The sequence below is a fragment of the Bacillus rossius genome, chromosome 6 (genome assembly GCF_032445375.1).
Source record: "Bacillus rossius redtenbacheri isolate Brsri chromosome 6, Brsri_v3, whole genome shotgun sequence".
NCBI lineage: Eukaryota > Metazoa > Arthropoda > Insecta > Phasmatodea > Bacillidae > Bacillus > Bacillus rossius.
In genome coordinates, this window is record NC_086334.1 from 15,081,115 (window position 1) to 15,369,472 (window position 288,358).

Genomic DNA, 288,358 nt, shown 5'->3' on the forward strand with positions numbered 1-288,358 from the left:
TAATAACCGTGACATTTGCAGGCAATCGGTTTTATTAATACGCACTATTTAGGTCCCTCAATGCTCCGCTAAACTATATGGTCCTATTTTCAAAACGCCTTAAATACTTAATTCATCCTAAACTTTAAAAATCGCGTTTTTAGTGGCATTACTAAATCTGGTTCATTTGTAAACGGTGAAAGTTTACGACGTCATTCCATATTTGTCTACAAACTAGCATATAATTACTTTTAACGTGAATTAGTCTCATTGTAAAAATGCACCTTAAGTGGTGACGTCAGAATTGTCTCCATTCAAAAACTAAATTAGATTACATGCACCCCATATCATGAGTTCCTAAGCAGATGGTGTGATATATCATTTTCTCTATTACTTGGACGTTGATTTACAATAAACTTTGAAATGATTCAATCTGTCTGCGTTTTGGCTACTTCACATTTTAATGTAGTGACAGAACAGCCACAATATAGTTAGTATCTCAAAAGTTACCGCACATTGGGTGTTCAATGAGAAGTGAACAAGATAAAGTACAGAAAAGTAAATTTTCGCACACTCTAGAACACTTATGAGCGTTCCTAAGATGTATATAAATATGCATACTAGTATCTATATAGTGACAAAAAAAAAACAGAAACGAGGGGTAGTGTATAATGTGTGTCTAGCGCCAGGGTGCAGGGTGAGGATTGGGATTTCGGGCGCCATCTTTGATTGTGGCGTCACGACGGCCATCTTGAATTACGACGTCACCGTTGCACTATTCATTGCGATCGCAATTTTAACTTTTACCTTGACCCCGGCCGCCATACCTGTATTACATCCGGGCCATAATTTTGAATTCCACCATATTGGATTCTTGAACTTTCCGCCATCTTGGAATCGAATGCACAACTCCCAAAACTAGAACTTTTCATTTGGATGATATTATCAATCTCCACACTCTCAAACTTTACATTTTTCGTTACGGTTATATAATCTACCTCTCCACTCCCTAAAGTTGTACTTTTCGTTACGATCATATCATCGAGCATCCCACTGTCAATTGTTGCACTTTTTGTTACTGTAGAACATTCCGCCATTTTAATTTATGACATCATGTCCGCCATTTTGAATGGTTATGTTTCCATTGCAATTAATTTTTGCTGCTAACTTGAAAATCAGTTTATTGGGTTACAAAATAGGGGGGAAAAAAAATAAATAAATAAAAATGAACTTATGTCATGGAGTCCTCAGCTCAAACCCGTCAATGTCAAAATAAAAAAAAAAATGGCGATGGATCCTCTCCATGTGGTGGTAAAACCCCCACCATTAATTCCAAGGAATACATTACTTCAATCAGTATTATGTGACGGCCGCCATTTTTGGTTCACTATCTTGTATTACTCTGGTAGAATGCACTGCCCCCATATTAGATTAATGTTTTGCTGCTAGAGTGCAGAAGTTGTATTTATTAAGTCAGCTGTTGCGATATCCACCATCTTGTAGGCCATCATGGTCAACATATTAATAATCCGTAAATATTGAGCTATAAATTTTAAAAAAAATCTCAAATTCATATAAAAAAATAAAAATTAATTTACCTACAGATTCAATCGATTCCTGTCCTTGGTTCGATCCTTGCGCCATACAAAAAAAAAATTGTCAATTTAGATTGAAAATATGCATTTAATCAAATATCAATTCAACTCACCAATAAAGTGACAAGTACCATAAATAAAACAACAAAATTACAAATTAAAAAATTGATAATTTAAATTATACATGTACAAACAAGGAAATTACTAGTGTTTATAGACTTCTGTATCTGCTACCCACGAATTAAAGTGACATGGGAAGCCCCAACACTTAACGTACGATCGTCCACCTATCTCTACATTTTGAGAATATTCTCCACCAAATATGTATGTGTCAGGATGCATCGTAGGCTGAATCTCTTCAGCACAGAAGCCGCCGCGAATATGCTTGTGGTCCAAATCTTCGAGGTGGTTGGTCCTAGGCTCCGATTCGTGAAAAGTGGAATTATTCGAGTGTGTCTGATTCGGGTTCAAGGAATGAAAAAAAAAAAAAAAAAACTTTGACGCCAGTCCCTTTAGAACCGCGGAAGAGCTGCCTGGCGTTGCGCTGGGCTGTCTGTGCACTCCCGAGAGGGCCCTGGATGGACTTTAGGGCCCAAGAGGGCCCTCCCTGGTACGCCGCGCGGACCGAGCACCAGGGCTATTTCCGATGCGGCGAGTACCGAGACCTGCTCAGCTGATAACTCGAGGAGACCAGCTGACTGCAGCCCTCCAGAACAAGTGATTCCACTATTGTCCGCACCACGTGCACCAGCAACAATGTCTGAGTTTGAGGGTTCACGTCGGCTGGCTTCAATCCCCCAGAAGATGCATTTCGACTTTTGGCCACGTCACACGAAACAGCAACAATGTTTGAGTTTGAGGGTTTACTTCAGCTGGCTTCAATCCTCCAAAAGATGCATTTCAACTATTGGCCACGTCACACGAAACAGCAACAATGTTTGAGTTTGAGGGTTTACTTCAGCTGGCTTCAATCCTCCAAAAGATGCATTTCAACTATTGGCCAAATCACACGAAACAGCAACAATGTTTGAGTTTGAGGGTTTACTTCAGCTGGCTTCAATACTCCAAAATATGCATTTCAACTACTGGCCAAATCACACGAAACATCAACAATGTTTGAGTTTGAGGGTTTACTTCAGCTGGCTTCAATCCCCCAGAAGATTCATTTAGACTATTGGCCAAATCACACGAAACAAAAACAATGTTTGAGTTTGAGGGTTTACTTCGGCTGGCTTCAATCCCCCAGAATATGCATTTCGACTATTGGCCTCATCACACGAAACAGCAACAAGATTTGAGTTTGAGGTTTTACATCAGCTGCCTTCAGGTCTCAAAACGGAGTTTTTTCCACTATGGCCCACATAACAAACAATGTTTTGAAATTGAGGTTTTTACGTCGCCGAACTTCAGCAATCCAGAAGAAGCTTTCCGACAATTATTACCAAAATCACTTGAACCAGCAAAAAGTTTTGTATTTGAGGTATTATGTCATCTGACTTAAGCACTCCAGACGAATTATTTCGACCATTTCCACAAAGAAATGTTGTGAAATTGTCAATGTATCAGTAATACAACATTTCATGTGTGCATGGCTAAAAATGTCGTAATATATTATCAGTATATTCTTAAACCTTCCGAAATAGTTTAAAATTATTTAATTTAATTTGCAAAATACTGATCATATTATTTAAATAATATAGATATACCCGATTCCAAATTTCACAGACAATAAAAATCGCTCAAATTTACGGATTACGTACTTATTTGTTTTTTAATGAATGTTTTATGGTTTATCTGGAAAATTTTGCATTCTCGTGAAACGGCGTTCTGGAGATTTTGTAACTTTAATTGTCTACTAAAAATAAGTATTTTATTTGACAAAATGTAGCCTTCATAATTATAGAGGAATTTTGTGTCTAAAGCATAATATCGTAATTGAGGACATTTTCAATAATTATGAAACAGTTAAAACTACATTCAATCAGTGAAAGTTATATGAATGATTCTTGTAATGGAGAGAGTTGATTAAATTTTTTGGAGATGTGCTATTGCTGGTATGGCCAAAAATAGCGTAAGTTAAAAAATATTTGTTTAGTAAATCATGGAAATTATACAACAAAACTATTAAATATATACAATAATTAAACTGATTAAAGAGATCAGTTGTTTCAATTATTTGCTGTAATGTTTTAAAATAAGAGAAGTGTACGTAACTGTATTAGTTTAATGTGTTGACCAATGTGACATATCTGAACTCTTTAAGATATAACCTTTGACACAAAATAAATTTAGGGAGTCATTCACATCGAGCGGTTCGTTAACTCTGCGTATTATTAAATGTCCTGACAACTCCGTTCCCTTTTCTGCAGGTAGATGGCCACTTCGTGTTAGTTGATTGATGTTTAGTGATGCCAATAAAACAATCCTCCCATATGACTCAGCTTTTCTAAGAATCCCCATAATTTGGCATAAGTCACGTGCGGACTCCAAGCGTTGCTAATTAAGATCGCTAATCAATGACGACTCTAAGTTAAGTTATTTTCACACTAAAAAGTTTTTGTAATAGGGAAAAAAATCGAACGAATCTTTAAGTAATCGCCAGATATGTGTAAACATCCAATCTCAGTAACGAGCAAATTCATGTGTTCTCGTGTTTTGCAAATACACTTAAAATACGAAACTCGGACGCGAAATTTAACGCAGAATTCTTAAAAAATAATGCCGAGCGTGATAAATGTAGAAACATTGTGTTTTCAACTACATTTCTTGACACGAATCACACGTAGTTTCCGCACCCGCCGACAGAATTCGTTGCCGGAGCAGCTACGTCAACTATAGAATCATTCGATTTGCAGAGCGAAAGGTTGAACGGCTCCGATAAAAGGGCAAAATACTTTTAAAAAATACTGAAACCCCGGCTTTGTATCTGATTTTCGACATGATAATTTATTAAAGTACGACCTATCTTGTTAAAATTCACTAAACAGTTAATACTATAAACTTTCCCTTTGGCTTTGTGAACTTTGGTTCGCGCCATTCGCCATCCGCCGTTCCGTGTGACTTACCTAAGTCCGATCCACGAAATTACTCCTACTAAACGCCGTGTACCGAGAGCTAAGATGTTACACATAAAAACATATTACAGACGTCCTGTAAAGCACATTCGCAGGGGTGAGAAGAGAGCTGTGGTGAATGAAGATTGATTCAAATCTCTTGGCTGCCTACTTGGTGCCAAAATTATGACCATTGCGACAGCGCTGCAGGGACGGACGTCAGAACACACTGCGTGTCACGAGCTATACGGTGTACCCGGCCACCTGGCGGTAAAGAAAGAAAAAAATGAAAACTTCCCTTTTGGAGCTTGCCCAAAGCTCTGAACCCCGCACCGCGCACTTGGCCGGGACTCGTTCAGACCCGCGTCCTCGATCCTCCTGCCGCTCGTCCTTCGATCCTTGGACGATCCTGACCTGCAAAGTGCTCGTGCTACCGTTGACAGCCTCCCCGCGACGCGACACGGTGCAACGATGTTGGAATTCCCGCGCTTCCACGCCCTCTGGACTCGACCAAAATCCGCCCGCCTGAGTCTGCGCCTTGACAACTTGTCTTGAGATGGAAGTGACACCCTAGCCAGGTTTGGGACCAGGGGGCTTCCAAAAGAACTCGCGGAGAAATCCACTGATCTCCTGGTGCAGGCGTTCTCGTGACCAGTCGTCAGTCGACCGAACAATGGAATTCCAGCCGATCACCAACCGGGCCGAGCTGCAAACAGACAGGCAGCGCACTCAAATGTCCCCTAATATGGGAACTGCCTGGCACATCACCCTGTGGCACCACGTGTCCATCATCCGTCACAGTGTATCCGCTTCAAAAAAAAAAACAAATCTTACGTCTCGTATAGATACACAGTTTATCACTAGCCACGAACGCAGATTAATTTGCAGAGGCCGCCCTTCAATTTTATAAACCCTCCCCCCCCCCCCCAACTCACAAAAAGAAAGAAGAGAAAGTCACCTCGTTGGTGGATGTCGAAAGAGATCAAAAGTATAGGGAGATGAACGGAGGTTCGAGTTTTTCTTCTTCTTCTGATTTGAAGTGTCAGGCAGTGAGTGGACTCTGTACAACAACTTTACAAGAATGCATCCGACGGAATTTGAATATATTTTTTTCCTGTGTCGAGAACTGATGAAGAATGACACGCCGCCCGACCACGCTGCTGGTTATTTCGTCGAGCAGTGACTTCCTTTGGTGATGACGGCGGAATACCGACGAATGACGGATCGAGCAGCCCGTTGCGTAACCGTGCAGTGGCGTTTACGTCCAAGAAATACACTGCAATGTTGCATTTGAAGCGGTAACGAGCGCAAACCCTTGACAGTGACGCAGTTCGACGCGATATTTCACCAGCTCTCCTCGGTGGCCCGAGGTGCTCTGACGCGCGGCGCGGCCCAAGGATCGTGTTTACGGTCGGAATAAATAGCGCTCGGGACGGCCGCTTTGGAAAACAAGTGTATTTTCGGCAGCTTTTAATGTCTCCTCTCTTGCGCGTTCGGACACGGCCTGTTGTTGCGCCAGCGAGTTCGTGCGGTATGTTGCCTTCTCGTCTGTCGGAGACTGTCTCTTGTTTGCTGAACATTATGGCAAACTTTAAAAAAAATATTTTCTAAGTTAATACTTCATTAGGCGCTTTATGAAAAAAAACACGAAGATGAAGTCATGGGGGACTGTCGACAGAAGTGAAAACTTAAACATTATTGTTTTTTTTAAAATGTAAAATGTACGTAAAAAGTCAGCATGATATCATTTATTCTTGTATCGGTTTTTAGTCTCAACAGATGTCAGTGGGATTTCAAAAATTTCGTAAAAATTCATTACCTAGCTATGACTTGCCAGTGATGTCAGACCTAGGTCATGAGTTTCACTGTGAAATGCACAGTACACACAAATTAAACTTTTTACGTGGTCAATTTAATTCCACTTACTGCTACTGCGGCATGTCGGTGACGCGAACTCACAAGATTTTTACCCATCCAAAAAGAGTTCAACACGCACATGACAGTCGAGTGTATATATAATGTATTAGTGTATATATGCGTATACATGCACACAGGCCGCTGCGCGTCGCCAGTCTGGCGCAACACGTCACTAGCATGTCGGTGACGCGAACCCATAAGTTTTGCTCCTACCAAAAATATCTCAACGCCACTAAAGAAGTTTTCACTTCAAAAAAAATGTCGAGAGAGAATTTTTACAATGCGCGCGCACCATGCAACGAAATTTTCTTAGAATAAAGGGGGGAAAAGCTACATAAAAATAAAAATTTAAAAAATTATAAATCTTATACTTTGGAAAGTGATATTTATTAGTTGTGAACGTTAGTGATGTAAATTGTGCTTATAAACGTTTTAATTTGCATTTTCAAGTGTATTTATGTAAGTGAGATTATGTTCCCGAATGTATAATATTAGAATTATATATTTTTTTATTATTACAGTATAATTTAATAAATAAATATAATAATTGAATGTTATAATAATTAAAAATTTATGTCAATTATTTATTAAATTAAATAATTAATTTAATACACATATTTATATTAATATGGAATACTGAGTAGCTATTTATTTAAAAATAATAATAATTTTATTGAATTTATATTTTATCAACCGTATATAAATATCAATACAGTCATTTTATAATTTTATTTCTATTAATTATTTGCATGCAAAACTAAAGTTAGATTTTTATTAGGCCAAATAAATATCACTTTTAACGCACGTACGTAAGTACAGCACCCATTATTATTATTTTTTAGTGCAACATCTTTACAGCCGGTAGTATAAGTGAAAGCTACGAGTATGACGTCATCACGCCATCACAAGTTAACGGTAGGAACGGGAAAAATTCGCGATTTCAGTGACCTCTAGGATAGGCTCCAAGATATTCTATGTACACGGGCAAATTACACATTCTCATTGGCCATTGACTCGGGAGACCTGTTAACTGGGATGCTTGTAAAGCTATTCAGGGAACGATTTACAATGAACTTTAACTATTGGAGCTACTGGGGCAACACAAAGCATAGATTCCCGGGTAAGAATCCTGTTATAAATTTGTTATAAATTTGTTATTTATATATATAATGTCAATTTGTAATTTTTTTAATGTGAAAATTAATCATTTGTTGTAAATAAATTATAAAATAATTGTATAGACATGTCCAATACGGCGATGTGCAAAACATATATACTGTGGATCGATAATTCTCTTTTCGAGTGCTTTCCATTGGCTCAGATCCCTTCAGGTAAACTGAAGTCCAATCACTGAAGCAGTGTGAAAGTGAACAAGTTTGTATTCTAGCCTATCACGAAACGAATACGAGAAATTTTTTTCGGTCTAATTATTAGTAGAGACCGGAAAAATTCGCGAATTCATTTCGCGATATGCTAAAATACAAATAGTTATACCTCAGTGCTGCCTCTGCTATGGCTCACAACTCACCTAGATGACGCTGGGCCAATGAGAAACACCCGACCAAAGTTTTATCGAATCATAGGCTGCTACGTTGGGACGTCTCACAAGACATCAGCCAATGAGTGGGTGACATTTGACCGAGTGTACGTAGAACTGTGGAGTTCATCCTGCAGGTCATTGAACCCGCGAATTTTTCCGGTCCCAAATTATTAGGTAACGAATATTGCTCTATTACATGGTGTATTAAAGTAATTACCCGGTGGGGAAACAGGGGAACAATGAATAAAGTCGAGCGTAAGACAATTGTAAAACACTTTGCAGGTTTTGCCTGAAGAATTATGTGCCAACGTGTTGTAGCCTTCTGAGATTTAATATATTTGCAAACAAATGCTAGCAAGAGGGTACACATTTTCAAAATACCTGAGGGGTCTTTGCAAAAATAAACTCAGCTGAAGAGTCAAACTGACCTGAAAATTTAATCGATGGTTTAGTTATCATGTTTTAGCTATCGTGGACCCATTATTTCATTCATAGATTCCCCCGAAGAAATGGACATCAGTGTATAAATATATTTTTTCAACGTTTCATTGAATGTGTATTGTTGATATAATATTAAAATGTTTTTAAATATTTACAAAATATTACTTATTTTTTTCCATAAAGGAGGTGGTTTTACAGTGTAGTTAAAAGCACAAGGTTTTAAAGGATTGGTTCGGCAGCAAAGTATACTTGATACATGTCAATTATTGGGTCACAGTTCTCTCGACACGTCATGGATAGGGACAAGGAAAAATTCGCGGATTCAATTACCTCTAGGATAGTCTCCATTATCCTCTGCATTTCTCAAGTAAACACCCGTGTTCATTGGGTACTAAATTGTGAGGCGTCTCCACTGGATAGCTTGTGATTCGACGCTTCTTTGGTCGATAGTCTCTCATTGGCCCAGAGAGCTCCAGTTAAACTGCGAGCCAATAGCAGAACCAGCAGAATTGTACACATGTTTGAATTTCAGCCTATCATTAATGAATCCGCGAATTTTTCCGGTCTCTAGTCATGGAACATGCTGAGCCAGTAATAAACAGGGAGAAACCGTGTGATCGAATCATGTGCCGCTCAATCCAAAAGACCCCCAGAGTCGGGTAACGAGCATTATGCATGTGGCTCTAATAGGTGTACACCTGTTGAGTCTAGTTTAAACTAAAGGAAAATCATCTGCAAACTAAAATAGTTCCTTTAAGTATAGTTAGTGAGAATGAGGGCTTTTTGATGAGTAGATACCTTCAAATTTCGCAGAGTTTTAGTTTTCTCACAACAGGATGAACTTCACACAAGTGTGTACACGAATAAGTCGGAGTCTACAGTCTATTGGCTGCTGCCGCATTTTACCTCTCGGTCGGATTTAATGTGATTGGTAGAGACCGGAAAAATTCGCGGGTTCAATGACCTCCAGGATAGACTCCACTATTCTCTACAAACTCGGGCAAATGCCAATTGTTCATTGGCTGTTGACTTGTGAGTCGTCTCGAATGGGTAGCCTGTGATTCGACACTTCTATGAGGGAGGGTCTCTATTGGCCCTCATAAATCCAGATTAACAAAGAATCAATGACAGAAGCAGCACTAAGGTATAATTATTTCAATTGTAGCATTTCACGAAATGAATCCGCGAATTTTTCAGGTCTCTAGTGATTGGAATATTTGGAATTTTGTTAATTTTTTTTGGTCAAATGAAAATGCATTCCAAGTGCATAATAGTATGCATTCAGAGCGCATAAGGGAGTGCATTCCCGGCCCTCCCCCAAAATAATAACTAGGGCCAATCGTTTTTCGCGAAAGTATTTCCAGACCAGCCTGTATGTTGATACTTTGTACCATTGTCTGGTTTCGTGGCCATCCAGGGCGGAAGCGAACGCGTCCCGAATGGCTTGGTCAATAAGGGCGATGGCTTGGTCAAATAGGGTAATGGTTTGGTCAAATAGGGCAGTGGATTCGTAAAAAAAAAGGCAACGGCTTGGTAAAATTGGGCAATGGCTTGGAAAATAGGGTAAAAGCTTGGTCAAACAGGGCAATGGCGTCTCTTGCAGACAGCCCGCTAAGTTACAAGGGAACCATCGCTTGCGCAGGAATACTTTATTGCGGTCTTATGAGCGATTGCATTTTTTCGCGATAAATACATGCACTTAATAAAAAAAAGTGTTTCTCTGTAAAGTCGGTTTATGGACGATAGTTTAACGTGACAACTTCATAAGAACAAACATTTATGAAATGATTGCATAATTGTATGAATAAAATTTAATCATTTTTATTGAATTATCACTATTTTGTATGGATACAAAGAAGGAGTGAAATGAAATCTACAATTTAATTGATAAATTTAGTTTTATTTGCACTCATTAATTCAAATATGTTTATTACTTTAACGAACAGACTATTTTAACTATAACGTTTATACATGTTTGCTATTTAACTTCTTCCAATCTGTGTTATTCTGTTAAGGATAGGACGATGATAGGAAAAGTAGGAAACGAATGGGAGTGTTTCAAGTTTAATGTGCCTCGAAAAAGTCAAATATATGGTTGTTCCAATCGAGTGGAAGATAGATAGATGCGGCGCAAGCGTACAATGAGCGTAACGGGACACTTTTTTTCGTGCGTGCAGCCGACGTTCGTCGATTTATTAGACGTTGTCACGTCAAAAACGCGAATTTCGAAAGTAAACGGGATCAGTATTTTTTTTTTTTGTCGTCAAGAAAAACGCACAAAGTCGGAATACCAAAGTGATCGTGTCTTTGCGGTAGTTACCTCGGCTCACCGCGGCCAGCAGTAGCGCGGCTGGACGGTGGAGTTGCCGGTGTAGGCGCGGCGGTTTACATCCGCGCGCGGGTGCGGTGTTTACCCGCGCGGCGGGTTGTTTACGGGCCCCCCCCCCCCTCCCGTTACCACCGCGCGACCTCCCTCCCCTGCCCCGTGGGGACTGAGATACTGGTATTTGCACAAGCGACGCGCGTGTTTACCGACGGCGCGGCAGTACACGCCCAGCGGACGCAGCCTGCCCGGCGCTGCGACTAGATGTAGTCCTCTTCCTCCGACCCGACCCACCGAGGAACTAACTCACTTCTTCTTCCTCCAGACAAGCCGCGACTGCTCTCGCTTGACGGGGCTCTTGCGCGAGTAGCGACTGCGGCAAGTGAACTCTCCTGACTACTCCACTGCCGCCTCGTCCACACAGAGCGGCTTCCGACGCACAACGCCCAATCGTCAGAGATCGGAAAAATTCGCGAATTCATTTCGCGAGAGGCCTAAAATACAAATAGTTATACCTCAGTGCTGCCTCTTGCTGTTGGCTCCCAACTCACCTGGGTGACTCTGGGCCAATGAGAAACGCCCGACCAAAGCTTTATCGAATCACAGGGCTGCTACGTTGGGACGTCTCACAAGACAGCAGCCAATGAGTGGGTGACATTCGACCGAGTGTAGGTAGAACTATGGAGTTCATCCTGCAGGTCATTGAACCCGCGAATTTATCCGGTCCCTACCGATCGTCGTCATGCTCTGAAAAAGTGTTTAGAAAAAAATTGGGGCAGAAGCGTTGTTGCAGCAGCTACGGGAATCTTTAAAAGACTGTGTAAGGACAAAACATAACAACCTCGTATATATATATATGCTACCCGTTCCATATCCCTGCTTTCTGTCGCGCGCACTGTTAACGCTACACACACTTTAATTTTCGCGGTAGAACTACACAAAATTTGAGTGAAATGGGCAACGGCTGTCGTGCTCGTGAATTATACACACCTCGTCAGTTTCCATCTCCTAGGACCCACCGGCTTACACGAGTGAAGCATGTAAGCTGTTGAGCCGTGTCACAGAACAAGTAAGAGACAGAAGCTTCGTCTGGCAGATCGTATCGATTTGGTTTCTTGCCTTGATGTTGGCCATTTTGCTAGCAGGGGGGGGGGGGGGAGGATATTTCCATATCCAATCAGAGGGTGATTTCGCTGAATTCAAGGAGACCGACATTCCCCGTCGCTTTTGTCTTCACTTATTTTGTCGCATGCAGTGGTGGGGGAAGGAATGTGGGTGTGCTACCATCCACATGTATTCTTCCAACTACTTGCTGTTTAGAACTCTCCCAAGTACTTCCTCATCTGTCCACACGAGGATAGTAGCACGACTTTTCTTATTTGCTACACATTTGTGAGTACTTACTAAATGTGTACTGTAACGTTGTGACTGTAAATTTTTTGGATAGGTTAATAATATTTTTTTCTTCGGATAGCATTAAATATTTTTTTTTAAATATTTATCTGCAATATAAGAATGAATTAAGCGTATCCGCCATCTTTTCGATGTTTCTGAGACTTCTGCGCAGGCGCACCGTTCTTACGCATTTCCATAACATTCACGGAATTACTCCTACAAAATGTCATATACCGAGAGCTAATATGTTTGCACATCAATAACGTGCGTTTTTTGTACCATGAAATTTTATCAGTAATGGCGTGACTTCGCAAGGAAGTATTATGCCAAACATAAAAATAATGCTATGTGTTATGCAAAATACGTTAATAAAGGTTATGCATATGAAGTTAAACTGATAATCTTCTTCATACTGATCTTATCGATTTTAGATACATAACGCATGATATTTGCAATAAAAGCTATCTCACGAACACAACTTAAAGTTCGTGGAGAAATTTCTTATCTACAATTTCGCAATTCCTAACACTCTTTTATCAGTGGGAAAGCCCACTTACAGCGCAAAACGATAATAGTTTCCCTGGTATTGATAACTCGGAGTGCCCTTGGTTGGATCGTAATGGCTGCAGAAACAATTACGACACGCGACCTTTAAGAGTAATACATTCCGTGGTTGCCTAGTTTCAAAGACTTCGGAATGGTTTTTCTTGATGATGTAATCCAGCAGTTGTTTGTCGTGCCCGCAGAGGTTATGCCTTTTGACTCATCTCGCATTTTACATCGGCATTGAGAAAAAAAACTGAAATGTAGATATCAGAAACTGCAAAGCTGATGTTTAAGTTACATTTTTAATTTAAGGAAACCCGATCATTTAATTCAGAAAACATCAACTATCTGGCTCATCATGGATAGCAGCGGCATTTTCCCTTTGTGACCCAACTGAAAAACATTTTAGAGCATCACCAAGTATTATATATATATATGTATATATATTCCAAAATTTCTGGACAATTGGTAAAACATGGATACAACACACCAAACATGGGGAAAATATTCAGATACCGAAGTACCAGAGCACCTTCTTTAAAACATAATTTAGTTAGCAAGCAGAGAGGAAACTAGATTGGGGGGGGGGGCAGACGGGGCTCTTGGCTAAACTGTGTATGAACACAAAAAAAAATAGAGGGCAGATGAACTGATGCCTTGAATATGTAACGCGCTATCGTTTGGTGCGTCCGTCACGTCTTGCCTAGGGGTTACCTGCCTTCCCACAAAATGAAGCTGAAGACTGGCGTCCCGGTTTTTCTGATGCGTAGCCTTGGTGCGCCGAGACTGTGCAATCAATGGGTCTTTAAAATCAAAATTTCCTGATTTTTGAAACTCGGTAGTTTTGATTTCTTATATTATGATGTGTCTAGCCCGGGCAATGCCAGATAATTCAGCTAGTAAATAACAATGTAAGAAATAATGGCCCGGTATTCGAACCCAAGTCCCTCCAAATGCGAGTCCAAACGATTTGCCTTTCCACGTCTCACCATCTCGTTAAATCGCCGCTGAGTGCAAAGCACCAGTTAATCGAGTGTTTTTGACTGTGTTTGTTCCGAAGTCTTCGAATGGAATTACAAAAAAAAAAAAAAAACTATTGCAAAATGGTTTTAAAAAAATAACACTAAATAAAAATAAGACATACCATAAAAATAACACATACAGTAATCCAGCCGATTAGAGGATGATACTTTCAAAAATTTACGAAAATCAGCACCGATGTTAATTTTAACCAAAAAAAAATACACCCAAAAGTAGGCTGTGACTGCTCTGAACTTCGCTGTAGATATTGAATTGAACATATAGAACGTTAGGATTGTCACTGAGGCTGGTATTCCAAAACACTAAAATAAGGGTTTAGGAGTTTAATATGGTACCCTAACCGTATTCCTAGTGAACGATAGGACACGGCCAGTCCGTTATTTTTAGGAAATGGTTTTGGTGTCCTATCCGTTGCCGATATGTTGCCCGAATTCCGCGCGTGCGCAGAGTTCACTTTTTTGTTAATTTAGTTCAGTTGGCGGACCCGCGTCTGGCGCCATTAATTCGTTTATAGTGTAGTGTATAGTATAAGTGATCATCGGGGGAAGTACAAAGCTTGTTGGTGTGCCCAATTATACTCTATGATAGCTAAACTATCCTGGATTACATTTTGCGCACTTTAATGGTCAAAACAAGAAACAATCGCCACTTTAAAATCACTTGAGAAAATGAGAAAGGAGGTTCTATTTTTCGTGTGATGATGGTGCTGCTATCTCTAGTATTTTTGCCGTAACAATCATGCCAATGGTTGCGAAACGTCCGCTAGAATGCATTTAAACCAGTTCCTAGGTTCGTGCAGGGCACCGTTTATTAAAACTGTTACCGATTTGTGTCCCAACTGGGATTCGGTTTGGACACGTTCTGCAATACGACCCACGAGTTAGGTTACTGTTTCATCCCAAAAAGACAGTGCTTTTCGCTACCTTGCTCGAACGTCTTGGAATACCGTCCTGAGGGCCCCATATAGTTTTACGCTGCGTGATGAAGACGGCTCGCCAGTTAATAGCGTTGCTCTAAGGCCCGTGTCACTACCTATATATGTTTTTTGTCGCTTCGTCTTAAACTTCCACGACGTTTTTTTTTCTTTCTTAATATTCTTTGGCTTCTTTTCTTAGAGTGCACATTCCACGTCTCTCAAAATCTAATATGTAAACAACTGATCTAGAAAAAAAATCGTTGAGTATAAACTGGTAACCGCTCTCGTTAAACCGCGTAGCGAGACATCGGTCTTTAAAGGCGTTGGAGCTATCATAGTAGGTACCCACGCGTTCAACTTCAGCCGGAACTAGTTCATATGCAGGGCCATTTGTTGATGGATCGCGGAGGTATAATAAACGTTAATTTAAAAAGAAGAAAAAACATGGTTGTTTACGGTTGACTAATGTGTATTTTCGGCGGAGTATCAACGCGAATAGTAAGTTATCAAAGCCGACACGCGGTGCGAACCAGCACGGTGGACACCCCCTCCCCCCCCCTCCTTCCCGTCATCTAGCGCGCGCGGATCTAGTGACTGATGGTTTGTTTGCTGCTAGCAACCCTCGTTCCATGGAGTAATAATCTCGAGGCGCGAGGCTGTCCAGACACTAGGGGCTGCGGGAATTAATGGTTGCGCGTTCCGCCCCGCTGATTTACGGCAGGGGGCACTCGCTAGCGGTAGGCTGCAGCAGTGCCGGATCATAAATCACCCGCATGTTTTCAGGACGGCTGCGTCGTTTAGGTCCACTCGCAAGCCGACGTAGACGACGTCGCGAAAACATCAACCCCGTTTCTGCACGCTAAACGGTAAATATACTTCCTCCTGAAGACCGTCCTAAACCCACATATGCATTTGTGCAACATGTTACGGGTGCAATCATCAGCGAGTTTTGCCCGAAGGCGTTCTCGGCAACTATGAGCTGGACCGCTTGATGTTAGCGTCAGGCTATAGCCGCTCTTATAAATGTAGCAAAATTATCGTGTTTGACTGCCTGGCCGTCTGTTTCACGAGAAATTATGCGAGGAGCCAATGAGCTTTGAAGTCGATGAAGTGTGTGTTTCATCATCGTTGAAGGCGTTACGAGATGGGGAAATGAGGTACTGGCTGTGGGCCATGTGGTAAGACCAGTTCCGTGTTCAGCCGCTGAATGAACGGGTCCATTGCATTACAGCGTACAAGCACACACACACACACACCTACACATACAAACACACACACACGAGCACGCTTGAACACGCACACACATGCACATGTATATACATATATAAGTTATGGTTCACATCCCAATTATCTTAAAACCGAATCTTGAATTCGGATCCCAAAGAGAAATTCGAATATACCCCTCGAATCTGATTCTAGCTCTCAATGGTCAAAAATAAAATAATGCACAACTTTAAAAACGTTAACTATGGTGATGACACATTCAATCTTTTAAATGAATGTATCACGAACTAAGTATCCATAATCAATAAATATTGTAATTTTATTTATACAATTACGTGTTAAATTACCACAGCAGTGTAGAAATGTTTCTCCGAGAACAAACTTTAGGCTAAGTTGCCAAGGTGTCGGCCGCCATATTTGATTGCGACATCACTGCAGCCTTCTTATTTGACCTTGACTACGGTCTCTGTCTTGTATAATGTTAAGTCCGCCATTTTGGATTCTGCCATTTTGATTTAACCCGTACCATCCACCATTTTCTTTTCTAGAACAATCCGCCATTTTTTCCCAACATTTTTAATTTCGACGTCATCGTTTAGTTTCATTACGTCCGCCATCATTAAAATCCGTTATTTTACCCAATAATTTCGGAAAGAATTTTAAAAATTAAAAAAAGGTATATTAAATATAATTTTAGTAAAATTTAAATTAAAAACGTACCAACATCATGGAATCCTTGCTACAGACCCGGTGAGGTAATAAAAATAACAATGCCACCTTCCTCCACAGAGGCTACCATATTTTCGTCTGCTAGAGGTCGTCATCTTGAATAACGACATGGCAGCCATCTTGTTTCTGCCTGCTGGAAGCCCCCCATCTTGAATGATGTCACATTCACTTTTCGAATCTGACATCACGTCCGCCATCTTGGGCTAGTTTCTACTAAATGTGCTTTCTTTCTGTCGAATTGTGTTTCCGAATGTGCTTCCTTTATGTCGAATATTCTTCCTAATGTGCTTCCTCTTTGACGAATGTGCTTCCAAATGTGATTCCTTTTGGTTGATTGTGGATCGTTAAGTCTGTATAGTCAGGACATGAATGGCTTCGTGGATCGGAAGCGCTTGGACTCTGCTCATGACTTTGTGCATGATTATAAGTGTCGAAAAATTAGACCTCTTGGCTACTGAATGGATGTGCCTGACAACTTACTGGAGGTTTATAGCCAACAACTGGACGAGCCTGGCCACCAACTGAATGTGTTAGCGTGAACCAACTGACTGTGCATTCGTGCCTGGCCAACCGACGGATGTACATGGTTCTTGACATGAATAGCTTACATCAAGATGTGCTTGGCCACATACCGGCTGTACCTAACGACCAACTGGGCGTGTACAACCAACAAATCAGTGCATCTGGCCAAAAACTGGTCATGTTAGCCTGACCACAAACTGTAAATGCCTAACCAATAGAGAACCTGAAAAATTCGCGGATTCATTTCGTGAAATGCTACAATTGTAATATTATACCTTAGTGCTGCTTCTGCCATTGGTTCTTTGTTAATCTGGAGTTATGAGGGCCAATTAGAGACCCTCCCTCATAGAAGTTTCGAATCACAGGCTACCCATTCGAGACGACTCACAAGTCAACAGCCAATTAACAATTGGCATTTGCCCGAGTTTGTAGAGGATAGTGGAGTCTATCCTGGAGGTCATTGAACCCGCGAATTTTTCCGGTCTCTACCAAACACCAACTGTCACAATTAAATAGTAACTCACTCAGTTTTGTATAAGCGCATGCGCTGGTAAGTATAACTTCTAAGGCGCGTAAATAAGTAACACGAACCCATATTTCTTTTTTTTTCGTTCTTTTGAAAATAAACCACATGCTACGTTGTGTACTATCTGGACGAAACGCGCATGCACGTATTACACCGCTCAATTTCAATTCCCGTTGCATGGTGTGCGCGCATTCGGTATCACACAAACAAACAAAAAAATTCACCCTCAAACGCTCCTTGGGGGAAAAAAAAATTTCATAAGATGGGTGGATGCAGATTATTCGGGCGTCTGCCCCTGGGTCAGTGAAGAGCAGTAGGCCCCCGTCATCTGGAAGCCACCTGAAGACGCTGTGTTCTCAGTCTGGCCGCCTGCCACGCCCCGCTGACGTCACAACGGTGCTGCTTCGAGCACCTCCGGCGCCCGGAATGCTCCGTGTTGCCTTTAGCGCTAAACATAGCGATCAGGGTAACGTCTCCGCCGTGAATGCCTTGCCCCCTCCTCTTCCCCCACGGACCAAACATTTAAAAGAACGAACTAGTGACAGGTGCACGCCATTCGCGGGAAGGTCACAGAAAAAAAAATTTACACTTTAACAAAAGATTACCAGTTGCCAAGAAATAGTTTGCAGTACATACCACAAGAAAGCTAACTGTAACTTTGTTCAAAACATGGCTGTGGTTATTAGTAGTGTGTATTAATAGTTCTTCCGACACCTGGCGTCTGGCTGTGGATTGTGTCCCCGCCATCTTGGATTGTGACGTCACGGAGTCCATATTGGATGACGACCATTAACCTAGATATTGGCCCTTGATATTGACCTTTGACATCAGTCGCCATCTTGGATTCCGCCATCTTGTCATCGAACGTGGCCACCAACTGGACGTGATAGTCTGGTCGTGCGTGTCTGGCCAACTGAATGATGTGCATGGACGTAGCTGGTTAATCGACTTGCATGTGGAAATGCTCTGAAAACAAACATAGACCCGAACAATACACTTTCGTCCAATTTGTTTGTTTTTTTCCTGTTGAAAAAGAAAAAAAAAGTTCTGTTAGGTTTGTCACATAAATTTATTTCACAAAAAATACTCGTTATTTATTTTTTTCATGATGTCAGGGACAGTTAAAATATTTTAAAAATCAGGGGGAGGGAAGAAATTTTTCTCACATTATTGTGTTTTATTTATATTTCGACTACGAAGTTTCTCGAGCGAGCGGCGTACTTCAGATGTGATCGAAACTGATCCGGCGTCTGACTCCACTTAATTGAATCTTCACTTGCACGCCAGGTTACGAAAATCCAGACCCGGATTAAAATATGGAAGCGGACCTCGAGTCTAAGTGCTTCCAATCCCCGCATGGCATACATACTCTTTTCTACTCTGCCCAACTCTTCATCCATGCAATCCTCTGTATCCGATATGATCCTGCGCAATTAATGCATGCCCTTGCATCCCGCACGTCTGTGCCCAGTGATTTCCGTGTGTTTATGCAGGTTTTACCTGGGCACAACTTAACACAGTTTTCATGTATATTTAATTTAACTAGCTGCCCGACCCGGCTTCGCACGGTTGTATTAATGGGGGGGGCAAATGAGACCAAATCTTTTATTTACAGTTATAATAAATGAAATAAAATGAAAATTAATTAATTTTGACAAAAACTTAATACAATTCTTTGTAATGTACCGAAGAAAAAACGAACAGCACCGATGGTTTCCCGACTCTCAAACACGCAACGTTGTCATGGAGACGAAGCACCCACTGTTTCCCGGGCTTAAACACCAATCAACGTTGATAATCAGTTTTTTATGAATTATAAATTATTAAGTCCATTAATCGAAATAAAAACCATCCTATCTCTCAAGTTGTAAAAAATTACACATATAATGCCAATTTTCATCGAAATCGGTTGACTTGGTGAAGAGTTCAGTGGAAACAAACATCAGGACACTGAATTTATATATATTAAGATAAGATATAGGGGAGTTAGTCATGGCATCAATCGCTGCCGCCGTGGTTTGCCAATCCCCGAGCAAAGCACACGATGCATGCGACCCTCTCCCTGCATGGCTAATCCCAGCACGACCAGGCGTATAGGCTTCTGCCTGAGACGCACCTAAGTCAATCTTCAGCTTTCCCTGGGATAAGCATTAATATGAAGAATGTCCCATAACACAACGTTAGTCCGAGAACAGTTAATAGGGCAATTAATCATGGTTTTCAATCAAAGTGGTGTAGTTTTCGAGCTAATAACTTTTTTTTTAGTTTTTAATCACCAATAATTTAATACTGTCACAAAATATTTTGCCAAGAAATCATAAATAACTCTACTATTGATAACAATTCAAAATAAAATCACACATGCTACACTTAAAAACGGGAGGGGGGAATATTCGTAAGAATTTGCTGAAAACAATTTTAATCTAGTAAATTTTACTATTCATAATGTAAAAAATTTATAACTTACCAAGTTTTTTCAAAATATATCTAATTTAATCAGATAACTTGCTAAGTTAGCAAAATAACTTAATTGTACAGTGTGAACAGTCAAAGTTAACCGATTAAAAATTGCTGCCGCATAAATCGCGCAAAAAAAAATTTTCCCCGTAAAATATATCATAGTAGTATAGGAATGGGCATACGGGCGCAGGCTTCAGGCTGAGGATTGAGGAGTGGGATTGTCGGTCCGCCATATTGGATTGTGACGTCACGGCGGCCATCTTGGATGGATGTGACCTTGACATTTGACCTTCAAAATGTGTCAAAATCGTCCAAAATTGGGCAAAATTTGCCCAAAATTCCTCAAAAATCGCCAAAATTTCCATTTTTGTGGAAAAAAGTTCCACCAAAAAATCTCAAAAAATTCCTCAATTCGAAAATCAGGATTTCGAAAATCCTCAAAAGTCGTTTTGCCCTAGAAAGAACCCTAATTCCTAAAACTGGCTTAAAACTCCTAAGAGATAGCCGCTTATAAGCCATTTCTAGGAATAAGGATACCATGACCGCCATCTTGGATTATGTCGTCACCGATGCATTTTTCGTTACGTCCGCCATCTTTAACTTTTTTATTTATTATCCGATTTAAACGATTTTTTTTAAAATTTATAAAAAAATTCAAATAATAAAATTTTAATAAAATATTTATAAAAATCATACATTAACGACACGGAGTTCGGAGTCCTCGGTTCGAACCCGGTGAGGGCAAAAAAATTAAAAATGGCGACAGGCTCCTTCCTTAATGGTGGCTGCAGGCAGACTGACTCCCACCACTTTTCTTAAAGCAGATATATCGTCACCTAGTATGACGTCATGTCCACCATCTTGTCTTCGTTGCTGGAGACCACCATCTTGTTTTCGTCGGCGAGAGTGCGCAGACGCCATGTTAGTTTAGTTCTTATCCACTAGAGTGCAGTAATCATTTATTACTAAGGTGCCCGCCATCTTGAAATTTGGACGCCATATTGAAAATCCGTAATTATTTAGCTAGAAATTCGGGAAAAATTTCTAAATTCGTTAAATAAATCACTCATTAATTTACATATTGATTCGATCCACTCCTGTCCTTGGTTCGATACTTGATCGATGCAATAATGTTTAATTTTATGTAAAAAATAATAATTTCAATAAACCATGTTCAACATTCGTAAAGAGACTCTAAATCCTCTACGACCACCATCCTATCAGACATCAAGACCACCATATTGGAAATGCGTAATTTTAATGCTAGAGATCCGGGAAAAAGTTCAGAAATCATTAAATAAATTTCCGATCAATAAACTGATTAATTAGATCGACTAAGGTCCTTGGTACGATCCCAAGCCGATACAAAACAACTTTAATATTTTAAAAAAGCACCACTAAAGTGTAAGGTTCGAGGAATTAAACACCGCAAGTTCTTTTACAAACATAATATTTATTACATAATTTCTATTCTACTACAGGATCACTTACGAAAGCCAGCAATCTTATAATCATTTAGTTCCGCAGCGGTGTGAAATGACTAATTCTTAGCTCCAATCGGTTTATACTAGACAGAGTCCAGCCAGAACCTTTACAGACATAGTCCACCTCTTCTTGACAGAGTTTCTGGATACCGTTTTTAACAGTTTGCTTCACATCGTTAGAACTGTAAATTACTGCAGCCGATGTCTTGAATGCACACTTCTTCACTTTGTCATCGAACGGATATGGCTTTCCATATATACAGTCCAACCACAAGTTATATTTCAAAGGTCCGTTTGTTGCTACATCATCAGTAAGCTGATTGATTATCTTCTGTCTGATATCGTCAAGAAAATTACAAATGTCCTTCGACTCACCGAACGTATTTAGATAATAGTAGTCTTTCAAAGTTCCACGAAATGCAGACTGCGCCAAGTAGAAGCCATTATCGTTCACTTGTAATGCTCCGAACACAGTCTTAGGTTTAGTTCCATGTTCAGACGTCATAACAATCGGTTGCTGGGCATCTGTTTTTTTGGTTGTACGCTTTCGTGTCTCCAATCTAAAGCGAGGAGCCAAAATGTCGGCAGGTAGTTCAGCAGTAGGAGCACATACTCCACCTTTACATTTTTTCGCATGATGTGGCAAACTGTCAATTCGAGTAAACCATTTAAGGCACTCATCACATCGAAACTTCATGCGAGAAGGATTCTTCGTGCATTTGCTCCGCTCATGTCTTCGTGCATCATGGGAAAATGCGAACGACGTATCACAGTAGCTGCAAGGATACCGTGGTGATGAAGACGATCCTTTCAGACCCGATCCAGATACAGACATTGCAACAGTAGTACCATTTCCAGGCATTCTCTTATGCACATCGATGCATCGTTGTTGCGCCGAAACCTTTACTTTCTGCCGCACAGCAGGACCTTTGCATGCCTTCATGTGCGTTTTCATATTATCTTTTCTGGCAAACTGCTTATGACATTTCTCACAAACAAACATTTTACGATATAGGTTCTTGGCACATTCGCTCCTCTCGTGTCGCCGGGCATTGCTGTTGTTTGAGAAAATCTTGTCGCAGTAACAGCACCGATGTTCGCTAGTTGTCAAATCAGCATCCATTGAAGTCTCCATCGAGGTCGTATCGTCGATCGTCGTGGTTTCCTGCACATCCAGCTCAGTAGTCATTAAGTTATCTTCTGCTGGTGGTATCACATCTGTTGAAATCTCCTCCAATGTCGACGTCGTCGTCGTTGCCAACGGGATCTGCTCCACCATTGTCGTCGCTGACGTCAAGGTTCCCGTAGACGATGGTACAACGTCCATCGAGTTCGGCGTTAAAGTCGGTAAAGATGCCATCGAGTTCTCAAGAACAGGTAATTACACGACTTATGCACCAGATGAAATAATCTAGGTGATCCTTACACCGTCGACGACAGTAACAAACTGAGCGACCTGCTGTCTATGACTCGCTTATATACATGCACCGGATGGAATAATACGCAAGTCAAATCAAGAACCATTTACTATAATACTAGAGTCAAAACAACATTAAAAATAGAAGGACCATCAACGAAAAGGCAGCACATTTGGAAGCACCGACAACGAAAAGGCAGCACATTTGGAAGCACCGACAACGAAAAGGCAGCACATTTGGAAGCACCGACAACGAAAAGGCAGCACATTTGGAAGCACCGACTACGAAAAGGCAGCACATTTGGAAGCACCGACTACGAAAAGGCAGCACATTTGGAAGCACCGACTACGAAAAGGCAGCACATTTGGAAGCACCGACAACGAAAAGGCAGCACATTTGGAAGCACCGACAACGAAAAGGCAGCACATTTGGAAGCACCGACAACGAAAAGGCAGCACATTTGGAAGCACCGACAACGAAAAGGCAGCACATTTGGAAGCACCGACAACGAAAAGGCAGCACATTTGGAAGCTCCATCAACAAAAAAAAAAAGGCAAAAAGGAAGCACAAGTTACGAGATCTATGTCTTAGTTAGAAATCAGAATACAAGAAATAAAAACATTAAATTCTTATAATTTAAATTATTTATTTTATTGCTTTACACTATACAAATGCAAGTAAAACAAGCCATTATTGTATGTAGCCAGCATTCCTCAGTTCCTTGAGTATGAAGGATATTTCTTTGATGCACGAATAGTTTCCTGCACAAAGCGAACCATGTAGAAGTCTTAGCCGGTCAACCAATATGTTTGGATCTTTCCATGATGTGTAATCATTCTCTTCTACCACCATCTTCCTTGCACCTTTATAATTATTATGATCTCTGGTGTCTTCCGTTTTACCACCAACCGCAGGGTAACTTTCATGTTTGAGACGGTGATCATCACAAGCTTGATCAGATTTATTTAATATATCACGTCGTTTCCATCGTTTCGGTCTCAGGACACCGCCACATTCTTCAATCTTGGCAGCTTTAGGTGCTTCATCATAGTCTATGTCTTTGTAAACAGCCTCAGAGTCACTGTAACAATCACCGTAGAAGGAATCGTCTTCACCCAATTTACCGTAATAATTCGATGTTGATGATGTTGAAGTGTCTTCATCGTCTTCATGCTTCCTTTTTAGGAGTCCATCATTTTTACAAAGTAGGAAAGATCTACTTGAATTCGGCTGGAATATATTCTCACTTTTCACGTTAAGGATTCTTCCATTGTCTTCATTCTTCCGTAAATCATCAACCTTCTTCAATTTAAGTTCTTTGTCGAGATCGGAAGAGCCAAGAAAATTATTGTCGTAATGCAGATCACTCTTCCTTAGGCTAGTAGATTCATCGTTGTCCTCTAGCTTGTACGCAGGCTTGGCGCTACAAGTTCTGCCATGTCTTTTTAGGCTCTCTCTCCGCGTAAACGACTTGCTACATCGAACACAACTTATCATATTGCGCAGTGGATTTTTAACACAGTCATTCTTCTCGTGTTGTATTTTATTCTTTCTCAAGATAAACTCTTTACTGCAAAACTTACACCTATGTTCTTTCGATACAGCGTCAGATCCCAAATCGGAATTCATATTAGTTACTGAGACTAATGCCAGATACCAATTGAGTGTTTTAAATTAGATTCAATACTTAAATAGAAATTTTTTCATATTTCATCAGCGAGAATTAATATATCTCATGCAAAAGTACTTTATGCATGTAGTTCTGCTTTTCAACAACAGATGTCGCCACATGTTGCTTGCAGGTAAATAATATTTAGTTCTTTTATGCGGGATGCGGGATGCTCACTAACGATCGCAAAAGAAGGATGGCTTCGCTAGACTCCAAGGAAAAGGAAGTTCGTCTTGCATGTTGGTGCTCCACAGATGTCTCATGGCGTAATATTAATTTGACTGAGTAATGATATTTTTTAATTCCACCTGATAAAAATATTGCAAGTTTTGATTTAGTAGCAGAAATTATCGAATTAAATGTAACTCCAAATAAAATGACATGTCTCATTAGTCAAAAAAAAAAAAATCCATGCAGACAGCGGTTTCTCAGAATAGTCAGAAACACTTGAAGAAACCACAGGAATGATTGCAAGAACACGGGAAAAACCATCAAAATATTGACAAGAATAATCAGGAGCACACGGAGAAAACCATCATAATATTGACAAGAATAATCAGGAGCACAAGGAGAAAACCATCATAATATTGACATGGATAATCAGATGCACTCGGAGAAAACAACCACACGTTTTCTTTGATATCATAAAATTACAGGGGAAAAAAAAAATATTTAATAAAAATAAATAAAAAAAATTTAAAATGAAAAAAATTACAAAAATACATAAAATACTGGCTTGTACTGGAACTCTATCTTTGTTACACAATGAGAAGTTCACAAGCTAGCAGAATCTATTTATGTATTTTTGTAATTTTTTTCATTTTAAATTTTTTTTATTTATTTTTATTAAATATTTTTTTTTCCCTGTAATTTTATGATATCAAAGAAAACGTGTGGTTGTTTTCTCCGAGTGCATCTGATTATCCATGTCAATATTATGATGGTTTTCTCCGTGTGCTCCTGATTATTCTTGTCAATATTATGATGGTTTTCTCCGTGTGCTCCTGATTATTCTTGTCAATATTTTGATGGTTTTTCCCGTGTTCTTGCAATCATTCCTGTGGTTTCTTCAAGTGTTTCTGACTATTCTGAGAAACCGCTGTCTGCATGGATTTTTTTTTTGACTAATGAGACATGTCATTTTATTTGGAGTTACATTTAATTCGATAATTTCTGCTACTAAATCAAAACTTGCAATATTTTTATCAGGTGGAATTAAAAAATATCATTACTCAGTCAAATTAATATTACGCCATGAGACATCTGTGGAGCACGAACATGCAAGACGAACTTCCTTTTCCTTGGAGTCTAGCGAAGCCATCCTTCTTTTGCGATCGTTAGTGAGCATCCCGCATCCCGCATAAAAGAACTAAATATTATTTACCTGCAAGCAACATGTGGCGACATCTGTTGTTGAAAAGCAGAACTACATGCATAAAGTACTTTTGCATGAGATATATTAATTCTCGCTGATGAAATATGAAAAAATTTCTATTTAAGTATTGAATCTAATTTAAAACACTCAATTGGTATCTGGCATTAGTCTCAGTAACTAATATGAATTCCGATTTGGGATCTGACGCTGTATCGAAAGAACATAGGTGTAAGTTTTGCAGTAAAGAGTTTATCTTGAGAAAGAATAAAATACAACACGAGAAGAATGACTGTGTTAAAAATCCACTGCGCAATATGATAAGTTGTGTTCGATGTAGCAAGTCGTTTACGCGGAGAGAGAGCCTAAAAAGACATGGCAGAACTTGTAGCGCCAAGCCTGCGTACAAGCTAGAGGACAACGATGAATCTACTAGCCTAAGGAAGAGTGATCTGCATTACGACAATAATTTTCTTGGCTCTTCCGATCTCGACAAAGAACTTAAATTGAAGAAGGTTGATGATTTACGGAAGAATGAAGACAATGGAAGAATCCTTAACGTGAAAAGTGAGAATATATTCCAGCCGAATTCAAGTAGATCTTTCCTACTTTGTAAAAATGATGGACTCCTAAAAAGGAAGCATGAAGACGATGAAGACACTTCAACATCATCAACATCGAATTATTACGGTAAATTGGGTGAAGACGATTCCTTCTACGGTGATTGTTACAGTGACTCTGAGGCTGTTTACAAAGACATAGACTATGATGAAGCACCTAAAGCTGCCAAGATTGAAGAATGTGGCGGTGTCCTGAGACCGAAACGATGGAAACGACGTGATATATTAAATAAATCTGATCAAGCTTGTGATGATCACCGTCTCAAACATGAAAGTTACCCTGCGGTTGGTGGTAAAACGGAAGACACCAGAGATCATAATAATTATAAAGGTGCAAGGAAGATGGTGGTAGAAGAGAATGATTACACATCATGGAAAGATCCAAACATATTGGTTGACCGGCTAAGACTTCTACATGGTTCGCTTTGTGCAGGAAACTATTCGTGCATCAAAGAAATATCCTTCATACTCAAGGAACTGAGGAATGCTGGCTACATACAATAATGGCTTGTTTTACTTGCATTTGTATAGTGTAAAGCAATAAAATAAATAATTTAAATTATAAGAATTTAATGTTTTTATTTCTTGTATTCTGATTTCTAACTAAGACATAGATCTCGTAACTTGTGCTTCCTTTTTGCCTTTTTTTTTTTTTTGTTGATGGAGCTTCCAAATGTGCTGCCTTTTCGTTGTCGGTGCTTCCAAATGTGCTGCCTTTTCGTTGTCGGTGCTTCCAAATGTGCTGCCTTTTCGTTGTCGGTGCTTCCAAATGTGCTGCCTTTTCGTTGTCGGTGCTTCCAAATGTGCTGCCTTTTCGTTGTCGGTGCTTCCAAATGTGCTGCCTTTTCGTAGTCGGTGCTTCCAAATGTGCTGCCTTTTCGTAGTCGGTGCTTCCAAATGTGCTGCCTTTTCGTAGTCGGTGCTTCCAAATGTGCTGCCTTTTCGTAGTCGGTGCTTCCAAATGTGCTGCTTTTTCGTTGTCGGTGCTTCCAAATGTGCTGCCTTTTCGTTGTCGGTGCTTCCAAATGTGCTGCCTTTTCGTAGTCGGTGCTTCCAAATGTGCTGCCTTTTCGTAGTCGGTGCTTCCAAATGTGCTGCCTTTTCGTAGTCGGTGCTTCCAAATGTGCTGCCTTTTCGTTGTCGGTGCTTCCAAATGTGCTGCCTTTTCGTTGATGGTCCTTCTATTTTTAATGTTGTTTTGACTCTAGTATTATAGTAAATGGTTCTTGATTTGACTTGCGTATTATTCCATCCGGTGCATGTATATAAGCGAGTCCTAGACAGCAGGTCGCTCAGTTTGTTACTGTCGTCGACGGTGTAAGGATCACCTAGATTATTTCATCTGGTGCATAAGTCGTGTAATTACCTGTTCTTGAGAACTCGATGGCATCTTTACCGACTTTAACGCCGAACTCGATGGACGTTGTACCATCGTCTACGGGAACCTTGACGTCAGCGACGACAATGGTGGAGCAGATCCCGTTGGCAACGACGACGACGTCGACATTGGAGGAGATTTCAACAGATGTGATACCACCAGCAGAAGATAGCTTAATGACTACTGAGCTGGATGTGCAGGAAACCACGACGATCGACGATACGACCTCGATGGAGACTTCAATGGATGCTGATTTGACAACTAGCGAACATCGGTGCTGTTACTGCGACAAGATTTTCTCAAACAACAGCAATGCCCGGCGACACGAGAGGAGCGAATGTGCCAAGAACCTATATCGTAAAATGTTTGTTTGTGAGGAATGTCATAAGCAGTTTGCCAGAAAAGATAATATGAAAACGCACATGAAGGCATGCAAAGGTCCTGCTGTGCGGCAGAAAGTAAAGGTTTCGGCGCAACAACGATGCATCGATGTGCATAAGAGAATGCCTGGAAATGGTACTACTGTTGCAATGTCTGTATCTGGATCGGGTCTGAAAGGATCGTCTTCATCACCACGGTATCCTTGCAGCTACTGTGATACGTCGTTCGCATTTTCCCATGATGCACGAAGACATGAGCGGAGCAAATGCACGAAGAATCCTTCTCGCATGAAGTTTCGATGTGATGAGTGCCTTAAATGGTTTACTCGAATTGACAGTTTGCGACATCATGCGAAAAAATGTAAAGGTGGAGTCTGTGCTCCTACTGCTGAACTACCTGCCGACATTTCGGCTCCTCGCTTTAGATTGGAGACACGAAAGCGTACAACCAAAAAAACAGATGCCCAGCAACCGATTGTTATGACGTCTGAACATGGAACTAAACCTAAGACTGTGTTCGGAGCATTACAAGTGAACGATAATGGCTTCTACTTGGCGCAGTCTGCATTTCGTGGAACTTTGAAAGACTACTATTATCTAAATACGTTCGGTGAGTCGAAGAACATTTGTAATTTTCTTGACGATATCAGACAGAAGATAATCAATCAGCTTACTAATGATGTAGCAACAAACGGACCTTTGAAATATAACTTGTGGTTGGACTGTATATATGGAAAGCCATATCCGTTCGATGACAAAGTGAAGAAGTGTGCATTCAAGACATCGGCTGCAGTAATTTACAGTTCTAACGATGTGAAGCAAACTGTTAAAAACGGTATCCAGAAACTCTGTCAAGAAGAGGTGGACTATGTCTGTAAAGGTTCTGGCTGGACTCTGTTTAGTATAAACCGATTGGAGCTAAGAATTAGTCATTTCACACCGCTGCGGAACTAAATGATTATAAGATTGCTGGCTTTCGTAAGTGATCCTGTAGTAGAATAGAAATTATGTAATAAATATTATGTTTGTAAAAGAACTTGCGGTGTTTAATTCCTCGAACCTTACACTTTAGTGGTGCTTTTTTAAAATATTAAAGTTGTTTTGTATCGGCCTGGGATCGTACCAAGGACCTTAGTCGATCTAATTAATCAGTTTATTGATCGGAAATTTATTTAATGATTTCTGAACTTTTTCCCGGATCTCTAGCATTAAAATTACGCATTTCCAATATGGTGGTCTTGATGTCTGATAGGATGGTGGTCGTAGAGGATTTAGAGTCTCTTTACGAATGTTGAACATGGTTTATTGAAATTATTATTTTTTACATAAAATTAAACATTATTGCATCGATCAAGTATCGAACCAAGGACAGGAGTGGATCGAATCAATATGTAAATTAATGAGTGATTTATTTAACGAATTTAGAAATTTTTCCCGAATTTCTAGCTAAATAATTACGGATTTTCAATATGGCGTCCAAATTTCAAGATGGCGGGCACCTTAGTAATAAATGATTACTGCACTCTAGCGGATAAGAACTAAACTAACATGGCGTCTGCGCACTCTCGCCGACGAAAACAAGATGGTGGTCTCCAGCAACGAAGACAAGATGGTGGACATGACGTCATACTAGGTGACGATATATCTGCTTTAAGAAAAGTGGTGGGAGTCAGTCTGCCTGCAGCCACCATTAAGGAAGGAGCCTGTCGCCATTTTTAATTTTTTTGCCCTCACCGGGTTCGAACCGAGGACTCCGAACTCCGTGTCGTTAATGTATGATTTTTATAAATATTTTATTAAAATTTTATTATTTGAATTTTTTTATAAATTTTTTAAAAAAATCGTTTAAATCGGATAATAAATAAAAAAGTTAAAGATGGCGGCCGTAACGAAAAATGCATCGGTGACGACATAATCCAAGATGGCGGTCATGGTATCCTTATTCCTAGAAATGGCTTATAAGCGGCTATCTCTTAGGAGTTTTAAGCCAGTTTTAGGAATTAGGGTTCTTTCTAGGGCAAAACGACTTTTGAGGTTTTTCGAAATCCTGATTTTCGAATTGAGGAATTTTTCGAGATTTTTTGGTGGAACTTTTTTCCACAGAAATGGAAATTTTGGCGATTTTTGAGGAATTTTGGGCAAATTTTGCCCAATTTTGGACGATTTTGACACATTTTGAAGGTCAAATGTCAAGGTCACATCCATCCAAGATGGCCGCCGTGACGTCACAATCCAATATGGCGGACCGACAATCCCACTCCTCAATCCTCAGCCTGAAGCCTGCGCCCGTATGCCCATTCCTATACTACTTATCATGGTTCATTTTATTTTGAATTTTTTATCAACAGTAAGTTTATTTATGATTGCGTAGCAAAAACAAAAAAAAATAGTGACAACGTCTAATAATTTGGTGTGTGGGGATTAAAAAAACTTTGAAAAAAATGCCTATAACACGAAAACTATGACACTTTTTTATTTTTTTCATAGGTATATACGCATGCTCCATTAGTCCAGTTGTATTCAAATACAAGATACACAACTTAACATGTGGTTTATTTTCAAAAGAATGGATAAAAACAAAGAAACAAGTTCATGTAACAAACAAATAGAAAAACAAATGCTTATATGTATATTTATAAATATCTTTATATATATATGTTCAGAACCGTGATAAAGTGGTGTGTGGACTGTTCTCGGCTTGACGTGGTGTTGCGGTACACGCTGTATGCTTCACTCGGTGCGTGGAGAGAGACGTCGAGGCCAGTCCGCCGGCAGAGGTGATTGGAGCGCGCGCCAGCAGAGCGGAGAGAGAGAGAGAGAGAGAGAGAGAGAGAGAGAGAGAGAGAGAGAGACGCAAGGCGTCGCGGCGCCGATGCCCTCGACGACCGGATGAGTCACGCGGTCGCAGACACACGCCTCGCCTCGCGTGGCTGTCCTGGTGGGGTGGCATCAAGGCCTCTCCAATCTCGCAATTTCCAAATATTTTGCTACAACCGCTTGCAACGAAGCTTCCCGTGCTAAATGTTTCGGTGTGACACGGCTTATGAACTCAGCTTCGGCTACTTGTCAAAGTCAGCACTCGTGAACTGGCGTGGTTTATCACGGCAGTTGTAAGTAGTATATAAAAGGGCATACTGGCACAGGCGCCAGGCGGTGGATTGAAGATTGTCGACGCCATCTTGGATTGTGATGTCACGGTGGCCATTTTGGATGACCATGACCTTGATCTTTGACATAACCTTCATAATTTGATATTATCTTTGAAAGATTTGTGCAATGGGAGTGCATGACTTGATGTAGGCTTTTGGACATACGCCATTGCTTAGCCATTGCTAAGCAATGGCGTATGTCCAAAAGCCTACATCAAGTGACTTCATAATTTGCCACAGTTTGCCCAAAATTCGCCTGTGCCAGTATGCCCTTTTATATACTACTGTTGTAATCGCCCCGCGTGAAGTAATAAGTTATTTCTTCGCGGCGCTTACAGACTGGAGCCTGTGAGCAACAGCCTGTGGTTGCAACAAGGTAAAGAAGGTCTGGGAGAGATGATTTATGCCTTGACATTCCAAAAAATTGAAATAATTTATTCAAAATTATAATTATAGCACAAAGATCGAAAAATTCAATATGACGGGGTCTAATACCACTTAAGGTAAGGTTACTTGTTTTCGAATCGTCTTTGATGTTTGTTATGGATCCCCGAAAAATCTATAGACTAAGTAAACAATGGGATCACAAATATGTGACTGAAACTACATTACGAAAGTAGAAAGAGTCTTGACATTTATTTTGGCACTATTAACGAATACTGAAAATCCGCAGAATTTACATGGAAAACCGTTAAAACCGCTCCAAATAACGGAGCAGCTTTGACCGTATCTCGAATAAATTTTACAAATGGGACAGTAATTTAAGTTTGATATTTGTAAGTCAGAAACCATTCACTTCAACAATTCGCAGTGTCCAGGCATGTCTCACACTTCGAATTTTTATTTATTACCATTATATAATAGTGCAATAAACGTATTTCTTCCTAAATCTGAACTGTAACAGTTTACGGGCTTTCTAAGTTTTAAAAAAATCAGCATTAAAAATTCCGGACTTAAAAAAGGCGTCAGTATCTAAGTTTTTCTACGCATTTTTACTTCAAATGAAGTAATTTCCGCACATTTCCAGACATTTCAATTCCCGAGTATTGCAAATTCCAGTTTCAAATAAGGTTTTACTACTTACGGTGAATTAAAACTGAAAAATAAAGTATGGTTGTAGTAAACACGTGTCAATAGCCCGCCCATTCAGAGTGTTAGTACAGTGACAGCTATTGGTACCGCAACACACACAACTGTGATAACTATGGTTTACAATGTTCTGTGCACAGATCATTGGTTTAGTCGGTAATGCAGTTTGGTTAGTGGTACACAACTGGTATGGTGTCATTACTCTGCTTAATGCCTCAATCAATTTTAATTAATTTGTTTGAAGTAGCTACACATACACAAATGCATCTCTCTATTGTTCTATCTCCCGATATATGTCTTATGTGTGTGTATGTATATATATATATATATATATATGTGTGTATATATATATATATATATGTATATATATATATATATTTATTTATTTATTTATTTATTTATTGGTGGCGAAATTAAAGTAATACGCTTTTTTTAACACTTAACCACAGTAAACATTTACATTTCTCTACATTAACAATGCATATTAAAAATAAAATAATAAAGCATAGCCAAATAACACTTATAAAACAAACTTGAAAGTAAACTAAATAAACAAAAATAAAACATAAATAGAAAATTTATTTGTATTTAACTCGAAATTGGCATTTACACCTGCTGAAATGTAATCAATGCAATATGAGACAGTATTACATCCAAGCACACCTTCTCACAGTACTTAACTCTATCTTTTTACCTGTCACAGGTGTGACATAGGCAAATAAAAACACGCAGGTTTTCGAATGAACGTCATGTCAAAATTCCAAAGCAACCGGTGAAGAACTTTCTGAGATTTAAGATTTTGAACGAACGTACATTTACATTTTTTTATTTATATAGATCATACCAACCTAACCTAACCTAACCTAAACTTTTACTTCGGTAAACTTGGGAACCGTTCAGGTTGTGATTGTGGCTCTCATCCGTGTGGACTGGGGGCTATCCGGCAGCCGCGGCCAGGACGCACGATGGACGTCTCTGAGGACAGGCCGGATCCTGCCAGGAATAGCGCCGTCGGACCCCGCGTATCTTCGCCTTGGCGAGGGAGGGGAGGGGTGCTGCAGGCGTGAGGTGGGATGACTCACGCACCTGGCCGACGCCTGGACGACCTCCCCTTACCCCCCTTCCACCAAAAAACCAACCATCCTGCTTCACTCGGCTCCCGGGACGCGAGCCATTTGGGATTCTCGCGGCAATAACAATTCCCACGCGTCTCTCTCTCTCCTGCGAACACCCCGCGCTCCTGTGGCCCTTTTCCGAACTACCGCCACGGGCCGCGTCTTCAACCGTCGCTTCCAGCGCCGCGTCGCTGAATTAAAAAAAAAAAAACTCCCGGTCTTCCTCAGTGGGGAGAGACGGGAACAAGAAGACGCCATCTTGGTTTCAGTAATTTTCGTTTGCCATGAAAATTGTTTCATCGTTTGATATTGAAAATTTGCCTTCGTTAAGGCTATAAAATTTGTGTGTAATGACAGAATTTTATCAGTTCTAGTAGTTTTCAAAAGTGATTTAAATTCTAAACACCAATAAAATCACAGGGAAAACTTTTCGTAGCAACCAGTCACAGCTGACTTCAGGCACTCCATTAAGTATGCTTAAATGAGGTCAGATGTCCAATTTTTTTTAGTCATAGTCTAAAAAAATTTGAAACCAATATGTTTTACTCTACCCCTTTACTTTTTTTTTTTGCATCCTACATGTTGGCCTAGTAAATAAAAACCAGATTATCACAGGTCAATAAGCATTCAGCAACAAACGTTGTTAATAATAAATTATTTAAAATTACAAAACCATATTAAAAATAATGGTCACGTATTTGGTTCTAACCCGACATTTGTCAAAATAAGATAATTTCTTGAAAACAATAGTATTAATTGATTTCCTTGAAAAGTTAAAAATGTATCATTATGTCTTTCTTGGAATACATTAGTATGTTCAATAAATATGTTCAAAATAAATAGCTAGAAGAAGTCAATTCTTTCACTAAAAATATAAAAGTGACTAAGTACCAAAAGTAATTAAAAATGGTTGGGTAGAATGGTTTAGTTCCATATAAATAATCACAGTGGAGGTTTCAAGACATTAAGTGAACTCTATTTAATATATATAATGATTAATTTAAAAAAATTTAATTTTTTTAATTTGATATTTTAAAAATGTTCATCAACCAATTCTTGTGACCAGGAGTAGCTGCTCGTATCCCGTACGAACCCACTTTATTATCTGTTTTATTGTAAGATTATATTGAATTGAATAATTTCGTAAATTTCAGTTATAAAAGGTAGTTTGCAGTGATTCGTGTGAGACGAGCACACACGCAGACAGATGGATGATACGCAGTGGATGTTTGTGCAAAACCTTACTCAACCGTGTGCTGACGTGGCGACGTCAAGGAACCACGCATCAGCGGCCGTGTAAACAAACATGTGTGCTTGTTCGATGCCCTGTGCAGAAGGAGAGGTGAAATCTGCGTTGTTCACCAGTGGAGCCGTGGGAGCTTCGAGAACAATGTCGGCCTCGTGATTGACGGCGACCCGGTGGGACTTTGTTCTGCGAGTGGTCGTCGAAGGCTGGCCGGGGAGGGGGGGGGGGGAACTTGGTATCTGGGTCTTCAGTGAGGCAGGCAGACGCGCCGTTTAGCTATCTGAGGTAACCGTCGTGCAGTTAATGCGATTAAAGTGATGAACAAACGATAGACTTCAGGTTGATGACGGCATTCAACTTCTCCGGGGTACCGATCCCTTGAACTTCGCAACGAAAACATCCGTTCGGGTACCACAACGTTCGTAGTTCCGCCGGAAACCACAACGTTTTTACTTGTAACACATTTCAAAATTATAAAATACAATATTTTATTAGAAATATGTATAAACCAGTTTTTGACGTGACAACGTCTAATAAATCGATGGACACCGGTTGCACGCACGAAAACGTGTCCCGTTACGCACATTGTACCGTTACGCTGTGCCCCGTTACGCTCAATGTACGCTTGCGCAGCATCTATCTCTCTTCCACTCGATTGGAACAACCATCGATTTGACTTTTTCGAGGCACATTAAACTTGAAACACTCCCATTCGTTTCCTACTTTTCCTATCATCGTCCTATCCTTAACAGAATAAAACAGATTGGAAGAAGTTAAATAGCAAACATGTATAATAGTTATAGTTAAAATAATCTCTTTGTTAAAGTAATAAACATATTTGAATTAATGAGTGCAAATGAAAGTAAATTTATCAATTAAATTGTAGATTTCATTTCACTCCTTCTTTGTATCCATTCAAAATAGTGATAATTCAATAAAAATGATTCAATTTCATTCATAAAAGTATGCAATCATTTAATCAATGTTTTGTTATGACGTTGTCACGTTAAACTATCGTCCGTAAACCGACTTTACAGACAACCAATTTTTTTAATGATAGTTTCTTTAAATCCTTAATATAGATATTATGATATAGAATTAATATATGATTTTCCATATAAATTTTAAGCCACTATAATTTTATTACAGGTAACTATATGAATAACAAATCAGAAAATTTTTTAGGTGGAATTGAATGATGGAAATCATTATCAAAGTTTAATATTTAGATGTATTTATATATTTACAAACTCAGGATATCTTTAACAGTGGTGTTTTTGAAAGGTTGTCTGAATTGTTGCCTCTTGGATGGGCAGCCCTTCAGGATTGCGAGTGTGGCATTCCTGCAGAAAATAGTCAGCGATGGAACTTATTGCAGGCGGTGATTTACGCTTCCAGGGCGCAACTTCGCCATCGAGATGAGTGCGCAGCATCCGCTGGATGTCCGAGTCCAAAATATAAATATCAGAACGAGTTCCTCGAAGGAACGTTATTCCAGTGAGGGAGAAGTGGGGCGCACGTGCCAGAAACGGTTAGTGAAGTTGGGAAAGTCAGTTACCATGAAGGCATTGCTACTCCATGCAGTGGGACTCCGTTTGCTATGATGTTGAAGTCACTCACGTTGGCAATTGGTTCGCAAAAAAAAATATATATCATGGCTCTATGAAGGCTAATGTTAGACGTCTGTTTGATGGTTTGAGAGGAACTCGCTAGGAAGACTTGATGTAAGCTTTTGTACATACGCCATTGCTAAGCCTCAGAGAAGAATGCATAACGGGTCCATACCGGGCATTGATATTATCTTTGAAATATTTTTGCAATGGGAGTGCATGACTTTATGTAAGCTTTTGGACATACGCCATTGCTAAGCAATGTCATGCACTCCCATTGCACAAATTTTTCAAAGATAATACCGCTAGAAAGAATCGTAAAAAAATACCATCACGGAGTGATTATTGTCAAACAACACATCGGCAAGGAATTGATGTTAAAACTCATTATGAACATCTAAAAAAAAAATGTTTTGCTATCTAGATGACACATATGGTACGGGGCCATTCTCAGTTAGATAGCCTACAGTTGCGGGGATAAAAGCCACAACCTGAACCCGAACAGTTCCGAATATTACTGAAGTAAAAGAAAAGGTTAAATTAGGTTCGATCAGTGTAATAAAAAAACAATAGTTCTTTATTTTTTTCCGGAAGGGTAGGTTAGCTTAGGTTATCGTAACTGAGATGAAAGGTTGGTTAGGATAAGTTAGCGATATTTAAAATACCATATGACCGTAAAATATATAAATCCTTGTAATGTGGTGGCTCAGATCGGTTGCTTAAGTGGTGTTTTTTTTTCACGAACTATATGCAAACTTCGGAAAATTTCGGATCTGTTCGGGCAAAGCTCCCATCCCTGTACACTGTAGGCTCCCCTTCTCAATTTGACTTCAATTATATACATCGAAAATATTGCACACACCAACTCCCTAAATTCTTACCTTCAGTCTTTTATTACTTTTTAATGTGTGACCACTGTGCTGCCATCTGTGGCGGATTGCGCGAACCAACAAAGACACAGATAAACTTTGTTGTATTAACTGTTTAATGAATTTTAATAAAATAGGAAGTATTTGAAAAAAAAAATCATTGTCGAAAATCAGGTTCAAACCTGAAGTTCAGTTTTTTTTTTTCAATTAGTTTTCGCTATTTACTGGAGCCGTTTCAATATATAGTTTAAGATTATTATCTGCAAATGGAATGATTCGATAGTCGACGTAGCTGCTCCGGGAGTGAATTCAAGCGGAGGGTGCGGAAACTACGTGTGTTTCGCGTTCAGAAATGTAGTTTAAACACCCAATTAGCGTTTATTTATCACGCTCGGCATTATTTGAAAGAATTCTACGTTGCATTTAATGTCCGAGTTTCGTATTGTAAGCGTATTTGAAACATGAGAAAACATGAATTTGCTCGTAACCGTGGTTGGGTGTTACACATTACTCATACACACACACACATACATACATACATATATTTTTTTCCGGACGTGACGCCATTTTGTGAAAGGGAGAGGCAGGAAAAGGAAAAGTGAGCAGTCGTGGCTGGCCCACAGTTGCAGCTACCCCGCAGCACAGGAAGACGGTCACACCGCACAGCTTCCTGTGGCGTGGTGTCACGCGGTATTGCTACCGGAAGTTGCTTGCATCTCTGCACCGTCGCAAAGTCTTGCATCTCCACCCCACCCCCACCACCCCTCCTTGTCCGCGAGCGTGGCACTCAAAAACATTTTCAACGGCCGCACTCGCCCCCCGACGGTAAACATCCTGCGCCGCTCGCCACATCAAACAAATCTCCGAGATCGTCCTTCAGCGCTTGTTTTGACTGATGCCTTCCCTTAAATCTTCCAAAACACCCTCGTCCGTCAGCGGACCGAGTTGTTTACAAGCTTTTTGACCACGCGCCAAGGAAACCAAAGCTGAATGCCGGGAGCATTATCAGAACTCCTTACGTAGGGACACCTGTATTTCGCGAATACATTTCATGTCGAGGTATTTCACAAAATACTGTAGCTTTTCTCCTGTGGTTATTGGCTGAGGTCGGTGAGAGGTGTCGTCCCGCTCTTGACGGGGCCAATGAGAATGTGGTCACCGTACTGCTGCACCCTCACTATTTGCCTTGACTCTTAGAAAAAGCTAGAGTGTTTTGTGAAATACCTTGACATGAAATGAAATCGCGAAATACAGGTGTCCCTATCCATACGTGCTCGATAATAAACGTAAACTTGCCCATTCTTGTCGCACAACATGTAATATAATTTCCTAATCATTATATTCCAAAGACATACACCATTCTTGGTTTAACTTTATGAAATTTAGAAACCTCATCAACGGATAAAAAATTTAAATATGCTAACACACATAAAAATAGCCTAAATCAGCCTATGACAAAAGTTGTTAATACAGACAGCACAGAAAATTCCGTGAAAATAATTACTCAGAAAGAAGGTAGAATATCATATATGAACACAGTGGATTGACAGCGACGACACATTTGCAACAAGAGTAGTAAATAATAACAAACAACCTTAGACAACACAGCAAAACACACATAGACCTACCGATGATATTAAACAGATAATCTGGACAAAACGACAACACGGTGGATTGTATTTATTGTTCTTGTTGCTGAAGTCTCTTCGTTGTTAGCCCACTGTGTTCGTCTGTGCTGTGATATTTGTTTCTGATTTATTCCCTTTGTGGAATTCTCTGTGCTGTCTATGTGTTTAACTTTAGACACCGGCTGAGTTTGGGCTTGTTTCCAGCGTGTTTGCGAATTCACATTTTTCGTCGGTTTTGAGGTTTCTCTATGAAATAAAGTTTAACCAGCAATAGCCAAAATCAATCTTCCCCTTTGCAAGAAAGATATAAAGAAGATTTAATAGTTTGTAAGACCATATCCGGTTCCATAAAAAAATTTAAGATGTAAACTTCTAATGAGTCATCAAGCAGTTTTATGTTAATTTATACAAACAGGTTATAACTAAATCATGGGGCAAACAACTCCTCAAATCTTCACATACCACCACCTGACGGCATATAGATCACGTGAACAATCAAATGCCATATCCACATTTGCAAACATTAGACAGATCAGACAGCCGTAACTACGCGATTGTGGTAAAGCCCTTTAGTCGTGTGATCAGTGATCCTGACTGGAGAGCCAAAAATATATATTCCCGACAGGTTGGGGATTTTTTAATTTGTGGAAAATTTCCTTCTCAAGGTCCAGGGTCCTATTTAATAAAACCACATGTCTACAAGTCACAAGTAAATTCCTTTTTAAGTTAAGGGAAAAAAACCAAGGAAGTTGTTTCATAGAACACAAGTAAACACAATTAAAGCTGCTGATTTACAAGTCACATCAATTTATTTAATTTACAAACAATATCACCTTTGTGTTTCATAAAGATTGTTGTTTTCTACGTGGAATTTTTTAATGTGTAGCAATTTCTATACGTCTTAAAACCAAAGTAACATATTTTACAAGAACAATTCGTATGTTTCATGTACAAGTTAAATGTATTTGATATTCAGTGACACTGATGAAGATGATATTGATGTCATTGAGGTTAGGAAATCAGACCCTGGACTGATATGTAAATTTTTTTTTAATGTAACGAGATGTTATAAATAAAATTAATTGCATTTGAAATACCTTGTATAGATACAGGACATCAACACTATCTGTTATATTTATAACTTAATGAGCGTTTCATACAAGCAAAGACCTAGCCAATAAAGCTATGTTACTCATCATATCTAGGTAAATCTACATAATCAAGAATAGGATATGTTATTCATTACAGTATTTTTTACACCCTTGCCAAAGTACATTTTTCAAAGAAAAGTTCCAGGACAGTGCAAAATTGCAGATTTCATTAGCATAAATTCATTTTGTCCTCTTTCATAAATTGTTATGCTATTTAATTTTCTGGAAAAAAAAACTGGCAGTTTGTTATGCACTTTCGAGTTAATCAGGCTCAAACTTAAATTTTTACATAGACTTTGTTTTCTCAATATCTAATTCCATCCTAATATAATCATAGCTAATTTGTAGACTTGTAAATCATATTTGTGTATAACATTTACATGTCCAAATTTTTTTTACTAAACAGTTCAATTTTAAAATTTTCTAATTATTTCTTGCAACTTATAGCTTGTAGGGTTGTAGTTTTATTAAATAGGGCCCTTTTTGGGTTTTGAGTTTTCCTTTTGCATCCCATAAGGGAAGGCAGTGACCAGCGTTTAGGCTAGTCAACCTATCATGGTGAGTGAGCGGTGAAGAATTAATTTAAAGGGCGTTAACTACTTTAACGGCGATGAAGTCGAATATTTCTTTTTTAAGCCAGAAAATAGAGTTTCACTTAAGTTTAACCAACTATTTGATTTCTAGGTTGCACATTTGCTACTTTTAACATTATGAAAATATTCAAAACCCTGCTTATCGCATAGCTTACAAAATAAAAATATACTTCCTCAAATATGTTATAGTATGTTGAAAATAATGTCACACGCTTATTTCAAGGCAAAATAATAATTAGTCAGTGAAAGAGTTTCAACCTTATATTTTCCACCATATATTTCGCTCGCGTGAATTTCGAGATAGTAAAAATATTATTTAAAAATTGAGATATTTATTGCGGCATATAGTTTAATATAGTAAACACGAACAATTTTAATATAAATTACGTTAAGTATTTGTACTGTAAAAATCATTAAAAAAACATAATTCCAAATATTACTAGGATTATTCAAAGTGATAAAAACTAAGGCTTCCTTTGAAAATAGCAAATTACTTAAATTGATTTTTTTAAGCTATTCAACTATTATCATTTAAAAGCCAAAAAACGTAAATTTAAAAAAAATTGTAATCGTTAATTCGTACTGACAAAGTACTAAACATAAGTAAATAACAAAATTTTACCGTATATGGTTTGTTGTAGAAACACCTATTTTATTAAACTAGGTTTAATGGTTGGCAATTATTGTTGAAGATTTATTTTTTAACATCTTAAGTGATGATTAAAAATTAAATTCATTTTTGTGGTTTGCATGCGCTATATTTTCTCAGGGAATATATTATTTAGGTGGTGCTAAAAATAATATCGTAATGAACAGTTCTACCAATATACGAATTCATAATCGCAGATCTCACTTGTTTTGTGTCTCAGAAACAGCTGCAGAAACACCTCAGCCTATTGCCCATATGTACACCATGACCAAGAAGTGACTCGACCATAGGTATTGCAGCTGCGTGCTTTGACAGGTGTCCATAAAACTCTTCCGAAAGCTCGTCCGCTATCTTCTTTGCTTATTTGCACGTGGAAGTGTAAATCTCTGGTTTGCTGGCTGTGCCAGTGTGGTTAGGGCGATAGCGCGGTGTCGAAACAAGGAAAAGTTTCAATCCTGGCTTCGTGTTTCTAGGAACTTGAATGCAAAGAAACTGTTTGGGTGACAAATAAGGAAACAGTTTGCTTTCGTTCTCCGGGAATTAGGTATCTCGTAGTCGTTAACAGCCGCTGTTGTTGGAGACCTGCGCGGGAGCCTACAGCAAACAAAAGCTGTTTTCAACACGTAAAACTTTCCTTGTGTCGATCTAATTACCTCACTACAATCTCTACAGTTAGGAACAAAAAAAAAATACCTGTAACACTACTTCACGGTAGAAGGAAAAGAAAGACAATATTGCGTTTTACTTCTTCTGGTCTACGGCAGGGGTTATCAACACTTTAGACCCACTGGCTCCCTTAATTTCCATATCATTTACGGCGGTGCTTCCCACGCAAAGAACATAACTTTACATTTTTTTCTTAAATAATGGATTCGAAAAATATTTTAAGAAAGCAATTTAAAATTGGAACGTACGGAATATTCGACTTCATTTCAGTATAAAAATATAGGTAATTACAGAGTTTTGTTCTCCATCATTCAGCAATCCCAAGTGAATTAACACCCTTTCTTCCTTTAATATATAATTAAGTACGCTTGAAAGCTTGTAACAAAATATTCTCATAAAAATGAACATTAAAACCACATACGTTGTCCAACGCATACAAAATTTTATAACATACCTATATATATTTTTATCTTTTCCGTTTTATTTCTTTATTATTTTTACTTCGTCTCAAGCCTCTCAATTTGTGTACACCAAAGGTATTCGCTCTCAATGTTCTTACTCTTACAAAATATTGTTCATTTCCTGCTTGATTATAGCCATAACGAAATGCACTTGCTGTAACATTGTATTCTTCGTTTTGTGATATTACAGTCATAAAGATTCTCTAACCCATTTATAAGTTTTCTATAACACATCACACAGGAAAATTTTGAAATTATATCCAAAAGTTTAATCAAAAATGCTCGAAAAATATTTTTGGTTTCGCTAACGAAAAAAAAAAAAAAAGACAGCTATAGAGGATAAAGTATGTTTTTTTTTTCGTTTAAGAAAAAATAACTAAACTTCAATGTTAGCTTGTAAACACGACTAGTGTAAATGCTACTTGTTCAGCCTTTTTTTTTTTCCTTCTGAAGATCACCTTACTTTCTGTGTATTCTGAGTGCGTGTGTAGTTGTGTGTATGTACATATGTGCGTACCCCTTGTTAACTCCACATAGTTAAATGAAATTTCATATCCCCATTAAACGTCTAGATTTGACTTACTTATGTTTGATAAACAAAAAGAAAATGTTATCGTCAAAAATTACGGCTTTGCTTAAGCGCTGAATGACTGGCAAAGAGACGCTAGTTTCGAAGAGAACGTGCAACCGGTATGGAGCACGATGATGAAGGGGGGAATAACCCGGTTACCCAGGGTCAGCTGCAGTGAAGGTCAGGGAAGGGGGAATACCCGCGGGCCACGCAGCGAGCATACCGGCTGCGAGCACAGCGGGCAGGGAAGAGGAAGGGGTCGCCGCAGACAGCTGTTGGTAAACACGTAGCGCGCGGTGCGTGCTGCTTATAAGACGAGCCGGCACGTCCGGAACCCACAGTCTCCGACGAGCCATCCGAAATGAAGTACTACATCGTTGCGAGGTGAGCGCCTTCCTTGATCTCCGTCAACAACTACGCTCCAGGGCGAGAGTTACGAACCGAGAGGCGCCATTTTGTTTCAGTTTTTTTCTTCTTTTTTTTTTTTTTTGGACAACTATTTTTCATATTTTGTCTTCGTTAAATGCATAGACTATAATTGAATGCAATGTTTGCTACAGTTAATTTTCCTCAGTGAAGTCATTGGCTGCCGTCTTTAGGGTGACTGCAAGTGAAATAATTCTGTCAATGGTCACCATGCCATGGCTTTTTTAATTCTCGTAGTGAGGGATATTTTCCTTGGCGAAGGCAAATTTTCAATATTAAACAACACGAAATGATTATGGCGCTAAAACCTGTAGAAACCAATATGGCGTCTTTATTTCCCTATCTCTCCCCCTTACGATATCATGTCTCAAGTCACCGCGACGCGCGGCTCTATAGCTGCTACGTACCTACAAATACGATAGTAAATATTTATAAAAGATTACACGAAGATAATATTAAAAACTTTAACTCAAATATAATGTTGAGTAATAATATTAAAAACTCAGTTTTTCAATGTATGCCCATATATTTTTGTCTATTTCCTAAAAAAGCACTAGATAATAATATAAAATTTATAAAAAAAAATGTTAACGAAATTTCAGTGCTTTTTAGTGATATGTGAACATCTAACCTCGGTAGTGAGCAAATTCAAATGTTCTCATGTTGTTCACGTTTGCAAATAAACTTAAAAATACGAAGCTCAGACACAAAATTAAACGTAAACTTATAACAAAGGCTGAGATTCAATAGGATTGAATTTACAATCTATGGTAGTACTTTATTTACTCTAAACAGAAAAAAATTCTTAACTTTTACAAAAGATTCCTTTGGAAAGCAATTTCCAAAAAATAGTTTATAATACTACAAGAAAAATACTGGAACTTTGTACAATAAATGGCTACGGTTATTTTTGTATATGTGTAAGTATTTGAGATAATGAGTATTTCGTATTGAAATTGGCGCATACTTTCATATATTTATTGATGTTTCATTCAAGTATATTTTTCAACCATGGAAAAGATAATCTGACATTTTTTTTAATTATGCTTAGTTATGTGCATAGTTAACACTAGAAAGTTAGTTTGGCAATCACTTCAACTATTGGAGGTACTGGAACAGCACAAAGCATAAATGTCTGGACAAAAATCGTAACCCAGTATAACTACGAACACTATTTGGTAGTGGTACAGTATTGTTTCATGTAAAAATAGAAAACTACAAACATATGTGATTTTACATGAATATTACTGTCCCATTTACAAAAAAAAAACTAATTCAGTATATAGTGTGTCCCGCAGAAGAAGGGAAGCTATTCTAAGTGTATAAGATCCATCGCTTACTATTCTCTGCAGGAATGCCACACTCGCAATCGTGACCTAACGGTTTTTATCCTAATTTTCACGTACTTCAATTATTCCTTCGTAGTTATATTTTGTACAAAGCTTCTCCTATCTCGGAAAAGTGCATTTTGAAATTGTTATCCCCATCAACAAAGGCTTCCATACATTAAAACATTTAAATTATAAACTTTGATACTGATTTCCATCATTCAATTCGACCTAAAAAAAAAATTTCGAAATTTTCTAATTTGTAATTCATATAGTTACCTGTAATAAAATTATAGTGGCTTAAAATGTATAATGCTCTATGGTGTGTCCAGCAGAAGAAGAGAGGTAAATCTAGTTTGTGGGGTGTCCCGCAGCAGAAGGGAAGCACGTCTACGTGTACGATGCTCTATGGTGTGTCCCGTAGAAGAAGGGAAGCAAGTCTACGTGTACGATGCTCTATGGTGTGTCCCGCAGCAGAAGGGAAGCACGTCTACGTGTACGATGCTCTATGGTGTGTCCCGCAGCAGAAGGGAAGCACGTCTACGTGTACGATGCTCTATGGTGTGTCCCGCAGCAGAAGGGAAGCACGTCTTAGTGTACGATGCTCTGTGGTGTGTCCCGCAGCAGAAGGGAAGCACGTCTACGTGTACGATGCTCTATGGCGTGTCCCGCAGAAGAAGGGAAGCAAGTCTACGTGTATAATGCTCTATGGTGTGTCCTGCAGAAGGAGAGAAGCGAGTCTAAGTACACAGTGCTCTGTGGTGTGTCCCGCAGCGTGCTGCTGGCCGCCCTGTGCGCGGGGATGCCCGCCGACCCGGAGCCCGACTTCTGGTTCTCGACGTCGGTGCACCCGTCCGGGCCGCCGGCCCTCAGGCTGCGCCGAGCCAGCGGCGGGCAGGCGCCCGTCGACCCCGACCACGTGCCGTCCTCCGTGTGCCGCAACATGACGCCCTCGCACGGCGGCAGCGAGCCGCAGGCCGAGCCCTGGCCCTACACGGTGTCCGTGGACAAGAGGCGCGTGGCCCCGGGGGACATCGTCACCGGTGAGACACTGCCCACTGCCCACTGCCCACTGGCCACTGCCCACTGCCCACTGCCCACTGCCCACTGTCCACTGTCCACTGTCCACTGCCCACTGGCCGGGCCAAACACACCACAGTACAAGTAGGGACACCTGCATTCCGCGATTTCATTTCACGTCAAGGTATTCCACAAAACACTGTAGCCTTTTCTAAGAGTCATGGGCTAGAGACCCGGAAAAATTCGCGGATTAATTCTGAGTCAGTGATTGGACCACCGTTTACCTGAAGGACTCTTAAGCCAGTGAAAAAAAAATTCAACGAAAGAAGTATCAAATCACAAGCATCCCAGGTAACGCGTGTCACGAGTCATTATCCAATGATCAGGTGTAATTTGTCCTAGTACGTAGAGTATCGTGGAGTCTATCCTAGAGGTCATTGAAACCGCGAATTTTTCCAGTCTCTAGTCATGGCTAGAGACCCGGATAATTCGCGGGTTCAATAACCTCCAGGATAGACTCCAATATCCTGTACGCACTCGGACAAATGCCAACTGTTCATTGGCTGCTGACTTGTGAGTCGTCTCGACTAGGTGGCCTGTGATTTGACACTTCTATGAGTGAGGGTCTATAATTGGCCCTCAGTCCTCCAGATTAACAGAGAAACAATGACAGAAGCAGCACTAAGGTATAATTATTTGAAATTCAGCATAACACGAAATGAACCCGCGAATTTTCCGGGTCTCTTAGTCATGGCAAATTGTGAGGGTGCAGCAGTACGGTGACCACATTCTCATTGACTCCGTCAAGAGCTGGATGACACCTCTCGCCGACCTCAGCCAATAACCACAGGAGAAAAGCTACAGTATTTTGTGAAATACCTTGACACGAAATGTATTCGCGAAATACAGGCGTCACCTAAGTATAAGGAACCGTCACGTGTGTGGGATATTCACTTGGAAAAACGAGGAGATTTTGATTTTTAAAGTCCCATTGATTGCACAGTCAGTGCATCAGCAAAACCGGGACGCCAATCTTCAGCTTCATTTCGTGGGAAGTCAGGTAACCCCATAGGCAAGACGTGACGGACGCACCAAACGATAGCGCGTTACAAATTCAAGGCAACGTCATCTATTGACAAAGTTCTAAACTAAACTGTTATAGTATAGTTTAGTTTAGTATAGTTTTTGTTCTTAATTTTCTACCGTAAGAGGAAAACCCTTTTTTTCTGTTCATGAGTTCCGCACATCTTTCTCCTTATTTATCCACCTGACCTTTACACACGTAAAATCCGCCACTGATAATTTCAGGGACGTTTGAACAGTTTTCAAAGGAAATTCCTCCGATTTGCAGTAGTTTCAACAGGTTAAAATTGTGTTATTAATTGGAGGGGGAAACGTTTTGTTGACAGCAAGGCCATTACAAAAGTAAAACTAATACCACGCTAATATGGGACATTCAGAAGAAACCTTTTCTTGCATTGAATTTTTTTTGTGTAAATATAATAGATATATTCTTGTAAACTTAGAGATATTTGTAAATTTGTACATCGACATAAAACAACTATCACTAAACAAAAATATTTTTCGCAGTAATGCTGGGTTCGGATGTGTTGACACAATACCATCGATAGTTAAAGTTATTTGTAAACCCCGAATAGAGTTTCAGCATAAAAAAATATAATTAAACAAATTAAAGTACAATATTATTGAGTATTTAATCAACTTTTCCGTGGTTTTCAAAAATAATATGGTTTGAAGGGAACATCAATGGAAATATAAAATTTTGCACCAATTTTCGTACTCAATACTCAGCGTTATCTCGAAAAAAACATATTTTAATATACAAAAATAACCATAGCCATGTGTTGTACAGAGGTGAAATATATTTATTGTAACATTACAAACTATTTAGTTTAGTTCGTAAGCAATTCTTGTAAAAGCGCAGAAATTTTTTTTTCTGTGTGCTTTTGACGTGGAAACGTCTAATAAATCGATGAACGCCGGCTGCACGCACGAAAAAGTGTCCCGTTACGCACATAGTTCCGTTACGCTGTGTCCTTTTACGCTCATTGTTCCGTTACGCTATGTTCCGTTACGCTGTCGGCGAGTGCAGTAATAATAGGCTATGTTACAATTGAATAAAAAAGTATGGTGATTCATATAATTGATATAGATATTTGATTACACTTTATTTATATGAAAACTTGTTCATAATTAGGCCTATATATAAACTTTATAGCTAAACGCCAGTTTTTAAAATTAATTGCAAGTCATCTACACGTGAACTGTTTCGTCGACTGTTTATAAAGTGAAGTGAAAAGTTAATGTGGTATCCATTCCTTATTACAACAACAATTTCGGCAATAAAGGTAAATTATTCTTGCATTTTAAAAATCTGTTTACTAGTATAATTTCAAGTATTTATTCTTTTATTATTAAAATAAAAAAAATTCAATTTTATTCATAAAAGTGTGCAATCATTTCATCGATGTTTTGTTATGACGTTGTCACGTTAAACTATCGTCCGTAAACCGACTTTACAGACAACCAATATTTTTTTTTGTGGCAGTGACCGTGTCGGGCACGGACTCCTTCAAGGGCATCTACATCCAGGGCAGGATCGGAGACACCCCTGTCGGCACCTTCCAGCCGCACGAGAACGAGGCCGTGGTCATCTCCGACTGCGACCCGGGCACAGACGTGAGTTCTTCCAATGGTTCACGCGATGGGGTGTCTCGATCTAATGCAGTTTTATTTTTTTGGACATACTGTTACGTCGAGTTCTCTCCTAAGGAAAGCCTTATTACCTTCTCTCTTAAAATGGGGCTTGAAGGGGATAAGGGGTTATAAAATAAGGTCTCGACATTAACTTCAGTTCCGCTTCTATTTACCGCTAACTGTTGCAATTGTCAACGCCGTCACCCGTTCAGTTAAATCTATAAAATATACTTAAGAGGCCACTCCTGTGTTTCGGGGGCACTACGCAACCCACGTTAACCTCATAAGATACAATGCTATTTTCATTTTGCTTATAACTTATAAACTAATATAGATTTAGAAATGATGCTTGCTTGATATGTAAGACAGCGATGCTCTTATCAAAGCCCCTTTCTTCAAAAACGTGCATAAATTATGGTTCAAACCTAGACAATACACTTATGCATATTAGTAGAGATTAGTATGAAACCATAATTTGGGCACATTTTTTGAAGAAAGCGGCTTTGATAAGAGCATCGTTGTCTTTCATATCAAGCAAGCATCATTTCGAAATCTATATTAGTTAATGAGTTATAAGCAAAATGAAAATAGCATTGTATCTTATGATGTTAACGTGGGTTGCGTAGTGCCCCTGAAACACTGGAGTGGCCTCTTAAGTCAATCCACGTGCCTCGCTATCACGCCTGTGAGTGTCTCACCTCCGCTCTCTTGTCTCGCGCTCGCGGCAGACGTCTCGGCGAGGCGGGTAGCGGCGGCGAGAGTCACGTGGGCTCCGTATGGGCGTGGCTGCCGTGTTTGAGACCTCGGCAGTCCTCGTTCACACCCCCTGTCGACCCCGTTCGCTTCCCGCAGCGGTAGCCGGCCTCGTGCCGAAGCGCTGTCCCGGTGTTTCGCGCGGACTCCGCTGTTGCGCTGACGCCGCTGTTGGCGCAACGAGGCCGGCCCGCACCTCGTAACAATGCGCCATTGCAGTTCTGCACTGTTCGCCGTGGAAAATTTCCGAAAATCAAAATAAAAAAATAAAAAAATATGAAGATGATTTTCGGGATTTTTTTTCACCACAAGACAATGCAAAATTGCAATGGCGTATGTCCAAAAAAAAAAAAAAGCATTGAAACAGACTTGATTGCCCATGTGCTCCCCCTCCTCTGCCCAAGGTCCGCGGTGTGATCCTGTTCGCCTGGCGAACAGGCTTCAGGATCCTCTATCATTTCCCACTTCAGGTGTACACTGTCAAACATTTTCCAATTTAAATAATTTGCTGAAGAAGGCTGGTTACTAGTGATCTTCGTATACCTGATGCAAATTTGCAGGTACTAAGTTAATTTACTTTGAACACGAATCCATAAGAATAATATCGGTGCAGTATCAAATCAATTAAAAACCCGTTAAGACTCCTGCAGGGACTCTTATTCATTACTTGGAAGTAGAAATACGGTATCATTCTACGGAGATTCAGCTACCTGAAATGACGGAGAACTCTTGGTTTATTTCAGGTGAATTCTTCGTATTTTTGTCTTTAATTTCAAACAGTGTCTATGTAACTAGGAGTCCAGTTTCATTTCGACTTTCGGAGCTAATCACTTCGACAATTCGGTAGAATCCCCCTAATCCGGACTAAATGGGATCAACGAAAGTTCGGATCAAAAGGAATGTGCCTTTAAATTCACGTTACACAAGTTTTAGATGAGTAGAAATTTATAAAAATTTTTTTTCATAAAAACAACCTTTCCTTCAGCTTAATTTTACTTTTAATACTACTGTATACTGAGACCTGAGTTTTTAACGCATGAAATTTTGTAGGATTAACCAAACAAACATCTCTGAAATTAAAATTCAGAATTAATATATTATTAAACCCTGAATTTTTAAATACCGTTCGGACTAACTGAAAGTCCTTATTTGGCCAGAACATTTGCTTCCGCACAGAATTGCTGGGATTAGTGTGCTGAATGGCAGTGGGCCGTGAACATGAAAGAAACTCAACCGATCACGAAACATAGGCGAAGCCACGGTGTTTTCATACACAGCTTGCCTCAAAATCTTTTCGCACTGGCCATGTGCATGCAGTATTTTTAACTTTACTACAATATTTAATTCCCTGTTTCAGAATGCGCTGAGCTACGTAAGCAGGACTGCTCTGGATAATATCGAGTTGAAGTGGAAGGCCCCTAATACTCCAGGGAATGTTATATTCAGGTGAGTTCAAAGTACATTAAAAATTTTGATATCATTTCACAGCTAAGCTCCGGAATGTATAATTATATATAAAATATCTTACTCATTTGCCGTTCCACCTCATATGCATAACTGAGAGAATCGCTGTTGAAATTAAAAAGAAACTACTAGAAACATTACAACATTTTGTGTAAGGGATGGAAATGATAAGTGTCTTAGATATTCATAGTTTATTAATCGTTAGTCGATAGTTTGTTCAAATTTCAGACCAAATTCTAGCGTAAAAGATCGTTAACTTAAATCCAACATACAAGTCTCAAAAAAAATTTAAACGGTTTTACTGAAAAGTTTTATAATCTTTTTTAATACTTCTTGTAACAGATCATTACGAAAGCATAAAGAGGGCTAGCATTGTTAAAAATCAGGAAGTATTTTATCTAAGTGACTTTGAAATAGAGGAAGAAAACAACCTCCGTTTTAAAGGCTGAGATAACATTTATTTTTAAAAATTTTTGTGACAATTGACCATTTTTGTACTACGTGACGTTACATAACTTCATTCATGACTCCAGCTGTAAACAAGTCAAGGCGAGTTTGAAAGGTAACATGATATACTTTCAGGACATACACTGTAAAAAACATATGTACTATTTACAAGAAAAATTCTTGGAAACTTATTTGCAAATGATATCACATGTGAAACTGCAAGACAGAGCTTTGTAAAATTGTAAATGATACTAAGCTCTGCCTTGCAATTTTACAAGAGATAACGTTGGAAACTGAGAGTTTCCAAGAACTATCCTCGTAAAAGTTCAATTTTTTTTACCATTGTAAGCAAGGACGCTTAAGTTCAGTTGAAGATCTATCTCTACTCTTTTACAAACCACCTCTCACCTTCAAAAGTTGAGTAGCGAATGTTCTTGTGTATTATAGTTTGTCTTCCGTTAAATCAATACGTAAATACACTATCTTGGATAAAATGATTTTGACACCATTGTATTGTTCATTTCTCTAAATTTGTACTTCGCTTAAGCTATGCAATAGCACTCAGGTCAATGGATTGCCTGAACTTTATATTAATATGCTAAAAACAAACATTTATTGTTTGAATTCATCTTCAAGAATGGTTACAACTGTAATACCATTGGCAATAGTAACTCTTATATAGTCTCACAAATTATTTAAACGTGGTCTGTATTTTTTTAAAAAAAGTAGATTTTCGGTTATAGACAACTATCTTTAATGACAAAACGTCATGGAATTTATCCAAGATCTGTCGGTATATATCCGTGCGTACAGTTTCCTTCATAATAGGCCGTGAATTTCTTTCAGAAATATTTACTTTTCTGTCAAACTTGTTGAACCGTTTACATAATTTAGTCACAAATTCCGCCATGCGAAAGTCTTGTCCTTTTATGTTTCAGGTGTACTGTTGTGAAGAGCTTCAGGGAATTCTGGGTGGGAATCAAATCGCCTGAAATCCAAATAGTGGTAAGTGAAGATACATGTGTTTTTTTCTAACATATATTGTTAAGATATTTACAAAACTTCGATAAAATACTGATTATTTCAGATTGGCATTACAATTTTTGGCACATACAATTGTAGTTCAAAGCTCAAGGTATTAGTTTATATTTTCATAAATAGTGCCATCTCTATTTTTACATAAGAGGAAATATAATAGCAGATCCCTTTTATTTACGGTTTGAAGTAACATTATATCTGTTAGATATGGTTCTGTTACCTCTAACTCAATTGCAAATAGGTACTTGGTGTAAAAATCTCAGCCTATGGGTACTAAATAATCCTATGGTAGTGGTCATTGCACCTTTTCACTTTGAGAGTTACTGTAATGAGAGAATTAATAACATATCTAGGTTATCGGCTTGTCATTCAGTGGTGTCAGCTTGTCATTCAGTGATCATTGCTAATATTGTGGCTTACATTTATGGACGAGTGGTGCGGTAGTATTGAGAACTAGGACTTAAAAATTTCGTCAACAGTGGGTTCATTGAAGATTACGAAGGGCAATGCAATGTTGACGGTATGTGTCTCGCCTTTGGAAGTAATCACCTCTTCCATAGCCGCTATGCTTAATGAGTTACTTGAAAGAATATATATATAAAATAAAAATTGTAACCATTTATTTTTCTTTTTGTTTCAGCGCAATTAATAGACTCCCTGCGTGAGCCGCACCAGCATACGCTGAAGCTACAGAAATCTCAAAAATCTCTCTTAGGATGATTGAATGTTTATGCTTATTGTGTGTTATGTGTTAGCCAAAGAAAGTATAGACTATAAAAAAAATAGGAATATGAAGAAAATTAATTTTTGTAAGTGAACATTTATATATTCATAAAAGTATCAATATAACTATGTTTCTTCAATAACAGCTGTCATTGAGAAATTGCTTGGAAATAATAGCGATAATACAATATGTTTTACAAATAAAATCTAGTGAAATACATGTTTTGTTAATTGAAACCTTACATTGTTTATGTGATAATAAACATTTTGTAACTAATGTGTATTTTTGTTCATTTTAGTTATTTTAAAATTTAAACCTACATATTTTGATGTCCTTCATTTTGCCATATTGAAAAATTTGGCATGTTACACAATGGAAACTTTAGTTTTGGATGTATGAATCCAAAACACGAGTATACAATAATTCTGACACATTACCTTTTTTTAATATTATCGATGTTTACATTGAGTGCACGAATATTGGTGAAAATATTTATTTGAACTAACAATATAGTTTTTAATACGCTATAAAAGATCATTTACAAAACAGCATGATCTATTTATCAAACGTTGGCTCAAAGTAACACAAATCCTGAGAACTCTATAAAGGACTCGTAAACTACATGCTTAAGTAATCAACAAATTCCACTACGCAAATTTAATCTTACGTGTAGGGGTTTGATATTATCATGACTGATGAAGTTTTGACTCACCAGCTAATTTATTTCCCCCCTCCCCCCTCAGATATTTAATTCCAAAATGCTAGCCATCGCGTGTGTGTCTGCGTTAGTCAGAAATACGAACAGTCTTAGTTCACCAGATAGATGCCCAATTACTCAAAAACTCACGGACCGCGGATGATTCGGGAAGAAATTGTCTGCCACCGCGCGGTGGAAGATCAGCAATTAATAAAAGTGTCGTGACATAATTTGTTTTAAAAAAAAATGGTTCTGTCTCACGCTGGACGGCTGGCGGTAGGCCATTTGGCATGTAGCGAGGAGGATGTGAGGCCATTTCACTTATAGCTAGCTGCTGGCGGCTGTTGTATCGACAAAAAAGTGAAGGAAAAGCACTGACGCTGACGACTCCAAAGGAAGAATTCCCTTTTCTCTGAAAATAGGTGCCCTTTACTTGTTTGAAGAAAAAAAAAATTTATTCAGAAATACTGGACATCAAGGCAGTCTCTAGGAACGGCCAAGCAAACCTAAGGCATTTTTTTTTTCCAAAGTGACTCGTCTCCAATTTGACAGCGATCGAAAGTAGTACCTGTAGCACCCATCTCACCACTGTCACCAGACACATCAGAGACAGATACCGGACAGCTCTTTACTAACAACGCAGGCGAGGAAGTGGAAAATAACCTAGCGGCAAGAGGTGTGACTATGAATTTATTTTAAAGATAATTTGCTAAATTGCATATATTTTTAATGTTCTGGTGCCAAACATGACCAACTTACTTATTTAAGACATTTTAGCACTGGTGGTTTATTTGTTACATAAACTGTACAAAAAGATTTTTACGACAAAAAAAGGTTTTTACGTTGTCATAGCGTTGGTACCGCATATATTAAACAGATACCGTTGTTCATACTGGGCATACAGTTTGTCTTCCATCGTAGTGACGTGTGACAAAAACGCCAGGTTTTCACACCAAATATCTTGGAGCTGTCCGGTATCAGTCGGTAGTGTATTTGATGGCACTTGCAAATCATCGCACGATGCTTGTTTGCTGACGCTGGCAATCGCATGAAATTTCTCGCAGACACTGTCGGCAGAGAAACGGTAGCAGAAGGATGAATATATATTTGGCAAAACGTTTTATAACTGACAAATCTGAGAGAAGTTTCATGAAACAGACTATACGTGTAAACATCAGAAGATCTTGAAAGAACTGATTTTTGAAGTGAAACCTCTTTGCTGAGGGGGCTACAATACTGGAGCGTTACGAAAATTCCGATCGCATGAGGGGAATAGTTAGGGACGTGGTGGGGGGAACCGGAGAGGAGTAGACAACAGGGGAGAGGTACAAATGACGCAACACTCTCGCATACTTACACACTTGCACTATTGAATTCTTGCATTCTTGCACTCCTGCATACTTGCACGTTTTGCATACTTTCATATGTTACACTTGCACACTTGTATACTAGCATATTTACATATATAACACACTCGCATAGTTGCGCAATAGCATAATTTAGCGTTCGCATACTTGCACATATAGTTGTTTTTAATCTGCGATCTCAGCCAAAGAGAATTATGTTTCCTATACATCAGCAATAAATTTCACTTCTGTCTTGCAAGGACTCCACTCACACACCATACAAGACAGGAGAACCAGGTAGATATCCGCTGCGGCCTGTAGTAAGCTGTCGACCAAACATTTCGCCCAGATTGTTTTCAGAAAGCTAACAAAACCAGAATCAGGATGTTTGTCTCGATATACGAATCCGGGCCATCCCTAAAGTGAGTTCAACGTTAAACCGTTGCGTCCCTTTTTATTAAATTATTAACTAGTTTTATATACGTATATATAACATCTTGGCTATCGGGATTACGGCATTTAGTACGTGAAATTTCGTGAATGGAACGGAATTCGCATGGAACGGAAATGTGTTACCACGGTGCTGCCATCTGTGGTGTATGGCGCAAGTAAATGTTCTCAAAGCCAATGGGAAACTTTATACATAGAATTACCTGTTTAATTATTTTAACAATTGGGCAGTATTTTAATAAAATTTCTTGTCAATAATAAGGTCCATGTCTGGTTTTTTTTTTCAAGTCTGTTTCGCTTTTATCGGAGCCGTTTCGTTATATAGTTTTAAATTTTTGTCTGCCAATAAAATGATTCAATAGTTGACGCAAATGTTCCGGCAGCGGAATTTAGCGGTGGATGCGGAAACTACGTGTGATTCGCGCCCAGAAATGTAGTTGAAAACACTATTGGCGTATATTAATCACGTTCGGCATTATTCTGAAGAATTCCACATTAAATTTCGTGTCCGAGTTTCGTATTAAAAGTTTATTTTCCGCATGAGAACCTCGTTACCGGGGTTAGATGTACACATCACTGGCGGGTACTGAAAGATTCGTTCAATTATTTTATACGAACGAGTTAACCATCCCCCATTTAATGTCTAATATTTAACATTTTTATTTTTAGTTTGATAGTGTCAGTGACGGTGAAAGTTTGTGTGAGACTGAACAAGACTGTTAAAACTCCACACCCCACGCTTCAGCCAGGACTCGAACCCAGAACCCGGAAGCCCTCGCATTGAAAGCCATCGTGCATCCGACTGCGCGTTTTAAAACTAATAAAAAAACGTGAATTGCAGTATCGTGTATCAACATTTACAGCAGTATTTGAGTACTCAAGTTATAAAAAATAAGAGTAACTTTTAAGTTCGAAGCAAAACATTACAACATGAAAAAAGTGATAAATAGTTGTTTAATGCACTTGAGATTTAAAGTATGGTACCGAGAAGTGCGGGAATTTTATAAATTAAAATTCTGCTAAAGATGTTCCTAAACATTTACTGTCATGTGATAACAAAGCGCATTTCACCTCTGATAATAGTGACACATAATATACTTGGAGCATAATTATAAAAATTATTTTTTTGTATTCTTAAGGTTAAACTATTAATATCAGTGATAACTTTGTAATAATGTGTTTCGGAATTAATGGCAGTCAATCTGCAAGGCATTTATTATATTCTTCAAAGCTTCAATACAAACCATATCTGAAACTGATTTCATGTTAGTTTTAGAGAGCAATAATTTCATCAGAACCGAGGGTAAGTCTCTATCGGTTGCAATCGCTATCCCTTCAACGTAGGCTACACGGTCGAGTCAATCAGAGATACTGGCTGCATAAGTAGAAGGCGCCAGATAACATTGCCTTATTTACACAACTTCGGCCTAGCGAAACACGTAAATTTATTTTGTGAGTGCAAATAACACAGTAATTTAAGGGGCGAAGCAAGGTTTGAATAAAGATTTCAGTGAAACTAAACAATGTTTCGAACAAACAAAGCTTAACATACCTAATTTTTTTATTATAAAATACCACATAATTTTCAATAAAGTTAATTAGTTATTGATACATTTTCTGCTAGTTTGCATTTAATTGCGTATATATCATTGCATTTTCTGGGAAGATAAAAATAACTTAATTAATACACCATTTAAGATTTCATTGATTGTTTCATGTAACAAAATAATATTAATGAAAATTAATTTAAAAATACCAAATAGTATATATAAGTTGATCTCACACACTAAAGTGCTATCCTCATCTAACATACATTCGTTTTTAAACTGCAAACTATGTCGTAAAACTATATTGAGTCTAGTGTTCCTAGCATAAACTGTACGTATAGCGAACAAAGCACGGACTAAACCAGTAATAAAAATCTCTCACGTTGTTAAATTTTACTTAAGAACAACAATTATTGTCAATCCTCCTTCTATATATGCGTACAGCTTCGTTAAATAAAATTATACCAAATTGCGTTCGTGACTTTAGATTTCTGGTCAAAGCTGTGCACCTTCTGTAAAACTTTTGGCTTAATGTCGTATACCGTTCATGAGCTAGAGCTTGTGGCAAACGGGGAAAAAAAGTATGAACGCATCTTTCAGTACGCACCAGTAATGTGCAACTTCTAACCTCGGTAACGAGCGAATTCATGTGTTCTCATGTTGCAAATACTCATAAGTAGGGACACCTGTATTTCGCGAATAAATTTCGTGTCAAGGTATTTCACAAAATATTGTAGCTTTTCTAAGAGTCATGGCAAATTATAAGGGTGCAGCAGTACGGTAACCACATTCTCATTGGCCCCGTCAAGAGCCGGACGACACCTCTCACCGACCTCAGCCAATAACCACAGGATAAAAGCTACAGTAATTGTGAAATACCTTGACGCGAAATGTATTCGCGAAATACATGTGTCCCTACTCATGAGTACACTTACAATAAGAAACTCTGACACTAAATTTAACGTAGAATTCTTTAATCCAATACCGAGCATGATAAATATACACAAAATGGTCTTTTTAACTACATTTCTGTGCGCGAATCACACGTTGTTTCTGCGCCCGCCGCTAGAATTCGGTGCCGGAGAATCTACGTCGACTATTGAAACATTTTGTTAGCAGACCGAAGTTTAAGCTATATAATTAAACGGCTCCGATAAAAACGAAAAGACTTGAAATAAAAGCATATATTTAAAAACTGAAAAACAGGTTTTTACTTTTTTTATGAACGAAAAAGAAAAAAAATTAATATGTTTAACAGCGATCGAATGAACTGCAACTCTGTATAACATATTTAGTTTGATAAGCTTCAAATAAGAAAAAAGTAAAAAAAAAAACAATACAATTATTTTTAATGATAAAAAGCGTGTGTTGCTCTCTTGTTCCATTTTTATAATGACTCTATCCCAACGGACAATTATTAGTGATTGAAAATTTATGACAACAGATATCAAGCTCCCCAAAGCTTCTTCAGTTCATTGTCATAAAACTATTGTAAAGTCATCCGGATTACGTATATTTGCAAAGTTTCAAATCGATACGACACATAGAAGTAAGTTAAAATCGATTCCCAAAATTTGATTACATAGATAGTTATAAGTGAAGCTATCAAAAACGTGTTTAAAAAATACTACACCCTGGCTATCGAACATGATTTTCGACAAGGAATTATATTAAAATTCATCAAACAGTTGATACCACAGAGTGTCGGTTTGTCTTTGTGAACTTTGGTTAGCGCCGTCCACTACAGATGGCAGCACCGTGGTTGTTACGCATTTCCGTTCCTCGACTTCCGTCGCACTCACGAAATTATTCCCACCGAATGCCGTATTCCGAAAGCTAAGATGTTAATAATCGAATGCCAGGAAGATTGGCATCCCAACGAACGCAGTGCAGTGCCGTGCAGATTAATAAACGGCGGCAACTGATCGGCGCTGCCCCGCGACGCGCAAAGTGCAAAGTGTTGTGCGGTGGGTAAGGCTGACCGCCGCGAGCCTCGCGCTAGAGGACAAGAGAGGGGGGCGAAGTCCCTGGACAGCGGGGGTGGAGGGGCGCCGCCAGGGTTCCTGTCCCCGAGCGACGTACCACGGGGCCCCCCAGCGCTAGGGGGAGCCGAGGAATGTATTTTGGTCCCCCTGCAGCCTGCCTGCGCCCCCTTCCCCGCGCCCGGGACCCCTTTCCGCCCCCCTCGGACCCCTCAGCCGCTCACCTCCGCCTAAAAAGGCAGGCGGGGGTCGCTCCGTGTCGCGCCCTCCCATTGGCCGGCGAGCGCGGCCAATCGCCGCGCGGCTAACGCCCCGGGATCACGTTGCAGATGCTTATATCGCCTTGTGAACTACTTCCCGCTGACAGAACGGCTTTCGAACGTAAGTGCGCAAGTTGGGTCTCGAGCCCTCCGCGTTATCTCTATTTTTTTTTTTTCCTTTATACATATTCACATAATCTCCTGCGTTACTTCTGTGTGTGACGTTGGTTTTTCTTTTTTTTTTCTTTATCAGTTTGTTTGAATATTAATCGATTTGGCTTTCGTTATTTTTTATTTTTAACTGCAGTCTGTTTGTGTGTGTGTGTGTTCAGCGTTTAATTCGGTTCGATTTCATTCACTTACACCTCTTTTTTTTTTCGTTAAAGATATTTAAGATGTTTGTGAATGGATTCGCGGGCTGCTGAAGCTATATCTGGCAACGTCGGAAGTGTGTGTCGATTGGTCGATAGTAAGATATTGATCTTCGTCCTGAAAGTGCATCCAAGAGAAGATATATCTCCGTACGATATTTTTCAACATTCTGCTGTTTGTGAGGGAAGAGTGATTGACAGTGCGCTCAACAATGTGGAAGCTTTGGAATACTTCGCGTGTCATTTTAATATTCTTTTTCTAGTCAGGGCATGTGTAGATTACATTCATGTACTTGGTATAACGTAATGTAGGCTTGTAATGGAATATTTTAAGTTAAGTGTAACTTGCGTCATTTAAACTTGTCTAACTCTCGATTAGGTCCGACTACCTGAGTTTTCAACCATTAGTCCGGAATCAAATAATGCATTTATATTTAATTTAGGGATATTATTTTTTTTAAAAAAAACAATCATTTCACGGAAGCGATGTATCCCAGATTATACGAAACAAAAATTTTTAAAAAGTTTAATCTGAATTTACTTAGTTTTTTTCTTCTGAATTACTTTGCGTCTCGAAATATCGGAACAGCTTCTTTCACAAAAAGCAGAAAGTTGGAAAATATTTGTAGTGAGAGTGTCACATAAAATTTTTCTGTATTGCCATCTACGTCAGAAAAAATTAAACTAAGAAACGCAAATGACTTTCGTGTTCATGTGCAATTATGTAATACTTAATATTTTAAAACACCGTATTTAATTAGAGAAGCTCTCTAGATGGCAATACAGACCTAAGTATTATGTGGTTTTAATGGTAATCAATCGTACGTGTCATAAATCTATAACATTAACATAAATTAGTGCTAATGTTAACTTGTCATTTACATAACATTTTATATCTGAGTGTTTTTCATAATAACCAAAAGTTAATGTGTTAATGTGGTCATTTGCATGCAAAGTCTATGTAAACGTTAATAATATGGGAAGGCAAATCAGTTACTTGTAATATGTTTGGCTTTTAATTTTTGTGGAATAACTAATCATGCATGGATTTGATTGTAGTTATTTTCTGTTGTTGCTGTGACTGTTGAGGGAAATGTATAATGTGCTGATGCTTAGAATATTTCGAGATATGAAGAAAAAAAAATCCAGACCATCATTTTAAGCCAAATAATGTTTACGTCATTAGAAAAATTAAGTACTGAATTTTAAAATGTTTACAATTTGACAGAGTGTTGCTATAAGAAATCATGTCATTTAATTCGGGAAATTAGATATAAAAAATAAATACTTGTCAATAACTTTGAAAAGAAAACGCAATGGTAATTATATATGCACAATATGTGGTATTGATATAAAAATAAAATTTAATTCGTAAACTTCGTGGAAATGGATGTTGCTTAAAACTAATTTTTATTTATTTGTTTCCTAGTCGTATTTCTGCGTCCAAATAATAATGCGAGAAAATATTTGTAGGTAGTTACAGTTTGGTTGATAGTTGAAACCGTGAATATGTGCAAGTAGTTATTTTACCATCTGAAAGTATGTTCTCAGAAATGCAGATTATTTGAGTCAGTTAGTTTGGTATTTCGGGGAAATTGGCTTTGTGACAACTTAATTATGGGCTCATTCATCATAAAGAAAAAGAGAAGAATATTTGAGCACAATTTAAATTCTCAGAAGAAGATCGTGAAACACACTGAAACCGTGTGAACTTACAGTCCCAGATTATATAAATAAACTATTTGTGGAAGAATAATTGTTCTTTAGAATATAGTCTCGTAACTCTTCAGAACAGGTTGAAAGTTATGTAACAATTTTAAGGCCATGACTCATACACGCCGCTAGTCTTCTGTTTCACCGGTGACGTCATCAAGCGGACTCTTTCGCACGCTAGTAGTTGGCGTGGGCGCCGCCGGATGGCGGGCGAACCGTCCAAGATGGCGTTGGGCGCAAGCGCACGCGCGGCGGCTATTTTTGGAGGCTTTTAAGTTTAGTCGAGCCAGCGTCATTGGACACCGGCACAATACATATATAGCTCACAATAGGACCCAGGGGCCAGTGAAAGAATTCCTTGGACGAGAAACCCGACTTGGCCATTCGATTTTGGCACACTCGAAGGTCGCAGGAGGGCGCCACATAACCTCAAAATCGAACCACTTGTGACACACGACATACTTAATACTAATTAAACGCGTCTTCCTATATCACCCACGCAGAAAGAAACTTGCCAACAGAGAGAACAGTTTCCTACCAACAACCTCGAAGCCAAACATAATTTTAAATTAAATATTTACCCTTTACATTAAACTTACTTTAGGCTACATTTACACAATTATAGTTTTGGGTGGCAACGTATTGTCTTGAAGGAAAAAACCATGTGTTGACCTAGGGTGTGAAATCACCCATAACGATACTAAATAATTATTATTAATTTTTGTTGAACCTTCTATTCCCCAATTTTATTAGAACAACTACACTCACTGGCAGTTTTAATTTTTTTCATAGGGCATGTACTTTTTTGATCATTTTTGATAGACATGCAACGTAACGTGTAAATCGTTTCGGCACTCAAGCCAAACTGACGAACATTGAATCGAAAAATAATACGGGTAAATTTTAAATCATTTTGTTGTAGTTACGCATGAACAACTTTGTTTGTATATTCGGTGCAAGCATTACTCGCATATAAATTTTTGGAGGAATTAAAAATTTTGATTATCAGAATTAATTCCTATATAGTAATACGTTATGTAGAAACCCATGACATTAATATACCCAGACTGCCCACATCTCGGTCATAACATAGGTCCTTCCCTACAGAATATCATTGTATAACGATTCCTGATAGGTTCGAATGTACGTTAAGTAAATAAATATGTCAATGGATATGAGAACTATAATGTGTGCTACAATTGTGGTGTTATTTTATATCCAAACAAAAAATATTATTCTTAATTCTTTGCAGTTGCTAAACTGATATTCAATCATATGGAATTTTCTCCGTGTGGTCAAGATTATAGCTCAAGAATTAATTTATTGCCATTTAGTCTTGCCTTCAGCGATGTTTACGACCAGAGACGTTTCTAATCAATATTGTCACTGGTTTCAGCATTAAAATAGCTGATTTCATGTATAGCCGGAAACTTTTATGGAATCGGTTGGCGGATATCTGATTGAGTGTCATAGCATTAATTTTCTCGTCACGTGTTTACGCGTCCTTAATGTTGGTAAACCACTTGTATCTCTCAGAACAAGTGGTACTAAGGGTAATAATAATTTTTTTGTGACAAATTTTCAAATATACCATCTGTAGCCAGTTATGCTTTTCACTCCAGTTTGAAGTACATCAACTATTTTCCAAACCTGTAACCACTAAGATTGTCACTGCAGAACCAGCGAGGATTAGTTCAGTTGTTTCTAATGCGAAGCTGACTTTCGTGTATACTCACGTACGTAGGTACACATTTCAAAGTGTGCTAGCTTTAAAAAGTTCTCGACCGATCTCCCGGCAGTCATAAGTTTATTTGCTGTATCTTTTTTATATTCTTATTCATTACTATCTAACATGTTACAATTAATAGTAGGTTGAGCTTCCACACATTTGAAGAGTTAAATTATTCTGATCCTTTGATTATAAGCTACAAATAATAGCTGATATTTCTCACTTGAAGCCGACCACTTCAAGCTATTTAATGCTTAAAGTTGACATATATTTAAAAATAATTTAATTTTAAGTCTTTCATTGAAAATAACTTGCGTACACAAAACAGACGTCGTCTTATAATGTCTTGGTAATAGTATTCTGAATGAAGAAATCGATTCTTCACTTTGTGCTTGCTCTCTTATATTGTCTTCAAAATAAATTTATAAACATATTTTTTATTAGAATCGTTATAGTTAGTACGAGTATTCAAGCAGTATATATTAAATCCAACTACTATGCTACCTTTCAGTTTAAAGTAGAGGTTTTTCGCTGTGTTATGTATAGTTACTGATTAAACTAAATAGTTCAAAAGATGTACATATTATTGGAATATGCCAACAGAAAATATCCATTTACACATCAAGTTTCTCTGATACATACCAAGTAATTTTTTAAGTTTAGCATAAACTGTAAAAATGCTGACTAATTACAATAAAAACAATTAAAATCACCTAGTTTGGTATAGTAGTATTATGCATAATCAGAATATTAAATTTTATGTGACCTTTATCTAGAGCGACTACTACATTTCCTCTACAATTAATTATCTAATTGGTAAATTATTCGATTCAACTACTCATAAAACATAGAAGACCATTCCAAAATGAGATTAGGTTCACCAAATTGAGGCGTTTCAAACTTTGATCTGTTTTGGGCTTAGAATTGAAGATCTACAGCAATGAAACATTCTAATCCCAGGATTATACAGCCTTATGATCTTCTAATCGAGCTAGCTCTCCTCCAGACTTAATTCACGTTTAGCATAATTGAAAGCTTAACTTAACCTAATATACATATGCACAACTCAGTTTTTTTTTAATTTAACCCACAAACCATAAGTAAAGTTTGATTTCTCCAGCTATGCTACATGTTTCTGTTTCTCTAGAGAATAATTATTGAGTAACTAAAAACGTGTTTATTCGCTGAGAGTATTTAATCTTTATAGCGTGCTGAGTTAGCTCGTAAATATATATATATATATATATATATAAGAATATTATTGTTATGGCATAAAAGAAATACGACGAATTTTTTAAAATAAGCGTTGTAAATTTTTTGAAATTAAACTTATTTGGTGAGGGGGCTACAGTTTTCGAGCGTTACGAAAATTCCGACCGCACGAGGGGAAAGTTAGGTACGTGGTGGGGGAACCGTTAGAGGAGGAGAGTGCGTCAGCGGCTACGCCACTCCAACGCATGCGCTAGCGGTCGAATGGGAAGACAGCAAGGGGGAGGGGAATAGGTACGTAGCATAGCATATGCTAGTTGTAACGGCCGGAAGGGGAGACGGCAGGGGTGAGGTATAAATGACGCAGCAGTGATGATACGGAATCCTCGTAACGCTGCTTTTTTTTGTCTACTCCTCAGTTTTCGTAACAGCTAACGATTGACGCTACCGTATTTTCTTTATTTAATTTAAAGTATATACAATTTATTTATACATGTTGAAAATTTTTATTGATTTTTTCAATTAACTTCATAAATATCATAAATTTTTATGTGAATAGTGTGATTGAAAATGTAAAAAAAGACGTATATAGACTTAAAAGGTTAGCTTCACAAGTGTAATTTATTTTTGGTATATGAACACTGTGATTTGAAATGTCAAAAGGACTTATAGATTTGTGAGATAGACTTTATAAGTGTAATTTATGTTCGATTGGAGTGTTTTTTCGTACTTTTATTTTATTCAGCTGGAGATCGTGATTTAACATCATGCCTAGAAATAATATTTTAAAAAAATCAGAAACAGATAATAGGTATTATCAAAGGCAACGTGGGGAAAAAAGGCGTAAAATTGCCAGTGAACAAATTCGAGAGTACAGTATATCATATCCCCATCCTTACTATTCTCAATTATTATCTCTTTTTGGATAAAAAATACCTATTAATAATATATCTTTATTATATTTCTAATAAACAAAAATTTTCAATTTTTTCGCGCGCAGACTCGACACACACATGTTTTGTGGTATCTCGTTTCTCAACATTCATTTCCTCTACAAAATCTTTAGTTTTGTTGGTTTAAAACCTTTATAAGCTAGTCAACATTATCAATGCTAGAAATTTATTTTGAATATGCCCACATATTATTTGACTGTCGAAATGAAAAATTACCAGCAAATGTCTTCCTCGTATTACGCTATCGTGAACATTATAAACAAATAGTCTCTCCACTCCCAAACCTATCATGCTAATTCCCAAGTGCTGCCAAAGTTATAGAAATTTAATTAATGCATACATATGCTACTACTAAAAAAATTACCAAAATAGCATTATCGTAATGTATAATATTGACTATGTAAATGAATAATTGTCAAATAATTCGTACACATTCCAAACACCTAAATCTATACCACTTGAATTTCCATTTGATAAAATACTTCTTAATTTTTAAACAATTAAATTGGATAAATGTTTGAAGCGATACGGGAAGGATCCCTAGCACAGCTTATAAAGCGTAACAAATAAATAAACCAATGCAAACATTCTTTACAATATATTAAAACAAATATCATTTAGGCTTTTAAAAATGTCATTAACAAAAATATCTACGAGCCATTCTTACAACAATTACGGTGTAATCTCAATTACGTAACCTAACCTACTATGTCGTGCGACTCTGTTATTGTATTTCCGTCTCAACATAATATATCTGCATCCGGATGTGTTAGTGCGTAAATTTAATTCGCATAATTCGTGTCCCTGAGTTTAATCTCGTAGTCCTGAAGTATGTGACGTGTACACTTCAGACTGTGTCTCCTTCCATGTGTACCTCAGAGAAGCAATTTATTTTCCAATTGGTCTCGACTTATTTATTTTTAATATATATCCTGAAACAAAAATAATAAAGGTGATAAATGTAAACCAGCACTTTGATCTTTGTAATAGTCACTGAACATGTTACATTTCTATGGACACTTTTATGACTGAAAACGTATGTCACTGAATATTAATGTAAGGGTGAAATTAGAACCTATTCTCATTTAGTCGCAAGTTTTTTTTTAAGTCGTGACTTTACACACGTAATATCTACCGATATTTTCATTTTAATTAACCTTACAAATATAATATGTTATGTTTCAATGATACTATTCTATCTTTATTATTTTCACATTTATATTTTTTCAGTGAAAGTGGTTCAACTCACAAAACCCCCTCCTAGTGCTGAAGTTTGAGAGGCTTCAATAATGTTTTTGAAAGTTTTGCAATGATTTTCCTCGTCCCGTTACATAAACTTGGCACGTTAAGAAAACTCATTAACATCAACTTGACATTAAAAGCTTCAATTACTAAAAAAAATTCAATTTTAGCTTAAATATATTTTGCTGTGATCATCTTTTTTTTAAAAAAAAAATATAAGTGTTGATTTATACTGAAAAAATGTTTCATTAGTAATTAATTTTCTGCCCACCATTTCGATTCTACGTGTAATTTTTTTTACCTTCTCGCATAAGCATGCTGTGTTATATTATAAGTTTTGAATATGAACTATCAGTTAAGATTTCTGAACCTAAAACATACAACAATCGTCTATAAAATTCAATTTTGTATGGAATCTGTACCCCAGCTGCATTTCGCCTTGTTTTGTTTCTGGATCTTTCATAACATGGGCTTTCATTGCACTCTGATAAATGCTGCGGTTTTTTGCGTAGTCGGTTTTCATGAGAATTAAATAAATCTGAACATAAAAAACAAACACTTTAACTTACCAGAAACTTAGTAAAATTAAAAACGAAACACTTAATTTTTCTTATATGTATGTACAAAGTCTGGTCCATAGCCCTCTAAACCAAACAATAAAAAAGGATTGCAACAAACATCAATTTCAGTTGAAAACACAATTTGCGATATTTATCACGGTCGCTATTATTTTCAAGGATTCTACGTTAAATTTCATGTCCAAGTGTCATGTTATACGCGTATTTGCAACACAAGAACACATTAATTTGATCGTAACTGAAGTTAGATGTTACACATCTCTGGCGAGAACTGAAAGTCTCACAATATTTTGTAGAGTAATTTAATTTATTAATTTTTTGATGCACAGCTTTAATAATTGTAAAACTATATAGTAAACTTTTGGGAGGCTCTAAAATATTATTTTATTCATTGGGAACAATATTAATTTATTTTCAATGATATTTTCATTTTATTCGCATACATCAAATAACTCTAACCGAATAATAATTCAATCTTGGCTTCGGTTTTTCAGAGTGATACTGTTAACAATTTTCCTAACATGCAAATATTTTCACATCTTTACTTTCATATTTTAATAACACACATTTATGTCGAATATTTTTTATATTTCTAATTTTATTACTAAAATTTAAGTACCTATTTAATTTTCTATAGCTTCATAAGATGTACCAAGTTCATTTCTATACTTCTGTTTTAATAAAATGTTATTGTTTTGTTAGTAACATAAAAAAATTAATATTCCTGTTTTAATAAGTTATTATTATTTTATGAATTTAACTTTTTCTCGCTTGCTTCTTGACAACGTTTGAATAAAGACACATAGAAATTTCGTGGTACCTCTGATGTTACAACAACATGTCAAATCCTATCCGCTTCCATAGCTCACTTTACCACTCAACAAAGTATTACACTAACCAGAAATAAATTTGCAATACGGATTTTATGACCAAAATAATTTTACATTTGATTATATTCAAATTCAGTAATAATTTAGCTAAAGACTTAAATTGAGGGTATGGGGTAGTTTTAAATCTAAATTTTAAATGAGTAACATTTTTTGCCAAGCCTCGCCTACCTTAACACGGGTATTCTACACCATATGATTTCCCATTAAAATTCTACGACGTAGCTATGGGTCGTAGTCGCTGAAGCATCATGCTAGTGTATTGTGTTTGTGGTCAGCAGTTAGGCCCCAACTCCCGGCTACACACATTTATGAACGTCGAGTCGATACCACTTCAGATTCATCTACAGTGTTAGAGTGCACGTGGCCTTGTAGCGCTTTTGTGCATTTCAGTATGAACTGAAACGCTACATCTAACTTAAAAGTTTTTTTGTTACATACGCCATTGCTATTTACACTGAATGTCGTTGAAAAACCTCTAGCACGTACAAAGAGATGCACATGAAATCACGCCGAAAACCAGCCAAAATAAGCTTATTTCATAAGTTAAATGCATATATACCACAGAGAACTCTGTGGAATAAATTAGAAAAAATCACAGTTCACTGTGTTCGTCTGTGCTGTGAAATTTTTTGACTAATTCCTTCCACAGAATTCTCTGTGCTGTCTATGCATTTAAATCTTGACATTGGTTGGTTTTTACATGTTTTCTGTGTATATGGGTATTCATCTCTTTCTCAATTGTTCAGGTTTCTCTATGACATACAGTGAAAAGCAGCAATGATATACCTATAACAAAAATAAATGTTATAAAGAAATCTTCCCCAAAGCAAAACTTATTAAAAGAACTTATCTCTGACGTTACATTATACGAACTCTCCATCCTGTTGATTTATTAGTAAGAACGCCTTACCAATGATCCAAAGGACATGGGTTAGTTCGTCGGCTGAGTCGTGGATGTTTCACTTGTGGAATAATTCCCTTCCCAGTTTCACAACTGAAAGTTGTTTTGTCCCTGCAAGACTTCGGCCGAAGGCAACGACAGACCGCAGTGTGATAGCCATGTCGAAGTTCATCTTGTTCAACCGCAGAAGAACATCTCCAGCAGACTAGATATTCCAAAATTTTCCAAATAATACCTTGGCTGCAATCAGTCCTCAGCTTGGACAAACACTAGTTTATTTCTCTGATTAGTGTATTTTAATTATCATCTACTGTCCAGTGACCGTATTCAGAATAAAAGAGACCTATAATATGACTTATCATCATGAAGAAATAAAAAAATACGGAAGAGATAAACGCAAGAAGACCAGCGCCCAAGAAAGCGAAAGCAATATGCTCATGTTGAAATGCAGTAAAATGAAATGTCCACATGAAAATCCAAGGAGCTGCATTTGCAGTAGTCGTTAGAGTTCTCGGACAGGAGATAACAAAATTTTCTTACTCTCTCCCCCCCCCCTCCTCATATAGTTACAACTTTATATTTATTTTTCGACATACTACCTGCCAGTTGAAGTTTCTTAAATAATTTCTCTTGATCTAAGGGGACAGTTGCATGATCTCGAGATGGCTAGAAGAAAAAATAAAACTACTTTTAAAATAAGGAACCTCATTTGGTACATCAATTAGAATTCAAGCACGGTTTCGCTACTGGGACGGAAAACATGCCCAGATCTTGTGAGTCAAATAAGTACACTTGGATAACCTCTTCACAGACTACTGTAATGGCAAACATACACACACCCATTTCCCTTTACATCCCATGACACGTGAGATTATTCCTGACGAGCGTTGGGCTATTCCACCACTGTACTAAATTGGTAGATGTTAAGCCGAGTTAGGTGACCAAAGGCCATTTCTTCCACCCAATATGTTTTGTTCACTATGCTTCGCCACCCACATGGGAACATCTTTAAACTTTAGTTTATCGTCTCAGGCCTCTACGGCGTGATCAGTTATGGTTTACATACAGAGATTACGTTGGTTCCTAGCAAGTCTGAGCAATGCTTTGTGTATTTCCTCATAGTACCAACCCCATAGAATACTTTTAGGAACAGTGTTGGTTTCCTTTCCAGCCATCTCGAGGTCAGCCCCGTAGAGCAGTCAGTTATGTAACGTCAGCCGACAAGCAGTTACTCGTGAGGAGAAAAAAACTATCGTAACCATTTGGGGGGGGGGAATGAGTTGTCTTATCTCCACCCCCCCACCCCCCCGAGGATTACTGTTACTACTGTAATTGCAGCTTCCTTTCCACTTGAACGTTACATTTTACTGTAAGTGAGCATATTGGCTTTCGCCTTCCTCGGTGTTGGTCTTCATGTGTTGAATTCATTGGTGTTTCCTTCTTCCTTCATGATTATGTAATACTATGTGACTCTGTTTTATTTATTTTAAATTCCATTGTCAAAGAATGATAAATAAAATAGTGTTACTTTGAACGATGTAGAATATCGACAATTTGAGTTACTGTTATTTAGTTTTTCATTAAATTCCTAGATACAGTGTACAGTGACAGCAGAATTTCATTGAGGGAACTGGGTAATGGATCCACTTTGCCCAATTTTCGCTTTTAAATTCTAGGAATTATAGGATTTCTAGGATTTTGGTGAGGGGGATACATCCTTCTACCCCTCTCACTACGTACGTCCTAGTGGTCCGATGCCCGCTTTAACCTTTGGAGATCTCATAACCTGAAGCCTCTGTGTAACATTAAATCGTAGTTTAGCCATTTTAAAACGTCCACCTGGGTTCAGAGGGGGGTCGCAGGAGTCGACGTCACAGGAACTGGAGGTACTGCAGGTGCTGGAGGTACTGGAGGTGCTGGAGATGAGCTGGAGGCTCGCTGTTGCCGCCGTCCTCGTGCGGCGAGCTGGGTGGGCGGGCTGTGCCGGCCCCAGGCAGTGGGAGAGAGAGGGGGGAGCTGTGTAGGACGACTGCAGGAAGACGTGAAGGGCCGGGCGCGGGGTGTCTATTTCGGCCGCTCGGCCGCGCGCTCTTATTTCGGTTCGCAGCCCCGGATGTTCGTCGTCCGGCGCGTTCCTGGCACGACTTGCGGAGCACGAGGAGTCTCTCTCTCACTCTCTCTCGCTCTCTCTCTCTCTTTGGCGCTGCCGAGCCCGTCCGTGGCTGCAGTGCATCCTCCGCTGATCTGGGCGCTTCTGGAAACGTAACCACAGTCCATCCATTCTTTGCGATATAGATCTTGGGGAAAACATCTCTGCCCGTTTCCGTAGTGGAATAGTGGAACACTCAATGGGGAAGTGGAGAATTTGAGGGTCTGAAAGACCCCACTCCTCCTCTTCCTGACAGCAACTTTTACAGTACAAAATGACTCTTCTGGGGGAAGGGAATTGAGGAGAAAAAACACTCGTTTCTGAAAGCAAGCGCTTTCCCCTTCTTCATCCTAAAATTACGAGACTCCAGAGTCACTACTGCTGGCTGGCGTACGCCTAGTTTAGTTGCCAGTGAGCTACGTAAAGAAGTCACGCGTGCTGATTTCTGATATAAAATTGCGACTTTTTGGTTTTAAGTCCACTGGAACTGGCTGTACCTAAAATATTTTTTAGTTGCACGTGATCGAATCATGTACCTATGTATGTAAATCCCTCGCTATAAGGCTTACTGCTTTGCTGGAAACAGATTTAAGACTGAGCTTCCCAAAAGGTCAATTTAAATGCACATCAAAAATGTCTACACATTTTAAACTCAGTATTTATAGCTGATTTTTGAACTCAAATATTCCAACAAAGAAAATAAAATAAAAGTTTCTAAGACACCTTATAGAGTTATCAATATCTAACTAGTGATTTAAAAACACTACTTAATAATATCAGAGTGTTAAATGCCAACTGCTTTTGCGGGGTTCAACTGATACTCAAAGCTATGATTATTGTTTTCGTTAGTGGTAATTTTTATTGAAACGTGATGCACAGACATAGCTGATGTTTACGTAAAAATTTTGCCCGGTTGTTTTGTGTCGTTAAAGATAGAATTATAGGCTGGTTTGACATTCTGGTTTAAATCACTGTCGTATACATTGAGTTGGCTTCTACTTCTCTTCTTTAGCACCGTGAGATTCGTACATCAAAATAAGCAGTGGTGAGGATGGGAAATTCTTTACCTTTTTTCTTAAATGAATCTTTCATAATCTATGAACTAAACTAAACAAATTTACATGCGCATTAGAAGTATAACTTCATAGACTGACTGTAGTTCTGTGTCAGCTTACTTACGGTCCCGCAGACTTTTTTGGCAAGTAGATTAGTAGCTAAATTTTAATACATGAGTTTATGTTTCCAGAAGCTTAATGGTTAATGCCAGCACATTGCAAATACAGGTTATGCGTAAGGTATGTGTTTTCAAATTCATATAAACACGAAATTTCATAGTCTAGTAGTGTTGAGAGGCTTCATAATAATTTGTGTAACGTGCAATTGACGTATCTGCAGCCACAAAGCCTCACACCCCTCGCTTGATCGTTGTCGCCATAGAAGTGCAAGTGGAACAAGCATGGCGAATAAAACAGAAATGCAAGTTACGCCTCTCTCTCTTCATGGTCGTTACACTTTCCGCAACACTCTGACCGTTAAACTTTTATTTTCGTTATGCTCTGATGACGGCATTGCCTCGACCTACCCTAACCTACCGGCTGTAAATAAGTCTTAGAGAGATTTTAACAAACGTACCAACTATTATTAAAACCGGCACAACTTCATACGTCATGTATCCAGACACTGAATCCGGGCGTATAGAAATCTTCGGCTCTTATGATCTGTAGCCAGAGGTGGATCCATAAGGGAATGGTGCCCAGAGACACGTTTCCCCCAACCCCCTTTTTTTCCAATTCTAGAAAGGGTATAAGATGCAAAGGACAAAAAGACTTCTAAAGTAAATGTTTGGCTATTTTCATATCAAATACTAATCACAGACGGATGCATAGCTATCAATAACGTAGTCTGCATACAATATCTGGACTAAGTTATCAGTGTCTATATATTAAGTGCCGTTACTCCCATAAGTCCCTTACAGAAGTCAATCCTGTGTGCGCCACTGTACGCAGCTAACGATAAATAACACAGATTCGAATCTTGGGGAGTGCAAGTGACCGAACTTTTTTTTGGGGGGGTTGTAGGAAACATGTGCCTACTAGTTGAATGGTAGTCCGCAAATTTTTTAAAAATAACACCCTCTCACGTATTTGGAAGTCATTATTATCAAAGCTACGGTTTTGTGTGGAATATTTTTTTTTCTTAAGATAGTTAAAGTTTCGAAACTTTACACGCAGTACAGTAGCGCTTAAAATAAATAAATTTTAGAACTGACTTTCACATGGTAGAGTCGGACTGGGGTGGATGACACTTTGTTATCCTTTCAGATGTTTAAGTCCTAAGGGTTTTAGGTTGAGGAGTGTTTAGGGGGGGGGGGGGGGATCGCCCCTGCCGTAGGACCGGCTCTGGGCGGAGGTCTTCAGGGACGTTCGGTGTCTTCCCGGACGTCGGGACGCCGGCAGATCGGGTCCACGGCTGCGTCGCGGCGCCGCACTGCGTGGTGTTAGCGGGGAAGGGGGGGGGGGCGAGAGGCGTGACGCATCGCGCCACCCGCGCGCGTCCCAAACAGTCGCGGGGTGTATTAATACGCGCCGACTAACTAGTTCCCTCCCCACCACGCACTTTCCCCGCAACGCGGTCTCCTAGAAGTGGGAAACAAGTGAGAAGGGGGGGGGGGATAAAACGAACTCTTCTGCACTGCAGTTTCCCCCCACCCCCTCCTCCCAACCCATCCTTCGATTTAATGTAGAATTCCGTTTCTCCCCTTATACGAATGGGTGTCGGCTTACGTTTCCCCCTTCTACCCCTCCCTTGTCTCTTCCGCTCATTCTCTGGCGACACGCGAAAGAGTCTCTCGTATCACCCTTTGAACTCGTACGGCGTTTCGTTTCGCAACATACTTTCAGCGCTTCAATATAAACATTTTTCGCGTGATGAAATTATATTGGTTTGTAGAACGACCAACTGTAATGGCTTTCTGCCAAGAAGCACGTTCTCTGACGCAGTAAGGAATTTTTTATTTTTGACGCATCGTTAAATTCTATTTTTTTTCACGATCATTTCCACAAAGCCCACAAACTTAAAAAAAGATATATATTAAAATTAGGAAAACCTGCTACTTCCTCATTCGTAGTTAACGTGGACAAAACCAGACGACGGGTTACATCCAACGACTGCGCAAAATGTTGTTTAGGCCTAATATGGTGACAATAAGCCTATTTTTTTTGGAAACGCTGCCAAAGAACGAAATAACTGTAAAATATTAAGTTATTCCTCAGTTTTAACAGTTTGCTAATTAGTGTGGCCGTGTGAATTTTAAGAACGGCACCCAGGTCTGTGTTTTTTTTTCTTTTGAAGACTTCAGCATTCCGATTGCGGTGAAGAGAAGTGGGGGGGGGGGGGGGAAATCCGCTTCGAAGTTTTTTTAATGTTTTGTTTCGCTCTGATATGGCAAAAATTACAAGTCTGTAGTTATTATAATACACAGGAAACCTTAGAATAAATGCGACATTGCCAGATCACGTTTACAGTTATAACCACAGTAACGTTACCATATTTTAGATTTTTTTTCGAGTTGTTGATTTTGAAATTTTTACATTATTTATTGCGAGGGGGCCCGACAAAATTATATGACTCCGGGACCTTAGTTTCTGTCGCTGACCGAGGCCTTCAGATAGGGTGTGCGTTAGCAACGTTAACTTTTTTTTGTGCAAAATATACTGCATGTGCATGTTCGTTTCTAATATATTTTAATTTATTGCAGACACAACGAGGTCATAAGGATGGAAAATATCATAAATAATTATACAATGAATTTTTAATATACGCGTTTTTAAAACGGCCTAAAGAGTATAAAATAATTTATCCTAGCCCCACACAGATTAATTATCCCATACAGATTTTCCTGAAAATTTGTGATTGTTAATTTTTAATATGCATGAAAGTACTTGTAAAATTTAAAGCTAAAAACTTGGAGAGTTTGTGATAGATAATCAATGCATGAATAGTTCACCGAAGTCACTAACAATTTTATTACACTGTTATGTTTTCTCAGCGAAAGCTATTCCCTACACAACTTACTATTATATATTGCATGCACACCACATTTCGTTTTAAAGCTATTAAAAATTCTCAGTTACCAATTTTAGGAATCTCTGTAATATGGATAGGAATCTGTAGGGGTTATAAATCCGTATGGGGCGAGGAATAATAATTTGTACTTTTTAATCCGGCATAATATCGTGTATTTAAGAAAAAAGTATTTAATTATTATTTTCTGCTTTTTATTCTCGTGTGTGTGAAATTTCGCAATCGATTTTAAACAACTTGAATGGAGCAGTCGGTGATGTAGGCACCGCCTGCGGAGTGCTGCGTTATGCATCCCGCAACACTGTACTGTTCCACTCGTAGCCTAACGCCCCGGATCCGGGGGCATCGCTAAACAAAACCAAGCAAACAAACCAAATCAACAGACTGAGAAGAAACTGAGTTAATATTTCGTTGTCATCCAGTTCTAAGCTATTTCCAAAAGTTTAACGTCTCTAGCTCATCGGGAAGTTCGTTTAAAATCGATTGCAAAATTTTGTACCTGGACAGACAGGCAGACAGGAGAACGAGTCAATAAAAAACGTCAATCAGGGATATAGGGGAAGTAACTGAGAATTTTTAATAGCTTTAAAACAAAATTTGGGGTGCATGCAATATATAATAGTAAGTAGTGTACGGAATAACTATCGTTGAGAAAACTTAACACAATTTAATCGCAGTGTAATAAAATTGTTAGTGACTTCGGTGAACTATCCATGCATTAGGCTAATCATCTATCACATACTCTCCAAGTTTTTGTGAGGAACGATCCAATCATTAGCGTGGGATGACTTCGGCATCCCCGGCAGTTTGAAGCCGGGGTGGACCCGGGTAGAGTCTGCAATGATTGTGTGGCCCAGCGGGCGAGACGTCTAACGCGCCGCGCGACCTCTGCCTGTTTCAGGAAGGCTACAGGGCTGTTCCCGTGTCTCTCTCTCTCTCTCATTCGACGACCAACCGTCTCAGTCCGCACACGTGAAGCAAGATGCCGAAGCCACAGGTGCAGGAGGGCGATGACCCCGACCCAACCCCCTACCTGTTCGTGTCGCTGGAGCAGAAGCGCATAGACCAGACCAAGCCGTACGACGCCAAGAAGTCATGCTGGGTGCCGGACGAGAAGGAGGGCTTCGTGCTGGGCGAGATCAAGGCCACCAAGGGAGACCTGGTCACCGTAAACCTGCCGGGAGGAGAGGTAGGTGTGCCGACGTGCGCCGACCCGCCACCTCGCCTCACCCACCGACACATTATATTTTTCGGGTCGTTACCACAACGCCGAAATACCACAACGCCGAACGTGCAATAACGCCGAATACCATAACGCCGAATGTCAAATTGACCGCAACGCCGACAGCTAGAAAACTGCTGTGTACCACAACGCCGAAATACAGTAACGCCGAAAAATTTTGCTGTGGGGAGGGGGGGGGACAGGAGCAAAATGAAAAGCAACTGAATGAATTTGTGTGCTAACCTTACCTAACCTAACCTTTGTGGCAGTTCTGCAATGACATTTTGGGGGTTAATGTATTTCGGCGTTGTGGTACACAGCAGTTTTCTAGCTGTCGGCGTTGTGGTAAAATTGGCATTTCGGCGGTATGGTTTTCGGCGTTATTGTACGTTCGGCGTTGTGGTATTTTGGCGTTGTGGGCGTCCCCATATTTTTCCATCGCACATTATTTTAAAATTAGTTATATAACTCGTTCTGTGAGTTCTCAATAAAAATAATAGTACAATACAAGCACTCACGCAAAAGCTAACTTTATTTATTTCCTGTAGGATGAAGTGCATTTGTGAAAATTATGTTTTGAAATAACGGAAACTATTAACTATTACTAAATTTAAATGCACTCATCACTGATTCACTGACTTACTCTGTAACGCTGTGGTGTACCTCCGCGTACGATAATTCTTCTACTTACTCCACTTCGAGTACCATAAACTGAATACTTACTTACTTTGAAAAAATTAATTAATCAAATCGTTGAAAACCATTTAAAATATGATGTTTCAGACTTAAAAATAATTCAGTAACACCAAATAAAAAAGCGATTTTCATTGCTACGTGGTACAAGAAATCAATAAAGTTACGTGAGATAAATTTCAATTCAAATCTTAATTTTTTTATCATGCATATGTGTTATATATAATTTTCATTTGCACAATATTAACAGAAAATGAATTTTTAGAAAATATTTCGTGTGTATTAAATTTTTAAATCGTTTGTTATACTTATTCATCATTTTTCAACAGGCACCTTAGAACTAACTAGTAATTAATAGTAATAGAATGGTTGCTTTAAAATCATTGACTAGTCTCTTAAAGGCTGTTTCCAGCAGACTGTGATACACTCGATATTTCTATCGTGAGGTCACTGGGAGAAGATATCTAAGGCTATATCTGTGAAATTGTTTCGTCCATATATTCAGAGGCGATTTACGACTGAAAGTATGCTGCTCTATCACATTATTTCTAAAGCTGTGATAGGTGACCATCTATTATTGGAGGACTCGTTCTTGTTAGCCAGACACTGCCTGCACTAGAGTTGATTTAAGTTGTATTTTTTGTACATACGCCATTTCAGGTTGCACTGTACGTCAAAAGAAACCTTAGTAATGGACAAAAAAAATATGAATATGCAAACACACAGAAAATAACCCAAAATCATCAGATGTCAAAAAGTTTAAAACATAGCAAAAAAAAATACCGTGGAAGGAATTAGAAATATATTACAGCACAAGTGGACACAATAAACTTCCTAAGACAACAGTTACGGCGTTTCAGGAACAGATATCAGTTCCTTAAGGGCGTATGTCCCGTTCCAGGTCATGATTTTAGATTTATATTAATCACTGATCAACTTTTAGACATTTTCAATCGTTTAACTTTCATGAAATGAAAAATATATATAGTTGCATACTTTTTGCATAATTAGCTGCCAAAGTTACATTTTTAACCTTTTTGGGTTGTACAAATAAGGAGAATTTAATTTATTGCAGAACTGAAACTTTTTAGGATTAACTGCTATGCCACTGGCTACTTCAAGAAATGGTTTGCATTTCTTTCAGAAAATATTAATTAATTTTACCTGACATTTCAAAATCCTCAAAATTTGTATGATCTTGACAGCCAAGAAACATGAAATGAGTTTTTGTGATAGAAATGCAAACCATTTCTTGAAGTAGCCAGTGGCATTGCAGTTAATCCTAAAAAGTTTCAGTTCTGCAATAAATTAAATTCTCCTTATTTGTACAACCCAAAAAGGTTAAAAATGTAACTTTGGCAGCTAATTATGCAAAAAGTATGCAACTATATATATTTTTCATTTCGTGAAAGTTAAACGATTGAAAATGTCTAAAAGTTGATCAGTGATTAATATAAATCTAAAATCATGACCTGGAACGGGTCATACACCCTAAGACGCATTTGTTGTCTTAGGAAGTCTACATAATCGCCTGTGCTGTCGTGACTGTGATATGTCCAGAATACCACTTTAGTCGCATCGCTGGTTTCGCCTGGGCGTCTCTGTGCTGTCGTTGTTTTGTCCACATTATCTGTTTAACACTATCGTTGGGTTCGTCTGTTTGTGCGTTGTCCAGGGCCGTTTCATTGGTCTTTATTTACAATTCTTTTTGAAACTGTCTCGTCGTTGTTAGCCCATTGCTGTCCGTCTGTGCTGCAATATTTTCTTTTCCGACCAATTCCTTCCACATAATTTTTTCTATGCTGTTTATGTTTCCAACTTTTTTTTACATTGGCTGATTTTGGCTTATTTTTTGTGCGTTTGCATATTTATATTTTTGTCAGCTATTTAGGTTTTTATTTGACATACAGTATAATCATAAAGGGCGTGTGTCCAAAAAATCATCTTAAAACAATATTCCCCAGTGCAGGGACTATTAAAATAACGGCACTACAGTGAAAATCACATCTCACAGTTAATTGCTCTTTGATAATAATTAATACTATGCCAGAACACCGGTCCTTAAGTTATGAATCTCCCGTGAAGATATGCTGAAACGTTGGGCACAAAAAAATGATCACAGATAATTTCCATTATTTTTGAATACCTAAGATAAATATAAATATTTCTGAGTCTTAAAGAAGCCAGGAAGTAAAAGTACATATTTCATATGGATGTTTTGAACATTAACCATTTTTGAAGTAATTTTTTTTCTCGTTGTTGGCAGCAAATTACTTGAACCCATATCAGTTATTAACAAAAAAAATTCTAGTAATTTCGCGTTGTATTTGTGTTGGGAGTGAAGAGCAAATTTCATCTACTGATCATTCCAGCTAATTCTATCATTTTGGGATTGAATTCTGGCAGTCATTCCTGCCAACACTAACATGTGACAACATTTTAAAAGTGTTCGATTAGCTGGAATGCGCCACGTACATTAAAACATAAAATGTTTAAAATTTGGTTTTGATATATTTTGGTAGTGTATAATATTATTTCATAGTTATTTGTACAAAAATAAGTTTAAATAATTTTAAAAATTTATAAAAGCTCTTATTTTTTACATGAAAGTTGTAAAGGCGTCCGTCTAGTAAGCGACTTTCTGGACACGAGTAACAAAGACAATACTAAGCAAATAGCTGAAAATAAATTTTTACATAATGTTTGGGACTAATATACTGCAAAATTAAGTATATATACTAAATCACAGATACTTAGTGATTGTCAGTTTTTATTTAATAAATATCCCATGAACAATATTACTTTCATCGTAACATATTTAGCTTGTTGTAATTGGGAAATTTATATTTCCTAATGATTGTGTATTTTGTGTGTGTATTTCTCGTTGAATTCGTAACATTGTACTGTTCTTGTTGTTAATGAATGCATTTTTTATCGTACAACCCTATGAGTTCCAAAATTATCCTTTTGTTTCCTAGTTTCCTATACACTCTGCGGGTACATCTACTGATCGTGTCACCTATCATTGTCTGACATAATAAAGATGATTTTTTTTAGATATATCTTGAAGCCAAAAAGACTAATTATAGTAAACTTTTGTAAAATTTCACACCTCCTTTTCTTTTAAAATTTTTATACCGACTAAACGAATCGGATTAACTCTATGAAACTTGTTCCCAATGTAAGATACTTACTCGTACATTAAGATTTTAGCCGTAATTGTTAATTGGTAATTTGGCAAAAAAAAACGATGATTAATGTATAATAAAATTAAACTATAACGTACTCTAAATTTAATAATCGCTGAAGCGAAATTGATTTTATTTACAGAGATGAATTCTCATACCCGAATATTTAGTTATATTATTTTTTTAATTTAAATGATTGTGGTGTTTTGACAGAAACCACTTAGTAGAAAGATTTTTAACATTAGTTTTCAGAAGTTCTTCTGTTATATCTTGCAGTCAAACATTTGAAACAGTCCAACAATAAAAAAAAGTTTGCGTATTTTGTTTAATTATTTACTAAGATATTAAACCAAAACCAGAAGGAAATAAATATGAAGATATTTTAATCTATACGTCTTGCATCTCGCAATAATTTTCTACTGTTACCGCGAGGTTCATTTCAAAATCAAAACACATTTTGCGTACGTGTTAGTTTAACGATGTCCAAAGATCAGCCAATCTGTGTCCTTTAAGGGGGATTGGGCCTCACCATCTTGCAACAACGCTTCCGCGCTGAATCTTTTTGGGTCGTCGGCACGGCATAGGACTTAGCTTTTGCTACTTTTTGAAGTCAATACTTGTGGACTGGTGTGATTATCATTATAGTTTTAGTCGCCCGCTTACAGACTTGAGTTTTGTTTTTTTTTTTAGTAACGTGTGGGTTTCAAAAAAGGTTTAGAAGGTCTGGGAGATATGACATGCGTAAAAATTGTGATAAATAGTTTGAAATCAGGTTTATAGGTAAGAGACGGGAAAATCCGTGATAATGGAAAATGGGGGACCCTTAGAGGTCCATCAGAGTTGACGCGGACTGTGCAGAGAGCCCCCCGCTGTCCCACTCCCCCGCCCCCAGTCCAGGAGTGTAGGGTCTCCGAGCAGGGCCCGGGACTGTACTCGCTGCTGTGGTTGAGCAGGAGAAGACGCTAAAGAAGGAGCAGATCTCGCAAGTGAACCCGCCCAAGTACGAGAAGGTGGAGGACATGGCCGACCTCACGTACCTGAACGAGGCTGCCGTGCTGCACAACCTGCGGCAGCGCTACTACTGCAAGCTCATCTACGTAAGTGCCCGGTGCCGGGCCGTATGGGAGCCACTGCCGGACGTGTCTAATCGAGCTGTTGTGTCTGTCTCTCTCCCCCGACCAGGAGAAGAACTTCAAGAAAGAGCAGGTCACCCAGGTGAACCCTCCCAAGTATGAGAAATGCGAGGACATGTCCAACTTGACCTACCTTAATGACGCTTCTGTATTGCATAACCTGAAGCAACGATACTACCATAAGCTCATCTACGTAAGTTGTAAAAAAAAATAAGGTGCTTGTTCTCTGCAGCCCAACGTCTTGCTTGTTTCTGACTGTTTTGCAATCTCCATTCCTGTCCCGGCATGTGTATCATTGGAAAAAACCCAAATCCACCCTCACGTTTCCATTCTTCCCTCTCTGTTGTGAAGTGCGCCAAGCATCAGTACCTGCATGAAACTACGCGACTCTTGTCTGCCGAAAGATTGAATTACTCCGTCTACTTCACCAGACAGGACCGACGCACGAGAATGTTCCCGCGTTTGTGAGTGTTCTTCGAGTGAGGAAGCGGAACGCGCCGTTTCGCGTACCTACTTCAGAAATTTCCAGTTATGTGTTGCAAACGCTAACCTCTGCTTGTTTTCGAGACTTCCCATCTTCCACTAACCCCGCTAACTGGCTTATGAGACGCCAATAGGAGGGAACGACCCTGCTCCTGTGCTTCCCCCGACGAGGACAAGCCGTGACTACTGGCCCCTCTGCGACCCGCCCCCGGCTGCGGGGGAAACGGCGCCAGGATTCGCCCCGCCCCCCCGCGGACAACCCGACCAAGCATCGCGGTAGGACCATACGGGAAACTCTGGCCAAGCATTGCTTTCAAGCTATTCTACACTCCGCACTACTGTAAACTACCTTCGCGCACTTGAAAAAAAAAATAAACATAGGTGCACTCCACGCCTGTCTCTTGTTATTTCTCGCCAGTTTCTCCCGTATTGTCGCTACCACAGCACTCGGTTGAAGTGGCTAGGAGGACGGCCATTACCAACCTCCGGGAATGCGGCCGAAGGAGGGGGGCGTGACGTGTGTCCCCCCCCCCTCGTGCCTGGTCGTTGTGCGTAGCTTAGTGACGTACTGTAGGGACAGCACCGTCTACATCGTCGGCCAGAGCGCAGCTTCAAGCAGGGGGAGGGGAGCGCGCGACAGCCCGTTTGGAGCGAGAATTTTCACTTCGGGTTTTTTTTTCAGTATATATTTAATGTTTACTTAAATTTTTGCGTTAACCCTCCCTTTCGTTAAAAATTTGTATGAAACAATTATAGTTAAGTATTTCAGGCCACCGATTCGAAAATATTCCAATCTCACTTATCTCCGACTTATTTAAAGTCATGATTTGCAACTGCATCTGAACGAAAAGTCTTCCTGCTGCCCCACTGATCGGCGTCCCCCTCATCGACCTATTGTTTGACCCGGGTATTTTCAACTTCTGAAACCTTTGGCCTCGATTAGAAGGCTTAGAAACCCCTACCGTCAATTAATTATTCTTGTAAATGTTTCTTACACACAGAAGCTTCAAATGAACTGTACTTCAAACGCTGATTTTAGAAACACTTTTTTTCAGTTTTCTGGTCCCTTTTCTGAGATTGGAACATTTAAAAAATATTACCTGAAGAGTTTCGAGCACATCGCGCTCGCAGTAATCGCAAAAAGAAAGTCGAAAAGATCGCCTGGCCTTGCTCCGCGCGACCTCCGATGGGACGGTGCAGTTCCAGAACATGCTCGAATGTTTGGGACCACGTCGAGCAGTTCAAACTCCACTGACTGTTTTTATTTTGTTATGATTGGTACGTGCAGTTGTTTTTTTTTTTTTTTGTTCGAGAAGGTTGCATATATCGCCAGTCTTCCACTTGAAAGTGATCAAACATATGTGGAAATTCATACAATTACAATTATTGAATATACTTTCTGTGTTTGCTTGCGTCAGTTTACAGTTTTACGTGGGCGTCAAAATTAAACGTAATGTTGTGGCGTGAATGGCGATATATGGACTTACGTGTATTTATATAGATCAAACTTTGAGTAAACTTTTAATCAGTTACTATGTATAAGTGTTGACATGTGATAATGTGACGTAATAGTTAGTAAGTAAATACATTGGGTAGCTCAGAGTATGCTAGGTTTAATTTCATTTTTAACTTAGGTATATTTGTTTAATTTTTGCTGCTTTCGTGTCCAAGGATCTGTGAGAAATAAGTGAGTAGCCTTAATATCAAACTCAATTTCAGAGCCATTCTCACAAAAAAAAGAGATATCCAGTTGATAAATGTTTACTGTAACTGAAGTGGGAACCCGTGTGGTGGTGACAGCTCTTTCAAGTGCGCTGACAGCAGGCTGTGACATCTCTTTGTATTTAAGCTTCGGGACGGTAGTCCAGTGGTTCGAACCCCACTACTTTCTGAAGACGCTATATATTCTTAATAAAGTGACGAATAATTCACTAAAAATGAAATACGTCAGGAAATAAAACTTATGTCTGACTTTAAATTACAGGCTCACGTTGTTCTTAGGAAACGGCATCAATGTTCATTAAAAAAATTTTGTTTGAACGTATTCGTGAATAAATCTGCATGTAAGGCCCGGGAATAATAAAAATTATCAGAAAAAAAAATATTTACTGATGACTTAAGGTTCGGTCGCACGCACCATGATAGTAACTTCGTTTTCTTGTAATTGCTATTATTTAAGAGAGTTTCCTGAAAGTGTATTCTGATAACACTCTTGAATTTGTTGTTTTGTTACAAATTTTATTACTAGATATTAAGTTACCGTTAATTTATGTCTGAAAATAGAGACAATAAACCGATACAAGATTATGTTTAGTAAATATATGTTGCGAAAATTCGAAACAAAACATGGAATCCAAGATAGCTATCGTGGTAAGCTTACAGGTAAAAGCCCTAAAATAATTGTATTGATAAGAAAAATAATTACCAACATGGTCTTGAAACATGTGTCCATATTGTTCACGACAATTTTGATCACGTAAGTTACAATGTATACTAAACTTCATTAAACGTTTGTTTTACGCTTCGAATTTTAATTTCTTATTGAGTCAGATAAAATGCGCAGACATTTCTACAGTTACGTATCAGCTGAATAAAAGAGATAAAAAATGTTTAGCCTTAAAGACGCACAACACAAAGTAAAAAATTACTACAGTTTACATACGATTTACTCTTTGAAACATACAGAGAGAGTCGGAAAAAAAAGCAATTAAATTTTGGTAGCCCTCCTTTTTTTACGTTATAAATTCTGTTTTGTATGTCTTTCTTTGAACTTTTAAACAGCGCGAATCCGCATTATCGAGAAATAATTCAAAAGATGTGTTACTGAAAATTATTAATTTTAGGATACTTTCCCCCATCGTTCATAAAAATCAAATAAAAAACATTATTAAGTATTTTAAAAGCAATAACTATTGAACTGTCTTTATTTCAGTTAAAGCCCACACCGTGAAGTTGTCTATAAATGTTCATTTGTGTCCTAAGTTGGTGAAAAATTAAAAAAAATATATTCACGTCTGAATTTAGTACTTAATGGTGGAGTTATTGTTGAGTGCGAGCGAGATTGCGAGGTGACGATGTCCGCTGGCCCGCGCGAGACGCGTGGCTTGACAGTGTTGTTGTGTGGCGGTCCCTCGCAGACCTACTCCGGCCTGTTCTGCGTGGCCATCAACCCTTACAAGAGGTACCCCGTGTACACCCTGCGGTGCGCCAAGCTGTACCGAGGCAAGAGGAGGAACGAGGTGCCGCCCCACATCTTCGCCATCTCCGACGGAGCCTACGTCAACATGTTGACCAGTGAGTACCGCCTCTCTTCGCACTCCACGCAGATATTCCTGCACATCTGCACGTAGCCTTAAGGGGCCCGCCTACCTGGGCACACACACGGTGTGCAGAGCTTCAGGAAAAACAACGCGATTTCAAAACTACTCAAGATATCCGAGTGGGGCCTATTTACGAATAGCATTTAAGAGTTCGCTGAGGACCGAAAAGTACTTTTAATTTCGGATTAAGTTTTTAAACTGTATTTTTAGAAGCGTTAAAATGCCTAAAACGCGTGTTTTCAGAGTAATTTTTAGGCATAAAACAATCAGTACAGATTCTTGAAAGCACTTAAGGGGCTTGCATAACACCTTTATCTTCATTTCTCCGCCATAAAATGTTACGGTCACCGCTTAAATTTCACAGTTATCCTGTGACGACGAGACGAATGCGCGCCAGTTCAGAGACTTGCGCTTAGAGGCTATACCGCGCTAGAAGCACCAGCGAGCGTCGCGCTTATCATCCCGCCTCACTAACACACATTCACCCCTGACGAGGCGGGCCCCTTAAGGCCCCGCGTGGTGTCTCCAATAACACGCTGAAGGCGTATGAGTAGGGACCGGAAAAATTCGCGAATTCATTTCGCGACAGGCTAAAATACAAATAGTTATACCTCAGTGATGCCTCTGCTATTGGCTCACAACTCACCTGGATGACTCTTGGGCCAATGAGAAAACGCCCGACCAAAGCTTTATCGAATCACAGGCTGCTACGTTGGGACGCCTCACAAGACAGCAGCCAATGAGTGGGTGGAATTTGACCGAGTGTACATACGTAGAACTATGGAGTTCATCCTACAGGTCATTGAACCCGCGAATTTTTCCAGTCTCTACATATGAGTAGTTGTGTTTCGTATTCCGTTATTTAACAATTTTTTATTTTTAGAAAAAGCGTGCGCTCAGAATCCTTTTTTAGGCATGAAACACCCATTACAGAGATTCCTGAAACCACTCAAGTGACATGCATTACACCTTTATCTTCATTTCTATGCCATATAATGTTACGGTTCACGCTCAATTCTCATTGTTGCTCTATGCACGTCGAGAAGACTCCGTGCCAGTCCACAGTCTTGCGCTTAGAGGCGATACCGCGTTTGAAGCACCAGCGAGCGTCGCACTTAATCATCCCGCCGCGCTAACACAGATACAAACCTGACTAGGTGTGCCCTATAAAACTACGTAAAGATGGTCGCTTGTGGGAAAGAGAGGAAATAACTTCACTGCCCGCAATGGCAAATGAAGCAGTGGCTTTTTGCTGTTGGATACAATTTCATGATAGATTCCTTAAGCTTATTATTCCAATGCTCTCATAGATAAGTGCCACTAAGCAGTGTCATAATATCAATGTAAGAGTAGTTTCAGGAAATTTAGGCTAATTTTTTTTAAATGTTGCAGCGTAAATTATTAATTACCTCAAATTAAAGTGATCTAAAATTAAAGTTTCCTGATTTTATGTATCAAGTAAGCACTTTCTCAGAAAGAAAATGAATAGACAAATCACTAGGCAGTAGAATGAGTGTTTTCAATCTTAAAAGAAAATATAATAATTTTGCTGCAAGATTTAAATGAATACCCAAAATAAACTAACTATAAATATTTAGAAAACCAGTGACTACGTTCAAATGTTTGGGTTTTTTTTCAAGTCATTCTGCATGTTTTGCATTTACATTAATAAAAGAGTATCCTACATTTACGTTTAAGTCAATATTGATGCTAAATATTTAGCATCCTGTTTCTTCTACAAATATAAATTCTTTGGTTTTTCTTCTTTTCAGACCGTGAGAACCAGTCCATGTTGATCACGTAAGTTACTATTTACACTGCTCTTCATGAAAATAAAATGTTCAATTTACGCTTTGAATTTAATTTACTATTTAATCATCATAATACATAGACATTTCTAAAGTTACATATTAGCTGAATAAAAAGGATAAAAACTGTTCAGCCTTAATGGCTACTACAGTTTACGTTCAATTTACTGTTTGAAACACACAGGGCAATATCAATGGAATTCAGTTTGATTTTTGTAGTCCTTTTTTTACGTTATGATGTCTGTTTTTAAATCTTTTTTTCAACTTTTAAACAGCGCGAATCTGTATCATCGTTAAATAATTCAAAAGTTGTGTTACTGGAAATTAATAATTTTAAGATTTTTCTTTGCTATCGTTCATAAGAATATAAAATATATTTTGTGAATTAAGTACTTATATAGCAAGAACTCTTGAACTGCCTTTATTTCAGTTTGAGCTTACGCTGTGAAGTTGTCTAGCAATGTTCATTTGTGTCCTAGGTTGGCAAAAATTAAGAATAATTACATATGAATGTTGCCCTTTCCTTTTTTTGTTTTGTTTTAAAAGTGGTCCAGTAATTCACGAACACTGTTCTCTTGTCCACAGAGGAGAGTCCGGTGCAGGGAAAACTGAGAACACGAAGAAAGTAATTGCGTACTTCGCCACTGTAGGTGCCAGCAGCAAGAAAGAAGAATCAGCAAGTGACAAAAAGAAGGTAAAGAACTTTTGGAACTACAATAAACCCTCAAATGAATAGCGATAGTCTTCTTTTTTTTCTGTCATTACGCTCAGGACCCAGCTTTTGGGATATAAATCAAGATTTTTAGCGGTCTTCTCTCGATTAAAAATAATCTTTAATGATTTTAAATTTGTGAATCATTTGGAAAATACCAAGTCATCTGTAAACCTTCTAACGAATCAGTCAACATTTCTAGCATGCAATAATTTAACACTATTAATAAAATCACAAAGGATTGATTTTTACTTGACAAAAATGTGAAAACGGTGCTTGTAACGACAAAAATGTTTGATTAAATTTAATGACTGTAATTTAAAACCACATTTATCAATTACAGATAAGTTGTGATAGATATGTTGAAAACTGGTTGAATGATGTAAAATGATATCCCATGAATAATAATTACGGGATGGTTTTTTTTAGTCATACTACCCCTTAATATTGATGTTTTCAGAGTATCGCCTGCTCTATGGTTCCTCTACAAAATCACACAATAATGCTCATTATATTTGGGTAGATTTTCTTACAGCTGAGCAATACTTAGTAAAAAAAAAATTAAGTTTGTAAGCACAAGTATCCTCAATATGTCCCGATGAAATTGTTGTTTAATCTTTAACAGCGTATGCCGCGATCAGTACTCAGCTGTACATATTTTAATGGAGATATTTTCTCAGAGAAACCCTTTCCCGCCCTTGAGTAAACTCAAGTGACGTGCAAATTCTGTTTGTGTTTCAGGGGAGCTTGGAAGACCAGGTCGTCCAGACTAACCCTGTGCTTGAAGCCTTCGGTAACGCCAAGACAGTGCGAAACGACAACTCCTCTCGCTTCGTAAGTATCCTGCAATGACGCCTCTAGCCTACGAGTGTTTCTGACCAATCAAAACTTTTTCTTATTGTTGAAATCCACATATACGTGTAGTCTCATGTTTACTGAAACGAGAAACAAATTTATTGTATTATTTTTTTCACGTAACGTGGGTTATTTTCCCTCACACCAACAAGAGTGGGTAGTGAGGTATTATTTCACTGGTTTTGTGTATATGCTCGTGTAAATGATAATTCAACTTATTTCTGTGCCAAGAATAACACTGCCATAGCAATTAAACTTAAAAACAAATTTCTTCAAGCATTTAAATTAATGTTTCTGTATGTCTTTAAGTGTATATGTGTGCTGGAGAAAATTTTTGCTTCCAAAATGTTCCCCTCAATCGAAAAAAAATTATGTTACACACTAAGGCGATGCATTTTTTTTTCTTTGAACTTAATACCCAAGTGACATAATGTTCTCTTACGTGCTTCAGGGTAAATTCATCAGGATCCACTTTGGTCCTGCTGGAAAGCTGGCAGGAGCTGACATTGAGACATGTGAGTACTCAACACGAATGCTCATGAAAGTGCCGTAGTAAAGCGAAATAGTTTAACTATCACCATTAACAATAGAACTGATAAAACGCAAATTTTTCCAATCTTTACTTGCAAAGCTTCGCTAAATTCATCCACTCTAAAGTAATAATTTGACTTGATATTTAAAAAATTTCCGTTATTTAGAAACTAAATTTACATAGCAATATTTCTGAAACCATTCAGAAAATATAAGTTGGTAGAGTAATTCGTTAAGAGAAAATTAAATTGATTTTAATAATGAAAGTGCATGGGTGTACAGAGCCAATTTTACAAGTGTTTGTTTTGAATTTTGTCAAAATTCTTTCAGTTCTTCCGGCAGCCATTTTTTTTTCGTTAGCGAAAAATTGCTAGTATTGGGCTTTCTAAAATAAAAATAAAACATCACGAAAGTAAATATAACGAACCTGACACGAGTGTTTGGTTGGCAGACCTGCTTGAGAAAGCTCGTGTGATCTCACAACAGTCTCTGGAGAGATCCTACCACATCTTCTACCAGATGATGTCGGGAGCTGTGCCTGGCCTGAAACGTGAGTATATCGTGGCCTTTTCAGTACTCATGTTCCTGCTTGTTTCCTTGTGACTTGAGAACCATATATAAGTACTACGTAATATTAATTTAACCCTTTCAGCTACTCTTTGTCAATTCCTAAGATCTCATTTTCTTTTTTTTATCAAACTATTATTTTATATATTTTATGTTGTAATAATCTTAAGATTCAAATAAAATATCTTTGTAAAATTAATATCTACATTATATTAAATTATAATGAAATTAATTTATTTCGCAGACATAGATTATGATGTGAACTATGATGTACCCCTTGAACACCCCCACCACACCACAAAATTTCATTTTGATAATCCACATGTATTGTTCATTTCATTGAACTAATGGACTGAATGGGTCCATTCATTTCTATAGTACTCAAACTTTAATGTTATTTTGTTTATAATACGTTTATTTATCAAATTTAAGTTATAGTATCACTACAAGACATAAATGAGGTGTGTGACCTTCATAATATTAATGCAGCACTGTTATTGGGCTTGTCCAAAATAAAAATTCAATCTGTGCTGGTATTTTTTTTATATAACCTTTCGATGACAACCACAACAAATTTGAAGATTTTATGTTGTAACATTTTGCAGCATATGATCACCATGTCTCTTCTGGTGGCCTGGTTCCGCCAGTTCCACGGAATTTATAATCAATTTCTGTTTTCAGGTTATGGCTTGGCGTCACGAACTTGTAACTAGATATTACTGTGTTAGGTTATGTAGCGTCAACATTTAGAGTTGCTGAGCAGCTGAATTAAGTATATTAGATATAATGACTTTGATAATTTGTGTTCTTTGCATTAAAAAAAAGCATTCTTTTGTTCATTTATTTGACAGCTAATTGTGCATAACTGCCATATGTTTCTAAAGATAATTTTGTGCTGATGGTAATGTGATTCAAATGTCTCACCCGATGTAATTTCTTGTCGCCCCAGAGATGTGTTTGCTCACCGATGACCCCCATGATTACTACTTCATCTCCCAAGGGAAGACCACTATTCCCAACGTCGATGACGGCGAGGAGTGTACACTGACGGACGTAAGTCGCGGGTCCTTGCCTGCGGGGTGTCCGAGAACTCAGATCCGGGCCGCTAGGCCCTTGTCTTCACGCTCTGTCTTGACTTGTCGAGTTACACAGCTCAGGAGTTCCACTTCTTGACTCCGGTTTTTATTTCCCCCCCCCCCCCCCTTGCAACCTCGAGCACGACTTCAGCCTCATAAACCCTTCATTCAGGACTTGGCATCCTACCCTGATTCCCCTAGCCTCGGTCCCAGGGATTTGAGACTCCCGAGTAGACAGTGAGTGCATGATGCTTTCTTTCGGTTGTCGAGTCGGGATTTTTTTTCGCTTCCTTCCTTTAAGCGGTTCTTCCGCGTATTTTGGAGCAACTATAGTGTGTACGACGACATTTTTAAGTACATTTTCTATGCGGGAACTCCAACAGTGGACCAAACACACTACTAGTGTTGTTGCTTTTCTATTAATAATAGTTTCAAAATATATGTATATTTCTTGTTTAGCTTCATAATGCGCTTTAGCATCTTGCTCCATCTAGATAACTTGAAAACAGCTTATACTTGAAAACTATGTTACATCATTATTCACCCACAACGATACTGAAAGACATTCAAAAGAAAGCAGTTAATGAGAAACTTAACTAATAGCTCCACGCTGGAACATTCCGAGCTTTTAAGTAAGTTTCTGCACCTCACCTTGGCCACATGGACACCAAAAAAAAAACACCTTAAACAGGAGTGTTTTTAGCACCTTCGGAACTCTGCGCAAAGCAGACCCCCAGCAACAATCATGGACTGTTGCTGTGGAAGTCGCAGACTGTTGAAGTTGGCTGGTTGGCACTCGGTTGCTGCAGCAGTTGTGTCGCATGTGGTGTGTTGTTTGCCCCCCGCAGCGATGTGTCTGCTATCCAACAACGTCCACGACTACTACTTCGTGTCGCAGGGAAAGACCACCATTCCCAGTGTAGATGATTCCGAAGAAATGCTCATTACTGATGTAAGTGACTGAGGAAACATCACTACTGCTTCTTCCGCCTTTCTCTTCTTCCAGCTGATTGTGGAGCTGCCTTGCGAATAATGCTTGACCTTGACAAGTGATTCATAGCTAAGGCTTAATAATACATGGTAATAACCTTACGTTACTCATGATTATTATATACACATTTAAATATACATCATAGTGATGTAATATTGTTAATTTCGAGTATTAGAAATTTTCAGTAAAAATGGAACATAATAAATGACTTAATGGAGTGGTAAGAGATCAAAATATATAACAATACTATCTTATTGTGACGTATTACTTAACAACTGAAAACTTTGGAGAAAAATTTTCCTTTTTTAAATGTTAAATTCATAAATAGTATTTAAATACAAATGTACTATTATCTGTATCTTCTTACCACAGTAACTGCTCATTTCTTTGGACATAAAAATTTTAACCTCGCTTAAAGTCCTGTCTTCCTTTGCACATAACTTAAATGCAAGTCTTTAAAACCATCTTCTTTTGTTATATTTATTTTACCCTTTTATAAACAAGTAAATTTTCCTGTTCCTGTGAGTCATGATATTTTTTTTTTATTTGGTGCGATGTGCAGTAACATGTAAGCAGTCCATTATAGTAAGTGTATTTGAAAGTTACTTCACACTCCAGGACATAAGTGACATTCGTTCAGTGACTAACGCTCTGTCCCCTTCTGGACCCTTTTCTTGTAGTTGGAATGACAGTTCGCTGACCACACGTGTCAGTCTCGAGACTGTTCGCGTCCCTGGCCATTCACAGCGCGGGAATCCCATTACTATAGTCGACGGTCTCTCTGCTTTATCCGACTGCGGCTTGACGAACACCAACTACTTTCAACAGCAGATAACTCTGTATCGCAGGATTGGACGAAAACGAAAAAAAAAAATATATTTGAATAAATAACTTGGTTGATATAAATGATTTTTAAATCCATCATAAACGTTCGGTATTATTCAGCACAATGACTATTATTAAATTAAATAGTAGCTCCTTAGTTTATGTCATTGTCGTAAACGTGGGCAAGCCTGCTTACTTGACACCTTTTATGATTTCAAAAAAAAATTTTTAAAAAAAATTCAAATTCTGGGTAGCTAATTCCTAATATTTGACTTTATTTCAAGATGTACTTCCTGCCAATGGCAAATTTTTTATGTGTGCGCTTCTTTATGCATTTACAGACTGAGGAAATCGCCATACCCAAACTTGCGTTTTGTGGAGAACCTGAGTTTCATGTGGTGTGGTGTTTTGACCATAAATCTGGTTTTTTTTTTTTTTTGCTTGCACACTGCACAGTGTGTTGCTTGTCACTGTCGCAAGCTGAGTGTTTTTTTTTTTTTTTTTTTTGCTTTCGTGTCGCTTCCAGTGCTGTCTGTGTTCTTGTGGGAAGGAGTGGCTTGTGTCTGAGAGTTTCCCCAATATCTCACGAATGAACAGATGTATTTATTGTGATACTTTGGCGGTAACTGTCACGAGCCGCTTCTTCTTCTTCCTTCGTAGCTTTAGCGTCCTGCATTGCTTCGCGTCTATGCACTGCGCATACAGAACATGTCTCACTCAACGTACCAAAATAGTAAAAAAAATTGCGACTGCCTTACAGTTGAAACCAATTTTGGTTTGTTTTGTTTTTTTCCACAGGAGAAAATTATAACAAATATTATTTTAAAGAAGCAATCAAATAAATTTATATTTAGTTCACTTCAATTAAACCTGCGATACTTTTTCAAACAGTAAGTAACACCATACTTTCCGTTAGTTATTTGACTTATAATTCAACTGATTTTATATTTGATTTCATAAACTTGACAGATTACATCAAGCTTCTCAACCACACAAACCTTTCATGTGAGATGTTCACTCAGCTCAGTTGTGTAAAGTTCTTCGTTAATTAGTTCGCGAATACATTCCGGACTTTATGTTGCGCTAGAATATTTCACACGTGGTTAAAACTGGTACTGTGAGACATGTCCGCTCATTTCTTCATGTGCTTTTGCTTTTTTCCCTTCCAGAGCATTGTCCCATGTGATGTGAAATACTTGTGCAAATAAGTATCTAAATGTGTTGCTTTGTAAATTTCATTATTTTAATTTATAAATAGTATATTTTCGGGTAAGTGGATGCTTAAAGTACAAATGGGTATTTACGAAGGTGTTCAAAATTGTGGCAGTTAAATTTAACTTGATTTTGATCTTTGAGTTATTTGTCTTAATTCGACAACCAATTGGACAACACATTCTTGGGACTTTGCCAAAGCAAAGATCAGATGAAGCAGAGGGAGATTCTTCACGTAATTAATCTCGTGTATAAGGAAAGCTAACCAAAGAGTTTCGCGTTTTCTCTCAGAGATGTGCATGTTGTCCGACAACTTCTACGACTACATGACCATTGCGCAAGGCAAACTTACAGTTCCTTCTATGGACGATGGTGAGGAAATGGAGCTCACTGACGTAAGTACTGATCTCCGGAAAATAAAACCACCGGATTAGTTATGCTTTCGCTAATTTCCTCGTATATTCCGTTGTAATACCTTCATTTTTAGTGAATTATTCCATTTAGACTTACACTGATTGTAAAATAGCTAACAAAAATCATTCCACCTACGTCTTCCTCAAAATGCATTGATATATATAGAAATTTATATTTTAGTATGTAAATTATTTTTGAATTTATTTTTGATCCTAATATTCCCTTAGTTACAGAAGAGAATATTCTCTAACAAATTTGCGTAGGTATTAAGTTTCTTTCGATTGAAGTACATGCTAGTGAATGGAGTCACTTTATATATATTTTTTGTTTCCCATAATTTAACTTTGAAAAAACCCCAATTTTACATTAATTAGAAGAAAGCATTTGCCTCGTATTTTTACAGTAAATATTTTATATCCTACACTAGTAGACGAAAACCTCTTTAAAAAGTTGCTATGAAATGTATAATTTAATTTAAAATACCTAATATTCGGGAGTTTAAAATGTGTTCGTAAGTCATCCTCAGCAACATTTATCTGTTTTTTCTCCTAATAATATTTTTTTCTAATTGCATCTTAATTTTAATGTTTTTATGATGTATTTGTGAATTTGTGAGTATTTATAGATCAAAGTTAGTTAAAAATACTAACATATAAACTTTGCTGAACATTGTCTAGTCATTGAACAAAATATTTACATAAACTCTGAATCGAATGCTAATATATTGATGGTTGTAATTTACACCATACGTGGTAAATGATGTTCTTAATAACCTCTTGCGTGCAAAAACCGTCAATTTAAATGCAAGTATTTCATTCGTACCGAAAACACAATTTGTTACTGAACGACAGTTTACTCGCTTATTGGTATTGATCTTGTTATAGACCGTCTCACCATTAGATGGTAGTACACGGCTTATGGCGCGCACTGTTGCCATATCTCCACCACGTTACGAAGAAGTTCAGATGGATGTACTTCTTTGGAATTCTGAGTGCACGGAAATCATTTTAAGTAACAATTTCAGCGATTTATAATGTTTTAGGCCTATGCCTACCATCACGCTAATAATCTGTAATAAATCTCCTCATTTTAACTTTAAAAAATAAATAATCACACACACAGTCATTGTTGCGAATTCATAAAAAATTTAAAAAAACCTTACCCAATAATTTAAATTTCAAATACCTATTACAATTAGCAACAGCGCGCGCATAAACAAGGACAGCGCTTACGGCAGTCGGCTTGTGTTAGGAAGATAGAGAAATCACCCATTTACTTGCACACTGCACTCTAAGAGTGGGACGCTCTATATTTCTTGTACATGGAAAAAATTTCAGTGTCTATTTTTAAAATATTGTTGTTTCGCTGAAAAAATATATTAACATATACTGAACACAAAACTCAAGAATTTACGAAAAATTCATTATTCCAGTTACGCTTCCGTCACGAAATAATGCAAACATTATCAAAATTATTTTATTAAACAATCGATGTTGCAAATTAGTGTCTCAAAATCGACCCTAATAAATATTTTTTTGTGGTGACGTAAAATTTCTTAGTGGTCTCGAAAAAAAAAAAAAGAATTCTCAGTGACGCCAAACCTTTGCTGACGTTGAATAAGGAATTTCATGAACTCCGCAGAATTATTTTTGCTGTCGACACGAAATATTCTGTCGGGGTCCACACACTATTAGAAATCACAGTAAATTTACGGTTTTTTCAACGAAAAATCAACATGGAATAAACGTCGTGTAAGATAGCTGGGTCTTCGTATAAAAAACCGCAGTATTTTGATTTTATAGTAAGAACACATGTAGACGAAATAAAATAGTGTTTTTTTGCAAGAGTCTTAATAATATATTTTTGTACTGTTTTGATAGTATGCAAATCTTAGTTTCACGGATTCATTCCGAAAGCCGATACACTTAGTACCTACCCGTGAATGTACGAAAAATCTTAGTTTCACGGATTAATGCTGAAAGCCGATACACTTAGTACCCGTGAATGTACGAAGAATCTTAGTTTCACGGATTAATGCTGAAAGCCGGGACACTTAGTACCCGTGAACGTACGAAGAATCTTAGTTTCACGGATTCATGCCGAAAGCCGATACGCTTAGTACGCGTGAATGTACGAAGAATCTCAGTTTCACGGATCCGTGCTGAAAGGCGATACACTTAGTACCCGTGAATGTACTAAGGATCTTAGTTTCACGGATTCGTGCTGAAAGCCGAGACACTTAGTACCCGTAAAATGTACGAAGGTTCCCGGATGATTTGTAGGCGTAGTTGCCAAGAGCGTCGTCAGGATGGGGGGGTGAAGGGGGGCAGTTGCCCCCCCTCCCCCCTAGAGCCCTAGAGATTCAACAAATGTAGCCAAATGCAAAAAAAATACATACTCTTCCCACAACTTGCCCCCCCCCCCCCCTTCCCAGGCCATCGGCTGGTCACGTCCTTAGTTCTTCGTAAATTTACGGAGGGAAAATGGTTTTTAAGGGTGTAAGGGAATAGTTCCTGACCGAGCCGTGTGCGCGTGTGTTGCGAGCAGCAAGCCTTCGACGTGCTGGGCTTCACGCAGCAGGAGAAGGACGACATCTACAAGATCACGGCGGCCGTCATGCACATGGGCGGCATGAAGTTCAAGCAGAGGGGTCGCGAGGAGCAGGCCGAGGCGGACGGCATGGCGGTGAGTTACTGCACTGCTCCCGTCACTACTTCTCCGTCAAAATGTAAAACAAATGTTTGTTTGGTCTGCTTCGCGAAATTCTTCACACCGACAACAGCATAAACCAGTGTGTCCAGAAGCATGAGAATTTGGCACAAGAGCTCTAAGAATAAAATTTTTTTTTTACAATTTACCCACCAAAAGGGCTTAAATAGGGGATGAAATTGTGTATGGAAATTTGTCGTTCAAGTTAAAATATATATATATATATATATATATATATATATATATATATATATATACAAAATCTGTTTCATTTGCAGCAGCGTTTTTGGTGAAAAAATAAATAAATTTTTAATTTGTGTTTAAAATATTTTGTATCCCGTTAAATACCACGTGCAAGAATTATTTGTGGGAATATGAAGTTTTTAAGAAAAAATATATTATAATAAATGTTTTCTATTTTTTCTCTTAAGTTTATATTCGAATTCGAGGACATTTTGATGTTTGTTTTCTGATTCGAATCCAACTTTAAAAATAAAAAAAAACTTTCCGATTGTCCTCGGGTTGTTCCTTAGAACCATCCATACCAGCTGCCACGGAAGACCTTCCGAGGACAATTCCATCGCGCGATAGTTTTCTTGGAATGTCTTCCGTGGCAACAGCTGGTTGAAGTTGTGAACATTCAGGTTTTTTTTGCTGCCGGTGGGTGTGGTGGGCTTTTTAAACCCAAGTCCTGTCCTGGTTGATTTCCAGTGTTACGCATACTTTAGCAGGAAACCTTGTTCCGTTGGTATTTCTCGGACCTCGTGTGTGTTCCTCTGCCCGGGCGAGAGCCTCACTTGGACGTGTTCTGCCCCCGCCGCAGGAAGGTGAGCGCGTGGCCAAGCTGCTGGGAACGTCCCACGAGGACCTCTACAAGAACCTGCTCAAGCCCAGGATCAAGGTCGGCAACGAGTTCGTGACGCAGGGCAGGAACAAGGACCAGGTGGGTCGGCGCGCGCGTCTCGTCTGCCGCGGAGCTCTACTATCTTTTTTTTGACGTGACAAAGTCTAATAAATAGATGAACGCCGGCTGCACGCACGAAAAAGTATCCCATTACGCACATGGTCCCGTTACGCTGTGTCCCGTTACGCTCATTGTACGCTTGCGCCGCATCTATCTCTCTTCCACTCGATTGGCCTATGCGTCCGAGGAGAAGAAAGACAGCGGCAGCACACAACTTGCATCTACACGTGAACTGTTTCGTCGACTGTTTATAAAGTGAAGTGAAAAGTTAATGTGGTTTTCATTGCTTATTACAACAACAATTTCGGCAGTAAAGGTTAATTATTCTTGCATTTTAAAAATCTGATTACTAGTATAATTTCAAGTATTTATTCTTGTATTATTAAAATAAAAATGATTCAATTTTATTCATAAAAGTATGCAATCATTTCATCAATGTTTTGTTATGACGTTGTCACGTTAAACTATCGTCCGTAAACCGACTTTACAGACAACCAATTTATATATATATATATATATATATATATGGGTTCATGGGATGGAGTTTCTTTGCTCGTGATATTTAATTTACTTTAGCCGGCCAGTTAGTTGCGCTGCAGTTTGTGTACGCTCGGTCGTATGTGGTTCCGCAGGTGTCGTACTCCGTGGGCGCCATGGCCAAGGGCATGTTCGACAGGCTGTTCAAGTGGCTGGTGAAGAAGTGTAACGAGACCCTGGACACGAAGCAGAAGAGGCAGCACTTCATCGGTGTGCTGGACATCGCAGGCTTCGAGATCTTCGACGTGAGTCCTTCTCCCCGGTCCCCTCCTTGCAGCTGCTGGAGGCTCCGCCCCCCCCCCTCCCCCTGAGTGGTGTTCCAGAACTCCCAGCTGCGAGCCGCAGTTCCTTGTCTCTCTTTTCACCGCGGAACGCGCCGATCATCGCCCTGTCCAAGGCGAAGTTAGACGCGGGAAATTTAAAAAAATATATATTATAATAATAAAAATTTGATTGGTATGACCGGGCTAAAAAAAAAGCGTGTTAACAAGAATCCAATGTTTCATTGTTTTATTTATAAGTATGTATTTTTCCACATATATCTGGAAAAAAATTAATCATGCGCAATTTAAGCTGCTTCTTCTTAATTAAATTTGATTATCAGCGTATATATGTATGTATATTTAAATAGTTTCAGAACTTTATCATCTCTGAAAATTAATTTTCTTTCCGAATGGATCTCGACGATTCTCTCTGGCTTGCTGCTAACTTGGAAATGTATGAGAAATCTTGCAGTATTACATCTCCAAAACATTAAGAATGTATCTATACATAAAAATATAAAATATATTCCGACAAGTGAATTTCGTTTATAAGAAACTTTATATGTCTGATTCATTAAATTTGAGGCGGATGGAAGTCTGTATTTCGTAAGCCACCCATTGACTTGAATTTTCACGTTCTGGAATACAGTTGAGATTTCATACAACTTGATATGAACCAAGCACATTATTGGGTCTATCTGGAACACCACTCTAAGAATGCTTGCTCCAATAGTACGTTGTGAGATTGTCAAAATCTAGAGTAAATCACTCTGTTTCAATTTAATTTCACTTACAATAAAATTGAATAATTACTATGCCTTTCAATGTGAAACTAAGTAAATCATATTGCTTAGAAAGCTTCATTTTTATTAAAGTTTAAATATCATGCTTTGAAAAACAGTTTTTTTTAGCAATAACAGGTTCAAAGATTCTCAGTTATATTTTTGTAGATTATACAAATACGTTATTTGCTAATTCATTTACTTTCTACCCCAGGTTGGAGTCATTGTAATGTGCAATAATATAAGAATTAATCTAAAGCCAAAACTTTACTGTGTTGTTTGTTTCTGTGTTTTGTTTTCATGTTGCTGAGGAGAGTCTGGGACAGACCTTAAACCAGACATGCATCACATATTTAAATCAAGGATTCCAGACAAATGAGATTTTTTTCAGAGATGTAATAAAATGAACGAGTTCTTCTTCCTGAGAAGTTTAACGAGATACAAAGATGTATTTTGATGCTAACCAGTATAATTATACATCAATTAGTGTATGATTTTACGTACTTAACCCAATTTGTAATAGACTTTCGTAAAATTTGCTTTTTAACCAACACATAAAATTCTGCACGCTTATCTTAATTGATAAAAAGTAATAATTAGACTGAAGCTATATTTCTGGAATATATCGTGGGGTTTTTAGTTGGTAACTAAGAGCATTTTTTCTTGCACTATGTTTATTCAATTATCAAATATATAGTGGTGTAGTTATAGTGGTGCTTTATTATTTTTCGATAGGGAATACATAAATGTTCGTTTCGGTTTTACAATTCTATTCACATACAGAAGATAATTTTGCTACTTATAATTTAAAAGTAAAACAAACTTCTTAGAAATATATCACAGTTGTTTCAATGTCATAATGTATCATTTTAAAAAAATAGTCAATGCGTGTTTAGAATTTTATGTAACTATTTAATTTTAGATTTCCATTTTACAGCTAGTGTTCTAATAGTTTCAGATAAACTAGTGCCTAAGCATTTCTTTCAAAATTGAACTAATTCAAAGTATAACATGTAATTATTTACTAATGGTAATTCATTGTACTTAACCTCGAAGTTTACAGTATGTATAACCATTTTGGGCGCATGTTAATGTTTGTAGTACAATGGCTTTGAACAACTCTGTATTAACTTCACCAATGAGAAACTGCAGCAGTTCTTCAACCACCACATGTTTGTGTTGGAACAAGAAGAGTACAAGAAGGAAGGCATTGTCTGGGCCTTCATTGACTTCGGCATGGACTTGCTTGCTTGCATTGAACTTATCGAGAAGGTAGAACTTGAATCCCTTAGAAAGTCATTCGGTACTAAAAGGAACACTAGAACCCATCTCTAGCGGAATTTCACAGTCAACTTGTCGTCATAGCATTGCATTGGATCAGGAATTTATCTTTATTCGGAAAACTATTTTGGGATGAATATAAAAAGGTGTTTATCTCCAACTAACCCAATGAGTAAGAACTGAAGCAAGCTCTACAGCATGAGGCATGCAATTTCCTTCATTACTAATATTATCATCTCACACATAACGCAGAGGATGCTGTGATGTTGAGAGTGGATATCTAGAGATCAAAATGTAAATTGTGACATACCAGTGCTCTCATATTGTTTTCTTTCCAGTTCACCCGCAAGTGTAGATCCTGAAAATGTTTACAGTAAGTTAACTGTACCAAATATGGCCCAGTTATCTGTATAGCCCACAAGCTGTCATTTTGTTGTAAACACTTTTATCCGCATTGGATCACAATAGACTAGTGCCACGTGATCGTCCTTTTTTTATCTATATGTGTTAGCCGCCTGAGAGGCATTAAATCTTGAACCTTAAGTGGGCTGTATTAGGCACAGGTACCTTACATAAATTTGTACTGTACTTCTCTACAGTGAATTGTTTATTTCCGTTTCACCTTTCCCGACGAACATAAATGTTGCCCTCTCCTTTAATGTTCTTTTTTACAGCCAAATTATATTCTGCCATTAACTTTAGCTCTTCCTTTTATGTCAGAACTTTGTATTTCAAAGTTCGGCCTTCCTTGGTTTAAGAAAGCAATGAAGCTACCTCACAAGACATGAGGATCCATGCACTAAGTCTCCATGTTCTGTAGATCGTGAATGCATTTCCTTACCATTTATTTCGTTGATATTATTACCGTTGGGATAGACCTTTACCTTCATCTAAACCCGTAGAAAGTTCAGCGGGTCTGGCCCAGTCATTGATAACATCAATGGAAAACTAAAAAGTTTCTCAACCACCACATGTATGTGTTGGAACAAAAAAACACAATAGTACCTGTATTACCTTCAGCATGATTTGCTCCCTTTGATTTATATCGTACAAACGTATAATCGTTATTCCTTAGACTCTATTTTGTTTTACAACTTAACTTTGAAACCCTTTGCTAGTGTAATTTTATAGTTTTGAAATGGTTATTCGACAATAAATGTTAAAATAGTCCCAAAAAAATTTCAGTCGAGATTATTATCGCAAAATTATTTTGTAGACAGTTGTGAATTCTGCTAGATTTCTTTAGTACCATAAATTATACCAGTAATTAGAAACGCTCCACACATGTAAACTAGCACTTATATTGATGTATTTTGTAATATATAAGAAAAGTAAGTATTTCAGCATGAAGCATGGAGCCTTCCTGTATGACTATTAAACATTTATTTCTCACGCATATCGCAGGAGTTGCCGCGACAGTGAGAGTGATTCCTTCAAGACAAACTATAATTGTGACATAATTGAAAGTGTATTACTTTTTTTTTCAGGCAACCTGTTTGTGATGATCCCGAATGATTTTATCGTAGTTAGTTTTGTCTTTGTATTACTCTTTCTTTACAGTGAAGCATTTATATCCATTTTATTTGTATCAGTCCTTGTAACTTCTCCTCTCGCAAATTACTTTGCAGCCAAACGAGTTATCGTACTAACTGTCCTTCTGTAAAGGCATTGGATCGCCTTCGTACAAAGTTCCACGATATCTGTAATGTGGTAATATTTACAGTTGATTGTTCTCCCTACTTTTATTCCATGTTAGCTGCCTCACAAGACAAGAGTATCTACGTAATTTTTTTTTAACCTTTGAATGCATTCCCTTTGTCGTTTGGTGAAATGTTGTTGTTTGACCTTTCCTTTGCCTTTCTAAACCCGCAAACAGTTCAACGGGTTTGAGCAACTCTGTATTAACTTCACCAATGAGAAACTGCAGCAGTTCTTCAACCACCACATGTTTGTGTTGGAACAAGAAGAGTACAAGAGGGAAGGCATTGAATGGTCCTTCATTGACTTTGGCATGGACTTGGCAGCTTGCATTGAACTTATCGAGAAGGTAGAACCCCGTTTTGACCATGAAACCCTTTTTATACATGCTAAGCAGATACATAATTCCAGCCACTGGTTGGAACATACAAGGCCCCAAGTCACTTCGAGCACATTATGTAAAATGTGAAGAAGCTTGGTTTTCGACTTGGGCCGTATGTTCCGCACAGTATAGCATGAGAAATATCCTTTAAGTTTCGGTACAGTACGTGTCTTTGTTAGGATACTATGTATATACATAAGATACAGTATATACATATGCATCATTTATAAAATTTTATAAGTTTTCCTGAAGTATGTAAGTACAATATACCTGCATGAATTGTATTCAAATTTATTACGAGCATGACATCCAAGTTTATTAATTCAAAACCTGTGTACCAACATACTCTAAACAAATTTGAACATTCTTAAATCACATAGTAACTCCACAAAGTAAAAATAATTTTGGAGTAGAAGTATTTATCTGGGAATAGAATATTAGTTTCCACACTTCCTGTTACTTACCATGTTGCTTAGCACCAATTTAACGATAAATTCCTCAGTCATTAAAAAAAATAGCTTTTCAGGGAGATTGCCAAAATCTTGCATTGTTCACAAATGCATCCTACCATTATCAAAAGATTATCTTATTTTAATTTTTTTTAATCTGGCTCGTCTGAAATTATTTCTGGCCCAAAAACTCCAGACCTCATTTTAATTGTTTTGAAGGCATGCATATTTACTTCATTTCACACACACAATTTTGGGCACAGAAAAATGGCTTCGAGCAACTTTGTATTAACTTCATCAATGAGAAACTGCAGCACTTCTTCAACCACCACATGTTTGTGCTTGAACAACAACTTTACGAGGAAGAGGGAATCGTCTGGGAGAACATTGATTTTGGGGCAAATCTGAAAGCTTGCATTGACATGGTCGAGAAGGTAAACTGATTTTTATGAAAACATGTACCATTAATAACAGTAATTTGCAGTACATACACCTGAACTGATCAAAATCCAAGAGTGTCTGTGTTTTTTTCCCTGTGTTTTGCCTGAATTTGCACTGATTTTTACTTTCTTTTTTAATCTTTTCCAGAGTTTGAAATGACTTTACTGAAGTGATGCTTGCCTCCTGTGGTTTGAGACATATGGGAGAGCTATTCTATCTTGATTTGCAATGCCATAAGATAATAACAGTCAATAAATGCTTCATACACAAGCTGAAAATTCTGTTGCATCAATACAATACAGCATACAAATTTTTTTTTTTTTGTAAATTTATGTCAATATGACGTAAATTTCTTATATATTACATTTTAAAAAAATATTACATTAGAATTGTTGACTGTAATTATCATATCGGCATACCAACATGAGAGCTACATTTCTGTGTGATCTTGAATCCTTTTTTTTCTAGCACCTTTACACCTGCATCTTGTAACTCTATGTTTAAACACTTGTTTGTTCATGTTATTTGATATGTGTTCCTGCCTCGAATCCGAATGGAATGCCCGCACCAACAAGTGACTTACAAATCCTAAAATTTCCTTACTAACGGTCTGTGACCTCCCCTTATCGTAGTTCAACGGTTTCGAGCAATTGTGCATCAACTTCACCAATGAGAAGCTCCAACAGTTCTTCAACCATCACATGTTTGTGCTGGAGCAAGAGGAGTACCAAAGAGAAGGAATAGAGTGGACCTTCATTGATTTTGGCATGGACCTTCAGGCTTGCATTGATCTTATCGAAAAGGTAGACAGGGACAAAAAAACAACCTACCTTTAAAACCTTAAACATCTTTCCATATCAGCTGTCCTCACTTTTGATGCAGTTAAATTGAAACCACGCAATTTTTTATCAATCCAAAATATATATTGTAAAATTATACAGTTTAAAAACAAGTCCTTTGTTTTTTTCTCGTTTAACCTCGTATTTTTCCGATTTAAATATTCATATAGTGAGGATATCCTGCCTATGGAAGAAGTTTCCGATATCGTGTTCCTGTGTTACCTGTGAGAGTTTAGATTTTTTTAATAAAATGGACTCAAGGAAATGGGACACTTTTGAGACACCGAAGGTAAAAGTTACGACTGCAGCATAGACGTCTGTATTTAAAAATAAATACAGTACCTGAGTAGATCCTCAGGATGAAGTTGTAACTTTCGGTGCAGGTGTATTTTGTACTATTTTTGCATCCATTGTGTGTAACTAACCCATGTTTATGATTTTGTTTCACCTTCGGAATTTACTAAACTTTGACTTCTTCCTTCCACGCTCCAGTGTTCGTAAGAATTTATTCTGTGATGTCAAATTTTGCATGAAGAATTCAACGATGTATTACAATGTAGAACTTTTCACTAGAAACAAATATTTAATATTTTTTAGGACTTGATTTCCTGCTAATAACGCAACAATTCTCTTTTTTCCTACGTTGCAGATTGAAGAGCGGATCAGTGTCTTGCATGCAGTATTTTGTGAGTTGCCTAGATATTCCTACATGTGTGCCATTTCATTTTATTCATGCGATTATCCTTCGGTGGAAACAGGTGAATGGGTTTAACCAGCTTTGTGTCAATTTCACGAACGAGAAACTTCAACAGTATTTCAATCACCACATGTTTATTCTCGAGCAAGAAGAATACGAGAGAGAAGGAATTCCCTGGACTTTCATAGATTTCGGGATGGACCTTCAAGCAACCATTAACCTGATAGAAAAGGTAGACGTCTCAGTGACTCTGCAGTAATGCTTAACGCGCAAACGCTCAGCCCACACTCAATAACGCTGTATGCTGAAGGCACCTTAAAGTATTCAGAGTGTACTCTGACAAGTGCTGTAGACTTAACAGCTTGCAAACATGGAAAATGTGTAAAACGACGTATTGCGAAAGTGCTGACAATTTACGCGCATGTTACGTAAGATTGTAAACCACGTTGTAGTACTATAAAAATTAATACGTAAAACATATATGGTCGATATTAACAAGATCGTTGAATATATTACAGTGCAATAAACGTTGTGGGAAAAGAACTTAAAAACCGTTTTGTACTCTACATACGTATCTCTCTTAGAAGTACTATTATTATTTTCACAAAAAAGTGAAAATTGTTTATTTATATTTGTCAATATTTATTTTAGTTTCAATCGGATGAAATGTTAGCTTTACCCACAATGGTGTACCTGTTTAACATTGTAACTTTGGAAATTATGTGTAGACAATTGTAACAGTAACTCAAAATACCGAGTAGTATTTAAGTTAATTCACAGATTAACTGAGTATTGGCAGCGAATAAAATCTTTGCTATTTGTTCAAAGCTGAGTTGGACTAAAGGTAAAGCAATTCACCTATGCAGAAACTGATATCCGCTGTGTAAGCTATGGGTTACGCAAAAGTAAAATATTGCTTCTTTAAGTCTTTGCTTGCGTAGTATCTCAAATAATATGCTACTAATTAATGCCCACGTGTTTAACTTTTTTGGATCAATCAAATTATGAAACAATTCAATAAAACAGTAATAGATTAATAACTATCATTGATTTATACATCTTTTAAATTCACTTTTGACAGTTTTAAAAATATTTGCCAGAATTATAATGCCTTTTTTGAAATATTTTCTTTTATAAAAACTAATCATTCTATAAGCTGATATGTTCAATTATCATTACATAAATACGCTTAGTTTTCACTCTGCAAGAAACACAATTATTTTTAAGTGCGTTTCTGTTTTTCATCTTATTAATTCGACTAAAAACAGTTAATAATTAGGTTAGTTATTTAGATTCCCTGATGATGAAAATATTTTTTTCTGTGTTAAGTAATATTTTGCAAGATATTTATGATAATATAAGTCAAAACATAAGGAATTAGTGAAAAATAATTAATTCTGAAATAAAATCGAATAATGGTCAACGCATAGTATTCATTCGAAATTCCTATTAGTTAGTTTTTTTTTTTTTTGTACGTTTCATTCTAGAAATTTTGTCGCATTTTGAAACTCTACAGCACAATTTTTTCTTCAAAAGTATATTGATAGAGAATTGGAAAGATACTTTATTTTACTTATTTTACTTGAGCAACCTTTTTTTTTTTGCTCAAAAATAAAAATTGTGACCTTGAATTAATGCTTACGAATCCTTTTTGGTATCCGTTTCCATTTCTTTCGAGATAAGTTCCTCAAGCCAACTTTGCCTGCTGCCTGCGTACTGTATGTCTGCGCCTGTCTTTGTGTTTAGTAACATTTTTTGTTGCTGCCTGCGTCATACGTGTTTTTCTTCACGACACCGATGCATATCCATCGTCCATGGTTCATGGTAAGTAATGCCGGGTCATTTGTACATCTGATTAAAAAAAATCAAGAACATTTTCCTTGTGAATTCAAAACGGTAAGTTATATATTAGGTAAATATTTTTAATTTCCTGGTCATCCAAGTAAGTATACCTACTCAGGCATAGTGCTGTAGTTAGCGTAATCCAGTATAAAGTAGCATTAAGGTGTATCTGTAGTTAAATATAATTTTGCCCTTTTAGTAGTTTGAAAAACTGAATTTTAAAACTATATTTGCTGTAAATTAATATTTTTTTTAATTTATCAAAAAAATGGTTTAATATAGTTATTCAAAATTATAGTTGGTGGCTCTTAAATATATTAGCCTACTAATTTTTGCTTTATTTCGATGTATAATCTCTTTCTAGGAAAGAAAAATTCAATTAAAATAGTAAGTACTTTTATACTAATATTTTGAAAAAAATTAAATTTATAGCTGTCAATGGACTTCAAGTTTATAAATACTAAAACTTGTTTCCTCACAATGTTCGAATTTATTTCATTGAAATATATACATTCAAGCAGGTTATTTTAAAATTTGTTAAATTCACTTTAAAAAAAAAATATTTTTTATTGTGTATAACATTTAAATTATTTGTATTCCATTATTAGTTTCTAGTGTATACTGTTATCAAGATACTAGTCCACACAATGTTTTTTTAACTTGTATGTCTACAGTCAATTCCTTCATAGTCTACATTCAAAATTCAAAACATCTTACTTACCTCGGTATTAAACAATGCCCTTTTTTTTTTAGTAAGTATCGTTTTGAAATTATGCAACTGCAGTGCTGCGATCGGCATTCTACGCGTACGGGCTATGTACCTATGTCTGTTGACCAGCCACAGATGCCGTTACAGAAATATTCGACTGTTTTTTTTTTTCCTTTTTTGTGAGTTTTTAAAATGCCTCCGCTGGTTGAGATTCACGCGCTGTGATTAGTTTTCTTGGCGCTGAAGACGTGAGAGCGGCTGAAATTCATCGTCATATCAGTGAAGTGTATGTAGAAAACGTTATGACCGATGGAATTGTACGGAAATGGGTTAAAGCTTTTAAAGATGGCCACACGAATTATTTTCATTATGAGGAACAAAGTGGATGACCTCCTGTCATTTCTGAAGGTTTGTCGCAGAAAGTTGACCATAAAATAAGTGAAAGATAACAGGCGCTTTACGTTTTCGTCGTTATATGAATGTTTTCTCGACACACTTCATTGATCTGACGATGAATTCTAAGCCGTTGTCACGTCTTTAGCGCTTAGAAAACGAACCCCAGTGCGTATTTCACTATCGGTGAGGTTCTCAATCGGCAGAGGGATTTAAAGTACCCACAAACAAACGTAAAAATGGTCGAATGTTTCCGTAGTGGCGTCTGTTTGCTGGCTAGCAGATGTAGGTACGCAGATCTCACGCACGGAATGCCGACAACATCACTGCTTTAAAAAAAATAACTACGTCTCGTTATTTATACAACGAAGACTTGCGTGGCGAGAATCACAATCTCTCCCTTTGGCTTCTAAGTTGAGGCCACGTCCAAGAAAATTATGTTCCCGACGTTTCGGCATACGTTGTTGCAGTTATCCTCAAGCGCGAATTACAGTTGTTACGAGCCCTGAAGGATCGCTGGAACAAGGACTGCTTAAACGTCGACGTATCTATTTCATGGACGTGACCGCAATTCAGAAGCCTAGAAAAAAAAGAGTCGATTTCGTACCGTCTTGCGTGTCGCAAATTCTGTCAGGTCAGTTCTTCTCACTGTGTGTGGTTGTGTGTCGGCGCGACCCCCGCCGGCGGAGTGTGTAATCGGGCGTGGTCCGTCAATTCCGCAGCCCATGGGCATCCTGTCGATCCTGGAGGAAGAGTCTATGTTCCCCAAGGCCACGGACAAGACCTTCGAGGACAAGCTGATGTCGAACCACCTGGGCAAGTCGCCCAACTTCCAGAAGCCCAAGCCGCCCAAGCCCGGCAACCCGGCGGCGCACTTCGCCATCGCCCATTACGCCGGCACGGTGAGTTCGACTCACGTGTAGACGCTGAGTCGTACCCTACATTTCAATGCCTTTAAAATTTTGGCTCCTTTTCTCACGAATTATATTCATCCGTAATACAACACTTGGGCCTATTCAGACGTGGGTTGTTGCCTCTCCAAATGCTCCTCACAATATTCCCGATTCTTTTCAGACACGTGACAATACTTGTTGTTTTGAAATATTACAATGCTGTCGCAACACTACAAAATTTATACACACATAAATTAAATATTTTGTCCACGCCAACAAGAAAATCATAAATCAACTGCTAAATAAATTAAAATTAAAAAAAAACACGTTCTAAAAATAATATTCTAGTTGGGCGTGTTAATTTCCCAAATTGAGCGTTGCGATAAATAAAAAGTGTTTTATCAATTAAATAAGTGTTCATTTAATTGTTTTTAAAAACCTTAAAGGCCAAGTAATACTTCAATATCAGCCTAAACAAAGTGAATTTAATGTGTATTATACAGTTTTTTTTTAATAAAACGTTTGTATGAGGCCTTTATTTTTTATATTATTCGTAAATCGATAAAAAAATTGGGTTTCCAAAAAGCCTATTAAACCTGAGATTTTCAGGGTTTTGTGTTAAATATAAATATATTTTTGTGTGTTTATTATAGCTTCTGTTTGAAAGTTAAATCGTTCAAGGTGATATCAATAGAATATTAACAATTCCTGTGTCACAAATGTTCCTTAAGTGATAATCATTCAGAGAACTCCATAGTCGGTGGCACGTACATGCACTCCTCAAACACACATGTGGAGAGGTTGAATATATAAAATTAACTCAAATATATTGTTCATCAAATTTTTTATCTTTATCATAAAATCTTTCAAACACGTATTTGAGAATTTTATGGGCACATTTATATTATATTAAAAAAAAAACAAGTATGTGAGTGGGGCACACGCGTGACAGAAGTAAAACTTCTTGCTTATTAGGTATATATATAGAGAGAGATAAAGTATTAGAATTTTTTTTATTCAATAAGAGATAATAAATGAGAATATTAACGATGCAGGTATTATCTGAAATGAAGAAATGCCTTTTCCTGCACCCTGTACACGCATCAGTTACTGGCACATTTTGGCACCTCTTTTGGCGGTTTATTCTCTCGTACTTTCTCTTATCTTTTTCTGATTTTTTTTTATCATTATTAGGAATGATGTTAAATCATGATCTCCAGCTGGAAAAAAAATGAAATTTAAAACAAACACTGCAAATCGAACATGAATTATACTTATAAAATCCATCTCAAAGTCTGTAAGTCCTTTTAGATTTAAAACCACAGTGTTCGCATACCAAAAATTGAGTGTTTTTGAACCCACAGTCCGAATTGACGGAAAGCCATAAGTTCCGTCCAGGGCCGCAACTATAGTCTCTGGCACCCGGGGCATGAATGGATTCATGCCCGCCCGTCCCCCCTCTTTTTTTGCACATACCACACCAATAAAGCGGGTGGTCCGGGGGTTCTCCCACGGAAAAATGGTGCTATGTTGAAACGTTATATTGTAAATCAGATTAGACATTCCTGGCATGCAAGTTAAAAAAAAAAAACTTTTTACCGGTTACCAGTTGTAGTAGGAAGGAATTACAATGCAAGCGATTTCGGCGCCCCCCACAGCTTTGCGCCCGGGACGTATGCCCCGCTGGACCTCCTCCCCCCCCCCCCCCCTAGTCGCGGCCCTGGTTCCGTCAGTTCCAACTGATCGGTCCGTCGTCCTCGCACAACCACGGCGGCAGTCCCGACTGTCGGATCGTGTAGTCCCCGGGTTCCCCCACCCTCGGCGAAGAAGAGGTTTGTCTCGCTGACGCGCCCGGCGCCCTGCCCGCAGGTGTCCTACAACATCACCGGCTGGCTGGAGAAGAACAAGGACCCGCTCAACGACACGGTCGTCGACCAGTTCAAGAAGTCGAGCAACGCGCTGCTGTGCGAGATCTTCGCCGACCACCCGGGCCAGTCGGCCGCCGTCGACCCCGCCGCCAAAGGTACGCCGGGCCCTCAGAGGCCGTCCGAACACCGCAGAACGCGGCAGCACGCGTGAAACTCTCTGGCCAGCTGGCGTCGGCGAAGAAGCGCGAGACAATTCACCGCCGGTAGCCTACAACTCACGTTGTTTCGGTTCCCTACCACGTTCGTGCAACTTCGGATTACTCTCAAAAATTGAAATTAAAAAAATCGAAAGGTTAGGTTAGGTTAGGTCAGTCACAACATGCTTGTTTTCATTGGAAACTTCTGATTTAGCGGCTGAAGTGGCGTTAATACCAAAACGCAAAACTTCGGAAATCTTCGGAAATTCTTGCAGGGAACCGAAACTACGTGAGTTGTAGGCTTCCCAATTCACCGCATTGCTTTCCGGGAAGCCTACGATTCAACTCGTCCTTCTGGACATACCCGAATACTCACGTTGGCGAGCCTTTTTTTTTCACAGACGAGAGAGCCAACCCCGAAGTTCGTGCTCGCTTTTTTTTCTTCCGTACCACAACAGGTGTATATATTTGGGGGAAACCGTTTACATGATTTCACAGTATCTTTAATGTAGCTATCCTAACCAAATCAACCGTCCACAATGTTTTAAAGTATTTATAATGTAGCTAACCTAACCTAATTGACCATTAGTTATCATGAGTTGTATATTTATTTACAATGAACCAAAAAAAACCGAAGATGCACGATCGGGTGTTTGGCTCTCTCGTCTGTTGAAAGAAGGCTTGCCAACGTGAGTATTCGGGTATGTCCAGAAGGACGAGTGAATCGTAGGCTTCCCTTGCTTTCCAGATATTTTACACTCCACGCCGCTAGACGCCACCACATACACTAGAGACCAACAACAAAGGCGAGAGTGTGAAAAAAAACCTGGCGGCAAGAGGTGTAATTACAAATTTATTTTACAGATGAATTGTCAAATTTATACACCTATAATATTACCAGGTTTCAAACATTACTAACTTCTAAAAATTAAAAAAAATTTCCATAATTGTCATAAAGTTGGTACCTCGTGTATTAAACAGATACGTGGTTCATACTGGGCACGCCGTTTGCCATCTGTCGGACTGACGTGAAAAACAATGTCAGGTTTTTACACAAAATTCTGGGAGCTGTCCGGTATTAGCCACCAATGCATTTGAGGCCACTACTGCAAACTACATAGTTTCACGCACTTAAAAAAAAAGTATGTATGTACACTCCACGCGCCGCCAGGTTTGCCGGCATCACTTGTCTCGCGCATTTCTTACCAGTTTCCCGTATCGCCCCTATTGCAGTATTTGGCTGCATGCATTCAGACGTTTGCGTTCGCGAACGCCATTAGCAGCTGCGGTTTTGGCGTCCCGGTTTACAAAACGCAGCGTTTTCAGATACTCTCCGCCGTGAATAAAAAGTCTCATATTACTCAATGTAGTTTTGGTAACGCGGCGTAAGCGTGGATAAATGGGAAGGACAAGCAAGAGGAATAATGTGGAAACTAAATAACGTTTTCAACAATATTTATTTAAAGTCCTGCATAGAACATTTTAATGTCCTTTTAAACAGATTGACCCAGTCGACCCATTGATTCATTAATAATAGTAGTTGTCCCGCAGTTAAAATACACTTAAATTAACTAAATGTCAAGATAATACCTCCGGTGTTTGATAATCTCCAATAGTAGTAAATTGTTAAATCATTTCACTATTAACATAAATTAAGTATATAATTTACTATGTACAAATTTTATAAAAAAATGTATGTAATAAATGTAAGTGCGTTATCTATGATTACAAACTTATATCATTTTTGTTTTCTATATTTTAACTGATAAACATTTTTTAAATATTTTTAAGTTGACTTACTGATACTCTCAAAATTATTTGATGTTTAGTCCTTTTCCTTAAATCCTTACATGGCTGAATTTTTTTCAATTTTTTATACATGATGCACGACTAACGTTAAGTAAAGTTTACCAAGAAGTTGTAAATTATGTACATAAAAATTTAAGCTTGTGTTGGAAAATGTTAATGTAGCCATAATCCGTAAATAAACAGAAGTTTAGGCTTATATTACAATAATTTGCTAATAATATTCTAAAATTTAAATACACGTATACAATTGTATTTTTAAATTATATTATCCCGATCTAATAATTTATCATTGAAAGGAGACTTTGGTGGCTAGAGCACTAAGTAAATTATTCAATTTTTTATATATATTTTCCACGATCATATATTCTAACTTTATTCTCAGTAAACATAATCATTAGGTCAAATTCATGGAAGAGTTAGCCTGTGTTTTAAAACCAAAAATCTATCTGTGTGATAATCAAACGCCTCTAAATTTCTACAGAAATGTGTTGCTTTATAAGTGGACTGGTATACGCATGTGCACATATTTGATATAATAATGTACACTGCTAAAGTACTGAATAACGCGTGTGATAAAACAAATATGAAGCTTTACCTTAATTACAGCTGAGGTCTGAGCTCGTATGCACAAAGGCCAGTCCACTCCTAAAGCCGTGTGATCTGCAGTGCTACCCTGAGTAATTGTACTGGGTTCTGACGTCATTTGCAGCTTCTACCAAGAGACACAAGGGTTCAGGATTCATGACCGTGTCAACCATTCATCGGGTAAATAGCTGAGCAGAACAGGACACTGCTTAACCCGAACATGCCTTAACCAAAGTCCTTCCTCGCCATCACGTCTCACCTTAACCAACAATCCAGTTGTTATTTCTGCTGTTAGCCTGGGGAGATTGTAGTTATTGGTTACCAGAACTAGAATCGTTTGTAAAAAAAAAAGGAGTTCCATTGTGAGGTGATTTTTAGCGAATCTTGTCCATTCGACATTCCAAAAAAAACACTAGGAAAATCAAAAGAATAAAAATATTTAAATTAAAAATACTTAAAGTTACAACTTTTCTTTGGTCATCAAAACTTCCGTAGACAATTAAGTTAAAAAATAACATTGTATAAAGAATTTCCGTAAGCGAACTTGAGTTTAAGGAAGGTTTTCGGGCGAAATCAAAAATGTTTCCTTATTTCCTAGCTCTGAAGGAAATATTTTATATTTCTAGCAGCAATTCAAATATGTGTCTGATAACAGACGAAGGCATGAGGAATTTAAGAAACTACGCTCAGGTTTGGTTTGTCATAAAAGATGTTACGGCTTGTCAACAGCTAACGGGTTCATTCGCTAGATGTGCGAGCTGTGAGGTACTCCACGCACTTACCGCTGATGGCCTCTGTTGGGCGGGCATTCTGGGAGGCATTGCTGCGGGGCATTGCGAGTAGGCGTGTCGCGGCTGAACGAGCGAGAACCAGGTCTCCTCGCCGGGACCAAGGCACTCTCCCCAGGCGGACCCGCGTCGCTGCAGCAAGCTAAGCTTTCCTTCTCTGCATCTGCGATGTGGTTGTCGCGCTCTTGTACGCCGTCTCTCCCCTCGCCCCGACTCGCTGTTGTCATGTTGTTTGTGTTGCTCCAGGTGGCCGAGGAAAGAAGGGTGGTGGTTTCGCCACCGTGTCGTCGTCCTACAAGGTTAGCACCCTCGCGGCACCCCGACCCTCCTCGGACGAGACGCCCAGCCTTCGCTGAAATGTCGAACTCGCTCGCGCCGACACGAACAGACACATCTTTGACCCGCGCGCAGTCCTCCCGCGCTCCGCCAACCAGAACCACCGGGGACTTGGGGCGGAGAACGCTAGTTCCTCGCCGACCTGGGTCGGGCTTTAAAATTCTTCTGCGCGCGCATATGACGAGGCGGTTCGCCCCACGCGACGTGCTCCATGACAAGTTCGACACAGATGTGGACTCTGCTCGGCGCAAGGTTGGGACGTGTGGCGTCATTCCTGAACGAAATGCGGGCTTTTAATTATTTCCCCCCTCCACCCCAAAATTAGAAAAAAAAATTTACAATTGGCTCGGAAGATTACGAAACACTCGTGTCGACAAGGTGTTGGACGGCAGTTTCGCTCCACGCGATCGGTTTTCAACTTGAACAGTGACGTCGGTGCATGTTGCTTGGAAGCACGGGAGATCGATCCCGTGCGGGTGTGGTTTTGGCGCGGCCGGTAAGGGGGGATGAAAAGTCACACTTTGCCGACACGACGAGGGAAGGCCGAGTGCAAGGTGCCTAGATGACGGCACACACCAGCCGGTTGTGTTTGTAGTTGCCGGGCCGTCCGTGGAAGACTGGACTGGACTGTGCGACGGACGCCGCCGCTGACAAACCAATTCCTACCACATCCTGCGGACGGATCGAGGGTTGGAGTAGACGCTCTGTTGGCCTGCTGCTGGGGTGCCGCGTTGCTACTGTCCGGTCCCGGACCCAGCCGCTCAGATCACCGTGCAAAAACTTTCACAAAACAGTTTTTATTATCCCTCGTTCCCTGAACTTGAATTTTGACTTCCGTCAACTGCAACAAATGTCGTCTGAAGACAGAATTCAAGCAGGATTTACAATTTAAAAATACAAAACCAAATCTTTTTTTCCGGAAAATTTATTTTAATCTTTAACGATAAAAAAATCTCAATCTTTGAATAACGTTTATAAAAATAAACTGTTACAAACCCCGCCACTCTAGAAGCAGACCATCTTCTGTTTGAAAATGCAAATATTCGCCTCAGCAATTCAAATCATTAACCTGTTAACCTTTCTCTTCTGGCATTTACTAACGTCAGATATACGCATCGTAAGTAGCCAAAATATATCGTTCTGATGGCGCTTTTACCGCTGTTTTATTGCCGTTGGGTGAGCTAAATAAGAAGTTGCCCTATTTGAATACAATTCATAACTGAAAAATTGTTTTACTACTTATTGCGTTTATCTGAAATAGCTTCGCACTAACAGAATCGCTTGTTTGCGAACAGTTTTGTGTGTTCCGTATATCATTTATAAGGCACTACTAATATTTTACTTAACATTTCGCTTTAAAAAAATGTCATCTAAACAAATCATTAAAAGCATAACTAGTCAAATCGTTGTTTGAAGTTTTTTTAAAAAAAACTTGTGCCAGTGTGTTTATGTAGTTAACAAAGTAGCTAATTTTTTTTTGTATAAATAGTTCTTGTCGAAATGGGTGGCATACGTTAAAAATACGATTTGTCTGTAAGATGAAAAAAAAAACTGAAGCATTTCACCTGTTCTGCTGTAAGCGACCCGGCTTCAAGAGAACAGGTTATTGTTGATGAGTGTGACGACAACACTCACGCCTTCGTGAACTGTCGCCCCACAGGAGCAGCTGAACAACTTGATGACGACGCTGAGGAGCACCCAGCCTCACTTCGTGCGGTGCATCATCCCCAACGAGTTGAAGCAGGCAGGTGGGTGTCACCTCCTCCTGCGAGCTCCCAGACATTCCCCAAACCTCCCGCGGCTACTGGTGTCCTCTACAGTCCTCGTATCCTCTGAACTGAACCAGTGGTGCACCTGCTTGATTTTGGTTCGATGAATTATATCTAACACTGCAGATGCTCCTCAGTTCGATCGTCTGCATCAGGCAGCGAGGTCAATTTATATAAATTCAGACTGCAAAAGAGTCAGGTGCTTGAAGTGAATATTGATCAAGCCAGCACCATCCACCTGCAAGGAGTAAATTAATAATTCGACAAAGACAACGTGGTTTAATATATATATATAACTCAATAAATTGTTTCTTGTTTCATTTTTCTTTGGAGAAATAACTAAGAGCTGCACGCATGATGCTCGATTGTTTCAACAGGTCATTGCCAAAATCAAAAATTAACGTATAATTCAATTTACTAATTTTTTTAACCTAAGCTGTATTTTTTTTTGTAAATTGAAAGGAAATATTATATAAAATTACATATATTTGTAAATTTGTACATTTACATGTAAAAAAACTGTACCACAACAAGAAAGTGTTTGCAGTAATACTGGTTTGCTGTGGTTGCAATACTTCCAATATTTAAAGTTATTTGTAAACCATTTCCTGAATAGCCTTCCAGTATTAATTGCGCACATTGCAAGCAGGATAAAACAAAATAAAGTCAATTGTTGAGTATTCGATTATATTTTCCATCATTTAAAAATATAATGCTTAAATGAAACATCAGTTAAAATAGAAAATTTATGTGCCAATGTCATGTGTTGTACAAAGTTACAATATATTTATTGTTATATTATAAAACTATTTCTTGGCTTTCCAAATGAATCTTTTGCAAAAGTAAAAAAAAAATCTATATACAAACTTTTTCAGAACACTCCTTAGATTTTTTTCCCCCACCATCACACATTACTACCTTCATATTCCATAATCATTTGTAAATTTGTTTGTGCATGCAAACAATGTCGCATCACCTAAATGCATTGGTGTTTTATTTTTGGTTCGCAGGTCTGATTGACTCGCACTTGGTGATGCACCAGCTGACATGTAACGGCGTGCTTGAGGGCATCCGTATCTGCCGAAAGGGCTTCCCCAACAGGATGGTGTACCCCGACTTCAAGCTCCGGTAAGTTTGGGCCACAAATTCCTCGTTCATTCCGCCATGTCAGTGCGTATCTATAAAGCTGGAAGGACGTATACGTGACAGGGACAGTGCTAGTTATAATTTTATGCATTCTATCTGATAATTGAGAACTATATACCTACACTCAGACATATATCAGGAAAAAAAACAGCGGAGTCTTTCATTAAAATACAAAATAAGCAATATCAATTATTGATTACGATATATAAAAAACTGTTAAACATTTGTTTGTTTAGTTGAGTTCTAAATCAAATATAGAAGGTTCAAGAGCATACATTCTTTAAACATTTATTATACACTTAAATAGTGTTTAATTAGATTAAATACATTTTGAACAATCTTATTCCCGATTACTTTATACTAAATTATTTCTGAGTGTTGATCCATCAAAATAAATAAATATTTATTGTTTATGAAACATTTGGTAAACGCAGTAATTTTTCAAAAAAAAATATTATTTTAACTATTGTTGCCAATTTTTAGGAACGGGATGTGAAAAGTAAAGAAATTATTTTTTTTTTGCGCCAGATAAAATATAATGTTACCGATAATATTCATCCGCGTTATTAAAGTATACAAACTAGGGGGAGGGGAAACAAATATCTGTGACCATAGGTACATCAAAAGTCATAATGTTTTGTTGGAACTTGTTACAATTAAATCTTATTTCAATATTTTAAGATATGTTCTTGCGTTTTTTGATGCAAGTTTATTATTTTGAACTAAACTTATTATGTTCTTACAATTCAAGTTAGCTTATTGCTGATATTTTTATTTATCTAATATTTTTTATTTAACCAAATAACCGAGGCGTATTTTACAAAAATCAATATAAAATTAAATTATAAACCTTTTAATTTTTTATATTAATAAAAAGTTTGTAGCGTTGAATTTGACAAGTTTTGATCAATCTCTTTGAACAGCTGACTTGCCGGCGTAAGTATTGTGGAGTGCGTCGAACCCAAGAACGCCGGTGCTTCCGAGACGTGCAGCTACATCGTGTTTTCTCTTTGTTCTCTTCCCTTAAAGCTACATGATCTTAGCCCCGGCCACCATGCAGAAGGAAAGCGACCCCAAGAACGCGGCGGCCAAGTGCCTGGAGGAAGTGGGGCTGGACCCCGATAGCTACCGTATCGGCCACACCAAGGCAAGGCAGTCTCGACCGCCCCTGATGTGCTCCCCTTCGAACGAGCGCAGGGACCGCTCGTGCCCTCTTTCTTTACCTTCGATGACAAAACGTTCACAGGAAACATTTCTTTAGAGCTCACGCAAGCACGAGTATTTGTTCAAAAAAAACTGCGTCACATTTGACGTTCCTTGACGAGTTGACGTGTCCACAGTGAACCATGGAAATATTTTCTGTGAACCCTAATCTTAATCCCTCAAGTTTTAGACAAACAGCTATAACGGTTTTATTTTTTTTTTTTCACACCCCGACCCTCATGACTGGCAGAAACGCCCCGCGCAAAAGATGATGAGACATCGCCAACTCCTGCATCACTGTGTTCAACCCCCCCCCCTCCCTCTTAATCGCGCAGAAGCTCCACTGGAATGGAGCCATCTGCAATCCTGCACCGGTCCAAGACTGCACGGAAACAACGAATCTGCCTTCGTCACTGGAACTTGTTGTGCAGTCTTCGGATAGCGCATGGGGAAAGGTCAAATATGTTCCGACCGGAGGTGGCTGAGTGAAACCACCAACGCTGGCATGTTCCAATAACTGTGTGTTTCTTCTTGTCCCCTCCTCCTCCTCTTCCCCCTCCGACGAAAACCAGGTACAAGATCCTGGACCCGAAAGGCGCCGACAAGGCTGGGGACGACCTTAAGAAGGCTTGCGAGAACATCTTGGACACTGTGGGCCTGGATCAAGACAGTTTCCGACTGGGCCACACCAAGGCATGTACCCTGTCCTGTCGCCCAGGAGCGACTGCTTCGACCCCCCACTCCCGCACATCCCTGGTCCAGTGTGTGCAGGGTCGGCGGTGCTGGTTCTCACTTAGCTTCCCGCGCACAGCTTCTCGTGTCCCGTAGTCGTTCCAGAAGTGAATTAGCACAGCCACGAAGTTAGACTTATTTGTTCATTTTGGTTTTTTCAATGGGAAAGATTGATGGAAAACATTTTTTTGGGCTTACGATATTGCTGTTTTACTTTCCATGACTAAGGAAACCAGCAACGGCGTGAGTCCAAAAATTAGTTTTAAATTATTTGGTCATATTATAAGGGGTGCATTGATGAGATTCGGGAATAGTAAAAGCTTTCACTATCCTCGTCTGGTATTAAAGACCCAGCCCAGTTGACCTTTCGTTTAAGGCTGCGAGGATGCTCGCTGGAGTTAAGTGCTGTGTTTAAGTTTGAGCTAGCATCCGCGTATCCGTCGTCTTTTGTGTAACACCTCATCTCTCACTTCTTCTTTTTTTTCTCTGTGTCTCCTTCCTTTTGTCTTCGCTATCTCCTTCCCATAATTTCCCCACCACCACTTTGATATCTGCAAGTCTAAAAAAAAAAAGACATAGGCCCCGATGAACAGAAGCCTACCAACAAAAAAAACCCACAACTGAGACTCGTGGGCTGCAATCCGTTGTTTTGATCTGTGTGTGCTGAGTTTTGTTTTATTCTATTCCAGATATCTTCCATTCAACTTTGCTTGTCTACACGCTTTGGACGGAAACAAACATGCAGCTGACCTGCAGTTTCCTGTTCACGTGTGTCCATACAATGACCACGTTGCTGCGTTTCAGTTTTCCAGGACTCACACGCTATTTGCAATTGCAATTCATGAACACCCTTACATTCAAATAAATTTACCACTATACATTATGGATGAGATTCAAACCGTATTAAGTATTCGGTTTTATTCGTGGAAATATATTTTGGTAAAATCAAAAATGTATGCATATCAGAAACTGGAATATCTTGCAATAGCAAACTCTTTTGATGTTAATGTTGATGAATTTTCCCATTTGCAAAAGTGTGTGAAGCTTCGGCATGTGTGTGCGGTGGTAAGAGGAAGAAACAACAAGAAAAAAAACAATCAAAATAATTGTCTCTGTTGTTTTCTTTCACCTGTTGTGTTGCGACTCTTGTGTTCACCCATCCTGTTGACGGCGAGTGTGTGTGTGTGTGTGCGCCAGCTATAAAATCCTGTGCGCCCACCTGGTGAAAGACAGCCTCACGCCTCAGGAGGCGACCAGCGTGATCCTAGATCACGTCAACATCGACCCGGAACAGTTCCGCATGGGGCACACCAAGGTACACCCCGCGTCACCCCACTTCTCGCGTGGTACGGAGTCCCTTGCGTCGGCGTCCCGGCGCTTGGGGCGTCGGTTCCTCCGGTTCCTGACGCGGCGTTCACTGTCGATGACTGCAAAGGAAACATTATGTTTTTTCAGTAGGAACAGACAGGAAAGCGGGCAGGAGATTTGAAATCGCGTGGGAAGTAAATAGAGGAGCGAACACAGCACCTCCAAACTACACGGAATGCTCGTTATAAACGTGATCACACCAGAATCTTACAGTAGCCCATAACAGGCCGACACGCCTGCTTGTGTTGGAGCTGCGGCTGAACGTAAGCACGTGTTTGTTTTAAGACATGAATTGTAAAAAAAAAAAAAAATTCTTTTACAAGGATAGTCCTCGGAAACTCAGTTTCCAACGATTATCACTTGTCAAATTTTCGATACAGAGTTTTGCACCATTTGCAATTTTACAGCCTTGCAGTTTTACAAGTGATATCGTTTTGGCAACCGAGTTTCCAAGGATTTTCCTCATAAACAGCACAATATTTTTTTTTACTGTGTATGGTGTCGCGTAACCCGGCTTTCGTATAAAAATACGATAACGTATTTTGTAAATTCGTTGATCGTATTTTGTAACTGACGAAACTTACAGATTACAAAAAAAATACGCATTTGCAAATTTTTGGTTTTGCTTATGAAACAAATGCGTTTTTGTGTTAATTACTAATGTTGAACTTACACTGAAGAGTGTAAATTAAAATAAATATTATCAATTGCAGTTAGCCGTGGTACTCAGTTTAAAAAATGTTCAACTATTATTCCAATGTAAAATAAGGTATGAAAAGTTGTTATGATAGTTGTTCTGTGGCATTTGAGATATTTATTTCATAAATCGGCAGGATATCCTAAATATGAAACTAATTAAATCCTCATTTAAAAAGTTCTGTATTAACAGAGGTATCTAAGAGAGTGCAAAACCAGTGAATTATGAATGCACCGTACCAAATAAGAAATTACAAAATTAGGAACTGACCAGTTCGAACACTGTTTAAGTCTGGTATGCTATTGGACATCCCTAAAAACCGTCGGGCTCCGAGCGCTTCTGCTACTATTACCTGATAAATAGTCTCGTTTGGCTAAGTGCTGTAACCAAGGATGGTTTTTCCAATCGTGAAGTGCTCGAAATTCCGTGATATTCCGAAAATAATATCATCGTGATAACAAAGAATATATCTTTCGAATCCCTATTTTCATGTATTTCAGTGAAAATACATAGTTTCTTACGCGTAAAAGGGTATTTTTCCTATAGGCTGATAAATTATTGTGTGTAATTAAGGTTTGAATATAGTGCGACAGCTATCATTTATTTTCTTCTCGAGTTTTATAAACGTAATAAAAAAATAATTTGAAGTTAATACAATACAGTACCGTTTTCATTATCGTTTTGTATACTAAATGCTTAAATACCTTTATTGTCACAACACGTCCTAGAAGATTTCCACCAATCCTACTACTATAACTCTGCTAGCAATGAGAAAGCAATGATTCTTTTTTTAGATGCCACTTTACATTTCAGAGTTGAGCAGTACTTATTTTGGATCAATTCAGTCACTAGTCATTTTTACTTCCACTCAATGAAATTGTGTAAATATAAAGCGTTCCATTAATCTTTTCAATTAACTGCGGTCGTTTGTATGGAATTTTTTCCAAAATAATTTAGCGTGTGCGATGGCAGTCTAGACATATTACAAAAAGTTTCATTCGAAAGCTAGGTACCATCAAATTTTCCCTTTTTTTCGTCCAGACGGTATTTATCTAGTCAGGCGTGTTCATTATTTGAATGAATGGTGATTTTAATACTTTCAGTTGAACGCGTATTTCACTATGGTTACTTTTATTTAAGGTAAACTTTAAACCTAAGAGTGATTGTTGACCATGAGATAAGCCGTTGTGATGCAAGGGACTGCGAACCACCGAGCCGCTGATAACTGCAAGCAATGCCGCCAGTCGCCCTGGTAATAAGCGCATAACACTTGCCTGCGTATGTTATAAGCTACGTTTAACTCACCGGTGAACACTACTCAGCGTACATAGCTTATTTTAGAAGTAATTAAAAATTGCGCGTGATCTACACCAGTTTCTTTTAGCGAAATTAAATTCATTCATCCAGGACATTAAAAGTTTATATAAACATTTTCACAAAAAAATACATGCTTGAACATTTATAGACATCTGGTACATTACTTTAGTGATGTCACAGGCCCAAAATGACGCCTAAAATCAATAGTTTCGTAAACTACTACTTTTTTTACGGTGCGAAAATTAAAAAAAAACCTAACCCTGATAATATCAGCAGAATTCATTCCACGAAATATGTGTCCAACGGTATGTAGTTGTAACTGTCGCCTTTAGATACAACCGTGGAACTATTTACCGAATTTTAATTTTTACAAACACATTCAAATTTGAGATTTTATACTTACATATCCCTTCCAGAAAGTTTCAAAAAAATTCACAAATACTACTAAGTTGCTCTAAACAGGTATGAGCTAATGTCATGGTTATACAAAACGCTTATGTCTCAGTTTTCAGCAATTATTTTGCATGGCTTTTTATGGCCTTGTTTATGATGTTCAACTGCTGAAAGCCAAAGGCGTGATGCTTCTTAACCCCATGTGACAATTTTGCATGCTCCCGACCACAAGTTTACTGTTTAACCATTCCCCCATCTCCGTTCATAACCAAGACCATGTGTCTTGAACAATTGCTAACAAGTGTTTGGATTAAAACTAATTCATTCTACTGTTTTCATTGTTTAATTGCGTGTTTTTAAACACATGGTGTATAGATAATTTGTGTAATTTAAAATATATTAACTTTTATTTTCAATAACAGGTGTATAAAATTTGTAGCTTGTAAAATTCAATTACTTCGTATCTCATCACAGGTTTTCAGTAGGAATTACATTGGAGCACAAAAATATTTTCTGACGCTCTTACAGTATCTGGAGAGTCAAAAATAACTAATTATGTAAATAACCAATTTAAGTATAATATTACAGCATGCAGTGCTCAAATTTTGGAAACAGTGCATTTACGTAGGTCGCATATGAGCTAGAAACATTATGTAAGGGACGATGTGTAGTTTTTTCTACAAGAAATATACCTAAGCGTCCCAAATACATTTAATTTCAATTTATAAATCATTTTGGGGTAAAATATATAAGTAAAAAATTCAAATCTGAAAATTTGAGGAATTATTTAAACATTAAAATAATTTTAAAAATACTTAATACGAAGGGGAAACGAACGAAACACCAAAACTTGTGATGCATTTCAGAAATTTAACATAAACTTACTAGGGCATTGCAATGATTCTGTGAAGAAGTATTCCTTGAACTTTATTAACGTATGGATGGGTAAAAATGGAAGGTTCTTTGGTAACCGGGTTAATTTAAAGAAATGAAAGTAAGTAAACTATAGCATTGTTCCCCTTTAAATTATTCGCGATCAACTGTATTATATGACTTGACTCAGATTTGATAGTTCTCAGATATAGTGCCCGCGGTACTCATTTACTGACTGCCACTAGCAAAGTATCACATGATATTGTTCGTTCTTTGGATGATTTTTGCAACTGGGAAGAATTATTCAAAACATAATGTTGGACATACGCCGTTGCTGGTTAAAACCATGTGTCGCAGAGGAAACGTGAAGAACAGACAACAAAATATGACTATATGAACACACACACAGGAAACCAAGCCAAAATCAGCCGATGTTAAATGCATAGTTAACGCATAGAATTCCGTGAAAGGGAGTATCACAGCACAGACGAACAACTACAAGACAGTTGTCTGTATTTAGTGTTCTTGTCGCAACCGTCTCGTCATTGCCAGAAAATTGTTACCGTCCGTGATGTTATGTGGCTCTAATTACTTCCACTGAATTCTCTGTATGGTGTATACAGTTAACATTTCGGCAGATTTTGGCTTGGTTTTTTGTGCGTGAGTTTGAGTATTTTTTGTTTTGTTTGTCCATTCTTCGGGTTTTCTCTATAACAAATGGTGTAAACTAGCAATGGCGTGTGTCCAACATCATGTTTTAATTCGTTCTTTAATTCATGCAGTTGGGAATTTTTATTTAATACAATTTTTTGGACTTACGTTCGTTGCCGCTTTGCACTGTTTGTCATGGGAAAAATTCATAAATGCAAAATAATAAATCAAAAATTAGAAATGTAAACCGACAGGAAACAAGCCTCAATCAGGTGATGTCAAACAGATGAACACAACGACGACAGCACAGACTAATACATTCAAACTTAAAAATCAGACAGCACAAGAATTCCGTGGAAGTAATTTAGTCATGGAAAAAATAATAATAGCTCAGACGAACACAGTGGGCTAGCAACGACGAGACACACAACGAAACAAAACCTGGACAATGCAGCAAAAATACGAACACAACTATGCAGATAAACAGATATGATGGACAACAAAACGAAAACACCGACAAACACAGTAGGTTTCCTATAACAAAACAACTGCATCGTTTCGGGAACTGACATCTGTTCCCGTCATCAGGCACAAACAGGATGATATCAAACACTGGAAAAACAGGGGGTTTTATACTTCAGTACGCGTGTGTTCGTCTGTGCTGTCGTCGCTGTTTAATTTCATCTTTGGGCTTGTCTGTTTGACATCAGCTGATTTGGGATTGTTTCCTGTGGAGTTATGTTTTTTCATTTTTTTTAATTTCCTATTTTGTATTTAGAAAAAAATTTTCTCCGATGACAAACAGTGTAAAACTGCAATTGTGTATTGTATGAAGTCGTGATGTTTGTCAATGAATAATGACGATCACATGAAGTCGTTACGAACGTTGTTGTCGAAAGGACGATGGCAGGAGGAAAAGAAGACCGTCTGGCACTATTTCCTAAAAGAGTCAAGTCTGAGGCGGGATCCATGGCCGGGGGTGGGTACACGGCGGCGCGAGGAGAGGCAGTAGGTCCGGCGAGTGTGTGAGTTGTGCCCCTCTGCGCGCCGCGACGCAGGTGTTCTTCCGCGCCGGAGTGCTGGGTCAGATGGAGGAACTGCGAGACGAGCGCCTCAGCAAGATCATCACCTGGCTGCAGTCCTGGATCCGGGGCTACCTCGGCCGCAAGGAGTACAAGAAGCTACAGGACCAGAGGTGGGTGTCTCCGCGGGCCGGGTTCCGGTCGCGACCGGGGGAAACTTTTATACCTGTGACCTTCACTTCGACCGTCGTCACACGACGTAGACCAGGACGCGGAGACCGTCTGTTGGACAAACAGCGGCCTCACGCGGTGGCAATGTGGTGATGCACGCGCGTGAAGTCACACGTCTAAAGGTTTCAATTGTGTTAACGCGTTAAGACTCAACCCCTTATTGTTTCCCCAAAATTGTAATTATTTATTTTATTGTTTGCTGATCCCAAACCTTTATGGAAAAAAAAAAATTTCAAAAGTGGGATGATAGAAGTAAAGTTGTGTGTATTGCCCACTTAAGGAAATACAGAAAATTAATTCCTGGTGAGTAACATTGGTCACTCAATCAAGATTTGCTTGATTTTGTACAAACAGCAGATAAAATGTTCATATTCATAGCAAAATTCATTTGTTGCAATGCTTCCATAGGTACTTTAAATTTTTTAATAAAACGAAACCAATGAAGCGAAATTTCAATTACTCTTAATGTGTCATGTAAGGACAAGCCGAGACTTTTAAATGCAATCAGGGAGCCGCAAAAAGGGTATTCTCGTAATTGTTTTCTTTAATTTGCTGTGTTTCATTTACTTGTTTTATTTTTGTTGAAAGTTTTCTTTGATCCCATAATCAAATTTTGGATGATTATGTCTTCTTTCCCTTGCCATTTCATTGACAAGGAGTTATCATCTTAATGTATGTTTATTGTGAATGTTCCTTGCTTTTGTGTTCGTTTCTCGGGCTTATCGATGGATGTTTGAGTACCAAGATCTCTGTTCATTCCAAGATCTGTGTCGTTTTGATTATGTCTCGTGTGTGTTTTGATTCGTTTGTGATGTCAAGTCATTAGTTATATTTGTTGGCTTGTTTTAGGAAAACTAAAACGTCCACTTAAATGTGCATGGCCCTCTGATGTTTCGCTGACGTCAAATCATGACCTAAATCTCTATTAATTTGGTTCTTTTTTTTTAGCGTGTGTAATGGGCAGTTAGTTTCGGCACCCGATGAACATTTGCGACGAGAAAAAGGAACATAAATCTTTCCAGGAAACAGATAACTTTGGCACAGAGAACCAACAGGCCTTCTGGCTAGCTTGCAGTCTTCTCTTTGAGCTCTTCCAAGTGTATATTTATCAAGCTAAAAGAAAAAAAAATAACACTGGTGTAAAGCGCGCAACGCTTGCGTTTCTGCTTCTTTTGACGCGTTGTGTGCTACTTACGTTCCCTTTTCAACTGTGAGGTATTTCAATGGGTGTCAAAATCACAAGTCTCCTAGTAAAATGCATAAATAAAATTGCAGGGACGTTCACTTACAGCTAAGGTGCCAACTTTTAGCATAGATTCCGGAAATGTTTAACACTCTTACCTTTAATATAAAAATAAGTAGCTTGAGTGCTCTCTTTGCCGTGACTCGCGTCAAATGTTGAAATACTGTTCTATTTCTATCTCTTTTAAGATACATGTATGGTCCACCTCAATTTTGCTTCTTGCGTCGACTTTTTTCAATGCCTTCATCCAGCAACTTACAATCATATTTAGGGTTCTACCGTTTCTGGTAAACGCCGTCATTCACTTTCCATCAATTTTACTCATGGTGTGACATAAATTGTTACTTAGTTTTATCGTTTCATGATTCCTAAACCACAAAACCAACAATTATTTTTATCGACACGATAAGTGCCGTAATTTTGCATGAATTACTTCCATACTGAAAACATAATGTAGGGATAGAAATTTCAGTCAAGTTCGTTAATGAACCAAATCGGGCCAAAAAGAGAGTAGAAATAGTGAAGTTTTTTTGTTAAGAAAGAGAAACACTGTAACACTACTAATACGAAAAATATTGAACACGTTCGAAGTTCCTCTCTTGGCGTTCGTCTCCATGTGGACTCGTGACGATGCTCTGGAGTTATATCGGGCTGCGCGCGGGGGAAAGCGTGGCCGACGACGGTTTGAACTAATCCCTGTTTAGTTCTCCCGCGGTTGACGACGGCTGTCGTCGAGCACGGAATGGCGAAGTGGGAAAAGAGGGCGGTATTTTCGGGTCAGGGAGAAGGAAATCCGTCCTCCGCCCCCTTCGGTGTCACTCGCCGGTGGACACTCCTCGCGTTACAGGACCGAAACAACTCCCGCCAGGTGAGGCGCCTCCCGGTTGCGTGCATTTGGCAGCGACCCCTGACGGGAACCTGAGGCTTTCGACGCCAGAGTTTACGACGCGCCGCGCATTTATACACCTCTCCCCCCCCCCACACACACACACACACACCCTCCACCCTGCCCGCGCGCGCGCAACGCGGGGTTCGACACTGAGTGCCCGCTCAATCACCGTCCCGAGTTTACACCAAGGTTTCCAGAAATAGGGACGCGCGACCGCCGTGTTTACGTCGTCGGAGGCTTGAGAGACCGTTGGAGGTCAGCGGTGGGTGCGAGGGGATGGGGATGAGGGGGGTCTCCCACGAGCGTAAATTATAAGAGGCCGGCCGCCTGACACCCGCAGGATAAATAAATAGCGCCTGGCGATCTCCCTGCACGGGACCTGCTGCTCTTTCTTCCCCCTCTCGACGGACTGGGTCGTCTCTCCCCGCGGCGCCTCCTCGCGACGTGGTCCTGACCTTCCAGCCCTTTGGGTCGAATTCAACATGCCCGCCGCCTTGGAATATCACCCTTCAAAGCTTTCCATTTTTTTCCCCTTACACCCAGTCCAACCTCGGTCTAAGCACATGCAAGACGAGTCTCATTCCAAACATCTCAGATGTGCTCAAATATCAACTCTTTCTTGAGAAGAGAGCAAAGACAGCCCATGCTGCGTGAATGTATTCCATGAACAAATAAAGTTTTGCAGTTCTCTCTCTCTCTCTCTCTCTCTCTCTCTCTCTCTCTCTCTCTCTAAAATTTCAATATCGGGTTGTTTGAAATAGTCTCTCTGTATTTTTATGCCCTTCTCTTGCCTGCCTTATCATATTGGTTAAAATACATTCATTTCCAAAAGCCATTTCTCATTTTTCTATTTACGACAAAATATTAGTCATATATTGTTGCAATACTTCAGCAAGTGTATCTCATATTTATCTTCTCCCGCCACTTAAATGACATGAAATCATCTGGGATTGTCTAGTCTGTTGTTATTATATATAGCTCTTGTTGAAATACAACAAGAAACTGTATTTACACAAATCTAATTCCAAATTATACTCTTAAAATTAAAAAAAAATTAATGCATTGAAAAACTTTTTTGTTAATTGTAAAGTGGTGCCCAAAACTTTTGTGTTATATGCATATGTCTGTCAACAGAACAAACCGGACCAAGAACAGCGCTAATATTATATATTATGCATTAGTAACAGAGAGTAAATGCCCTTTAAGAGTGCGCCTACCTGGACACACATACGATGTGCAGAGCCTTCAGGAACGATTTGAAAACTACTCAAGATATTCGAGTGGGTTCTATTTACGAAAAAACATCCAAGTTGTCGCTGAGAGCCAAAAAGTAGTTTTATTTCCCAATAAAGTTTTTAAACTGTATTTTTAGACTAGTTAAAATTGCTAAAATGCGTGTTTTCATACTAATTTGTTAAACATAAAACAACCGGTATAGGTTCTGAAAGGAATTAAGGGCCTGGCATTACACCTTTATCTTCATTTCTCCACCATAAATTGTTAGCGGTCACAGCTGAAATTTCATAGACGAGAAGACTGCGCTCAAGTTCACAGCCTGGCGCTCAGAGGCGATACAGCGCTAGAAATGCCGGCGAGCATCGCCCTTACCATCTCGCCTCACAAACACGGGAAGCCTAAGTTGCACATAAAGTTCTGCAATTCCCGATTACACCCGAACAATTCACCTTCGGCCAACCTCGGGTTTATTTAAATATATTTATATTTCTCTGTTTATTTTAATGTAGCTATACTAATCTAACCGTCCATGGTGTTTTAAAGTGTTTTAATGTAGCTAATCTAACCGACCACTTTTAATATTTGAATTCATTTTTTTCTGCGCAAAAGTAAAACAAATCCCGAAGATGGCCGAAGGTGAATTGTTCCGGTGTACTCGGGAATGGCAGAACTTTATGTGCATCTCAGGTCTCCCCGCAAACACAGGTCTCGTAAAATGCACCCTGCATCCAAGGATGGGACGCGCCATTGCTAAGCCCGAGAATGACTCAGGGTGAGTCACCATGACGCTCGGTCGCTGAGGGAGGGGCGAGGCGGGAAGACGGAGTTGTCCATAAATACACGCATGACTTGGTGTCTCGGCTGCGGCGCATGGAGGGGCACTAATTTTGGAAACTTTGGGGAGGGGGGGGATTCCTTCCAGCGCTCGCGCAGGTTGGGGCTTGTCGTAGCTGCAGAGATTCGTGTAACCTTCTCCGAGGTATGGGGCCTACGTAGGGGGGCGATGTGAGGGAGAGGGTTTATCCCCCCCCCCCCTAGCCCAAAAATTTTTATCTGTCGCACCAAAAAAATGGAAAGAACTTGAAAGCAAAGAACGGGAAAAATCGTTCTACCCCATCCCCCCCCCCTCCCTTTTTTTTTGTGCTCTCTTCCGAAATGAAATTCTGCGTAAACTCTGCTGCAAGGAAATAAACCCCTTTCATCACAGCTTCGTTAAAATATCATTGAGATTTATTTGAACTTTTTGTCAAAATTAAGAGGCTCTTCAAAAATATTTCGTAACTAAGTCCACCTAACAATCGTGAGTTGACTGCTATATGGTAAATATTTCAAGATCGATACCACGTAATGTACGTTATATGTTCTGAATTTTACTTGTTGTTGCTTTGTCCTCTATATATTTCTGGCACTTGGAAAAATTTTCGAGAAATATTTCGTTTGCAGAGTTATTTTCAAGTTTCCTTTATTCGCCTTTGCGGAAAAAAGGTTCCATCGCTACATTGTGTCAAATTATCTGTGGCTGAGTTCGAAATAAGTTTCGGTCAACGTCAAAACACTTGGGTCAGTATTCCCTGACAAAAAAAAAATAAGGTGTGCTGATATCTCTGGAATTTTTGGTCGTAAAATTTGTATAGGTGGTTGGGAACCAGTTTTCTAGCCTCGCGCAGGTAACCGTTTGTTAAAGCAGTTGCCGATTTGTTTCCTTGCTGGGATTCGTTCTGGAATACGGCCCGGGAGTTATGTTCCGGCCATGCCCCAACAAGGCGCCTCGAAGGTGGATTCCGACGGATTGCCATCTAGCGGCGGGTGTTTGGCAACTGGGGCTCCCCGGGGTGTGTTGCAGGATCGCCCTGCAGGTGGTGCAGCGCAACCTGCGCAAGTACCTGCAGCTGCGCACCTGGCCGTGGTGGAAGCTGTGGCAGAGGGTCAAGCCCCTGCTCAACGTGTCGCGCATCGAGGACGAGATCAAGGTGACTGCGCGCGGCGTGACTCCTCCTTAGCCTCCTTAGCCACGTCGATGTATCGATACCGATACACTATCCGCCTCAGAGTATCGATATGTCTGACATCTCGTTCTATTATAATATACCCGTGCTTTACTTATTATGAAATTATTAAAGTGCATGGTATATGGAGTTGTTAATATATCTATGCTTTACATGTTTAGCTCTTTTATCAAAACTAAATACAATTATTTTTTTCCTTTTTTTTATTCTCTATATGTTCCTCCGGCCTTTTTTTTATGTATTGTTATTGTTATAGACTTCAGAAGATGTTAAGCGAAAAAGAACCAACAAAAAAGTTTTAAAAAAAGGAGAAAAATTAACATGTTTTACTAGAATAATACTATTTTATTCAAATTCCATACTATCGGAATAAAATCTCGGTACTAAAATATTGATACCAAATGAAAGGTATTTTGGACTTGAAATAGTGATATTTCCAATATCTTGATACATCGTTGCCATTCCTATTCTGTGTCTCGATTTACTGTATTAATGTGGACCGTGGCAACCTTAGATAAGCATAATCTTGAATAACACGGATATAATTTTTAAAAAAGTCGCCTTGTTTTCAGAAAGCTCTGCTATTCTTCAGTGTAGATTCTTTTACGTCACTCCGTGGTTTGACCAAAGAGTAAATTCCATATTTGAGATTGACTTTTTTTTATGCTTTCGTACACAGATAACTTTCTAGGTACTCAAGAAAATGTTTGATCAGTCTTTGCCGGTAATTGCGCTGTAGGTTGGTTCGGATAACACAGAAACTCAGCTCAGTTAATCGAGACTCGACCACTGTAGGAACCAGATTTCGGTACCCAAAACCCATGTAGAACTGTTGGTATGGGGACGGTCTATCTCATGGGTTGTTGGTACCATACAACTTTTCCTGCAACACGCTGAACTCTTAGGTGGGCCGCACACTGAATAAACTGATGTCATGAAAAAAATTTAATGATCATAGTTGCATAAAATTTTTATTTTGTTTATGATATGCCAATTAAACTAATAAAAAACAATTTCAACATTTCATCCTACAAATAAGAGTAAGTGCTAATGCTGTATTGGTGGCTGCGAAATTAAAAACATGGGGAACGAATTTGGTTGTTGTGTAGTTGTGTAGTTGAAAAAGATCAAGTGTCGATGAGGAGAAATTAAACGGTTTTTACAGAATGTCTCAAATCTAAATTCTTGATCTCGTTTCTATATCATCGTCAAATAAAGAAAGAACTAAAATCATGCTAATCATATTTATATTTATTAAGAGAATGTCAATATTTCCAACTGGTTCTTGAAATATCCTTACAAAACTGTAAAAATTTCTTAAAACCTTGCGCAAAAATGTAAAATTTTTATTTCATGAAACTCAGTTCGCATGGATTTTGGTTTTTGTGCTGAATAATATCCTTAAATAAAAAATTCCTATTTCATTTAAAAATATAGTTTAAAAAAGTTCTTCAGTGTGTGTCCCGCCTTCTGGGCACAGACTGCTCTGTTTTTGGTATTGAATTTTGATGACCGCTGTCTAGTGATGATGTTACAAAAATGTTTATTCTGCTCGTTCTTCTCGGTGTTGTCTCTTACGTGATGTCCAAAACTCTCTCCGCTCATTTCCGTGTTTAAGATGCTCTAGTTCCTTAAAAAAATATCTGATTCCTCGTTCCACAACCTCCCAACGCGACGCGATCAAATAAATACTTATCCCCACCCCCTTTCCTGCGTGATCTTGTCGAAGATTCCCAGTCGCACTTCTAAACTGATGTGATGGGAGAAATTCATCGGTAGAAGATCGTACATTCAAGCAGGCAAAATTTTCAATGTTCCTGCAGTTGATCGCTTTTGTTCTAGGAACTTCTGATCTCGCTGAATTTCGTAATTTTTCAACAAAGTATTCAAAAAAATATTTAAAGTTCACGAATATTGTAAGTTTGGCGTGAAAAATAAAGTATGTTCTTTCTGATTTCCCAATATTGCATGATTTTCTTGGAATTGTTTGGAATGCGAGTTAAATTCGTGGTAAAATTTGTTTTAAAATTTTGGTATTGTTTGCATTTACAGATGTGTGGAATGAATAACATTAATTGGGTACATGTAAAGGATTTAGGAATCTCACAACCGTAGTGGAAATCGTCAGTCAAAATGTCTCCGCAGGGACCATGTCTAGTTTTCAGCTGCGACATTAGTCGAGTTTGTCAAAGCTATTCCTGCCGGGGGGGTATCTTTAGCTTGCGAACAGAACTTGGGTACAGATAGCCTTCGTTTATGACGGGTTGCCCACGGGGGCCAATTTATTGCCCCCTGTGCAGGGTGGAGGGGAGATTCTAAATATGAAATCTACTTCCCCCCCACCATCACCCCGGGAATTCCCCCTCCTTTCCGCCATCGCGTCCAAATTTTAAGGCTTGGGTGCGGGGTGCTCCCCTCCACCCCTTCTGGAACATAGTTATTTTTATTTTGGCAATTCGTGAGGGGAAGCGGGTAAGGGGGGGAACCCCTGCCCACACGCACCAGTGAGCAGACGGGCAGGCGATTTTGGGTGCAGAAACCGCAGTTTCTCGAAAGCCGACGAGGGTGCCTCAGCCTGTCCCTGAGCACGGGAGCCACTCTGCAGACCGCCTGCGGAACGGGACCTTTCGGGTGATAGACGCGGATCCTCGATCACTCGCCCCGAACCCCCACTTCCCCCCCCCCTGGTCATCATCATCATCACCGAGCTGCACGAGCAGAGTGACCGCGCAAATGGATGCGTTTGAAACAAAGCAAGAACTATTGCAGAAACTGGAAGAGAAGGCGCAGAAGGCGCAGGAGGCGTTCGAGCGCGAGGAGAAGGCCCGCAAGGAGCTGGAGGTGCTCAACAGCAAGCTGCTGCAGGAGAAGACAGACCTGCTGTCGCAGCTCGAGGGCGAGAAGGGCTCGCTGTCCGACTTCCAGGAGAAGACCAACAAGCTCCAGGCCCAGAAGGCGGACGTCGAGTCTCAGCTGCACGTGAGTACCTGCTCGCTCCCCCTGCTCGCCAGCTCTGGGATGCTCAAAACACAGACTCAGTTCTCTCTTTGTGCATCTCGAGTCTTATCTGAGATTTTTGTGCGTGGACAAGAACTCACAAAAACATCAGATTTACCTACTAGCTTAACGCATTGTAACATACACGCCTAGATGATTGCTGCAAGGAAAAATGTGTACACATTCTTATTTCACATCGGATTTCATAATTAAGTTCGTGCCTAGAGCTTGCTAGATTCGAAGAATGTGGCCGGGAGAATTTACGAGCTGGTTTTGAGCATCTTAAAAATATATTGAATTGTTGTTAAGTGACTTTTTGTTTTCATTATATCTGCTGAGTGTGGCTTTGTAGGATCGTAGAACAATGGTCTCTGCGTTCGATCTCATCAGCGTGATTTTACAGCTAAGCAATTTTGGAGAAGACCGTAACGACTTAATTAAGAATAAAAATAGGACTCTGTCCACGGCAGGCTCTAATGGTTATTTTAGCTGTTGATGAGTTTCGTTAAAGGCGCGTTATTCAGCTATCTTGGTAGTGGAGTAAGGAAGCGAGGTACCTAGCCAAAGGTAGAATCTGGTGACCTGGGAGAGATGAGCTATTTGTGGACGACACCTGACTCGCGCCTCTACTGAAGGAAAAGTAATTTGCTGTCGCATATCGTCTTATAGTTTACTTTCGTACATTTGGAAAACTCAAACTGAGGATTCAACAGAAATAATCGCATAATTCTCTCACTTACTCAAGCCTGGCGTGGATGGTTAAGATATATCCGAGGTACAAAAAGAACCTAAACATATAAAGTAATATTAATATCTCAGAAAAAATATGAAACTCAATTAAGTATAGAATTTAATTTTACAGTTAAACTTAGGAATTTCTAAGAAACTGTATTATCGTATATGGTTTTTTTTTATCTGAGATGAAAGTAGCATTATGAATGTATAAAAATCATGCAGTTGGAATAATTTCACCCGGTTTACTGTAAAAATATATAGATTGGATTATTCGTGTGATTTAAAAGGGGCCTGTAAATTTGCATCAGGAGCAAATTCATTCATACAGGATTTTATGAAAATTCTTTAAATATTTGCTGCAAAAATCTACAGCCAACTGAATCAAATCATTTTATAGTTATCAGTAATAGTGAGAATTGTAACTGCTAAAGTAAGTTACTAAATTTATGAAAGTATTAAATATATAAAATAAAGTAATGAATTTGAAGCTAGTCTCTGGACAAGATAAAATAAGGTTATATAATTGTGCACGATGAAAATTTTGCGTGTCTTTATAGAATGTGGAATCTTTAATTAGACATGTGCAGGAAATAAACTGAAAGCTCCTTTTATTTTTTAAGCCGGAAAGTTGTGGCCATTTGAAAGTCTTGTGTGAGGATGAGTTTCAATAAATAAATTTGAGTATGCGGGTACATATCATAGAATGGATAGTTGTACATGCTGTAACTTGTGCCATGATTAAGGAAAGTGCAAAGGGCACTACCTGGAAAACCACATGAGTGAAATACTTTATCGAGAAACCAGCGCTAAAATGGATCAGGAGGGGTCATGTTTCGCCGGGATCCAAATTTGGTCCTACAGCCAGGGTCCAGCCAAAGACCTCACGTGCCTGGAATCTCTCGGGGATGAATCATCTTCGCGCTGGCACGGGGGAAGGAGTACGCTTGGGCGCGGGCCTGCATCCAAGTGCATTCTACTGCAATAGCTGACCTGCTGTCGTGACATACCCTCAGCCTGCGGCTTCAGCGTCTCTTAGTATCACATAGTTGCCGACGAGCTTCTCGCGAGCAAATGCCTGGCAAATATCCTGGCACTTTTCCCATCATGGGATTTCTTCGTCCAGCGATCACAAGCGATAACGTGCGACAGGTTTCATTCATACGCTGCCAACAACTCTCCGTCCGCAGCAGAAGAGGGAAGGGGGAATCCGTTTGTAGATAATACATTCTATAAGGGGAGAGGGTGGGTGGAGAGGCAAGAGGAAGGGGGTGCATGAAATGCAGATGGGTAGTAGAAGGGTCGTTCAGATGAATCAATCCTCGCGTGGGTTTGGGGTACAGGAGAGAAGAATTTCGTCTCGCTGGATATCATGGGTTAAGGGGTGTGGGGAGGGGGGAAGAGCGTGGAAGAGATGACGGCCTCGGATTCCACTGGCTGGGACGGAAATAGACCCGGCGGGCCCCCCTCTCTCCTCCTCGCCGTGACAAAGTGCCGTGGTTCCTGCGGCGACCTGGTGGCCGCGCGCCAGGGAGGAGCGCCGTCGCTCACGCGACTTCCTGGCCGCGGCGAGCGCACCTGTCGCGGCCCACTTGGCCCGCCCGAGACCTCCGCGCGGTCTTAGTCACGACCTGGCGGTCCAGCTGCACTCGTGCCTGAACCTCAGCTTCTCCAACGGCACTGGTCGTTTGAGGTTGGACTTGAGTGGCAGTGTCTGCAACCCACATGCTGAAGGTTGCCCCGAAAGACGCTCCCCTCCCGATTAATGATGATTCTGTCCGGTACTGCTTCTGGAAGGAAACCAGGAAAAACTGGCCAGACCAGGAAAATTGACTGAGTGGAGGGTCAGGGGCAGTTAGGAATTCATGGTGCCAGAAACCGAATGGGTATTGGTGCTGTACGCCTGTGGTGTTAGCCTCTCGGATCTAGGCAAGCTATCTCATGTCTCCGTGCTTAATGGTAGAGCGCGTTAGGAGTGTCCGAAATGGTCTTCAGGTACTGTAACATTACAAGTATTCCTGCACTTGGATGATGAACACGTTTACTCGTCCTGGACGCAATTTTTCTCTTGAACCACGGGCATAATGTAGTGGCTATTAGGTCCGATTGCGGGGCGGTTAGGATTACCGGGCCCTCGTGTCGTTTGGTCTGAAATCCTGGGATCCTGATGTAAATAAATTCTAAGGAATGGCCGTAGGGGAGGATGGTGCCGGGTTTAACTTCTGGTAACATCTCCTCGGGCTTTCCAACTTTGACCTGGTTGGATGTTCCTGATGTGTCCAAGGTGACTCTCTGGTTCTTGTGCCTTTCCCGTGTGCAGTTTATACCTCAAGTAAACAGATCGGGAACCCCAATAGCGTAGTGACATGTTAGGTGTGCCATGGACTGATCCGTTACATGACTGGTTACCCCTGAGGTTGCCTCTGAAGGCCCAGGACATGGTCGAAGTAGGACTCGTGCTGGCAGCAGTTGCTTCGTAGGTTTAAGGGGGCCAAGAGGAACTTCTCCCCTCCTGATAAAGGTCCGACGCTGCCACGTATTACTCGGTAGATGTGAGTGTGACACCTTGTTCACGTGCATCCGGATCTTCAGGAATAAGGGAGGTGTCAATAAGGGTTAATAATTTGGCTCATGTGTCCCAGGCACCAAAGTTCGTAGGGTGCCTGATTTGGAGGAACACGCACGCATGTTATAAAACAATTACATGTTAATATATTGTTACATTTTCTTATCATAAATAAGCTTGATTTAATGCCTTTCACACTTGATGTACGCATAACTAATACTCGGCTCTCTTTTTATATAGGTAATTTTAATAACAATCCAAAGAGAACCATCTATAATGAAATTCAGCTATTGAGATTGGCCCAACCATTGAATACTGTAGAAAATTTCAAACTACATGATTGTCAATATATAAATACATAGCAGTTGTGGAGCAGGTGAAGAGGTTGCTTAGCTGATTGCCTGCCCTGGGAGAAATCAGGACCACATGTGGTCCGGAACCTAGGGTTCTATCTGAGGAGGGAGGGTATGAGTGCACAGTCACTCACGGCAATGAGCTACCTACCATCTTAAACACTATCCTTACCAAACAAAATCCTATATATCATCACTGACTCATTCACTCTGAAACTCCTTGGAAACAAGCCTATCATAAAGCACAAATATTAGCCTGCTCCATAGAGATAAGTATAAAATAGAAAATGGTAGAGTAACAATAGAGTAACATTTGAAATACAGCTACATAAGTGTAAAATGCCTTAATGATTAAAAATGCGCCATCTGAAAAACTATGCTTATAATAATTAAATAACTTATATCTCAGAAAGTTTAACTCTAAACGAAAAATGCTGGAAAGGTTTCCCTTTGTAAACACCTAATTTTGCGTTACTGGGAATCTTTTCCTGATATTTAAAATTTTATACTTATGCCCTTTTGAAAATCTTTGTCTTTATTGTGTTAAATATGCTTATATCTTTAAAGTTTATAATTTTATTAAAAAAACCTTTGACATTTTTATTTTTATGTATACAATATATGTTTGTATGCCCAAAAGTATTTATGGCAGATTTGATTTTTTGTAATTACGCCCTTTTGAATATGTATATTGTATTCTTTTTTGGTAACTTAATTTCTTTATATATAAGAAATCATTTTCATTTGTACAATATTAAAATAAATTAAATTTTTAATAGAAATTTCGTGTATATTAAATTAAAGTTTTTGTTATATTCATCATTTTTACAAAGGGCCGCCTTACGCACCTTAAAATTACTTAGTATAACTATGGTTTGCTAGTTTATAGGCCCAAGTAACTTCTTGTTGATCTCCCCACGTCCGTGGTGTCGATGGATAATTTCTTACTCACTTCTGGAGGGGAAAATAAACTGAAAAGTCATAAAGATGCTTGGCGTTTGCTATAGAATTTTTTTTCCCTGCCTGGAGAAGTAAATTCTGCGTGGTTAAAAATACCTCGCAGTATGCTTTCCCTCATCGGCGGGAGCCGCACCTTTTAAACAGTTTACCCGAACTCGAACATAATTTCCCAGTTGTTTACAAGCCGCGGCGCCAACCCGCGAAACACCTTCCACGAAAAAAAATATTTCGAGCAGGTTAATTTTACCTAGGGGAGGTGAGAAAGTAAGAGAGTGCATTTGGACTCAGCCTATATGTTCCCCTATCTGGTGCGTTGATTTGGGATGCACCGAACAGGTTTGAACACATTTTAATAAGTTAAAATGATATCATTTTTAGAGCATTTTCAAAAAAACTCTTAACAGAACTTTCAAAATACGTTAGCTAAATAATTACGAGAGAAAGAAGATATGGAGTCTAGCGAAAATTGTTCAGACGAACGTGCATGAGATTTCAAGGCCACCAGGCACCTCCATTGGTTGAGACTTTCTCTTGTTTTATTCCAAACCAAAATATCCGCACTGAACCCTAATGTTTTTGCTACTCTGGCTGTTTATATGTCCGTTTTTCACAAGCTTGTGACTCGTGAGCCATTTATATTCTTAACTGGCGTGATTTCTTTTTCATTTCAGACTGTTCCAATGAGGTTAACATGCAAACTCGCAAAACGTTTTTTTTTTTAATTTCTTTTATAAATGAACTCTCGTAATCGTTAACCTGCATTCGTTGTCAGATAATTCTACAATTGCAATGTTCTGACTGTAACAATTAGAATAATGGTAGAAGCGGAATCTGGTTAAAGCCAGAAACTTTTCAAGTATAATTCCTTCTTTAAATTGTCATAGGCGTTATTTTTGGGGCGAAAAGGGCGTGATTTAGGTTGATTTATTGCAACTGACTAAACAATTACAGCTGGTTTAATTTCCAAGCTGCGAACATCTATGATGATGGGGTTAAATATATTGGTGCAGTGTTGCGAAAAGTGCTTGGAGCTGAATGGCGATTATGTAGAAATGCGAAGTAGATATTAAGTAAACTAAAACTATCCATATCAACGTTTTCTCACGAGTTTGTTAATTTTAATGACCAAATGAAGCTTACTTTACGAATATCCCTCGCATATTGGCCTCCTCGAAGTAGCCTGGCAAAGAGTGATCAGGCAAGCCCGTAGAACACGTCCGCTTTGACCATTGCCTATACACAAGGGGATAACCAGTATGTCTTATTTTGTGCCTTTCAAATCTGTTTGGAGAGAAACGCTGTCTGTATACTATGGGTTTTTTATCAGAGATTTAACATATGCCTTCGAACGCCTAGAATTATGTGCTTCGTAAAGAGAATTGAAACAAGTACTTGTGAAAGTAAACCTGAGGAATTTAACAGCAAGATTTTCTTGATTGTAGATATCTACATGGAATGGCTACTACTTACAAAAAAACATGTGTGTATTAATTTGACTCGCAAAAGTCAATGTTAATACATTTTTTTTATTCCATATTTGGTGAGAAAACCCCTAAATAATTAATTCAGATTTTTTTTAAAAAAAGTACTATAAATCAGCTGAATATTATTTTAAAAAAGTATGCTTGTTTTATAAAGGCTGTATAGTAAAATTTTAATTACTGGCTGATTTCAGTGTCTAATTCAAACTGAATGGTAATACGAATCACAGTGTTTTTTTTCAAAGGTAAAGTTTCTCAGTTTAATAAAACATGAAGTAACTAACTTCAACTAAGTGGCAGGCAATCACGTAAGTTTTATTTTTGAAAGGTGTTCCGAACTGCACATTCACGGGAATGTCGAATGGTCCAGCTTTGCTAAGCCTAAGTCCGACGACACGGAAATATAACTGCCTCCAAAACACGCGAGCGACATTTTGCATTAGGTACCTACGTAACTACATTAGGAGTGCAACTCTGCAAGTTCATAGTCCCAGTCTTTACATCGTTTCAGCACGAGTGATGAAATAATTTGTAACTTAAGAACCATTAATTCCCGCCATTTTTGGATCTGTTTTTGTTTTAATTAGGTATTCATACGAGGAGAAAAATATTTTGTAGCTCTTGTTTTATATAAGTAGTTAACAGGTTCCAGCATATAATCATTATTAGGAAATGCGTGATTATTCCAAGTGGGTGACTAGAGATGATTTATTAGTTATTACAGAAGGCCACGACTGTTGAAGTCAACCTGTGTCTAAAGCATGGTTCTTCTTTTTTTTTTAAGTTGTTAAATGAAATGATGCACGTGTGCATTAACTGTGAGCGACATTTAAGAAATCGGAGAACTTAGTAATTTGGTTGAAATTCTGACAATTCACCTCCTACCTCCTCTCCCACCCCCTCCAACTTCCCGCGCGGCAGATACTCTCACCTCCAGCCGGTTTCCAAATTTTCCGCAAGTTTGAAACGTGGCGGTCGACGCCGTGAGCTGCCGAGTGCACCTCACCGAGCTCCCCCCCCCCCCCCTCCTTCTCAGACCAGACACCGAGGCTCGGTCACACCGCCATGTCATTTGTTTGATTTTCATTTCTTCGTCATTTCTGTTACTTGAGGACTGTTCCTGTTAAATCGTTCCCGATGATCTCTGTTCAGCACGGCCGTGTTTAGGGCCTGTGGAACGACTAGGCTGAACCTGTTGTGCGGACCCAAAAAAAAACTCAATTTTAGAGAAATTTCCTAAATAAATCCTGAAAAAAATAAAATATTGAAATTACATTTTTTTAAACTACTTTTATTTATAAATTAAGAATTGATAAGATAATTAAAATAAAAAAAGATTGAAAATTATTTGTGGTGCGGTTTCTCTTTGAGGAACAGGCCTCATACGTCTCGTCACAAACGTGGTCAGTGGACACTCACCAAGTGCGTCCAACAAAGATAAAACGTCACGCAGCTAACACGTAGTAAGTATTTGGTGACAAAACTTGCAACCATAAAAACTAATTATCGTGAGGGCTATGCAGTAACTGGCCTTATACCTAAGTAACGTCATACAAACGACAACAAGGCATGTTGGATCACTGTATAAAAAAAAAGCCCAAATAATCCACGTGACGCGCGCTTCGACTCGCCCCTCCCTGTGACTGTACTGCGCGCGCCACTGGCCGAGCGGCCTCCAGCGCCATCTCTCGCGAGGCTATATTTACCGCTCGGCCGACACCCGACACCCTTGGCCGCGCGCTGGTTTCCCCCTCCCTGCTCCAGGCGAGACACCTGGACCCGCTTATAGCGTCCCGCCAGGCTTGCCAACCACAACACGACCCGCCGGCCGCGCCGAGCTGACCACGGCAGGCGGTTTGCGGGCTCTGCAGCTCACTGCGACGCCACACCACAAAAAAAAATACACTGAAAGAAATTTTTGTATATTTTACGAGGAAAATCCTTGGAAACACCTGTTTGCCAAGTATATTACTTGTAAGACTACAAGGCAGAGCTTTGTACCATGTGAGATTTTGCAAGGCTCTGCCTTGTAGTTTTGCAAGAAATAATATCCTTGGCAACAGGGTTTCCAAGAATTTCCCTTGTAAAAGTATAATTTTTTTTTTTAGATTGTACCGAACAAAATCAAACGGCCCAATCACAACGCATGTCCTCGACCTGCGCGTTCGCACCCTACCATGCCAGGTGCTTTTTTTTATTTAATAATTAATTTTATTAAAAACAACTTCGGTTTACATTTTTTATAGTAGACTAATGACTACCACAAATTTCTTTTTACATTTATATTTTTTTTCCTAAACAGCCTTTATTTTTAAGACCTTATGTTTGGATTTTGTAAATGAAATATTTCGATTTTATCTCGTTTTTTTTTTTTTTTTTTTTTTTTTATCGTCTTAAAGTCCCGTATAGACACAGATAAAGTACATTTTGCGGTTCTGTAAAAAAAATGGAGAGTCTGTTTACTTTTAATATTTGGCTCATCGCACATAAAAGTCTACCGACCCCTGGTCTATGGAGTGAATGTCTGTTTCGTGTTTGAAGGGAACTCTTCTGCAGTTTGATAGAAAAACGAATCGTTAGTAATTTACAGGCCAGAATACTATAATTTTTTTTTAGTATCTAGAAAATATCTCGCTAGGGTGACTCGAAAAAAATTCCATCGTGTAGTAAATATTACTAAATAAACATAGTACCAACACATTTACAAGGAATTATTGTTAAACTTCCTTGTAACCAAAAGGTTTTTTTTCTGTGGAGATAGGAAAGGGGACTAAGTTGTCGTTCTCATTATAGCACACACCAACACCCTTACTTCTTACCACCAAAGAGATAATCCCGTGTACACTAGCAACCAATACACGACAGCTCCATGCCTTTGTCATCACATCAGTCTCGTAGATGGCAGGAGATAACAATAAACCCACTGAAGAAAATTTCCTGCATAATAAGTTAAAAACATTTAGCACTTGGCCTGTTAATGCAGACAATTTTACCCATTTTAATATTTATAAAAATCAACGAAAAAAAAAGTTTATATGCAAAGATTTAGCCGCATGTGCAGTACTGATATAATATATCTTTAAAATATACGATACCGACATCATGACGGTAAAAAAAAAAATTATCTTAGCTAAACCTATAATTTATATTGTTATACAAATTACTGTAAAAATAAATCTCCGGTGGGTTTTATCCTGCGTGAGTTTCGATCTGAAGGAGTTATGGCTTGGAACAAAATTATATTGTAGATTGCGATAAAACCGACATAACACCGAAAAAAATGTCAAAACACCGCCTGACACCCAAATGCAAATTAATACACCATATAGTACCGCAATGCGCGTTATATAATGGAAATAAGTAGCATTTAACCAAAACTTATTTCAAATCATTAAAAAAAAGTCAGCATTAATTTTTTTTTTAAAAAAAAATCGAGGAATGTCACTTTCGGAAGAAAGAAAAATTGTACCAAAGAGCGTGGATCACAAAAAAATGTATTTTTTTTATTGTGCGTCTCTTATTGGATCTCTTTTCAACCACAAATGCTCGCTGATTTATTTTTATAGCGTAGAATGCATCTGCTTTAGACCAATTTATTACAAATTATTTTTACTGCAAAAATTCAGAATATAAATTTTGTCGTTATGTTGGTGGAGCAAGTATTAAAAAAAGTTTTTTCTTGTAAAAATAAAATACAGTAACACCGAAATCTTCTGTTTTAGAAACGAAAATAACCATAAAATCTTGTCTCTGTTTATTAAATGGCACAGGCCACTACTCCTTTTAGAGCATCCAACCGGGAGCGTTAGAGCTTCGTTCGCGGAACCCTTTCTGAACTCGCCCCGGGTGCGCTCCGAAAACTTGTTTCTTTCTCTCTTCCGTCCTGCCTGGAAGTCGCGTAATTTTAGCCCGCTGACTCAGGGTCGCGTTCGCGGTCCGCCGTCCTGACGCATTCTCCTCGGGAGGGAAAAATATACATTCCTCCGCTGCTTCGGCCGCGGTGACGTTCCTGAGGGGGGGGGGGGGAGGGGGCGGGGGGAGGGTTCTCTCGCCACCGAGGTTAAATAAACTGCGTCGCTCCTGCTGTTGTTGTTCTCCTTGTTCCCCTCTGGCCTCCGCGTCTCTGAGGCTCGCCGGGCCGTGCGCCTGTTGGGTCGACAGCCGCGCCGACTGACACGGCAAACAAGCAACAATCGCTCTTATCTGTGTGCGTTGGCCTGCTTCCCAAAACTCATCACGTACTTTGCAATGCCTGCCTGTGATTTTCCAGGTCATTTTGTATTAGGTTTATACTACGTAATTATTTTTGTTCAGTTGTCTTAATGATTTTAAATTTTTAATTATTTCAATATTTATTTATTAATAATTTTAGTACGAACTAATAGAAGTTTTAACTTACTTTTTTATATTTTCAAAATACATGTTTCTAGAAACTCATAAGTAACTTAGTATTTTATCTCGTGTTATTTAAATAATAGAAAATAACAAAAATACATAATAATTATGATTTGTCTTATAATACTACCTACTGTTTTTGCTGCTATTATTGTAAATAGTGTTGTTACTACTATTTATCAAAAAGTTATTTGATTAACTCGATAAAATTTGTGTCCTTAAAAAATGTACCTAAACAAAACGTTAAAAATAAATCTGTCCGTCTGTGTGAAGGGATGTAACTCGAAAACTGTTGATGCTACTGAATTGAAATTCCAACAAAATGTAGGATTAATTTGTTATTTATTATTTGTATCTGCTTTGATTTTTTTTAATATTAAATAATTCTCTTAACAGAAAACCAAAATAATTTGCAAACAAATATATACTACTTAACTACTTTTCACTCGCTGATGTTTATTATAAGGGGAAAATATATAACCATTATACTTCCTTAGCTTTACTGAGATAATTTCACTAAAACATAAAATTAACTGCTTTTTTTCCCTTCAATTTTTGAAACTTAAAAAAAAAAAAAAAAATACGGTCTGTTTCAGTAACAGGTAGTAGAATCCATGGGATCACTCCTAAATACTTTCAGGAAATATCAAATGCATTATAAATTTATCATATGCGTATGGGAAATTTTCCAATATTTGGAAATGTTAGCAAGAATTTCTTACATTGCAATTCCATTCTATGTATAGTTGAGCTAGAGAAAACAATTTCTAGTAAAAGCGGGATAATATCGTGTTTAAAAGCTAACCTGGAAATAATTATATTTATTATTAATACGCAACGAGCATGACGTTCTTTCTAAATGGTCAGTTTGCAAAATAAGAAAGCTCCAAAATTACACTTTCCTTTCCACTGAAGAAATTCAGAAGCGCGCTTTTTTTTTCGGTCCAGAAGCGTGTATTTCGCAATTGGCTTCCAGGGCAAAGAAAACATCGGCAAGTTTTAAACATGTCTCCAAAATACACGCGCCGGGGATATTAAACTGTAAATTGTTTACGCTAGGGGATGGGGGTAAAAAAAATTTCAAGAGCAAACTTTTTCTGGAAAAGTAGCGGTAAGGAGGGGGGGAGGCGGGGGTTTATGTTTGGCTCCACGGAGTTAACGAATGCGCGACGCATGACTGGCCGGGTAAGCAAATCACGTGACGCGCACTGCTTACGTAGCAGCGGTTTTTATAGGTGAAACAGCTCCCAGAACTGTTTGCCAGGGGGGGTGGGGAATAAGCCCTCGGAGTTGTGCGGACGGGCGGAGAAGGAGGAGGCGTAGTCCTGTGGTCTCGACGCCCGCTGAGGATATCTGGCATGGTGAGGCTGGGACTGAGGAGTGCTCCGTACAGTCTGGTTCACGCAACGTGTGTCTCACGTTTCGACTGAAGTGTCTTCCCGCCGCAGTGGTCCTGCCTCGGACAGAGTTTGTAATTAAAACATCGGAGGAGGTTGTTCTTGCAGGGGGAAATTTTCGGGAAATTGGTACACCTGGCGCACTTCTTTTGAGACACGTTGCGTGACACAGGCTTCGGCTGCCCGGGGGTTTTTATCATCGCCCGTCGGATTGGGTGTTTTATAAAAGCAACGCGGCGTGTTCTGAATCGCGCGACGCCAGGAGGGTGTGACCCCCCCTTGCTCCTTGTCCCCTCGCAGGAAGTCCAGGAGAGACTGCAGCAGGAGGAAGATGCCCGCAACCAGCTGTTCCAGTCCAAGAAGAAGCTCGAGCAGGAACTGTCCGGACTCAAGAAGGACGTCGAAGACCTGGAGCTGTCCTTGCAGAAGGTGGGGTTCGCCGTCGACAGCCTCGTCAGGGGTGTATGTGTGTTAGCGAGGCGGGATGATAAGCGCGACTCTCACTGGTATTTCTAGCGCGGTATCGCCTCTAAGCACAAGGCTCTGAACTGCCGCGCAGTCTTCTCGTTGTCACACGATAACTGTGAATTTTGAGCGGTGACCGTAACATTATATGGCTGATAAATGACGATAAAGGTGTAATGTAAGTCCCTTAAGTGCGTTCAAGAATCTGTACCGGTTGTTTTAAGCCTAAATATTACTCTGAAAACATGCATTTTAGCCGTTTTAACTCTTCTAAAAATACAGCTTAAAAACTTAATCCAAAATCGAAAGTACTTTTCGGCCCTCAGCGAACTCTTAAATGCTTTTCGTAAGCAGACCCCATTGGGATATCTTGAGTAGTTTCGAAATCGCGTTGTTTTTCCTGAAGCTCTGCGCACCGTATGTGTGCCCGGGAAGGCGGAACCCTTGAGGGTTGTTCGTGAAACACGTTCGTTGTTCTTCTGCTTTGCGTATTTCGTGTCCATATCGAGCGGGCATGTTTGCAGTTACGTACATTTATTTTTAAAAAAAAATCTCCTGTGTTCAAATAATTCAACGCAATAACTTACTTTTACTTTGGAGGAAAAACGACGTAACGCACAACAATCAGACTCTCAATTATTCAAGTTTATTCTAGTTTACTTCCCGTACGTGAAGTACTTAATTGAAAATAATTTATCGCTATTTTCAAAAATAATCATTTATTATAAATCATAAAACAATTTTTTTTTTCAAAAAATCAGTCTTTACGTTTCTTTACGTTCGCGTTTACTTTAGAGGACTTGTGTTCAAACGAATTTAAGAGAAATTTAAAAGAGTGTCCAATAATTGTTTTATAAGTTCGTACTATAACAATTTTAATTGTTTATAAAAAAATTCCTTCTAAAAGAGTCATTAAATTTTATGAACTTAACGGTAAATTTTAAATGCCAGTCCCAGCATGTACTGGAAGTATGATATCGTGTGTTAAACACTTTGGTGTTAACCGTTCGTGTGTATCCTTCTTCTTAAACTCTTTATTTTTTAGTGTTCCATTCATTTAATCAATAAAAATTAGGTTTCCTCAAAACCCTGGAATGCTCATATTTATATGATTAATTCAAATTCTTTTTATTTGAACATACCCACTTGAACATATGCAAAAATAAAGCAATGAACGGTTTCTTTATTTCCTTGTTTTGACGAGTAATGGAATTGTAAAGCTCAAGAATATTTTTAAATGTCGAGAACAATTTAAATTTTCCGTGTATTTACTTCTTAAACAGTTTATGACAAGAGCTAAGCCCAGTACAAGATAAGATAATTAGAAACTAATATTTGTTGTACGTTAAAATTGCTGTGGGGTGAAAAACTAGATACTGTTATTCCTCGCAAGCTGAAACACGACGTTAATAATTGGTAATCATCTCCACTGCTAAGTGGTATTTTCACTGAGGAATCTTAATCTGTTTCACTATTTTCTTCTCTGCCGTGTGTTCTCGACGCAGTCGGAGGCAGACAAGGCGACGAAGGACCACCAGATCCGCAACCTGAACGACGAGATCGCCCACCAGGACGAGCTCATCAACAAGCTCAACAAGGAGAAGAAGAACCAGGGCGAGACCACCCAGAAGACTGCGGAGGAGCTCCAGGTACGTCCAACTGCCGTCCTCGGCCTGCTGCTAGCCTCCTGCCGGGCGCTTCAGCTGGTCCATCGTAACACGTGTGTCGCATGTTGCAAATTAAGGCACTCTGTGCGGGTTTCCATGCGTCAATGAATGCCGGAAAAAAATTGTTCAAGTTCGTCCGCGTGGGGGGGGGGGGGGGGACTTTGTTATGTAGCTATCATGTAGACCAATCTTTAGTTGCTTATTCTCAGACATTTTCCAAATTATTCTCTATGCATAGCTAAATCTGCAATGTGGCTAAATTATTTTGAACTTATAACATTCATTTTTAAAAAAATTAATTTGTGTTTTTTTTTTCTTTCGAAATAGCGAATGAAGGAAGTTAGAGTCTGCAGATTAACCTTTTCAGTCACACTTTGACAATTCACAAAGCTCTAATTATAATGTGCGCCATGACCCACGTATTCAGGTTTTGATAAACTCCAAACATCAGTGAGCTATGAAAGGTCCGCTTCAGCGGATGAATTGACTGAAAGGGTTCATTGAGAGCGGTTGTCTACTGTTTGTCACTAACTGGGCGATATTGTTTACCATTCCCAGGCGGCTGAGGACAAGGTCAACCACCTCAACAAGGTCAAGGCCAAGCTCGAACAAACTCTTGATGAACTCGAGGACTCTCTGGAGCGTGAGAAGAAACTCCGGTAAGTTTTTTCGTGGATTCGCTACGTACAGTTCTAATGATCTAGGGTGCGCCGATTCCCAAAAGGTATTCACGTCCTTATGTGGCGGAATATTGTCTGAGAACAGTTTCTTTTTTGTGTATGGATAGTACCTTGCGGGTTTTGATAGTTGCGGCGTCACCCTTGAGTGGTAAGGATCATTGCTTCCATTTCCATCCTCATGTTTGGCTCAGCTCACAAGCCCCGAAGTGATAGCCAAAAGAGATTCCGAGTCCACTTCTATCTCAGACGTCACGTCATCTTAATCCTCTGCACATAACTGTGCCATGCAAATCCATTCATTTTCCTTTTCCACAGAAATGGAATCGAAATCTTTACATGTGGCCCACACAAATTCTCTCGTACATGAAAATAAAACTTTCCAATTCCTCAAGTATAGCTCATTTTGCTTTCTATCCTACATCTAATCATAATAATGTTTTCAAATGAATCTTTCCCAGATGCATTGAGGGCGAACAGGAATTACTTAAAACTATTTTATTTCGATCCTTTGCCAATATAACCAAAAATCAACGTAATTGGCAAGTCCGTAGAGTTTTTTATAACTAGTATGCTTTGCTGTGGTCCCCAAACTTATCGCGTTTATAATTTATTCCATCTGATCCGAAATTTTTTTTGAATTCTTGCTAAATGGTTTCAACTCGTCGTTTGCAAAAAGTGTAAGATAAAATAAGTTTTAGTTTCATTTTTGGCATTTTTCAGCAGGCTCGACTGCTAGAAGTTCCATTTAAGGAGTCCGTCTGGTCGGGGTGTATGTTTGTTATTGAGACGGGATGATACGCGCGTATAGCCTCTAAGCGCAAAGCTCTGAACTTGCGCGCAGTCTTCTCGTCGTCACAGGATTACTATGAAATTGGAGCGGTGACCGTAACATTATACGGTAGATAAATGAAGATAAAGGTGTAATGCAAGGCTTGTAAGTGCTTCCAAGAATCTGTACCGATTGTTTTACACCTAAAAATTACACTGAAAACACGTGTTTTAGCAATTTTGACTGTTTTAAAAATACAGTTTAAAAGTACTTTTAGGCTCTCAGCGAATCCTTAAGTGTTATTTTTTTGTAAGTAGACCCCACTCGGATATCCTGAGTAGTTTTTAAATCGCGTTTTTTTCTTCCTGAAGCTCTGCGCGCCGTGTGTGTTCTCGGGCAGACGGCGCCCTTCAGTGTAATTCGTCAAACACAGCGCTGATGGAACTGGGGTGTCGCGCTCGTGTTGCAGCGGCGACGTGGAGAAGGCCAAGAGGAAGGTGGAGGGAGACCTGAAGCTGACGCAGGAGGCCGTCTCCGACCTGGAGCGCAACAAGAAGGAGCTGGAGCAGACCATCCAGCGCAAGGACAAGGAGATCTCGTCCCTCGCCGCCAAGCTGGAGGACGAGCAGTCGCTCGTGTCCAAGCTGCAGAAGCAGATCAAGGAGCTGCAGGTGGGTGGCGCATCTTCAGGTGTCTCTTCCCCCCCCCCCCCGGGTCACGCCCGAGCATGACACCACAGCCAGAGCCCCCCCCCCCCCCTCTGGCCGGACACCCCAAAAAAAAATTCCTTGCCTCAAAATACATCACGTAAGCCTAAGATTTTGTCAACAATCAAATGTAAGCAGGCTTGTGTTTTTTTTTTTTACTTTTTTACTTCTAACAAATCATAAACAGGTCACCGTGGACTTAAAATAATTACGTACATCAATATAAACATTCCAAACTGTTACAAAAATCCATTTTCATCTAGTTTCAATAATCGTTAAACATATATGATATGAGCTGTTGTGTGTCGTGCTGCGCCGCCCCCAGCTACTTGGCGCCCTAGGCGGTTGCCTAGTTCGCCTGTATGGACGCGCCGGCCCTGGCCACAGCTCACGAGACCACGAGGCCCAGGGCGCACCTTTGAGTGCCCTCCCTCGTCGCACTTTCCCTCCTCGATACTTGGATCAAGTTTCGGCAAATGCAATAATTGTAAAGGGGTCTCACACCGTTCAGTCTTGCTCGGATCGCCTACATAATCAAATTTGCATCCCATATGTTATCTTGCAGCCTGTGCTCACTACCTTGAGGGAAAAAATTAGGGGATTTTTTTTAAACCTAATTTCTATATCCACGACTCTCTCTGCTACCATTAAATATAGCTATTCCTGAAACACATGGAACTTTTACTAAAACCATGATTTGGAATGTTCTGTACTCGGATAATTCTGTTGCTGTTCTGTTGTCTTTGTCTGATAAATTTTCTTGGTGAAAGTTTCAACCAATAAACACATCTGGATCAATTTTCCAAAAAAAAAAAATAATAATACCAGCTGTCTTGAAGTGGAATTTTACAAACGCAATAACCATATTTCTTTAGAATTTGGCCATCTAATTTAACCCCTCACATTTGGCTGGTTTCAGTTGAAAGTGTGGTGAAAGGGAAAAAGGGATGCTCCAGGTTGCCTCCGTCTGGAGAAGTTCTCGAAATGTATTTTGGGAAACTACCTTAGTGTGAGAGTCTATATTTCCCGAAAACTGTCGCTTGAACTCACAATCACTGTCAATAATTTATTGTGAATTGAGAACAAGCACCGTTTTCAAATGTGCGTTTATAATAAAATTCATGTATAGCAAATCACCTGTACTGTTTCGTCCATTTTAAACGCCATGTTCAGAGATAAATTTATTGTAGACTGAAACATGATTTCAAAATTAAGTGAGAATGCAAGCTGCATGACCTATGCAAAGAATCCAAAGAAATATTTTTTCAATTAATGTCAATTGTTTGCATTTAATTATGTAAAGCACGTTACCTATAATTTTTTAAGGTTTCTTTCAGGATTATATTTAGAATGTCATGTTAACTTATTATTTCCATCATATTAAGTTACACTTAAGAAAATCTGTATGCTTAAAAATTTAATCGTACGACATATATTGAAAGCATAAATCAATAAGCCAATGGTTAGCCTGATAGGTGTACAATTATTTTCATGTTCAAAGTAACTCTCAAATATCTCAGTTAATATTGGTTGTGAAACTTGTTCCAGGCAAGGATAGAGGAGCTAGAAGAAGAGGTTGAAGCAGAACGACAAGCACGTGCCAAGGTAAGCAGTAGTAATTTTTACACTCGTATTTCCTACCATGGACCATTATAGTGATAATAGACAACCATTCTATTAAATGAAACACTTTGCATTTCTTAGTTTCAATTCAGTAATGTTTGATATCTCATTGCTAAAGTATTAAAATATCTGCTGTGTAAAAATACAACCCATTTTTTTTTTTTTTAATTTTGACAAAAATTTGTAGACAAACCATGTGTCACTGTTTGCATCCGATGACTATGGAAGCTCCATCAGATAAATGTTTTCCAATGAGGTAGTAATGTGCAGAATATAAGAATTATTCTCTATCATTATTGCCATGAGGTTTATACATTTTTGACGTTTTCCCTTCTCTGCACCAGGAGGAATGGACAAGTTGGGAAATGCACAGTTTACATGAACTGAACCATGATCAAATGGTGATGAGTAGGAAGCGTTAGGGGCATGCATATTTCGCGAAAAGATCCCCAGACCAGCTGAAAGTTAAAACACTGTAGCATCGTCTGCGTCCCATGATTGGGCGAGTTTCCTTTCAGGTCAATATCGATTGTTACAATACCAATCACATTGAGTCAGTGCGGAAGCAAAACACGTCCTGAGTGGCTCGGTCCAAAAAAACAAAGGCAACGACTTCCCTCGCAGACGTCCGCCAATCATGGCATTCTCACATTCCCCTCCCACATAGGGTAGGGTGGGAGAAACTTCCAATTCGCTTTATATACATTCCAGAGCTTGCCTTGGATCACTCCCTGTTGTTTGATCGGGAGGGTGTCAGAGCTTCGGCAATGACCAGCGGCTGGGGCCACCATCCCGGCATAGTCACCGCCTCAGCGCCGTACCTGACTAGGCAGAGGTTGTTCCGACCTACGGCCGGCATCCTCAAGTTCCCATTCCACAAAATATGCGCCCTATCAGGGTAGGGTGGGAGAAACATTCCAGTTCGTTTATACATTCCAGAGCAATAAATTTGAACAGAACTGCTAGAGATCACTCCCCGTTGTTTTATCGGGAGGGTGTTTGAGTCCAAATGCTCCAACAGCTCCAAATGCTCCAAATGCTCCAACAGCTCCAAATTCGCCAATAGCTCCAACAGCTCCAACAGCTCCAAATGCTCCAAAAGCTCCAACAGCTCCAAATGCTCCAAATGCTCCAACAGCTCCAAATGCTCCAAATGCTCCAACAGCTCCAAATGCTCTAAATGCTCCAACAGTTCCAAATGCTCCAAATGCTCCAACAGCTCCAAATGCGCCAATAGCTCCAACAGCTCCAACAGCTCCAAATGCTCCAAAAGCTCCAACAGCTCCAAATGCTCCAAATGCTCCAACAGCTCCAAATGCTCCAAATGCTCCAACAGCTCCAAATGCTCCAAATTCTGCAACAGCTCCAAAGCTCCAAAGTTCCATCGGCAATGCCCAGCATAGTACCTCGCCCAGCCGTGTCCCGAGCCCTGCCGACCTGGCGACGAGGTGACGTGTGTACGGCTCGCAGGCGGAGAAGCAGCGCGCCGACCTGGCTCGCGAGCTGGAGGAGCTCGGCGAGCGCCTGGAGGAGGCCGGCGGCGCCACCTCGGCCCAGATCGAGCTCAACAAGAAGCGCGAGGCGGAGCTGTCCAAGCTGCGCCGCGACCTGGAGGAGGCCAACATCCAGCACGAGAGCACGCTCGTCAACCTGCGCAAGAAGCACAACGACGCCGTCGCCGAGATGGGCGAGCAGATCGACCAGCTCAACAAGCTCAAGGCCAAGTGAGTCGCCTCCTCATCCCCCTTCAACCCCCCCCCCCCCCCACACACACACACACACGCACAGCCCTGTCCGGAACATTGCAGCAACTTTATGTAGGCTTTTGGACATACACCATTGCTAAGCACATGTATGTCTGTATGTCTTTGTGTTTTTTTTTGTAGTTTTCTTCTACACTAATAAAACGATCACTAATAAAATGATCTATTACCTTAACTGGTAATTTAACAAATTCCATATTTGACATTAAACTAAATTCGTCATTCAATTCCATTCAACGGCTTAAGATTAATACCCTGAACATTTCAAAACAATCAATCTGTGTATGTCTTTGTGTTTTTTTTTGTAGTTTTCTTCTACAGACATACATGTGCTTAGCAATGGCGTATGTCCAAAAGCCCTACATCAAGTCATGCACGCCCATTGCACAAATCTTTCAAAGATAATTGCAGCAACATTGAGTGCACCGTTCCGGAAACATCTCAAGAACGTATTGGACACCATGGTGAAACAAGTTCAATGTTCCTGAAATGTTTATACTAAGACGTGTTTGAAACTTTCATGCCACGTGGGAAAAAATCGTTGCCGTTTCAAAACGTATCTTAGTTGTTTACTTTTGGAGGGTTTGCAACTGTAACGGCTCCCTTGTTCTTTAAGGTGTAAATAGGAGATGTATTTTCTTAATCTTGAGAATTAATTTTTTTTCTATATATACTAGCCACATCTTATTTGCTTGTTACTATGGAAACTTATATACATGGGCTTAGCTCCCCCTCCCCCCTTTGAATTAAGAAGCCCCTCACTGAGGGGGCCCACTTGCGCTTGCAAAATCGCGACTGTGAAATGGGTTGGATAAACGTAAACGTCAAAACTGAGTTTATTGGGAATATTTCTGTATATATTATAGTTTTCTGCTTATCGCATGCATATAGTCCAAAATACGAATATTGTACTACACACAAGCATCCTATCCAGAGATGATTTTTGGTTAAAACCCATGCGCAAAACTCTCGGGCCGTGAGCCCAAAACCACCCACCCCCACCCCCATTTTGTTTTTGAGAATTTCCGCGGGCCCCCCTCGCGAATCCTACTGATTTGCGCCCTTGCTTATAAATAATTCACGATTTTTTTTTGTTGAGAACAACAGCGCTGACTTTTAACTGGTGAATTTAATATTCTGAAGGTAAATCAATCATCTTTTAGAAAGTGTAATTTGTAGGGTGAATAATATGATTTTAGGGAGACTGGTCGAATGAGAGATCTGGAGTTTCGTGGAAGGTCATGTATGATAAAAAATGTTAATCACATGATTTACTTGAGGAACTCTTTGTTTCATCAGTGCATTTATTCCAGTCTGTGATGACGAGCTTGTGGTAAGCCCGGCGCCTCAAGGAGCCGCTGTGGTCAAGAAAGGCGTCTACCAGGAAAAGCAGTGGTCCCAACTGTTCTGTTCGCAGCTGATGTCAGTCGGGGGGGGGTGTGTTTTCACGTTATTTTGTAGGGCGGAGCACGACCGCGCGTCCATCTACAACGAGCTGAACAACCTGCGAGGCGCCGTCGATGGCCTCACGAGGGACAAGGTAAAACTTGAGGTCACCCCGGCACCGCGACCCTCGTCTCCCGCCGAGCCCTTCTTCTGCTCGAGGAACTGTTTCAGGGCATCCGGCAGCATGACATGCAGCACTCTCTCTCTCTCTCTCTGTCTCTCTCTCTCTCTTGTCTGCCTGTCTCTCTGTGTACCCACTGTACCCCTGTCTCCGCTGAACGACAGTCGGGATGTTCTGAAGCCGATGCGGCGAGGATAATCAACCACACTGGCGAACTGACGAGCGATTCTGCCTCGTGGTGCGAACACGACTTACCCAATGGGCAGAACTAGAAGTTTTTTCCTGAGTCGCGTTTTCAAATTGCTGTTTCTTCAAGCACCGAGAAAAGAAAGTCTGCAATAAAATATAATGCCATGGATGCTTGAGAACAGCTATCGTCGGCAGCACACGGCTTATATCGGTGTTCTGTCTCATTTATATTAATTATTAATTTATCAGTGACCCAAGCATTGGCCCAAGATAAAAAAAAAAACAAATTGGTGACCTGGAGTAACTATAATATGTAACTATGAAATTGCTAGTCGAGTCATTGTTTCTGACCATTCACTTACGTTATTAATCGCAGTGACATCATCAATGAATAGGTTTGGCAAAATGTCAATATCTATAATGCCCACTGTGATAATGTTCAGGAGTTGTTTTGATGCATGAGCACCCGTGTAAAACACCGCAAAGAATTTCACAGGAGGGCTCGAAACACGTATGAGCTCACACAACTCCCAAACAGTGATGTGTCAGTGTGGTTGTTTTCCCTCGCTAAACACTGTCTGTTACCTCGTGTCCCACCCCAACCCGACTGGAATGCCACGACGTTGTGTGTTCCCTCGCAACCTGCGACACGCTGGCCGATAGCGAACACTGAACATACGTGCTTGTGCCCCGCAGAGCCGAAAAGGACAAGGCACAGTTCGCCGCCGAACTGAACGACCTGCGAGCCGGCGTGGACCACTTGTCCAACGAGAAGGTACTTTTCAGCGGCGCTCGCCGGACACATACGCCGACCACGGCTCACCGTCGCTTGTCGCAGCGAGCACACTAACTGCGCGTCTTGTTTGCATGGCCACGCCACGTGCGCTCAGCCAGCTGATTGGACCACTTGTTTAATAGCTTCCGTTCGTAACCATAGGAAAGTTGTTAACCATAACATTTGTTGAGAATTTCGCAGTACAAGTCAACGATGTTAGCTTTACATGTTGCCGAAGTTTGAGTTCCGTAGCTTTATTTGTTACCTGTTTGTGTAATTATTGTTGTTGCAGGACTAAAATAGTACGTAACGAAAATTACACCTTAGCAATATTATCAGTGTATTATTTTTTTTGCAATAACAACAGTAATAGCAGAGAATCGATTTACGAGTTGGCTTATCAGTAACATATTACATTTATATCAAAATAACACTTTCGCTATACACATAAGTTTTTAAGCGTTTTATATTAATTTCAATAACATTTGTTCTACGAGCTCAGATTCGTAGCTGTTTATAAGAGTTTTAAACCACTCACTGCTTTTATTGACCATTCCCATTATGTTTCCTCTGCATGACACCCGCTATGTGTTTCTATAACATGTTTTCATGGTAAATTATCTGTACTTTTTTTTAACATCTCATTTCAATAGCTTGTAATATTTTCTAGCTTGAGCCAAATTTTTTAATTTGAAATTATTTTAAAGCATTTTACTTAAGTGAATAATTGTCATTTAAGCCTTACAATTTTTAGTAGTCGTTCATTCATTTGTTTAAAGTGTATCTGAAATGTAGAATTGATTGTTAAAAATAATTACTCGTTGATTTTAATTATTTGTGAATAACAATTAGTCGTAATAAAAGTAATAGATTTTTAAGATTATTGTTTAATGAATGTAGGTGATGGATTAAAATATTTGAAGTATAAATATTGCATGCTCTATGAAAGCTGAAGATGAAAACACAATTACTGAACAGACCGTTCCAGTTTATAGCATCTTCACGGTTCTGTCGGGGTTCGAGTCTCCGTTTGTACAGCAATGGCTACAGGAATATTTCCCGCTTCTTCTTATAGTCACAGCGATTGCTCATAAGGCCGAACTTTTTTAGTCAGCGGTATTTTATTAAAATACTGTCCCCGGCTAAACATGATGTCCGCGTTGAAAGCAGAAATACCTAAGTAGTAAAATTTCAACAAAATCATTTATGTTAATTATTCCCAAGCACGCGATATCTACCAGCCATCGTAACGTGAATACATTAGTTGCAAAATGAATGGCAAATCAAACTGTTTTACTAGGTTCCACCAGAAGTAAATATGTGAAATATTTAAGTAACAATATGAACAACAGGATCCCAGATGAGTACATGTTTTACTATTTTCAGTATTTTTATAAACATTTCACAATCAATCATCGCTGTTTTAAAATAACAGTTTAAAAATGTATCGACAAAGGTTCATGGGTAAGTGTTGTAGTCTCTCGACGACTCATCATTGACAGTGAGGTTTGTTTGTCCCCAGTGGAGGATCCAGGATTTTGGTTTGGGAGGGGTTTGACCCAGCTGAGGCTAGGCTTTATCAAGGCAAACACTAAAACAATAGTGTACCCAGATGCTTTTGGAGGGGGCTTGAGCCCCTTAACCCCCCCCCCCCCCTCTGGATCCGCTACTGTATTGTCCCAACAAAATATTTGTTTGTTTATGACGAAATAAATAAATATATTTTGTTGATTCTAACCAATTTTTTGTTGTGGGAAAGATTTCGTTGATCCAAACAAAACGATTTTGTCATCTCAGCTGTATATTTTGTTAGGGTGTAAATAATCAATTTTGCTAACCACCAAATTTGGTTATGCCAATGAAATATGCTGTTATATAAAGTAAATATTTGTTCGATTCAAAGGAACATATTTCTCTGGGTTCGTTGCATGAGATTCCCAAGCAACGGTGACTGTCCCCGTGAAGGGACACGAGTCCCGGCATGGTACGGGGTTCGTTGCATGAGGTTCCCAAGCAACGGTGACTGTCCCCGTGAAGGGACACGAGTGAGACCTGCAGCGGCCACGTGGCTTGTTCCCCCCAGGCGGCCGCCGAGAAGGTGGCGAAGCAGCTCCAGCACCAGCTGAACGAGGTGCAGGGGAAGCTGGACGAGACCAACAGGACGCTCAACGACTTCGACGCCGCCAAGAAGAAGCTGGCCATCGAGAACGGCGACCTGCTGCGTCAGCTCGAGGAGGCCGAGTCGCAGGTGTCGCAGCTCAGCAAGATCAAGATCTCGCTCACCACGCAGCTCGAGGACACGAAGCGCCTGGCCGACGAGGAGTCCAGGGTGGGTCCCCCCCCCCCCAACCCCGATACTCCCCTCTGGTCCCGGTTCCGTTAAGTCGGAGTCTCAACACCACTTCACACATCTACATTCCAGAGATTGCACCTTGATAAAAATAACTACTTAATTTCGAATTATTACTACAAAATATTATGAAAAATTAGTTTATTAGCGATCGTATTCAATTTGTGCGATTATTAAAAACAATCCAAATTTGCGACTTTTTTTTTTCAAACAAAATTTTAAATGGCTTTTTTATCTTTGTCGGTCTGCAAATTTTCAAGAGAATCAGATCAGACTCTCGGGCATTACATTCCGAGCAAGGGAATAATATTACCACCTCACGTTATGGCTCAATCAATGAGCACCAGGTAGGCGCCTTAGTTGTTTGGAACCTCGCCATAAACTTCCAGATACCATTGCATTAAATCATTGTGCGCGATGATGATATACTTAACCTTTTGGTTTTGTCTCTTTCACGTAAGGGTGGAGAAATCATATAATATTCATACCGATGGAGAACGCCCCCGTTGTTAGAAGTAGTCTTGTAAATAATGTGAAACAGTGTTGTGCTGATAAGCAGTGACTAGAAGAATTCATGGGCTCAATGGACTCAACGATCGACTTGGGCGTCCTCTACAAACAAACTCGGTCAAAAGTCTCCTGCCCGTTGGCTGCTCAGAATAGATTCTTATTTTGGTTCAGGTTTTCTCGTTTTCTCATAGTCCACGTCAATGGTGGGCTGATAGAAGCAGGCCAAAGGTGGAGAGGTGAAAGTGCCGGCAACAAGGTGTTGTCGTGTCCCGCAGGAGCGAGCCACCCTGCTGGGCAAGTTCCGCAACCTGGAGCACGACCTGGACAACCTGCGCGAGCAGGTGGAGGAGGAGTCGGAGGCCAAGGCCGATATCCAGAGGCAGCTGTCCAAGGCCAACACCGAAGCGCAGCTGTGGCGCTCCAAATACGAGTCCGAGGGCGTGGCTCGCGCTGAGGAGCTGGAGGAGGCCAAGTGAGTCGCCTCATTTCTTCCGGAACCTCCGCTCTTCTGCGTTATTACTAGAGACCTGGAAAAAATTCGCGGGTACAATGACCTTTAGGATGGACTCCAATATCCTTTACACATTGGGGCAAATGCCAACTGTTCATTGGCTGCTGACTTGCGAGTCGTCTCAAATGGGTAGCCTGTGATTCGACACTTCTATGAGTGAGGGTCTCTAATTGGCCCTCAGTCCTCCAGATTAACAGTGGACCAATAGCAAAAGCAGCACTAAGGTATAATTATTTGAATTTTAGCATAGCACGAAATGAACCCGCGAATTTTTCAGGTCTCTAGTCATTACGTACTGGAAAGTACTTAACATATCATGAAACATTTAATATGGTTGGCGCAAACTTTTCACACCATCTACTTTCCTAACTTTCATTCGTTGTCAATTCAAAGTAAAAAATCATACACCACATTCCGAGATATGAAATGGATTAACTTGAATATGAAAATAAGGATTCTTCTTATATTTCTCTCATAACTTTCACTATTATTTTTAATCTTACCATGCCAGCACATGCTATATTTTTACTGTAATTTTGTCTTGTCATACTAGAGTGTCTTCCCTTACAAGTCCCGTGATATCAATTATCTTGACGGTGCTGGTTGCTCAGCTATAATTGAAAGAAGTTTAAACTCACAATTATTTTATATATGTCACTCAAATTCGTGCCTAACCGTTCCTGTTTTAACCATTGGCATATCCAGGAGGGGGTCCATAGCAACATCCGCCCCCCTAAACTCTGAATAATTCCTTATCGTGGTTCACCAAACTTACTAAAGTATTATTTTACCCAGTGCTATATATATAATAGGATATATTTGAACCACAAATAAAATGATCTAAATATTTCATCTCTACGTATGCTGAAATTGTATTAGAAATTTTAATTTGCCCCTCCCCTGACCTACATTCTGCATTCGCCCTTTATTTGAACATTCGGAGAGGCTTATGGGCACAAAGTGTTGGTTCCTACTCTGAGAGAAAGGTTTGTTTGCCTCAACAAAATATTTGTTTATATATGACGAAATAAATATATTTTGTTAATTCAAACAAATATTTTGTAGAAGGAAAGATTCTGTTGACCCAACAAAATGATATTGTCAACTCAAATGTATATTTGGTTAGGTGTAACAAATTATTTTTTTTTACTTACCGGGTTTGGTTAAACTAACAAAACATTATGTTCCGCCAAGTAAATATTTGTTTCGCCATATATAAACAAATTTTTGTTTTATTCAAAGAAACCTTTTTCTCTGTGATATAACCGTGTGCTCTTCTTGTTGGTGCAAAGTGCGTGTTGTCCGTGTGGAACAGGCGCAAGCTGCAGGCGCGCCTCGCCGAGGCGGAGGAGACCATCGAGTCGCTGAACCAGAAGGTGATCGCGCTGGAGAAGACCAAGCAGCGGCTGTCCACCGAGGTGGAGGACCTGCAGCTGGAGGTGGACCGCGCCACGGCCATCGCCAACGCCGCCGAGAAGAAGCAGAAGGCCTTCGACAAGATCATCGGCGAGTGGAAGCTGAAGGTGGACGACCTGGCGGCCGAGCTGGACGCCAGCCAGAAGGAGTGCCGCAACTACTCCACGGAGCTGTTCCGTCTGAAGGGCGCCTACGAGGAGGGCCAGGAGCAGCTGGAGGCCGTGCGCCGCGAGAACAAGAACTTGGCGGGTGAGCGGGCGGGCCTCCCCTGACTCTCCTGGTACCCAGCTGGTTAAGGAGCCTGGGTCCCCACGGGGAAGGATTGCTGACCTGCGACGTGTCGGAGCAGTAGCCGGCTCTAGTAACCGAGAGATGCTCTCGCCAGGACTTCATAACGGGTGTTTGATGCGAATATATAGTCTCTCCCGCTTACAGCAACCCATAGCCTTCTCGTGGCACCCACTGCTTCTGCTCTGAAGCGGGCATGAACCAAATATCAAGTAAATTCACGCAATAGGTGCCAGTTTTGTCAATATCAACTCATGGAAGTTTTACATATACTTTTCACTATTGCAATGTATGTCACAGTAAAACAAGACTGGAATATTAAGTAATTTGAACCCCAATGTATAGAGAAAAAAAACCTACAGAATCCCTCAGAAGTAATGAAATAAGTAGATAACATTAACAAAGAAAAAAGCCGAGAAATTAATAGAATGAAGCGCTATAATTTGTATTGTGTGACATGCAAATTATTTGCAGAGCCGTATGTCCATCAACCTTATCTGATTTACCCATCCGGACTATCATTAATATCCGCCGATTACATCTGCAAAATTTTCTCGGTACTTTTACTTTCTCTGGTTTGTTAAACATAGCAGAAGGCCTATTCCTGTTTTTTTTTTTTTTTTGCTTCGTATGGATGTTCCAAGGGACACTTCACTTAAAATAACTTCAACATCATATCTTGGACATATACCATTCCTCATGAAGACATAATTAGATACATTTTTTTTTCATTGTGTTTATGTTTTCATCATTGTAGTCAATTCTTGGTTTGGGGGGGGGGGGGGGGGATTTTTCATGAAGACCAGCGCAGTGTAGTCCATTCATGGTGAGGGGGGGTGGGTATTTTTTTATGGAGACCAGCGTAGTGTAGTCCATTCCTGTTTTGGTTTGGGGTGTTCGTGAAGAGACCAGCGTAGACCAGGGGCGCAACAATTAAATTTCCAAAGGGGGGGGGGCAATATACCTTTTTATAAAGAATCATCGATCCCCCCTATTGAAGCGGGGGGTCCGGAGTTCCTCCCCCGGGAAAATTTGTATTTCAAGGTGGAAAATGGTGCTATTTAAGCAGTTTTATTATCTAAAAATTTATTACACAGCACTTTCTTTGCCCCCATTTGCCCCCACTTCAAGGTTTCAGAGGGGGGCAAAATACCCTTGCCCCCCCCCCTGTTGTTGCGCCCCTGGGTAGACCAGCAGTTGCGTATGTGATAAAACACCTCGATGCAAGCCGGGGCACAGGATAGAGCGGACGTGTTGCCTGCCGCAGACGAGGTCAAGGACCTGCTGGACCAGATCGGCGAGGGCGGCCGCAACATCCACGAGATCGAGAAGGCGAGGAAGCGGCTGGAGGCCGAGAAGGACGAGCTGCAGGCGGCGCTGGAGGAGGCCGAGGCCGCGCTGGAGCAGGAGGAGAACAAGGTGCTGCGCTCGCAGCTGGAGCTGTCGCAGGTGCGCCAGGAGATCGACCGCCGCATCCAGGAGAAGGAGGAGGAGTTCGAGAACACCAGGTACGACCACCGTCCCCCCACCCCTCACGAACAACAACCCCATCCGACCACATTCTGCTATCATTTACCAGAATATAAAAACACACTAACACCAAAATTCTAGATCGTGGCTCAGAGTCACCGGGTTTAACTGCTTCCGGCTTGAGTCCACCTCGTCCTTGAAAACGACGAATTTCCCGACGTTACAGGCACACCTTGCTGCAGCGTTCTTCAAGTGTCCCAACCAAATGAATGCCGAAAATTCGTTACGGCCACCATTTCCACAATGTTGGCCTCAAAACCAGAATTTAAGACTAGTTCCTTTACATAAGTATTTTTTACAAAAGCAGATTTCTTTTCAAAACATCATTAATATGTCATATTTAGTGGTAATGTCATTATGGGTTGAACATCTTGTCCGACGAGAAGGTCATTATAAAATGTAACACAGAAGTGCGCAGAACAGTGAAGTTGGGAGGAATAAATCGGCCATGACCAGGGGTCGGCAACCTGCGGCTCGCGAGCCACATGCGGCTCTTTGGATGTGAAGCTGCGGCTCTTTAGTTCCGTACCAGAAATACTGCATCACCAGGTCATTTATACAGAAAATACTTTTTTTATTACAAACCAGTAGTAAACCTGGTTTTTTCCCCACGCTTGTTATATTTTACTAAACAATATGTCATCAAGCAGTTAAATTATCAATTTTTCATCCGCCCGAGGTTTTCGTTTTACTAGTACTTACGGGCTGTGCTGTTAGTAAGTGTTTAATTGTTTTAATTTTTTACTAATATAATAAGTAATTATCTAATAAGACCATATATATGATCTAATTTGTTGTGAAAAAACACTTCTTATATATGAATAAATTTTTCTTATGAATAAATAGATTAGTTTTTTTTTTATCAAAAAACTTTATTATGCAAGTACTATTTATTGTTGGATAGAAAATTTTTTGTGGCTCTTTAAAAACTTTGAAATTTTGTAAATTGTAATTTTTGGCTCTTCCGACTCAAAAGGTTGCCGACCCCTGGCCATGACGTATTATTGCAAGGGACTATCCCAGCATTTTCCTGGATAGAGTTCGGTAAAACAATTAAACCCAAAATCATGATTACAGAATATACCCTTTGAATAATAAGGAAACATATTTCTAGTTGTATTAACCATCATTAAAATTCACTGCATTATTGTACTCTGTATGTGAATTTCATGTTTTAGTAATAAAGATTTAAATTAGGATGTAGGCCTACCCATTCATATTAAATTATCTTGTATTAGGGAGAAACAACAAAATGTTCGTATGAAGAAACTTACACAGAAGTCTGGCATTCATATTTTACATGATATTAAAAATATAGGATGAATTATATTGAATATAATATGTCAAAATACTCTTAACTTTACTTTACATGGTGAGATTATAACATTTCCCACTCAAATATGATGATTTAGCTTGAATAGGCCGTGTTCTGAAAGTGAAGTATGGCTGAAGTGTTCTGCTATATCTGAACATCCATTACATTTGAAACTATAGTTTAATCTATGAACATCTTTATATTCATCATCAGAATATGTCATCATAGTGTCCGATGGTTCTCATCATTGAACTGTACTGTGTGTGACTGCAGGAAGAACCACCAGCGCGCTCTGGACTCCATGCAAGCCAGCTTGGAGGCTGAAGCCAAGGGCAAAGCTGAGGCACTGCGCCTGAAGAAGAAACTGGAGGCCGACATCAACGAACTGGAGATCGCCCTCGACCACGCCAACAAGGTGAGAGCACGAGTGCCCTCATTTTGAATTGCAAGTCTATTTGTGTCAGTTACCTAAACATAAAGTTACTCTGGTGGTTCATATTTTTTTTATTTAATACCACAAAGCAAATTTTAATGTGATTTGAAACAAATTACTATCTTAGAGGTCATATCACCATGTGTTACTAGAAGTACTGACTCGTGAATTAGATTTCATTTTTTAAAATTAATTAGTGAATTTTAATGAATCGTTCGTATCGGCAATTCAACTCCAATGATGACAATTTTATTACTACCATGTTAAATTTCAAATATTTGTCATGTATTAATGAAGCAAGAAAGTGAAACTACCATTCAGAACACGAGGAAAAACTTAAAAAGAATTTTAAGGGAACTGGCTACATGTAGAACCTGGCACCTCCACCAATATTTTAAGATATTTGATGAACTCTTAGCAAAATGTTTCTTGGATTTTCTTTTCGTTGTGACATCACTCATGGTCTTTATAATATGTTATCTATATGTTTTTGTAACTCAACAATAATATGAGATGTGATGTTACGGATGCGCCACATGCAAGTGAACCTGTTGCGCGGCCCGCAGGCCAACGCCGAGGCGCAGAAGAACATCAAGCGGTACCAGCAGCAGTTGAAGGACGTGCAGACGGCCCTGGAGGAGGAGCAGCGGGCCCGCGACGACGCCCGCGAGATGCTGGGCATCGCCGAGCGACGCGCCAACGCTCTGCAGAACGAGCTGGAGGAGTCGCGCACCCTGCTGGAGCAGTCCGACCGCGGCCGGCGCCAGGCCGAGCAGGAGCTGGGAGACGCGCACGAGCAGCTCAACGAGCTGTCCGCGCAGAACGCGTCCATCAGCGCCTCCAGGAGGAAGCTGGAGACCGAGCTGCAGACCCTGCACGTGAGTCGCCGCCATCCACCTGCCCTCCTCTCTCTCCCCGAACACCATCAGTCCAGCTCCCACTTCGGACTGCTCAGCCCGAAGCCTTCCTCCACACGCAATCAGTCCACCTCTCACTTCGGACTGTTTTGCGCGAACTATAGTTTCGGCCGACCTGAAGCCATACAATATCAGTCCAGGTGCTCAGATCAGACCAAACAATCCGAACTGACAGTTTGAACCGACCTGAAGCCTTCCCCACACACGATCAGACTTGTGATGGCTGTTGCTGTTGGACGTTTCGCTGTAGAATATGAGTTCAACTTTGGATGATGCAATTGCAGTTGCACTTTTATTTAAGATAAAGGTTAAAAAAAATAGCAAAGTAACTAAAAATGTGAGCATATTGACTGATTGTTGGGACTGGCGAGACGCCGTTCCCACACACTGCAGTTCGGACTGAGTGCTCTTGAACCCTCAGTCCGATTTTTTTGAAAGCCATCAGTTCGTCAGTCCATCAGTTGCGACTTATCAGTCCACCGTCCTTGCTCACACTCGACAGTTCCGACTGTTGAATTCCGACTGAGAATTCCAAAATGGCAGTTAAGACTGATTGTGTGTGGGGGGAGGGCCTTTAGACTTGCGCATGACCACCTGATGTATCCAACCATTCGATTCAAAGTAAATAAACATTTTTATACTGCATTTGCACCTTTTTGGATATTCGTTTATTTACTCTTCACGTACAACCTGTCGAACCGTGAAAGCACAATGTTTACTTGCATTACCATAGCTGTACCGAGTAGTAGTCCTGGGTCCTTCACGTTGACCAACTGCAACTCTGTTCGTATTTTTTCGCACTCTTTGAGTATAAATTAAACCTTTATGAAACCAAGAACAAGAAATTGAACTTGTAATACATTTCATTCAGAGTATTTCAAGTATTCTAGTAGATTTTTTTATCAACAGAATTCCTTTATTCTTCGTGTCCACGTTATTTCAACAAATATGTGTAGTTGCCAAATTTTAGTTTGAGAAAAATCGCCACAAGCCTGCGGGTAAATAAACGTTATTCCACTAACTCTGTAAGTAATGAGGGTTTAATGTGATCAGGGTTGCGCACAAGGAGTTTCTGTGAGCACGTCCCGAATGCCCCAGATGAGAACGGTGCCCCTCTGGAACAACGTGCTGAGTGTGTGTGTGTTGTGCCGCAGTCGGACCTGGACGAGCTGCTGAACGAGGCCAAGAACTCGGAGGAGAAGGCGAAGAAGGCGATGGTGGACGCGGCCCGTCTGGCCGATGAGCTTCGCGCCGAGCAGGACCACGCGCAGACGCAGGAGAAGCTGCGCAAGGCGCTCGAGACGCAGATCAAGGACCTGCAGGTGGGTTCGCCCCCGAGTGTCTCCCCAGGACTCGCTCAGACGAGCCACGTGTGCCTCTTAGTGCAGCTTACTGCTTGGTGGTTTCCGTGAGCTTTGACCTGAACGTTCGTCCCTGATGATAGCTGATGAGAGCTTATTGCATCTTGAAGAACATTTCTTCCGAACATGGCTTATACAATATCTTATAATTTTCAGATATTATCAAACAGTAAGATTCAGTGCCGTCTATAAAACTAAACGATATGCCATATGTATAGTCTTACCCCCTTTTTTTTTAAACTCATGATTACATTTTCGGGTATTTTAAATGTCTGGTTTGTTACATTTAAAAACTGCTCTTATATCTCATTTATTTGTGAAAAAAAAATACTACAAAATTTGCCTAAGAAGTTTTGATCACTGAAATATCCATCAGATACATTGTCTGTCTATTAATATCGCCATCAGAAATTTATTGCGATACATATTACTTTAAAGCAAGTCCAAGAACAGTTCACCTGATGACTGATCCAGACAAGTTTCTGTAGTCAGGGCCATCGAGAGAAACCAAGGGCAAATAATTTTGTCGGTCCCCCCTCCCTATTATTTAATATACTTCATTTTTAATTCACAATTTTTTAAAAATGCGTTAGAAATTATACTTACTTGACATAATAAAAATCAAACTTAAATTTTGCATGGAAATTTAAAAATATTAAATATTAAGTATTCAATATTAATTTAAACATGTGAAATAATGGAGATAAATGTTAATTAATTATTAAATAATAATTTAATTTTAATAATTTATAATGCAAATAAATTATACACGCGGGAACATAACCACACTTATATAAATAAACTTGAAAAAATTTATAAACACAATTTCCATCACTAATATACACAGTAATAAAAAAAAATTTCAATTATATTGACCAGTATCACTGGAGTACATAATTTTAAAGCACACATATATATATATATAATTTGTTCTTCCTGTATATTTTTGTTGGATGGTGTGCGCGCATCGTAAAAATTCATTCTCAACATTTTTTTTTTTTTTCATAACGCACGTTGAGAAGTATAACTTCGAAATACCCAGAAACTCCATAGTGTTGCCGTGGCCATAGCTGTAGAAGTGGTAAGGGTTCCTGCGGGGATCTTGCCCCTGCCTTGTGTTCGGGGCGCTGCACGGGTCCCTCCGCGGCAGGTGCGGCTGGACGAGGCCGAGGCGAACGCGCTCAAGGGCGGCAAGAAGGCCATCCAGAAGCTGGAGCAGCGCGTGCGCGAGCTGGAGAACGAGCTGGACGGCGAGCAGAGGAGGCACGCCGACGCGCAGAAGAACCTGCGCAAGTCGGAGCGCCGCATCAAGGAGCTCAGCTTCCAGGCGGAGGAGGACCGCAAGAACCACGAGCGCATGCAGGACCTCGTCGACAAACTGCAGCAGAAGATCAAGACCTACAAGAGGCAGATAGAGGAGGCTGTGAGTACCGCGCCGCGTCTCCCCCGTGGTAACTCCTGGTCGTGGACATTACATCCCCAGTATTTTACACTATGAGATAGAGACCGGAAAAATTCGCGGATTCAATGACCTCTAGAATAGCCTCCACTATCCTCTGCATTTCTCAAGCAGACACGCGTGTTCATTGGGTGCTAACTTGTGAGGCGTCTCCACTGGTAGCTTGTGATTCGATGCTTCTTTGGTCGATAGTCTCTCATTGGCCCAGAGAACTCCAGTTATACTGCGAGCCAGTAGCAGGACCAGCAGAATTGTACACGTGTTTGAATTTCATCTTATCACGAAATGAATTCCCGAATTTTTCCGGACTCTACTATGAGATGATAAACCGACTATTTTGTAGACCTTTGAGACCATCATACTCATGAAACGAGGGTCGCGTGTTGGATCCTAACACTCCATCATGACTCAAATAATCGATGTTCAAATGAATCGGAGCTCAATATACTCGAAATTCTGGACTGCTAAGCCTCAAAATAAACTTTTTTTTGTTCTGAAACATGATTATAGCCTGACTATTTTTCCCTCAGTTTTCATGTTAAAAAAAGTCTTGATCACTTTCATGAATATTCTCTGCCGAATGGTGAAGATCGTAGTAGTTCTCTGAGTTCTGGAACGATAAGTAAGACTGTTTTAACTACCATGAGCACGAGATATCACTTTCCAGACTCGTTGCATACTATGTGTGTGTAGTTGTTTAGTTTGGCAATTGTTTTTAATGCCCTGCAAGGTAACGCACTTAAAATATGTCGGGAGAATGTGATACTTTATTTATTTTTTTTATCTGTTGACGAATTAGCCAAGTGTAGACCAACCTTGCCCAATGCAGTTGTGCCCAGTCGTAATCAGTGTTGTTCCTCCTGGGGTCTCTGGGGCGTCACGCCCACGGGGCGACCCCATCCCTCGAGACCGAGGTGGAGCCCTGACCTTGTGCCTTGCAGGAGGAGATCGCGGCCCTGAACCTGGCCAAGTTCCGCAAGGCCCAGCAGGAGCTGGAGGAGGCGGAGGAGAGGGCGGACCTGGCCGAGCAGGCCATCTCCAAGTTCCGCGCGAAGGGGCGCGCGGGGTCCATGGCGCGGGGACTCAGCCCAGTGGTGAGTGCCACCTTCCTTCCTTCCACACGGGCAGCGAGCGGCAGTTTGGCTCGCCGTGCGTCGCAGAGTCAGGAAGCAAGTGGTCCCAAGCCCACTGCCTGTGCATGACCGAGGACCCTAGAAACCCAGTTTAACGAACAAAAGATGTTATCTGCACACACTAAAATAGCCCTGTGACTTTCACGTGAATCTAGTCAATCATACTTGCCACCTTGCAATATTACTTTCAAGATGAATCGTCTCGTGCAATGGACCCCAAACATATGTGTTGAAATGAGCTTTCGTACCCCTAAACTTTCAACAACTCGGTCGACAATTTAAAGTCAGGCGACTGCAGGTTCACTACTTGGGATAGACTTAGCTGCAGTAGGGATGCAACATCATGTGCAATCCAGCAGGATGGTGATCAGAGACAGGGTGTCTGCTCAAAAATGCAGCGATTCCATGTTTAACTATGGCTTAAGTTTATGAGTTTGTAATGTGTATTACGTAGCCCTCGCTATGCCGGTAGATTAATAAAGAGCTACCGAGAAAGTATTCGGGCTCTTCCGACCATGAGTGTCACACTGAAAATGTAGTGCTGAAATTCCTGGATCGTCGATTATTTATTCCCTGAATAATAACTTTCCTAGTAATTTACACAATCAGGCAATAAGATTATAGTAAAAGGTTAATTATTAAATAGAATAACCCTTTTCACTGCAAACATTTACCATCTCGATAATGTTTTAGTCGTACCCCAAAAAGTCTAAATATAATTTCCTTTAGAATATTACATAACATATTTACTCAAAACACTTTTGTTTCCATGTTTTCCAGTGCTGTTTTAGGAATTCACAAATTGATGGTTTCCTTCAAATGAAATGAAACAGCTGACTTCTGGAACATATTTTAGTATGCACATTATTATTTATTCACTGCCCATTATTTGCGATATAATTGCAAAATGTTTGTGCTCCTTTTATACGTATATATATACATATACACATATATATACGTCTATATATAAGTAACCAGCTCCCAAATATAGCTGTCACAAAGTTTTCACTGATTTTTTAAGGCTTGTGATTTGAGTGTTGTACGCATTATGTAAATTTACTAATAATTTAAAGAGTATTAACTTAATTTACAAGTGGCTTTTCATGTACATCTTCAAAAACAAAACATTATTTTTTTTCGTTTTGTTTCAACAGCCAGCTCCAAAGATACGCAAGGCGGAATAATTCAGAGACCATAATGTTTAGTAAGTCATTTAGCGTTGGTGTGTGACCCCTTTGTTTGCTACGATCCTATAAACGCACCTTGAAACGTGCATCAGTGCGCAGACTTCAGCAACGAGAGCTTATAAGCAGAGATAAACACGTACTTTCTCTTTTAAAAGAAATGCTAGATTTTTTTCTGTACAGAATCCTAAAGCTTTCAAACAAGGTCTCGAGGTTTCTGTAGAGACTACTAGTATTTTCTATGGGAAGTGCTCGTTCTATCTCCAGAACCAAGTGTGCCCCTTTCACAATCTCATATCTCCAATTGTTTTACCACCTGGCATGATGAAGAAATCCTTTCTTGGAATGTATGACTTTAATTCCTTTTCCCCTTGAGTTTAGCTTATAAATATTTTAGTTCCCAAAAGTTCGCAAAAGAGGAATATTTTAAAATAGAACAGAAAGTCAACTGATGTTTTGTCCTGACCAATTCAATATTAAATCCATGCAACCTGCATCTTGTGTACAATTTCGTAGTGCATATTACTGTGTATAGTAATTTCGTAGTGCATATTACTATATATAGTTGTATCGTGTATGTGGTCAAGAATTTTTGTTCCCCGGTTTTTAATTTGTGCTGTGATTCCAAAAGCTTTGCTGTGTGTGCTCTGACTCTGAGTATATATGCAATTATGAAATTTTTGAATATGATTACAAATTAGTGGCATTAAAGTTTCAATATATGTTCATCTATCTGTCCAGTTGCTATACTGCCAAAGTTAGGGCAGAAATTTATATTAATCTTAATATTAAGAAACAATGGGAATAGTGACAAAATAAAACGTGATATTTGAAGTTGGTGGCAGGAAAGTAAACCTTCCAATCAAGTGTTAAAATACTATCATATTACTGACTTTCTCAGCATATCGAAAACGTCTACTTTGCAAATGACAATATGGCTTCACAAATACATATTAACATTTATGACTACGAGCAATTGGATATTGTTTATTGAATTACGTTATATTATATTTAACATTTTACCATCTTACAGTACATTATTGATATGAATTAGGCACATCAGTTCGGATTCTGGAATAGTCCAAGTTTAATATTGAAGAATTTGTCCTTAGTAATGTTTGCTTTATTTAAACATTGATCTCTACACTTTGATAAACATATATATTTGGCGAGATCCATGCTTTCCATAACGTGCCTATTTGTGGAGGGGGGGGGGGTTCATTTTATAAGTGAGCCACCCTTATGTATCACTTAATTTAATTCCGTTTTCTTTGTATTTTCCCACAGCACCACAGGCAAACTCCCAAGCCACAGTACGACGGCAACGCCTTCCCACCAAGGTTCGACCTGCACCCTGACGGCGAGTTCTAGAAACAAAATGTCGACGAAAGACAAAAGTGAACTTCAAAAGAAACCTAATAAAAAAATTTCCTGTGTGGATTGAGAGAAAAATCAACAAAATCTTATTACGTATATCTTCGTGTTGGCCTTTTTATTTTACCCTTGAGGGAGGGAGACAAAACGAGACAAAGGCATGTAATACTCTTTTAATAGATTTGATTATTTTGTAATAATGTCTATGATGTAAACCACATTACGAGAGTGCATATTCCATGAGTACTGCCCGTGTTATTTTTTTGTTTGTTCTTAGTTTATATCTTTATCTGAGTATTACTTTGATGAGGCCCGTGTGTTGAATGAGCGGGGAAGAAGATTGGAAGCCAGAGACTGAGTCGTACACTAGCTCTCAAGATACTCGAGACGAGTCCAGCCCTTCGTTGTTCTTCGTTCGAAACGATGCTTCTCTGGTTACCTGAGTGCACGTGTACCTTCGCCATTTAGAAGGCGCTGGCTTGCAGCCGTTTCCATAAATATTTAAATAATAACTTCGAAGATTCACATTGTATACATGGCTTACTGTGGGGAAAAAAAATAAGTAATATATTATTATATGTTAAGGCACCAAATAAAGAAGTTATTATCGTTATTACTTTGATTTGTTTTCATTTCAAAACCTACCATACCATTCCTGGACGAGTAATACATAAGCTCATAAGCTTTATGTTACCAAAATTTGCCATAAATTGGACTTGGAATAGTAAATAATATTTCAATAAAGTTGAGTTTATATACATGTTACTGAATTTGAACTAAACAAACCACTCTCTGAATTATCTCAACAAAAATTATGACTCAATTGACCAAGTCTTTTTTAATAAATTTCAAAATACAGCAGTGAATTTAATTCATAAGACTCTGCAAGTGTGCATCCTTCTGAACATATTTCAAATTAAAATAATCATGTAATCGTTTTATGGTTCACACTTGTAATTTTTTTGACACTTAACACTTTATGCGTCTTGATTTGGCAATTTTGAAAATCATATTTTCTTAATTATGAAAAACATGAGAGTTTTGGGTTAGCGGCAAACAACAGGAGCCGCAACCAAATATAAAATAAATTGTCTGTTTAAAGTGACAGCCGAATTTACTATAGCAGTTGGCATGAATATAACCTGGCGCTCAGAAATCAAATTGATACAAGAAAACAAATTTCAAAACAAGAGATAAATTAGTAACCGACAAGTATTGCATTCTCAGTTATTTAAAAAACATAACCAGGTTTTTTTAATATGCTGAAGATCACCAATTTTTTTGCATCATGTAAAAAGTTATAAATTTATAGAAACAAAACAAAAACCAGCAGAATTTTTTTTCAAAAAGAATACCCGCTAAAGAAACGGAAAACTAGTTGATTTCGGATCGTAGAATCTATGTTACTTTATCACTGACATGAGAAATGTGTAATTCCCTGACAGCACACTACTTGTACTTCATTTGTACTATAAATAATTTTAAAAATTTGAAACAGAATTTCACAGATAATCAAAACTAATCACTAAAATGATAAACCTGGCTTTACGATAATGCTCTTAAACAAATAAATTAACTTAAACAAATTAATTATAAAATGTTTCAATAAATGTTAATTGTGTGTTCATCCATAATCATACATAACATTCCTCCCTACAGCAACTGAGGTTGAAATGTTCCAAGAACACTAATTATTCATATAAAAGTCTTAAAAACAACGTAAATACAGTGCATTGGCTATGCAGCTGAGTTGTTCTTGACATTTGAAATATTTAGCCCATGCCATTGTGTGTTGTTTATAAGTGTCGATCACAGGGGCTGTGTTCACTACATAAAAAAAACTGTAATTTTACAAAAAAATTCTTTGGTAAACCAGTTTTCAAGAAACTGACTGTAATACTACAAGAAATATATTGTAACTTTGTAAAACATATGGCTATGTTTATTTTTTTCATATATGAAATACGTTTTTAAGTTAATACTGAGGATTTCTTCCGGAAATTAGTAAATAATTTTATATTTTAATTCATATTTCATTCAAGCATAATGTTTTAAACTATGAAAAAGATAGTTTCATACTCAATAATTTGACTTTATTTGGTTATATTATACTTATAAATGTACACAGTTAATACTGGAAAGCTATTCAGGGAACGGTTTACAAATAACTTAAAATATTGGAGGTACTGGTACAACACAGAGCATAAATTCCCGGGTAAAAATCTAGACCCAGTATTACTGCGTGTACACTATTTTGTAGTGATAGTTGTTTTCATGTAAATGAACAAATGTGCATACATCTTTAATTTTACATGAACATTTTTACATTGTTACAGTGTAACATGTTAGCTCATATCGCAAGGGCTGCAATTTCAAACCCATCTTTCAGCACGGCTCAAGTTTCTGACTACCAAATCTGTGCTACAGTAGTTCGACGTCCACTATCGTTCCTAAGTCCCGTCGACTTGAGCCGATGTGACGAACACTAAAGATAAACAATAAACAATATTACAGAAGTTACTGCTATCTGGATTTAAAATGATATTTTCAATTGCTTAACATTGGTAAGTAAAAAAAAATACACCAGAGCAGCAAAGTAAGTTTTTTTTTAAATAAGTGCCTAGGAAAATTTTAAAAAATAAAAAACCATGATAGCTAGTCTTTTAGTACTCTCCAGAAATGTGTAACATCTAACCTCGCTAAAGAGAGCAAATTCGTGTTTTCTAATCTTGCAAATACACTTATAATACGAAACTCGGACACGAAATTTAACGTAGAATTCTTTAAAATAATGCCGAGCGTGATCAATATACGAAATTGTGTATTCAACAATTTCTTGACGCGAAACACACGTAGTTTCCGCACCCGCCGCTAGAACTCGCTGCAGGAGCAGCTACGTCGACTATTGAATGATTTGATTAGAAGACTGAAATTTTAAACTATATAATGAAAGGGCTCTGATAAAACAATTAAAGATTTTAAAAAAATACTAAACCCCGGTTTAGACCTGATTTTTGACAATGAGATTTGATTAAAGTACCGCCCATCTTGGTAAAATTCGCTTAACAGTTAATACTACAACGTTTCCCTTACGCTCGTGTCATCCGTCGCAGATAGCATCGCCGTGGTTACACATTTCCGTTCCATTCAACTTTTCGTTCCATTCACGAAATCACTCCTACCCAACGCCGTGTACCGAGAGGTTTAAGATATTCACACGTCAACAACTCGTGCGCAACATGTTGGCTCGACGTGGTGACTTTTGACGTCACGCGGACGTCGTCTGCACGTGCGCCAACATGCGAAACGCGCAACCACCGAAGGCGAAACGGTGACGTCGCAACGTCGCGCGCCCGTCGTGCGGCGTTGCCAGACGCGTCGAGCGTCACGTGTTGCGCCTCGATTGCCTGCTCTGGGGGAACACACGCGCTCTCTGGACGACGTCGGCGGCGCCGCTATCAGCCCCGGGGGAGGTCGCGGGGCGAGCGACCTCTGCGCCCGATGACCTCGGCCGCCCCTGGCCTTCGGCGGCGCGGCGGGGAGGAAGAGCGGTCCAGCGGCCAGCCCCGCGCTTCACCGCCGCTGCGGATGCCACAACCATTAGTTTGGCATTCCTGAACAGTTTGTGACCACAGGGCCATCGAGAGAATCTAAGAGCCCTGGGGCAAGTAATTTGGTCGGGCCCCCCTCTCCATTACTAAATGTAGGCTTACAACTTTTCAAACACCACACATTAATATATATATATATATACACACACACATACAACTGTAAACGTTACTGTGGCCATAACCATGGGCGTAGATCCCGTGGGGGCAGTGGCAACGCACCCCCCTTCCCCCCCAACCCTGAATCAAGTAGCTCCTCACTGAAGGGGCCAGCTCTTGCGGTTGCAAAATCGTGCCTGTGAAACGGGGTTGATAAACGTAAACGTCAGAACTATTTTTTTTTTTTAATTTTCTATAAATTTAAAAGTTTTATCTTTATTGGATGCATATACGGCCGAAATATGGGCTGTATAAAATAAGCAAGCACCCTATACGGAGATGGCTTGTGTCGATTAATCTCACTTGCAAAAATATCGGACCGTGCAACCCCTTACCGCAGCGAATTTCTGCCTTCCTCCCCCCCCCCCTTTCAAACAATTTTTTTGAATTCTACAGATTTGCGCCCCTGGCCACAACTGTAAAACGTGATCTATGCATATCGGATTACTTGTAAGTTTTTTATGAATTCTATGAACAACATACTTGTAATTTTCGTCCTATCAGGGTAAAGTCAAGCATTAAAAAAAATTCTCGAAACTCAACCAGCCACCCCCACCCCTTTTTCCCCCCTCTTGTCGGCCCTGGGTAAAAGTTATCGATCTTCACAATTTTAAGATAAATTTTCAATACAACAAAACTTATTTCATATATTTCTCTAATTATTTTTTTCGAAACGAATGCAGGAGAAATAGCATACCTGTATTGTTAACTTCCAATATAGATACATGATTAGGAATGTAACCAATAAAAATTTCAAAGTGAGCACTCAAGGAGGTTCACCTGGCGTTTCAACGTAGTTTTTGACTAATTCGTCTTTGAATACTTTGCACATTTTTGTATTCGTAATACACACCATTTTTCCTTGAAAATTTAAGTTTTTTTCAGGCGCATTAAACTTCTTGTAACGTGCAGAAAAATAATTATACATCAGTAAAGAAAAAGGGTAACGCTGGTAAATTGATCGATTTCCGAGGTTGTTGATGTATTTTATATGTGTGGTAGATGAACATAAACTATTTATATTCTTAAACATATGATGATTCAAAAGAAAGTTCAAAGTTTGTAAATTGCTTATGCTGCTAATTTGCGGTGGCTATTGTTTTGCAAGATTTCATCAGGCAATTATAAATATGATATTATTCAAATCATTAATGTTGTTAAAATGGCAAAGTCTGTTGATGAATGCTGCTGGTAACAACATATTTGTTATTTATCTAGGATTTATTTCTTAACTCAAATAAGATGTAAATATTTTCCGGTAATATTCACACCAAAATTAATTTTACATATCATATAGGCATTAAAAATAGGACTTGGGTAAATGAGTTTAATATCTCAGCAACATCGACGTCATAAGAGACGATTAGGAGCACTGACGGAATGAATGGGTGAGGGTAAAACGGGATTATCCGGAAAAAACCCCTCACGTGCTGGCGACAACGTTCGCCACGATTCTCACTAGCGAAAAATCTTAGTAAGCCCCCCCCCCCCCCCCCCCACCCTTGTGAAAATGAACTAGAAGGAAGATGTGTTGGGGGAATATATCTCCCAATCCTAAAATATCTATCCTTCCCACCAAGAAATGGGAAGAATTTGAAAGCAAACAGCAAACAGCGAGCAAATAGATGGTTCTATTCCCTCTCTCCCTATCCCCTGGAGAAATTTAAATCTACGTAGGCTCCTGGAAGCGCCATCACCCTCAGTATTTCATGAAATAAGGACTTCTTACCTGAGCAGCCAGAGCGTAAATTGTTACAGATCGAACTTCGACATCTAATTGTGCAAATATAAGTAAAATAAAAATTGCATTACTAAAAAAAGTCAACCAGTATAACAATTATCAGTCAAATATTAAATAATGAAATTTTTGAAGTTAAACTCCTTTGGGCATGATTAGAGTAAAATTTCAAGGCCGAATTTTAATGCAACGTTTTCGTGAAATATTGTTGTGAGAAGTTTCTGACGCGAAAATGACAGAGTTTTCTTTCTCTTTGTGCGATGATATATAACCGAGAGAGCTATATGAGTAGTATATAAATGGGGCTTCTGGCACAGGCTTCCAGGCTGTGGTGCTGTGTGTCCTTTCCGCCATCTTGGATTGTGACGTCACGGCGGCCATCTTGGAGGAGTGTAACGGGACACAGCGTAACGGGACAAGTTTGACCTTGACCTTTGACCTTGACCCCGGCGGCCATTTTGGACCCGCCATCTTGGATCCGCCATTTTGGATGACGTCATTTTGTTTTCTCGAACTTTCCGCCATTTTGTTTTCCGCCATTTTGAATTATGACGCCACCCTTGCAATTTCCGTTACGGCCGCCATCTTTAACTTTTTTATTTATTATCCGATTTTAATGAAAATTTTTTTAAAATTTATAAAAAAATTAAATTAATAAAATTTTAATAAAAAATATTTAAAAAAGGTACTTTTAGACACGGAGTTCGGAGTCCTCGGTTCGAACCCGACGAGGTCAAAAAAATAAAAATGGCGACAGGCTCCTTCCGCAATGGTGGCTGCAGGCAGACTGACTGGCCCCCACCACTTTTTTCAAAGCATATATATCGACAGTGAGCATGACGTCATGTCCGCCATCTTGTCTTCGATGTTGGAAACCATCATCATTGTATCGGCGGCGAGAGTGCGCTGGCGCCTAGTTAGTTTGATTCTTACCCGCTAGAGTGCAGTAATCATTTATTACTGTGACACCCGCCATCTTGAAATTTGGCCGCCATCTTGAAAATCCGTAATTTTAATGTTAGAGATTCGGGGAAAAGTTCAAAATCCATTAAATAAATTTGTAATCTATATACTGATTGATTAGATCGACTAAGGTCCTTGGTTTGATCCCTGGCCGATACAAAACAACTTTAATTTAAAAAATACCACAAAAGTGTTAGGTTTGAGAAAATAAAAACACCACAAGTTCTTTAAAAAAAAAAACTTTTATTACATAAATTCAATACACTACTACAAGTACAAAAAATAATACACAGACATAGAACTAAAGCCTTGTGGATTTCTCGATTCAAACAGTCTTCTTATTGTATGGACTAAGTCCTTTACATGTTCGTAAATGTCTATTCAGTCTATCAGGTCGACATAATGGTACACCACAATTTTCACACAAAACCGAATTATCGACTTCATTAAAAGGACAGTGATATATTTCGTGTCGTTTTGCAATTTGAATATTTGCTAATGTTTTGTTACAAAATATACAGCTTGATTCTGATGAATGTACAGACAGTCTATCACAATTCCTGAGGTGACGTTTTAATCTTCCATAACGTTTAAACTTGCTTAAACACCTGTTGCACTGATATTTAATGCGTTCAGAGTTATTATTACAATTGTGTATTACATAATCACGTAATTTCAAGTTTTTGATCTTGTCACAGTACGTACAGTTGGGCGATGGAACACTGTTGGATGCTCCTTCCTTTATCAATGACACTGGAACTGTTGACAACCATTGTAACACTGCTGTCATGTTAACTTCTGAAGCCGTTGAGGTCTGCTCTGCAGAAGATGTTGCACGCGTCGAAATCTCCTGCTGTGCGGAGAGAGCAGGTGTAGCTGTAGACGACGTAGTCATCGTGGTCTGCACTGATGATGGTAGACCTTCGATCCAGGTCGGTGTTGATACTGGTAAAGACGCCATCGAGGTCTCAAGAACAGCTAGATACTGGTCTATTATTCAAGGCTGACTACCCGATGCGTTCATCACCGCAGCCAGAGACGGACTAAATGTTCATATCACCAGGGTATATATTCTCATCAGCTGGTACAACACATGAGTCAAAACAATAACCATGTTCATTATACTTGCACTTAACTGTCTCGGAGCATTTTATATAATGACGATGTAAGCTGTCGAGGCGTGAAATTAGTTTATTACACTTATTGCACTGAAATTGTATTCGTTTCAGTAAATTATTGGGACAACTGCTTCTTTCATGTCTGCGAGCGCTTGAAGTTCTAGTAAATGATGCGACACAGTATTTTCACTGATTCGAAGTACGCTCTTCATTAATTGAAGTCTCCTCTGCAGTCGGTATCGAGATCTCCGCAGCTGTCGACAACGCAGGCATTGAGTTCTCCGCTGTCGTGGTCTCCTCTGCAGCAGGTATCGGGATCTCCGACTCCATCATCGTTGCTGCCATCGAGGTCCCCGCTGCTGACGGTAAACTTTCTATTCAGGTCGACATTGGAGCAGTAACTACGAAATTTAATGGAGAGAGCACGTCCGTACAGCACCGCGGCCAGAGGTGAACTGCGGGTCCAGTCGTCCGAACCTCGCTTATGTACCCACGGTCTACTGGTATACTACATGAGTCAAAATAATGTCTGTATTTAAAATTATTTTTTTATTAGGTACCTAAAAATTATAGAAATAAAAAACACACGAGTTCAAGTTTTACACATTTATTTATAAAACATACACAAATGCATGTTAGGTTAAGGAATTAAGCATTTTCACAAGCAAAGTCTTTAATGCCGCACGAACTGACTCGTCGACTCCGGTTCCAACTGGTTCGCAGGCCACAGGATCAGGAACACAGGTTTCCAGCTGGTCATCTTCTGCGACGTTGACAACTCCGACAAGACATGGTCGGTGACGTCTGTGACCACGTCTACGCCTGGGCTTTGGCTCAGTGCTAGTTGGGACAAATTCACTGCCTGAACTGCGATGACGAGACGCACACCGTTTGGACGTCTGCGTAGAAGCATCGCAGGCCTCAACAGGTTGCAACACGCTCATGTTTGGTGTTGCACGTGCAGACGAGGCGACTACCTCTGCGATGCTAGCAGGAAGGATTGTGTACGGTCTCATGTGATAGACGGCACAGTTTCCAGGTTCGCAACAGTCTAATAGCTGCTGAGTCGGTTCGTAGGACACAGGAAAGTGCGCAAACCGCCAATGCTGAGCACCTCCATCACAGGTTTCTGTATATGTACGTAGATATCCGGAATCCCAGTAGCTGTACTCGACACTGCTGAAGCTAGGTCTTGCGCTCACGTACACGTTAGCAGGATGAAATGTAAACATCTTCTTGCAGGTCGAACGTTAACTGAAGGCACGTACGTATGTACGCCATTTATATATGCAGGCTCCTACTAACATTGTGTGTGCCATTTCTGCATTAGCTGCGAGTTTGTACAGGCAGAGAAACGTTCAAACTTGTCACATGGCTGCATGTCGTATATTGCACTAAGCTTGCGCAGGGAAGGACAGCCGTAGTCGGTCTGTATATCTACGATTTCAGCTGCTCCAACATCGCACAGTTCTCGTAGCCATTTCTTCTGTTCGGGTCCGGCAACGTAGATTATTTCGTTTTGAACTAGTAAATCTCCAATAGTGTTTTTCACTTGGTGGTACGGAATTTTTCCTTCGTCCCACTCTAGTCCGTGATAGTATTTACATAACCATTCGTTCGACCGTTTACTTTTTTCGTCTAGTAGTTTCCACGGATACGGAGGTCGGAAGCTGCGGGTTCGAGTCTTGTCTCCAGAGGTGACGCTAATTTCCTTGAGCACGAATCCATTTTGACTCTGGAAACCTTGCAGGTTGCAGTACATCTTGTCGCTAGCAATGCTCGGTCGTAACTAAATTATTATCGAAAACGAAACAGTATTTATGTCAGAATTTTCACAAGTTTGTCTCGACAATTGTACGAAGCAAGCCGATCGTGAAGTATCAGACAAAAAGCATAGGTGTTTGGTGGAATATTTCCGCTAGTCGTTATCTCGATCCTACAGTCGATGATGTTTGAATTTATTCGATCATCCTGTTTGGAAACGTCAAACACCATTAACGGTGCCTTGTTCTTGAAACTGTCGGGACTCAGTATCGGTGACTGTCTCCGCCCATAGTAAGCTTGCTGAAACTTGGCATACATTTGATATGCTAGAAGGAATCTTCCACTTTCAAAGTCCATGTTCATGTCAACGTACGGATAACTTTCGCTGTTTAAAAATATTTTTACATTACGTATTTGACAGTTATCGAATACGGAGCGACCTACTCCTGCATTGAGCTGTCTTCCGGTCTGAAGCCCGACGATGATGTATCTTGGTTTTTCCGTAGCGAAGCTGGACTTTACTATCCAATTGATACGCTGACTATGAGGCAAGCCAGGATAAGTTTCCAGGCTCCAGGATCGGAATGGCACATCGAAATTCTTGCCATTTTCTATGTTCTTCAACATCTTGACTCGTTCAACGGTGCTCACTTGGATGTGGGGCAGCATCCACTCGATAGACTGTAGTGTTAGCGAGACATCTTGAGGGTTTTCTGCAGCGGCGACAATTGCATTAATGTGCGTGTTGGCTAGAAGCAGTACGAGCTCTTGTTTCGAATTAATGATTATATGCTTGTAGTCCTCAGCGAATCCAAGAAGCATGGACAGAGGAACACAAACTTCGAACTTCCCTTCGGCATAAACCGGAAGCTTATATTCATCCTCGAGAGCCCAACCGGCCATCTTTGCAGCAGACAGTTCATTTGGCGTGAGCGAAAGGTAATTTTTCATAGCAGATGTTATGCCTACATCTCTCGTCTGGTCTACCTCGACACCATTGAGTACATAAGTAATGCGTTCGATTAGGTGAAGAATACCATTGCAGGATATTGACGTCGTTGTCGGATGCGTACCATCCGCTTTTGTAAGCGTGCCTCTTATACGTAGAAATGACTGCGAAGGTAAAGTACAAATATCTTGGTGCTGTACTGCAATGCGTACTTCCGATGGAAGTGCGTACGGTCCGAGCAGGAAAGGCTGGTACTCGTGCAATTCCATTTTCGTAATGCTGTCATCAAAAATGACCGGATCTTCCACGTTGAGGATTTCGTCTTCCATATTTATTCGGCACTTGTCCAATACTGAGAAGATATTTTATGTTGTCAGGTGTTAATGCACCGATGTCTGGTAGAGAACTGTTCTTGTTCACGCCAATACGATTTCTTTTATAACTGTTCGGTGTTACGAACTTTATGCCCATTGCTTCAAGTGCAGACGTAATGTAATTTCTTCGTCTTGAAAATTCACCAATCGTCCTCGCTGGTCAACGATTCGGACGACGACTTCGTGTGCGCACTTCACGACGACTGGAACGTAAATGATACTTTGCGGTACTTCGACCAGTTTATATCCTGGCGGGACCATCGGCGAAAACTCGTGCAGCATGTTGCTTAGTCTTCCGTTGAGATACGTTCCACTTGCCAAATTACAGTTTATTCTTATGACATTCACAGGCAAAATGTTTACTGCGCGTGTAGATTCGTACGTTCTTCCCGTATCATAAACCTTTGATTCGAATCCGAGCATCGTACCTATGGTGCCAGGTTTCGTAAAGTCGACATTTTCACTGCATGTTAGAATGCTTTTTTGAGTGTTTGGATTTCCACGCAGTTGAAAGTCTACATCCTGTGGTAACATATCCCTGATGTAATTTGCAATGTCGTCAATTTCGTAAGAGCCAACAGGTAACCGTATTTCATGAGCGGTCCCATCACTTTTCAGGAAGCAGATCTTGCAATTTTCTTCGTCGATATTAGGTATGGCATTATACGTTTGAAAATCTACGAGTCCGATACACCATTCTCCGTCTAAATCCAGAGGCGGGAAATGAACCGCCCGCAGCTCAGATGCGTGACCTGTCAGGGTAAGTGTTATCGACATGACTAATAAATTAACATCACTGCACAACCTTTAAGTAGCAATTTTTATTTGTCAGCTAATTTTTGTTTGTTAAAAAGCGAAGACACAAGTGTCCGCAGTTTGTTTTATTAGGCTTCTGTTCCGTTTCGTAATTGTAAAACAACGTAGTGGATCGGCCCAGGTACTGTCGCAGTTCGGGCGGAGGGCGTAAATTTCCAAAACTGTCGTAGTAAGTTCCTTTTTTTCCAGACTTTATGTACGCCACCCAGTGCGTGCCGCGACCCGCCGACGTGTCTAAATTAATTATGGCACACTCACGTGTCTTTGGCTTGCTGGGCAAAGTGTCTCGCATAAACACGCCGCGGAAATTTGGTATTTTCAGTTTGCGTGCGTACTTTATTAAATCTACGTTGGTGAGCGGTCGTTTCGGTAGGGAACTTAGGATTTTCTCTTTACACGTTTCTTTCTCATGCCTCGTCCTGTCTTGTGAGGATGCAAGTACAGTCCTGCGCCTTTTTTTTTACCGATGGCAATGGCTTCCATGCTGGCATTGTGTCGCTGTGCTTCTTTTAACTGCTTGCGCTCATTCTTCGAAGTGTTGACTGCCCGCACTATACCGCTCGTTGCACCGATAAGGCCTCCGAGAGCACCCAATGCAGGCAAAAGCAAAGGAAGAAATCCTCCTATAATCTTCTTGTCGAGAGTCTGTAGTTTTTGCTTGGCTTTTTGCACGCCTGCACCGATCTTGCGCTTCTTGGTCTTGCGTGAGTTAGTCTTTGACTTGATGTAGCTGGTTCGACGAGCACCCAGTCCTAATTTCGTCTTTGCCTTCATGATCTTAGATACGCCCCACGCTGCGATTTTCTCTCCTAGTCCCGCGTTCGACGATTTACTTATATCTTCGGCTTCCTGTGCCAATATCTCGTCGGCCCGGTGCCTGGATTCCAGATCCTTGCTTAATGAATATGCGATATCGTGCTGCTTGCACTTTTCGTCGAGAGAATTAATGCCCACGTCACCGCGAGCTAACCTTTTCGCTAGTTTCGTGCCGGGGCCGCAAAATCTGTAGCCGGGAATGTGTAGCTCGAATGGTAGATTGTTTATCAGAGAGTTCACGAGTCCTGCGCCGATGTGTTTTTTGTTCTTACCTCTTCGAGTCATTACGCACAACTGACCAGAAAGTATAAATGTGTTTGATTTTATACAATTACTTTAGTACAATGCAGGTCGTCAAGCAAGACGTGTGTTTGCCCGTGCGCATTACGCAAGACGATGTATTTAGTGCGCGTGAATCACGACATGGCATACTGTTGCCTTCTGCCGTACGTTGCATAATGGCGGGTCCGTCCAACTGCGGTAAAACGTGTGTTTTACTGAGTTTACTGGAGGAACCAAATGGTCTTCGGTTCGAGAACGTTTACTTGTATTCCAAGTCGTTGCAACAGCCAAAGTACCAGCGCCTAGCAACTGTTCTACGATCTGTGGATGGTCTGGAGTATTTTCCGTTTAGCGATAATACCGATGTTGTACCTCCAAGCGAAGCAAAAGCCAATTCCGTGTTTGTTTTCGACGATGTAATGTGCGAGAAACAAGGCATAATACAAGAGTACTTTTCCATGGGCAGACACGCCAAGGTAGACTGCGTTTACCTGTGTCAGACGTACAGTCGTATTCCAAAACATCTCCTACGAGACAACGCAAATGTCATAGTTTTGTTTCGCATGGACGAACTTAATTTACGCCACGCTTATGATGATCACGTAAACACCGACATGACATTCCAGGAATTCAAAGACATGTGCTCCTTGTGTTGGAAAGAAGAACACGGATTCCTAGTTATAGTCAAAGACTGGCCTCTATATAAGGGCAGGTACAGACGAGGTTTCGATCAGTTTATCACCAAACATGAGTCATAGCATTTCGAAATTCGGTCGTAGCAGTCGAGACTTAGGTACTGCTCTCAAGTCTCATGACGACGTTATCCGCAAATACATTTCGCTACTGGCTCAAAAAGTAGACGGGGTGAAAAAGGAATTTCTTGAGTACCTCGTAGCCATAGACCAGCGCGTGGAAGCTTCGGATTCTCGCATTCGCGACATGATCGAAGTATCGAATGCACAAAGACGGGACGATCTGAGGACTTTTCAAAGTAGTCTGAAAGCATCACTATCTCAATCGTCAACAAATTCAGATTTGGCCAAACACAAGAAAGAAGTTTCTGCGAACGAATAGAAAAGTATAAAAGGAGGTCTTGCAATAAGTTTTCAGCCAGTACAATGTCGGACCTGGCCAGTGACCTTCATCGAGCTATACAGTCTGTTCGCGAAAAATATTTACTTGCTAGACGAACCAGACTTGCACGTGAGATGGAAAATGAGGAGATATTTAAACCAATCACTAGTCGCCTCGACGAACTTAAAAACAAGGAAGAACCAGCCTTCATTGTGAAGACAGAAGTTGAAGATGAAATGCCGACTGTAAAGAAGAGAAAGTATGAACCAGATCGAGAAGAAGAGGACTTAACAAGTACAGAGTCCATGCACAAGAAAAAAATACCGAAAAAGGGACATCAAGTTAATGCAATGGTCCGACCATACCTGATATCGTTTACGAGCCGGAATAATGACACGACCTACGGAGTGTACAGAAAACATAATAAATGGTTCCTCGGTGCTAAAGAAATAGACTTTCTACCAGGAAATATCGTGCGCGTAGCAGAGTTCAAAACGCGCGGGACTCCGGGTCTGTACGAATTGCTGTTTCGCAGGGAGCCTAAAGGATATTCTCACAACGACTTACAAGAGTACAAAAAACTGCTAGAGCTAACCAATGCACATTTTCGCGATAACGATCCAGATAGTGGTGTATATAAAGATGTAGATCATGAAAAAATCGACATTCTCGCTAATCTCTTCAGTGAACTAACAATACATGGCGAAGGTTTAAAAAAGCTAGAAAGTGGTCAGACATTTGACTATGTATATTGGGACGACCCTAATGAATTAGTTGATCGCCTTAGAATTCTACATGCATCGCTTAGTGTAGGAAACTATTCGCACATCAACGAAATAGTCTCCATACTTGAAGAACTGAAGGAAGCCGGCTACATACAATGAGTCGAACCGGAATCGCTCGCGAACTTCATGCTCCTGCTAGACGGAAATACCTTCGTCGCAAAGTCATAGTTCGTGGAATTGATGATTTATTCCAGGCGGACCTTGTTGAGATGATACCGTATTCCCGATTGAATAAAGGTTTCAAGTACATGTTGACAGTCATCGATGTTTATAGCAAGTTCGCTTGGGCTAGACCTGTCAAATCAAAGACTGCAACTGACGTAGCCAAGGCCATGAACAATATTTTGCGTGATGGACGTGTACCGTCGCACCTGCAAACGGACCTCGGGAAAGAATTCTACAATGCGACCTTCAAGGCTTTGATGAAGAAGTATGGCATCAAACACTACTCTACATTTAGTAACGTCAAAGCCTCCGTTGTCGAAAGGTTTAACAGAACTTTGCGTTCCAAGATGTGGCGGCAGTTCACGGCTAACGGAAATTACAAGTGGCTTGACATCTTGCCGAAACTAATAAGGGAGTATAATTCCACTGTGCATTCTACCACGAAAATGAAGCCAAAGGACGTAAAGAATAATCGCCTGCTTCAAACAGTTTTTCCCAACACGAAGAAGAAAGATCCACGAAAGCGTAAAGCTAACGTCGGCGACATTGTGCGAATCTCCAAGCAGAAAGGTATCTTCGAGAAAGGTTTCACTGCGAACTGGAGTCCCGAACTTTTCCGTGTGACACATGTTCGTGAATCAGAGCCTAGGACCTACTACCTCGAAGATTTGGACCACAAACCTATCCGTGGCGGCTTCTATGCCGAAGAGATTCAGCCTACGTTGTATCCTGATATGTACTTGGTGGAGAAGATTATAAAACGAAGAAACGGACTGTCCTACGTCAAGTGGTGGGGCTTTCCACCTCGCTTTAATTCGTGGGTGGCAGATGCAGACATCGAGAAATCCACAAGGCTTTAGTTCTATGTCTGTGTATTATTTTTTGTACTTGTAGTAGTGTATTGAATTTATGTAATAAAAGTTTTTTTTTTTAAAAGAACTTGTGGTGTTTTTATTTTCTCAAACCTAACACTTTTGTGGTATTTTTTAAATTAAAGTTGCTTTGTATCGGCCAGGGATCAAACCAAGGACCTTAGTCGATCTAATCAATCAGTATATAGATTACAAATTTATTTAATGGATTTTGAACTTTTCCCCGAATCTCTAACATTAAAATTACGGATTTTCAAGATGGCGGCCAAATTTCAAGATGGCGGGTGTCACAGTAATAAATGATTACTGCACTCTAGCGGGTAAGAATCAAACTAACTAGGCGCCAGCGCACTCTCGCCGCCGATACAATGATGATGGTTTCCAACATCGAAGACAAGATGGCGGACATGACGTCATGCTCACTGTCGATATATATGCTTTGAAAAAAGTGGTGGGGGCCAGTCAGTCTGCCTGCAGCCACCATTGCGGAAGGAGCCTGTCGCCATTTTTAATTTTTTTTGACCTCGTCGGGTTCGAACCGAGGACTCCGAACTCCGTGTCTAAAAGTACCTTTTTTAAATATTTTTTATTAAAATTTTATTAATTTAATTTTTTTATAAATTTTAAAAAAATTTTCATTAAAATCGGATAATAAATAAAAAAGTTAAAGATGGCGGCCGTAACGGAAATTGCAAGGGTGACGTCATAATTCAAAATGGCGGAAAACAAAATGGCGGAAAGTTCGAGAAAACAAAATGACGTCATCCAAAATGGCGGATCCAAGATGGCGGGTCCAAAATGGCCGCCGGGGTCAAGGTCAAAGGTCAAGGTCAAACTTGTCCCGTTACGCTGTGTCCCGTTACACTCCTCCAAGATGGCCGCCGTGACGTCACAATCCAAGATGGCGGAAAGGACACACAGCACCACAGCCTGGAAGCCTGTGCCAGAAGCCCCATTTATATACTACTTATATGAATGAAAGATTTAAGACAGAGAGTATATGCATTCACTTGTTCCAGAAAATAGATATAGGTATCCTATACAGTAGTCAGCTGTGAATGTTTAGAATTTTATATTTGCTAGCAGAGCGCTCGCATTCCTCCTTGTTCAACCAGCAAAGTAGAGAGCGCTGTTGAGACAGTCCCTGCATTTACCGCATAGATAGCGCTGCCTGTTATGAATTTCGTTTTTCTTTCAGAGATTAGGTGTGTTCCAAATGGCAGAATTGTTTGAAGAAACAGTAACAAGCGCAGTTTTTCTTTTAAGTGTGAGAATTTATCTTCTCATATCCCCCCCCCCCCCACATTTCTCTCTCTCCGCCGATTTACCCCTTATGATATACTTGCGAGTCGAGGTTTGAGTTGCCTAGAATTGCCAAAGATGTTTCACTTCTATCACGAGTACTGAGTTACACATGCTCTTTTTTTTTTTGTGTTCCATACATACTCAACATCCACGCCTTTTGCCGGAGTCTTAGTGAGAGACGGTCCTGCAGACTATTTCTAAGGACACACATTCCCTAAGTGGGACCTTAACCCACGACCAAGAGCGCTGACCACTGGACAACCGATGCCGGCCTGTGCTGGTTGCGAGGAGATGGAAAGAGGGCATCAAACAAGTAAGTAACTTTTTGTTGACGGTAGCTGTACGGATAGTTGAAACGTGTCAAGGCACGCGCTCTCTCATTATCGTGAATGACTTCAGTGGGAGTCTGTGTGACCTTGTTGCCTTGGATAACTAAAAGAAAACAAAATCCATTTTTACCGACATTGATCTTTGAACTCCCGGAAGTTATCGCCACCATAAATCAACGTCTGCAAAAACTCAAGTTAGTTATTGTGAACAAGTTTCGCGGAGATAAATAATCAAAATACTGCAGTCTTCGGTGATGGAGAACGAAATTTATTCATTTTAACTGAAGATGCAGATAACAGACGTCTGGTCGTCGGGACGAAGTGTTGGTCCAGCGTGGTCGTGCTGCGAGCAGTCTCCGCGGGATCTGCCCGCGCGGTGGTGAAGTCTGACGCCGCGCCACGGAAGGAGTTGAGTTGACCTTCGACCCGGCCGACCTCCGACGTCCACTCCTGCAGACCTTTGACGCGACGGTGGCTGGGACGTCGTCACGGGTGAGACATAGATGACGGTGTCGTTTCAAGTTCAACCTTACCTCGGTGTGAAGTGTGTTTCTTATTTCGCTTTTGGCAGAGTTCTTAGTTCGTCAGCGAATCCGCTGATGTAGGGGTTGTTTTTATTATTATTAAATTTTCACTAGTCTCTTGTAAGTGCAACAAGAGGTCACTTCAGTGTAGCCGAGATTTCCCGACTTGATCGCTCTCTTCAAGTGAATAATGACGGCTGATGTTAAATGGCACGATATGCCACAGTGGTGGTTGTTGATTCACCGGGTGATTACCGAGTATGTAGGCAGAGTGCTCACGTGAGAAACATTCTAGCGGCGTAATAAGTTTTACCTAACAGTGGTAATAAGCCACATAAATGTTCATAACTACGTTAAAATACGTGACATTTTACAGTTTGAAAATAAAGTTCATAAAATATATTTTGGTAAGATTTTTAACTAAAAATAAAATCCAAGAAAGTCATGGTGATAAATTTGCAGGAATATCCCTTAATTAATAAAAATTGAAGGTAAATTGATAAACGAATACTTTGTGAAAGACCTAGCTAAATTATCTGATAAGGTTTCGGTGGAAAGATAAAGACAAACATCAGACCCACCACTTTAAGCCGTGTTTGTTTATTGTCCCCGGAAGTGACGTCACAGGGGCTGTCCGAACTGGAAGTATGCAATTATGAACGTAAATGAATCTGTGTTTTTCTTGAGATAGCCTTTAAGTTAAGGGGGATTAAACCCCGCCAATTTTGATTTTAAAATTTTTCTTATCTTTGAAAGATTTGTGCAATGGGAGTGCATGACTTGATGTAAGTTTTTGGACATACGCCATTGCTAAGCACTTTTTTTGTCTCGTTTCAACCGCTGTGCTGAATTTTTTTGGGTTCAATATTTTTGTGTCGTCATAATTTGTGGGTTTTTTCGTTCTCTTAGTACATTTTTCTTTGTTTTTTTTCTTTGTTTGTTGACCATATTCCTGTTACGGAATATTTTGTGGTGTTTATATCCTGTTGACAACAGCAATTTTTTGCTTAATTTGTTTGTTTTTTTGTCTCTTGGGTATTTTTATTTATTTATTTAGTTTATTTTTTAGTTTTCTTCTACAGAAAAAGTGCTAAGCAATGGCGTATGTCCAAAAACTTACATCAAGTTAAAAAAATTTCGTTTTGTTATAATTCAAAGTTTGTACTTTTTATCCAAATTTTTGGCATGTAAAGGCAAAAATCTTATCTCCCAGACCTTCTAAACCATTGTTGCAAACCACATATTTACTAACAGGCTCCAGTCTGTAGGCCTAACCTCTGGAAAAAAAACTGATTCTTTTCACGCGGGCGACTGAAACTGTCACGACAATCAAACCAGTTCACGAGTATTAACTTTAACAAGTAGCCAAAGCTATGGCCTATGCCATTTCTACCCAAAAAAATTGATGCTTTATTGTAAGCGGTAACAAAATATCTTAAAATACAATATGGCAAGGCCTAATCCCCATTAAAAAAACACTGCCATTTTTAAAAACGTTTTAGGCTGTAATTGATATAAAATTTAAAGTTAACTGTCTTAAATTTGCGTGACGCTAATGAAGTGTTAAAAATTACTCATATCAGTTAAACATTGCTTTTTCATTCAAATTGATATCTTTTATCATACTAATAATATGAATAATAATACAAACTGTTCGGACCAACATTGAACCTGTCTGTAATCGTCAAGTAGTTACGCCACAAGGGCAAGTGATGTACGTAATTTAAGGTCTCAAGTACACTACTGTGTACTTGAATCCTGTACACGGTCTTCGTAGTCTCCCTTATTCTACTGTACTACCAATAGTAGTACACTACTGAATAATCTAATTATTTATCATCTACCTGCGGCTCGAGCTATGAATAACGGATCGAAATAAAAAAAACGGTTCTCCTAATCGTGAGGTGACTGTGAGTCTGTCACTGTCTGTCGCTGTCACTGGCTGTCACTCGTCGCACCGGGCCTGACGCCTTCGCCGGCAAATACACAAGGGCTTCGCGCCACAGTTAAATGTCAGACAGTCAGTGGGCTGTATTTAGATATTACTAAGGATTGGAAACATTCGCGGTTTAATTACCTCCAATATACTCTATGTACTCGGGCAAATAACAACTGCTCATTGGCCGCTGACTCGTGAGATCTGTTAACCGGGATGCTTGTGATTCGATGCTTCTTTTGTTCAGTGTTTACCATTGGCTCGGAGTTCCTCAGCTAGACTGTAGAGTCCAATCACTGAAGCAGTGTGAAGGTGAACGAGTTTGGATTATAGCCTATCGCAAAATGAAGCCACGATTTTTTTCCGGTCTCTAGATATTACAAATTAATTTATATGTAATTGATTGCATTGTATAATGTCCTTGGTGTATATGGTGTTTAGGTTCACTCAGCCTGGGTCCATAAACGTCCCAAGAGCGTAAATACAAAACAAACAAAAAACGCAAGAAAACTACGGATATTCATAAAACACGCAAGTCACACACAATACATCACCAATCCCACAACTTTAAACTATAAAACTGTAAAATATATATTTTTTTTTAATCGTGATTCTATAAAAATTATAATTTTTTTCTTGAAAACGTGTGAAATTCTTAATAATTATTTTTAAATCATTAATTGCTTCCACTGTGCAATCTTTTGATAAGATAGAACGTAATTCGTGTGGTAAAAAGAAAAGTGTAGCTTTCTGTACGCGTTACGTCTAAAACCTTAATTTTTTTATATAGTTTTCACTTGTTATAACGTGGATTTCGTAAACTTAAGCCAAAACAGAAGTTGAAAGTTGGCCCATGCTGGCGTTTTTTTTTTTTTTTTTTTTTTTGCGTCTTACTTTATTTATAGACCGATATTATTTGAAAACGTCATTTAACTTTTTTAGCGTATTGCGTTTCAAGAACATTTTATTTAGCCTCCAATTAAAGTTTCAGCTAATGAGTATATTTGTTTACCCCTTGTTTTCTTACACATAATCCCGCCTCTCTCCTCGTATATTCCAGAGAAATTTTCTCTCGAACTGTGTTTATATTAAGTGGTCCATAACAAACGTATATAAATAACTTATTTGTATAAAGAGTATTTTTTGTTTCTTAATTCATGTGTCAGAACTTTATTTTTTTTAAGTGTCGTAACTTGTGTTTTAGCATGATTAATGAATCACAACATGAATAAATAATGTCCATTTCAACCCTTTGCTAGGAACTGAAGACGTTGACACCTCGGAATCACCGAAATCATGGTGTTCAAATCCAGGACGTGGTTGAAAATATCAGCATGTCTCGGCGTATTTCTAATTCTCCTGGGAGCCGTCACTATGGTGTTCGTGAATGACATCTACAGTCTCATAATCAATGAGGTGAGATTTCGCAGGTAACGTGCAGAATGTAACTTTAGCATTTAATTTTAAAATTTGTAACGATCTTCATAATGTAATAGGTAAATGTCTCAATTTCAGTATGCTATATTGAGTGCTAGTTTATCGTTCTAATTACGAAAGACTGATGACTTCGATACTCAAAATCCGGGCAGATTAAGAAGTATAACATTCGATGACCCAAACAATGAGCCAAAGGCGAGCTCCTAACCACATGATTTAAATCCAAATGAGTTGTTCATAGTTAATATCAAAAATAGATTTATTTGCAGTAGCCATACGCTCTCCATTTAATACTTCTTAATACATTTGTTTTCATTTCTAATATCGGTTTTTTTTGTTTTAATTGTGATGGTTGATTTATACTTTTAGCGATTCTGCTCACAGATTTCTTAATGAGGCAATCGTAGAGCGCGAATAGATTGAAGAAGATAGCATGAACATTGAAAAACGTCCCATTTTACTATAGATACGATAGTTAAATGCGTGCGTTTTTAATGTTTTGATCTTCCTTTCAATGAACATCCTATTTACCTCGTTTTAACTTCATTGTGGTTTCTTTAGCCATTATAACGTATCTTATAACTCTATTATTGGCAGAATATAAATCACATTCATTTGTATAGTCTATGTCACCAGCTGAATCAGCCAGTAATTAGCGCGGTATAAACTAAAGTACCGCGATAAATGTTCACCTCGTATCCGCTTGCTCAAAATTCGGCCAAGATCCTTTGCGAACACTACTCTACGATCACACTTACCTACAAGCGCAAATTAGTTAAGTACCATAATAATAATAATAATGTTTCGGTACTTTGCCGTGATAAATTATACTTTAACTGGATAATTAGGGTAGTAAGCATACTTACGATCAACATATGTGTACGTTCCACTTGTTAGACATGTACCTGCATAGAATATTTTACTTTAAGAAATATAAAAAATAAATAGGCAATTACGTTCTAAGGGTCCACTTTGTATGAAAACAGTTTACTTGTTCTTGCATCTAAATGAATGTAGGCATAATTTTTTTTTAGAACAACAGCATGACATTTTTTTTTAAAGTGTTTTCTAGCTCACAAAAATTGCCAAAAAAAAATAGAAATAAGTGTTCTGGTGTACACCACGTACAACTTATTTGCCCGTTATTCTACTCACTGTTCTTGATCGATACAACTATTTTTATTTGTTGTTCGGTAATTCACATGTCATAAAAGTCCTTAACTTCGCCACGCTCGACATGTCCCGCGCGCGTGGTGTTTCTCCAGACCATGGTCGTCTCGCCCGACTGCGTGCGCTACGAGCCCTGGCGGAAGTCCCAGTACCCGCTGACCTTCAGGGTGTACCTGTTCAACTGGACCAACCCGGAGGAGTACCCGGGCGGGGGCAGACCGAGGGTCGTCGAGACGGGCCCGTACACCTACAGGTTTGGTCCACTCAGCGGTGTTTCGTCTCAGTGCTGGTGAACAACCAAAAATACATCAGCAAATAAAATACCTCGGGGGCACAAGACACTGCGTCACAAAAGCCACATTTTTCATGAGAGCAGTTCAAAGAGTACCTCACTTATTTACTCAACAATTATCTACCCAATGTATGTGAATTTTTTGACATTTAGTAGAACTTAGTGTCGTATGCCAATAGAACAAACGTCAAACGGTGATGACGTTTATGGTTAAAAGTGAATTTTTGCAAAAATTTGACATAGTGCCTTGTGCCTCTGAGGTACTTACGTATTTATCTGTACACAACATCGCCAAAGATGTACATTTTCGTTCTGTATAGTGGTATAGAGAACTGTGTTCAGTTAATATAAACAGTGAAAATAGGCCGTGAGAATTTTTGCTCAGAAGTGAAGAACACTACGTGGAAAACACAATTTGGGTATATTTATCACGCTCAGCAATATTTTAAGGAATTCTACGTTAAAATTCGAGACCGAGTTTCGTATTATAAGTACCTTTACAACATGAGAACACATAAATTTTCTCGTTTTACCGAGGTTAGAAGTTACACATCTCTGGTGAGTACCTACTGAAAGATTCGCTTACATTTTATTTTTTGTTTCAAATTCTTAATGGAAAATATATTGAATGCAATTTTAACGTTACATTAAATTTCGGGTTGTGTAAACTTAATTAGCTATCCAATAATCACGAATCAGGATGTTTAACAAGACGATACATATCGTGCTCCGTGCTGTATTGTTTTACCAAATGCATTTCGAGAACTCTCTAATGAACTTAAAAAAGTTTATAAAAATGTTAGATTTCAAAGCTATCTCTGCCCTATCTCACATCCGGGTGAAATCTGTTGGGATACCCTTACATTATTAATTCATCAATGAGTCCTTATACAGTATTAGCAGCTAATGATAAATGACTTAAAACACAGGGTAGAATATCAAACAATTGGCTTTTTTATCATATTTAAAACATTTATTTTTAAAATACTAACTTAACAAGTAATGTGATTCAAATCCCTACTAAGCTATAATCAGCTAACCAAAGCTATTGGAAAACGTTGGTTATAACATAAATAAGGGCGAATGTTTTTCTGTCAACAGTAGGTACTGTACTTGTCAAATTAGTTAAATGTCTAAAACGCTCATTAGAAATAAGGTCTTCTCTTCCTGACTTCGTCAAAGCACAGAAATAATTATGTTTACCTAAATGTAACATTACATCAGATTGAAAGAAAATGTTTTTTTCTACTAAAAAAGTCATCAATTAAAATAATTTTTTTTTAGTAGCTGTGTGAACTGAAAGCATTAAATCATGTGATATGGCGTTTTGCATTAACCGTTTGTACATACCCTTCGTCTTGAAACTCTTTATTTTTAAAATATATCAGTGATTAAATTAATAAACAAATAGGTTTTCCCAAAACCCTGAAGGAACTCTGGTCTCTTTTGACGTAAAAATTTGCTTTTGAGTTTATAAATACTTATAAATTAGAACTTCTTTAGTAGAAAAAACTATTTTATAAACAGATAAATGGATTTATATTATTATTATTTTAAATCAGATGCAAAATCACCAACTATTATAAGCAATATAATTTATTATACAACCCCATTAAAGATTGGTAATGAGAGACTGCTCATGCGTCATGCGCAGTGAATACGACGAGAAGGTGGATCTGCAATGGCATAAGAACAACACAGTCAGCTACCGGCAGTCCAAGCTGTGGTATTTCGACCCTGGGCGGTCTAATGGTTCTCTGGACGACCCCATCACCACCGCTGACATAGTTTCGTTGACGGTAAGTGTGTTGTGTTGTTCGGCCAGGGGGAAGGTCTCGTATGGGATGTAGGCCTGCAGGTGCCCGTGACGGCTGAAATTTGTAAATATTAGACGATGTACAAATAGTATCTGTGTGCCAAATGTAACTTCAAGATAGTGAAACTCGTGAGGCGAGAGTCGTGGGGTTCGATCCCAGCAACCACGGCACGACCTGTGCTTTTGAGACCTGAGTCAGAGAGTCGGTGCCCACATGTTCCTGAGCCCAGTGTATTCCGTTCCTGCAAAGTACGGATGTTGCCAGGGCTCGAAGTCTTGGTGTGTGAACATCTCAACGCTTCGTGTACGGCACTTAGGAGGGGTAATTTCGTGACAATGGAACTGAATTCGATGAACGGAAATGTGTAGACAAGATGACGGACCCACGTGTAGCAACGCAAACCAGTATAATAGCCAATTTTGTAAATATTGGATGATATACAAATCGTATTGTGTGCCAAATGTAACTTTAAGATAGTGAAACTACCCTGGAATAGATTTGGTACACTAAAATAGTCGTAGCAAAAAGTAATTACAAAAGTTTTAAAATACGGTACCTAAGAAGATTGGCATTTCAGTGATTATAATACATATTCTCCTTCTAAATTCCAATAGGATTAGTAGTATCGCAATAGAGCACGCGCTTGATCACCTAACGTGACGTGCTTAAAATCTCGCCACTGGAAATTTTTTTTTTACTTTTTAACTATATTATTGGTGTTTCTAATGATGTCGATATCGACGAGACTTGGAGGCCATGCAATCGGTCAGTGTTTGGACCTCGCTGTCCCAGGCAGCGACCCTGGCTGAGAAGAGTTCCTACGTGTTCCAACGGGTGGTCTCCGTGTGGTGCACGCTCTCGTCCACGCACACGGTCGACGAGCTGCTCTTCGCTGGGCACAGGCACTTCCTGCTCAGAATCACCTCGTCCACCTCGTTCCTCAGCGGCGGGAGCACCTTCCCCTACACCAAGTTCGGCTTCTTCTACATGGTGAGTGTGCAGCTGGTGGTCCGAGGACGTTCGCGTCGAGTACACGGTCCTGGCCGTCTCGACCATCTGACAGGTCGGCCGCACGTTGACGACTCCCCGGTATCTCTCACCTAGCAATGCAGATATATGTAAGAAAGATACTCTCCAGGAGCTGATGGTGGTGCTCGCAGCTACTACTGCAAATACAGTGTAAGCCTTATAGACTGTTGAGCCGAATTAACCAAACTTTCACTCCAAGCGATCAAATCTCTCGCCTCCCACCGAGGCAATCCTGTTTCGATTCCCGACGTATTAAAACCCGGGTTTTTTTCCCCACAAGTTTTGGAAATGTGATGAATGGTGCCATGAGCCACTGGGTTTAACTCGGGATACCTCCTCCACCTTCTTCACCAGTTAAAATAATAATAATAAAATCAGGGGGGATGTTGGATCTCGGGGGGAGGGGGACAAAATTACTTTTACCATGTCCTTATAATAGTAACAATTATGTAAGCACAAGTTAGTCCTTTTAATTCCAACAACACCTTACCCCTGGATGATGTTTAGATAAATTAATTAACTAAATTACAGTAAACTTTAAAAGTTAGAAAAATATATTTTTTATTTATATCTACAAATTTAACTTTTGAAATATATTTAATTTCTGTAATTTATAGTTGTAATATTGCGAAAAAAAATAAAATGTAAAAACAAAATGTATCTGTGGGTATCGAGTCCGTGCCGACACAATGCCAGCTCATGGGTTTGGCCACTGTGCCACACCACTGACTTAACAATAAAAGAAAAATATCGTTCAAATATTACTTTAAAATCTTTAAAGTAAGAGCTATTTCTCGTTTTATATGGCCCACTCAAGCGAGATTCTTTAGGATTTTGAAATGACACCTATCTGCTTCTACTCACACAGTTTAAGCCAAATCGGTGAGTCTGCCTTTTGTTTTTTTTTTTTTGTTTAACCAGGTCGTTGGGTAGATAACATTCATTACAGCGCAATACAAGAGTGAGGCCCACTCTCTCACCACTTCAACTTCTTCAATAACAAATGTAAGAAAGGTTTAAGACATTAGTACAGATTAGGTATTTATCAAGCGCCCAAAAGAATGGGGGAAAAAAATATTAATCTGGGAAAAAATTTCAAAAGTTGAGGCAGAATTAGGGATAATGTCGTATTTTATAGGATACTGCCATTTAACACGATGTTCAATGTTAATGATGGGGTAAACTACTACTAGTGTCATTAATTCCCAAGAGCCGCGAGCTTCACTAAGCCGACGAGATACGCCAAGGTAAAGGGTGTTTTTTTTTGTCTGTGTGAGTCTCGGGACTAGCTCTCTATTGAATGCCGCCCAGAGACTCTTTACAATTTGTTATGGAGTACCTGATCCATACGAACCTTTACCTCCTGCCTCAGGGGTAAAGGGTTGGTAGTTGCCAGACACACACACACATATATGACAGTGATCTTTGGTAAACTTTAATTGAGGGTGCCATCACCCGCGGTCTCAGGATCGAGACCCGGGGCGGTCCTAGTGGTTTTCAGTGGCTCTAAAGGAAATCTCCGGAGGGCGCCAGGTTAATTTGAGAATTAACCGAGATGGTCGTGGGTTTTTTCCCCTGCGTGTTCCACTAAGATCGAAGGCTGTTGATGGTAGGAATAAGTCCCTACTTCTAATAAGCACTGGCCCTAGACAGTGTAGAGGATTGTTTCCTAATTGCTCAGGAGGCATTTGCGAAATAAAGAAATGGTATTTAGGTGCTAGTTTTTTTAATCTCGCATCTCACCTGGTGTGGATGGAGACACAAGTTACACAATTACACTGAACCAAAAATACATTGGCAATACATACACTCGCATTGATAATTAATTACGTGTTACATGGATGTTACATTGCGGCACTTGCAAACAAGGTCCCTACATTGATCTGTGGGTCGAAGAATAGTTTAGGTGGATTAACGGCCACTCCCGTGATAATCTGTATAGAGATTCGTGCCTGGGCTCACCTGTGTGAGTCGCGGGGCCACAAAGATAATATTAATTGGCAAAGTCTTTAGGATTGCAGTCGGCAGGCGTATGCTTGACGAATTATGCGAAGTTCTGTTCGTGGGAGTCTGCCTGGACCATAAGGTGACTGCGTCGCGAACCTTTGTTCCGCGACGAGCAAAAATTAAAGCGGCCGGAATAAGCCCTGCACCGGAAAAAGGCACGGGGGCACGCGGGGAGAGAAGAAAATGAAAATGTTTTAGCGAATTATAATAGTTACGGTACCAGAATGACGAATTAGAAGTACGAATGTTGAAGTCTCCCCGCGAGATCACACGTCCGCCCTGGCCCGTGAGTAAAACTTTACTTCCGCTTTGTGCCGGCTTGGGAGGGGAGGAAGTGTCATGATGTGCCAAACTTTCTAATGTGCTGTTAATCCAATTTTATAATCATAATTAGTCATTATTACTTATAGAACACTCGTATCTTAATGACATCTGTCTGAATTAGTTGGCGGAAGGCCTATAATAATACATAACAAAATTTATTAAATTATATTTGAAGATAAAAAGTCAAGCTGGAGACTGTCTGTCACTTGTTGACTTACTCCAGTGGCTATTCGCAAGTAAAAACAGGGAGGTAAATTAGGTTGGTTAACACTGTGGTTAATTATTGGCGGAAGGCCGCAAGGGGCATTCCGGACGTTTATTAATTGCGGTTCCCCACGGGGAAATCCGCTGCACCCCTACGACGCACTTTCTCTGTTAAGGGTTGTTCTGCTAATTAAAAATCACTTAATTAATCACAGCAATTTATGATGTGTGAGAACTGTTTGGTAGTGTGGACATATGGACGAAATCTGGGAAGGCACTCACCGGCGTTGGCGGCTCGCTTGACTCACGTGAATTGTGCTAGGGATGCGTTCCGTTAGATGGGTTTAATACTGGCGGGTGGAGGCCGGGCTTCATGGCCTTCGGAGGGACGACGACAAGGGTATATCTGAGAGTTAGGCGTAAACTGGGGGTTTTGTAAGACAAAAATTAGAGCTTCCTTTGATTAACATTTTATCCTAAAGTTACACTGGAGGTCATAACACCGGTCCTTGATGTCTTATTTTCTGCTCCATCATTAATCATAGTAAGTTGTAATTTTTTAATTATACTATTTATTGATTTTTCTAAGACCATTCATATAAATATAATTAAATCCTATACATCAATTATTATTTCACAGGAGAAACTCTTTGTAGCAGAGAGTCACTACTAATAACAAGGCATTAGGTGAATGTGTATTTTATACTCAAAAGAGCCAAAAATGTTTTTAAAATTAAATGATGTAAACAAATTATCAACAAAACCTTTGAAACAAAGATGGCGTCACTCTTTTTCAACTCTTAAGAAACCAAAAAAAAATATTATGAAATAATTTTCATGATGAAATACAACATTAATTTTTTTTTACAAAATTATCTCTCCAAATTATACTTTAAAAAATACCATTTTTCGAATACTTTTTGAATTTGTTTTCATTATATTACATAGTTGTGTCTGAAAACCTTTGTTCTCTATGGAACATGTCTGGCAACAGAAAATGCCGAAACATTGTGATAAACACTGGAAAAACCGGCTTACGGTGCGAGGGGTCCTGGGTTCGAGTCCCGGTTAAGGCATGGGTGTACCATATATATTCTAATATTTGATAACGACTTGAAATTAAGATTCACACTGGATATAATGACTCTTTGGCTGTTGGCGAAAAGCTGTAGGCCACAGAACCAAAAAAAAAAAAAACACTGGAAAAAAATTACAATGGGACAAGCCGACAAGGAGATGAAACTTCTGCTACCTGCTGCGTGTGTACGATGTGAGTGTTTTCGCGAGTCATAACTTGGAGAGCAATCTTATCAAGTTTTTTTTTTAAATTATGTTTGTTGATATTTGTATAAGGCTGTTTTCTGACTTCGGAATAATTATGTATGGTAACCTTAACCTTTGTGTTTTATCTAGAATGGAAAAGAATTACTTGTATGGTAGGAAATATGCTGCTTTAGAACAATCTAAAAACCCTTTGGTAAATATGTATTGTACGGATTAGCGCCAAAAAAAATCGTACAAATATGAAATAACTTTCATTATATGCTATCTTACGTCCTCTTTTCAGAACCGCCTGCGGAGATAAAAAATTCCAATTACTTTTGGAGATATCGAATTTTTTAATATTAATTTTTTGGCGATTTTTTTAAAAAAAAATTTTAAAAATCCGAAAATACCTTTATTCTGTGCTCTTTAACTTCTTCTTTTCATTAAACCCGGCGGAGATCAGAAATTCCAAATACTTTAGGAGATATGGAATTTTTTAATTTTCATGTTGTGCACTGATGTGGCGTTGAGCGGGAAGCCCACGATTCACACATTTTTCTGGACATACCCGAATACTCAAGTTGGCAAGCCTTCTTTTCTTAAAATTAGCAAGAAGTCATTAAAAATACTTTAAAACATTGTAGATGGTTGGTTATATTAGGTAAGTATGCTACATTAAAAAACTGTAAAATCATTTTATGGTTGCTTAGCAAATAACATTTTAATATGTAGCTATCCAGCGCTAGGAAACCGTTTAAATGATTTCACAGTATTTTTAATGTAGCTATCCTAACCAAATCAACCATCCACAATGTTTTGAAGTATTTATAATGTAGCTAACATAACCTAATTGACCATTAGTTTTCATGAGTTGCATATTTATTTACAATAAACAAAAAAAAAACCGAAGATGCACGATCGTCTGTTGAAAGAAGGCTTGCCAACGTGAGTATTCGGGTATGTCTAGAAGGATGAGTGAATCGTAGGCTTCCCGCGTTCACCATTGTTGCTTGTTTACAAGTATTATTATTTATTTTTTTCGCGACGTAGTTGAACGACTACATCACGTAAAAAGAAAATTACGTGAGTTCCTACTGTTCATCCTTTTTCCCGGTTTGTTAGGTCAGGTCAGCTACATTATAAATACTTTAAAACTAAACAACCATTAAAATTAATTTTTATTATTATTAATGTCCGTTCAGTTTCAAAGTATTTATACTGTAGCTGACCTGACCTAATCTACCTTTGTCCCGTTTTGTTAGGTCAGGTCAGTTACATTATAAATACTTAAAACTATACAAGTAAAATTAATTGATATTATTTTTAATTTCCGTTTATTTTGAAGTATTTATAATGTAACTAACTTTACCTAATGGAAAATTTCTGTTATTTAGGCATTCACGCACACACGGCAAAATATAAAATGGCGTCTGTTGAATGATTACATAGGGCTTGTATTGCAAAATAAGAACGGCGATATCTCCAAAAGTAATTGGAATTTTTAATCTCCGCAGGCGGTTTTGAAAAGAGGACGTAAAAGAGCATATAATGAAAGTTATTTTATATTTGTACGATTTTTTTTTGCGCTAATCCGTACAATACATATTTACCAACCCTTTTATTCATTCACAAGGGAAAAAAACTAATCTAAAAAAACATAGATATTCACACACATAACACCAGAAATGCTAGTAAAATTGAGGATAGTTGAACATAACATTAGGCGATTTGAAAATGGACTAAATTACATGGGAGTAAAACTTTACAACTTAATATCACAGAAAATAAATAACATAAACAGTTTACCAGTATTAGAAAAAAAACAGTAAAAGAAATACTTATAGAATATTATATCCTACCTTCTCTCTGAAGGAATTCTTTAATTTGATTGATAATAGAGAAATTGAACTGTTAATTTGTTGAATCGACTTGTGATAACAGCTGCTTCATGTTTTGCATAAAGTATCAAGTATCACTATACAGTTAAATTGTGTAAAATGTTGTGTATTTGTAGATTGCATCATGTAAATATCAATGTCTGCACATACATATTTGTATGTAAAGGGAACTACATGTATAACATGACATGTTCTATATCCCGGAGCCTTGACTCCATGTGGGATCAACGGAACAAAAATACAAAATAAAATAAATAAATACGTACCCATCCACCTCCAAGGATGCAAATTTTTTTTATTTTCCTAGGAATTCAAAAAAGAGGTAACTAACAAAATAAAATATCTTCGTGAAATTATTATTGAGTGCTCATTAATGGGGTTAAGAGATTAAATAACGCATGTTAATAGTGAGGAAATGTTGATTTTAAACCAAACCGATGGTTTTGGATGTAAAATTTTCATGTCTCAAACTACTCGATCTTGATCTCGCAAAAGTATATTTGGGGTGGTGACACTTGCTTTTCTTAAAAAAAATTGTTTTGTTTGTTAGTGTTTTCATGTGTTGTTTTTTGAGTATTTATGCGCTATTAGGTATATTTGTTACATTAGGTAAAGTTACACTCTAACACAGTATAAAAACTTATGTTTGCTATTCAAAAGTACCGATTCACTTATTGCCAAGGGGCTTTCCGCTGGAATAAGATAGGTGTGTGGAGGGAGGGGAAGTAGGAGTCAGCTCAGAAAATTTGTTTTAAAATATAAATATGTATAGCCTACTTGAAAATATAAATTTTGGAGACAGTTCTTTTGAGCTGTAATGAGAAGTTTAAATTTGTCTTCAATTACCCATGTAAAGGTAAGTGGGTAAATATGTAGTTGGGCAGTATTTGCGGGAAAAAAATGTTAAAAATCCGAAAATACTTTTATTCTATGCTCTTTAACTTCCTCTTTTCATTAAAACCGGCGGAGGTAAGAAATTCTAAATACTTTAGGAGATATCGAATTTTTAAATTTCATCATACGTAGTTCAACGGTATTTGCGAAAAAGAAGTGTTAAAAATCCAAAAATACCTTTATTATATGCTCTTCAACTTCCCCTTTTCATTAAAAGCGGTGGAGATAAGAAATTCTAAATACTGTAGGAGATTTCGAATTTTTAAATTTCATCACAATACCAGTGCATTCATGTGGCATTAACCATTGTTTCTTGTTTACGAGTATCTATTTTTTTATTGGATAATGATGTCACATGATTGTTCGTGATAGGCCAAAATTCAAATGAGCCAATACGTGATTATTTAGTTCATTTATTGTTTAAAACGGTGTTAAATTACCACCTCCAACTTAGGTGAGTTTATAACGTTTCTAATTTTAAAGTCTTATTTGTTATTGTTGCGCAAGTAATAAGTAACAAAAAAAAATTTACGTGAGTTGTTACTGTTCATCCTTTGTTCTGGTTTGTTAGGTCAGGTCAGTTACATTATAAATACTTTAAAACTAAAGAACCATTGAAATTAATTCATATTATTTTTAAGTTGAAGAGCATATAATAAAGGTATTTTCGGATTTTTAACATTTTTTTTTTCGCAAATACCGCTGAACTACATATGATGAAATTAAAAAATTCTATATCTCCTAAAGTATTTGGAATTTCTTACCTCCGCCGCTTTTAATGACAAGAGGATTTTGAAGAGCATCTAATAAAGGTATTTTCGGATTTTTAACATTTTTTTTTCGCGAATACCGCTCAACTACATATTTACCGGTAAGGGAGACATTTTCATAAATATTTTTCAAAAATCTGAAAACGTTTGCTGTTTTTATACTTGGGCCTACCGTCAATATTATTGTGGAAGGGCATTGCAATAGTTCAAGTTCTTCATTACTTAAAGTACATTTAATTCCTGGTATAATAGTGTTAATTGATAATTGCCATGTATATTATTTCGGTTAGAGTTTAGGTTTTTTTTAAGTAAGCTCATTTTCATTTATAATGCTGTTGTCTTTGGTTAGGTGAAACATGCTATTTCATAACCTAAGCATTTTACTATTTCACCTAACTTAGATTTTTTACTTTATATTTAACCTAAGAAATTCAAAATGTAACCGACTACCTAACCAAACCCTTCACTCTAATTACAGTAACAAACATTGTCCTTATCAATCAAAAACACTATTAAATAGGTAAATGAAATGTATTCTAGAAATAAAGTATTGTAATGCCCTTCCACTAACCTATCTACAGTAAGTACAGAAACTCAATAAATCAGTTATCAGATTATTTGAGAAGCTGTTATGTTGAAAATCTCACTTGTAAAATTTTCCCCTGAAAAGTATGTTTTATGACAAAAATTTAAAACATATAAAATAATTTTTACATTTTTAGGTACAAGACGTGGGCCAATGCTGCAAAGAATCCTAAACTTCATGTACACAGTATGACATCTTCATAACTTTGTGGGAAGTACTTTGCTATAAATTAGTTTTAGATGATAGCAGGACAACTCTGATTTTTGGAGCAGTTCCTGTAACAAATGGCGATTCTGGGAAATGGAATAAAATTCCATTTCTTGCTGGAACTGACCAACACATATTTGCTTACTCTAAATAAAAAATTAAAAAAAACTATGCACTGTGACCATTTGTGTGTGCTCATGTTGGATGAGATTTAGATTCGTGAACATCTTGAGTACAGCATAAATTCTGATAGGATTGTTGGGTTTGAGGATTTAGGTATTTTGGGGCGCACAGCAAAAATGGCAAAACATGCTTTGGGGTTCATGTTGAAAGGTTTGAAAGGCAACTAGAAACAACCATTAGTTTTTTTTTTTTGTTTTTTTTTTTTTCCCCTTTCCCTTCTGGAGGTGGGGCACCAGATACAAATATAATCACATTGCTGAAGCAGGTATTTACAGCATGTCTGGAGGCCAGCTTGAAAGTTGTAGATACTGTTTGTGACATGGCAAGTAGCAATGTTAGTGCATTGAAAAGTATGGATGTGACAACATAGAAGCCTTACTTTAATTTTTAATGACTGGAAAATTGTAACAATTTTTGACCACCCACATCTGCTGAAGTGTGTGCGAAAAATGTTGTTCAAACACAATTAGAGGTGAAAGTGAACGTTGGTGGAAGAAATATGGTTGGGATGCAAAGAGGCAGCATATTTTGGATGCCTATGATACTAACAGTAATCAGGCATTCTTTAACCTGTTACACAAGTTGACTACATGCTTTAAAGCCATGAAAGTTTCTTTTGCTGTCCAACTGTTAAGTCACACAGTTGCTGCAACAATTGAGTACCTAGTTGCTCTACAACTACGTGCTCTACGTGGCTATTACATTTGTGTGGTAATTATGAAGAATCAAAGTTTTATACAGTGTACAAGCAGGCTTCAGAAACCAGAAGGTGTGGGTTCAACTCCCTATTGTGATAGTAGTTTTCAATTTCTCTCTTAGTGCAGTTTATAACATATTTTTTAATTTAAATAAGATGTAAGTAGTTACTAACCTTAATTTTATTGCTGGAAATATTAAAAAAAAATCCTTTGAATGAGTTTTCTTATTCCTTGGAATAAGATTTCCAGTTCATTATGAAAACTCATTTTTTGATAATCATTTTTCCAAAGTAATTAGGATAATTTCCTAGAATAGGTGCTCACTGAAGAAAATACATAAATTTAAGTTTCGGAAAATAGTATTGTTCGTGGTAACTACCTACTAATGTTCATAAACATATTCCAAGGTTTTAAAATTGAAATATGTAGGTTTTAAAAAAATATAGGAGAGTGGTCTATGAAGACCAGGGAAATTGTGGGGTAAAAAGGCAGAACATCAAAAGCATGTTTTTCTGTATTATCTATAGTGTTTAACAGAGGAATGGAAAACAGAGTAGGGTAGTAAATTGTCTTGGCCTTAACCACAATATAACTAAAATCAAAGTCAATGTCTAAGAAAAGAGTCTTAGGTACACTATATTCAATAAATTATCAAGACTGGCTGTATTTCTTACAGACATAAAATAACTGCTACCAAACATATGTGATACCTCAACGCATAATATCAAGGTACCTAATGTAAATTACAGCTCACAGGAAGCCACAACCATAATGAACAAAGCATTCGAAAAGCTGAACAGCTCCAAACCCAAATTCTTAATCTGAAATGTTCATTGAACACCTTAAATGCAAAATAACAAAAACTATTTATAAAATTCAGGAAAATTATTACGTACCTCAAATTAAAAATGTAGTTAATGTGATGTAAGTAATGTATATGGGTGATTCTCAGCTAATTACTGATTTCCGATAGTTAAAATCTGATGTCATAAATATTTATAAGTAGAGGCTTATAATATTTTATGTGCTAGATAATGTGTTTAGAAATAGAAATTATGCTATGGCCGAAGTCGTTTCCACAATTTTGATGGGGGAAAAAATAAAAATTTAATATTGTGAAATGAGGGAATGATGATTTTCTGATATGAGGGAATGACAAAATCAAATAATTACAAACATTTTAACTTTTGTTATTTACAATTTAATACAAACCAATTCACGCAAAAATGTACAGCATATTACATTTTAAAAATTCTGACATGTAAAGAAATGAAATTGTGACACAAAATTTTAACAGACTCATTTGTTCAATAGTTGGAAAAACACACAACAAACTTAAATCAAGAGGACTATAACATATTTGTTATATTAAAAACAAAAAAAAATACTTTTAAAACATGTTAATGTAAAAAAGAAACATTGCCAAAATATTTTAACATAGTTTTTCACAAGTCTTTGAAAACAAAGAAGGCTGCTCTGGAGCCTGATGGGCATGGCCCGCTTATCTTCTTCACGACATCCTTCAAGTTATAAAGCAGTCTATCAGGCAATGTCGGCCATTTGTAAGTCCCACCAGCTGCTGGATGCATCACAGATACTTCAACTGCATGTTCAAATACTATAGAGGTTATTTCACCAGGATATTTGATGCCATCGTAATTTACCAGAACCCATTCTCCAACACTGTAAGTGTCGTCAGTCACACCTGTAAATAAAAATATAAAAATAATCACAAGAATAATAACTTTATAATATGTTATTCATTTTAGTAAGCCGCCTAAAAAACTTACCTCCAATGTTGTAATTGTGTACATTTTTGGTTATTCCTTCATAATGTGTATTCTCAAAGCCACTTTCATCGACACTGCCATTTGGTTCACTTTCATTTTCTCCGTTTATTTCATTGTCTTTCCTGTAATAACTTTCCATGTTCTTTTTAGACTTATATCCTTCACCAAGAAAGAAATGGACACATTTTTGTTGGCAGCTGAAGCAGCTTGAACTTCTGAATTGCAGACCGCTACTTCTCTTCCTTGAGCAGTAGACAACTTGATGAACCTGTAATGTACCCTTAAAAGCTTCAATCTTCTTTTCCTCGAGATGCAAATACTCTTCCAAACTTTCAATTTCTTTCTCTTTAACTGTAAATAATTTCACTCCTTTACAGTTATCTTCAAGAACTTTTACAAATGTTTCAAAATTTGAAACATCCTTACCTTCTGCAACTAATCTATCAGCAGTTCGCTTAAGGCATCCACCAACACCATCAGGAGCACCCTTACCATGTCCTGATTCACTAAAGTTCCAAGTGAAGTTTTCTATTGTTGGCAAAAAACGGTCAAGAAAGTTTGACATTATGTAGAAAGCGGTTTTATTTTTGTACTGGCTTCCAGCGCCATCACTTAGAATATGTACAGTATGCAAATTCTCTTTGTCTTGTGCCCACTGGAAAACAGGCTGTAGATGAGACCAAACTGCTACAGTGTCATGTCGCAAACTTGGACTAATGGAACAAAAGGATTTTACTGATGTACCAGATTCACCAGCAGAATAAAGAACACCAGTGTGTAATATTATCTGTTGCCTTCCACCACCAAAATGCACAGACTGAATTTTTTCATTGTATTTGCATGCATAATTTTCACTGAAGTCTACGTGTAAAACTACAGTCCCTGGTGTTAATTCACTCTTTACCTTGGAATATTCTTTGTACTGGTGAACAATGTTTGCTACATGATTCATGTATTTATTAAATGTTGTTTCTAGTTGGATAACTAAATCCTTACACGTAGTTGCAACTTCCTTTTTTATCATTTTCTTAATTTTTGTTTCGGTTCCTTTACTTAAGTATGTAACTTCTTCATTACCCCATTTTTTTAAAGTTATTTGTTTCTCTGCATCTGGGACTTCATACAATATACATTTTTCTTTACAATTGTTACACATCCTCCTCAAACACTTGGGATAAGAACTATCGCAGCACAGAGATAGGAGAACTTCATCTGGATTTTTATATTGAAAAATCTTCTCTTCATACAATTTCGCAACAAGCAGCTCAGTGTTGGCATGGATGATGCATTTGCGCATTTCTCTGTCGGAATGCTTTGGGGTTACTATCCAAAATGGTTTCAATCTGCAAAATGATGCATAACTTATTCCATAAGAAACAGTGTCGGAAAATTTCTTGTGTAAATTCTGCAAGGTATTACTTAGTAGACGCTTCTGCTTCTTCACTCCATTTTTGGTAAGACAGTCCTTTTTGCCGGGATATATACGAGAGACATCGTCGTTTTCAAAAAATCTCGTAACATCGTTCTTCATGTAGTCGGTTAACACTTTACCTCTTGCCTGACACTGAATTCTTTTTGAATGTGATCTAACGTTCTTGTGAACTGGACCAGCCAAGTAACTTAAATTACAGTGCTTTTTAGCCACAGATAACATTCTGTATTTCTTTAACACTCTTCCTGCAACAACTCTTTGAAGCATCTTTTTACTATTGTGACTCTTCCCTGTTCTCTTCACACTTTCTTTTAATTCAGTACTTATGACTTCCCCAAATAATAATCTCTTTCTGACTTCCGATGATACTTTCTCCTTTCCTAATATCATTGTAACTTTAGTTCGAGGAGTTAATTCAGCATTCTTTGTGTAATGCTTCTCTGATTTTTGTACCTTTTTTTGTATCTTTCAGCACAGTTTTCTGTTGTCTTAAGTTTTTTTTCAAGTTCTTTGATTCTTCTAAACATGGTACTTCTGTTCCTTTTAACAGTCATCCGTCCACATTTCTTTCTTGATGACGATGGTTCAGAGTCATGCTGTATCATTGCCTGGTGTGGGTCATCTGGACTCAGTGGCAGTGAAGAGTTTCTCAACATTACCTGTAATGATTCGCGTATATACTTTTTACTATCTCTAAATTTCTTCGAATTGGTCTTCCATTGCTTTTTCTTGGCTCTGTGTTCTCTTGATGTCATTTCTGATACACTCTTAACATTTCCTGAAGCCCTTTTATTAGCATATTTTAGCCTTTCTTTTTCTCTCATTATTTCTAATTGTTGTGGGTTTTTCTTTTTTTCTTCACGCCGTCTCCTGTCATACTCTTTTTTTCTTGCTTTTGCATCACTTTGTTTTCCATTCATGATTATTTCAAACAATCTGTGAAGGAAATATACAGTTCATAAATTACCAAAACACTTCGTGATTATAATATATGAATTATATAACCCCAAAATGAACAATAACAGTAATTTATAAATTATGTCATTCCCTCATTTAATGTGTAATTCCCTCATTGTGAGGGAATTATGGTGAGGGAATGATAAAAATAAATGTATGTTGCAATATCTCCCATGTTGTTTTAGCTTTGAGGTTAGAAAATTTTTACAAGAAACTGCCCACACATACTAACCTGTGATGTAGGTTTTACTTTTTATTGTATAGTAGTTTTGAAATTATATGTCATGAGGGAATGATGTGATAAAAAAACTCTTACCTGTTTTTTGTGATTCAATTAAAAAAAAACACCATCTTTCAATAATACAACCACCATGAGACTCTTTGTAGATCACTATAACCCAAAATGGCTACCAAATGAACAAATAAGGATGATATCAGTGCACCCTGGTGGCAGTAATCAGAACATACATATTAGAGTGAGGGAATGATGCCAGAGCATGGGGAAAATACGTTTATATATAAATTATATGCTTGGAATTGAACAATTAAATCTAAACTTGGGTATTTTGAAAAGGCTAAAATACTCAATAAGAAGTTCTATTAATCATGGACGTTTGTCTTCATCTTCTTTCAGGAAAAACTTTTTGTGTATTAAACCTGTAGATGGGGAACAGTGAGGGAATGATATTTAGCATATAAAATATTTTTTAAATATAAGTAATTGTAAACTTAAAAATATTTCATAATGAGTGCAAGTAAAACTAATGTAATGTAATGTAGAAAAAATTAGCAGTAATATATTTTCAGTACCTAAAAAAAAAATAAGGAGGGGGGGAATGCATTTTCAGTGATTAGCTGAGAATGACCCATATAGTATACTAAAAAAAACAATAGTGGAGATAGCTATGAAGACCAGGGAAACTGTGGGGTTAAAAATGCCCAAATTATAGAGGTATAGAAAACTGATAGATTAAGGTAGAAAACATTCTTGGCCCTGGCCAAAATGCACTAACATCTAAGTCCCTGCTATGCTATAATCCTAATGATATCTGGAGAACCACAGGATCAAGTTGTAGAGAGTATCACATGTATAGAATGGCGACAACAACAGGTGCAGGAGAATGCCACGTGGAAAATGGAGTTGGCTATGCTACAAGAAGACGAACCTGCAACGAACCCTGAAAAATTTCCTCCACGAGCAAGCCAAACCATTAACCACACCAACAAATAAACAAAGTATTACAATTGACACTGATATAATTCAAAATCTCAAACAGCTCCGAACATTATGTTAGCAAAATAACAAAAACTGTTTATAAATTACAGGTGTTATATTACATTCCTCAAAATCTAAATACGTATATGTAATGTAACAAACCTTCCATGATAATACGTTACAAGTTCGGCTTCAGCGCAACGAGAAATCTAAAAACAGTTCGTAGTAGTTTGTGTGGAAGAGCATTACAATGGTTGCAGTAGTTAATTACCTAACATTCATGGTGTTTGCCAATACAACAGTGTTTTTGATTAATAAGCACCATAATGTTTTCACTAGAGTCTGCATTACTGAATTTATCGGTTCTAACTATAGTGTAGTGAATGTTGAAAGTTTATTCCTCCGAAGCATTGTCAAATGGGATAAGTGTTTCATTCTTAACAGTGATTTTGTTGCGAGTGGACATGTGTGTTTATGAGTTTTTCTGTATAGTGGTTAATTATTTAGATGGGATGGGTGTCTGGGAATGCTGAACAAAATAAAATTCTGAGGTTAGGTAAAATGTTGAAATTTCTAAGATTAAACACTAAAATTTCCTGTTTTTGAACTCATTGAAATAATAACAAAGGTAATGTTTGGTTAGGTTAAGTCAGGTCAGCTACATTTTTAATGGTTTAGCACTGTAAAGGAAAAAATATTGCCAAAAAATAGTATTTTTATTTGGGTTAAATTTGGAATTTCATAAATGACTTTAAATTTTTTTCAAAAAGGTGCAAAACTATACAAATTTTATAATTAATGAAATCAATAAAAATTTAGCTTGTACCACAGTTGGCACAATATTAAAAAGCTTTATTCAATATTGTGCAATGTGTACAGAAACATAACCACACAAGTGAAAAGTTGGTAAAGTAAGGGAATAACCGGAATTTGAAAACCCCCTAATTGGAGATATAACAAGAAACATCAGTAGTTAACTGAAAACACCATATTCAGAATTTTTAATTTAGTACTTAGATGAGCACCTGTTCTAGAAAATTACAATTTAGTGTTTAAAACTTGTAATTGTGGAAGTGTAGTATTTATTTGTTTTTATGTATTTGTTTAATTTATTTTAATATGATTTATTTATTACATTGTCTGTATAAAATTATTAATTAGACTAATTACTGTATTTAGCTATGCTATTCTTAACATCCAGTTTTTAGTGTTTGACATAGATAGTGCATAATTAATTTTCCTAGTGATGTATAATTTTATGGCACTAAAAATTTCTTCTTTTGTTTTTCCTTTGACAAATTATAAAAAAAAATATTGAAAAATCAACAGTATTTTTTTTTTTAATTTCATTCCCAGTTATATCAAAAATTGAAATCTATTGTTTTATATTATAAATTTGTCCTGTACTGTTTTTGTACACAACATGGTGGTTTTGAAGATGCAATACATTAACATGATCAATAAGTACCTATGAGATTTGTTTTTGGGGATTAAATATTGTGTTAGGTTCATTTATTTTAATTTGTTACATTTAAAAAAGTCAGTCTTACAAATTTATACATTTTAATTGTTTTGTGTGTATGTGTATATATTTTTATATCCCACAAAAACTTCAGGTTACAAAGCAATTTTTGTACAGCTAATTAAACTAATATTTTGACTTTGACAGTTGAATATAAAGAAACTAAACAAATAGTTAATACTTATACAATTGTTTGTTTTGTTTCCTTTTGTAAAAATATTCTGCTGTCAAAATAATCATGTCAAAGTAATCATTAGTTGAAATATTTTCTATGGAAAAAAAACCATATTTTAAATAGAATACACATTCAAATTTCCTGTCACCACTTCTTTTTTTTCCGCATGTGACAACTTGGGGCGCTAGGGTAGAACTTAAAGCAAGAAAAGTAGCATCGAGGTTCCAATCATTCCGTAGGTGGATAATCTTTGCTCCAAACTAAGAACGAGAGCTAGGCGGAGGACTGACACCACCGTGTCCCCCGCAGGCAAATGGCTCGTCGCAAGCGGAGGGCGTGTTCAACATGGCGACTGGCGCGGGCAACGTGTCGGAGGCGGGGCTGCTGAAGCGCTGGAACCACTCTAACCGCACGGGCTACTTCCCTGGCCGCTGCGGCCAGGTGCTTGGCTCCGGGGGGGAGATGTGGCCTCCCTGGAGGACCAAGAACGACACCCTCTGGCTGTTCTCCAAAGGCCTCTGCACGTAGGTGCCCCCTTCTGCTTTCAGCAACATAGCTCTGGCTACTTTTTGAAGTCAACACTTGCGAACTGTCATGATTATCATGAAAGTTGTAGTTGCCAGTGTGAAATAATAAGTTATTTCCTCACGGCACTTACATACCGGAGCCTGTTGGTAAATATGTGATTGCAACAAGGTCTAGAATGTCTGGGATGCATGATTTCTGCCTTGGCGTGCCAGTAATATATAAAAGGAGCTCCGGTGGTAGGAGTGAGGTGGTGCTAGTCCTCCATCTTGGAGTGTGACGTCACGTAGGACATCTTGTATGATCTTGACCTTGACCCTGGTGACCATATTGGAACCGCCATCTTGGATTCAGCCATTTTGAATTTTGACATCACTGTTGTAAATTTCATTAAGGCCACCATCTTGAAACTGTAATTATTATCAGATATAGTTGGGGGAAATTTTTTAATTGATTAAATTTTAATGAATAACGTTTCCTCCATTTTGAAATTGTCACATCCGCCATCTTGAAATTCTATAACTATCCCAAAAATTTCTGGAAAAAAATTATTTAATAACCTTTTAATTCAAAATTCACTAACATCATTGAGTCTTCGGTTCTAACCCAGTGAGGTCATTTGATTAAAAATGATGATGGATCCTTCCTCCACGGAAGCTATCGGCAGACTGACCTTCCATCATTAATGCCAAAGCAGATAATGTCTATCAGTATGATTTCATGGTGGCCATCTTGTTTTCATCTGCTGAAGGCCTCCATCTTGGATCCGACATATAGTCTTTGTCTGCTAGAGTGCAGTAGCGTAGCCAGGATTTGTGTATGGGGGGGGGGGGTGGTTAAAGAAGCATGGTCCCCTCCCCCCTATTAAAGCGGGGGGTCCAGGTGTCCTCCCCCGGAAAAATTAGGATTTTAAGGTGTAAAATAGTGCTATTTGAGCAGTTTTCGGTACTAACATTAAATATTGTAATGGTAAAAATATTATTAATTTTAAAAAAAAATTATTGTTTGAGTGATGAAGTAAGAAATTAACTAAAGATATTTTAATCAATCAATTGCCTTGTCCACGTCCACTCAAAATCATAAATCATGCTTGAAGCTCGACAATACAAAAAAAAAGGAATAAAAATGGTTGGGTTTCGGCAGAACTGGCCTATTCCTGGAAACAATTAGCTTTAACTTGAAGAGTTAACCAGTCACCACCTGCTTATAATTACCGCGCTGGTTAAATACAATAGGTGTAAGATATTTGAAAACTTGGGACCCGTCACGGGTCACCTTATAGCTTCTGCTCGTGACAGGGGTAGGGGAAGGGAAGGAGAATCGGTAGGGCTCGCTTACTCTTCCCCTCCAGTGCAGTGGCCGGTGATAACAGTAAGACACCCAGGTTTTTAGCTAACCTGCTTTCAGATGAGAAAAAAATAGGGGCTAAAGGGGGGGGGGGGTTAGAACCCCTACCCCCCCCCCCTGGCTACGCCCCTGCTAGAGTGCAGTAATTTTTTGCCATTGCATCCATCAACTTGGCTGTCTTGACTGCCATCTTGGAAATTTGTAATTTTTTAGCTATAAATATGAGGTGGATTACAAAGATCGTAAAAAAAATACTTATTACCTAGTATACTGATTGATTCAATCTGTTTCTGTCCTCTGTCAGATGCTTGCTCAATGCAAAGAAATTATTTTAGGCAGAAAAAAAATACTTATTTCATAAAGTATTGTGAAAAATCCTAAAAGAAGAATAAATTCATCATCTACCAGCCTACAATTTATTCTAATTCAATAGATTTTTGCCCTCGGTACAAGTACAATTAACAAAGCAAATTACAAGTGTTTCTCGATTTCTGTAGTCTTCTTAGAAGGCAAACCAACTCCTTTGGATGTGTTTTTATGACAGTTATACATGACATTTGATTAACCAGACATGTCCAGTCAGCAACAATACACATTCAGTTAGATGACCAGACCCGACCAGCCGCTTCGTCATGCTAACACGGTCATTTGGTACCGGGCACATCCATTTGGTGATTAGGTATGTATAGTCAGCAGCCAAGATGCCTTATTTTCTATACTTAGCATACATTTCAAACAGTTAATGTAAGTTGTCAATAGATTGGATGTCTCCTAACCACAATCAACGTTAAGGATGATCATGCTCCAATTTCTCCAACAGCTCAAAATGCTCAAGGCTCCAAATGCCTAAAGCTCCATGTGCTCCAATGCTACAATTGCTCCAACTGATTTCAATTGCATTTTGATCGAACTTACCCGTATTGATGGAATGAATTTATTATTAATCTCCATTTTGTTAGTCATTGGTGATGATATTTTCATCTTTAGGTTAGAAGTTGTATTACGAGAACTCAGTCTTAGAAATCAAATTTTGACAAATAAAACAATCACTTTTGAAATCCAAAATATAATTTATTTTTCAATTTTATAAACATTCAAGTAAAAGAAGTCATTATTGTATGTAACCAGCTTCCTTAGTTCTTTGAGTATGGTAGCTACTCCATTATGTGCAAAAATGTTTCTGCACTAAGCAAAGGCAGCAGCAGTCTCAGACGATCCACCAATATGTTAGGATCTTCCCTTGTCGTATAATCAATCTCTTCTGAGGCTTAACATAAGCATAACAAGGTGCACAGACACATAGAGTCTAGCTGTTAAAAAGAATAGACCGCATGAATTTACAGTAGTTAGCATGCAAAGTTAAAGTCTCACCTGAGATGAAAGTTTAGTTTTAAAATAACTATTCATTTAGGTATATATAAACTTGCGTGTGCATGACCACCATGCACTTCACATACTAATGATATGTGTGTTTTTTGGGAAATAACTAGTTAGTTTAAATATGCTACATATATTTGCAATTTGAGGGGTTTTAATATAATTGCTGGTACTATTAAATTAGCTTATATTTAAGTTATGTCTTTTCATATTTATATAAACCTGAAAAATTCTGTAAGTGTTAGAAGGCTTCAAAATAGTTGGTGAAATCTGCAGTTGATGTATCTGCAGCCATAGTGGACCAAATATGGCACCAAATAGCAATGTAGTTTTATGCCACTCTCTTTCTGATCCTTACACTTTCCATGATGCTCTAAGCATTATTCTTTTCCGTTACGCTACTCTGAAGACGTCGCCTCGACCGGCTGTAAAGAAGTTAAACTATTGGTTTGTTGCGATGAACTGTCCGGCAGCTCGCTGTCCTTGGGGTTTGAGGAAGAGGCGCTCGTGGAGGGCATCGCCGGCTACCGCTACGTGCCGGACCGCGGCAACTTCGACCGGGGCGGCTGCTACTGCCACGAGGGCAGGCCCTGTCCGGGCCCGGGAGTGCTCGACATGGCCGCCTGCATGTTCGGCAGCCCCATGTACCTGAGCTTCCCGCACTTCCTGGGCGCCGACCCAGCGCTGGCGCGCGCCGTGGACGGCGTGAGGCCCGACCCGCGCAGGCACCGCTTCTCCGTCACCATCGAGCCGGTCAGGGCGAGACAACGCTTTCATACTCTTGCGTTTCTCACCTGCGTTTCCGCCTTCTGTTTTTGAAGTGGTGTTCAGAAATATATTTTTTAATATGCATAAGTTATGTGTACAGGAGGTTAAGATAGTTTTTGAACTAAACTTCTTTGCTGAAGAGGCTACAATTTTCCAGCATTACGAAAATTACAATTGCATGAGAGGAATAGTTAGTTATGTGGTGGGAGAACCGGGAGGAGGAGAGGTCGAATGGTAAGATGGCAAAAGGAAGGGGGGGGGGGGGAATAGGTACGTTGTGTAGAATGCTGTATGGTAGTTGTGGTGGCCGGAGGGGGTGACAGCAGGGCAGAGGTAGAAATGGCTCAGCAGTAATGCTATAAAATTCTCATAATGCTGCTTGTGTTTTTCTATTTTTTTTTTTTCCTTCCATTTCCATTTCGAACATACCTGCATCCTTAAGATTCTCAATTATTATTTCTTGGTCAGTTAAAAATACTTATGATGTATCTCTATCAATGACTAATAAGCAAGAAGTTTCACTTCTATCATGCAATTGGACTCTATGCACACACTTTTTTAATATGTGTACATTATGTGTACAGAAGGTTAAGATGGTTTTTTTTTATTATATTCTTTGCGTTTTCACACTTAAACTTTCGTACAGTGAAAGAAAAAACAATTTTTATTCAAATAATTTACAATTTCACATGTTTTCAAGACGAATAAATGTGTTTTCTGCTGTTTTACAATTCGTGCTTTACAAACGACCAAGATTTTCTTGTGTTGGTTGCAACATCGCTTCGCTTCATTGTGTTTCTTGCGTGGTTTATAAACTGGGCCTTATCGTCGCATGGCTGTGTACACAAGCGTAAAGTTATTGTCTCACATTTCATGTTATTCTATTTTCTTTTCATTACTATTAGTAAGGAGTGTTGTCCATACATTTATTTTGCAAGCCCTCTTGTTATTTGTCACAATCCATTTCAGCAGATATGATATTAAATATTATTTATGAACCATAAAAGATCATGCAAGTGATAAATTTTACCGTTATTAGATCATATTTAGTGAAAATATGTTGAGGAACTTTATAATCATTTAGCTATTTTGACGAATAAATGAACACTATGTAATGGATTGTGATAATAAAGCATGTTTTAGAGAAATTAGTAGGAGATGCAGTATTTCTGGTATGCTGCACCAAAAAATACATGGCTACCAAAATAAAGTGAATTTATATTTCACTGGTTTGATTGCCTGATAATAAATGATGCATTAAATCTCATATCAATATATCTATGTAAGTAATATATTATGAAAGCTGCTATCTAGTGGATGGGCACAAAACTGCAGTTATCAGTTTCGGTAATTAGAGTTTCTCCCCGTGTTCCAGACGACCGGCATCCCGCTAGAGATCCTGGGCAGGACGCAGTTCAACGTGATGCTGGAGGCCAAACCAAACATTCGGTGAGGAGGTCCGCGCTATTCATTAAGAGTCGTACAATTTAATTTACATATAAAATTAAAATACAGATGTATAAATGAATCAATTATTTGAGAAACCCCATAAGTCACAAAAAATGTGAAAATGAGTTATCCATCGATTATCATACTACATAGTTAGTTCTACATACTAGCAAGACACCCCACATGTCCTCCAAATGGTAAGCATGATATGCATCAGAGGCGATCACACAAGAGAAAGAGAAACCCCATAAGTCATGGACTTATGGGGTTTCATATCCGAATAGAATTAAAGGATTTATTTACCAACAATATCTCTGTCTGCTTATTATTATACTGAAGGCCATGACTTGATTGTATTTCGTTTCTCTATTGTCAATGGTTTTTTCTTATTTGTTTACAACTTAATGATGGATTCAAGTGAAGATGACGTTGCTCAACAATATAAACGCAAAAAGAGGGCATACAAATTTACAGAAATACAAGAATTCAGTTATAAAGGAAGCAAGACTGATAGGTGAAGCATATATTAACTGTTCTGGAAAAAATATATTGCTGCCAAGACTCCAGGTGAAGACTGCAAGTATATTAACCTCTCTCACGATATGTCTTTCTTGTAGTAGTTAAGCCAACACACTATCATTAAACAAAAATGAATATGTTTGTTTATTTTAGATGCAGGCGAAAATGCTACACTGTGATATCAAAGCAGGAACAAGTGATAATGTCTAAATTTCACAGTTTCGAGACAAAGAACAAGCAGGATAGCTATTTACAGAGTTTGATATCTACTACCAAAGTGCATCGGCGCAGACGACGCAAGAGAGCAGAAGAATCATCAAAACCTTCACGAGGTTGTACATTTGTTCATTAAATCTCAACATGTTCAGGCAAGTACCAAGTGTGCAAAAAAGCTTTTGTAAATATGCATGGAATAACATGATAGAGTGCATAGACTGTCGTCATTACTTTGTGAAGGCAAATCATCACGAGACAAACGTGGGCTAAATGTTCCTGGGAATGCCAAATCAGGTACTGTTATTGATGCTGTTAAATCACATATTGCCTCCTTTCCTGTTAAGACATATCATTACAGTGCCCGGGAATATCATTATTTGGATGCGAAACTTAATGTTAAGATCATGCACTCTTTGTACAGACGTGACTTTCCTGGTCAAACAGTAAGTTATGATTACTACTTGAAAATTTTCAAAGAAAATTTCTCCTTGTCTTTTGGCCGTCCGCAAGTTGATAAATGCTGTAGTGTGTTTTGTATCCATAGTCTAAAAGATGGGAGTGCTTATTATTTTAGTTTCCCATGAAGGAATGGCAGGAAAAGGGCCTAATGAGGTCTGCACATTCTTAATGAGATACATTGAATCAGCTGTAAGAAAAAGTGTGAAGCATTTGCACATTTTTTCAGATGGTTGTGGAGCACAGAATGGAAATCACACTATAATCAGACTCCTTTCAACATTGACTACCACAGGCAGATTCGAAACAGTAGATCAATATTACCCAATGAGGGGTCACAGTTTTTTGCCGTGTGATCGGGATTTTGCCATACTGAAAAGAAAAATCAAACGAAGAGACCGGGTGTATATGGTTAAGGAATACATGGAAATCATGCTCAACTCTTCCAATAAACAGGCATTCCTGGCAATATTGATTGAAGATTCAACCTAAATCATTGACTTCAAAAGTTGGTGGCCATTCTACTTTAAGAAATCAATGTTGTCTGCAGAATCTGCAGGAAGAAGCATACCTAAGGATCGAAAAATAACTTTGCAACCGTCAAAGTTCATGCACTTCTCACACACAAGTACTACACCTGTTGTAGTAGTGGCTAGGGACTATATTAATGGACTGTTGACAAGTACATTCCACATTCGCAACACAAGGACGGGAATGATTGCCTTCCCGACAACTACAGCCTATCCTGCTGGGAAACGTCCTGTTCAGAAGAAAAAGATGGAGGATCTGCAGAAATTGAGTATGTACCTACCTCATGATGTGAATGTGCAGCAGTTCTATCAACACCTTTTCAACTGGCCTACATGCGATAGGGATGTCTCTGATGTTGCATGAAACATTATAATGTAGCCAACAGTGAAAAAAACTTTTGAACATCTTATGATGGGTTTTGAGGGTTTCCTGTAAGAGTAATGTTACATTCAAAACAATGTCATTTGGATAAAGATTTTGTATGCATGTATTTTGTCTTATACATTTTGTTTGTATATTAGTAACAAAAACTAACAAGTTATATAATAAACACTGCCATCTCTTACTTCGTAAAACCCCAAAATCGTACCCAATATTCTATAAGATTGAGTAAACCCATAAGTCCATGACTTTTAATAATTTTTATTTACAAATCCATTACATTTATGCTACATTATTTTATTGTATAGGTTGGGTAACAACACTAAATTAATTATCACTTTGATAAAATAATCATTTTTACCTTCTTGTTTCATGTGAGCAGTTTTATTTTGTTTTCCTAAAGTTTGCTCTGATGGACTAATGGGATTTCTCAAATAGTTGATTCAAATGTTAATAACTTATTCTGGATCTGATATTTACCTAGACTAAGTTATTAAGTGTCTTAGAAATTGTCTTTTTCCCTCGATTTTATTGTGAAGGAGGTGCTCCTCCCAGAAGTCAGTCCTGGATACACCCCTAATCTGTGGGTGTGTGTTTCCAACACTGAGCTTCTTGATTGTCTTTAATTGAACAAAGTTCTAAAACCACAGCAAACGTTTGTCACTGTTGTAAAATTATTTCATTGAAATAAAGTGGGTGTAGTAACACGCCTCAAAAACGTTTTAAAATTACATGGACTATGAAAGTGTTACCCCCCATTATTTCACCAAGTAATTTCATTACGGTGACAAAATTCACGGTGATTGTAGAACTTGATTGAACTAAAAATAATCCATACGCGCTGTAAGCCATCGTAAATACTTTACTATTTACAACGAAAAAATGTTCAGCCCCAACTTCAAAGACGTATGCCAGCCTTGGGAAGCACTTTAATTAGACCTTAAGGGGCCCGCCTCGTCAGGGGTGTATGTGTGTTAGTGAGGCGGGATAATAAGCGCGCAGTCTTCTCGTCATCACAGGATAACTGTTTAATTTGAGCGGTGGCTGTAACATTATATTGCGGAGAAATGAAGATAAATGTGTAATGCAAGTCCCTTAAGTGCTTTAAAGAATCTGTACCGGTTGTTTTACGTCTAAAAATTACTTTGAAAACACTCGTTTTAGACATTTTCGCTCATCTAAAAATGCAGTTTAAAAACTTCATCCAAAATCAAAAGTACTTTTTGGTCCTCGGCGAACTCTTAAATGCTTTTCGTAAGCAGACCCCACTCGGATATCTCGAGTAGTTTTGAAATCACGTTTTTTTTTCCTGAAGCTCTGCGCACCGTATGTGTGCCCGGATGGGCGGAGCCCTTAAGTTGTGTAGGCTAGATGTCTTGAAGTGATGGACCTGCTGTATGTCCGTGTGCCCGGGGCAGGACGCTCAAGAGCCTGCCGACGACCTTGCTGCCCGTCATGTGGGTGGAGGTGGCGTGGCGCCTGGACGCCGGCAAGGCGGCCGAGCTGAGGCTGCTGGTGTCCCTGGGACGCACCCTGCGCGCCTGCTGCCTGGCGCTGCTGGGCCTCGGTGCCATCGCCGTCGCCGCATCCGTGCTGCTCTTGGCACGCCGCCCCCGACGCCCAGGTACCGTCCTCCACCGAGTGTGGAGTACCTCACAGTTAGAGACCCGAAAAATTTGCGGGTTCATTTCGTGTCATGCTAAAATTCAAATAATTATACACCTTTGCGCTGCTTGCTACCGCTGGTTCACTGTTAATCTGGATTAAATGAGGGCCGATTAGTGACCCTCGCTCGAAGAAGTGTCGAATCACAGGCCACCCAGTCGAGACGACTCACAAGTCAGCAGCCAATGAACAGTTGGCATTTGCCCGAGTGTGTAGAGGATATTGGAGTCTATCCTGGAGGTCATCGAACCCGCAAATTTTCCGGGTCTCTACTCGCAGTTAATGGGGAGACGAACAATGCTAGCTCCTTAGAAGGCTATTTTAACGTGTTTCTGACGTTATGGAGGCAGAAGTTAAATCAACAAGTATCGCCAAAAAATAATAGTAACAAAAAATTCATTTTTACAGAGAAAAATTGAACCGAATTAAAAAGTCAGGTGCAAGGTAGTGTATAGAATCGGGAAATCCCTGTCCTGAAAGTACCGGGAATTCTCTGTACTGTTGATGTAGTAAAATAACCGGGAATTTAAAATTTATTCCCGGTTATTTCGGTACATTCGGAACACTTGACATCAACAGCATAAAATTTTGTTTTTATTGCGTGTTAACATTACTGTCAATTGTTTACTCTCTTCTGGCCAGGCGATTGTTGCGGGCTGGGAGAGGGGAGTGAGTACCGTGCTCAGTCGCCAGTCTGTGTGCGGACTGCCGTGTGTGCTAGTGGCTATGTTTGTTGCGCCAATGTTCTTTTTAATAACATTATTTTTGAAGTGATATTTCTTTGCTGAGGGGTCTACAATTTTTAAGTGTTACGGAAAATTTTGATTGGTATGAGGGGAACCGAGAGAGGAGGGGAATGGGTAGGTATGTGGTGGGGAACCGGAACACGTTAAGCACCACAAGCATTGCTTTCCATCCCGCCTCACTAACATAAATGCACTTTTAAGTGGGCCCCTTAATTTTTTTTAAGGTTTTAGGTTACAACACAGGAAATAATTATTACATGTGTGTTTAATATTTTTTATGTATATGTATGTAGGCCATAATGTAATGTTTCTTGTTGTCATATGATCAGCTAATTAGTGTCTGAATGTTTTCTTAAAGATACACCTGAAGAATTAAACAAAAAAACCAAAAAGGAGAATAATAACCAAGTACGTTACAAAGTTCCAAAGAAACTTAATATCAGGTGAGTAAAACAGTTAAGTAGACAACATAAAAAAAATTAAAATAAACTTATAGGAAGGAGTTGGGGTGATCTTGATGTTAATAAGCTTAAATAAGATTAAAATTATCTGATATTGATTCTTTGTTGGCTGGTTGAACACTGACAGTTGTTACTTTCTTTACAGTCTGTAAAATGGCTCGATCCAGACTTTTTTAAAGTAGTATATGCCCCTAAATTTTATGTCACCAAATCATGTTTCATCAGCTTAGAATGAAAACCTCTGATCGTTCTTTTTATATATATTGCATTATTGGGTGGAAAACCTTTTAGCTCAACTATTGTCAGCTAAAAGGACAAAAATATATGTTCTGGACTTTGGAGAGTAAAAAAGTAACCATGCTAACCATGATAAGTGAAAAACCTAGATAATTTGTGAAGTTTGAGAGTTCTAACACACTAGATTTTCACTCCAAGCTGACAATATGCAGATACCATATAAGGTACAAATAGATGCTATCAATGAGAGCTCCATGTTAAGCATTAAATTTTTTTAATATGTATCACTAAATGCATAGAAATAAACAATAAAAACAAACTATGAAATTTATAAAACAATTTCAACACTAGCTGTTAAAGTAAGTCACATTTCCTTAGTGCTCATGGTGGTCAAAGAATTTCACATCATCCCAGGGCATCAAAAAGGACACAGCAGTGCAAAACCATGAGAGTAAGATATTGTATAATTTGCACCGATGCTTAGTGATTGTGGAAGTGTACCTATATAATTTAAAAAAAAACCACTAACAAACATCAAAAGTATATACCGTATTGGCCCGAATATAAGGCGACCCCGAATATAAGGCGACCTGCAGTTTCAGGAGGCCAAACAAATGTAAAAGTAATTTTTGGTAGAAATTAATGTGAAAATTCATTAGACATACATTTTGTGTTGATAAATCGTTTTTGAATTTATGTATAACAATTAATTTATATTTATCACATTACTTATTTAAAATAAGTTTGAATGGCCTACCCTAAAAGTCAAAAGAAAACAATTAGAAAATATTTACATTTTTAAGTATTACACTATAAATTTTTTCGTATGTTTACTCTAATGAAGCTGCATAATTGTCATCTTCAGAGCTGTTTATTTGTCTAGACCTCGTTCCCCGCCATTCCACTGATGTGTGATTGTTCATTTTTCACAGTTTACTGTATCTACGAATTTAAAATTTTTACAATGGCTATTAATCACTCTTAAAATACAGCAATTAACTTTCCGTTTGACTTAAGCTACGTATTACCACAGAACAAGGCGTATTACTATTTTGTAGTGTGTTAAACGTAAAAAAAGCAAACAAAGAATGCATCTTGCCGGAACAAAACAAGTGGCTAGCTGACATGATGAAGCATACGGCCAAGAATAACTTCGGTTACGTGACCGCGTATATTTGTCCATATTACTCTCTGACAGAGAGAGTCTGTTCTATGAATTTGAAAGAATAATCTATTATAATTATGAAAGGTTTTTACATAAATAAGGAGTGGATTATTAAAATAGCTTTTGAAGCAACGTACCAAATTCCTGTTAATATGGCGTCTTCGTGCGTGTTCGGCAATGTTCGTTTTACAACAAAGAAATATTGTGGAAAGACAGTTGGCAGCCGTGAATTTCCAAACATTACATCCGAAATGTTTGTAAACGTAAACAATCGTTCTGAAAATAACTGTGATATTTTAGTACAAATATTTCCGTTAAAAATCTGAAGATAAATTACCGTAAATATTAACACGCGGTTGTACACAAAGTACAAATATGAATTGTGAAATAAAAGGTTGCCATTTTGAGATGCTTAAACATTCACGTTTTTACTCAATAACAAATATTTTAATTTTCAACTTCAAACAATTGTGAATTACTGCAATATTAGGTGGATTTATCGTTTTTCTCCGTGTGAGGTAACAAAGTTTTAGTTAATATAAAAAATCGTGAACGTTTTGTTAAACAATGTTTCTACTGTAGCTTTCAGCTTGGAACTAATGTTTGCGGTTCTGGCGTCTTGGGTGCGAAAATAAGGCGACTTCCAATTTTTGCATCTCTCGTTTATGTAAAAATGGTCGCCTTATATTCGGACCAATACGGTATTTCCCTTCCTTTTCACCACTTACCAATAAAGATTAATTTTTCTTTTAAAAATACCTCTATAAGTCTATGACTTCTCTCAAGGGGAATATATCCCTAAAATCCCATGTTCCTAGTTATAGCTTTTGAGCTGTGCATTTACTAATCAGTAAAAGTGTTGCCTATTTTTATAAAATATTGAGGATTTTTGTTTAAGTACAATGTCAGCTTGTCTAACAGTCAGTGGAGCGCTGTCACATCAAAGCAAGAATTTAGGTTTTATATTCATTAGTCAATAAGCAATAACACATTCCTGTAAACATAAAAATGTTTCATGTTTTCTATTTAACACCTAGATTTTACTGCACATGAGCGTATCCGTTCACTTGCTGGCTGTTTTGCAGACCATGTGAATCTGAAAGCAGTGTGGAGCCAGTTGGCAACAAATGCCGATGAGACGGTCAACTGACATTTATCCAAAGCACCGGTGTTTGAGTGCTTCACAACGGCAGACAAGTACAGCATGGCAAACCGCGAGCAGCAACCTTTAAAGAAACTATGTGTCCAACCACTTTGGTTAGTATGCGGAAATGCGCTTTGGCACGTCTGTCGTATGCAACTCATGTACTTACATGTGAGAATGATGTGGCAAAGTGAGATAAGCCAGCCTGAACAGCTCTAGTCATATACACCAGTGGTCCCTAAAAGGTGTTCCATGGAACCCCGGTCATCAGGGGTCTTTAACACTACAGTATAACAAATATACAATATAATAAATCTGGTTTGAACGTTTACAATTACTGTCAAATAACTTTCTTTGAAGGAGTTGGGGTTCCGCCAAAAGAAGAAAAAAATTTGGCAACTGCTGATCTACACTATAGCTAGATCACCTTGGCGGGACACAAGTGCTTTTTGACAATGGACCCTAAATATATATATATTTTTTTTAAAGTGATAATACTGATAATTTATGCTTTTGCAAAGCTTCATCAGCAGTTCATAGGCTCCTGTAAGCATATTGTAGAGCTAATAGTAAAAATCTTGGAATTAAACAGTACTCATAAAATGGCTTAGGAATCAAAAATTGAAGCTGGTTAAATCCTTGCAGTGAAATTTAAAATTTGTATCAATTTATTTTGAAAGGGAAATTGAAAAATAATTTGTAATACTGCCAATAACATTTTTTATATATATATATATATATATATATATATATATATATATATATATATATATATATAAGCAAGTATTTTTTATTAAAGACTTTCAATTCGCCAGCATTTTCAAGATTTAAAAGTTTGGTAAATAAATGGGGGGATTGGTTTACCATGATTTTGGTAAAATAATCAGTATTTATTCATTAAATAATTTATGCAGTCATGGAAAATCTTTTCAATAAATCATGGTCCTCAGTTGACATTAATTAGATATATTTAAGTGAAAGGTCTACATTATTCCAAGATCGGTTATAGCAAGCTTCCTCTGTACTTTAAATTAAATAACATAATTCAGATGATAATAATACTACAAATTATGTGAAATAGCTCAATTTATATCAAGTATGTTATTAAATAAATTTTGAGTATTATATCCCAAAAGAAACAGCACCAGCACAAAATAGTTGATGTTTTGGGGCTTTCAGGTGCCAGATATTAGGTACACTACATATTTTATAAGATGTATACCGTTATATGTAACTGTTAATAAACATATTGATATTTTGTAATTGTAAACTAATATACTTTTTTTTATATGTGAGCCTACAAGTTTAATGGAATGTGATTTGAAGAATCAAATCACAAATATGAGATTCTAAACTGGAGTAGACCCAACACTTATTTTACACACACCACAAAATTTATTTTGAAATGTCATGCAAATGAATGAATATAAAACTTTCTCTTAATGTTATCCATAGGGACCCCAGAAAATGGTAAATAAAACTGGCTCATTTCGGTGTAAAAAAAAAATGACTAAAGCGGTGCTAAAAGTCTGTGTGAAAAAAAAGCAAGCGGTGCAAAAAATCTGTGTAAAAATAAGCAATCAGTAGAGACCCCAAAAAATTGTGAAAAAATTATGCCATTGGCGGTGTAAAAAAAACCTCATAGCCTTACTGTTTCCTTATTTGCCTGGCCAATTTTTGGGACATAAGTTTCTGTAAGAGTGTTGGCTGATGATGGCAAATCCCCTGCACCTAAAATGTATACATAACTTACAATATACTTATAAATACGTAGCATTTATAAGGTTATCGCTGAAAACATTAATGGGCTCATTTACTCAAAACAATTCTTAGCCTAACCTAACCTTTTCAAGATTACTGCTGGATTACAGAGTAAAACCATCAATCAATCAGTCAAAAATATCTTGTGGTGTGCTCACCATTTCACAATGCAATCCATCCTATTTATGTGTTTGTTAATCTGAGGTACTTGCATATTTATTTGAAGTAAAGGTAAGTTGGGCCTACAGGTAAGTTAATTGATAATATTGTAGGCTTACATATGCTTATGAACTTTTATTAGTGGGGGAAAATATTTCTAAATAAATAAGGCTAACCTTCAACATGGGTGTTACACCATTCCCTCATAGCTGGATGATCAGCTTTTTCCAAAGGAATGTTAACTTACAGCATCATATTAACAAAATCAGAAAAAAATTCTTTTTTTCTGCACTTTCAAGCTTGTTTGCTTTATTCACGCTGTCGCCTATCGAGATTTGTTTAGACACGGTAGAATGTTTGACAAAATAATTGTCTTTTTTGTTTTGAGTGTGTCATTTGCCACATGCTTTTTGCACGTGTCTTTGCGTTGCAGAACTTGCTCATCATAATTTTGTCCCGCTGATCAAAAATATAAAATAATCCGATTTCATCTCTCTTTCGCGATCAAACATTGTCCAAGTTTTCGGCATTTTAGCCACATATTCAATTGTATCACAAAACTTACAATATGTGGACGGTAGTTGTAAACACTCATAGATATGTGCATGAAAAAATGACTGCCATCTTAGCTCCATGCGATTAAATTAGGTTAGAAAAACTACACCAGTGCGCCTTGCGGCAGATACGACCATTATTCAAAACACGAAAACTGTGGAGTCAATTTTGTTATGTTGGTAGTGCGCACATATCGATTGTTGACATTTGTTACATTTTGTTTTCATTTGCAACGAAGATAATATCACGGCACTAGTCTTTCAGTCTATGTTTATTTCACGCTTATGTTTATGATGTAGTAAATAAATAGAACTTGCGACATAAGAACATTATTTAGTGCGAAAAAGCGTGAATTTCGCGACTATGTCAAAATCAAAGGAAAGTCGCAAAATTCGTTTAAAGTATCAAATTTTTTGCGTTATTTCGTGAATTTCGCGCTTCACTATTTTTCGGGGTCTCTAGTTATCCAGTATAATTCATGGCTAGAGACCTGCAAAATTTGTGGTTTCGATGGCCTTCAGGATAGACTGCACATACCCCTGTACACTCGAGCAAATAACGCAAGTTTATTGGCTGCCGACTTGTAAGTCGTCTCGGCTGGTTTGTCTGTGATTCGATCCTCCTTTGGTTGAGGGTTTACAACTGGTTGAGATTCGTCCAGATGAACAGTAAGCCAATAGCAAAATTATCTAAGAGGTATATGTTTGAATTCTAGCAAATCACCGAATGAATCCGCGAATTTTGTAGGTCTCTACTCATGGATCTGTATGAAAAACATTAACTCTTATTGACACAAACAAGTTATACATAACTTTCTTGGAGTACTGTACTCTTTCCATCTTCATTGTGAAGGTGTTCCTACCGGATGTACATTGGATTGCCGAACACCAAAATTAGTGACTTTTACTATTAACAACCTTTTCATATGTGCATCTCAACAAACAGCTGAAAGTAATAAATGTGTGCTACTAATTTTACATACAACCCTTAGCAAAAGTATTTTGCTTATTTCACAAGCATATTTTCTAAAGTGCACACAATACAGCCTCCTTTTATTTACACATCCCACACTGGTTTAAACCAGTTTGGGTTCAAGGTGATCAAAATAGTTTTCATCAAACAATTTTAGTGACTAATGGAAAAACCATTATATTATTTGATGTTTTCTAACTTTAGTTTTATGAGCCTGCAGATACCCTCCACCATTGCCATACTCCAGGTAGAGAAGTCTCTCACCACTGCTGCTGTATCAAGCGAGGTAAATTAGACATTCCTCACCAGCTTCAATGCATAAATGGGTTACCTAAAATGCAATGATCAAAATTGAGTACTGCTGATCTGCATCTAGATTAAAGCATCCAATTATAACCCCTCATGAATAATTAGTTGGTAGTTAAATACTTCACATAATACATGCATTTCAATACAGAAAATTCTACAAGGTGTTTAGCAATATATCAGTGAATGCCTGAAACAAAGTGAATTTAAAAATCCATCTAGAGGTGCTCTTTATTTGGTAAAATACATATTTGACCAAAAATGTGCAAAAAAATTAATACAACAATTACTGGTACCAATGGCAATGTACATCACAGCTGTGGAGAAAAAAGTGATGTTATGTAATCTACATGACAAGTGACAACTGCTTTATCAAACTTTAAAAAAAAAGTATTTTTATCTTTTTATGAATACAAGTAAGATAGTACGCAATCTTAAAACCTTAATTCCTTATGTCTTTCAATTAAACAACCTTTTTAACAGCTTATGAGTAGAGACCTGCAAAATTCACGGATTCATTTTGTGATATGCTACATTCAAATTATACCTTAGCGCTGCTTCTACCACTGGTTCACTGTTAATCTGGATTAATGAGGGCCAATTAGACACCCTCGCTCAAAGAAGTGTCGAATCACAGACACTCAGTCGAGACAACTCACAAGTCAGCAGCCAATGAACAGGTGGTATTTGCCCGAGTGTGTAGAGTGTAGTAGAGTCTATCCTGGAGGTCATTGAACCCGCAAATTTTGCAGGTCTCTACTTATGAGAAATAATGAGAATAATATACAGCAAAACCCCTCTTTACATTCCCCAAGTACATTTTCCATTCCAAAAAGTGCTAATACATTTTGAACTTCTTTCATACCACACGTCCTTGTTACCTTAAATCCTTTCTTGATCCCTTACAAAAAAAAGTGGGTTTTGCTGTATTCAAAAACAAAAGCATCACGCTGTTGAAATCATTTAGTTTTCATTGACTGATGCTAGTGGTTTTCTTTTTATATTCACTCACCAATAATGTTTAGGCTACAAAATATATCGTAATAGTATTAACTAGAAACAAATTTAAAAACTGAACATGGAATAAAGTTAAACTTTGTGTGTTTCCAAATAAAATTTATTTTTATCAGTAGCCAGAACACACACCTAGAGACAAGAAAATTTTGTGAGGTTATTTGATGGTAGTCTTCAAACAATTGTAAACATTTACACCATTTCTGTGGTTGGGCAAACAGAGATCAGCTGAAGTATGTGGAGTGCTATAAAGTCAAGCTTACAATTAACTCAAAGTTTTTCAAATTTAAAAAACCAACATTAATCACTACTTCCTGCCTTCCAATTCACTAGTTCATCATTAGGGAGAAGATTTTATAGTGGATTATGATAAAATTCAAACACTGAAAAGCATATCTATATACCATAACACCATACAGCACCAAAATGAAATCATAAAATTATTTATTCACAAATGTAATTTTATAAAATATTAAATTGGACAACTGTGATTTATTCGGCATGAAGTTTGTACTCATATTGGTACAAAAACTTATCTTTCATTGATTTTGCATCTTTAATTAAATCATTCTTTTCCTGAATGATGTTTGTATACTTTGCACACACATGCATGCTGATTTATTTTAAACTGTCCAGGCTTAATTTGTAGTATAAATGCATCATGTATCAGAAGATAAATTTTCTACTATTTTGGTGAAATATGTATTAATAATTATTTTAGTCACATAATATAGTCTTTGTGGGGGGAGGGGGAATAAAAAATCAGAACTTATAGCATTATAAACATTAAATTCACAAATTTTAAAAACCAAATCGGACTAAAAATAAAACAATAAAATCTTGTCCCTAGTTGGGGTCTATTAATTATTTTCCATAATGAACACTGGTTACATCTAATTCACTGTGATTTAAAGAATAAAGAATAGACCACCTTAACCAATTTTTCTCATGCACATTTCTCAACATGTGCATAATGTAACTATAAGAACTCTTGTCCAAAGCATAACATGAATATCTGGTTAGGTAATGATCCATTTACAATTTTTAAAAATGCTTTGAGACCCACGTGCATGAATTTTGATCAAATATTAGACAAAAAGTGCTTGCAATTCAAGACAAAACACAGCTGCTTCACACACTTGAACTTAGACAAAACTGTGCACTAGCCATTTACAACACAAAGCTTGGCTGCTTTATTGTCTGCATCAGGTAGTACTCAATCTAGGTGATTACACAAAAAAAATTGTTACTATATGTACTCAACTACCATAAACACGATGTTATTAACACATAAAATTGTGGCAGTGTTTCACAAAACAATCAAAACTTACAAAAAAAATCTTACTTATTTGCATCTCATACAAAATTTCAACAACAAAACAATCCAAATCTATCACATAACATTAAATGATCAAAAATGCCTGTGATTTTACTAATAAGGTGAGCAAACAATAAGACACACAGTAATGTTGATATACCTCAAACAGCAGCATTACACACCTTACAGCCTACAGAAGTGCAAAAAAATTAAAAATTAAAAAAGACTATTTGTTAGAGGTGTGACATTACTAGCAGTCAAATCTCCTAGTGAGGTTATTGCAAAAAAAAAGAAATTCTAGGCCCGTGCTTTACAACACTTTGTCACCACTACCACAACATTAGCACCCCTTTGTCCCTTTGTGACGCCACAACCGCGGTTATTCTCCCTCCAAGCAGCCGTTAAAATTATCAGCAAATGACATATGACATTACAATAACACTTAGGCCTAAACACTGGTTCACTATCACTTTGACAAAAATAATAATCATAAAAACTGTGCATTCCTTTTTGTGAACACACAAAATGTACATAGTTAACCAAAGTTTATTCAGACACTGGTGTATGCAAAACACACAGTTCTGTAGGTTTCAAATGCAGAATTGCATGCTAAAAATAATCTACTTATTATCTCAACTTTACATACAACAGCATTTTTTTTAAATACATATAACAAAACACTACCATTTTAACTACTTTATTTTCCAAAAACATTTGTGTAAGGTAAAACTAACGCACAGTTAATATACCAAGTTGGCATACGATTATTATTTTTATACAAAGGCTACATTACTTTATGTTGTAACAATTACATAAACTTAAGCTATACTTGAACATTACCAAACCTGTAAAAAAAACTTCCTGGAAGGAAAATATTCTTGCCACAAATTGAAATTTTCTCTTTAATATTTATTACTCAAAAACAGGTTATATAAAATGAATTGTGAAATATGAATGGAGCTATAAATTCAAAAAAAATTCCAAAACTGAATATTTTGATCTATGGTAAATCCCCTACATAACAAAGGCAAAACTATTTCACAGATTTATTAAAATTTTAAAATCTAATCCTTTTGATTCATATTCATTTTATAGCCTGTTACCTACAATAGTGGACACACAAAATTCCTAAATTAAGATTTTATATGTACACATACTAAGCCTACTCCAACACAGTATGTACAACAAATCTACGCCTGAGAATAACTTCAATATTCACTTCTTGAATGATGCTGTTTTTTCAAAATACCAATTTAATTTTGTTTAAAATAGAATGGAAATTCAAATAATTATATAAGGCCTCAAATGCACATGCACACATACAAACACACATTCACATGAGCACACTCCCACATATCCACAAAAATTATCATAAAGTTGTTTTCTTTTAATTTAGATGGCTTTGTTAGTTAAAGAAACAAATTCACTCATTAATTAACATAAAAAGAAAACATAAATGCATATGGACTATGTTCCACAGTGAAGCTACACATGTTACAGTTGCATTCACACATGGCACATCATGTGCATGTCTTGTCAAACTAGTTTGCACAGAACACTTAGCGAGTTCTCTCTTGCAGAATTGTAAAACTTGTCTATAATATACAGGAAGCACCGTGAGAACACATTGCACTTTCATACGTATCTTGTCTTTGATCTTACACAAATATAAATGTTAAAATATCATCCAACTCACGGTGTTACACACTAACTTAAGTTTACGATTCAAAACATACAGGTAATAAAAACACTTTGCAGACATGAACACACAAATGAACTAACACACAAATGCAAAACAAAACAGAGCAGCGATTTTAGAAACTATTTTTGATTACAATTATATTAATTTCCATATTCTGTGGTTAATTTATTATAACTGGTTTTCATTCAGTAATATTGAACACATGACAATAATTAGTTTTTCAGTAAATACTCTAAATTATTTCATTATAAAATTGTTTCTTTTCTCATTAATAAAAAAAACTACAGCACATCATTAAAATTAATTTTAAAGTCAGTGCTAAGTACAATCCAATGGCAAACCACATTTTTTTTTGGGGGGGGGGGGGGGGGGACAAACTAAAACAAATGGCAACACCACAATTTACATTTGACCAAATTGTTTCCCTCCAGAGAGATAAACTATTGGAGGGTGAAAAATGTCAAAATTGCTGAATGATAACTTTTTTTTTAAACCTAAACACAACTCACTACATCGGTGTCCAGTCAATCCACACACACAACACTATGAATGTCGTCTCTTTAGCCTGGAAGCTGTAAAACACTCGTCTGTATTCCACAGGAGCACCGTGAGAGCACAAATGCACGTTCACAGCTCGCCCGAGCCCTCCAGCCGTGACGGCAGACTCGAGCCTCACATCAACCGACACTTCTCCGTGCTTGTGGGGTCCCCCTACAAAACACACGCTTGCATGAATTAAAAATTTTCATTTTCTTTCGGGGTTAACCTGCCTAACACATCTTCACCTACAGTTTGGTTCCCAGGTGATTCCTTGTTAAGCAACTTGTCATCGTTAACCAAAATCCACTTCAGGAAAATACTCATATGGTTCCTCCATGTGAGCAATGATAAATTGCTTCCCTGATACCTCAAATGTTCTGTGTAGGGATGGGGCGACCGAATCCAATATCCGCCGAATCCGCCGAATCCTAGGGATTCAAAGGTTCGGCGGGTCTGATATAGGATTCGTCAAAGGATTCGGTTTTTACTATTTACGGGGAAAAAATACAGTAAAACTCGCTTACGAGGTCCTGCATGGTAGGTATTTCCGTATAAAGCGTTTAAATTGCCCGAGGTCTCGTCATTTACGCCATTAAATGTGTGATATAATGTCAGTTAAAATTTTTTCTGAAACTTCTTGTCTCAAATAATGGCACGTAAATATGAAGAAAAGACAAATGAACAACAACATACGAAGAAATATGGATGATGTACCATAACTACAGTACAAACCCAATAGTTATTTTAAGATAATTACCATAAAAAGAACTAAAGATTCTTTGTAGAATACCATTATTACTACAGAAGCATGATAGCTACCATATTTTCACTATAGTTACCGTAACAACTGAGATGTATATTTACCGTGATAGTAATGTATTATTTATTTATGACATATTAAATTAAAGAACATTGTTAAAAAAAAAAAGGATGTTAAACTTTGATATGTACGGTTGGCACATGTTGCTAAGAAATAATGTGATCTGAAAGAATGCAGTACTACTACGAAAAGTGAAAATGGTACTCGTGGATTTTTAGGTTATGGCAGTCTCTTTCGTTTTTCAGCAATATCGGCCGAAAATTAACGAGCGTACTGTATCGGAAGTCGGCAGAAATACCGATTCAACTAAATATTGGCAAAATCGGCTTCTTCAATACAGCTCTACATTTAATGACATGAGTAAACATATTTCAGACTTCAGGATATTGAAAAAGACTTTAATTTCCATGTAGTGTGTATGTTTTTTTTGCAAGTGTAAATTGAATGAAGTAAAATGTTTTTATTTTTATTACTTTCAATTGATTAAACTTTAATGACCAGTTACAGATATTTATGACACTAATTTTGAGGTTAAGCAATTTTACTAAAGCATTCCAGCCAAGCAGGTTGCCAGCGAGAGACACTTCTCTTCTGCTGGAAACACTATCTCCAATCGTAGAGCTAATTTAACTCCTGAACGTGCAGAACAAATTATTGTTCTGAATGATAGATTAAAGAATAGAATTTAATACTCTGTGACAATCTCTCTCAGAATTATTGTGCTGAAAAGTGGAAATGTTGAAACAATGTGAATGTACTTTTCAAACAACATGATTTTTGGTGCTAAGTTTGTTGAAGCTCAGTAAGGACTCCAGAAAAATTGACAAGGGTGAAATTTTTCCAAAGATATGTTACATTTACACAAACATATACAGTGAAACCTCTATCTAACAAATCTCAAGGGACCAAAATTTGTAGTGTTTGTTGTAAAGGGGTTTGTTAAATGGAGGTTTCGCACGATATATTTCTAGTCACCATAAAGCTTCACATAAATGGCTAGAACTGTCTTTCTGACTGTTTAATACGATATGAGGAATTAAACATGAAAAAGTACTTATAATACACTTGTTTAATGGCCAACCATTGCTTAGAAATTATCAATTCCCATCCCCAGTGCTTCCTGGCATGCCTTTGTTGATGTTTGATGCCCTAGCCTCCATTAACAAGTCAAAAAGTATCTTGTCCAAATCATCATTTTTACATACTTTCACACGTTTTCGATTTGTCCCTACCAGAGAAGCGTTGTTTTCGATCTGTTCCCGGTTGGATAATATGGTCGAAAGTGTAGACGCCGGGATGTCGAAACGTTTAGCTATATCACTTTTTTTCCCACTTTCATCAACTGCATTTAAAATTTCTAATTTTATTTTAACGTTAATCTGTCGCCGCTTTTTAGGATTAGAATTCATTTTACAGTAGTAACGTGTTGTTTTCCGTAACTACGTGTGGAAATAAATAAACAGTGAAAACTGAAAAAACGGAAATTGTACTACACCATAGTTAAAAATATTTGCGTGTGTGCATCTTTAACCATAGAAACGCAAAATACACTAGTTGTTCGTCTTGCCAGAGCGATGGTACGAGAGGTTTCCGCCACTAGCGCTAAATGTACCCGCCATTTTGAACAAAGTGTGGCATGTATACACGACGTGTGTTATCCATGATGCTTTGTTTATTTATTGCCTTCCGCGATGTTGCTTATTATTTTAAGGTTATACGCACGTATTTTTAAGCAGTGAATGCAAAAAAATTAGTGGATGTCTTGTAGGAGATGTTTATTTTTGCGTGTTTTTTCAATAGCGGCAGTTCGTTGTAAAGGGAATTTCACTATTTCGGAACAAATAAAATTCGGTATTTAGAGGTTAAAACAGCATTGATCTTATGGCGGTTCGGAGGGACCAAAATTTTATTTCGTTGTATGGGGTTTTTCGTTAAATAGAATATTCGTTAATGGAGGTTTTACTGTACTTGGTTATGTTAGTTGGATGATATCAGTTACTAATGAACCAATGGAAACAGGTAAGATTCAATGAAAAAAAATGTTATTTTTTTTCTAGCATTGCAAAATGTAAACACACACTGTAAATAGTTACCCAAAATTAATAAGCCCACTTCATTTTAATACTTTATTCAAACATGATATTAAGTTTAAGATAAAAATAATTTCTCAAAAGTGTAACTGTACCACAAAAGCTCCAGCTCGGCTCGAAGTAAAATTCTTAGGCTCGCAGACCTCTAGCTTATTTATATAAAAAATCCTAACCGCTAATCTGTACTAAAACTGAAATTTCTCAAGAAAAAATTTTTGTCTTTATACACACTTATACCAGAAATGTACCAATCTACATGTGATAAAGTCAAGGGACTTTTAGTGCAAGCAGAATACATCTCACTTACATTAGATATGTGGACATCATCTATTAAAAGATTCGGGTTTGGGTTCGAGATTCGGCAATTCCAGTCGAGGATTCGAGTTAGGATTCGGATTCGAGGAAATCAGGATTCGCCCCATCCCTAGTTCTGTGCTTCCATCTATCTTACTGTCAACAAGTAAAATAAGAGTAAATAAATCTAATAAATGCAATTGAAAAAACTAACTCATAAATATGGCAAATATGTGGCAAGGAAATTCATCACTGCATCATAAATAATGAAATATGCAATGCTTGAGACTGGCAATATCTGGGCATAACAGTTACAACAGAGAAAAAAACCAGCAATCATTTTGTCAACTTTCAATTCATCTCCCCTGAAGCAAAATTTCACATTTAGTATAAACCATCACTTGCGTTCAAAAAATGTTGACTATAATAGACACAAACTAAACACCAAATTTCTGTTGCCTACTGTGGTCAAGTATATTTTTGTAAGTCAATATTTCATCAGTATTCTATCAAAAGATATTCAACCGCAATTCGTAAAAATATTCAAGATTTCAAAAACATCACTTCTCTGCGAACTGGCGAAACTCACCAATTCCAGTCAGTTATCACTGTGGAGTCACAGTGGAGTCCCTTTGGGCAGGAACACAGACAGGCAAAACTCACTGAAAGAACAAAGACATTAAGTCTCTGCAGCTGCTTATATCATTTATAATCTTAGTACCTATCTGCCTAGACGTTCCCACCAAAATTTGAAATACTTTTTTTTTTTTGCCACAATGAGCCTGAAAACCAGCATTTTCTTAGTTTCTCTTTACTGCAGTAGTAAGCTCGCTGGCTGATGAGGTTTTCTCTCTCAATTACGAAGACAACATTAAATGATAACAGTGATGTAAAAGTTTACTCGGATCCTCTGCCAAAAATCAAACGGAAACATCTGTCTACACTCAACTTCTATTTAAAACAAACCTGGCCTGTGAATGATATATTTAAAAAATAATTAATTTTTCTTACATTCATATTATTGCATTTACCCAAATAACCCTCATGCACTTTTTCTGTAAAATGTGTTGAAAAAGTATGGTGTGCCGCTTATTCAAAACTTGACTGCTGCATGGCAATATACTGCATAGCACTAGTTCCATCAAGTTCCAAGGTTGGTTAACCTGCTGTTGCTTATTGGACGACGAACATCTTGCAGTGGGTTTACAAGTGTGCTTCTGTAAGAAAGACGTAATATCCTTATAAGCTAAGGTTTTCAGTTTTGATCTACTGTTGCCGGAAAAACCTAAAATTATTAAAAATACTCAGGAAATGGAAAATTGTGCAGTGGAAAAAAGTACACTGTTGTAGAAAGTTGTATACAGTAGAATCCCTCCCGAACGACCATTCCGTAAGAACAACCAGTTTTCGAGGAACCGTGAAAAAATTTTAAAAAAAATGAGTAAAATCGGATGAAAAATGAACGTTTTTAAAATAAAAGCATTAATTAAAACGTAATTTATCAGGAGGAATATATCTAACAAAAAAATTTGTGAATTTTAGGACTTTTCCGCTTCGTAAAAACGTATGAAACGGGAAATTAATGATTTTTAAGTGTATGTTCAAGGAAAGTAAACCATTGTAAATATATAGTACTTTCGGCAGGACCAAAATTAATCGGCGTATGACACGGGATAATGTATGAAACGGGAACGTATCATCGAGGTTCTACTGTAGTTGTATTTTGTACGATTGCGACTCAAAACTTAATTCAATACAAATGAACAAGCATTCCGGTATCGAAAAAATGTATCGAACTTACAGTTTCGATACTCGTTACTTTGCGATACCGTCAAGTATCGAAGGTATCGAGGTATCGAAGTATCGAAAATCCCATCACTAAATTCATTTTTAATAAGCATGTTTAACAATATAAACAAATTTGTGTGTTTGAGAAATGTAACATCACAATGTCAAACTGAGTCACACCTGCTGTCAAATGTGTAATTTTTCTTTAAAGCTTGTCAAACGTTATAACCTTTTTCTGTTTGTCTTCGTCATTGCTGTGTACCGCTTATAAAAATACAACCAATGATAGTTGGAATCATTCATCTGTCTTGTTGGTAAGTGTGTACTACAACAATAGTTATGTATTCGTTCCGGCTTACATTCAGGTCACTGTTTTGGTTTTTCTAATTAAAGCGGAACAAAATTATTTTTGTTGTACGACATTAATTCAAATTGTACTTAAAAAAAAACATACTGTTCATACATAGGTTTTGTTTTTATGAGTAAGTTTACCTCAAACAAAATGCTTTTTTTTTTCCCGCATAAAAACGCACCCCAACTTTTCAATCTTAATTTTAGTATAAAATGTGCGATAATCATATGATAAAATGATACAACATAGAATCTGTAAGAATATTAATATTTGTGATTTTGAAGTGTAGTTAGTATACAAGGTTGAATCAAATACGAATAGTTCATTATTTATATTCAAAATTTTGAATATTCACACAGGCCTACTACGTTAAACAAAATAATTGGAAACTGCTTAAGAAGCATTAACAACAAATTCTCTCCTTAAAAAATGCATTACTACACAATCAATCAAAATCAATTTTTTTTTTCCCTAGTCACATACAAGACTTTCTTGGTATAGCATGATTTCCCATTTCCTCATCAATTTTAATTATTTTAAGATTTTTCAGCCACCGTAGGAAATAGAAACTACAACCCTTTGGTAATCATTGCAACATCTTTCTCACAAAAAAACATTCACTTTCAAACCACATGCAAGATGTCCATAGTCCATTCAGCAACAGGTTTACCAACCTTGTAGCTGGACGGAACTTGGTGCTACGATGCAGCGTTGTCAAGTTCTGAATAAGCCATGCACCGTGCTTGTTCAACACACATTTTAAGGAACGATTGCGTGTGGATGATTCAGGTAAATACAGTAATATGCAGACACTTTTTTTTCTTCAAAATGCTACAGATAAAATAATGCTTCTATAACAAATTGCCATTGAAGAAATCACTACGATGCAGAAACAAACTAGGTAATCTCAAAAAATTTCCCTGACCTGTTTTAAAATTCCATGAATTTTCCCGGTTTTCCCGGTCTGTGTCCTCCCTGGACAACCTCAAAAGTGAACGTTGGTACACTACCAACTCACAAAGTATGCTATGTAAAATATTTGTAACCAAATGAATATTCATTATTTTTAAGTATTAGTATTGGAAGTTGAATCAAATGTGAATGCCATTTGTATACGAATTTTTTAATATTCACGTAGGCCTACCGATGATTTCTCAACACATATCACCACAGAGTACACAAATGCTGGTTCAGGATTGAGAATGGTCTGAGTTTTGTGTGTAGCTCACATAAAATAAATTTAAGTAATGTACTATCCCTTACCACCAGTACAAGCGATGTATTCAACAGTTATTAACTGTTCACGCAAGCAGGCGGTAAATATTAACGAAAACCATGTTACGTGATAACCATGAAACTAAAATTGTAAAATTCATTGTTTGGGTAGTTCCTAAAACCCACAGTTCCTCCCTGTCTTATTCACAAATGTTTTCTCTAATAAATTTAGCAAACCAGAGGAGGGTGAGTCCAATATGCCAAAAATACAATTAATTGGCTATGTGAATGGGAGAAAATCCAAAAAATCACCTGGTAATGATGTATCTCCTGCCTCACTCTGCGGGCAGAAACTGGCACAGACTCACGAGTGTGGGACTGAGACGTTGCCAAATACTTCTGCGTACGCTGACGCTCATGCTTTGCCATTTCCTGCAAGAATAAATTATACTCTTCATAATTACAATACCAAAAACCACAACCACATGTGCAAACACCAATGAAAAAAACTTATTCTTATATTCAACTATTTTAACTTTGGTGCTTTCTCATTAATTAGTTTTAAAAATATTTAATGTAATGTTTTCATTACTGAAGTACTATGAAGCTAAGATTAACAGAATACAGTGGATTCTAGCCAAATGTAGGATGCCAAACCTGGATATTTCACTACAAAGCAAAAATTAGGCAAATAATTTACCCAAACCAAACTGAATGCTGTATCAAAATGAAGTTTTTTTTTTTAATAGAACTCAACTGAATAAAAAATGAATAAACTTTTTAACAGGCTGACTGTAAATAAAGTTTTTTAACCCCAACAACTTGATGTGTTTGATGCCATCAAAGCAACACTACACACCTCTCCCTCAATGTTGATCAGGGCAGTGGTCATGTTGTCCCCAACAAACCACCTCTGGCTCTTCATCACCAGGTTGTGTGGTGGTTCGTGAGTCTGGCCTATATCAGACGACCAAATGGTGATTGTGGCATCAGGTTCCATTTTCACGGAGCGGTGAAACTTGAAATTGGTTTCCTCGCTACCAGCAACTCTCACGATTTGCCAGCCACTGAGAGTAATTTCCTGGAAATCAAGAGAACATCTACATTACTATTATGGATCTGTAAAAACGCTAGAACAAAAGATTAAATCACAAAAAAAAACTAAAAACCCATTATTGTGGAAATGACATAAATTAATTTTTTTTAAAACGTTCTATTTTGCAATTTAAAGAACTTTACTTCATTTAAATAACTATGCATAAATAACATTTTCTCATAAAATAAACTATGAATAGACACACAAACATTTAACAATACCAGAAACCACTATTTTAGATAGCTTTAAATTGAAATTGGTTTGACCTGAATAAGGTTCAAGATTCATGGACAATGTTTACATGAAGAGTACATGCACACATACAAACCAGGCTTCCATATGGCTTGGTTCATGCACTAAGCTTTCATGGCTAAGCTCAGCGCTAATTGTGCTATCAAAATCCACTCAATTCAAACAAACAGAATGGGCACAAAGAATATGTCCCATTTAACACTATTCAATATAACCCAGGTTAAGACTGTGCGACTCAAATATAAATGTAACTGATATGTATGGACATTTCTTAGTTATTGGTAGTAACATTGTGTTACTCTTTGTTCTAGTAAGTGCTCTCTAATTCTCTCAATGGTATCATGAGATAATCAACACTTATTTTTAATTCAGTGGCAGTCAAATTCACAGATGCGCAAAGGAGAAAAAAAGCTCACTTCAGTATTATTTTCTTACTCATGCCTTTCAACAATATCTTTGTCTTTCAACACAACACTATTGTCAACAATTTTATTCAAATAACAAGTGAATCTACGTGTACAAAAGAAAAATCTAAACAAAAGCTGAAAAATTGACTAACAATGTGCAACATTATAAACTAAAACTGTGTCATTCCACTTATCTTGAATGCATGAAATATAGTTTAATGCGGCATGTGACTTTTGTTGAATGTGTGTGTTTCCCTACGCTGCGATGCACGTCTGTAATCCAACTAGTTTTTATTGGATGCTGCCATTTGTAAAAAAAAAAATACCTCGAAGTGGCATGTCTTTTTTCTAACAGTAACCATTGTGACAGGTCTGACACCACAAACCAGGCAAATAGCCTTGCCTATCAAGGTAGGAAGGTAGGAATTGTAAAGGTGAGCTGGATTTTCAAGCCAATTCAAAAAGCAGAAGTTTGGCTCGAGTTTTAGAACTTTTACCAATCTAGTTTTTAAACTTAACTTACTTTGTTCCCTGTGTTGTGGATCTTCACAAACTTCCCTTCCGGACACACTTCACTGATCACCACATCACCAGTTGCATGAGATTTCTCAGAAAAATCAGAAGCAGATGATGTCTCTGTCTCGGACGACTCCAAGGTAGTTCGCTTGCGCTTTGTTCCTCTCAGAGGAGTCATACGTGACGGAGTGCTACGTGACAGAGGCGACTTTGCCGATCCAGGAGAAATGTTCAACCTGAGAACATTAATCAAGAAAATTTCATGGCAATAAGCGGTACACAGCGTCGACAAAGACAAACAGATAAAGATATATAGTTTGAAAATTTCTTTAAAAGAAAATTTTCATGTCAGACAACTTCGTATTTCTGTTAATTAAATAAGTGGTATTATCAGAATGAATAACAGTTTTCAACTTTAAAATACATCATTTTACACGGGAAAACTACCTACACAAAGTGCTCGGAATCTAACAGCATCATGCAAAATTTATTCGAGAATATTTTTTTCCAAATTTTGACAACTTAAAATAACGATGTGACGTTATGCGCGTACGACGATTAAGCGATAAAACACAGTAGTATATTTATAAACTGTGTAGGAGAAAAAATGTGTTGTTTCATAAGTATGCATAGTAATGCCAGAGATATTTTTGGTTTCCCTGACTTTTCCAGGGTACATGGAATTCCATGACATTTCCACGCTTTCCTTGACCATAGCAATCCAGCTAACGCAAAGGCAGAAGGCCTTTAAGAAGACTTTAGGTCTTGACAAATACTATGTGACAAAAACAGAGTACATAAACTATATGACATGTATGTTTCAAATGGCATTGAGCAATTGCAGTGTCCTGACTAACCTGATCTCTTCCGTCTCAATCAGTTGGCGATATGCCTGGATCTCAAAGTCCAGCTTCACTTTGATGTCCGCCAACTCCTGATAGTCAAGCTGGAGCTGGTTCTTCTCCTCTTGCAAGCCTCTGATGACCGCATCTGCCTCTGCCATCTTGTCCATGTGATAGCGTCTCTCCGAGGCCAATTGCTCCTCCAGGTCTCGGATACGAGCCTATAACCAAGCACCAGAACATGGAAACTTTCCAACCATACAACTTCAATACAGTAACATTTCATTAAACAATTACAACCAAATATTAGGCTTCTCAGACGTCTGAAATACATACTTCAAGGACATAACGTATTTAACTATAGAGCACATGAAGTTCAGAGCAAAAGATGCAGCTGTATTATTTCAATGAAAGGTAATAGCCAATGTAAAATGGATTGCTTAAACTCACTAAGGCATGATTATATTATTTTAAGTGGAATCACTGATGGTTGTTCTAATCTTTTACCTCGACTATAAACGTGTATTTGAGGATTTGACTGGCACACTCATCTACAAAAGAAAGGTTTATGGGAAGAGAGAGAGAGAGAGAGAGAGAGAGAGAGAGAGAGAGAGAGAGAGAGCGAGAGAGAGAGAGCGAGAGAGAGAGAGAGCGAGGTCTCACCAGGAACTCCCTGTTCTGCTGCTCGAGGTCACGCAGCTGCGAGCTGCTGCTGCTGCTCCTGTGCTGCTCCTCACGCAGCTTCATCTGCAGCTTCTCCACGTGGTCGTTCAGGCGGTCCAGCTGGCTCTGCAGCCCGTTTATCTGCACACCGCCCCCACACACACACGTTCCACCCCGTTCCACCAGGCTTCGCTCAGGGTACCACTCTATGACTCGTCTCCTGCAATTTATCCTGACAGCTCTGGCATTTGTTGTCAGGTCACAAAGTTGTTTACCAGATATTTACAAAACATTATTTTCTACCTGAAATAGGTCACACAAGTGATCATAATTATGAGCACTTGCATAAAACCTCTGTTAGACAAAATTTGAATAATTTGAAAGTAAACATAAAATGCCTAAGATCTATTATGATAGATTTACACTAAAAAGTGTCTAATAATAATAATAATATGTGGTGACAAGTTACCCTTTAAAAAAATATAATTTTTAGCAGACATGCAAAAAAAATCAAGAATATATATATTTTTTTAGGCTTCATATAAACACTAGCAGTAACAAATTAAAACACTACTATTTTACTTCTCAGCTCTCACCACACACCAAACAAGGTACTGCTCTGAATTTAAAAATACAAAGCTTGGCTTTATTATTTTTAGTAAAAACCCTTCTTAATATGTAACTATTTTGGCATGGCGAAAAGCCACACAAAACTTCTTAAAATACAAAATAAATCAAAAATGCAAGAGAAACTAAAATATAAAAAAATAATTCACTTTCTTGGATATGAACCAAAAAACACACCTTGTCCTTGTAGGACTCCTCCATCATCCTGGCTCGATCAGCCATCTCCCCTTCAAACTGCTCTCGCATCGACTGCAGCTCTTCCTGCAGGTGGGAGTCATACTGGGCCTGCAGACGCCCGTCCACCTCGCTGATCTCCGTCTCCTTGCGGGTCCTGATCTCCGTGATCTGCTTCTCGTAGCACTGCAAACACACGTCGATCAGACCGACTGCCAACCATTGCATGGCAAAAAAAAAACTTGACATGTTAAGGAATCCACCGATTCACTCATGGCCAGTTGCTCCACACGACTTGAAATCGCGCCTCAACTCTTATGGTGCAACTGGCCGTTAAAAACTTATTGGATTTCAAACTGAAAATCTAGAAATGTAACATACAAATCTTAATATATATAAATCCAGTGTCCTGATGTTTGTTTCCAGTGAACTCTTCACCAAGTCAACCGATTTCGATGAAAATTGGCATTTATGTGTAATTTTTTCCAACTTGAGAGATAGGATAGTTTTTATTTCCATTAATGGTCTTAAAAATTTATAATTAATAATAAACTGATTATCAATGTTGATTGGTGTTTAAGCCCGGGAAACAGTGGGTACTTCGTCTCCATGACAACGTTGCGTGCTCCAGAGTCGGAAAACCATCGGTGCTATTCGTTTTTTCTTCGGTACATTACAAAGCATTGTATTAAGTTTCATTAATTTTCGTTTTATTTCATTTATTATAACTGTAAATAAGAGATTTGGTCTCATTTTTCCCCCATTAATACAAACGTGCGAAGTTGGGTCGGGCAGCTAGTATAACCATAAAAAAATTCAATGTTTTTAATAATACAATTGAAATTCAACAAAATGAGGAAGCAATAAAACTAGCTAATAAATTCCCAGTGAAAGTCCACCGCCGGCGACGACTGACCTGCCGGTCGAAGGCGGCCTGCTCCTGGAGGCTCTGCAGCATGTTCTGCAGCTCCACGCGGCTGATCATCTCCTGGTCCAGCTCCTGCCGGGCCGCCTTCAGCGCCTCCTTCAGGTCGGCGTTCTCCTGCCGCAGGTCCTGGGGAACCGAGCCGGCTGCATCGACACTGAGCGCGCAACATGCATCTCAAGTCGTGGCACTAAATATGTGGTTGGTGTATCCAACACCCAGGGGCGCAACAACTAAATATCCAAAGGGGGGGGGGGGGGGGGGGGGGGCAATGTACCTTTTTATAAAGAATCATCGATCCCCCCGGGAAAATTTGTATTTTAAGGTGGAAAATGGTGCTATTTAAGCAGTTTTATTAACTAAAAATTGATTACACAGCACTTTCTTTGCCCCCGTTTGCCCCCACTTCAAGGTTTCAGAGGGGGGAGCAAAATACCCTTTCCCCCCCCCCCCCCCCCACGTTGTTGCGCCCCTGCTAACACCTATTATCTGTACCAAGAACAAAAAGTAATGAATGTTAGTATTTGAAAGAATACGTAATCAACATAAATAAAAATTAATGTGTTGTAGATATAGGAATGGATTTGATAAAAAAAAAAAAAAAAAACATGAAGAAATATAAGAACACATATAAAATTAACAAAGGATATTTATGAAAATTTTAAAAAAAAAAAGTTATCTAAAACAAAAATTAGACAAATACAAAAAATTATTTGAATAATTTGAAAATGCCTGAAATTACATTGTAAAATGAGCTGAAGGAATATGTTATTTTACTTAAGACTTTGTGAATTTAAATAGTTTTATGACAATATTACAGGGTGACTTTAATAATATTTTATTTGTATTTTACCCCAATAAATATTGTAATCAAGTTGAAAAGTGCCACATTTTTAAAAGTGTAATATGTGCAAAGAAAATTGTACTTTTTATACTTCCAAAAACATTCTTAAAAAATGATGTACCTAATTTCAATTAAATATTACTGAACTTGAAATTACCAGACCTTCACTAAATAATAATTTTAAGAAAAAGTTTACATTACTATGATTACTTGACCTTTACTTACATGAACTTCAGCCTGCAATTTCCCAAGATCACTTTTAGCATGCTTCAGCTGTCCTGCTAAATCTTCCACGCGCTTCTCAGCAACAGAGAGTGCCGAATCAGCACTCAGCTTTTCACGCTTCAACTTATCAAATCTGTAAAAAAAATTTCATTGTAAAAAAAACATCTGAAACTACAATTGAGGCGGTCTACGTAAAACGGGCGTATGGATCCATACGCCCTTTTTACGCAGATCGCTTTATTTGATCCGCCATTTCGTGTAGAATTCAGTGGTGCAAGTTTCATCGCAATATCTTGAAAATTGAAGTTGGTACACCTGTTTTTGTGAGGTGATGTCAGCTGGTTTTCACAGTCAGGTTTTCTTGTTTTGTGGTTATGTTATGTTTTGATAGTCCTGTGTGATGCTGCTTATTTATATTATTAATAGTTAAAATGAGTGATTAAATTTAAATTACAGGAATAATGATTACTATGACAACAGGAGAAAGCAATGAAATATTCTTTTTGTGTTTTCTCAAAACATCATTTTTGCTTATACGCCCGTTTTACGTAGACCGCCTCAATTTATCTTAATATTAAAAAAAAATTCAACATGCGATTTTGATATTAAATGCCACAATTTTTTCAAATTTTAAATAATTAGGAACAAATATTTCATCAATCTGCCAATCTTGTTTTGTATGGACAATCAAATTGCCAGCTTAAAAAAAATTGTTAATAAATTGCCCTGTTAAGTTTTTTAATTTAGTAAATCAATGACAAAAAAAGCATGTATAAAAGCAAAACCTATAGTTGTTACTAGTTGTATGTTGTTAGGTTCGCAAGAAGTATTAATAGAGAAGTGGGTACCAGAAATCACTATTGACTATGATAATTACAATCCTGGAGTCATTTATAAGTGAAAACTAGTAGAATATTCATTGAGATGTATATTTACAACTTTAAAATGAAAATACGAATGCAGTAGAGCAGAAATCAAAATTTAATACACTTCACTACAAAACCGGAATCATCATTTTTGTAACCATAATCTATGCCATCAAATGATGTACAGAGAGAAAACGTCACCTAGCTAGCAATCACTTAGCTTCAGGCGATCCAAGAAAACAGTGCTAACGAAGTAACAATTAAGGCCTTGTTCTAATCAGCATCACTCAAGTTACTTTAGTAATGTATTTATATTATCTTCATGATAGCAACTTGATGGTGTTTAGTAAGATTTTCTACTGAAGTGTTGAAATTTCGTACCACCCTAATTTTGATTGACAAGGCAAATTTGAGAATGCAGTCTTGTGTACAGGTGCAAATAGTTGATTATTCAGGACATTAAAAATATGCCTCATATCCAACTAACATTCAAATTTTCATTTATGAACTATCATTCTACTAGCACATTATATACTATTTTAATCCTTCACATTAAATTACAATCTGATTTTTACAAATGCTAATAAATTACATGTTGCAATATAAAGGTGATTAATGTGATTCTGCAGTTATTTAGAATACAAAATTCCTTACATTGTAAATGCACAAAAACCAGTTTTACTTCACTGCATGTCAACAAAATACAGAAAGAATATGAAGTCCTGAAAATATTGCAATAATTATCAGAAGATCATGCTGATAAAATAGAATGTTCACACAAATCTGTAATAAAATTTTCCTGACTTTCCCTGACAAAAATTACAAATTTCCCTGATGAACTTTTTTTATCATTTACTTTTTGTTATTTTCTAAAAGGAATAAAGACAATCCAGTCTCCATCACTACTTTAGCTGGCCTAGTTTAAACAGAACCTTGCATATGCAATTTTGTAGTGAGTACAACTACACAAAACAATACAGTCTGGGAAAAAAAAACAGCTTGGATGATGGCATACTGGAGCATATTTCCCCCCTCAAAATACTTATCATTGGGAATTTACAGGATTTTTCCAGGATTACAAGTAATTCCCTGACTTTCCAGAATGTGTACACTGTGGCTGTATCCGAATACTGGCCTAATGGATCCCTTAGCTAAGGGATCCCCTAAAAGTGCATCGTAGTGGACGCGGCCATCTTTGTGTTGAATCCGAATTCTCACAAGGGATGCCGATGCATCCCTTCACGCATCCACTAATTCGAGATTTCTAGGGATGCGACACTCCCATCCACTAACGCGTCCCTACATCCATTTAGCTTCGGAATCTGATTTTATTTTGTTTGTGTATAATATTACTTCAGATTTTCAGCATAAGATTTGTTTCAAGCATTATAAGCGAAAGTGATAACTTAAACAGAGACAAATGAAGACGTTAATAAATATAATAAAAATACGAATTTAAACTTAAAGGATAATTCAAAACTCATAAGTATTTTTAAAGTTAACAATTTATAAAATGTATTTTATTTGGATCGCTAACATGTATATCATACACGTTACATTATTTTTTTAATTGGTAGGTATTTATTATTTACGTTTTGTTGAATATTCGTAGATATCCCTACACAAAATGGCTGCGTGAACATTAGTACGACTGACAGTCAACAGGTGGTGCTAGCAGTAAAAGTATTCGGATACTATCCATCCATTAGAAATGCGTCCTCTACATTGTGGCTGCATTTTCTAAGGGATGTAGGGATGTGTGTGCTAAGGACGCATCCCAATGTATTCGGATACAGCCTGTGTGTAATGTAGAGATGAGAAAACTAAGGCATATTTGCTTTGTAATATGTATGACACATTTATTGGAATTCCGATTGTGACAATGAAATGTTGACGTCAACGTGAATTTTCTGCGCACGCATCACTACTGCAGGTAGAAATACGTATGAATGAATTATTTATCCAGTGGCGTCACCTAAGCTGTGATGTCATCGTTCTTGGTCTTTTCACGCCGATGGAACGGCAGCAGAGTCGCAAAGGTCAGACGATACTAGCGCTCGGTGACGTTGATCGTGGTAGTGGTAGATAGTGGTAGAGAACTGGCGTGGACTCGCCAAGCGAGGTGACGTAATGGTCAAGGATTCAATTCCTGGTCCATCCATCCCTTTATATTTATTTTTCCATCTGTGCCTGATGACGGGGACAGATGCCAATTCCCGAAACGTCTTTATTTTTGTCATAGAAAACCTGCTGCGTTTGTTGGTGTGTGTTGTCACTGTGTTGTCCATAATATCTGTTTCTCTTCATCGTTGTGTTTGAATACTTGCTGCGTTGTCCAGGTTTTGTTGTCCACCTGCATTTACTGTTATTGTCGTGTTTGCAAACTGTGTTGGTTTGTGCTGTTATATTTTTTTCTTGGATAAATTCTTTCCACGGAATTGTGTTGGTTGATATTTAAGTTCTTTAAATATTTAACTTTGCTAACTTATGTTTAAGTTCTTTAGTAGTGAAAGTGAATGGATTTTATTTCTTAAGCCATTAGGTGTGGTTGTGTAGTACTGTGGCTCAAATGTAAGAGAAGGCTTAACGCCTTAACTTCCCCATTACGTCAATAAATAAATATTATGTAATTTGTAAATACTACAATGGTTCAAAGTAAACATTATTTCTTCCATGGCCATATGGTTTCTACCATTAAAAAAAGGGCTCCAAGGAAAGTGTATAAGTGGAGGTGCGCGGCAAACTCGGCGAGATTGGCAGACCTGAGAGTTCCGGGCGGTTGATGACGTCACGGCGCGCGCGCGCAGGTGTTTGGGTTGGGCGAGAGCCCTCGCTGGCGTTGCTAGGCGACGGCCGGCAGGGAGTGGCGCGGCGCGTCGCGAGGCAACACAAGGCGTCATCTAGCAAGGAGGGGAAGGGGGGGGGGGAAGGGAAGGGAAGGGAAGGGAAGGGAAGGGAAGGGAAGGGAAGGGAAGGGAAGGGAGTGACATGAAGGATAAACACCCCGCTACACATGGCGACCACGACGCCCGCGCGCGCTGCCAACCACGCAACACACCCACAAACTCGCCAGTGCGTGAGGAGCTTTCGAGTTCCAGAGACTAGACTTCCCAAACAACTCGTGTACACTCTGTTCACGATAGAGAATTTTCACAGTGCTTCAATGAATAGACTTCGACAGCTCAATATGCAACGTAATAAGCTATGTAATTATGTATTAAACAATGTTTTGTAAATTTTCTCAGAAATTTCAGCTGTCAAGCATGTATGTCCACTGAAGCACCTATCAAAAATTCTCACCGTATCTCGAACAAAGTGTATGTATGATAGGTTAATGCTGTAATGTGACGGTGATAGAGGGGGGAGGGGGGGGGGGGATAAAATATGCTATTTGTACCGGCCGCAAGAGGACAAGGCAGGGGACAGGTAGAAAGGACGCAGCAATAATGCTACTGAATTCTCGTAACGCTGTTAGTGTCTACTCAGTTTTCGTAACTGTTAACGGTCAACGCTACCATGTTTATTTAAAGTATCTACAATTGATTTATTCGTGTGGAAAAGAGTTATTGATGTGTGCAATTAATTTTATAAGTATCATTAATTTTTATGTGAATAAAGTTATTGAAAATGTTAAAACAAATTTAGACTTAAGAGGTTAGCTTTGTAAGTGTAATTTATTTTTTGTATGTGAACACTGTGAATTCAAAAGGACTCAAGACTAGTGAGATAGACTTTTAAGCATAATTTATATTCGAATTGAGTTAATTTTTTCTGCCTTTTCATTCAGCTGGAAATTGTGATTTAACATCATGCCTATAAATAATAAAAAGGCTGAAGCAGATATTAAGTATTATTAGGCAACATGGGAATAAACCACCAAAAAGTGCCAGTGAAAGGATGCGAGAGTAATCGGCGGAGAAAACTTAATAATTTATATCTATCAATACCTGATAAGCAAGGGTTTCACTTCTGTCGCACGTCTCCACGCACACATTTTTTCTACAAAAATTAACGCACCAAAAAAACGTAAGATGGTGGTTCAACAAAAGAAACTTGGCCCAAAATACACTCAATTTTTAAAAAAATTATATATATATAAATGTTTAATATGAGCATTTAGAAAAACAAGTTTAACGAAAGAGATATTGTGCAGTCAGTAAGTAAACTTCCGTACTGAAAATAAAAACTAACACTCATAATACATACACTATGGTAAGAATATGTTATCTATTAAATTAGGTCACGAGAATTTTGTGTCTGCTTTAACGATTGTTTCGCGACTTTTTTATTTACAGGGTGATTACGAAAGTCATGGTACGGGAAAACTCATCAATATTCAAACAATAACCAAGATGTTCATATTACCACAGCTCGCTTTTTACGAGAGAATTCACTAGAGAATAAATAGACTAATACTATATTTATCAAAAACAGCTCTTGAAAAAATTGAGTTGACAAATGAAACGTTTACATTCACTTAAATGTAGGAAACACACATTACAGCAATTGCTTTAATACAAAATATTCTAACGTTTTACAAAAATTATGGGTTTGATTCTCGTCCGGTCGGAGTATTTTGCTGGGGACTTTCCAGGAGACTGAATTTTTTTTAATTTGGTTTCGTTAAAAGTATGATTACATGAAATGTCTAAAGATAAAAGTGACTGAATGCTACAAATATTCTCCTGTGGCATTGATGTTTAGTACTAAATTTATAAACTAAAGCAGTAGGAGTCAATAGACGTTATTTCATGTCTTTGAAAGTATATGAATGTATGATATCTCTTTCTAAACGAAGGTACATTTTCAATACGTAACGTCAACAAATGGTTACGACATATAAACAATTGAAACCAATTCTGGATCTGCGGTTACTATTTTTCCCCATTACGTATTCCCCTGACTAGAGTTAATTTTGAAGGGGGAATGGGTAGAAGGGAATGTGCCAAAACTTTGGGACTGACTACGAATACACTACCTACACTAGAATGCCGTTCCACCTGACATCACGAACAATTTAAAAACCACTCGAAATAGATCTCGCGACCTGAGGGGAAGAGCCACGATCGCCAAGAGCGATCAACAAGGCCAGGCGAGCGACGATGGATGCTAAACAGCACGACATAAAGCCACTAATCTTCCGCTAGAGCTAGTCAAATAGAACTGCAGTGGTGGGGAGATACGAGACCTTGCATGCTTGCGGGAGCACAATGCAGTCGCACCTTCCTCGGAAAGTTCCCACAACTAAACTCTGCCGCGAGCAATTAGAGTCCGTCACTTTACAACGCTGAGCTACTGAAATACTGCTCATGTGAAATAAATCTCACATCACGTACCCACGTCCTACAGACGCCGGTAACCAGCGTCAATGAGGTTCATGACATACTAGTATGTACGTCAACGACGTCCACTGTCCACACCTCCTTCAACCCGTGACACTTGGAGAAATACAAAGACAGCAAAAACTCGGGGGGAAGGTCTTATCTAACTGCACAAGCTACTACACGTCGCTATATTATTTAATGCCAAAACAAAAACGACATAAAAGCTGATAACTTCCTCCATAAAGTACCTGACTCCAGAACGAGAGTTGAACATACAATAAATAGCTCACGTTATCTCTCTTCCTCGCATTTAATATGCAGGCACAAGTGTACATTGGAAATAACTTTTATGACGTTACGAAGTTCTTAAGGATAGGCTAAAAGCAAATAAGCTAAAGAATAATACGGGACAGCTACACGATGCTTGTGCTTGTTATGTCAGTCCGATCGAGGGCAGGAAAAATCCCGTATTAACATTCACGATACTAACTTGATGGTAATTAAAACTTATTTCCTCTAAAAAGGACCTGGCAACACTGTCAAAATTTGTTATATATAGCAGCCATGTTTGAGAAGTTGTGTGGCAGTTTCCGTGCTCTATTTCGTCCAACATTGATCCTCTAATATTATTATGGCAAAAAAACTGTACCTTTAGTAAAACATTTTGTTTCTTTTTATAAGGAGGAAATAAACCTCCAGTCTAACGTAATTACAACAAACAACCGCTAAATCGGGATATGGGACAAGAAATTATTAGTAGATACCAAAATTGTAGAAATATTTCGGATTCTCTGTGTGTATCTAAGCACACGAAACCAGGGAACATGAGGGCACTTGCGACGCATTCAGCCAGGTTCACCGTACCCTAAACGTGCATCCTGTAGCAACCCAGGGGGAAAAGCGAATAAAAAATTCTGACTCTTTATATGTAAACTAAGCATCAAAAATAGATTTCGGTCAACGCGTTGTTCCAGACGCTATCTATAGCGCGTGGCCGCGTTGGCTTCGTAGCTTTGGTCCGCGGCGTCCTCTGCCGCCATGTTGACTCGCCGGCGCGCCACGGCGCGGCGTTCTCCAGGCTCCTAGGAGGTCAACGAGCTTCGCGAGTCGCCCCACTGAACGGCTCTCTCGCCAATCACTACCATCAGAGCCGGTTTACGTCTGGGTACTTGCCGTTAATGCTCACGAACTCAATCGTAAACTAGCCTTTACCAGGACGAGGAAACAGTGAAACTCCACCGCGAAACTTGAACGCATCTCCGGAACGCGGTTTATTGTCAAGATGGCAACCCTGCCTTGCGGTAGCCGCGCGAGCAGGCATGCGAAGGAAACATACGGCAGCGGTACCAAGGAGATTCGCAACATGAAATGCTGTAAATCGAACATGCTGTTTCAGAGTAAAAAAAATTACTCGAATAATTTATAATTAACTATATAACTATAAAAACTAACTACTTTTCAATTACAGTACATTTGGACAATAATTCATTTTTAGAATCGTTTGAACAGCCGCGCTAAGCGCCTACAATAAAATACTGCCATTGCTACATGAAACATGAAATTTTTCATTCGATGACTATTTGCTGATAAGCTAGCCAGCGTGGGGAAGGTGACTATATGAAAACATGGCCAAACATCTGGTACACAGTTGTACTTTATTTAAACGTGTTTTAAATATTTAAGCAGCAGGGGTAATTTTACACGCCTTTTCTTCCATCCATCCAGCCAACACAAATCGCGTGCGGCAAGCACCTTTATCTAGCGACCACGCCCAAAACCTTCCGTGCGTATAAGAGGGGCAGTGCTCGCTAACGCATTGTGCTAATGGGGCAAGGGTCGTGGGTTCAATCCCAGCAACCCGAAAAGACTCAAATCCACGAGAACTGAATAGCTGGCTCGTGGTCCCCTATTATCTTGGCGGGCCTTAGCTCTCTATGCATAACCGTGCGACGTGTAAGCAAGCACAAATCCATGCCGTCGAAAAATTTCGTAAATAAGTCAAAGCAAATATTTTGGAACTGGATTTTAAATGTTTGTGGAATGTCGTTGGTAACCTGTAATAAAATGTCACGGAGCAAATAAAATCGCACGTGGTGAGATAAAAACACATGTCTAGCCACGGCAATGTTACACTCGTGTGCGTTGGTGTCACGCTTATCGCTCCAGAGACTCAGAAGCTTCGAATTGCCCTCATGAAAGTATTTAAATTCAGTGCTCAACAGGCAACGTGAAGCCGGATGCTGATGACGTACGATCAACGACGACAACGACGAATCGCGGCAACGTATCATTAGCGATAAAGGACATCCGGCCCATACACGTCTACGTTCATTCTTCTGCTGACCGTACAATGTATTTTCTTCAGTCCGAAAAGGCCTAACAAGTATATAGTCAGCTCATTAATACTAAATTTGGAAAGCAAGGTCATAAATATTGAATATTTAGGCGGCGGTACCCTCCAGACTTTATCTGGGATGTGAAGAACGTGGGTATGGACTAGGTGCTCACAAACTGAGTTATGTCTATGAGATCGGCGTCTGACAGTACCAGCAAACCCTAGCGATCTCAGCGATCAAGATCCCAATATTTGCATAGCTATGTATACACACTTCCCCACCAATAAAGACAATAAGTAACGTCATGGTAAGGTAAATATTATTGCCGTGGATCTTTAATCAGTACTGGTTAATCGATTTGATGCGATTATTTTATGACTGTACTGACGCTAAAGCGACTGCGGTTAAGTTTTATACAGAATATTCCATTCGCCACGTGGTTGGAATACGCTAGGCGTTCTTGTTTGCTGTACGTGAGTTAGCTTTACCTCATAAATATTCGTAGATTACGCCATCAACGAAGAGGCTTTCAAAATACGCCTTCGATGTGTACACTAAGGAAAACGAGCTGGAAAACTTCCACTTTTTAAATTATTTCATTACTACACATTTTTTGACGTGATAAAAATATTTAAAATAAAACTAATATCTTACAAGCAGGTCTGCAAATTGCAAGAGTAGTAGTAATGAATTGAAGTAGAACTCTGATTTGTTACAGGTGGCGGTGGTGTTTTCTGAAGTTACGAATACAAACGAAATTATTAGTATCGAATACCGTAGCTAATCTTTACGTAAAACTATGTTTAAAACAAATGGTAAGGTCTTGAGTTCAAATACCATGAAACGAACAGATTTTCGTTAAATTATTTCTGTAACCTCCACTGTCTGACAGGGTTATGTCTATAAAACTAAATGGAGTGAAGGAGTGAAATTTTCGCTCTAGCATTATGACTTTCTGGATTCGCCAAACAAATTTAGAACGTTTGCTAAGAAATATACGTCTGATATGTCTAGAAACCATTGTGAAAAAAAAGTCAAAAATAAAATGAAAGGATAGACCAAAATGTTATATTCCTAAATTTGGCCAAAAAGGACAGTAAAAAACTAGTTGCGGGGGAAAAAAACACTTATCTAAGCTGGCTAGAGCTTAACCACTCAGCGCGAACAACGTAAGACATACAGGTGAGGATAAACATTTCGTCGGGCGTCTCAAGGCTTAGAAAGCGCGACTTGACTTTTAGGTTTGCGTTCCCAGCCACGTTTTTAACTGAATTCAAGTCGGTCAAGGATACCGGGTCACTCCTCGCCGTAAGCTCCCAACCCCGTGCGCGAAAAGTAGGTCAACGGTTGTGCCGTGCTGCTCGTATCCGCACGAAAATCCATCCGCCGACCAACTGCTGCCTAGCACGCGATCAAGATCCGCTCAAACTGCGAATTAAATTTTCAAAAATTTACAATTAAGAAATGAACTCAGTTCCCTGAAAAGCAAATCAAAGTAAACAACATATAAATACAGATGTGCTGAGTTTATATCTCCTACGGTTGTACACAAAAGGGCTAAAGAACCCCATCCATACACGCTAAGGTTTATCTGTCAGTTTTCCATGTGACGTCATGTTTGAACGGTTTACTTAAGTAACTGCTCAGTTCTGTCTTGCGAAACCTCCGGCATTTGGCCTAAGCACAAGGAACTTAGTTCCATCCTGTCCACTGACAGTTCGCTCAGATGATCGGTCAGTCCCGTCAGTTTCCCGCGACACTAAAAAGAACTGACACGACTGGACGAAAAAAACTAGAGTTGTGGCTACAAATTCTCACTTCAGTTAATAGTTCAGTTTATTCTTCCGATATGCATTCAGATAAAATGAACGTGTATATGGCCCGTACGTCAGTAAGCGCTCCAATTTTGTAACTGGCTCTGAACTACTTCAATCCGTTCTGAATTATAACGAAACCAATCGTGAACAAACTCGTATTCGTGAAATATTTGCTTAAGGGCCACTCTTGCAAGAAAATGTAATTTTAGGAACAGGTGAGATTAAAGTGGGTTAGAACAAAAACTCAAGTGTTAAAATCGTATGAGTCTAATTTGCGCGAGAAATATTAAATTGCATCCAACATCTCTGTATTTTAAATGCAAACCTTAACCCTGGCAAAAATTTTAATTGTCTATGATGTAATTAAGATGAAAGTATTGTAACTGACTAAAAAGAAATGTAAACTACTCTAAAAACCAGTTCGACTTCTAATCGGAGGGAAACAGACTTTACTGAATTTAAAAATGTACGCATGATCGGCCGGTGTGACGTCGAAATTACATTTGCACAGGTCATTGATAAATTTACGGCACGCGACGTCTACTGTTACGGCAATGGCCGCGAGCCTACCCACAGGCATAACGCCTCGTTTTAACCGCGAGGGACGCTGACATCATCGCTTCAAGGCGAGCAGCGGTGCCCCGCGGAGTGTCGGCGAAGATGACGTCACCAACGTGGCGGACGGCGTGACGCAACAGGGGTGACGCCAGGCGATATTCCGAGCGGGAACTGTGAACTGAACGCACCCGCGGCCAACGGTCCGCGCTTCCCCTCTTCCCCCTCCTTTTCGAACACACTACACGGCGGGCACGCTGACGATTCGCCGGCCGGCCGGCGCGAACACGACGATCGATCTTAGCACGATCTATTTAAAGAAGTGACATCACTCCGGTGAGCGGAAGAGTTGCACCCAATCCTGTCGGGCACGCGCAAGAAATACTGCTTTCCCTGAAGTAATCACTGTTTTAATTAGTCACGTCATTTAAATGATTCAAATTCAAATCATTCAAAATTTCATTCCATCGTTCAACTCTCGTGTGCAAGGCCGGGTTTATGAACTACGTAAATGGCGCAAAAAAAATCACGGTCGTTCTTATAGCACGACTCGCCAAACCTAAAACTAAAATTCTAACACGGAATAGTATACAGGAGTGCCCGATCCGCGGACAATTTTCTCTTCGTTCTGCGCACATAAGTCACAAGTAGTACTAAAAAAAAACATATTTGTGATTAATTTTTTTTAGTAGAGCACCTACTCTATGAAAATAACATAATTTTAACATATGACTTCTAATACAAAATACTTTCAGTGACAACACAAATTGTTAGGTGCACAAAAGCACACTCTTCTATGATGAAATTGTAAAATGGTAGTAGAAAACAAACCTTTCTTCCCTAGGCTTATTTTCATAAATTATATTTATCATGCAAACATGAAATTGTCAATAACTTTACTATTGAACCCCTTGAAGTCATAGTATCAGGAATGATTTCAAACCAAAGTTTAAGATAATTAGAAAATTGACAATTATTATATTATATTTTACTGGTTACCTACTAGGGGAATATTTTTTTTTTGTCCTTTAACCTGTTATTTTCCATCCCTTGCAGTAATGGTTGGTTGTATAAAAAATTATTTTCAATCGTTTGGTTGGATTTGCCCATTAACGAACTCGACCAAGAACTATATTTTATGTATCAGTTTGGAAGTGATTGGTGCAAATTTACGGAGTTATCGTGTCCACAAAAATGTGATTGTAGGTGTGTAAACTTTTGAGTTGACTATGGTTTTGAGCTTTGGGGGCCATGAAACAAAAAAAAACTATATAAAACGTCTTAACCTGCCGACTCATTTACCTAAACCTTAAATAGATCTATCTAGGTATTGGAACTTCCTCTCTGATAAACTCTTCTTATCCACTGTATAAATGATAAGTATTTCTATTTATTTTTCCACATTGATAACTTATCATAATTTCATCTGTAGATACTTCCTCATAACAACAATTACTGATAAATTATATCAGACTGTTAAATTCACCTAGGCACGAAAATGACTTGTCATAGCTCACTACTGAACTGCACCACTTGCAAAACAAGTTATTTTGTTAAGTACCTAAACATCTTTTCTATGTCTGAAAAACAGAACTATCAATCAATACTACAAATTAATTCTTATTCTTCTTTCTTATTGAATACATTCATATATTGAACCATTAAATTGTTTTGACATTACATAAGAATTTATTACATAAGTATTCCACATGTATTCAAAAACAAAACTTATTTAATATATAAAGTTTTCTTTTAACTCTCAGAACTATGCATAAGTATTGAATTAAGCCTGTGACCAAAAAGTTTGATTAAACAAAATGATTAAGTATGATTATAAGTGAAATTTTTTAACCACAGAATTTTTATCCTTGCAGGTTGGGCAAGTATAAGTAGAAACTTCTGGACAGATAGGTGCCTCACATGTTGCGCACACTTTTGTATTGTCCTTTTTTTTTACGAGAACCAATGAACATGCTGCAAAAAAATTAAATTAATTGAATCTGCAGTGTCACCATTACTGACTGGTCGTGCAATAAGAAAAAGTTCTCACACACTACGCACACCATTAAACAGAGAACTGTCTCTAGGTCAACAATACATTATCTGTCAAAACCAATTTGGGTGATGGCCAATGAAAGGTGAAAACTCAGCTAGATAAGGGGACATGGCTGCTCAAACTCATCTTCAAATATAACCTACCATATTTTTTTTGTGAAAGATGCTTATAATGCAACCAATGATGGGTTAACACACAGAAAATTTATGTCACTGTATTTACATTACAGGAAATATTTACAATAACTTTACACCAACCCTAACTCAAAAATACCATTGTTTCGCATGTGGCTGCAGTAGTAGTATTCAACGTTTACATGGCAGCTGCAGGATTACCGCACAGGCTAACGTAAAGTTACATATGAAGTTCTTGGAAATATCTGCATGCACTTCAACAGAATCATTACAAATAAAACAAGGAAATGAATAAATCCATTTTTGAACATTTTTTTTTTTAAATGATGCCCTTACAATTGAAAATTATCTAAAAAAATTATGCAATTTATTACCAGATTTATTGTATTGGTACATTCTGCGCAAGAATTTTAAGTGTTATTTTGGTTAATTATCTACGAGAGGGATCAATCTGAAAAGAAAAAGAAAGTCAAAAATGTGTTTTATTTTGCTTGCTGTCATTTTTTCTTATCATTATAACTGAAACACACATAATTGAAATATTACATGTTAAATTGCAAGGGCCACTACTTCTACGTAATTTTTTTTTTTACAAAATTCAAAATTATGAAATTTTGAACACTTCAGGCGTTCCTATATTTAAGTAATCTGTAAACAGCATTTCCATATTATACTGGTTTCTGAGGAATTACTGTTTACAGGTTGCAGTAGGTACATTGTGCAGTGACGTAGCCATTGCCAAGTTGTGCTTCAATAATGTAGCCAAGACTGTTTCCTCATGAAGAAGAGGAAGGTAATGAGGGAAGTGTATCGCTGAAAGGAGCAGGAAATAAAGGAAGCTGGGGGTGATCCTGAAAAATAAATTTGGGACTTGCAAAACAGATTCACCAGGTGGTGAGTATAGAAAGAAGGGTGCTGTGGTTGCTTGGCAGGACCCCACAACATTATTATTTCTTCCCATATTCTTTAAATCAAATTTCTATTGTGAAACTCCTTCATCAAAGATAGATTAGGCCTATATAAAATTGGACTCTCTTGTAAAAAAACATACAATCACTCTGTATCCAGCTCCATAACGGAAAAAAATATATATAAATATACAAGTGAATGATTACTTAAAGTAATAATGAGAAAACAGTATTTAATGGCACAATCTGTCCGTGTACACATACAGTGCGCAGAGCTTCAGGAAAAACTACGCGATTTTAAAATTACTCGAGATACGCGAGTGAAGTCTTACGAAAAGCATTTAAGAATTCACTGAGAACTGAAAAGTACTTTTGATTTTGGATTAAGTTTTTAAACTGTATTTATAGAAGAGTTAAAATAGTTAAAATAGCTAAAAAGCGTATTGTCAGAGTAATTTTTAGGTGTTAAACAACCATATAGATTCTTGAAAGCACTAATGGACCTTGCATTACACCTGTGTCGTCACTTCTCCGCCATATACTGTTATGGTCACCGTGACTACATACTGTACGCCAGTTCAGAGCCTTGCACGTAGAGGATATACTGCGCTAGAAATACAAGCAACAATCATGCTTATCATCCTGCATCACTAACACAGACACCCTGACCAGACGGCACCTTAACTAGTCAGCTACAAACACTTTACTATAGACTATAAATAAGGGTATGCACACTACAGCATGCCAATTGTTAACAAATATCTATATTAGCACATGTGCAGAACACTGTAGCCATCAGACAGTCGCTCACGATAAATATGGAGTAGTCATTTAATGTTGCCACCTCGTGCCTAATCATGGCAGTTTTGCGTCGTCCTGCCACGTCTGATTGTGTGCATGGCTTGCTGTCAATACACAGAAGCCAACTACTATCAGACAAATTGTTACGTCATTTCGTGCGTTCTGTGTGTGCCCTGCCTTACAGGGGAGGATGAAAATGTTTGTAAGGCTATTTAAGATGAAAAAGAGAGTGGGGGAGCTGACGACAGCTGGAAACTAGTGTGCACAGAAGGTGGAGATCACGCGAGTGAACGCTCCAGAGGAAATGGAAGCAAACGTATAAAGTGAGGCACACCTTCCTAAGGAACACAGGGAAGGAGTTGAATGGACTGGAGAAATAAATGCTAGGTGGGAGATGCACGGGACCTGAGGACACTGCAAATGGAGGGCAAAGGGAAGTGAGAAAAGGTTCTGGACTCCTTACCACCTGGTAAAAGCCCAATTGTGACTATAACAAATAAAACCTAATGTAACCAACTATTCACTTGTTTGTACGGTATTATAAATGCAGCTAACCTAACTAATTAAACAATGAATTACTGGTTAACTCCAAAATAATATTGTAATGCAGTTTTACAGAATTGAGAAATATACATCATGAAAATGCATGTTTATTAGAATACAGCTACAGTGTGTTCTCAAGCAAAAGTTAAAAAATGTAACATTAAAGGTTTGATTTGCTTGTTGTTTTACATTGATGTCAGTTGGGTGGGTTTTTTTCTTTAAGGCCACATTTTGAATTTTTCCAGACATGATTATTTTAGTTTTTTTTTTGTTGCTATTTCTCCGCAAAAGACTATTATACAACAAACACAAAGTCTTTAGAAATCTAGGTGAACACAAATACTATTAACGGAAGCTATATTAAAAATAATTACATTCTTAACATTATACAAGACCCAGGAAATTAATTTTGACACCCATTAGATTCACAAAAATCATGTTATAAAATTACTTATAATCACGGAAAATGAAGTCTTTAATGTAACAGAATTCTTTTATAAACCTTTTCAATGATACCACAAATTTCATACCTAATCGACCTACTCGAATTTTTTTTAATTTAGTAGTATTGAAAAACCCACATTTAAGTTAACATTAAAAGGAAACACAGTATTAAATACCATTTTCGGAAAACCACATTCAAAAAGCAGCTCATGTAAAGAATAACAATAAAATTAAAATAAATAATTTTAGAAAAATTCTAAATACTTTACTGATATTTACCAATAGTTTTCTAAAAAGATACATAAAAAAACAATTTCTACTTACCTTTGTTGCAGTTCATTCTTATCTTCCAATAGGCGTTTGACATCAATCTCAAGTTTCGCCTTTTCTTTGGACAGCTCGTCCACCAATTTTTTGCATTCGTCGATTTCAGTTTGATACATAGCTCGAACATTGCTAACTTCTCTAGTTTGAGTCTCTTCAAATGTTCTAATTCTATGTTCAAGATTGGTGTTCTCATTTTGAAGATTCCTTACGATGTCAATATAAGTAGCCAATCTATTGTTTAGGTTAGTTAGTTCCGATTTTTCCTCCAATCGGCTTAACTTATGAGGCGTCAGAGGGCTTGTCGGCCTACTGGGACGAGAAGCACTGCCATACCCGCTTGTATTTGTACTAGATGCCTGCTGCGGTGAAGACGTCGTTGCCGACGAAGTAATAATAGTCTTTTTCGTTACTTTCGACGAAGACGACATCTTCGACAGTCCTTAATCACCAGTTCAAGTCACAATCGCCAGTAAACACTCAATTCAATAAAACACCTTTCACCTAAAACTTTACCTAAAACCTAACACACAATCACACCACGCTAACGCCCTCCCTACGAGGACAAGCATCCGGCAACCACAACGGAACAAGCGTGAGATACGCGGTTTTTTTTGTTCAATGACGTCACGTATCCCACCTTTTTAATAAACAAAAATTGTTAATATATATAAATTGGATTTTTATGGCACTTTAAAAGCAAAAAATGTTTCCTCACAATTATTTTTGCCTATCATCATTTAAAATATTATAATCACAACGTAAACAATAAAAATTAATCAAATGCGTTCAGAAAGTAAAACTTTAAAAAGGGAAATATATACCTGAAAGAACTCAACTTAAATTTAAAAAATTAATATCAATTCTACACTTTATTTTACACTTATAATTTAAAATGCTTATTTTAGCACAGCAAATTTAACTCAATTGAATTTCAAATATTTGTAACCTAAAAATATTAAATCGCTCATTTTCAGTATTTCTAATAATTATAAAGATGTAATGATATTATTACATTATTATTATTACAATTAAAAAATATAACAAAAATAAATAAATGATGTTTTAAAATTTCACACTGTATATACATAATAGAAACTCGGGAGAAATAAAATGTTAATATTAGTATTAAAATATAATTTTTAATTATATTCATATATTCTGTACTTTATTATAACATTACTTACATAATACAAAGCAACTATATGTTACCACTTATTTACATAACAACAGCCCTACCGCGGAAGATCGTACAGATTTTTTAGATTTCGATCAGGGGTCCAAAGAGTAAAATATACTGTGTGAATTATTATTTATTTACCTATTTAAATCATAAAGATGTGCCAACACCATTTATGTTAGAATTTTTCTCCTTTCCTATCTAAGCTGAACATTATGCTATAAACTAACATTAATTCCCATTATAGGTATTTGATCACAAAACCAAACTAAATTATTGGTCATCCACTGGATAATACTTAACATTACTTGAACTAATTTTTATTTGTATAAATTCCTACTGCCACTTCTTAGACATTAAAGAAAGAATCAGGCACAAAACATAATTCTCAGGAATTCATGTCCGAAAAAAAAAGGATAAATGTGGGAGGGTTCCACCCTATTATGGAAGGAAAATTCGAAAACTAAAGAGGAAGGGTAGAATGTTATATGCATTGGGGAAAAAGGAGGGAAGAAGACAGTAACAGAGGAGCTGAAAGAAATAGGAAAGCAATTGAATAGAGAGATAAAGAAAGCGAAGGAGGCCTACCTCGGGAACCTGATGGTACAGGGGACCAAAGGCAACTGGCAAAAGCTATACGGGTTTGTTAGGAACACGAAGGGCACAGGGATAGGGGTACCGATTCTGAGGAATCAGGAAGGGGAAATTGCAGCGGGATCCAAGGAAAATGCGAAAATGTTGGCCACGCAGTACATGTCAGTGTTCGAGAAGGGAAAACAGTGGGAAAGGAAACATGCTGAGCAAAGTACAGGGCGACACGAGAAACGGCTGGAGATCAGGAAGGATAAAATCGCGAAAGTAGTGACAAGGTTAGACAGCAGGAAAGCCATAGGCAAGGATGGCATAGGAAATGGGATGATAAAGCTGGGGGGCAAGCCATGGTGAAGTACCTGGAGGTGCTATGTATTCAGTAGATCGCTGCAGGAGGGCAAATTGCCGCAAGAATGGAAGGAGGTGGTGGTGGTACCTATACACAAGAAGGGGGGTAGCAAAGAGGACCCAGCCAGCTATAGAAGACCAGTTAGCATCACGTCGGCAGTAGGTAAGGTAATGGAGAGGTTAGTGCACAGGCATGTAGTAGGGGAGCTGGACGGAAGGCAGTGGATTAACAGAAGACAGCATGGATTTCGGAGGGGATATTCATGTGAAACTCAGCTGGCAGGCCTATTGGAGGAGCTGGTGGAGGGGGTAGATAAAGGTCTGCAGATTGATGCCTGCTTCATCGGCTTTGAAAAAGCATTTGATAAAGTTCCTTATGAGAAAATTATGAAAAAAGTGGAGGGAGCTATAAGTGACACGAGGGTAGTGGGTTGGATAGGTGACTTCTTAAGCAACAGGACACAGAGGGTACGTGTGGAGGAGGAGATGTCGGAGAAAGGAAGGGTTACGTCAGGGGTTCCGCAGGGCAGTGTGCTCGGCCCACTGCTCTTAACCATAATGATGAATGATATAGGAGAGGACAGAGGAGATACAAGGGCATATTAGGCTTTTTGCAGACGACTGTGTTGTATACATGGATGCTGAGAGGAATGGGCTACAGGATGATCTGAAAAGGTTGGAAGAGTGGGTGGAAAATAATAGCATGAGAATAAATGTGGGTAAGACAAAAGTGGTCAGGTTTACCGGGAAGAGGAATATTGACAGGAAGGAATATCGCTGGAGGGGAGACGTGATAAGTGAGGACACCAGTTATAAATATCTAGGGGTGGTGCTGCAGGGTAACCTGGTGTGGGGGGAAGTGGTGGACAAGGTGGTCAAGAAGAGCAGACAGGCTCTGGGCATGCTGGGACGAGTGCTCAGGGTTGGAAGCAGCACCTTACGTGATAAGGCCTACAAAACTATGGTCCGCCCCATGCTGGAGTATGCCGCAGCAGTGTGGGACCCATACACAGCAGTGCTTGAGAGGGAGCTGGAGGGAGTGCAGAGGAGAGCAGCTAGATGGGTGAAGGGCAAGTGGAGGAGAATGGACAGTGAAGGGAAGGGGGAGTGCAGTACCACAGAGATGATGATAGGATTGAGATGGGAGAGCTTAAAGGACAGAAGACAGAAGGAGAGGCTAGTCAAGATGTACCAGGTGCTGAGTGGAGTGGGAGGATGGGTAGAGCTGGGGGGACGAGTCAAAATGGGAATGCCTAGAAGTAGGACGGAAATTACTAGGAAGGTCTTCAAAGAGAGGAGGAGAACAGAAAGGGGAAAAAATGTGATGGTCATGAGGACGGTAAGGGAATGGAATAGGCTGGAGGAGGAGTGTGTGTCGGCTGGGAGTGTGGACCAGTTCAGGAGAGTGCGGGGAAAGTAGGGAGATGCTTGCCACCGGACATTTCTGTACCCATTTGCAGCTATATATATAATAATAATAGTATAAGCTGTTTTGTTTCCCAACTACAAGCAACCAACTGCAACTAATAAAAAATATTTCATCGGTACTCACCCATCTCGCATAGGCCATTATCACCCATTACTGTTCCTCCTGGGCTGTACCACCACCACCACCACCACAAATATTATATCAAGTAGTGTGAGAAAATATATTTAATTATATTTCTATTTACTATTTTCATTGTATCATTTCGATGTTCTCACCACACCCCCGCTTGTCACCCACTATCGCTCGCCAACACACCCGTTTTACAGCATCTCGCAGGTTGGCCTCCCTTCAAGTCCCACCTGAAAATGACTTGTGGCCCTCCGAAGTGTCGTCAACACAGAGCTCCTCCCCCCCTCCCACCATCTTAACAATCGAAATTGCAAGGCCAATTACGACATATTTACGCAAAGGGACTCCATTAATCTGTCGAAAACTCCTTATAGGTCCCCAAACACCATAGGATGGTGCCAGGTTTTATTTGGGAGTGGGGGGGGGGGGGGGTTGTGTTGATTGTCAGAAAGCTGTTGCTAATGGAAGGTCCTTATATCTGTGTTGTGCTAACTTCGTCTTGGGGGGAGGGGGAAGAGAATTACACTAAGAACCCAGCAGGCTGGCTTGCCAGCATCATCTCAGTGATGGCATATATTTGGAACCACTGGGTTCAATCCTTGTCTCTTCCTTTTAATATACCACTAAACATAAATCAGCCCCCTCCCCTCAAAAAAAACCATCCTCAAAATTAGGCGAGAATTAATATGAAGCAGTTTGGTAAATTTCCACTTGGGTGAAATAGGTACCAGGTTGTCATTTGGGCTCCAGCTACATTTCAAGTTTCAAGCCATGATGGTTACATAGGCCAGATTGCTAGTGTGCTCATCTGGTCCGAAACCTAAGACTACATTCTACACAATGTGGGACTTGTGATGTAAGGACTAACCTAGTAAATATGACTGTTATGGTTCACCACCCGTAGTATGAATATAAAGGAACAAAACAAATTAAGAGTCCTTAAATTGGAAATGTGAAAAATCCATAACTACAAATTGAACCAGTGACCTGTCAAGACAGAAGTCCTGACCATTAGACCAAATGGTTCTGTATTTAAACTCCACTTCACATATGTACTGACGACACCCGTTAGTGCTTCTGCTCACACAAGCCGTTATGCCACTTCGTCACTTCTCAACGGCGTGAGAGTGGTGGAGTGTGTAAGTGCAACACATTCCGGTGCCTTGAACGGGTGAAACCACTGGAGGGTGAAGTGTTGCCCGAGAGGCAGTCTACTATTACTGAAATGGTACTTTTAATTTTTTATAATCAATTAATGTCGGACATTTTTTTACTACAAAAAGCAATGTAGGTAAATGTAACAACTTTACTGAATTTGCACGACTACACCGAAACATGGCTTGACCTACCTCACTGCATATGGCACGTTTGCGAATGAAACCAGTCCTGTTTCGCACACTGCAAACCAGGACTTGGTAGTTCGTCATTACCTCTATCGGTGCAACTAGCTGTTTATCTCTCTCCACTGAACCCTATAACCTTTGTGTCCTGTTTTTATCTTAGCAATAGAGTAAGATTTCAACAAATCATTTTTAATTGGCTCCGCGGTTAACCGTTCTGTCCGCCCGAACTCACCGATTGCTTCACCTAATCGTACGTGCCCTTGTAGGAACATTTTCTTTGTATAACGTTAATTCTTTGTTTAGTCGGAGTGTGGGTTAAGCCCCAGGACTTAAGGCATGAACATTTGCCACAGGGCCGCAGCTTAAGGCATTAACGCCAATACAATATTTTCGTTAAGATGGCCCAAGGCCTTCTGGGCCCACCCTTTTATCGCACACATGCTCTACACCAATGGTTATTCTGTATCTTAAGTAATTCTTGTACCACGCTAGAGTGGTTGCCAATTTATTATGTTAGGGTGCCAGCATATATTTAGTCTCTTCGTTCGTCCATGCAGCACGCCCGCGTATTCGATTTAATTAGTGTTTAGTTCCGTGTGATTATGCTGCTACTCTTAAAAGGTACAGTACGCTACGTTTGTGTGGAGAGCACCCTAGTGTCTAGTGAATATGGTGGGCAAAGAGCACCTACATCGCGAAGTCGTGATTAAGGCCATGGGCCCATAAATAAGGTAGGGCCAGTTCAACCCACCATCACATCACAAAAGCAACCAGTACACACATGCCCTGTTGAAACCTGATTTTGAGCGTGGGCAAGCCATGTACCAGGTAGCACCATGCACTAGTGAATGCACAAAATAAAAACAATTTCAGCAGACGTTACAGTGTTCAATTGTGTGTGTCAAGCCACCCTTGCTGGTGGCTGCAACAGCCGGAGAGCCTCCGTTTGGTCATAACTCATACCTGCTAGCCACATGGTGACATGCCACGAAACAAGTCTCACTCTGCGCCTGGAACTAACTAGTAGGATTGCTAATTTATTTTAGTTGGCACCCTTAACAATCGTCAACCAATCACCGACTCTGGCAGGATGACAGTAAATCAAAGGGTGCTGCATGGTGCACTAATTTCACATCACCAAGGGCAAAGTGGATTTTTTAAAACATATTGTGACAGCAGATGGAAATCATCCACTTTTACAAATTTTTTTAAATGAAAAAATCTGGTACCATCAATTTATAAACTTAATAATCCTACCAGTAATTCAACATTTTCATTTAACGAGTTATGTTAACATTTAAAAGAGAGCAATTAACTGTTTTATTCTTGAATTACTATTAAATTATACGTATATTAATTAAATGTGCAAATACTCAGATGATCTTGAGGACACACTCATACAACAGTGTTAAAAAATGAATTTTCAATTAGATTAACCGGACTTAACTAACACGTTCAGTTCTTTTTTATATATAAACTTGCACAGTTTGGTACATAACTTTACTCAGAACATGTACAGAAAAGACTTTTTACTCTAGCACATTCAGGAGCACAGCATCTGGTTACCGATTTTGCTAGATTACTGAACGTCAATAGAACTTAAAATGTGAATACCAAAGAAAAATTACACAAGACAGTTAATTTTTAAAATATCTCCACTATCACTTTGCATCACAGTCAAACAACTTTTCAATCCATCCCAAAAAATCTGATTAATAGCGGATTGATCTGCCTGATTACAGAATGTGCAGAAACAAGAATGCCTGGTTAAAGAGCGCCAACTGAATAATGTTTCCTACAGCGATGCATAAATGCAAGTTTCCCAAAACCATGAAGTAAAAAAAATATACTTTTCACAAAATTCATTTTTAGGGATCCCAAATGGTTCAAAATTTTATAGTAAATTGACATGTCCCTGGATGTCATCCAGAGGTGTTGTAGTTCAGTGGCGTTGTCATCCAGTCACTGGTATTTGACTGATAGCAGACAGGTGGTAGACTGCGATCCTTGAAAGGTCACCAGGAAGTGAACACACAGTTCTCGAAAATTGGCTTAGGAAGGAAATGCTAACTAAGGTCCTCGAAAGGTCGCTCTGAGGAAGGAAACTGCTGTCTTCGAAGAGAGGCTCAGGAGTAAATGCCATGGTCCTCAAGATAACACTACTGAGAAGGGAGAAAAGTAAACATTTCACTTGTTATTGCATTATTGGCTAATAACCAGTTAAATACATAACAACGCTCTAATCTGGTTTAGTACATCACACTAAATATATACCCAGTATATATAGCAGCATAGTACTATATGGTACATCCCATATAACAACTTCCTGTACTGTCCTGGAATACAGCACGTGTTACATCAACAACAGGTGTTGACACATGATATAACATTACCATAGGTTATTCGTGATTGCTGTTACCTGCCATCTATTAGTGGTAGTAGACCTTTACATTCCCCATAGAAAACATCCTGAAACTGAGGGGTCTTAGTGATTCTTTAGGGGCTTTTGCAACATTGCGTCAGTAGTTACTGCTTGTAAGGGCTCAGAGCAACATGGTGTCTGCTTCCACTTCGTAGTGGTGCTGGTCGAAACATTGGAATAAGAGACTTGACAAGATACTTCAACAGTGTAACAAGCAAATTATGTACCTTGCTCAAAATAGTTATGGTTACATAAGTACCAACTATATTCCTATAAATTATGGTATCTACAGAAATTTTTTCCATGTTACATATTTAAACCCTCCCAGGCAATAACTTTTCCATCTTTAAAATATGTAACTAAAAATATTTTAAAATAACAAAATAATATTTTTTTTAATCAAAGGCACATACAAAACAAAGAGAACAACCATAATTTACAATTTATGATCACTGACAACAGCATGCATAACCATGAAAATGAAATAACCATACATGCATACAATTACACTGCCAGTAAAATACAATTAAAAATAAATATTACACAAATTTTAAAACAATACAATTTAATATAAAAATACTAGGAATATATCAGTTAGGGCCTACTGTTTTTATACAAGGTACAAAACAAAAAATCTCAAGAGACACCCTCACAGACAATAAGAAAAGTTATGAAAATATTCCTAGCCACAGTAAAGATATTATTTCCATGAACGGCTTGGATTAACTAAATAGTAACAGGTGAAATTATATACCTAATAACTACAATCCTTGGATTCCTAAACATAAAATAACATTAGTTACCCAACAAATTTAACACTTTTGTTCAATTGCAATTACATTAGTATAATTTCACAGGTCATATATTGTGTTTCACTAGGATGAAAACAATAAATAGAAGAGAAAACTTTTGACATTTTGTTAGCTAAATAAATGCAGAAATGCCCTAGTTATGGTATATTAACCACATTTACTACATGCTGCTAGCAACCTTCTTCAAACGCAACACATTCTTTTTAGATGATTCTGGCATTGGACATAGGCTCATTGATAAAAAGAACATAGCAACATAACTAAGTACAACTCAACTAACGGGTGGAAGAAATATTAGATCATCCAAACATGAGAAATAGATATTTCCAACACCTACACCCATTAACCTAATGGTTACTACAATCTGAATCAACACATGTGACAAAACCTTTGTTAATACATTTGCTACCATCATCTCACTTGCCAAATAATGAATGAAAAGATGTCTAATGTCCGAGTGTTTTTTTTCAAAAGATCCCGAGCATCATTTGTGATAATCATTAAATACTAACTGGCTCTCCCCAGTTAACAACTTCACTCAACAGTTCTTTGACATGGATAGCCCCTTTAGTAGCCCAACTAATTGCTAAATATTCAGCCTTAGTACTGGAAGGGCCAAAGGTGTTTGGTCTTTGGATTCCTAACTAACAGCTGCCCCACTCATTTTCAACACAGTTAGTGTATGATGTCAACTAACTTGCTTCCTGCCCAGTCAGAATCTACAAAAACTCTGATATCCTCACCAACTTTTGAAACACTATGACGGAGTCCAAATCCTTCCAAAATTTGCTGTGTGTATTTTCTTTGGTCAAGACTTCGGTCTTTGCTTCTTTGTCTGTAATAATTCTCATCCCAAGACACTCCTGTACCACTGGGATATTTAATCTTGAATCACCTTACTAAACTCTTCCAACAAATTTCCATTTTTCAACTTCGTCACTACTGAACACAAAACAATCATCAACATGCAGAGCAACAATCACTATAGGCTTTTGGTTCCTTCTCCGATGAACACACTGTTTACATTCTGATCTTGCAAGCCTGAGCTCCAACACTGTTTTCCGAACATTTTTATTCAAAATCATTTTATCACGTTTTCAAGCCATAGTTTACCCTATTTAACTATAAAAAACCTGCATTTTCTTTCATTACTTACGAATCCCTCTCGTTCCGTGGAAATCAGCAGGATCATGTAGGATTTAATTTCGGGGTGGAATAGAACAACTTTGCCTGCTTTTTGCTTTATAATTCTTTCCTTTTGTTGGTGGGAAGAATTTTTAGAATTTTTTTTGGAAAACGGGGAGGGGGAGGAGGAATATTCAAGACATAACTTCTGGAGGTAAACACCAAACTCTTGACTGAACCCTTTTGCCACTAATCATGCCATATACCTTTTAATATCACCATCAGTTATCTTTTTAATTTTTAAACCCCACTTTTAAGTACTATATTTCCATCTGGTCAATCAACACATTCCCACATGATGTTTTGAGATCGACTTATATCTTCTTGCATGGCACATATCCACATCTTGCACTTTTTACAGGAAAATGCTTCCGAAACAGTCCTTGGTACTGCTCCAATTTACAATGTTTTTCCTCATGCTTCACATTTGGCCCTACAAACACCTGCAGCGAAAGGTATGAAGGAAACTATTCATTCTTCTGGCCAACCATTTTCTTTACAACACCTACGGTTGTTTTGGTCAATTCCCATAATCTGATGTTGAAGTATTTGAAACATGTGAGATTCTCTTACCACTCTCATTTCCACTACTTTGTTCAGCCTCTTCAATAAATTGAACACTTTGGCCTTAACAACTCTATTGCTTTTTTGTCCTTTCAAAATAAACAACTCCTTTGGTTTAAAAATAGTTCTGTGAATATTCATTTATCAAATACAGCTGCATAACAATTTCCAATCATTATAATTGCTCAAGATATTCATTTTTTTCTACACTCCGCAGAATATTCATTCCTGGTAAAGTTGTAAACGTAAATAAATTTTTCACTCTTACAGATAGAAATTAAAATCACTGAATGCAGAGTAACATGACAATATTAACATTTCATTTTTTTGAAATTCACCTACATCCACATATTTATTGAATTTTAAAAACATTTTTCTAAACCAAACTTTTTTTGCACAGCGTAAAAGACACATTGCAAATTTCCTGGGGCCTATAACCTGTTAGCTAAAAAAATTCAGTAATGCCTTATTGATAAGATAAAATTTATTCCCCTACAAAATGTATGAATTTATATAAAACCATTTTACTAAAACACACATCCACACACTATTTTGTATGCAGTCTTATTTTTATTTTTTAAAAAATTAATGGAATAAACAATGGGAAAAACTATTCAATAATAACCTTGGTTGTCTGTGATTTAATGACTAGCAACAAAAGTTGTTCCTAACAGACAACATTCTAGATTACTCTTTTATTCTACAGTCTTATTTTACATTTGATCATGGTAAACATGCTTGGAATATTACATAAAATTATTAATTCACATTAGCAACCAGCTGAATGGCAAGCGCAAGCCTGAAAAATGTGAGATCCCAGGGACGTCACAGTTGGCAGTTTGGAACGGGCAGCAAGAGTGAAGAGGGAGTATACCTTCCTTCCCCCTTCATGGACACATTTACAACTTTACAGAAGTTCACAAAGGGAGGAGGAGGCCAAAAATTTCAATTTTAGCAGAGTACCTAGTAATAATTTATTGTGGCCAATTTTATAATGACAAACTGTTGATTCACGCACTGTTTCCTCACTGAAAATGTAGTCTCTGATTAGTTAACAGGGTGAAAAAGTGAAAAGATACTACTCCCCCCCCCCCCCTTCACGACATTAACTGCAACCCATTCCGGCACTCTCAGCACAGATTAATGATGGGTATAGACCGATACTTGTATTGTGTTCCAACATTACGATTTGCCGGCAGAAGTGTTGAATACAAATGATGTTAGCATTGCTACTCGTGTTGGTTCGCAAATGGTACTCTAATAGACATTTTTTTTTTATTATGTTGAAGTATCAAATCTAAAGAAGGAACGTGACACAGACCATATGTATCCTAATGCTGAATGCACTTGTAACGAACAACCAAACACTTATGCCATTGAAACTCAAGACACAACAAGGAGCTCCGGTAAATTTCATAACCCGAACAGCACAGCAGCCGTACACATCAGAATACAGTTCTGTCGTTGGCAAAATAAAGCGGTTCAATAATTTTGGAGTTGCAGAAATCGTTTGCTGCGCAGCCCGGGCGCGGTCTACATCCACCGGCTCAATGGTGCGCCGTGTTGGAGCGCTGCAGCCCGGCGGAGCCCGGGTGCCGGGCGTGGGCCATCATGGACTCCACTCGGCTGGCCGTCTCCCTCAGCGCGTCCGACAGCTCCGGCAGGTCGGGCAGGTCAAGCGTTATGTGCGCGGAAAGCCGCTTGTAAACTGAAGAAGGCTCCTTCTTGTTCCTGTAACATAACATTCGTACAGCAAAAGAAAAATTTCTTTTTTTAAAGTTTGAAATCCTTGTTAAATACTATGGCGAAAGGTCTTTAATCCGGAATAATCCACACCATGGCCACACCAAACTAGCGATTCTACCTTATCATCAAATGTCAATAGTGTTTTGACGAGAATACAAAAAAAAAATTAATTCACACTACATGAAAATGCCTGAGGCAGGGTCTACACGGATGGAATGGGGCCGACACTGCTAGGAGCCGGCTGCCTTGCCCAAGGGACAGACCTGTAGTTCCGACCAGCCAGAAGGATGCGTGAAGGGATACCAGCGCGGGAATGAATTGGTGGGGGGGGAATGGGAGTGCCCTGAGAAAACAGGCCACGGCAACATCCACCCAGTTTTCCCTCTTGCAAAAAAATCCAGGTTTGACCCTGCCAGGAATCTAACCCATATTGCCTTCATGGGAGGCAAGTGATGTAACCACTGCACTTCCATTTACAGTACAGTGATATTTAAAACAAAATGAAAAAAGTTGCTACAGAGAAAAAACTAAATACAGATGAGTATTGCAGGTCTTCAAAAATTCACTACGCAAAAAAAAGGATCAGTGAAATGTGATAATTAATCTGCTATAAAACAGGCTACACCGTACTGTAATGAAAGCAGACAGTAACGATAAATTCTGAGGGAACTAAAATTGCTGGCAGCCAAAGTCATCAGCCAAAATCCACCTGAAAAGATTATGTACGCGAGCAACTTATTTGTTGCTGGTTTAAAGAACAAGAAATTTTTAATGTACCACACGTTTTGACTGGGGAAAAAAAAAACAAAAAAAAAATCCTCATTTAGATAATAAACAAGTTATTCACTTTGGGATAGTCATAAATTTAGTTAAAAAATGTATATTTAATACAATTTTCTCAGAAATACATCCCCTTTTACTGAAATAAATAAATTTAACATTTATTATTATTATAACATTTTATTAACCTTCATCTTTTACTGTACACCTGCCTTTCGAAGTAAAGCCGTAATTTGTTCCAAGAAAATAGAGCGCTTTTTAAAAACAGGGCTAATCAAATACGTATTATTTCATTAGCGATTATGCAATCAAAATAATTTGTTTTCCAACCATTGAAGTGTGTTTGTTGACTATTATTTCAATCAAGGCACTACTCCAGTTAAAAGAAATTTACAGTATTAATTATAAGCCAAAATACATTCAAATAAATGTTTGACTTACATTATGAAAATAGATTTGAAAATAAAATTACAATGTCTTTTACAAGTACCACAATTGACATATAATGACTTGGCATACCATTTCTGAGCTACAAAATAAATATGTTATTAATATATAAGCTCTCTTGAATGACTGATATGATTAAATAAGCATAGACATAAACTTTCCTACTAACAATAAATATTGTTTAACTCATAAACGTGATTCCCAAGAATATTTGCTTTTAAGAATGATAAACATAAAATTAACACATACAACCATATTATAGACCGTGAAGTACACCTATATATACAACATGCAATGCAAATTTATATAAGTCAGAGATTTACACATATGGCTCTATACCTTAAAAGGAAGATCACTGGATCTAAAAAAAAAGTATGAAAGAGAATCTTTTGTTTTTAAAGTCAACTAAATAGATATCCATGACATATTACATATATGTTAAATGGGAATTTTGTTTGCAATTTTTTTACTAAATGGTGTTTTAAACTGAACAATTGAAATATTTATTTTGGAGAAAATTTAATTAATTTAATTATCTGTCTGCAATGTTTACTCACTTCTAACGTGATAACAACCACCACTTCACCAAAACGGCTTTTAATCAAATTAAAATATACTACAGCAGTAAAGGTAATTTAAGATTTACGAAGTACCTCAAGCTTTGATAACGACATTTTTATATTGATAGTAAAATCCACGTAGAGACTTTTTCAAGATACTAAGAAATTGAGACTTATTAACAAGGAAATTTTATTAAAAATATTGATGGGTCAAATCCCAAATTTCTCGAATCTGAATCTCATATTGAAAACTCAAATTATCAATACTAAATGGCGTTACAACAGTAAGCGTACAAGCAATACTTTAGCCGCAGTCTAATATTAATGTTATATCATCAATATAAATTTCAATACTATACTCATACACCAATGGCTACAGAAGTTTCAAACTTTGTAAAGTTTGGCCAAGAGACTTGTAAGCAGTTTTCTATTTCTGCCCCACTTGTCTCAACAAAATCATCCTGGGTAAATCTTATATCACGGTAGTTATCTATCTGGTATCTCAAACAGTTCTCAGTGTCCCATTACACATCCTAATTATTCTATGAAAACAACATGGCCATGTAGTGTTTTAAGCTATAGCATGTTTCATCCTTAAGTTTGCAATGTAAATTTAAATGGGAACTCACTCTTTCTTTCCCATGAACAGTTTCTGCCATCAGCACTATCCTTGTTTCAATGTGCTCTGTTGCCAGATATTACAGCATAGAGCAAAAATGTTTTAGGCACAACTATGTAATAGGTATAATGAAAATATTTTACAATGTATCTGAAATATTGTATTTTAAAAAGTAAAATTTTAAAAGAGAATTTTGGAAGTGCATTTTCCTGCTGTTTTTCATCAATTAATTTATACATTAATTGTTTTATTTCTAAGGAGTTGTAATTGAGACACACCATCTTGATTTCAACTACATTTGTCAGAATTTTTTTATTATTACTTAATATCAAATAGCATAATTTTATGGAATGCCTTGTTAAGAACACTGATCAGCTGCTAAAAATTTATGTAATTGGTTTTTTAGCATTGAATTAATCTTTTTGTCAGAATGACAAAAACTGTAATATGCTGAGGCATGTTTTTTAAGTAAGTACCATTTTGAAATTAGATCACTGTAGCGCATGCGGGCTGTGAACATAAATTTGTTGGCAAGCCACAGAAACCATTACAGAAACATTTGACCGTGTTTACGTTTGTGAGTATTTTAAAATGCCTCATTGTCAGGTCAGTGAAGTGTCTGGAGAAAGCATTATAATAAATGTTATGGTACAGAAATGGAATAGAGCTTTTAAAGATGGCCACACGAATGTTCTTGACGAGAAGCGAAGAAGGCGACCTACTGTCATTACTGAAGATATGGCGCACAAAATTGACGAATAAGTGAAAGAGAACAGACTTTTACGATTTCATAATTATCTGAATTTTTCTCCATACACTTCACTGATCTGACGAATTTTAGCTGCTGTCACGTCTTAAGCAATAAGAAAACTAATCACAACGCCTATTTCAGAGTCAGTGAGATTCTCAATCGGCAGATGCATTTTAAATACTCACAAACAAATATAAAGACGGTCGAATGTTTCCATAATGGCATCTGTGGCTTGTCAACAGATGTAGTTACGCAGCTCGCAGGCGCGGAATGCGGACAGCAATGCTGCAGCGGCCTAATTCCAAAACTGTACTTACTTAAAAAACATGTTTATACTGTTATTATACACTAATAAATGGTCTTAAAAATTCAACAAATAGTAAAATTAAAACAATTACCACTTATTTTTTATTTAAGATGGTGTACAAAATATTATTTTCAGTGTTAACAAGGAGGGTAGTATCAAATCTGGCAACAGTGGTCATAATTTACAATATACTGCAATCTCACCGTGAGACACACTATGGCCTTCCATACATCATAATACTAATCACACATATGTGTGTAACAAAATAAATAAACAATCACACATTGTACAAAAATTAAAATCATCATGCCAAAATCTATTTGGTTGTCAACTACTTTTTCTGAAACATTCAAACAAAAAAAGAGTAAACAAAAAAACTGCACTAATAAATAACCTACATACTAAAGCGTGTCTCCTCCTTAGTTTGTAGTGTATTTAAATGGGCATTTACACTCTTTTTCCAATTCATGATATCTGCTATTAGTGCTATTCTAATTTCAGTGTGCTGTGTTGCCCGATATACATTAAGAGCATAAAAGTTTTAGACACAAATTTATAATCTAATGAAGTTTTTTTTACATGTATATAAAATAATTTATTTTGTAAATGATAGTTTGAAATGAAAATTTTGGAAATACAATTAATTGTTGAATTTCATCAACAGCATGATCTGGTAATACTCAACAATTTCTATCAATTTTTTTTATTATATTAATATTAAGAATTTGGGCTTTGTTTGACCATAGCTCATAATTAATGGAACGTCTCACTAAAAAAGATCAATGGCTAAAAAAAATTCCCTGTGAAATAAAGGTTGTGTGTTTATAATTGATAATTTTTCTTTCAGATTATATACAAATGTACTGAATACTATCAAAAGACACAATTTTATAGTCTTAGAAAAATTAAAAAAGAGTGAAATTTATTAAAAATCAAAAATTATTATAATTATTTATGGTATACAAAATAAAAATTATAATGTTAAAAAGCCAGGTAGTATTAATACATTACTGGGCACCATTTGCTCGGTATTGCAATCTAAGTAGAAGACTATAAGTCAAATATACTTCCAAGCAAATAATATTTGAAACTTAGCAATAACATACTAAACTGAAAAGTCAGGCAAAGCTCTAATTACATTCCTTAAAATTTTTAACTGGGGTGAAATTTTAATAAAAAGCTTGAAACACTTTTAGCATTTTAACATCTCATATAGTCATATACATACATTAGTACATCTTAGTCCTCAGCCCATACCTCCGAGATTCTTCGTACTTTATCTGTTGTTTCAGGAACACAGCATTTTTTAGGAGCTCCTGAATATTATGAAAGCTCTCCTCTGCACTTTCCATGGATTTCACTGCTCTAGAAAATAAATTTGAGCATGTCATTGAAGACACCTTTATAAATGCGTAATTTAAAAACTAGGATGTACCCAAGTTACTCACCAGCTCAAGTTCAACAGTATCCAAAAATAATTTATCAAATATACAATCACAGGTGAAGACCTAAAATATGTACAAAATAATGGGGAAGAATGCCGATTCCCGTACCCAAAACATTGAATTTTACCAAATTTGTAACTAACACATAGAATTCAATAATTACATTCCATATAAACTGTCATAAAACATGTCACAACAATAATATAGCTCCATGTGGTATGTGAAATGCCAGATTCCCTGTGCTGGGTTTTCATACCAGAAGGTGACATTTCCATATTTCACAATCTATTTCCAAACACATTTAACTTGATATTATTTGAAATTGTTTTTCTGCCTTGGCTACATATAGTAGAGACTTATAGTAGTTTAATGCTGCACTAAATACAGTACAACTTTGATTAACCGTCACGGTCTGGACCAGAGCTGTGACAAATAATGGAAATCTCTTAACGCATACATTTAGTCCCCATGATTTCACTGCGGACAAAATTGAAACTAGGTAAACACAATAGCGACTGGTTAGCAATGGATTTGTGGCGCATAGACAATTAGTCACTACCACCGTCAAACAGTACTGTTACTACCAGCTTTATACAGTAGGGCGTAACAGTAATCCATGGAAAATTTTAAAGATGTCTGTTTGTTGGTACTCAAACATTATTTAGACAATGACGGATAACAGAAATTAACAGCTAAACAAGCGAAGATTAGTTTTACTCTACTTTATAAACTTACACAAAAATTTTTTTTTCAGAATTCCTGTAATATGTCATGCGGAAACAGAAGTGAAGCTCTATCCATACACTTTGCTAAGCAAGGAATTTCAGTGCTTCTGGCAACACTGGTAAAATGTATATGTAATATTAACAAACATACCCCACGGCATACTCCACGTCATAGCAACGCCCTTGAAGCTCATGGTGGAGCTTGTTCACTTCCACTCTCTTCTCCACCATGGGCGGCAGTGCCTTCCTCACGTGCTCCTGCAGGCGGTAAAACGCTAGCGACGGCTCGTTGGCAACGATGTGCATGTTCTCCGATATCCGCTCCGTTGCTGAAACAAACACACCAGCGTAAAACTACAATGTCACTGACATTATACATACCTATGTTCAATGTAAACACGGACCCCACACATTTACTATGTGCCATTGCGTTGTTACAAACCAGAATTCAGAAATTTCCTGCACTTTTAATGTTTTCCACACTCCTCTGACCTTCCTGAGTTTACAGGTGCCATGTCGCTCAGAGTCAAGGTTTTTTGTTTATGGTGACCATAAGAGATCATATAATATGCCCTTTAGTAAAATTATGAAAATACTTTTTTCAAACATTAGAGACAATCCGGTATTTACCCTGAAAACAGTGTTTTTAAATTCCTACTGGTTTTGAAAAATACAGTTTGTAACTTACATTACAATGCGTGTCTATTGATGCAGCCGCCGCAATTTTCCGCTTTCCCGTGTAAGTCTGTGTTTGTATGATTCGGAGAACTTGAGTTAAAATGTTAGAATGATTGATTAAGTTAGGTTAGCAACATCAAAAATACTTCAAAACATTATGGACAGTTGGTTGGGTTAGAATAGCTACGTTAAAAACCCAGTTAAATATTTTTAATGGTTGCTTAGGGATTACCAATTTAAGATGTAGCTATCATAATTTAACCTACCGTTCACATGATGTAAGCTATACTATCCCAATCAACCATCCACAATGTTTTTAAGTATTTTTTAATGTTTGACATAAGTTTTCCAAAATATAAACACATGTACCCACCAGGTAAATCAAAAAATTGTTGCGGCCGCATCAATTCACAGGATTGTAATGTAACCTATTAATGGTGATTTCTTAGGAACCAGTAGGAATTTCGAAATGCTGTTTACAGGGTAAATAGAGGAAGGTCTGAAGTGATAGAAAAAAATATTTTACGAATTTTATTATTTTATTTACGGAAAAGCCGCGACTCAAGAATTTTACCGTGATTTCTTATAAACAGATAGGAATACATAAACGCTATTTTCAACGTCTCTTAGTGTCTGAAAAAAGTATTTTTGGAAATTTACCATGACTTCACAGAAACACCACAAGAATATACCCTCTAGTATGCAGGCATTACTTTTTATTAAAAAAAAAATTATAAATATGTAGTTGGGCGGTATTTGCGAAAAAAAATGTTAAAAATCCGAAAATATTTTTATTCTATGCTCTTTAACTTCCTCTTTTCATTAAAAGCGACGGAGGTAAGAAATTTCCAATTCTTTAGGAGATATCGAATTTTTAAATTTCATCATATGTAGTTCAGCGTATTTGCGAAAAAAAATGTTAAAAATCCGAAAATACCTTTATTATATGCTCTTCAACTTCCTCTTTTCATTAAAAGCGGCGGAGATAAGAAATTCCAAATACTTTAGGAGATATCAAATTTTTAAATTTCATCACAATACCAGTGCATTCATGTGGCATGAACAATTGTTTCTTGTTTACGAGTCCATTTTTTTATTGGATAATGATGTCACGTGATTGTTCGTGATAGGCCAGAATTAAATTGAACCAATACATGATTATTTTGTTCATTTATTGTTTAAAACTGTGTTTAATTACCACCTCCAACTTAGGTGAGTTTTTAACGTTTCTAATTTTAAGTGTTATTTGTTATCGTTGCGCAAGTAATAACTAACAAAAAAATGTTACGTGAGTTGTTACTGTTCATCCTTTGTCCCGGTTTGTTAGGTCAAGTCAGTTACATTATAAATACTTTAAAACTAAAGAACCATTGAAATTAATTCATATTATTTTTAATGTACGCTTAGTTTCAAAGTATTTATAATGTAACTGACCTGACCTAATCGACCATTTTAATTAATTAGGCATTCACAAACACATGGCAATAAAAAAAATGTCAACGGTCAAATGATTACACAGGTCTTGTATAACAAAATAAGAACGGCGATATCTCCTAAAGTATTTAGAATTTCTTATCGCCGACGCTTTTAATGAAAAGAGGACGTTTAAGAGCATATAATCAAGGTATTTTCGGATTTTTAACATTTTTTTTTCGCAAATACCGCTGAACTACATATTATGAAATTTAAAAATTCGATATCTCCTAAATTATTTGAAATTTCTTACCTCCGCCGCTTTTAATGAAAAGAGGAAGTTGAAGAGCATCTAATGAAGGTATTTTCGGATTTTTAACTTTTTTTTCGCAAATACCGCTCAACTACATATTTACCAAAGTTTAACAATGATGTTATTTACTCATTTCAGTGGGAGGGCAATGAAGACTACGAAACTTATGGTTTTAAAAAATCATTAAAAAACCAGAAAATGTAGTGAAAAAGAGCCTTAAATCGTTTCAATTTAAACTTGATGCAGCCTACTCCCATCCTATTGATTCCATTACATAAACAAACTAGCTGACCACAAGCTCATAACAAAACCATTTTAATGTAAAAACAAATGTCTGGTTTCTTCAGAATGGGAAGTTTAAATAGCCGAAAAGTATTTACCTTTCTTAACTTTGACTTCTAATTCAGGATCAGAAGGATACGACATTTTCTCACTTTGGGTTTCAGTTAGGTACATATACAAAAAGTATAAAAACAAAATATATCTGTCTTATTTAATACAAATATCATAAACACGGTTCTGTTTAATATAATAATAGCTTGACAACATAAACTTTTATAGTTTAAACAAATACAGTAAATAGGAATACCGGACACTCGGTAGCCATATTGGAAACAACTGCGATCAGCGCTCCTATCGGGCAGTGTTGTGTGTAACGTTGTTAGCCCATTTGTTTACGTGTTTTGACGGTGATTATTTTGTGGTAAATAATTTATAACGCGCAATTGAGATGGATCCGCCGACATATGGTACGTGCGGCAAAGTAGTAAATGAAAGTCACATAATTAAAGCAAAGAAGAAGCAAAACATGAAAGCCAAGAAAATAATGCACAAGTAATATTCAGGTCACACACTTTCCTGTAAGGAATACCACAGTATATTAGTTATGTTTTATTGTGTTATGTTAGGTCTCTGTAACATAGGAAATAGGCCATTTTAAACTAAAATCATCATCAGTCATCCTATACTATTTCCAGCCTGTCTACGGGTCAGCTAAGTACAATGCCTCCATCATCCTCTGTCTTTCCACAATTCCTCATCCTTCAATTTATTCCAGTCTTCTCCTCTATCCTGCACTGCATTTAAAATATCTTTAAAGCAAAAGAGACACATCAGTTAGGCTAAGTAAAAAAATTATTATAAAAATTATAAGCTGGTTTATTTAAAGATCATCAACAAAGCCAAATTACTGAGGAATAACAAAATTATTAGTAATGCTTAAAATAAAAGTAAAGGTATATGGAATGTTGTAAATAGTACTATTGGTAAACTTGATGAAGGATTTGAAAATATAAACATAAATATAAACATAAAGATTTTTCCTGACTTATTCAGATGATGCCCATGAGCACTGTAAAGCTCCTTACCAAATTTACTAGTGTCAACAACAGTGACATTATAGTAATTTTTTACAGAGCATGCTTATTTTACTTTTTGTTGCTTCTACTTCTTTGTTGACACATGACCTTTACTACCAGCTGTTATTACAGCATTCTTTGAGCTAAAAATTATAGTTAGGTTAAGGTAGGTTGAATCACCTTCAGTAAAGTATTTTTACACTTTTATACTACTGATTTAACTGTTTTTACCCCAAAATTTTAATGATCTCATCAGCCCTCCCCACTATGACGATTTCTGCTCTTGGAGTGCATAATTACAATACTGTTTGAGACAAACACTGTGTTTCTACTCGCTCATAAAGCACTCTCTTGCCCACTCTTGATGTCGCAGAAAGTCCTTTCTCCAGTCCCAACTAAGAGAGAGTGCAATCCTGGTTTTTAACGAGAGTTTACACACTCTTGAAAGCTGCGACACGGCCAGGCCAAAGAACAGTCTATATAGGCCTACATACACATAAGTAAACAAAAATTTGGAAACAGAATAAACTTACTGCAAGCATATTTAATGTTAAGTAGCTTACAAAATACCTTTACGAAAATGTATAAAAAAAATATTTTAATGCATGTTTAGTCTGTTTTTATAACATCATGTTCACCCTAACCTAATTGGTACACAAATATGTCTTCATCACTTGGTTCTCTTTTAATTCGTTCCGAGGTCATGTTCGTTTCCATTTCTGTCCTCCAGCACTAGCAAGAGAGTACATAATAATTTCCAATATTTTCGCCTGTTCAGATCATGTCACAACAAAGATTATTTCTGCTTTTCCAATGACAACAAACATTTAGGACAGTATGTTCAATATTTGCCACAATGTCATCGCGTCAAATTTGTTTATTATGCACAACCAATATTACGCATTTCAATCTGACAGTTATTTTAACCAAACCACTGAAAAAATGACTGTAACGTTTGTAACAAACTCGTGTATGTCATTAGAAATACATTCATTTTTGAATTCCCGCCACTAGCATACAACACCTCACGCAAGAAAGCGCTAGCGTCGGTGGTTGCCAGGCTTTCCCATGTTAAACGACAGGAGTGTCCGGTATTCCTATTTACTGTATTTGGTTTAAATGCAATATTCGCTCTACTACTAGCCTTAGCAAATGCCATAGTATTTAAGAATTATTGTTTTTAACCTCTTTTCTTATTTCTAAAGCTCTAAGTGCATATCGCCATGTGCTTTTTCAGCCGGAGGCCTAACCCTCCTACTTAGGTCTTTGCATCGCACCATAGGGCGCGTGGGCAGACATAATTATTATGGGACCGGCCGCCTCCAAAGTATTCTTTCAAGTAATTTACAGGCACAGATGTGAGCCGGGGTGAATATTTAGGACCAGGAGAAAGTGCCATCGTAAATATACTAATCAACGTTTTATCCAGAATAGTGTAGAATACTGTGCAGTTGTACATGTGGGCGCTGCATTAAAGCCGGATGTGATTACTACCTTGCCGTCGCCCCGGGTCTCGTGCTCATGACCGGGCGTGTGTCCTAGCAGATATGTGGCTTTTAGGTGTGTCTCCGGGTGGGCGCCAGGCTAGCTGCTCTAACCATGATGTGGGTGTGGGTGTTTCGCCCCTTGTGTGGTCTACTAGGATCGTCGGCGGTACTTACTACAAATAATGTACACGGGTTTTCTGAGACGTCTTTTAATTGCGCAGCGCCCACTGATTGGGCATAGCCTGCACTGTACGAATGTTTGCAATTACATACAGAGTGACACGCCATGTTACAAATGAAGTTACACGATACCTTACAAAGGAAGTTACACGACACTGACACCAACCGCTGGTGCTCCCTCTGGTTCGTACAGGCCGTTATGTCACAACAACACTTACTCTCAAGTGCATCGAACACGCCCGAGCGTGATGTCCGCCGAGTGCGTGAAAGAGCACCGCAACGAACACCAAGGCGACGACAGTGCCCAGCCGGGTGTGGCAATGCGCTAAATTAAATCAATAATTATTCTGTTGAAACAAAAACAACCAAATTAATAAAAAATAAAAGATAATTAATTCAAGTAAAAATTATGTACAAGTGTTCAATAATCATGTATTGTCAAATATGTCATTTAAGTCCAAAACTGGTCGGAGCTGTTTTCCCGTGCATCACGTGTCTTGGCGCGAGGTCGCACAGCGGCCTCACGCTTAGTTGCCGTCGGGAGCTCACAGGGGTCGGTCGCTCTGCGAACGCGGAGCCTACAGATTTCGCGCCACGTCCAAGTCATCACCATAGTGTAAGTTTATTAAATCCTTTTTTCAGCTCTGCGCCCGACCCCACTCAGTCGTACATCATCTCGTGCGACTCGTTTCTTAATCATTTAATCCCAACAGGTAGATTTTCTACTTATTACGTAATTTTCATGTCCAGAGTTTTGACGTCGTCCAACCGAAGGCCACCCTAAAGCCCGACCTGCAACCGCCAGTATTCGACCCCGCTAACGGAACGCGCCCCTAGCCATGGCCCACCCGAGTCAGGCGAGCGCCGCGGAAGACAAGGTAGAATCCGGCCCCATAATAACCAGACCGACACTACAGTCAATCCCTCTGATAAATCACACGCAGAATAAAAACAACATTGCGTATAGGTTAAACGTTCTCTCAATGAAAATGCGACGTAGGAGTGCCCGGGCACTCACGTGTGAAAATGTGTCAGTACGTGTGCGAGTGTCCCCCTGGCGGCCTT

General features: G+C 38.3%; 6 protein-coding genes across 62 annotated transcripts; 3 read left to right on the forward strand and 3 right to left on the reverse strand.

The window, feature by feature from the left end:
• Positions 1-43,555: 43,555 nt before the first annotated feature.
• On the forward strand, positions 43,556-53,519 carry LOC134532696 (putative defense protein). 2 transcript variants are annotated; one of them, XM_063369403.1, is made up of 6 exons: positions 43,556-43,709; positions 45,854-46,122; positions 48,669-48,799; positions 50,928-51,016; positions 52,420-52,486; positions 53,160-53,519. In XM_063369403.1, exons 1-6 carry the CDS (start codon positions 43,687-43,689, stop codon positions 53,166-53,168), a joined length of 588 nt encoding a protein of 195 aa, XP_063225473.1. In that variant the 5' UTR covers positions 43,556-43,686; the 3' UTR covers positions 53,169-53,519. The 2 variants fall into 2 exon arrangements, with proteins under 2 accessions (XP_063225473.1, XP_063225472.1); XM_063369402.1 differs by having other exon boundaries at positions 43,573-43,709; positions 52,420-53,519.
• Positions 53,520-59,385: 5,866 nt separating this feature from the next.
• Positions 59,386-173,094, forward strand: LOC134532697 (myosin heavy chain, muscle). 50 transcript variants are annotated; one of them, XM_063369444.1, is made up of 41 exons: positions 59,568-59,646; positions 76,245-76,532; positions 81,400-81,543; positions 85,200-85,356; positions 87,155-87,182; positions 87,776-87,884; positions 88,644-88,736; positions 89,209-89,272; positions 89,740-89,838; positions 91,780-91,883; positions 96,921-97,058; positions 97,906-98,025; positions 98,679-98,828; positions 104,512-104,682; positions 109,082-109,261; positions 111,122-111,275; positions 114,746-114,798; positions 116,496-116,583; positions 117,615-117,732; positions 119,526-119,646; positions 126,043-126,179; positions 131,449-131,575; positions 134,381-134,590; positions 146,793-146,921; positions 148,463-148,606; positions 149,183-149,283; positions 150,543-150,744; positions 152,329-152,385; positions 153,874-154,127; positions 156,619-156,697; positions 158,781-159,026; positions 159,833-160,029; positions 161,384-161,733; positions 163,040-163,280; positions 164,891-165,032; positions 165,617-165,928; positions 167,122-167,289; positions 168,479-168,751; positions 169,729-169,881; positions 171,075-171,124; positions 172,392-172,490. In XM_063369444.1, the coding sequence occupies exons 2-40, from the start codon at positions 76,326-76,328 to the stop codon at positions 171,102-171,104; spliced, it is 5,850 nt and encodes a 1,949-aa protein (XP_063225514.1). In that variant the 5' UTR covers positions 59,568-59,646; positions 76,245-76,325; the 3' UTR covers positions 171,105-171,124; positions 172,392-172,490. The 50 variants fall into 50 exon arrangements, with proteins under 50 accessions (XP_063225485.1, XP_063225500.1, XP_063225523.1 ...); XM_063369443.1 differs by lacking the exons at positions 81,400-81,543; positions 104,512-104,682; positions 114,746-114,798 and adding exons at positions 81,629-81,772; positions 102,786-102,956; positions 113,836-113,891 and having other exon boundaries at positions 59,570-59,646; XM_063369445.1 differs by lacking the exons at positions 81,400-81,543; positions 91,780-91,883; positions 104,512-104,682; positions 119,526-119,646 and adding exons at positions 81,629-81,772; positions 90,805-90,908; positions 102,786-102,956; positions 118,780-118,897 and having other exon boundaries at positions 59,571-59,646.
• A 16,731-nt stretch (positions 173,095-189,825) lies between these two features.
• Positions 189,826-228,186, forward strand: LOC134532704 (protein peste-like). The gene is made up of 11 exons (XM_063369460.1): positions 189,826-190,087; positions 193,315-193,471; positions 194,758-194,915; positions 196,609-196,753; positions 197,564-197,761; positions 214,239-214,453; positions 217,652-217,931; positions 219,322-219,395; positions 222,917-223,122; positions 224,268-224,352; positions 226,858-228,186. The coding sequence occupies exons 2-11, from the start codon at positions 193,352-193,354 to the stop codon at positions 226,907-226,909; spliced, it is 1,533 nt and encodes a 510-aa protein (XP_063225530.1). The 5' UTR covers positions 189,826-190,087; positions 193,315-193,351; the 3' UTR covers positions 226,910-228,186.
• On the reverse strand, positions 208,067-211,430 carry LOC134532701 (uncharacterized). 2 transcript variants are annotated; one of them, XM_063369457.1, is made up of 3 exons: positions 211,333-211,425; positions 208,628-210,995; positions 208,067-208,542 (listed from the first exon to the last, which is right to left on the reverse strand). In XM_063369457.1, exons 2-3 carry the CDS (start codon positions 210,447-210,449, stop codon positions 208,283-208,285), a joined length of 2,082 nt encoding a protein of 693 aa, XP_063225527.1. In that variant the 5' UTR covers positions 210,450-210,995; positions 211,333-211,425; the 3' UTR covers positions 208,067-208,282. The 2 variants fall into 2 exon arrangements, with proteins under 2 accessions (XP_063225527.1, XP_063225528.1); XM_063369458.1 differs by having other exon boundaries at positions 208,628-211,430.
• A 3,578-nt stretch (positions 228,187-231,764) lies between the features above and the next one.
• On the reverse strand, positions 231,765-265,225 carry LOC134532703 (lamin Dm0-like). Of its 2 annotated transcripts, XR_010075171.1 has the most exons (11): positions 264,482-265,082; positions 248,374-248,506; positions 247,296-247,433; positions 246,383-246,565; positions 245,579-245,719; positions 244,931-245,136; positions 244,081-244,309; positions 242,662-242,883; positions 242,115-242,234; positions 239,037-239,109; positions 231,765-235,414 (listed from the first exon to the last, which is right to left on the reverse strand). XR_010075171.1 is itself a non-coding variant. In XM_063369459.1 (10 exons), exons 1-10 carry the CDS (start codon positions 264,910-264,912, stop codon positions 235,376-235,378), a joined length of 1,842 nt encoding a protein of 613 aa, XP_063225529.1. In that variant the 5' UTR covers positions 264,913-265,225; the 3' UTR covers positions 231,765-235,375. The 2 variants fall into 2 exon arrangements, 1 of the variants encoding a protein (XP_063225529.1); XM_063369459.1 differs by lacking the exon at positions 239,037-239,109 and having other exon boundaries at positions 264,482-265,225.
• Positions 265,226-270,862: 5,637 nt separating this feature from the next.
• On the reverse strand, positions 270,863-286,737 carry LOC134532705 (BLOC-1-related complex subunit 8 homolog). 5 transcript variants are annotated; one of them, XM_063369463.1, is made up of 4 exons: positions 286,271-286,737; positions 282,016-282,193; positions 280,952-281,059; positions 270,863-276,215 (listed from the first exon to the last, which is right to left on the reverse strand). In XM_063369463.1, exons 1-4 carry the CDS (start codon positions 286,341-286,343, stop codon positions 276,032-276,034), a joined length of 543 nt encoding a protein of 180 aa, XP_063225533.1. In that variant the 5' UTR covers positions 286,344-286,737; the 3' UTR covers positions 270,863-276,031. The 5 variants fall into 5 exon arrangements, with proteins under 5 accessions (XP_063225533.1, XP_063225536.1, XP_063225534.1 ...); XM_063369466.1 differs by having other exon boundaries at positions 286,197-286,737; XM_063369464.1 differs by having other exon boundaries at positions 285,858-286,737.
• Between the last annotated feature and the right edge of the window lie 1,621 nt (positions 286,738-288,358).

Bases quoted from the DNA above. Each gene is read 5' to 3' on its own strand.
- LOC134532705 (XM_063369462.1), bottom strand. From the start codon at position 284,724: ATGTACCTAACTGAAACCCAAAGTGAGAAAATGTCGTATCCTTCTGAT. The intron at 281,060-282,015 runs GTATGTTTGTTA...TTTATTTTCTAG, and splicing joins GACGTGGAGTATGCCGTGGG to AGCAGTGAAATCCATGGAAA. The intron at 276,216-280,951 runs GTATGGGCTGAG...GTTATGTTACAG, and splicing joins AAGTACGAAGAATCTCGGAG to GAACAAGAAGGAGCCTTCTT.
- LOC134532703 (XM_063369459.1), bottom strand. From the start codon at position 264,912: ATGTCGTCTTCGTCGAAAGTAACGAAAAAGACTATTATTACTTCGTCG. The intron at 248,507-264,481 runs GTAAGTAGAAAT...TTTTTTTTACAG, and splicing joins AAGAATGAACTGCAACAAAG to ATTTGATAAGTTGAAGCGTG. The intron at 242,235-242,661 runs GTGTGTAGTGTT...TTATTCTTGCAG, and splicing joins TGATCAACATTGAGGGAGAG to GAAATGGCAAAGCATGAGCG.
- LOC134532697 (XM_063369405.1), top strand. From the start codon at position 76,326: ATGCCGAAGCCACAGGTGCAGGAGGGCGATGACCCCGACCCAACCCCC. The intron at 98,026-98,678 runs GTGGGTCGGCGC...GTGGTTCCGCAG, and splicing joins AGGGCAGGAACAAGGACCAG to GTGTCGTACTCCGTGGGCGC. The intron at 114,799-116,495 runs GTTAGCACCCTC...GTCGCCCCACAG, and splicing joins CCGTGTCGTCGTCCTACAAG to GAGCAGCTGAACAACTTGAT.
- LOC134532701 (XM_063369458.1), bottom strand. From the start codon at position 210,449: ATGATATTAGGAAAGGAGAAAGTATCATCGGAAGTCAGAAAGAGATTA. The intron at 208,543-208,627 runs GTAAGTTTTTTA...TTTTATTTACAG, and splicing joins ACACAATTACAACATTGGAG to GTGTGACTGACGACACTTAC.
- LOC134532696 (XM_063369402.1), top strand. From the start codon at position 43,687: ATGAAGTACTACATCGTTGCGAG. The intron at 43,710-45,853 runs GTGAGCGCCTTC...TGTGTCCCGCAG, and splicing joins AAGTACTACATCGTTGCGAG to CGTGCTGCTGGCCGCCCTGT. The intron at 48,800-50,927 runs GTGAGTTCTTCC...TCCCTGTTTCAG, and splicing joins ACTGCGACCCGGGCACAGAC to AATGCGCTGAGCTACGTAAG.
- LOC134532704 (XM_063369460.1), top strand. From the start codon at position 193,352: ATGGTGTTCAAATCCAGGACGTGGTTGAAAATATCAGCATGTCTCGGC. The intron at 193,472-194,757 runs GTGAGATTTCGC...GTGTTTCTCCAG, and splicing joins ACAGTCTCATAATCAATGAG to ACCATGGTCGTCTCGCCCGA. The intron at 214,454-217,651 runs GTAGGTGCCCCC...ACTGTCCGGCAG, and splicing joins TTCTCCAAAGGCCTCTGCAC to CTCGCTGTCCTTGGGGTTTG.